Source organism: Antechinus flavipes, chromosome 6, assembly GCF_016432865.1.
Source record: "Antechinus flavipes isolate AdamAnt ecotype Samford, QLD, Australia chromosome 6, AdamAnt_v2, whole genome shotgun sequence".
Taxonomy (NCBI): Eukaryota; Metazoa; Chordata; class Mammalia; order Dasyuromorphia; family Dasyuridae; genus Antechinus; species Antechinus flavipes.
This window is the reverse complement of record NC_067403.1, coordinates 263,708,611-263,918,415: the sequence shown is the minus strand read 5'-3', so window position 1 is coordinate 263,918,415 and position 209,805 is coordinate 263,708,611. Positions and strand designations below refer to the sequence as shown.

Here is a 209,805-nt window from a genome sequence, read left to right as displayed (position 1 = left end):
CAAATCAATTGAGAAAATGATTAAATAGCTGATGCAGTAAATAGCATTTGGCTTGGAGTTAGGAAGATCCCAGCTACTTAATCTCCCTCAGCCTCAGGTTCCTCATCTACAAAGGGAGGAAAATAATTGCATCTACCTTCCAGGATTGTTGGACGGATATAAATTATTTTTCAAGTATCTTAAAACCTGTAAAGGGCTGAAACTCTTGAGTTGCTGCATTGAGGACGGACAACAGAGCACTTAAGGCTAACTACCTATTGGACAATACTCTATTAGCATATGCTTGGAAAATGGCTCTTCCCACTATTCTGTGCTGGCTTGATAATTGGTGTATACAGAGAATTGTAGGAGGGACTAGGGGGTGGAGTAAGACAAACCAGAGACAAATGAAGAGGAGAGGTTGTGGAGATTCTGCTTCCATCCAATTCACTTCTACCCCTAAAGACCAAGAATAAAGACCAAGGACTTTTGCTTATCCTGACTCCGGCTGATTCTAAGGTTTCCAGGGTGCTAAATTCACACTAACTCAGACTTCACAAAAGCCCTATATAAATGTAATAGAATATTACAGCAATGTAAGAAACAATGTAAGAAAATAGCAGCCAACATTTACTATGTGTCAGGCACAGTGCTAAGCACTTTACAAATTGTATCTATTTTGATCCTCACAACAACCCTGGGAAGTAGATGCTATCATTCCCATTTTACAGATTAGAAACCTCAGGCAGGGATTAAATGACATGCCAATGCCATCCAGCTAGGAAGTGTCTGAGAGTCAGATTTGAATTCAGGTCTTCTTGGCTTCCAGGTTAGTGATCTAGCTGCTGTGCAGGGAGGGATGTATACAGAGAATTAATGCAGAGTGAAGCCAGGGGAAGATTATACAAAGTAACAGAACTGCATGGAAAGAACTCTAAAGTGAATGTTACAAAGTTACAGTGAACAAGCCCATTCCCAAGAAGAAAGGGGAGAAGAAACTCTGCTGCAACCTGCTCCTTTGCAGAAAGGCAATCCTCCAGGAACACGGCACCGAAATTTCAGCCTTTGTGATGTGCTGACCAATTTTGCTTATCGTTCTCTTTTTACTATTTGTAATATGGCTTTCTGGGAGAGAGAAAAGAAGGCATGCTGGGAGAAATTTTGTTAATGTAGAAATAAATGGCAAAAAATTATTCAAAAAAAAAAAGATATTCCTCCTCTTATTTTTGCATATCCAGTACCCCCCACTCATCTTGAAGTATGGATAGTACAATAAAGCAAATCTATAGCTGGGCCCAGTCCAAGACTGCCTATTTCTGCCCAGATCTCTAGGCCAGTGCATCTCTGCCAGGAGGCGAGAGGTATGGTTTACCATCAGGCTTTTGAAAGCCCCTAATACTGGTGAATGTTTTGATCAGAGATCTGTGCTTCTTAACGCTATTCTCTGACCTACACAGGATTGTTGCACCATGTAAATTGTTCTTTTGGTTCTGCTCTGTTCACTCTGCATCAGTTCAGATAAGTCTTCCTGAGTTGGTCTGAATCTGTCCCCTTCGTTTTTTAAAGTACAATTTATTCAGCCTTTCTCCAATAGATTGTAAGCTCTCTGAAAGCAAGGACTTTCTAGATTTTATATTTATATCCCCATTGCCTGGCCTACAGTAAGTACTTAACAAATGCATTTTCATTCATTCATTTCTAATTCTTTGTATTCTAATTTCTTCTATTTCTAATCATATGAAAAAAATTGCTCTAAATCACTATTGATCAGAGAAATGCAAATTAAGACAACTCTGATGTACCACTACACACCTCTCAGATTGGCTGAGATGACAGGAAAAGATAATGACAAATGTTGGAGGGGATGTGGGAAAATAAAATAGTATTCCACAATGTTCATGTACCATAATTTATTCAGCCATTCTCCAACTGATGGGCATCCACTCAGTTTCCAGTTTCTTGCCACTACAAAAAGGTCTGCCACAAACATTTTTGCACATGTGGGTCCCTTTCCTTCCTTTATGATCTCTTTGGGACATAAGCCCAGTAGAAACACTGTTAGATCAAAGGGTCTGCACAATTTGATAACCCTTTGGGCAGAGTTCCAAATTGCTCTCAAAAATGGTTGGATCAGCTCACAACTTCACCGTTGTGTCCCAATAATACATTATCCTAATTTTCCCACAGAAAGGCCTGGAGGGGCTTACATGAACTGATGCTAAGTGAAATGAGTAGAATCAAGAGAACACTGTACACGGCAACAAAAAGATTATGTGATGATCAACTCTGAAAGATGTGGCTCTTTTCAGCAATGAGCTGATTCAGGCCAATTCCAATGGATGTGTGATGGAGAAATCCATCTGCACCCAGAGAGAATACTATGGAAACTGAATGGGGATCACAACAATACACAAATTTCACTTTGTGTTTTTTTTCTTATTTTCCCTTTTTGATCAGATTTTTCTTGTGCAATATGATACATGTGGAAATATGTATAGAAGAATTGCCTATATTTATAATACATGTGGAAATATATATAGAAGAATTGCATATGTTTAACCTATCTTTGATTACTTGCTATCTAGGAGGAGTGGGAGGAAGATTGCGAACAAAGGTTTTGCAAGAGTGAATGTTGAAAACTCTTTGCACATATTTTGAAAATAAAGAACTATTTTAAAAAGCAAAAAGGGCTTCTCCAAATATTCTAGTGCATACAAGTCTAGATTCTAACATCTCCCTTGAGTTATCACCTTGTTTCAAGTTGAGTTAACGCTAGATTCTAACAATAGTGTGTGTACAGCCTTGTTTGAACCAATTCATAGCTCCATCAATGGCACTGGTGTGTCTGTTCTCCACAGGCCTCCAGCAGGAATCATGCTCCTTGTCATCTGGCCAGCAGGATGAGGAACCTCAGAATCAGTTCACCTAGAATTTCTCTCACTAGTGATTTGTGGCATTTTTTCTTGTGGTTAATGTGTTTCTTCATTTGAGAATTGTTGACTCATTTAATGTATCAGAGATGCTCCATTAGGGGTAATATTTCATCATAGAAGAGAAACATGAAGATTTTCCCCAAATGAGTGTTCCTTTCTCATGTTAATAGCACTGATTTTGCCTGCACAAAAGCTTTTCCGTTTCATGTAACCATTAACCAACACTGTCCATTTTAAACTATTAGGGTCATCTGTGTCCCTAGGGAGTCTTCCCCTAGGGCACTTCCCTTTGCAAAGTTTTAACATTTATGTGTTATGTTATGTTGGGCTATGCGACCCTTGGACTTTGTCATGATTCAAGGTGCCTTTTTCAAAATACAAACCTGACTCCATCACTCCTCTGGGCAGAAAACACTGGTGACTCCTGTTACCTCTCTTATCAAACATAATCTTTTAAAATCCCTCACAGGTCTGTCTGTGTCTGTCTATCTGATTCTCTCTGTATGTCTTTCTTTCCTCTGTCTCCTTTCTCTCCTGCCTTCCTGTCTCTGTCTCTCCTGTTTCTATCTCCTTTCTTCATGTCTCCTCTCTCTCCTGCCTGTCTCTTTGTCTGTCTCTGTCTCTCTCTTCAGATTGGGGTGGAGATGCCCTGGTCTGGGTAGGAAGGAGTTGGTCAGTGATTTTAGTTTCTTTTGGGTGATAGAGTGGGCTTCAGGGTTCCTAGACCCTGAGAGAGGTCTTGGATAAGGGACTCAAGGTTCCAGATAAAAACTGGGAGGACAAGGACTATTTCCTCATATGGGGTGAGGTCTTAAGATTTTCAAAATGGAGGGGGCAGAAAGTCTTGAGGCTCCATTATCTCAGATGGGAGTAGGGAATGGTAGACTTCTAAATCTCAGGTAGGGGGAGGGCTCAGAGATATTTGAGAGGGGAAGGAGACTTGGGCTAAGTCTCCAGTAGAAATGGGATTCTAAACTCCCAATCTCAGGTCGTGAAAAGGATCTCTGGCTTTCTCATCTCAGGTAGGGGAGCTCAAAGCTTCTGATCTCAGGAAAGAGGGAAGCTCAGGGCTCCATGAGGAATAGGCTTAAGGACCCTTGTCTCATGGTGGAGAAATGGCCTTAAACCTCCAGGGCTCCTGGTAAGAGACTCAGTTCCAGATCTTGAGAGGGAAAGGCTCACAACTTTTGATCTCATGATGTGGGGAGGCTTAGAATCCCTGGGCTCAGGTAATGGGATCCTCAAGGACTTATGTCTGGGAAAGCGGGCCTCCAGGGTTCTGCTTCTCAGAGTTCCCATGTCTCAGATGGAGGGCTTAACACTCCTAATCTCTTGGGTGAGGGGGAAGCTCAGAGCTCCTAGTCTCAGGGACAGCACTCCTAAGTCTGGGAAGACCCTCAGAGTTCCGGATCTGGCAGGTCTTTGTCAGGGGCTCATGGAAGACTCATGGGAGAGGGGCTTTGGACTCCTTTTTTTTAAGTGACAGGACAGACGGGAAGTCCAGGGTTTCTGGTCTCATGGGGAAGGAGCTCAGGGTTCCTTTGTCTCAGATAGGGGCTCGGAGCCCCTGATCTGATGAGACCCTCATCGCTCATAATTCTACGGGGCCTCTTGGTTCTTAGGGGTGAGGATCCCCTTGGAGGACCCGAATCCCCCAGAGTTCTGTGTCTGGTCTGGGGGTATTTCAGAGGCCTGGCTCGAGGTCTGGGGTCTCTTCGGAGCTCTAGGATCTGGGACCCTAACCGCTGGCCTCTGCCTCCTGTGTGGCTCTTCCGAGAAGAAAAGGTCCGGAGTCTTAGTTCTGGTCTCCGCGTCTACTCTCCCCACTCCGCTGTTCTTGGAGTCCAACCCGGGCGGGGCGGGGCGATAACATAGCAACCGTTACTAGGGAAGGACCGGGAGAACTCGCTCGGACTGGAGCCAGGAACTCATGAATATTCAATTAGGTTAAATAGCCTCGCCCCCCTGTCGTCATGGAGACGGGTCCCACGCGCTCCTTGTGGTGGCCCGGCTGAGGCCCGAGAGGCCGAAGCAGGGCCAGGTCTGGGGGGTGGGGGGGCCTGGGGCTGTGAGAGGAACTGAGGCGGCTGAGGTAAGGCGGAAGCGCATCTTCCCAAACCTGCCCCTTGAGGATGGCCCCTAAAGAGCCAGACTTCTCCCAGGAGAGCCGCCCCTAGACAGAGAATCTCTGCCCCTGAGAAAGTCCAAGGCCCCGAGCCCGCAGCGTTCTGGGGGCCAGGGTGCTGTCCGCCGCCCCCGGCTCCTGCTCCGTGCCGTCCCGGGCTGGGGCCTTAGCTCGGCGGCCACACCCCCGTTCTGGGCAGCTCTTAGGGTCCAGATGCTCATCCTGCCCTCCGGAACTTAAAGCAGCCCCTCGGCTTCCTGCCCCCCTCCTTCTCCCCTCCCCCCGCCTTTGGGGGCCAAGCAGAAGCAGATCGGGCGGCCTTCCACGTCCATGTGCACGACTTTCTCGTCCCTTCCAAGGCCTTCACTTCTGGAAACCGTATCCAGTATCCTCAACCCCTTCTAGCCTGGACGCCAGGCCCTCCTTCATCCTGACTGCCCCTCTTCCACACTCAGCCCTGCCCAAGAATGTCCCATTTGCAGTCCAGGGGGGCTCAGATCTGAATTCGGCTTAAAACCAAGCTTGAAAACCTGGGAGGGTGAGAGGATGATAATGACTTTGAAAGAAAAGGGGCAGGGCATGGATGTGGACGTGTGGAGATAATGAGATCGGTTTTAAACCTGTTGAATTTAAAATGTCTAGGACATCCAGTTGGAGAGGTCTAATTGGGGAAAGTGGATATGGAGAGGTCTAATTGGGGAAAGTGGACCAGATCAGGTGGAATATTGGGACCAGCTGCATAGATCTGGGTGTCACCTGTGGGAGCTCATGAGATCATCTAGTGAGAATGTATGGAGAGAAGAGAGAAAGGGTCCAGGACAGAGTCTGGGGGACCCCTCTGGTTAATAGGTGTGGAATGAGTGATGAACAAAAAGAGGAGGCAGAGGCTGTTACAAAACCTCAGAAAAATGGGTATCCTGAAGGAAAGTCAATTATTTAGCAGAGAAAATTGGTCCTTATTGACTAGTTAATTGATTGAGGTGATCAGCAGTAACAAATGCTCCAGGAAAGTCAAGGATGATGGTTTTAAGAGACCATGGTTTAGTAAAGAGGTTACTAAGTCTCCATTGGAGATTGGAGATTTTCAGACAAAGGATGAGGTTAGAAGCTGAACTCCAGATATTTACAGAGTGAGAGGAAAGTAAGTGGAGGCACCCATTGTAGATGGCCTTTTCAAAGAGTTTGGCCACAAAAGGGAAAAGAGCTAGTGGTGATGACCAGCTGTCTCAAGGTTTTCTGTACCATATTTGTAGGCAATGGTGGAGGCGAGGGGGAGGAAATCCAGGAGCAGCAGGAGAGCCTGAAACCCAGTGATAGAGAGCAGGATAATAGATGGAGCAGTGTACTAAAAAAAAAAAAAAAAAGAGAAGGAATGAGATCATATCCATAAAGGGGCTTTGCCTTGAAAATGAGAGACACCATGTGGTATGGGGAAAGGAAAGAGAATAAAAGAGAATGACAGAGGAACACACAGTGAGCAGAAAGGAACTCCTACTCCTGGCCAATGGCTTTTCTGATGAGCAAAATGAAAACCTTCAGATAAGAGGGAAGGGGGAGGAGGCTGGAGGAGAAAAGGAAAGATTCACAACAGCCCCTGTGCAGATACCATGGAAAGATTAATAGGATTGCTTTGCTGCAGTGAAGGCCCAGATCAAATGAAATAATATAAAGGTGTAATGGCTCCCAGGCAACCCAACTGGACTCCTCTGGCTCTTTTCAACACCAGAATGCAGATGGTGAGAGTCGTTCAAGGCTGAGATTGGCAAGACATGGCCAACAAGGCATTGAGGGTAGAGGAGAGCAAAGAACTGAATTGCTATAGGGAAAGAAGGAGAATGAAGGAGGGGGAGGGAAAGGGAAGTGACAAAAGAACTGAAGGACAAAGAGTTTTAAAAGCAGTAAGTCAAAGAGAGAACTGGAATGGGTGACAATTATGATCTATTAAAGGAACTTTGGAGTTCTTGAACAGGGAAAAAGAACAACAGTTCTGGGCAGTGGTCAGACAAAGAGGTGAGAGAGCTTATCCTTTCATCATGAAAAACTACTTGTGAACATGTCTGTTTGTGGCTGGGATGAAGTGAAGGAAGGGAGGTTATGGGAAATGAGAGCATCTGAGGAAACATTGACACACATGCGAAACTTCCCTCAAATGAGGGCAGAAGGTGGGGAGGAGAAACAGCTTTGTGAGCCTGGGGTTGGGGGTTCCTTATAATCACCTCAGGATCTGGATGATGAGATATTTGGATGAAGGAATCCCAACAGAAGAATTTACTAATGATGGTGGTAGAGGAAGAGCTAGGAAGAGATCATTGGCAGCTAGGGGGATTCCAGCTCTCCCACTATGACCAAGTCAAAGTGCAATCAATGCCGGACAGGGTGGCCAAGGGGGTTGATATCTCCAGGGTAATAAGACAAGTCTTGTCTGAAGAGGGAAAGAATAGGATTTGGGACTCTTTTCCTCATTCTGATGGGTTGACAGAGGTTTTGTAAAAATTGTCTAGATTTTCATTACTCTCACTTATTTGGGCATTTTCACATCTTCTGCAGTCCTTTCAAGTTTGAAAGTTCTCCTTTGTAAATTCTTTGTTCCTGTACTTCTTTAACTCTTGCTTCTTTAGGGAATGTATAACATTAATGATATAAACAATATATCTTGTGGTTTTTAATCCATGTATTTGTTACAAATATTTTCTCCAATCTGCTTCTTTTCAAGACAATTATTTTTATGGTCCAAATCTTCTTATCTTTTATAGAATCAAAATCATCAATTTTCTTATCCATGATAATGCTTGTAAAGTATTTCGAACAATGCCTGGCTTCCAGCAGGCCTAATAATTTAGTTTCCTTCCTCACTTTATCTTCGGTTGAATAACCAGCTCATGCTCATTTTCTCTGCAGTTTTTAAAACCAGTAGATTTTTCTGTCATTGATCCAAGTTGTATGGTCACTATCTGTCCCTCACTGACACCCCCTCCTATTATTTTAGGCCATGCAATTGTAACCTGGCTCCCCATACAGTTTTAATGCATGATCCTCACTTTCTCCATTGTTTCTTAAGTGTGGTTTCTTAACCAGAGAGATTTTTTATTAACTGAGCTCTGTTTGGAGTTCTCTAGTTGGCGCTATTGATTGCTCTCTTCACTCTTCCCCCGATGCCAGTTTTCTGACTCTTGCTTTCCAGGACACAGAGAGGTCAGTTTCCATTGGAGAAGTTGGAGGCCAGTGTCACCTCAGACTGTCCATTCCCCGTTCTTGTCAAAGGAGGTGCTGTCCTTCCAGGCACCCATACTTGCCACACTGGCGGCCTTCCTGGCTGACTCTCCACACACCCCTCCTACCCAGTCTGTTGTCTGACTTTGGGCCCCTCACACATTGCTCAAGCTCCTCTGATGCCTGAAATGTTACTAGAGTGACTTGCTAACTGATCTTCCTGTGTCCAATCTCTTCCCTGTCCAATCCATCACCAGAGATGCCAAAATTCAGCTTCTGTGCCATTCCTCCTCCTTCCAGTGGTTTGCCATTAACTCCAAGACCTAAACTCTAGCCCTTTCCTCTCTCTCTCTCCTTTGCTCTGGTCCAGCCAAACTGGTCTGCTGGCTGTCCCTCACTTTGCAACTCCACCTTCTGGCTTCCCATCTTTGTCCTTGCTGTCCCCTATGTCCAGTGTGTTCTCCTTCCTCAACTCAAACACCCCTTTCTGAAGAAGGTGCTTCCATGTTCCTGCAGATGCACTGAATGAATTCTCCTCTAAGGTTTCTTTGTCTCTACCTCCTCGTATCTCATAGATATCTGTGTACATGAATAAACTACCTCAGGGCAGGAATTAATTTTCTTCTTAGCACAAGGCCTTGCAGATTGTCCTTAATACAGTAAATGTAAGTTTCTTGATTGATGGAAAGGTACCATGTATTATTATACATGGTCCAATGTTGGGCTTGGTATCCAGAAGAGTTATATTTGAATCCTAGACTAGACACTTACTTTCTGGGTGACCTTGGACAAGTCAACTTTATCTCTTCCTGCCTCAATTTCCTCATCTGGAAAACGGGGAGTATTTTAGCACCTGTATCACTCACTGACTTGTTGCAAGATATAAGTAAGAACAGAAATGGAAAGTGTTTTGTGAACTTCGGACAGCCTGAGAAGAAATGGCAAGCATTTTTTTTTTTTGGCTCTCTGGTAGTTCCTCTTTGTTAGCTTTCTTTTTCATAGTTTTTCCTGATAATCTTGTCTACTTTTCCCTATTAATTTTGTTAGGATTTTAATTCTGTGGAAGAGCCTACTGCTACTTTGACTGATATAACATTAAATCCAGGAGGTACTTTGGGAAGGTTTGCTACTTTGTGAAGTTTTCTTGACCAACCCATTCAGAAGACAATAAATATATTTAATTCAATTCACCAGGAATTTATAAAATGCATACTATGTGCCAGATGTTGTACTGAGCCCTGGAGACTTCAGGGCCAAAAGAAAAACAAGCCCCGCCCTCCAGAAGCTTTCATCCCACTGGGATGGAATGGGAGGAGATCACAATGACATAGCTGAATAAATAGAAAATTGAGAGTAGGGAGCAGCTAGTTGGTACAGTGGATAGAGTACCAGTCCTGAAGTCAGGAGGATCTGAGTTCAGATTTGGCCTCAGACATTTAACACTTCCTGGCTATGTGACCCTAGGCAAGTCACTTAACCCCAATTGCCTCAGCAAAAAAAAAAAAATTAAAAATTAAAAACAACAAATTTAAAAAGAAAAAGAAAAAGAAAATAGAGAGTAGGAGTTATGCCCCATTTGGAGACCAGCTTCAGCACTAAAATGGTACATCATTGAGCAATGTGACCAACTGCTGGTTCTGGGTCTGTGTCCTCATGAAAAGGTCTTTTCTTGCTTTTAGCTCTATAATCTATGATACCCCTAATTAGGTAGGGAGGGAGTTAACCATTAAGAATTGGAGAGGAGACTTAGGAAGTCCCTTGTAGGAGTTGGCTGATGAACTGAACTTTGAAGGAAGCTAGGGATTCCACAAGGCTAGGAAGAGAAGCAATATTGTTCCAGGAAGACAGGAGATAGAATCTGTTATTAGCTTGGAAGATCAAGGAAGTCCTTTATGTACAGAAAGTACCTAGGGAAGGGAGTTGTGAAATGTTAAAAGGATTCCTTTCCTACAGTTTATTCATTGTTTATTTTCCTTTCTTTTTTATTATTTAATTTATATCATTTATACTTGTTTATTCCTTGTTTAGTTTCTGTATTCCTCATGGAATTAATGTTATTATTTCCTCTTCTTAATGGTTACTATGGTTTTATCTTGTAGATCTGGTTTCTACTTCCCTTTTTCTGTTGTGTGTCTCACCCCTAGAAATACCAATTCCTGAACTTGATAGGAATATTATCTCTCAATAGGAATTTTCCTGTGTTCCTGTTTTTGAGGCTCCTCCTCCCTGGATCCTTTGCTCCATTTGTCATGAAGTGTCTCTGGATCTATGTCCTCCCATGATTCTGGGAGCTAACTGCCTTCAGGAGATCTGATTCCCTTTCTCCTGAGGCAAGATGCTTTCTATGGAAGTGCAATATTCTCAACACTCAGAGATAGTAGTCTCTCTAAGCCAAATCCTGGTAGACTTGACCCACTGGAAGATCCTGGGTCCCATTATAGAATATTTCACCATGAAAACATTCTTCAGTGGGATTCTCTTCCAGAACTAAATTGAGATTTCCCCCCTTTCTTTCCATGTTTCATCATCTCCTCCATTGCTACCTCAAGAGGAGTCTTCTAAAGGCTAAAGAAGTTGGTTTTCTTTCATTAACTGTTGACTTAATTAGGATGCATCACACAAATTTCCTTCTATCTTCTTACTTTCTGGTACTCCTCTTTTATGTAGTTTGCCAATCTGCACTTTAATCCCTCAGAAACAATGGTTCACCTATGGAGAGGGTGAGATGAAGTAGATTCTTCCGGAATTCAATCCTGTTCTTTGGTTCTTCCATTTAAGCTCAGGTTTCATCCTTGTCTCCACATGGGCTTTTAGAAACAAACGTCTTATGGCCTCTCTATTGTTATTTTGTGGTGATAGTTGTTAATTGCTTAGGTAACTTAAAAAAAAAAAACTCAGGTTAATTTATTTGAATAAGCTTACCTTCTTTGGTTGCTATATGTGTTTACCCTTCTTGCATTTCTGTTTACAAAGCAAATAATCTGCTTAGTTTATTTTTCTTTGTAGTAATGTTTCACATCCCTCTTTTTAATTAAATAGCCATATTTTTTCATTAGTGATTAAGCTCCTAGTTTTTTTTTTTTCTTGGGGATGGAGAGTGGGCAGATTTCACCTTGGATTGCATCTTGAGGTCTTTTACTCTTTGGAATATATTCCATTCCTTCCTGTGGTTTCTGGTGAGTGAACAATAATCTCGTGTTACTCAAATTTTCTTTTATTTGATGATCTTTCACTTAAAATCTTTGGTGGCTTCCTCTCACTTCCTGTATGAAATATAAATTCTCGTTTGTCTTTTTAAAAGCCCCTCATTAGCTGACCCCTCTCTACATTTCTTGCACCCTTACTCTCTCTCCCTCTCCATGTACTCTGTGATTCAGTAATACTGGCCTCCTCAACATGATACTCTATCTCCTTACTCAGAGCATTTTCTCTGGCTGTTTGCCATGCCTGGAATGTTCTCTCCTCATCTCTGACTCTTGGCTTCCCTTGTTCCCTTCAAGTCCCAACTAGTCTCACCCTTTATGCGAAGCCTTCTTCAATCCTTAATCTTAGTGCCTTCCCTCTGAGTGTCTTTCCTCCTGAGTCCTTTGCTTCATTTGAGTGAGTTTCTTTTTTTCCACTTGACAAGGTGGTGGTGGTGATGGGGGATCGACAAAGTTGAATTCTCTTGCAAACCTGTTTCCTACTTTCCATGGTGCATGGGGTTGTGGCGGAGGCTGAGAAGGATTTGTTTCAAGGCCCTATTTTATGTAGCTTGTCAGTACAGGAGTCTGTGGGGGAAGGGATACTGAGGGAGCTCATGTTCTTTGCAGTTTGTTCCTTGATTTATTACCTCATTAGAATTTTCAGTGTCTTAGCTCATAGAGCAGAAATTGCTTTACCTTTTGGGCATGATTCCCATGAATTTGGGTGAAAGTGTCTAGTCCTCCATTATGCTGGTCATTTACCAGAAAGTTCAGTTTTAAATGCCAAATAGCATTTTGGTGAAGTAGTTGATGACCTCATCTATCAAGACTCATGATGACTGTATGAAGAGAGTATGATGGTAGAAGGGAAGAGATACAGAGAAAAAAAGAGACGCAGAAAGTTTTACCCCCAAACCACTAAAATCACATCCACAGACACTGGCACTTGCTTTGATGCAAGAGTGGGCAAAAGTGGGGGTGGTAGAAAATCTACTGGACAGTCTTAACTACAATCAGAAGCCACATACTTTGAGACCTCTTGAAAGGCAATGCATGTGGTATGTCTCTAATAAGAGATCTGTACTTAAATACTGGCTCTGCCACCACAACCATGCAGGGCATAGAATTGAGCTTGGCTTCATCTTTAAAATAAGGGCTTGGACTACATGACTTCAGAGGTTTTTTTGGTCTCCAAGTCTGTGACTGAAAGTTATTAATGATGTCTTAATCGCCAAACCCAGTGGTCTGTCTTTTCTCCATCTTCATTCTCCTTGCCCTAAGTAGTCTTAGATGTTGGCGATTGCTCTCTCCTCATGAGTATTCTTCCTCTTTATATTTTTCAGGACTATCCCTCCCCTCATGGTTTTCTCTCTCCCTCTCTGACCGATTCTTCTGTCACCTTTGCTGGATCCTCTTCCAGAGCATGTCTTTTAAGCACTGGTGTTTCTCAGGTCTCTGTCTGGGGCTCTATCTTTTCTCCCTCTGTTCTGCTTCATGTAGTGATCTCATCAGTTCTCATGATTTAATTACTATCTATCTCTATGCTGATGATTCTCAAATCAAAACCTATCCTTCTCTATAACCTCTTTGCTGACCTCCACTCTCACATCTCCAACTGTGATGTCTCTAACTCCAGATATCTTGAATATGATATCCAGTGGACATTTTAAATTTAAACATATCCAAAACTTATTTTCCCTCCCCCAATACCACATACACACACACACACACACACACACACACACACACACACACACCCCTTTCCTCTTACTATCAAGAGCAGCACTTCCTTTCAGTTTAGTCCTTTACTCACAACCTATGAGTCATCCTGCATTCCTCACTATCTCTCACCAATATCCACAGTTTTTGCCAAGGCTTGTCAATTTCACCTATGCAACATCTCTTGTCAATACCACCTCTGCAGCATCTCTAGAGTTCATTTCACCCTTGCAACATCTCTTGTCACTTTCACCTCTGCAGCATCTCTTGTAAATTTCACCTCTGCAATATTTCTCCTGATCTCACCATCTCTCCAACATCCCTCATCAATTTCACTTCTGCAGCAACTCTTCCAATATGTCGCCTTCTTTCCTCTGACCTTGCCCCCATCCTGGTGCAGACCCTCATCTCCTTTACTGGACTAATGGACTATTGCAATGACTTGCTGGACCATTGCCTCAGTCTCTCCCCACTCCAATCCATCCTCCACTTAATCATCAAATGATTTTCCTAAAGCTCAGGTCTGATCATGTCACCCTCTTCTTCCCTCCCCTCCTTCCACTTCAGTGGCTCCCTATCACCTCCAGGATCAAATATAAAATCCTCTGGCATTCAAAGTTCTTCATAACCTAACCTTCCCACCCCAAATTTTCTAATCTTCTTACTTTACCCCCTCCTCTCTGTAAACACACTATAAACAATAAAACTGGTCTCCTTGGTATTCTTCAGAAAAAAAAATAAAACAAAAAAATAAAACCACTCCATTTCTCACCTCTGCTATTCCCATGCCTGGGAAAGTCCTCCTCTTCATCTCCACCTCCTGATTTCCATGGTGGAGGGAGTTTTCCCCTCTCAGTTATCTATATTAATGACACCACAGCTCCAATTTCTCTCTATATATATTACCTAATGAATAATGATGGTTCATTGTTCCTGATGCATTTTGTATCCATTCCTTATTTATCTTAAATAAATATCTTACCTCTATCAGAGATACATTTTGTAAAGACTTTTCTCAAATAACTGATTCTTTTCTGATTCTGCATTGATTTGGTTCATGTGGAAGCCTGCCTTGTCTTCTTTTTTTTTTTTAAGTACAGTACCTAAAATTTTTTTGGTACAGAGAAAATCAAGTGAAGAAATTCCTTCAATCTATGCAGATTAGTAACAATCTTGCAATTTATGGTGTTAGAGTGTTTTGTGTAAATGAATTTTTTAAAAATCTTCCATGATCATATTTATATCTTTTCTCCATTCTCTATTAATTTTTTTATGGTGTGATCATTTATATTTAAGTCATATATTCATTCAGAACTTATTGTGGTATGAGCTGTTAGTTTAAATCTAATTTCTCTCAAACTATTTTCTACTTTTCAAAAATTTTTTGTTGAATAGGGAATCTTATCCCAGTAATCAGTGTCATAGCATTTTTCAAATGCTAGGTCACTAGCTTTGATTTATAGGAAGACTACCACTTCTGCTGAGATCCTCTTAATCTAACCTAAAATACCATTCACCTTTTGAATTCCAATTTCTAATTTATTCCCATTTACAATTATTAATTCATAATAAATTTATAATCCACTAACACTCATCTTTTTTCAGATAATTTGTTGGCCCACCATATTTCTCTTCCATTTTGCAGAGGAAGCAGTAGTTTTTTGTTTGTTTTTTGCTGAAGTGGTTGGGTGGGGTTAAGTGACATGCCCAGGGTCCCACAGCTAGGAATTAGGTGTCTGAGATCAGATTTGAACTCAGATCCTCCTGACTTCAGGACTATCCATTGTGCCACCTACATGCCCCACAGTAGTTTTTTTTTTTTTAAACCCAGATGTCTGACTTTTCCTTTGCCTATATTAATCTACCTCTCATTCAGTTCATCCCAGTAATCCAGCCTATTGAGAATTTCATGGATCTTGAGATCATCCAGTGTGCTGTTACCCTTCCTGTTGGACATTACCTTAGAACCCTTATTTACTATGTCTTCTAGCTTAGCTCACTTGCAGAAATAGTATTCCTGATGTGATTGCCTTATGTCATGTCACCCTCCATTACCTGCATTTTCTTCTAGATTTTCTATATCTTTTTTTTTTTTTTTTTACAAATTAAAAATGCTCTAGTATTTCCCTCTGCATATATATTAGTTTCTTTAGATACCTTCATTGGAATTGGTTCTTTTTCTCATCTTCAGAATTTCCTTTTTTCTGAATATAAACCACGGAAACATGGCCTTTGGAAATGAGGAGGTAGAGGGAGGACAGCCAGAGAGATGCCTAAGCCCTGGTGGTCTTGGACTTAACTGGGGATAAATTACCCAAAGTGCCCCAGACCCTAAGTTTGCAGTGGTTTGTAAGACTAAGAAGAGGAAAAAGAAAACCAGAGAATGAAGGAAAATTACCAGAGGATTCATCCTAAAACATCTGGAGGAGAAGCCATTGAAGCTGGGGTGGGGGGAAGGTTCCTACTATAAAGAGTGGAATTCCTGGTCTGAAGCTGGGAACAATGGGGATCATGTGAATGGCGAAGAGGGAGCCCTCTGGTGGAATTCTGGAGGAGGTGGGAAGAATATGTCCTGGGTGTACACCCTGGGAGTGCTGCCATTGTCTTCAGCCTGTGCTCATGGGTTAGGCCTTTTCTCCCCTAAACTTTCAGATGACTTAAAGCTCTCCTCTGAGTACCAAGTCCCCACGAAACTGAGGAAAGAAGAGGTCTCCTTGACCTCCTAATGTCCTCTTACCATCATCAACTGCTGCTTGGCTTTAATGTAGAGAATCCTGCCTTCTAACAGCGCTCTGGGGCCGGCCTTTGCAGAAGACATGTGGACTTGTTTCCATACTAGAAAAGCGAGTCTATTTTCATCCAGGTGTTGGGTTACTGATGAATAGTTGGAAATATCAAAGGATTAAGGTCCAATTGGTGACGGGGACCCTTAGCTCACACAGATGGGATCCATTCCTGGGGACGCCTCCAAGAGCATGAGTGTCTATTTGGATTGTTGCTCCCTCTGGAGTACTCCCCCCAAATCCCTAAATATATTCATGGGATGGCTTGCATCTCACATTACTCATATTTTTCCAAATGAGAGCACAAGGTTCCCAATTCCCACAGAAGCACTTAGGGTACTAAATGCATCTTGGGTATGGAACAGTCTTTTATTTCAATCTCTTTATGCCTTTGTCTCTCTAAAAGTATGTAACAGCTAAAGGACCAAGAGAAACTGGGAAATAGAACCAGGAATGCATAAAGTACTCAAGCAACCCATTTGACAACCCCAGGGAGGTAAATGTAAAGGTCCAAGCAACTCATGACAGTATCAGGAAATGGTGGCCAAGATTTCTTGGCTTCCTGGGACATGGCTCTAGTCTTCAGCTATAGGGGCCACATGGGGAAGGGAATCAAGTCTTCTGCTGACCAATGCCCCAGATGCTCAAATTTGAGAATTCTTCAACCAGAGATTAGCCAGAAGGTGACACCCCAAAAATATGTCCCCTTAGGTCACATGCATCTTCAAGAGCTCTACTTGTTGGCAAATACACAGAAAAGGAAACCAGAAGGAAGCCAGGACTAGAAGTCTATACGTTTCCCTCTCTGGCACCTGGACATGCACATACAGCAGATCTTTTTCTGAAAAACATCAACTTTTCCTGGTTGGGATGGGGAGAAGAGAAGGAAGAAAGAAATCTGCTTACCTCAGCCTCATTTGCTGCACTCTGGGATAAGGTACAGGGCAGGGGGGAATAAAAAGGGAAGGAGATAGAAGAGAATGAGGGAGGAAGGGTAGAAAGAGACAAAGGAGGAAGGAGGAAAGGAAAGATAAAGAAGAAGAGAGGGAGGAAGGGTGAAGAGATGGAGAGGAGAGAGAGGGAGAAAAAAGAAAGAGAAAGGAGAATAGAATAGCCTGGAGAAAAAGGGAGAGAGAAGGAAGAAAAGAGGGAGAGAAAAGTAAGGAGGAAGAAGAACGAATGGAGAGGGGGTGAGAGAAGAAAGGAGAAAGGAAGAAGGGGGAGAGAGAGAGAGAAGAGAGAGAGAGAGAGAGAGAGAGAGAGAGAGAGAGAGAGAGAGAGAGAGAGAGAGAAAGAGAGAGAGAGAGAGAGAGAGAGGAAAGCAAATACTCCCCATTTCTGTTTGGCAAAACTGAAGGAGCCCAGACTCAGACATTCAAATATAAAGTGGAGTCCATTCCAGATTAAGGGAAGAGGGCTGAGGTTCACTTAGAAACAAGAAGGCCAAAAAAATGTGGGTTTGGAAATGTTCACTTTCTTTGGGTTGAGTTCAGAATACACAAATATTTGGACCTGTCCAGACAGGTCCCCGGAGGGGCCCCGAGGCCTGGGCTGCTGCCACACCCACTGGACTTCGGAGACTAACAGAAATCCCCTGGCCTGTGGCCTTCTCCTTCTTCCCAGGGTGCCCCACGTCAGGCCCGTGGTGGGCCACCAGCCTCGCTTCCCCTCAGAGCCCTCTCCGGTGCTGACAGGCTGCACCCCCAGACCCACCCAACTCTCTAGCTCTTGTCTTCTGTCCAGATTGCCCCGGGCCGCCCACTGGCATGCTCCAGCCCGCCCAGAGTCAAGCCTGCTAGACTTGTCAGGGAGCCTCCCCAGGCTGGCCTGGGGTCCTCAGTAGACCCCGAGCTCTTCCTGGACTCTTTCCCCAGGACTTTGCATTCTCCCACCCCATCAGCGGTTACTCCTCCGGGGGGACTCTGCCGCCCTGACCCACTCCCTAGCCCCACTGCCTCCTCCCCTGTGCTGCACCCCCCAATCCCGCCTTCTCGACAGGCCCCAGGTTCACAGACTTGCCTTAGTCACCTTCCTTTTCCTTTCCTTCCATTTTGTGGCTCAGCTTCCCTCCCTGACCAGCTCCAGCTGCACCTTTATTCTGCCCCCAGAATTCCTCCTGGAACCCTTTGCCACTTCCAGGCTCTCCCTGAGCTTCCTCCTTGGAGGAATCTACAGGCAACACATTTATGGTGATTCCCCCCTTGTGGACAAATCCACCAGGGTTCAGGACACCATTCTCTCCCCATCTTAGGGAGCTCCTTCTTCCTCAATGAGTTCCGGGCTGGATTCTCTGGTCTTTCCCCCTCACTCCAGGCTGGCGCTGGGGGACTCCCGCATCCCTCAGAGGCCCCTCACCTATTGCTCGGCCCTCCCTCGGAGATGACCAAACCTTTGCATCCTTCGGCTTCCTCAGCTCTGGAGTTTCTTCCCCCCTTTCCCTCTTCCTCCAGTCCCTCAGACCCTCCTCCCCCTCCAGATCCTCAGCTCTGCCCAAGCTCTGTGCTCCCTTTCTCCATCCTGGACATTTCTACCTTTTATAGCATGAGCTCTGTTATTAAGGCCGAGCACCACTTAGCATAAATTAAAGAATAAATGATCCTCCTTCCACAGTTCTCATTTGCTTGTAAACCAGTCATGAGCACCCTGCAGGAGCTCTGTGCACTCTTGGCCAGCCTGTGGCCCCTCTGGGGATTGATTTGTTTTCCTTTCTTTATTCCTAGATGTCTAGACCCATCTAGCTAACCTGAAGACAGATGTTCCCTCTGTTCCTGACATCTTCCCCATTGGTCCTTTTACTCCTAAGACTTCGGGTAATTTTCTTTGCTCCATAACTCACTTTCTGACTTCCTTCGCCTTTGGCTGTACAGCTGGACCTTGAAGCCGCCTCAGTCTCCTCCCATGTAGTTAACTCAGTCCATCAGCTAGTGAAAATGTGCTTTTCGCTGGCTCCAGTGTCTGCTCTAAATGGCTTCTGGGAGATAGTGCTGGTCCCAGCCCAGGGAAGGGGGCAGGATCGAGTCATGTTCTAAGTACTGCCCGAGTGTGGTGGACCTGGGACCTCAGGGAGCTTCTCGGTGCCTTAAATGGGGAGACATTTAATGGGGAAATTGCTTTGTATCTTCTGTGAGGTTCTTATTTTGGGGATGGCAAGAGCCAGAGAAAATGTCCTAGTCTTCCACCTTGTTGCTGATCACGTGACTTGGAAGTTAAAGCCCTTACCCATCCCAATTCTCCTTTCCAGTTTTAGTGCAAATTCCTTACCTTCCCTCAAGCTCTGCCCTCCCCCCCCCCACTGGAATTTCTGTAGTTCCTCATCCAGAACACTCTAGACCCCCATCTCTGTGCAGCCCAGGACCTCCTTGCCTTGTCCCCTTAGAACCCCTAATTTCCTCATCATCTGCTTCCACTTTCTATGTGACCTCTTTCCTGATTCCTTCTGCTTTCTCTCAAAATTACCTTGTCATTAGTTTGTATTTACCTACAGCTAATAAGTACTTTTTGGCTTTCTTTCTCTACTTTAAGTCTCGTTGCCTCTCCCTTCAAAGTTCTAGAGCATCCTGAGGGATTTGGGGTGTTTTTCCTACTCTTTAATGCTTGGACCCTCAGCATTTGTGTGCCCCCTTTCCTGATGGGATTAGCAGCCTGCTCCATTAAAACCATTAGATGGATGGACCTTTGGTCCAATAATTTAACATGAGTTGGCTTTTACAAAATAATATTTGGGGCAGCTGGTGGTGCAGTAGATAGAATACTGGTCCTGAAGTCAGGAGGATCTGAGTTCAAATGTGACCTCACTTAACACTTCCTGGCTGTGTGACTCTGGGCAAGTCACTTAACCCCAATTGCCTCAGGAAAAAAAAAAAGTCTCCTTGGGAACCCTTTCCAGAAGGACCAAACTCCAAATTTTAGAACATTCACAATCTGGCATTTCATTCCTACTTGATGAAGTAAGAATTGATAAGAATTAGTTAATGATAGTCAGTAAGCATTTATTAAATGCTTATTATGTTCCAAGCACTGTGCCAAACCCTCAAGATTACAATCTAATTGGGAAAGACAACAAAGAAAAGGAAGCTGAAAAGCTGGAAGGTGATGAGAGGGTACCTGAAGGTACACAGCATGGCGCATGACATGGATGCCCAGGTAGGGGGACCTGATGCAAGGGTATAATGTTTAGTGCAGAAGAAACCAAACACAATAGGGGTAGGAAAAAATTAACATTAGGGGGTGAGGCTTGGGGTACTGATGAATGGGATTTCCTGATGCTATCCAAGGCTCCTGTTTCTAAAGATGCAAATGTTTTGTTTCCCTGAAGTGAAGGGGACCTGCACACACTCTCATGTTCCAGTGGATGCTTGAAAGGAGACATGAGTCTGTTGTCTAGTCGCCCTCTTAGTGATGTAATAGATGTGTCTATAAAACTACCAACTGCTTTAGGTCAGTTCACTTTTATTAAATTGATACAGCCTAACCATAAACAGTGACTAGCTACCATTTGCTTCTATAGTTAGATCAGATCCTTAACTCACTGCTCTTCTCTTTGTTGATTAGGTATTTCTAGACATAGGTTTTTCCCTAGGGATGACTATAGCTACATATCACAAATTTTGATATGTCATTATTTTAATTTTCTTTAACATTATTTTTTAATTCCATGATTGATTGTTTGATCACAGGATCATTTGTTCACATTTCCTTTATCATTACAATTTATTTCATTGTGGACAATTAAAAATGTATTTGATATTTTTGTTCCTACATTTATTCGTGTGTTTTTTAAATTTTCACATATGTCAATTTTTGTAAAAATGCTGTGCAATGCTGAGGAATAAGTAGTGTTATTACAATCACTAATATTATTTCCTTCTTTCTCATTTATTCTTTTATTAGACTTGTTTTCATCTGAAAGAAGCATATTGAAGTCCCCAGTAATGATTGTCTTACTAGTTAAACCTTTCAGTGTAGCACCCGGGGATACTGTCCCCCAACTTAGATAGTGTGTCCCTTAGATATGGTTCTCTCAATTTTAAGACATTCTCTGGCTCCCCATCCAATTAAAACCTTAGCTCTTCCATTTCCCCACAATAAAACACTTCTTTTTAATCATCACTCTTCCATATGTGCTATCTTTCCCTGTTAATGGGTAAACTCCTTGAGAATAGGGACTTTTAAAAAGAAAATTGTATCTCTAGTACTCAGCACAATGCCTTTCTAAGAAATGCCTTTTCACTGCTTCAATTTTCCCCTATAAATTCAGAACCCACTCTCCCCTAAATGCAGACAACATCAATGAAAAGAATGAACATGAATAGAGAAAACAAGTGGAGAGGTTCCGTCTCCTATGGAGAAGGCTCACATCTCCAGTGCTGCAGAGCTTGTCAGTGTTTCCATTAGATTGTAAGATCTTTTGACTCTCTTTTTTTAATCCCTCTACCCTAGCACAGTACCTGGCACATAGTAAGTGCTTAATATGTGTTTTTGACTGATTTATTTATTGGGAACATAAATTAGTTACAACATAGAAGAAATGATGTTGGAGAAGAGGCATGAGGGATGTCACAATGGACATCTATGAATGGCCATCACCTAGTAAAAGTGACAGTGATTGTGCTCCTCGCAGGGTGTGAAAACAGCCCAAGGCATTGGGTGGACTTCTTATAGGCACCAGGCAAGAGAACATGGATAAGATGCACAGGAAGCTTTGATCTTCCTTGCTTGAGAGGGACTCACCAGAAGATTGGTGCCCTATCTAGAAGCATAATTATGTGTGTTTCCTGCTAATCTCTGGTGTCCATATCCATATCAAAATTTGAAGTTGGAAATTTGGCTAGAAAGAGATTGATTTCCAAGTCATTCTCCAATTGATAAATGATCAAAGGATATGAACAGACAATTCCCAGATGAAGGAATTGAAACTGTTTCTAGCCATATGAAAATATGCTCCAAATCATTATTAATCAGTAATGCAAATTAAGACAACTCTGAGATACCACTACACACCTGTCAGATTGGCTAGAATGACAGGGAAAAATAATGCGGAATGTTGGAGGGGATGTGAGAAAACAGGAACACTGATACATTGTTGGTGGAATTGTGAACACATCCAGCCATTCTGGAGAGCAATTTGGAACGATGCTCAAAAAGTTATCAAACTGTGCAGACCCTTTGATCCAGCAGTGTTTCTACTGGGCTTATACCCCAAAGAGATACTAAAGAAGGGAAAGGGACCTGTATGTGCCAAAATGTTTGTGGCGGCCCTGTTTGTAGTGGCTAGAAGCTGGAAAATGAATGGATGCCCATCCATTGGAGAATGGTTGAGTAAATTGTGGTATATGAACGTTATGGAATATTATTGTTCTGTAAGGAACGACCAGCAGGATGAATACAGAGAGGCTTGGAGAGACTTACATGAACTGATGCTGACTGAAATGAGCAGAACCAGGAGATCATTATACATTTCGACAACGATACTGTTTGAGGATGTATTCTGATGGAAGGGGATCTCTTCGATAAAGAGAGCTAATTCAGTTTCAACTGATCAAGGATGGACAGAAGCAGCTACACCCAAAGAAAGAATACTGGGAAATGAATATAAACTGCTTGCATTTTTGTTTTTCTTCCCGGGTTATTTATACCTTCTGAATTCAATTCTCCCTATGCAACAAGAGAACTGTTCGGTTCTGCACACATATATTGTATCTAGGATATACTGTAACCTATTCAACATGTAAAGGATTGCTTGCCAGCTAGGGGAGGGGGTGGAAGGAGGGAGGGGAAAAATCGGAACAGAAGTGAGCGCAAGGGATAATGTTGTAAAAAATTACCCTAGCATGGGTTCTGTCAATAAAAAGTTATTTAAAAAAAAAAAAAAGAAAGAAAGAAAGAGATTGATTTCAACCTGAGATAAACAACCAACGACTTCTATAGTCAAATGAAAATTGCTCTAAATAACTACTGATTAGAGAAATGCAAACTGAAACAACAAATTGGGAGATGGCTGAAAAAATTATGATATATGAAAGTAATGGAATAGCATTATTCTATAAGAAATTATGAACAAATTGATTTCAGAACAGCCTGGAAAGACTTACATGAACTGATGCTGAGGGAAGTAATAACAGAACCAGGAAAAAATTGTACACAGCAGTAGCAAAATCTTTTGTAAGATTCTGAGTTGCATTTTTTTTCCTTCTTCCTTGCCTTAACACTCCCTCCTAACTCTAGCAAGCAATCTGATAGAATCTTACAAAAATGAAAGTTGAAAACCATCTTTATTGACCAGCAGGATGATTTCAGAGAGGCCTGTAGAGACTTACATGAACTGATACTGAGTAAAATGAGTAGAACCAGGAGATCATTGTACTTAGCAACAAGATTATTCGATGATCAGTTCTGATGGATGTGGCTCTCTTCAACAATGAAATGATTCAGATCAGTTCCAATGATTTTGTGATGAAGAGAGTGATCTACACCCTGAGAAGAGTGTAGGAACTGAGTGTAGACCACATCATAGCATTTTCACCTTTTTTGTTGTTTGTTTGCATTTTATTTCCTGTTTGATCTGATTTTTCTTGTGCAGCAAGATAATTATATAAATATGTATGTATATATAAAAAAGAAAAGATTTTACATATAATTGGAAAAATAATATATTATTAAAATAAAATTTTAAGAAAAAGGAAAAAATAAACAGTATTAGTTTAGAACTCTTCTAAAATAATGCATGTATGTCCTAAGTTTAAAATTGTTTTGGATTAATTATATGGATTAATTTATCTGAGAAAAATCGACAGTGGCTTTAGCATTGATTAATGATGATGTGTTGAGAACAGCCCCTTCCTCCAAGATCACCTCCGTGAGCACTGAGTAGTTGAGATGCACGATAGGTCTTTGGCCCATAAATAGCCTTCAGGGCATCATAACAGCATTTTGAATTTTTACTATCAACATAAAACTAAATTTCGTCAGTCTTCTCACTGAGCTCAGAATCCCACATCTCTCTAAACTTCATTTGCACTTTACTTTTGATGGAGCTAAATGCTGCGTTCATAGAGACACATGAATTATTCTGCTGATAAACTTGTAGAGTTCTCATTTTTTGTTTTGTACCTTCTGAACTTCCTTATCATTTTCTTCAAACTACACTTGTTGTTCCTGAGTGTTTTGGCCCCCACAATTAAACGTGATGCTGTACACCAGATCTTGGAACACTGCCCACTCCTTATCTGCTCCACTGTTGCCAAGTGTGTGTTGGATCAACTTTCCTTCCGAGTTGGCACAGACTATTTCCACTCAGGAAGCTCTAATCTGTTGACATTAAGTCTTCTGTAGTCATCTTGCCTTGGGGTCGCTGCTTTTGTTGAATGCGAATATTTAGCTTGGTGAGGATAAGTCTGGGATCAGTCTAACACTTTGTGCCCCACGCTGCCTTTGTCCCTCTCACAGCTGTAATGATATAGTCTGTTAAATGTCACTGTTGGCTGGGAGGAAAGTCCACAAAGTTTTCCTGTGATGGGGTAAACAGAAAACAATGCTCGCTCCCGTGCTTTTTTAGCGTGATATTTTCAACAATGTTGTCAGTCACCTTCAACAAGGACAAGGGATCAGTAACTGCTGCATGAATGGTCAATTATTTAACTTGAAAAGACTACAAGCCAAGACTAAAGTGGAGGGAGAGTTAGGGCATGACTTTTTGTGCTTAGATAATTTGCACTCAGTGCAGCCTCAAAATCGAGATGCAACGAAGCACGGATTGATCCTCTGCTGTTTGTGCTCATTTTTACCTGACAATTAACAGCAAGAAAACACAGGTTCCCCACCAGCCAGCACCATCCCATCCACACATGGTACCACTGGTTGTAGCAAATGGAGAGATCTTGAATATTGTGGAGAAGCTCATTTACCTTGGCAGTGTACTTTCCGGAGATGTCCACACCGATAATGAGGCTGACACACGCTTTGCCAGAACTGGCTTAGTGTAGGAGAGAAGAGATATTAGACTGACAATCAAATTGAAGGTCTACAGGTTCCTTGTGCTACCCTTATTGTTGTGCATCTGTGAAATCTGGACAGGCCACCAGCGCCACACCAGGAAACAGAATCGCCTCCATTTGAATTGTCTCAGGAAGATTCTGCAGATCCCCTGGCAGGAGAAGGTGCCGGGTATGGAGCCTTTCTCCAGCTGAACTGCCGAGCACTCCAACTCTGCAGATAGCACAGCTCGCATGTGTTAGCCATGTTGCTTGAATGTCAAATGTACGTTTACCTACAAGACTCTTTCACACTCATATGGAAGTCAGAAATGGTCTTGGAGGTGATTATGTGACCACCCCGCATGGCATACGTTCCTCAAAGAAGGCAATGTGGGCTCTATAAGTGAAGCAGAATTGTAGTAGCTCAAAAGAAATACGAGATGCCCAAATTTAGAGACATCTCCACTTCAAATGTTCATATGGACTATTTATACTCCTTCTGGTATCTTCTGAGCTTGAATTGGTCTGATCAGCCAGTAGGACACACTGCACCTGGACTCCAACATAATGATGTCATTTTGGTTCTCACTGACAACAAAGGACAAACAACCTTATCTGACATCATGATTTAGTCTTCCATCTTTGGGCATTCAGCTAGAGCATAATAAGTCTTATTTGAGTCCCTCATCTTAACTCTGTATAAATCTCAATGTTTTCCAGTGTGTTCTTTGTGAATGAGTTGCCAGATTTATGCTTTCCATCTGCATGGATTAGAAGGTCCTGCATTTTATAAACAAGTTCATCTCATTCTCATTCATAGCTATGATTGTTGTTAGTCTTTCCTCTCCATTAGATAAATCTTGTTATATTATTTCTTTTTTTTTTAATTTAAAAATTACTTTAAAAAAATTTCTCTAGAAGATTGTAAGAAAGGCAATGAAACAACTAGTCGCCTCTTTAGAGTATGTCTTAATGGAAATTCTGAAAAAAAGAGAGAAAAGAAATAGATTTTAAGGGACAGCTAGATGGCACAGTGGATAGAACACTGGCTCTGAAGTCAAGAAAATTTGAGTTCAAATCCAGCCTTAGATACTTAGCACTAACTAGGCAAGTGACTTAACCCCAATTGCCTCACACACAAAAAAAGAGGGATCCCAGTCTTCTCCTGTTAAGACGCCATCCCACTCATCTCCTTTTCTGTTTCCTACTTCGATAATCATCTTTATCAAATACAGCTTGTTTTCCTGTTTTTTTTCTGGAGCTCTCCCTTCGCCATCTCTTCTCCTTAAACCGTCTCCCTCCTTCTCCCTGCCCCAGATTAGTCCTATGTATCTTTATTGTATTTCTACCAGTATAATATATATCTATCATATATATGTGTATATGCATATTTTATGTAAATATACACACTATGGGTATGTGTATGTGTCCGTGAAAATGTAGATAAAATTTCCCTTATTTACCCTGGATAAGGAAATTTAATGAGAGCCCTCCTCTCACTGCCTGCCATTTAAGAGGACAATCCCCAAAATCTGAAATAGTTTTTAAAAGAAAATGTTCAGGCTGTTTGGTAGAGTGAGAGCTGGAAAAAAGAGGTGCCTTCCACCATGGTCTCTGTGGAGGGACATTCTCCAGGGCTCAGACAAGGGCATGAGGACATTGGCCCTGGTCTCACCCAATGGTAGGTTGTCCCCAAGTGAAGGCCAGTTTCAGATGTATATCAGCAGGTAAGTTAATTGGCCTTATAAAGTTAGATTCTAATACTATTAATAAGTGATGAGTAATAATCCTTGCATCTCACCTTTGTGTTTGAATTTTCTCTTCCTGTAGTATCCCACTTACAAGAAATAATAAATTCATCCCTCCTGTTCTCATTTCTCTTGCTTTTCTCTTTGTCCCCTCTCTAACCCTTCTAGACAATGAACCTCTTTCTGGATGTGACCACGTGGCCCTTTCAGATTGCTCAAGCTTATTTCCCTTTCTATTTTTTCCCCTGATCTCCTGATTTTGCCTTTTGAAGCCTTTGGTCAAACTCTGGTTTTCTCAGTAGGAATTGATGGAAGTCAAGTTGGAAGTCACCTCTTCTGAGAAGTGCCATTTTCCCCCTACAGAGTTCTGCTCAACTTTGCAGGATGCTAATAATCTTGGGAGCCTTCTGGAGCCATCTTTTCTTCTTTCCTTTTTCCTGAGTGGTGCCGGCTAGGGCTCCTTAGGAAGGGTGGGACCTCTCCCTGGCCCCATGTTTTCCTTTGGCCTGGAAGCTCGCCTTGGGTTCCATCTGGTGGTGACTGGCTTTGGCTACAAGGCTCTGACTGCGCCTCCCCTGCCTCAGGTTAAGGGATTCCCCCAGTAGTCACGGCTGGCATGCTCTCTTCCATCCAAGAGGACTTCCCTTCCTTCAGGTTCCTGGCCTCTCCTCTCCCTTGAGGGTCTCCTTTGGCCAGGAGCTCGTGGCCTGTTCTGTTTCTTCCTTCAGTTCTTCCCTAAGCTTTTCTTCAGCTCTGGGGCCACTTGGGGCCCCCATTTCTGGGGCTGCTTCTCCTGGAGATTCTCTGGCCCCTCGGCATTGCTCTGTTCTCTTGGCTGTTGACATAATTATTGCCTGCTCTCCAGTGAACCCCCATTATTAACTCCTGAGCTTCTCCTTGACTGGAGATGGGGACCACGATTCTGACTAAACATTGTGAAATGGGGAAGAGGCTTGATACATCACCCCAAGCGACTGAACTCCAGCAGGTGCAGGACTGGCAGCAAGCTCAGGGCCCAGAGCAGGGCAAGGCCCCCCTCAGAGGAGGACCTGGCAGGATAACTTCTCTGGCCTCTTGTTGCTCTCTCTGTGGCCTTTCCACTTGCCTTTTCTCACTGGTTTTTTTTGGGGGGGAGGTGAACCTCACTTGCCTCTGGCCCTGATTCTCTCTCTTTTGTCTCCAGGGGTAACTCAGCTGCATATGGACCCTTCCTGGGAGAGAGACTGCCACGGTCCTCGGACAGGAGCAGCCAGTGTGCATGTGACTGAGCTGAGCTGGCACGGCCTCCAGAACCCCAGGCCCCTGATCAAGGATGATGGCATTGCTGAAGTGCTGCTGGAGGAGTTCCTGTCTCCCTCCAAACTGGTGAGTCTGGCAGCTCCATAGCTGGGCTCACTCCCTGCCTCCTCTGGCCTCCCTGACTCCGGAGTTCCCAGCTTCAGTCCCTTCTCTGAGTCCCAGGAGAGCCTGGCCAGACCCCCCGAAGGAGCAGTGACCCCTTCCACTCCTCAGGAGGAAGAGGCTTCACACTCTCAAGGAGATGCCCACTGCCACCTGAGGCTGGCCCTCTCGCTTCTGAGCAGCGTCTAGGCACCTGAGCCTTGGCCCAGCTAGGGCAGCTGTCCCTCAGCTGGTCTCCTTGCAGCCCTTTGCTCTCCAGGGGTTCTGCCTCCCAACTAGTTCTGCACCCCTGGTGGGGGGGGGGCAAGAAGACCAAATCTGGTTTTGCTTCAACCCAAGAGCCCCCCTCATCCTGAAGACACTTAGGGTGCTCCCATTCTCCAGGCTCTTTAACTATAACCCATCTTCCCACTGCACGAATCTCTTGTTATTCCTGCCCCTACCTAAGGGAGGTCTATGTTCTTCTTAAAACATGGTGGGCAAAACTGAGGTGCCTCTCCAGTGGGACCCACCCATGCAGAGGGAGGCTCTCCGGGGGGGCCCATGCAGGCAGAGGGGCCACCATCCCTTCCTTGTTTTGGAAGCTGAGTCACTGCACACAAAAGCCCCTCCCAACACACACTCCATCTTTGTCAGATTAACTTCTAAGCCGCCTGCTTCTTGATTCAAGCTCCCTGGTGTGAGGGTAGAAGGGGGGCCTCTGCCCAGCAGCTGGGGCAGATGTCTGTGTGCAGTAATCTGTGGGTATAGGGGCAAGGACTTGAGAGGTTTCCCATGATCCCTGTGTGCACAGCATTCCATCCTGGAGCCTGCTCTCAGCCTGGCTTCAGCCTGCGCCCATCTCCACGCCTCCCAATGCCCTCTGTCCCTTCCAGTTACATCTAAGAGCACACATTGTGGGTCTCTCCTCCCTTCCCTCCGCTGTGCTTCATCTTGCCCTAGAAGGGTGGGAACTCCTCGGGAACAGGACAGGTTTCTATCTGTAGACCCTGCTCGCTGTACCACAGTGCCCACTGAGCTGTCTCTGTCTGGGTCTCCCTCCCCTCGCTTTCTCCTCTCTCTTTCTGAGCGTCTATGTGGGTCTTTGTCTGTCTGTTTCTTCTCTCTCTGAGTCTCCGTATGGGTCTTCCTCTGTCTGTTTGTCTGTCTGTCCCTTCTCTCTCTGTCTCCTCTGCCTGTGTATCTTCTGGCCTCCCGATCCATCAGTGGAGCTACTGATTTCTGTGCTCCCCTGCTGATGAGCTACTGAAAATTGCAGGCAGAAGGTAGCCCTGGTGACTCTTTCCTCGCCAGGTAGTCAATCAATGGATGTCAGAGTTGGGAGGGAATCGCCTCCAGGACCTCCCCCCAACATGTGCCCATCATGGACATGCAGCCTCCCCTGGGAGGGAGAGTCCAGGCTCCTGAAGCCGAAGCCCTCCATTGCTCTTAGAGGTTCTGTGGTGAGCAAGTTGTTCTCAACGTTGACCCTAAATCTTGGAAACTTCCTCTGTGGGGCACTGGGGCATCCAGCTAGACCCTTATGCTTCACCTCCATGCCCACCCTTCAGATGCTCTCCTGGCCTCCCTGAGCTTTCTCCCACCTCCTGGACAGACCCTCGTCACCCCATCTTGAGCTGCTCCTCCAGTCAGTGAGTCTATCAGGGAGCACATTTATTATGCACCAAGCATTGTACCCCCAAGAAACAAAGGCAGAACCTGTGTTGTGTTGAGAGAGACAAGAGGAAGTCCCTGAGTTTTAGGAGGTCCGACAGAGGCTTCTTGGAACAGGATCAGACCTTCCCGTCCCTGACCTCCCTTCCCTGGCTCTCCCAGCGTGAAAGCTGAGCTCTGCGCCTGGCTCCGGCTGGTGACAAGGGATGGCGAGGCAGCCAGCATTTAGGAGGAGCTTCTGAGGGCCAGCGCCAGTAAAAAAGCAGCTCTCACTCTAACGGGAAGAGGGAGCAGGCTGGAGAAGGAAGGAAAGGGGAGGAAGTGAGGAGAATGAGAGCTGGCCGGCCTGGGCCTGCCACAGAACAAAGACCCTAGAAGGGACCAGCAAGGCGAGCCAGCTGGAGCGGGCATTGGGTGCAAAGGCCGCTGGGGCGGCGCACAGGCAGGGTGAGCCATCTGGTGAGTGGGGCTTAGTGCTGCTTCCTCTCCCAGCCCAAACTACCACTTGGCCACCCTCATTGACTTGGCCATCCCCTACTGACCTGGGATCTTCCCAGACGGCAGCTCTAACCCTAAATGCAGCTTCCCCAGCCAGGCTGAGCTACCAGAGAAATCCTGGGCAGAAGAAATCCCTCCCCTCCGCCTCTCGCTCTGACCCAGGCCATGGCCATCCCTCTAGTGCCTTGATGGGGACGAGGGGGAATGTCTGAGGCGGTCCACATGGACCCTTCTTCACTACACAACCGCCATCCAGCTTTCAGCAAGAGCTCTCTCCCATCCCTCCCTCCTCTGGAGGGAGGCGGAAGGCTTTTTAGGGTTCGGCTCATTTGGAAAAGGACGTAGAAGGGAGGGACCATGAATCTGTCCTGGGGGTGGGGTGGGGAAGGATCCTTCCCTGCGCGACCTGAGATCCAGTTGAGGCGCTGAATGCGAAGGCTTCAGTTTGTGATTTCCTCAGGCTTCACTGAGTGGCCCGAGAGGGACAGCGGAAGCGAGAGGGAGGTTTGGGGCTCACAGATGGGTTCTCGGGGAGGTGGGGTTATGGTTTGTGCCCCTCTGGCTTCTGCTGCTCAGCGCCCCCTCGGCGTCTCCCCGCAGTCCGGATCTCCCGCTTTTGTCCCCGTTCCAAGCATTTGGGGCCTCCGCGTGACTTTCCCTCTTCCTCCTCAGCAGCTTCTCCCTTGCCTCCCGCCCAGTTCCTGATTAGGATCGGGTGCCACTTGTCCGAACCAGAGTGATTTCCTCTCTTTTCTCACAAACGCGCCTCCCGTATGAACTTCGCAGTACCCGCCCCAACGCCCCACCCTCCAGCCCCACTCGCAACCTAGGAGGGGTCCTGACTCTTAGCTTAGGGGTTGCCCCCAACTCCTCCCGCCTCGCTCATTTTTGACTTGTTAACCTCGAGATTATCTACAATCCCCTTCTCTGCCCTGGACAACCTCCCGGCTCCAGCTGCAAATACGGGCTGCTGCCCCAGGCTTGGGTTTGGTTCCCCTGCCTCGAGCACTCCCCACTCCCCGCACCTAGCCTTCCCTGCCCAGTGGCTTTTATTGCAGCTGTAACCGGGTCACTCCCGTGCTCCAGAGCTGCCGTGACTCCCTTCTGCCTTCAGAATCAGTGTCCTCTGCTCCTCCCTCCCTCTCCCAGCTCTGTCCCTCCCCACTCTTGTTCGGCTTTCCATCTGCCTGCTCTGCCTAGGATGGTCCTCAGCCCGGAACTCCAGGCTGTGTTCCCTTTGGAGGCCCCCACCCCGGCTCTGGATCCTTGTACGCATCTGAGCATGGCCCCACTCTCTCCAGCGATCAGAACAGGAGCTTCTTGAGGGCACATTTTGTTTTGGCCTTTATTTTTATCCCCATCCCTTAGCCCGGTGCTGGCCGGAGCTTATATTTACGAAATGTTGCCAAGGACGGGCAGTGTAGTACAATGACTCCCCTGTGAGGCCCCAGTGGCCAGGACCGGGTCCCAATCGCAAGAACAGGGTCCAGCCGCTCTCCTAGCCACATCCAGGATGGGTTCCCGCTCAGTCCCCTAGTCCTTTCCCTGAGTCCTGGGAGTCCCTGGGAGTCCTGGGAGTCCATAGATGCACCAAGAGGGAGAGAAAACTCCATGTGAGGGATGGGTGTCCTCCCCACAAACAGCCTGATCTTCCATATGCTGGGCACCCTGCCCAGATGGGTCCAAGAAATCAACTGACCCCTGCTGGAAAAACAGAGGCAGAGATCAGATTTTCAGCAGCAAACATGGTTTGGGGGGAGGCCATTGGTCTCCCCTCCCTGGAGGGGATCATAGAAAGACCTCTATGTTTGAACGAGAGCAGTGGGGACAGATCTTGAATGATACTATCAAGGGCCTCCCCAACACCTCTTCCCGAGGTAACAACCAGAGATGCCTCGATGTCTTTGGTTAAGTCTTGTCTGAGACCAAGCTTTGCCCCCCAAATCATGAGAGTGTAAAGTGGTACCTCTGGACTCCCGAGAGCTTAGTGACCAGGTAAGGTGACTTTGCCCCTAGGGGCTAGTTTGGGTCTGCCTCAAATGGGAGCATAAGGAACAAAAGGGACCCCGGAAGGAAGCTTGACAAAGGCGGGGTAAGCACCAGGGAGTCTTCACTTTTGGGGGGAGAAGCTGGGAAAACAAGCAAGCCGCTCCAACTCCTCATACCCTCGATGGTTTTTGCAGCAGGCTCTGGCTCAGGTGGAGGACCTACGGCAAGTGACAGTGCTCGAGATGTGTGTGGACACACGGGAGAACAGTTTGGGAAACTTCGGTAAGAAGAGAGTCTGTCTCCTTCCCCCCCAGCACACATAGAAGGCCCACACATGTGCAGGATGGCCAACCTTGGTCCCAGGGTCTTAAAGGGGCTGTCCACCTGGCCTTGGACTCTACTGGGGACACAGGGACACACAGAGGTACACACACATTTGTTGTCCTAGCCTACGTGTGCCCATCATCTCAGACACCAGCTATAACACACACAGATCACACAGACAGCCGCGTGGGAAGAGTCCCAGGGTCATCAAGTGTCTTAGTCCAAAGGTAGATGAGGCCATCTTAGTCTAAGTCTAGATCCGTGAATCCCCAATAGTCAGGCTTCGGCACTTTCTCTGGGCCAGCCCCGGCTAAGTGTGGCCTCGGGACACAGAACAATGGGTCTCTGTCCCCGAGGAGCTCCCAGGCTAATAGAGGGGAAGACACACAAAAAGCTGTGGATAAACCTGCTTAGGAACAGGATAAATGGTGGGTGGGCCCAGAAGGAAGGCAGTGGGAGTGGAATGATGCGAAAAAAAGATGGGTCTTAGCAGAGCCTGGAAAGAGGCAGCTGGGAAAGCCAACAGGGTATGGGAGGCAGGGGAGGGCAGCTAGCTCACTGAAAGGGCAGCAGGAGCTGGTGACGGTGTGTGAGGAGCAGCACACAGCCCATGGCCCCTCCCCCCTGGGTCACCTCTCCCTAAAATGGGGCTTCCAGAGCCAGACTTCTGCTTGCTGCCATCACATCCAACTCAGCCCCGCTGTCTGTCCGGCCCAAGAGTCCAACACCTTGTCGGAGAGGAGGGACCTTCCCTCTGAGAGCTAAATGTCTGGTTTTAGGTGGGACGCTAGTCTGGGCTGACATTCAGAGGAGGAAACACATGCTCATGGTTAGGGCGCAAGGGGCAACAGGGAGAAGCCAGAAGGAGAACAGAAATATGGGGAATGGGTCCACAAGTCAGCTCAACAAACATCTCTTCCTCCTCCCTCCTCCCCTTCCTCTGCTCTGCTCCCACTGTCCTCCTTCCTCCTCCTCTGCTTCCTCTTCTGCTTCTGCTTTCTCCTCAGCCTCCTTCTCCTCTCTACCTCCTGGGGGCCTAAGAGTCTCAGCCAACATCCCATCTTCAGCAAGAAGCTCTTCCGGGCCCTCGAATTTTAGTGGCTCTCCCTTGGGATGATCTATCCAGCCAACTGACAGATCCTGTTGATCGTACCTACTTGTCTGCTTGTCACCTCCCTCATTCAACTATGAGGTCCTTTGAGGGCAGGGTCAGGTTCTTTGCGCCCCTCCCCCTTTTATCTCTTTTTATGTTTGGTATACAGTACATGCATAATAAATAGCTCAAATAACATTATCTCCAGTTAAAAATGGGTAAACTGAGGCCCAAAGTCAGTGTTCTTTCTGCTCCAGGGTACTGCCCCTGACCTGCCGGGTCCCTTCCTTGCTCTCTCTCCTCCAGGGCTGGAGTCCTAGGAAAATGTTCTTGTTGTTCAGCCCTTGGTTACCCTTTGGGATTTTTCTTGGAGATACTAGAGGGTTGGCCCTTTCCTTCTCCAGATCATTTTGCAGATCAGCAAACTGAGGCAAACAAGGTGAACTGACACAGTAGGAAGTGTCCGAGGCTGGATTTGAACTCAGGAAGATGAGTGGTCCTGACTCCAGCCTCGGCACTGTCGTGCATCCCAGCTGCTCAGGAAAACATGAGCCGCTCAGGGATTCTCCGGGTTGGAGTCCCAGGCCAGGAGGCTCCCAGAGGAGACAGTATCTTTCTTTCCCTCGGCTGGGAGTCATCGCCTCCTTCCCTCAGGGCCCTGAGCTGCACAAAGGCTCTGGGGCAACCCTGGGGCAGCCTCCTCCCTCTGAGCCCTTCTCCGGGCTCCTGGCACCTTGATGGGAGAGGAGGTGGAGACGGAGGGTGGAAGGAGCTGGGGCAGAGCCGTGTAGGCTGCAACCTTGGGCCTCCTGGGGGTCGTGGGGAGAGGGACGGGCTGCAGTCTTGGGGAGGGAGAGGGGGATGAGAAGGCTCCCGGAGGGGGGAGCTCCAAGCACACAGGCTCTGGCCTCGGGGCAGGAGGAGGGGAAGAGGAGGGGCTGGCTGGGAGGAGGAGCCGAGTTCTGGCAGACGCTGGGAAGAAGGCTCTCCAACTGGCCAGCTGGCTGCGGGGTACCAACGGCTCCTCTCCTGTGACCGCACAGGTGCCCATCTGCCCAATCTGAGCCAACTGAAACTGAACAACAGCTTGCTGGCCTCCATCAGGTAAGGAGTGAGGAGCCAGGAGCACCCCCAAGTCGTTCTGTTCCTCTGGGGGGAAGGGAGGTTTAAGAGGAAGTGCCCAGGACCACGGACAGTTCCCACTGGGGCCTGCCCAGTCCTGCCTTCTGGGAGGCCTTTTCTTTGTTGGGAAGGGCTGGGGACCCCCCCCCAATAACACTGAACATTGTCCACACCCCAGTGTCTGTGCCTGAGCCTCTCCTGCCCCCTTCGCTGGTGCAGAGCCTCAGGCACAGGGGCCAGCCTGCCCTGCTTCCACAGGGAAGGTCTTGTCACAAGGCCCCTTCCCTTGACTCCCCCCTCTTCCTTCAGGTGACTCTCACGTGGGATCCCGGGAGGGGGCACCGGGAGGAGACCAGGGCTGCGGAGGGTCCTGGGGCATGGCCATGGCTGGGATCCAACCCGGGCCATCGAGCTTATCTCCCGCCATCACTGCTCGCTTTATCATTGCTCATTCTTAGGTGTCCTCTCCACCGGCCCTGGGATGCCCAGCCCGTCAGGGCCTCCTCCCCGGGGCAGACACCACACACTCTCTCCCAGCCTTTTTCATAATAGTCACAGTGAGGAGAAGTGGCTCTGGACCCTGCGGAGATGGCAGCAAGGGGCGCCACAAGGCCCATGGTGCCAGTCTGGAGTCAGGGAGGTCTAAGTTCAAATCCAGCCTCAGACACTCTCCTAGCTATGGTATCCTGGGCAAGTTACTGAACCTTTCTGCCTCAGGTACCTCATCTGTAAAATGGAGCTAATAACAGCACAAACCTCCCAGGGGGTTAGTGAGGATCAGATGGGATCACGGAGCCTGGCACGCGGCAGGCACTCTAGAAAAAATGATTGTCATCATTGCTACGGGCAGAGGTCTTGGCGGCCTTCCCAGAGTTGGTCTAGCCCAGTCGGACCCCCGTGGTGCTCTGGCTGAGGGGTCGCAAGTCATGGAATTGTCAGACCCAGGGCTCAGCAGGTGACACTGCCCAAGGTAGCTGGACTCTGACAGAATCTGGCATGGTGTGTGGTCGCCACCTCCGGGCTGGCTTTAAAAATAATGAGGATGAGGGAGAGGAGGAGGAGGAGAAAGAAAGAAGGAGGAGAGGAGAAGGAGAAAGGGAAGAGAAGAAAAGGAAGAAAAGGAAGAGGAGGAAGAAAAGGAAGAGGATGATGAAGAGAATGAGGAACAAAAGGAAGAGGAGAAGGAGAGGAGAGAAGGAAGAGGAGAAGGAGAGGAGAGGAGGAAGAGGAGAGAAGAAGGAGAAAGGGGAGAGAAAAGAAGGAACAAAAGGAAGGGGAGGAGGATGGGGAGGAGGAAGAAAAGGAAGAGGAGGATGAAGAAGAGAGGAAGAAAAGGAAGAGGGGAAGGAGAAGGAGAAAGAGAAGAAAAAGAGGAGGAGGATAAAAAAGAGGAGAGAAGAGGAGAAAGAAGAGAAAGAGAAGAGGAAGAAAAGGGGAGGAAGAGGAGGAGGAGAAGGAAGAGAAGAGGAGGAAGAAAAAAAAGAGGGTGAAGAAGAGGAGAGACAGCACCGCAGGAAGAGCTCAGGGAAGTCCCTGGATAATAACTTAGCTAAGGGAGTGAGAGAGGCTTTTAGATAAGACCCCCAGGACACGCCAGAGATGTCTGCCATGCTCCCCTGCAGCCCGCCCCCTACCCCATGAGGGTCCTGGGGGGGCCAGGTTCTACTTTCAGGCCTCATTCTTTGTTTAGACAGGGGCCGAGGCCCCCGGAAGTGACCTCCAGCCCTCCCCTCCACAGAGACTCCTCCTGTTGGCCCTTTTGGAGAATTGACATATAGTTTCCAGGAAGAGACCTGTACTCTTACCTCTATGGGCCAGTTGCCTTTTCTCAGCCAAGGTCTCTTAGCCGAGAGAGAGAATGAATCCGACAGCACTGATAGCTGCAGGCCAGACCATCTTTCCTTATTTCCTGTTGACACTAATGAGTCACCCCCAAATAAGGTGCCCCCAAAATTACACCTTACCCAGCCCACAAAGCACCCCCTCGGCTTGCTTGGAGAAAAGCCTTTGTTCTCCCTCCCCTGGCAGCGGGCACGGGTGGTCTCTGTCCCCAAGGGCTTCCCGGCACCGGGAGCTGAAAAGGGCCTGGGTCTCTGCTCTGCCCACGAGGGGCTGCCTCCTGGAGGGCCACCAGAGCCCGGCCCGGCTGCCTGACGCCCCTTTCTCTGTGGGGCCGTAGCTGTGCCGCTCGTCTCTTGGCAAAAACTACAGGAAGCCCAGTTTTCTTTGATCTTCCCTCCGACTCTCAGAGCAGCTTGGAGTGTTCATTGGTACCATCTGCCGTTCTTCTGACCCCCAAGAGCCACTGGGCAATGGAGACATTGGAGAGCGCGTCCGGTCGATGAGGGGGGACAAAACCAGTCCTGGAGGTAACTACGCCACCGAGAAGGAAGAGACCGAGACCACCTGCTTTCCCCCGCTGGTGCTCTGGCTGACCAGGCAATCTCTCACTGTCGCCTTTTTCTTTTTCTCGGGTGGCAAAATTGTCGCCGTAAGCCGGGAGGCAGAACAAGGTGACAGGACACGAAGGAGAGGGCCGCAAAGGCGAGGGGTCCGGCCAGTCAGCCGGCGTGGACTGAGTCCCTGAGCCTTCCGAGACCGGGTCTCTAGCTGCCAGGGCTGCTGATTCTAAGGGAATAGGAAAGGAGCGAGCCCGGGGGGACCCCTCGAGCCACAGAGCATCGTGGCCCCCCGATTGCTATCCCCGGGATCCCACACTTTGTCTGAGCTGCGTGGTGCTTTGGAGCACTTGGAGGAGTATTCTGGGAGCCTGTGGAGAATCTCCATCTGTGGAGAAACTGTCCTAAGTTCATCCGCCATGGGACTCCAAAGTCTTCACTGATGACCCGGCATTACACGACCTGATAGGACGTTCACCGTGCCGTGACGCGCCAAGTTCCAGAATCCAACACCGTGGGGCTTGGGAGAGCCCGGGGCATCCTCCCTCCAGACACAAGCCAGGAGACCCTCACTGTTCCCCAGCTTTTCCCCCTGTAAAATGAGGAGGGGTGTTAGTCCCCATGATCCCGCAGGTCCTGTATCAGCTCCACGTTTATCATCCTTCCTGTGACTCAGTTTCTTCATGTGACAAGGAAGAATGTTCAGTCCTTTGGCTCTGGTGCTTCCCCCATTACCCGTCACATTTGAACTGACAGCCTGCGCCATCAGACTGGGCGTTCCCTGAGATCAGCCTGGCTTTGGTCTTTGTACCCCCAGAGTTACCTGACAAATATGCGCCGTGGCCCAGAAACCCAGACCTCAAACTCAGGGTACCCCCCATTCATTCCCGAAGCTGCCCTCGATGCCCAGAAGCGATAAAACCAGCCCCTGGAGCACCCGTGTCAGGCCGCGATGGCCCGGCTTTCCCTGCCCTCCCACCTCGAAGCGGGGCCGCCTTCCATTTCAGTAGCATCTGGAGGCTCTCCGTGCCCTCTGTGGTCGGAGAGTCCGGCTCTCCTAGCGGGGAACCCCGTGGCCCCCTTAGGGGTCCACACAGTGGGCAGAGCTCTGGGCCAGGTTAGGGAAGACCCGAGTTGGGACACTTACTCTGTCCCTTAACCTCTGTCACTCTTCAGCAGCTGTAAAATGGGTTCATTATCATGTTTGGGGAGCCCGGGGCTCCCAAGCTGTCTGTCTCCATGGGGCAGGAGCCCTGCGTCTTTTCCTCCGGGAGCCGTCCCCTCACTCACAGTCTCCTCTGATCTCTTGGAAGGGACCTGGGCAGCTCCCTGTCTCACCTTCAGATTCTGTGGATGGTTCGCTGCGGGCTGGCAGACTTGGACGGAATCTCTTCCCTTCGTTCTCTGAAGGTGGGCTGCTCCCCAGTCTCCTTCAGTGGTTCCCCCCACCCCGGGAGGAACCAGACCCCTGCCTCCTCGGACTCCTGGCTCCCAGATTTCCCCTCCGGCCGGGGTGGGGAGTGTCAGCTCCAGCACAAGTTGGGGAGGGGCCGGGAGCTCAGGGCCTTCCTGCTTTACTCTCATACCAAAGGGGACCCTGTGAATTCCTCGGGGTTTAAAATGGAAAGGAATGGGGCAAGAGCTACCCCTCGAGGTGCCCGCGGCCTGGGGCTGCTACCAGTCATGGCACCGGGCAGTCAAGGGACAGTGCTGCCCATGCCAGGAGAAGGGACAAATACCCGGAGGCCAGATGCCCGGGGGGCCGGCAGAACTCAAACCCTCCATCTCTGGCTTTGCACCTCGACCTCGGAGCTCGGCAGAAGCACAGAATGCCAGGGTTTGGGGGCTGGCTCCTGGCTCTCCTCTCAGCGAGTGGCGGCTGAGTGGGGGAGCGGGGAAGGGGGTGTCTGGGCTGCTGGGCCCACGAGGCTCCTTCCCCCCTCCTCTTCCCCCCCACCCCCACTCCTGGGCCATTGCAGGATCCCAGTGGAACGCTCCGGAAATGCTGAGACAGCTCCCTCCTTGGGCCCCAGCTCCCTGTTGGGGTCCTGTCTGTCCCCATCCCCCACCAGACCGGAGCCGGTTTGCCTCCTGATCCCTCTGGCTATTGCCGGGCTGGAGTTCATCACAAAAGATTAGAAGCGGGGATAGAGGCTGTCCAGGCTCCCTCTCTCACCAGGGGGCAGAGTGCAGGCTCCTGGGTCCCTGGGTCTCTCCAGGAGCTCCCGGGGTCTGGCCGGGGTGCGTCGTCCCCGCCATGCCCACCAGGGGGCAGAGTCCAGCTTCGCCGTCCCCTTTGTCTCCCCAGGAACTCTACATGTCCTACAACAACATTTCTGACCTAAGCCAGATCTGCCTGCTGGAGCACTTGGAGGTTCTGGACCTGGAGGGCAACAACATTGAGAACATCGAGCAGGTTCGGTACCTGAGTCTCTGCAAGAAGCTCAACATGCTCACTCTGGAGGGGAACCTGATCTGCCTGCGGCCAGACCCAGAAGCGGCCCAGGTGAGGGCTTGGACCTGACCCTCCGGCCGGGGCCAAGGACCAAAGTTGGGGCTCCCTCGTTGAGGTTCAAAAGGAGACCCCAGAAGGTTGGGGTCGCAGACCAGTGTCCCGAGGTGTCGCAAAAGAATTGGCAAGTCTGAACCCTCCTCCCAGTCAAGGGGCAAAGTTTACTGTAATTGAAACGCCAGGTGAGGCGGGCTAAGTTCCAAAAGGGTTTAGCAAAGAATCGGGGGCAAGAAGACACATTTATAGGAAAAGTTAGAGCAGAGCTTCATGTTATTATTTGCTCCTTTTACGGTTTTCGGGTGGGTTTGGGGACGCTCTGTTCACTACTGCTCAGGAACTTGGTTACTGCTGACCGACCGTTATCCGCCCGCCGGTCAGCAGTTTGTAGGTCCCAGAAGACTGGGAAGTCACTGACTGACAGATTGCTAGGACAGGAGCCCTCTCAGGCCAGACTGCATCACTTCCACCGAGCATGACCTCAGCCCCTCGGGCCCACGTGGACGCAGAGCACTGCTGGCTGCCGCCAGCTTCCGGCTGCCCCGGAGTCCTTAGCTATCACCTCCCCAAGGGAGGAACAAGGGCAGCCACGAAGCTCCGTTAGCTCCGAGCCAATCTGAAAAGAAAAGGGCTTTTTCTGGTGCTTAAAAAAAAAGTCAGAAACTAGCCAGAGATCCAGATCACAACCTATTGTCTTCTCTCAGAAGTTAAGCCCTGGGTGGGAGCCCCCGATGTTCTCCAATCACTCCCCCTGTTCGAGCTCTTTAGAACAAAGATCAAGGTCCCCTCTAGCCAGCCAGCTGTCCAAGCGCCCATGGACTTAACCCCTCCCAGCTCCAAGCCCAACTAATTCAAACTGCTCTGGGGGTCAGGGCTCCTCGGGGTTTTGTAAACCCTGAACCTCCTCTGTTCTCCCATGATAGGGTCGGGTTAGGTTAGTCATGGGTGAGAAGGGCCCAGGGAGCCGAGAGCCAGTGGAGTCAGATTCCTGATCTTTTCACTTGCTGATACGGGAGCCCCGAGAGGCTCCCCGAGGTCCTGGAGAGCAGGTATTGTTCCTGCTGTGATGGGAGATGGTGAGGGCACTGGGACAGTAAGCGGTGGAACCTGTGTCCCTCGGGAACCTAATGCTGGGAGACCAAAGACTGAATGGAAATAATCTTTCCAATCTTCTTCTTTGGTGAGATTGAGAGGCTGGCTTTGTGGTGGGTCAAGAGAGAGCGGGGTCCCAAGCCCGCCTCCAGCACCGACTAGGGGAGTCATTGCAATGTCCTGAGCCTCAGTTTCCTTTTTTGTCAAGCCAAACCAAACCGAATGCGGTGTTGGTCAGGCAAGCTTCATCTTCTGGAGAAGAGTGATGAGATCGGGGTAGCAATTCCTGGTTCGAAATAAACTATTCTCTTTGGGGAAAAGTAGATTTACACAAAAGAGGTTATAGACAAAGTGGAAAGGTAAAATTGGCACGAGGAGGACAAATAGGAAATAGATTTGGGAGAACAAGAAAAGGATTTGGGAAGAATCCATGAAAGGAATATGCCATAAAGGGCAGGTAGGTGGCGTCGTGGATAGAGCACTAGCTCTGAAGTCAGGAGGACCCGAGTTCAAATTTGACCTCCGACACTTACCACTTTCTGGTTGGTCCCTGGGCCAGTCACTTAACCCCAATTGCCTCAGGGGGAAAAAAAAAGGAGGAATAAACCATGAGGCTTGAGTGTGTCATTGACTGGCAGGTTAGATTCATGCAGTTTAGCAGACTAACCAGAGTAAGGAAAAAGACTATTAAAGAGAAGATGCTATGAGGCGGAAAAGAGAGAATGAATACCTCAGAGTGGGCCTAGTTCTGGAAAGGACTGAGCTCAGGATCTTCAGGGAAATACCACCTTGGGGGGTTCTCAGGGAAAGCGAAGGAGATGGAGATGTTGAGACTGCTAATAAGGCAGTCTGGGAAAGTTCGAGTTCCCATCATAGGTATCTTAAAGATATTAATCAAAGCAGCCTGGGCACATTCTGGTTGTCTTAACTATGGTAATAAGACAGTCTGGGAAATTACCGAGAACTCCTGTGACTCACTGATGAAGCCAGGAAAAAATTTTATGTTCTTGCAAGAGCTGGTGTCCAGCCTAGTAGGCACACCCTGAAAATGCAAAAGCAGTCTTTTACTCCCTGTCCCAAAAGGCAAGTCCCTCTCAGAGTCCCCACTGACTGGCTACTAAAGAGGTTGCAGGCTATCCAGGATGTCTGATTTTCCCCCATGTGAGTCTCCATCCCTAATTACATCACTCGATCTTCCCCCACCATGAGGGCAAGTCTCCCCCTCTGAGCACATCCTTACATCTTCCCCCAACTATGAGTATAATTACATCTTCCCTTCCAATTTCCACCTCTGATTATATTTTCCTTCTATTAGTTTTGTTTTCTTGTTCCGGGTTAGCCCAGCTTCCACTTCTTAGGTTTTCATTTTCTTTTTCTGATTTAAGTTTCATCACTTTATGGAAACTAAACCTTCCCTAGTTCTCACAACACAGGCATCCATGAGAGAGCTGAGAATGAAAGATTAGATTAGTTTCAGCTGTTGAGGTTGAGAAGGGGGAACCCCAAAAAGTCCCAGACCGGTATCGCCAGATGTCTCAGAAGAATCTGCAGGCTTGAACTCCTCTTCTGGTCAAGGGGCAAAGAATTTATTAAAAGTAATGTGAAGACCTCATTACTGAGCAGACTGAATTCTAAGAGATTGGGGCAAGGAGACACACTTATACAGCTTTCAATCACAGATATGTTAATTCTATGACTCGAGGGTCAAGCTCCAGATAAATTAAGGCTGGTCTTCAGACAGATTGGGTGTGCTCAGTTTCCTAAAGCAGATTCCAAAGTCAGAAGACTTTGGTCAGAAGACCAAGGATGTCAGGGGACCCTAAATCACATTACATCACAGCTATTCAGTCATTCTTTGACCAAGGACTGACTTGAAAGTAGTCAACAAGCATTTATTGAGCACATCCCAGGCCCAGTGCTAAGCTTGGGAATATAGTTGTTGTTGGGTCATGTTGTTATGTTGTTCCCACTCTTGGGAATCCTATCTGAGCTTTTCTTGGCAGAGATCCTGGAGGGATTGTCCATTGCCTTCTCCAGCAAATTTTACAGATAAATTTGGGCACATTTGCCCAGGGTTATACAGCTAAGAAGTGTCTGAGGCCAGAATGAAGCTCAAGTCCTCCAGGATGGAATGATCTCTTTTATAGGCATTGGAAGGTGACCCTAGTTGACTTCCCTGGCTTCTGAAGGTGCTTTTGGGGAGGCCCTTAGAGACAGTGGTTGGTTATGGGAGACCCCTGAAAATGTGGATCATCATTTCAATAACCATTTCTGCCCATCATTTCTACTGTAGGTAACCTGGGGGCGCCACAATGCAGAGAGAGCCGGGCCGGTAGTTAGGAAGCCCTAAAATTCAAATTCATCCTCAGATACTTGCTGTGTAAACTTGGGACAAGTCACTTAACCTCTGCCTGCCTCAATTTTCCCAATTCAAAAATGGGGATTGTAGTAACATTTACCCTCCCCCTCCCCCAGGGAGAATATTGTGAGTAGATTATTTGTAAAGTGCTTAGGTGCTTCCTAAGCTTATTTCCTTCCCCCATTACCATTTATTATTATTATTACTTTGAGCTGGATAATTTAATCCTCCTCCAAATTCTGCCAACGGTTTTGCTCTGAACTCATTTTACCATAAAACAGTCAGAGGCGAGGAGCCTGAATGTGAGAGGACTGAAGGTGATTTCCGCCCCACAGAAATGGATAAATGAAGAAAAATGAGGTAATACCAAAGAAGGAAGGTTGTTTTGTGTATGAATAGGGAGAGAAAGGTTTGGTTTTGAATGGCTCTTTGGGAGGGAGAGCTCAGGAGACCAGATTGTGGTTTGAAAGAGGAAATGCCTAAGGGGTAGCATGTGGAAAGATAGCTTGCTTTCTACCCAGGTCCCACCAAAAAAGGGGAACAGTGGCTCAGAAACCTTGAATGGGTTAACGATTTGGGGGATAGGGATGACAGGGATCCCAAAATCCAGAAATTTCAGTTTGATGGCCCAGGAAACAAAAAATTATGGGAATACAGGGCATTTGTTCCTAAATCTAGATGTGGCTCAGCGACTCTACAGGAAGGGTCATGCCTCAGAGGAGGAGAAATTAGGTGATTTTGTGTATGGGACTCAGGAAGGAATTACAAGCAAAAAAATAAAAAAGACAAAAGTAACTTGCCTAGGGTCACATAGCTACAGTCTGAGGCTGGGTTTGATTTCTGGAAGTTTTTTAGATATCAAACCTAGTGTTCCTTCACTGTATCACTTGGCTACCCCAGAGGATTTAGGGAAACCTGAGTTGAAATATGGCTTAATCATTTATGGTGTGACATTTGACCCCGATTTTCCACAGTATCTTCATCTGTAAAATGAAGATATTAATAGCGTCTCACCCAAATGGTTGTTGTAAGGATCAAATAAGATAATATTTATGAAGTGCTGCATCAAAGTCAAGTATTATTCTTGTGAAATAGCCTGGACATTGCTGGTGCTTCTTTAGGTCTTGTTCACTTTTTTACATCACTTGCTGTGAACTTTATGGGCAGCATCTCTGGTCACTTTCACCTCTGCCACATCTCTCCTCCATTTCACCTCTACAGCCTCTCTAGTCAGTTTCACCTCTGCAGCCTCTTTAGTCACTTTCACCTTTGCAGCCTCTCTGGTCACTTTCACCTCTGCAGCATCTCTGGTCACTTTCACCTCTGTAGTCTCTCTAGTCAGTTTCACCTCTGAGTATCTCTGGTTAGTTTCACATCTGTTCGATTTCACCTCTGCAGCATCTCTGGTCAGTTTCACTTCTGCAGCACCTCTGTTCAATTTTATCTCTGCTGCATCTCTATAATACACCTCCCTCTCCCCTCTAACACTCATTTCTGGACTATTGTATTAGATGCTTTGTGGAGGGTGTGCCCTGCCCTCCTCAAGTCTCTTCCCCACTCTAGTCCATTCTCCATTCTGTCATTAAAGTGATTTTCCTAAAGTTTAGGTCCATTCTTGTCATCCCCTACTCACTAAACTCCATTGGCTCCCCATTCTTCTGTAATGCCGGAGAAACTGAGGCAGGAGAGAGATTAGAGAGTTTTTAATATTTCATTAATGGGAGAGTAAAATTGACTGGACAGGACTCTCATCTCAAATTATCCAGTCAGATAGAGATAAACATATACTGGGACCAAGGAATCCATGTTGGTCCCAGGGCTGGAGGAGACTGTCATCCCAAAGAATCCAGCGTCCAGCCTCCAGCAATGAATGGGGGAACCCCAACTTCTTAAATACCTTTTCTCTAAACAAAAGAAGAGGTAAGAAGCGAGGGAAAACCTCTGTCAGGATGGGGGAGGCCACAAATTCTAAGAACCCAAAGACAGGATGTCTGAATACAAAGAAGTAAAGATATCAGGGAGGTAGCTTGGAATATTTTAGAGGGATATTGTAAATTCTCGAGGACACGAAAGAGTCAGGAGATCTACTCTCTTGTTTATCTTGCTAATTTATAACCTTAGAGCAAATAGTCCTCAGTCTTAATGGGTCAAAGGGGGATTTACAGCTAAGGGGATTGAGATGGAACAGTTAAGGAAACTGAAACAAGGGAAACTAGTGCAGGGAAACTGAGTCAGGACAGTTAAAGAGAATTGTGGTGTAACATTCTAGCATCAAACATAAAATCCTCGGTTTGGCCTTCAAAGGCTTTTACAACCTTACTACCTTTTCAGTCTTACACCTTACTCACCCTCATATACTCTGCAATCCAGAGTATCAGCCTTCTTACTCTTCTCTACAGGAAACTGGGAATGTGAATGAATGGCAATTCCAGGAAGGCTACTATCTTCCTCTCCTTCCCAAAAAGGCAAAATAGAGGTGACATGGTGGGACTCACACTTGGGAAAATCACTTTGGTTACTGACTACAGGATGGATTATAATGGGAAGATGAGTAAGGAGACCAATTAAAACCATGGAGTCTGTGTGTCACTGCTGACTCATTAAGCTTCCTATACCCTCCCTTGCTGCAGTCCGAGCTGGTCCACCATAAGAAGTTCCCAGACTCTTGTGGCCCCAGGACTCTGAAGCCCAGGACTACGGTCAGGCTTGCTGCCTACAGAATCAGGGTCATGTCTCATTGGCACGGGGGAGCCATGGACCCCCTGAGCCGCCCTATCAGGACTGTGATCCCTTAGCAGGGGCCTGAAGCCCAGCCCTCTGTGTCCAGGACCCTGTGGCCCAGTCACTGGCCTAAAGTCAGGCCACAGGCCCCGACTGTGCTCTGCTAGTTTCCCGTGAGCAAAGCCAGACCCAGGTGCTCTCTGGCACTTCCCCCCAGCCCACAGAAAATCTCTGCGCCGCTGACAGCCCTGCTCCTGTCCCTCCAGGCCCCAGACTATAACTACAGGGCTGAGGTGAAAAAGCTCATTCCCCACCTCCAGTTCTTGGACGACGTGCCCGCCGCCCAGACTTCCCCGCAGGCCGCCCGGGAGATCAGCGAGGACTGGCTTATTGTGAAGGAGTCCATCAAGGAGTCCAGTGCAGACTGCTCATGGTTCAGTATGCAGCGCGTTCAGCCCGACGGGTGGGGACCCCCAGGGGCCAGGCCACTGTCCAACCCTCCCCCCTTTTTCAGGGAAGAAAGCTCCAGCTCCAGTGGAGAGTGAGGTTGAAAAAGCGCTGGATTAGTGCCCAGGGAGAGGCCAGGCTGGTCGGGGGGATGGTGTTCCCTCCCAGAGCCCAGCCCCCAGCCCGGGCCACAGCTGGTGAAAGCGCACCTTTTCACGGCCCTCACCCCCGAGGGCAGCGTCTCTCACCCCTGGGACTGTTCCCGGTGCCACTGTCCAATCCGGGCGGGCGGGGCTCAGTCCTCCCTGTGACCGCCTCAGTTTACCAGTCTGTATAGCAGAGGAAACCCTGCTCCGTAACGGAGCTCTCCTGTGAGCGGCCTCCCCACAAACCCCCTCCGCACCCCGAGCGCTGGAGGCCTCCCCCTTGGGGCGGCCTTCGCTGGACACTGATAAGCTGACCACAGTTCTGCTTCTCCCTTAAATTCTCACCCAGACCTCTCGAGGCAAGGACTCAGCCCTAGCCTGAGGCTGTCCCCAAATCTCTTCTCCCCACCTCCACGACCGTGGCCGCTCCCTCTGGACCGGCTGCCCTGGACGATCCCCCTCTCGTCCCCAGGGAGCCCTCTCCCAGAAGGCTTATTCCCTGAAGAGCTGAGCCCTGACTCCAGTGACTCCAGTGACCTGACCCACGGTAGGTCCCTCCCTGGGGCTCCCTGGGCCCTCCCCAGGCTCTGCTCCCCCTCCTCTGATCTCCGCCGGGAGCCCCTAAAGCCGCCTTTCTTTCAGGGGTCAGCCGGGTCCTCTGTGGAAACCCCATCAAAGGACTTCAGGAGCGCCGGCAGAAGCGGCACGTAGGTTCCGGGGTCCCCTGGGTCAGGCCCCCAGGGAGCCCCGGGCTTGAGCTGAGGTTTGGGGCGTTAGGGAGGGAAGGGCCGAGCTCCCCTGAGGAAAGAAGCAGCCGGGCCACGGAGCTCCCTGTAATTCCCACGGAGAAGGAAACTAAGCCCCCCAAGCGTCCCCCCCACACACACACACTTAGCCTCTTTCAGCTGCGATTCTTCTTCCCGCATCCAGGGCAATCCCTGAACCTTTGGCTTTCAGGTCAAATCTCCCCTCCCACCACACGCACTGCATCTCAAACCCCCAGCAGCCCCTGGGCCCCCCCGTAGGCCAGAGCCGTGCAGCTGGCCCCGAGGAGGTCTGTCAGTGCCCTGAACCCCAGAGCCTCAGCTTGCTGCCCAGTGGGCATGGGCGGGCACGGGCGGGCACAGGCGGGCGGGCGGCACTGCACTCTGGGCCTCCGGGCTGGTTCTCCGCCGCCTGGACCAGCAGCCACCGAGGGGACAAAGAGCTCCCGGCGCCGCTCCCCGGACACGTTCCTTTCTGGTCCTGTGGGCCCCCAGCTGGGGACGGAAAGGTCAGGGACCCCACCTTCTGCCTTCCTCAGGACCACAGCGGGCGCACAACGCCCCAGCCTCCAGCCCCGGGCTCTGCCCGCACCCAGGGACCCGAGGAGCTCTCGGGAGGGGAAGAAGACGGTTTGGGCTGGCCACAAGGTCTCTGGGCAGAGTACAGGTCTTGGAAGGAAGAAAAGCAGCAACAGTGAGTTTGGAAGGGATTCAAGGACCCCCGCTCCTCCTCCTCAGCCCAGGGTCCCCTGCTCCACCAGGACCCCTTGCTCCTCTTCAGCCCAGTGCTGGAGAATGCTCATGGGCCCAGGAACTCCTCAAGCCTCCGCCCGAGCTCCCAGGGCTGCTCCAGCATCCTCCAGGCTCGGGGGTGGATCGTCTCTGGCACTGGCTCAGCCCCCCACGAGTTGTGTCCCCTGGGGGTGCCTGGGGGGGAAGGGGAGCAGGCTCCCACCTGGCTCAGTTCTCCCACAGCTTGGAGCCCCCTGAGCTCAGGCTCTGGGGCTTCTCCAGACCCTCCTGCTGGGTCGGCAGCCTGGAATCAGGCTGAAGGGCAATCCAAGAGCACCATGGCTCAGCCAGTGAAAGGCAGGAATAAACGCCGAACCCCAAGTGGTTCCCTCGGCAGCCCCCCCAGATTAGCACAAGGCACCAGCGCAGTGGGTGAGCGGGCCTTCACCCCGGGGCACAGCCGTGCCAGCGGGCTTCAAATGCAGCCAACAGGGGCTCCCGGCCGGGGGGTGCCCAAGAAGGGGTCCCTCCACACCCTCCCCAGGGGCCTCCATCGTGGGGGAGCGGGCCAGACAGCCGAGCAGGCAAGCAGGGGTCAGGCCGGTGACCCCGTCCCAGAGGCAGCCCCTCCAAGCCTCCTGCCCGGCCACTCTGAGAGCTCCCGCCCACAGTGAGAAGGGAGCCCTGGGCCAGGGCCAGATCTGGCTTCCCTGAGCTGCAGCCCGAGGGCTGTCCCAGCCCGGAATCTCCCTTCCCCGTGGGCAGCCCCTTTCCTGAGATTCTCCATGGGGGCCCCTGGGGCTGGAGGGGGTGACCAGTGGGGGCTGCAGGGAGCCAGCTAAGAAGCAGCTGTTTCAGGAGGTTAAACATGCTGCTTGTGGGGAGAAGCCCCCCGGTGTGGCCCCAAGAGGAAGAGGAGAAAGCTTCGGTTGGGCCGGAGGACCAGGGGGGAGAGGAGAAGGCTCTGGGCCCCCTAAGCCCTGCTCCAGGTAACCGCCTTCCCCCTTGTTCTTCCTCCTTCTCTGGTCACTCACCCTCCGCTCTCCTGCTCTCACAGCCTGTCTCAAGCCCCAGGTCCCCTGGAGCCCCTTGTCATTTCTCAGAGCCTTCTGGGGCCCCTCCCTCGGGGTAGGGGCCAGTAAGGGCCGGGACCCTGAGGGGGACCATGGCGGTGACTGAGAGGCTCGTGGCCCCGGCTCCAGGTCTCGCCCTGGCCCAGGGGTCCCACACTGAGGCAGAGAGAGGAGAGGGGCCGCTCTCGAGCCCCAGGCCCGGCCCTGCCCTCCTGGCGCCACTTGGGGAGCCCAGGCCGGATGAGCTGGACTCTGGGCTCCCTGCCCGGGGCCTCCTCTGCTCCCCGGGACCGTTCTCCCCCAGGGCAAGACAAGTGTCCCAGTGCCAGGGCCTGGCACAGAGTAGGTGCTTAATTAATGCTTGTTCCCTTGCTCTTCTCACCGTCTTCTCTATCAGACCGCCTCCTCCTTCCTCCCAGATGCCCGTGTTCCCCCACCCACCGACCGCCTCCCACCCTCCCGCCCCTTCTTGCTTGCCCCGAAGCCCCCGACCTCTTCCTGATGGAGCCTCCTCTTGCCTCCTTTCCTCCCGCGCCTGCCCCCATCTCAGCTCCCCAGCTGTGGCTGGGCCCCTGAGAGACCACCGTCATCCGGGAACTCTGGGCTTCCTTTGGCCCCTCTGGGAGCCGGCCCCTGGCGCCCCCACAGCCCCAGGGCCAGCGGGCAAGGGGGGCTGCCCTGCCCGAGAGGAAGGGGGTGCTCCCCATCCTGTAAACTGAGCATGCTCACAAGTGCCCCTCCAGGGCATTGCCCCAACCTCAGGTCCGAGAAGCCTGATGGCAGAGCTCCCCATGAGCATTTATTAAGCGCCTGCTGTGTGCCTGGCGCTGCACTGAGTTGCCCCTTCCCTGAAGCTCCTCGAAGGCCCAAGGCAAGGGCTAACAGCTTGGGCAAGGCCCCTTGGGTCGTTTCAGTGGGAAGGGGCCAAGATTCAGGGGGGCTGGGGAAGGCTTCTGGCAGGAGGGGGAACAGAGCTGAGTCCCCCAGGGACGGGCGCTCTCCTGGGAGGAGTCCTGGAGGTGGGAAGGGCCAACCAGAGCCTGCGGGAGGCCCCAGGGAGCCGCAGGGGGTGGCGGGGAGACCTGAGCCCTGGGAAGCTCCTTCCGGGGCCTGAGTGGAGGATGGCCTGGAGGCAGGAGCCCCTCCCCCTCCCCCCAGCACAGGCAACAGCTCGGATTGGGAGGGAAGGTGAGGGCGGGGTGTCAGCCCTGGGACTGGGAGGAGCCCTGGGGGCGAGAGACCACGTGTCCGTGGCAGCCCCAGCCCCAAATGCGGAAAAGTCCCCTGATTCACTATCAGCTTTTTCTCTTCCATTTTTGCAGTAAAGCCTTTTATTTTTGAAATACAAGCGCAGATAATTTAACGTTCACCCTCCCGGAACCTGAGGTTCCAATTTTTTCTCCCCCCCCAGATGGCAGGTAGTCCAACTTAGGCTAACCCTGTGCCGCGATATCAGTTGGGGGCTTTGCTGAGACAGTGGGGGCTAAGTGACTTGCCCAGAGCCACAGAGCCAGGAAGGGTTAAGTGTCTGAGGCTGGATCTGAACTCAGGTCCTCCTGACCTCAGGGCTGGGGCTCCCCCCACTGCGCCCCCAGCTGCCCAATGTCAGATATAAATGGATCTTCAGACTGTTCCTGGGCAAGATCCCGCCCCCAGAGAGAGGAAAAGGCGGGGCTGGAGGGACCACCTGGGCGTTGGGGGGGAGGGGGGACGCAGCAGCGTCAGAAACGGAGCCTCCCAAAGGGAAACAGAGTCAGCAGAGAGAGCGGGGCTGGGGGGCCGCGGGGGCCCCCCCCATACAGGAGCAGAGGAGGAGACCCAGCCTGACTGGGGGGAAGCGCCAGCGGGCGAGACCAGTTAGACTGGGGGGGGGGGGAGAGGGGCAGGAGAGACGGACCCCTAAAGCTCGAGGCGGGAGACGAGGCTCCGAGGGTCTGGGACAACGAGGAGGAGAAATGGTCTCTGAGGGACCCTTCCCTTTGGAGGGAGCCATTTCTGTGGGAGGTGAGAGCAGAAATCAGACCCTGGAGAGCTTACAAGGGCGGGAGGGGAAGGGTGGTGGGAGGGGGGAAGGGTGGCGGGAGGGGGGAAGGGGGCAGGAGGGGGGAAGGGCGGCGGGAGGGGGGAAGGGGGCGGGAGGGGGGAAGGGCAGTGGGATGGGGACTCCTCGAGGAAGGGGTGGGGGCAGGGCCGCCTGCGCCCGTTCTGAGCGTGAGCTGGACAGGCCATCCCAGCGGCTGAAGCATCCGGGGGACAAGCTCTGCTGGACAGGAGTGTCCAGATGGACAGTGGGGAGGGAGGCGAGGACAGGGGCTCGGGGCTCAGAGGCACAGGGAGCATTTAGCTCCCTTGGGGGGGTTCTGTGCTCCAGAACATGGGGGCGCAGCGAGCTGGAGGCCTGACCAGGCCCGCCATTGGCTGAGGCGTCACTATCGTGTGGGAGGCTGGGGCGGGAGGGAAGGAAGCCTGGACCTGGTCCTGGCCTCCCTGAGGAAAGGGGTCAGCCCTGGGGGCCGGCGGGACCTGAGGGGGGTCACTCGCGAGACGCTGACAGTGGCAGTGAGGCGTCCAGTCACGCCAATGGCCCTTCCTGGGCCTGCTCTCGGAGCACTCGCCCCGGCCACTGCTCCATGGCCGCCGCCGGACTTTCTCGGTCACCCCTTCCAGCTGTGCCCCCCGACTGCCCGCATGTTCTTGCTCCTCCCCTTTGGCGACCACCTCCTCGGGGTTGTGGTTTTAATTTAGAAATCAGAAAGTAAACGGGATTGAAATTCAGCCAATATTTCTCACCCAAATTAAGGAAGCCCCTAAAATTAGGGACCCCAGAAGCAGCAGCTCGGGCTCCCGGGTACGCATTGAGGGCCAGGGCTAGCCCAACTCGGTCCTCGGGCAGACGGTCCCCGCAGAGCCAGCCCTCGCCCGTGAGGGCCAGCCTCATGTTCCTGCCCAGCCTCAAAACGCCCCAAGCTGACCTTCCCCCCCCCCCCCCACCCTGTGGTCCTCCAGGTGTGCAATCTTCCTCCTCATCCAACCCTCCCCCCCCAAGTCTTCAGTCTTGTCCTTCTCACTGCCCAGCTGCTTGGCCACCTCCTCTCCAGCCTCATACCCCAGCCCCCTAGTCTGTGACACCCCCTCCCCGGCAGGCGGGCTCCTGGCTTCTCCCATCTCCAGGCCCCAGGCGGTTCCCCAGGCTGTGCCCCCTGCCTGGCGCTCCCTCTCTCACACTCCCACCACTGCTGTGCTGTCTCCCCCTCCTTGAAAGTAGTTTGGGGCCTTTCGGTGCCTGGCCCTGGGGTGGCCCAGGGCACTGCCAGCCCACCCGGCTCCCTGGGGCAAGGCCCTTGAATTGGTTGGGAGTCCTCAGGACCCCTGCGGCCCTCAGAAGGGCCCCCCCGGACGGGGCACTGGCCTTCCTGGCCCCGGGGGGCTCTGGGGCGGGCCCTGGGGGAGTGGGCGGCTGCCCTGTTGGGGAGCGGAGCCCCCAATGAGCGTGAGGACCCTTGCTGAGTCTGTGTTCTCCATTGCCCCGCAGATCCTTCCCAGGTCACAGGCGGCAGCGGGCCCGGATCTCCCCTCACCCCTTCTTCCCTCAGGCATCCATCACCTCCCCCACTGCCCTGCCCCGGTGGTTGCCCGAGGTCTGAGTTCCGGGGCAGGCGGCTATCCCCGAACCTCGCCATCAGCCCGCTGCCCAGCCCGGAGGCAGGGCCCCACCTGGGGGAGAGGCTGAGCCCCTTCAGGCGTCTCACGGCCCTGAGAAGCCCAGGGTCCCAGGGCCATCCCGAGCATCGCGGGATCAGGCCTGCCGGAGGAGCCGAAGCCTCGGAGCCCAAGTAAGGACTCCTTCCCAATGGCTGCCCCTGGAACCCAGGAAGGGGTCTTGTGTCTCCCTCTCCCCCCATCCCTTGTGTCTCCTCTCTCTCCCCCATCTGTCACTCTATCTTTTCTTTCCTCCTTTCCCCCTTTCTCTCCTGGCAGGCAGGGCAGGGGGAGCCCAGTGTTCTGGGAAGCCTCTGCCCCCCAGCAGTCCAGCTCCCCTTGAGGAGGGTTGGGGGCAGGGGTAGAGGGAGGGAGAGGTCCTGCAGGGCCCAGGGCAGGACGGTTTTCAACTGCTCCCTCCCCCCACAGGCACAGCCCAAGGGGCCTCCGGCCCGCCCCGGGGCAGTCCCCGCCACCGCCTCCGGCCTCCTATCCGCAGCCATCCCCCCTGGAGCCCGCCTTCTGCCCCCTCAGACTTCCGAGCGCCCCCAAGGGAGCGGGCTGCAGGCAGCCCCTCGCCATGCGCTGCCCCAAGGCCCCGGAGAAGACGCTCCCGCCGGCCCGGCAGCTGGCCAGCACCCCCAGCGCCCTCCACCGGCTGCCCAGCCTGGGGCCCGCCGCAACCCCTCCCCCGATGCCCCCAGCACCTCCCGCCAGGAGCGCCAAGTCCTAACAGTGTGGCTCGGCTTGGGGGGCACTCGGCCCCTGGCCCCGGACTGGACACTTGGGCTGACCCAGCGCAGAGAGGGCCCCTCGGACCGCCTGCCCCGGCACGCCCTCGAGTCCTGTCAGTGACTGCGGAGGGAGCAGCCAGGATAAGTGCCTGCTAGTGGCCCCGTCGGGGTCAGGGCGTCCCCGCTGCACCCAGGAGTCCTGCAATAGGGAAGTAGGGGGGCAACCGTAGCCTCGTGGGGGGCCAGATCCTAATTCTAGGGGCTTGCTTAGAGACCCTCCATCTCTAAGGCAGAATCTTTCTCAATCATTCTCTACTCTGGGTTGGACAGAAATGTAACGTGCTTTATTTTCACTTAATACTGGTTAATAAATTATGCAGCCAGTGTTTGGCTTTGGCTCCTGGCCGCCTCCCCGCCCTCCCCGCCCCCACCCGACCTAGAGCTCTCCCTGGACTTCTCCTAGCTGTACCTCCCCCCTCCCCCCTCCAATCACACAGAGCCTCCCCACAGGCTGCTCAGCTACTCGAGGCGAATGTATTGTGGTATATGTCTGTGTCCCCCCCTCTCCTGCCCCCCTCACAGAGGCTCCCTCAGCTCTGTGGTAATGGGGAGATAACTCAGATGCTTCATCCCAAATCTGCTCTCCGAGGTCTTCTGAACACTCAGGGCCACCATGGGACAGTCCACGTCCACGAACTTCCTGCAGATCCGCGGTGGCAGGAAATGGTTCCCTTTCTGAGTGGAGAGAGGAGTGATGGCGGGGGCTGCCGGGGCACACACTCCCCCATTCCCTGGGTCGTGGGGTCCCCCTCCATGGAGCCTTGAGCAGATACCCACGTGCCCCCAAGCTCTCAGCTCTCACACTCACAGAAACCCCCTTCTCCTGCATCTTCTTGCCAATGTTTGGCAGCTGCGCCAGCTCTGTTTGGGGAGAATAAAGGGACAGCGTGAGGGTCAGTTTACTGGTTCCCCAGCACGAGGGTCAGTCCGCGACTCCCCCATCCCTCACTCCCTAGCCCCCAGCCCCCACGTCCCATGGCCAGGAAGGGAGATCTGGGAGTCATAGCCAACAGTGCATGAGGCTGGAGGGACAAGCAAGGAGGGGGAGGGGGAGGAGGAGGGGGGCTCCTGGGCGGCAGGCACCTGGAATGCTGGGAAGTGGCATCATAGTGCCATGAAGAGACTGCCTGGAGATCCTGGCCTCCCTAGCCTCCTGCTGGCCAAAGCTCTTGGAGATGTTGTGGCTGGGGATGGGGATCAAGGGCCTGAGAGGGGACAACAAACGGGAGTGAGAAGAGGCTGACAAAAGGAGGGGATGGGAATCAGTGAGGGGGTAGCAGAAGGGGAAAGTGGGAATCTGGCAAAGCTTGAGCAAACCCTCCCCGCTTCCCACAGCGCACCTGCTTCTGTAGGTCCCAGGCTGACTGTCGAGGCTGTGGGGGGGGCCCGAAATCCTGCTCTTTCTTCGGATCTGGGACTGCCGGCGGTAGCTCTTGCTCCCAAGGTCTGGGCCCTCCTGGGACCTCTCTCCCTCAGCCTCAGGAAGGGGATAGCGGTCGATAGACACGTCCGTGTGATCATCAAAAGACTTGGAGGCCTCAGTCACAAAGTGTTGTGCCTGGTACTCGCTCATCACCTGCAGGACTGACTGGTCACCTGGTCCCTCCAGGAGAGGGGCTGCAGCTACCCTGCCCACAGAAGTGTCCCCAGACTCATGGTGGCCAGGCTCCTGGGCACCCAAACCTTCCCTCCTGGGGCCCCCTGCCACTCACCTGTCCCTTGGGGTTCAGCAGGAGGGTGACACAGCCAGGGTTGGTGTAAAAATGGATCAGCTGCCTTTGTGTCTGGGGCACGTGCTTCTTCGTCAGGCTGACCCCTTCACCCCACACCTGTCCCAAGAGTCCTGTCAGACCAGTCCCCACCCCCTAGGCCGGCCCATGAGAGAGGATATGCTCTCTTAGGACACACTCTCCTTAGTAGTAAATACTCAACAATGGAGAAGACAGAGGGAGGTACTTGGGAGAGGGTGAGGTCAGCATGAGGTGAGACGGCAATTACACTGGAAGCCAGAGGGGTTCTGGACCCGAGAACCCCACCCGGCTAAGAGCCTGAAGCTTTGGGGTCATTGTGTTCCTTGCGGGGTGCTCTTACCAGAATGCTCACAGGAACAGGAGTCTGCTTAGAGTCCTTTTGGGGAACTATATCCCCCAAACGCCTATTTGATGGCTCCAAGTATGGCCACCTACCCATGATTAGCGGCTAGCAAGTCACAGTCTGGAGAGACGCAGATAGAGGGAAGAAATACATCTGGACATCAGCAGCAGAAAGGGAAGGGACCGAGAGGGGTCATGGCTAGTGGGGTCACTCAGAAGAGCCGAGTCACAAGCTACAGCACTTCCTCTCACTCCCCCTCTGATGAAGAGGCAAGCTCAACTCTTTTGTGCTTATAGGTGGGGGAGCCGAGCAGGGGGAGGGCTGAGTACAGAATGAGTGGATCATGAGTTAAATTCTCCAGGATGGATGTAGCCTTGTACTTCTGGTTTAAAGGTAACACTGAACTATTTGCCTTATGTTCTGTTTTAAGAGTAAGGGGAAGTGTTCATCCCCCTTTTCAAGCTCAGGAGGAGGATTTAACATCCCAGAAGGTCAATACAGATGACCAGGTGTTCCTGAGATGTCATGCCAGTGATCTTGCTTTGGGAAGTGTGATACCTTTCTTTATCTGAGTAGTGGGAAGGGTCTGCAGTAGTCAGGGAAGGACCCAACTCTTCACTTTTACAGGAAGAGAAGGGGGAATGTCTCTTTTCTTCCCAATCAAACGGAGCATCTAGGAGGGAGCTACTCTCCCAGGAGGTACCCTATCCCTTAGTTTGAGCATTCCTTCCTTGATAGGTGCCAGCAAAACAGGGACACACAGTATCATGTCAGATTTAGACATGAGATTGGCAGTAGACAAGAATCCCAAGAAATAGTTGAAGCTAACATTAAGGAGAGGAGAGCCCCAAAGAGGAGCCCTGTGATGTCTCCATGAGAAGAGAAAGGATACTAAGGGTCAATAGATTTGTGAGTTACCCTAACCATATATTCCATCTGTGTTTGCCTAAGTTTGTGCTCACTCTTTCCACAGATGCTGCCTTTGTGAGAAAGAGCATCCAGGTTCACTGAGGATGGGGTGGTGAAGAATTTTGTTAACTTTGTTCTTACTATGTCTTAGAAATGTCCATGCTAAGACATAATTGTATCTACTGGCTGAATGTAGAGAAACCAGAAGGGGCTTGTGAGTTGTCACAGTATAAGTGATACCCATAGTATATTCCTTGAATACAAAGTAGCAAGTCACTCTAAAGAGATACAACCTTCAATGCAAGTTGGGGGCATGGCCCAGGAGGGGACATTTCTTATTCTGATACACCATCATCAAGGACAATGGGTATTCCTTAACACTGGAAATATGGATAGATTTGAAGTGGTACTAGATGAAGTTGATGATTCTCTAAATCCTATGGATTAATTTGTAGATTGCTTTTAACATTTCCAGGACCCACAAAAAGTCATCAGTCAACTGGCATTTATTAAGCATCTACTATGTGCCAAGCACTGTGCTTAAGGAATACAAAGATGCATTGGGGGCAGACTGGGATACAAAGAAAATAAAAAATTAGGTCCCTGCCCTCAGGGAGCTCATAGTCTGAGGGGGAAGACAACCTGCAGATACAAAATAAATAATAGATAAAATCTACAAAGGGAAAATGCTAGAAGAAAGCTTTCGTTGGAAGATGGGTTTTTAACTGAAACATGAAAAAAGCCAAGAGGCCAAGATGCTGAGAGATTGCCTTCCTGTGCAAGAGGAGATGTATGAGGAGATGGGGAGCAGAGTACATGAGGGACAGAAATGTAAGACTAGTTGTGAAAAAACTACCAAGGTAGGATGTGTGATGGGCTGTACAAGTCAAGCAGAGGGTTGTATGTTTGACCCTAAAGGTTTTAGAAAGCCACTGGAATTTACTGAATTGGTGATTGGAATAGAGGCAAAGGGGAACATGGTCTCTCACCTGAACTTTAGGGAGGTGACTTTAGTGGCTGACTGGAGGATGGACTGGAATAGGGAGAGACTGCAGCAGGCAGACCTCCCCCCACCCCGCCAGCTATTACAATAGTTCAGGCCAAGGTAATGGAGAGATGCTTCAGAGTAGGGGCAATATTAGAAAGAAGAGGGCATGTTGGAGAGACTGCAGAAGTGAAATCAACCAGAGATGTGGCAGAGGCGAAACTGACCAGAGACGCCGCGAAGGCGAGACCAACAAGAAATGTGGCAGAGGCGAAACCGACCAGACACGCCGCGAAGGCGAGACCAACAAGTAATGTGGCAGAGGCGAAACTGACCAGAGACGCCGCGAAGGCGAGACCAACAAGAAATGTGGCAGAGGCGAAACTGACCAGAGACGCCGCGAAGGCGAGACCAACAAGTAATGTGGCAGAGGCGAAACCGACCAGAGACGCCGCGAAGGCGAGACCAACAAGTAATGTGGCAGAGGCGAAACTGACCAGAGACGCCGCGAAGGCGAGACCAACAAGAAATGTGGCAGAGGCGAAACTGACCAGACACGCCGCGAAGGCGAGACCAACAAGAAATGTGGCAGAGGCGAAACTGACCAGAGACGCCGCGAAGGCGAGACCAACAAGAAATGTGGCAGAGGCGAAACTGACCAGACACGCCGCGAAGGCGAGACCAACAAGAAATGTGGCAGAGGCGAAACTGACCAGAGACGCCGCGAAGGCGAGACCAACAAGAAATGTGGCAGAGGCGAAACTGACCAGAGATGCTGACAAAATCGACCAGAGATGCTGCAGAAATGAAATTGCTCCCTTCCCCTTAGACATGGTCTTTGTCAGACAACTCTGTAGCAAGTTCGTCCTGTGCCCCCAGAGCTGCTCATCCAATAACCTGGGGGCAGGGGCTGGGCAATCTCAGGGAGATGGGAAAGCCAACATCTTCCAGACCCTTCAACAATGATCTGCTCAGAGTTTTGGGAGAAACTGAGAAGACAAATCCAGAACAAAGGCCTCTCCTCCTCCACACTCTCTAGGCAGTTTCTCTTCAGTGGGCTGCTGGACGGTACACTTACTCCAATTTCTGCAGTGAAAGGGCTTGTTTGCATTTATGAGATCACTTCCCTGAGTGAGATGGTGTTGTCAATGACTGATTGGGGAATTGTGTGCACATAGTACACCTGAATGTCAGCCTACATTTGACAGTCTCTTATGGTGTCCTCAGGAGCCTGAAAGCTGTGAGTTGTATACAGTGACTTACACTTACTTAATACTGCCTCCAGAGTGCTTTGCTAAATGGGTCCAGGCCAGTCTGAATGGAACCTATGTGCATTTGCCCATTGCCAAGTAATGATTTGCGTATCATTAATGTTGAGTAGACATGGTGAGATGGGGCCCATAGCAGAGATTTGATTCACACAAGGGATATTTGGTGAAGATCTATGGATGACGACCCCACAAAATTATTGCTTCTGGGAGCCTTCTCCAGATCAGCCAGGGAGGACAAAACAGAAAAATTATTTGGGGGACAAATGGAAGCATGACACTGGAATGAATCATGGAGAGGAAGGCCAAAGGAAAAAAACCATCTGCCTACTATTCAAAGCCTTCCACCAGCTCCAGTATCAGGGATGGATCAGTCCATTTCCAGGACAAGCTCTTCTCAAGGTGAGTTATCTCTGCTGGAGGAGTCCATGGGCAGGGCTAGGGTTGACTGGGCTGAGCTATTTTCACTTTGAGAGTTCTCTGTGACTCTGTATTGCTCCCAAGATCAGTAAAGTTGCTGCTCCTGCCATTTCCAAAACCTATTGCTATTGCTATCAGGTCTACACTGGCCCAAGTCACTAAGAGCTCGTTTTCTCTAGAATTCAGTGTCACCTGAGAAATCTTCAAGCAACTTTCTCTGGGGGCTTAGCTGAGGTTCTCCTGCCTGCCACTGTACTCCACATCTCCAGAGTGATGGAGTGTGTGGACCTGGAGGTATAATTTGGGCTCTTCTACTAATCACAAGATATCTCCTGTGTGGAATCCATCTCCCTTCTCTCAATGGACAAACATCCTATAATCTTTTCAAATGAACTGTGATAAGATTATAGGAAAATTCTTAAGTAGCTCATTTACTTAGCCCATTCATTATGGTGATGGCAGATTGCCGACCCAGCCTCTCCTTAGCCTGTGTAATCTCAGTGGCTAGTAGGTGCCCGATAAATGTTGGCCAAACCTACATATTTTGTAAAATGCTTAAGGATGGAAACTGCTCTGTCCAAAGTTAACTGTGCTCTCCCAATGGAGAAGATGGCCTCTCCTGGAGACTGCTTCTCATTGGCTGCTTCTGACACTGCTGATGCCTTCTAGCTCAGATGTTTTTCCTATGGATTTTCATCCCTCCTCTTCAGTCTCCTTGCTTGCATCATCCATCATTCTTCTCTCCCTCAGGTGTGAGTTTACGCCATTAAGACTCTCTTCTCTTTAGTCTCTCAGGGAGCCCATGAGTTCCCATGGCTTTAGTAAGAGTGTCTGTTAATCGTGACTCCCAGATCTACGTCCCCATCTCCACTTTAATCTGGGTCTTTCGGATATTTTGAACTGAACGCATTTCAAAAGCCGATATGTTCCCCAATGCATTCACACTCTCTTTCCCTCAGAACTCCCGGACTGGCGCAATGTCTGTGGGGAAGCTCTGAAGAGGAGCTAGGAGAATCTGCCTCACCCCACTCTCTTCGGAAGAGGTCCTGGGAAGAGCAACACAGGTAGCAAGCCAGGTTTCTCAATGTATTTCTCAGTTGTGAGGGGGGGATTCCCCTAACTTCCTCTTGGGTATTTTCCTCACTGAGGCAAGTGGGGTTAAGTGCCTTGCCTAAGGTAACATGGGGGGGGGGGGAAATGGATGTATTATAAGTGCCTGAGGCCAAATTTGAACTCAGGTCCTCCTTCAGGGCTGGTGCTATCCACTGCACCACCTAGCTGCCCCCCCTTTTTGTTTTTGTCTTTTTAAAAGAAAACCATTTAAGAAAAGATTTTCTATAATGGGCAGGAGGAACAACAATGGGGGAAAATTAGGAGATATCCAAAAAAGCCAGTTGATTTAAGTGCTGGCACTTCAGCGCCTAGTCCTGAGGGCAGAGGTGGCCTGAAATTCAGAAGAGAAAGGTGAAATCTGGGACTCTCAGCAGCTCTGGGGAGAATCCTTTCCCAAGATGCAGATAAAGGCCTGGGAAGCAGGAACCCAAGGGAGTGAAGGCTCCTGGGAATCTAATTCGGGAAACCCGAATTCAGGAAACCTTCAGACTCGGGAAATCCCTCCTTTCCTTCTGCTAAGAGTCCTGGTGCTGGAAGGAGGGCATGTTCTGGAGAGAGAAGGGTGGCCAGAAAGGTCAGCGCCTCAGGCGGGCAAGCCTGGTATCAGGCTCCAGCTGGGAAGGAGTTGGCCAGAAGGAGGGGGGAGGGGTGGGAGGATGCCCTGGAAGGATTCAAAGACCATGGCTTGGGGAAAAGGACTCTCCAGAGACCCCCCCCCCTTGCTTCCCCTTCTCTTCCAAGGGGAAAGACCTATGTACTGGGGGAAATGGGGTGGAGGCTGCCTGGGCGATCCGCTGGCCCGTCACCAGCTCCAGGAGAAATGAGGAACTGGGAGGATTCAATGCCCTCCACTGGCCATGGAAGAGAAGAGAATCTGTCCCCCAGGAGAGCGCTGTGGATCTGGGTGCCGGCCAGAAGGCGACGGCAGCAAAGGAAGCAGCAGCTCTTGGCCCACCCAGGGCCGGGCCGGCTCCCCGGAGGCCCAGAGATTGGGGAGCAGCAGCAGGAGGCAGGGCTCCCCTTCTGTCGGGCACCGAGCCCAGCACCGGGTCTGCGGACCAGAAGGGCCTGAAAGGACAGAGCCAGCAGCAGGGCGGCAGGGAGCGAGCTGGAGCCTGGGCCTGAGCCGCAGCCTTCCTCTGGGGAGGCCGCCCCTCTCCATCTCCCTTCTCTTGCTGTCCACACAGGCCGAGTGGGTGGGACCTTCAGTGTCTCCCCCGAGCCCTCTCTGACCTGCTCCACTCCTGGCTCCCTCCTCCCTAAATCAGAGCCACTCCGGCCTGCGCCGCCGCCCTCCCCAGCCTTGACCTGGAGCCAGTCAGTCACATACTCACAGCTTTAGCCACTGCGCTGCTTGGGGCCAGGAAAGGAAGAGCCCCGACCCCGGTCCCGCCTGCCCGCCTCCCCTCTTCGTACCCACATCTGGCATCCTCCTGCCCCCAGCCCTGCGGCACTCTGGGATGTGAAGGAGGGAAGGACTGCCCGCCCTCGCCCACGGCATCCCCAGCTGTAGCTCCAAGCTCTGGGATTTCTGTGCCCTGCCCAAGTACTTGCCAGGTGTGCCAGCCTCCCCCCCCCGCCACTGATTCCCCCCCATCAGCAGACACAAGGAGGGACCACAGGGCCACCAGCCTCTGCTTGCTTCCAGGGTCCTTTCAGGTACCTCAGAGGCCAGAAGGGGGCCTCCCTCACAAAGTCACACGGCCTGCCCCGTGATGCCCATCTGTGGCTTCAGGGAATGGGCTCCCCCCATCCTCCACTGAGCCTCAGTCTGGTCCGGCCTCAGTCTGACCAAAGGTCTCAGGCCCAAGGCCTCGCAGCGGGGCTTTGGGGCAGGGGGAAGGGACGGAGCTTTGCCTCTGAACCTCCTGCTGGGGGCCCTCCCTCACACGGGCGGGGGCTCTCCCGGGGGACCGACCGTGACGTGGTGCTGTGGGCCCAGCAGCGTGTCCTTGGGGAAGCGGTACACGCACACGGGGAACTGGTGGATGAGCTGCTTGAGGACGAAGCCGCTGATGTCCAGGCTCTCCTCCAGAGACTCGTTGAGCACCCGGATAAACTTGCCCCGTTTGTCAATCTTCACGATCCTCAAGGGGGAGCCAAAGCTGTTCCTCCTGGAGAACAGAGCAGGCCCAGTGGGGATGGGGGGGCCCGGGACCAGCCCGGTTCTCTAGCCCCGCCCCCGGCCCACCTTCCCCCTCCCCCCTCCGGCCCCAGCCCTTCCACGCTTCTCACCCCCGGTGGTCCCGGAAGGAGCTGGGGACAGAGCCCAGCCTGGCCGAGCCGATGCCCATCACCGCAATCCTGTTGCTGCTGCAGCTGTCCATGTGCACCCTGGGTCTCCAGACCTCCATGGCGGTTTGGGTCCCTGTCCGGCAACGCCCGAGTCAGCCTCCGCCCATGCCCGCCCTCCTCCCCCAGGCAGCCCAGAGCTCACCAGAGCTGCTGCCCTCCTGCTCCTGGGTGGGCAAGGTGAGGGAGGGGCTCAGGTCCGAGACCATGGACGAGGGCGTGCTGCTGTGTCTGGTGGTGGTCCCCTCTGAGCTGGAGGCCGTGGAGCTGAGGCAGCTGCTGGGCATCTTCCAGTCGACATTCTTTTGGGAGCCGGACTTCTCCAGATGGGGCTCCGGGAGGTCCGAGAGGTCCGAAAGGTCCAGCGCGTGGGCGGAGGTGGGCCTGCGGGGCAGGCGAGGGGACGCCCGGAGTCCTGGTTACCCTCGAGGGAGGTGGGGGGGCCCAACCTGACACCCCCAGGGGCCGTACCTGGTTTTTTGGTAAAGGTCCTGGAACAGGTTGGGGTACCGCTTCGCGACACTGTTCCAGTCCACGTCCTCCAGGCTGAAGTGGTGCCCCTGAGAGAGCCAGAGTTGGGGCCGGGGCCTGCCACGGGCAGGGCCCCGGCCGGAGCCCCCCTCCCCCCGCTCCCCCCTCAGCTTTACCTCCGCAGTTTTCTCCTCCAGGGACTCGTCACTCAGATCCATCATCAGCGCCTCGGCCGTCACCACCTGGGCAAAAAGGGGCTGATGGGCACAGCCGGCCCGGGCTGGCCGCCGAGGGCTAAGCTGGGTCTGGGGGCCCGGGGGGCGGGGGCTAGCACCCCCTCAAAGGAGAAACAGGGAGCAGGCGCAGGGCCAGGGTGAGCAGAGCGGGAGCAAAGCCCCAGGGGCCAGGAGGGTGAAAGGCTGAGGGGGGGAGGCTGACTCGGCCACGCTGATGACAAGTATGTCCGGGAGAAAGGAAGGAAATCAGCTGGGGGGGGGGGCACAGCTACACCCCAGCACTGGGTTCAAAGTTCACATTTGAGCTTCACAACCCCTCTGGGAGGGGGGTCAGCTTGCGGCTAAGTGACCCAGCCTGGATCTGAACCCTGCACTGGGCCACCTGCTGCCCCCAGGCTGGAACCCCAAACACTGGGCAGTTTAGACGCCATCCTCAGAGGCAACGGAGACAGCGAAAGCTTCCGCCCCATGGGACCCTCGGCAGCCCCGGGCCGCTGCTGCCCCGTGCTGGAAAGGGCAAAGGCCGGAAGCTAGCGGCCGCAGGGGCCCCGAGGTGGGATCTCCAAAGGGGCAAGTAACGTCTTCCTGGGAGACGGTCAAGGGGGCGAGCAATGGCCGAGCGCCTGCTGGGTGCCAGGTCCTGCCCCGCAGCAGGTCATCAGGCAGGAAGGTCCCGGTTCCAGAGGGACGGGTCTGTGGGATGGACTAAAGGACTGCCCCTTGGCAGTAAGACCCAGAGAGTCCCATGCACAGAGAGCGACAGAGCCCTGGGCGCCGAGAAGGGGGGGAGGCCCGGAAGGGACCTGGGAGCCACAGCCCATGGAACCGAAGGAGAACCGTGAGAAGAGAGGATCCCGCCGGCAGAGAAGCAGCCAGGGGATGATTAGTGAGGGAGCCTGCATTAGGCACCCATTGGAAGGAGAGAGACAGCAGGAGGACGGCTAAGGCCTGCCCGTTAGGGCTGCAGAAGACGGGGAGATGCTTGACAGAGGCCCCTCTCCCTGGGACGCAGGTGGAGGAGGAGACAGAGGGAGAAGAGGCGGCCACACTGGGCAGAAGGGCCCTGGCCAGCTGGGGACGAGGGGATATCCCTACAAGACATCCGGAATCATAGAGGGAAAGCTGGATGTCCCTGGGGGCACCTGGCTCCTGGGGATGGGGGCTGCAGAGAGATAGTGATCAACTCCCGGGGAGCTCAGGAGACCCAGACCCAGGGGGAGAAGCTGGCCCAGGGTCCCTCCCTGGCTCCTAGTCTGGGGAAGGAGGGAGGGAGGGGGAGGGTCCTGGCTGCTTATCTGGAGCCAGGGGCTGAAAGCCAGGGAGAGGCCCTGTCTGGGACAGAGAGACCCGCCCCCCTCCCCCCACCATGTCTCCCCAAGGAAGCAGCCCCCACAGGCTCATCCACCTCCACGCTGCCCGTCTGGGAGCGCAGCACCCGGCCGGCCCAGGAGGACCGGGCCAGGTGCAAGAGACAGGATCGCTGGTAGGACTGCAGCTCATCCTCCAGGCGCTTCAGAGTCGTGTTGGCCTCTTGAAGCTGATTCTGCAACTCCATTTTCTCCTGCAGGGAGGGAGGGGTGGGCATCGGGCCGCCGGGGAGGGAGGGGTGGGCTTCGGGCCGCCGGGGAGGGAGGGGTGGGCATCGGGCCGCCGGGGAGGGAGGGGTGGGCTTCGGGCCGCCGGGGAGGGAGGGGTAGGCTTCGGGCCGCCGGGGAGGGAGGGGTGGGCTTCGGGCCGGCAGAGGAGGAAGGGGTGGGCTTCGGGCCGCTGGGGAGGGAGGGGTGGGCTTCGGGCCGGCCGGGGAGGGAGCGCGGGCGTCGGGCCGGCAGAGGAGGGAGGGGTGGGCGTCGGGCCGGCCAGGGAGCCCCAGAGCCCTGGCCCACGGAGGAGTCTCACCTGGCAGGCTTGCTCCTTCTGGTCCCGCAGTTCCTGAGTCATCTTCTCGATCTGCTGCTGTAAGGCTTTGATCTGGTCCCGGGAGGTCCTGTAGGGAGGTCCCAACAGGAGGGGGGCAGTGAAGGAAAGTGTGGGGCAGGGGGGAAGCTGGGGGAGGGGGAGGGGGCTGAGGGCTCCTGACCTTTCTGGCTTGGAGTCTGTCAGCTCATGGAGTATGTAAGTCATCCGTTTCCCAGAAGGACACTGAGCAGCCTTTCGAAGGCCTTGGATTTCCAGCTCCCTTTGGGCCAGCAGCAGCCTCAGGACCCTTGGATCCAGGTGCTCCGAGAGGCCACTGCAAATGTCACACCCAGAGCCCTCAAACCCCAGCCTAGGTCCGAAGGCTCAGAGCCAGAGCTTGTCCTGGCCTTGAACCCCCACGCCCTTTGAAGACCTCAGACCCAGAGGCCCTGCGTCACTTCCTCCAGGCCTTGGACCTTGCAGGCTGCTCTGGCCTCCCACCCCAACCTCAACGGCAGAGTCACGGACTCAGTCTTAGGCTCCAGAACCGTGGCTTTCGCTCGCTCCCTGCCCCGGCCCCAGACCCTGTGGGGACCCTCCCATCGGGCTCTTACTGCTGGCTGCCCCGAGATAGTGCGAAAGAGCGGGAGGATTTGCCGTCGGCCCCCTCGGGTGTCGCCCCGGAATCTGTGGCCTCCAGGCCTTCGCTGCTCCACATGAAGGAGGGCCAGGAGATGGTCCAGGAGGGTTCGTGGACCTTGAGTTCCTGCCCCAAGTCACTGCCCAGCTGCTCCAGGCTGGAGCCGTCCTCCCCGGGTTCCGCAGGCTGCCCCGCCATCCCCGGTGTTCCTGGAGGGAGCCTGACTGGGAGAGATTGCTAGGCTGCCACAACCCACCTGTCCAGGAGAAGCCCCTTAAGTCTGCAGTGGGGAAGGGAGCCCCTTCCCAGCCCTTGGGCACCTTACGGCGCTGGCTAAAGGCTGAGGGGGGAGGCCCATTTTACAGAAGAGGAAAAGGCCTCATACAATTTCAAGCTTCTGCTCGCACCCCCACCCGCGCCCCCTGAACACCACCGCCCTCCCCCATCCCAGCCCCTCACCTAAGGCAGACTGGGAGCTCTGGGCTGTGGAGCCCAGGCTTTGTTGTTGTTTCCATGGTTACGGGCACCCCTCCAGGGCCCTAGAAGGAGGGGCTGTTTGTTCTGAGGATGTTCCAGCATTTCAGAGACCTCAGTTTCTCCTTTTGGAGCTCTAGGCTCTAGGAGGGAGGACCCGCTGGCCCCGGGCTGATGACACCACTGAACTGGATACCGCCTCCTCTGGGGGACCGGAGGAAAGGGAAGGAGTCAGGGCCAGTGCCCAGCCCGGGGAGGCCTTGAAGGGCCGCTGCCAGGAAGGCTGAAGCCGCAGAGGCACAGAGCCCAGAAATGGCGCCCTGAACGGCCCGAGTCAGGAGAGGGAGGGGAAGCCCTTCAAAAGAGCCACGGTCAGAGGCAGGAGGGTCGGGGATGTGGGGGAGGGCAGGCTGAATGGATGCTGGTTGGAGAAGCCCTTTCCCCTTGAGCCACAAAAAGGAAGAGAGCCCGCTAGACCTTTGGGGTTGGGGGTTGGGGCTTTTTGGTAGGTGGGGATGGAGGAGCTAAGGGGGGATTCCAGCCCCGGGGAATTTGGAAAAGCTGCCAGCGGGAGGGAGGGCGCCTGGGCCAGGGAGGTCCTGGGGAGCAAGATGGCCTTGATCCACCCCGGGCTTCCCTCGCCAACCTAGGAGCTGGTGGTCTTTGGCTGTCGGCTATGAGTCTCGGGGCTCCGGGACCCACAGGCTCGCCCACAAAGCACCTACTGTGTGTTTGGCTCGGAGGAGAAAAAGGCAAAAAGGGGGAGGTCCAAAGGAGGAAACAAGGCGGTTGCCAACGCCCCTTTAATGCCATCTCTGTGGCTTCCAGGGGACCCTGTCTCTACTTATTCACAGCCGAGTCTCCGCCTTTACCTTATTTGCTCCTTGAGGGCGGGGACGGGCGGTAGCCCTTTTTGGGGATCCCGGGCTTCTTTCCCTCCCTCCGGAGGGGCTAGGGAGGAAGCTGGAGCAGAAGTGGGGTGCATCCCTAGCATGGGGGATGGACGGGCAGCCGGGGGTGGGGGGCGCTGGCTCCCCCCAGGAGGGGCCGCTAAGTCTTGCCTGCGGATTTAAGTCACGCCCTCATTCCCTCCCCCCGAATTTTGCCAAGTGCAGGAGGCGCCCTGGCGGTGCTCCGCTTTCCCCCGGGCCCCTGAGGCCTGACTGTCCATATCTGCATCTCCCCCGGGCAGGTTTCGCGCGCACGTGCTTTGTCACCCCAAGGGGCTCGTTCCCCCCCTCCCCCCCTTGTCACAAAGTTGCCTGGGTCGCTGTCTGAGGTCCCCAGAGCCCACTGGGGGCTGGGACCACCTTCTGGCCCCTCATTCTCATGAGGATGAGTGTCCAACTCCCCTTCCCAGCTGCCCTCCTTCCCCCAGCTCTCACCCCCGCCCTTCTCAGGGCCCCTCCTCCCTTTCAGAGCTTCGGCTTCATTTCCCCTCTCATTCCTCCCCGCCCCCTGCAACCAAAGCCCATTTCCGATGAGCGCCCCCTCCCGGTCCCGCAGGCCCTCGCACGCCGCGGGTAGTCCAGGTAGGCCGAATTCTAAGGGAGCAGACACCACGAGGGCATCAATTGCTAGCTAGAGACAAATAGGCCGGAAGCCGCGCACGCGCACATCAAAGGCGGTGGTTGCGCCTCAGACCCCGCCTCCCGTTGCCCGAACTCGCCCACCATCAACTCAGCTCCTAGGCCAAAGCCAATAACGCGCCGGGGGAGCGAGACCTGAAGAAAGGGAGGGAGAACATTCAAAAGCCAATGGGAGCGCGATACAAAGGGGCGGGGCGGTTACTGACGGCCTATGGACGGAGAAATGAGGCCCGCGACATTCAGAGCAGGTACCCGGAAATCAGGTTCCTCGGGATTAGATGATGGGGTCAGAGGTCACGGAGAGGGTAAAAGTCAGAAGTTACAAACTGGGCAACACGAAAACCATTCCCCTCCCAAGGGCAAGGTGACACAGCCGTCTGGACTGGAAGGCTACTTTAACCGCTGACCTCGAGGCTCAACGAGCCAGACCGCCGGAGTTTGGGGGCAGTCGCACCATCTGACCATACCTAGCCCCGCCCATACCTGTAAGCTCGAAACTGACCAATGGAAGAGGGGCGGAGCGTCAGCCAGGTAAACGAGACGCGGCTGGAGGCGTGGAGTCTTGGTAGCCAATGGAAGCCCGTCATAGGATTGTGAGGCGGGGCCCAAGGTTGAGAGTGGCCAATGAGGACTCTAGGTGGGGCGGGGTGGGGCAACAGGCATCCGGCCAATGAGGGTGAGGCTGGGGCCGCGGGGCGAACTCCCCACTGCGACCAATGGACGCCCGGGGTGGGGTGGGGCGGGGCAATAGGCATTGGGCCAATAGGGGCGCGGGGCGGGGCGGGGCTCGGGCAAACAGCTAATCAGGTGGTGGTGTGGAACCGCGGGGCGGGACTGTCGGAGCCAGAACACGGACCGAACCCGAACCTGAGCCGGAGCGAGAGTCGGAGCCGGAGCCGCAACGAGGTTGGTCGGTTTGGAGCTGCGGGGAGAGGACCCAAGGGTAGGATCCGGACTGTTGGACCTTCCTTCTGGGTGCCCTTTGCTCAGGGTCAGTTGCTACTTTCCGGGATCTGGGGGCGGGGTCAGAGATCAGTGGGGGACGCTGCTCCTCCTGACCTCTGAACTCGGTCCCCCAAACGGGAGCTGATCTGGCGGGGCTGGGGAGGAGGCGCGGCTTCTTGACTTTGGTTCCTCCCGGGCTGGGGAGCAGAGCCTGGCCTTTTAAGGGGCCGCCCCAGGGAAAGGAGAAGACTCCAGAGCCTGGCTTTCCTCTGCCCAGGCTGCCCGTGGCTGAGAGTTCCCCACCTCCAACCCTCGCTCAACTTGGGGCGCCCTATGAGGAGCTGCTTAGGGCTGCGGACCCCTCCAGCTCTCTTCCGGCCCCTTCCCGGCTAAACTCGGGGTGCCCCAGTTCTGATCCCTCCGCTTCCGGCTCCCTCTGAACTTGGGGTGTCCCTCAAGGTTCCCTCCATCCTTCCCTTCTGCCCTCCCCAGGTCAGGCTGGGATGCCCTGGCCCTGCTCCCATGGAGCTGAAGGTGTGGGTAGATGGAGTCCAGCGCGTGGTCTGTGGCGTCTCAGAGCAGACCACCTGCCAGGAAGTGGTCATCGCCCTGGCCCAAGCCCTAGGTGAGCAGGGCAGCCCCCGGGCTGGCAGGTGGGTGGGCATCCAGAACTGGGACCCTCCCCCCCGACGACCTCCTTCTCTTTCCCAGGGCAGACGGGCCGCTACGTGCTCATCCAACGACTCCGAGACAAGGAGCGGCAAATGCTGCCCCAGGAGTGCCCGGTGGGGGCCCAGGCCACATGTGGACAGTTTGCCAACGACGTCCAGTTTGTGCTGCGGCGGACGGGGCCCAGCCTAGCTGAACGGCCCGCCTCGGACCCCTGTCTTCCCCCAGAGCCTTCCCTCGCGTGGGCCAGCCTTCCCCCCAGGCCCCAGCCCCCTGCCCACCATGAGCCCCGCAGGGGGTGGCCCTCTCCCCCCTTGGGAAGGAGCTCCATCTGGCCCAAGGAGGACATAGGAGGGGAGCTGTGGGGCCTGGAGCACCTGGTCCAAAGCAATGAGGCCGAGCTGGGTCAGGAGGGCTTCTGGCAAGAGGAGCTCAAGCGGGAACTGGAACAGGAGCTGGAGCGGCAGGGCCACATGCAGAAACTGCAGGCCGCCACCGAGGAATGCGTCCGGCGCCTTCGGGAGCTGGACGCTCAGGCCCGGGCCCTGGAGGAGGAGATCCGCTGGCGGCAGCAGCAGCAGGAGGCGCCGGGCCCCCGGAGGCCGCAGGATGAGGCGGCGGCCGCCCGGCTCCAGAGGGACCTGCAGACCCAGGCCCTCCAGAGCGAGAGGCTGGAGAGCAGCCTGGCCAGCGTGGGCCGGGCCCTGGCGGAAGCGGAGCAGAGCCTGCAGGTGAGGCCAGCCTGACCCAGCACCCGCCGTGCCCCCCCCCGAAGGCAGGGGCCCGGCTCCTTCATGGCTCCCCTCTCCTACCCATTCAGGCCCAGGCCCAGGAGGTGGAGGAGCTGAACCGAGAGCTTAGACAGTGTAACCTGCAGCAGTTCATCCAGCAGGCCGGGCCTGCGCTGCCCCCAAGGCCCCAGGGCCCTGGCTCCAGCCAGGTGAGAGCCTGGGGAGCTGGGCACCAGGGGAGCCCCAGGAAGAACACCCCGCTTCCCAGGGCTCCCCGGGCTCACTCGCTGTTTGCTACAGGATCCTCCAGCCTCACCAACAAACCCATCCCACACCTTCCCGAGATGTCCAGCCTGAACCCCAAAGCACACGTAAGCCGGCTCCCCCTGCCCCTCCGGGAAGAAGACTCTGAGCAGGGCCCTTGTGTGCCCGCCACTCTGGCGCCTTCCTCTCCGCCGCCCGCCACGGCCGCGGGGAGTCCGTGGCTGTGGTCGGCCGCTCGCTCGGCCCCCTCGGCTCTCACCGTCACCTCTCTCTCAGAGACAGCTCACCTGGACCCCGAGGCCCTGCTAAAGGCGGTCGCTGCCAGGCCGGGGGACCCATGTTCCAGCCGTCCCGCTGGGCAGAGGAGTAGCCAGCTCCTGTCCCTCTCCACACATGCTGCACTGGTCAGAGATGAGTGAGGGATCTCTGGGAAAGACTGACTGGGGCAGACAGGCAGACGGCCAGGGGTCCCCCGGACCTGGCCGGCCTCCTTTGGCCAATTCCTCAGACCTCTACACTGTGGCCAATAAACTCCTAGCAGGACCGGGGGGGCTCTCTCTTGCTGTGGCCTGAGTGTGTCCCTTTCCTCACTGTGTGGATCCCCCTGGAATAAAGGCACCCAAGTACAGTGTGGGCTGAGTCTGTCCTCGGCTGTGGCCCCAGGGCTTAGGCCCAAGTTTCCCCGAGGCCTCGGCCTGAATACCCAGAGTCCTGGGAACCTCCCTGTCCACGTCCCCTCCCTGGCAATTCCCCATTCCATCTCATGTTCCTGCCCATCGATCAGGCTGCTGGGGCCCCCTCTCCCTGCCCCGGAAATGGTGTCACATCGAGAACAGGACCTCCGAGGACTCCTCCTGCATGGTCTGCTCCAAAGGCCGGGGCTTCCTCACAGAGGGAAGGGCAGTCTTGGGTTCCTTTTCCAGCTCACCGTGGGGTGAGGACAAAGAGCCGGCAAGAGACAGCGGGCACGCACTTGCCTCATACCCTGTCTCGCTCATGGCCGCCTCCTTTCCCCCTCCTGCCAGCCTCGGCTCCTGGACGCACCCCACCCAGACCCCTGGGCCGCCGGGGCCTCCTAGGACCAAGAAGCCTTCGGCAGGGGCCTGCTTCCTGTGAGCCAGCTGAGCCAGAGCCACACCCCTCTCTCAGCAGGCAGGGAGGTGCCAGGGGAAGAGTCTGGTTCCTCAGCTTCTCTCTGGAATCTTGCAAGCTGACTCATGGGCCAACTCCAGGGCGCACTGAGGGCTGAGGTGTCTGAGGAGTGGACAGACCAGCTAGGCCAGGCCACCTGAGACCAGGGACCCAGCCCTGGGAGTCCAGAACCCCTGCTGGGGGCCCTCTCTGGGCGCAGGAACACGTCTGCCTGGACTGGTTTGGCTGGTGAGGGCCCGCCTGGAGGCGATACCACATTCCTGAGGCCCTGGGCACGGGGGAGAGCTTGGCTCTGCGTCCTGCGGCAAAGAGCCCAGAGAGACTGGCCCAGGTCAGCCTCTCCTTCCGGCAGCCTGCCTGCCTCCAGCGCCTTTCCCCTTGCACCCCAAATGGGTACCAGGCTGCCCCGAGGGAGGGTCCCCTCCAAAGGAACAGGCTTCCCCATTCAGCCCCAGCCGGAATCTGTGTGGAGCAGCCCAGCGGAGGCTAGTGCTTGCCCCAGTAACGGAGCCTAAGTCTTCATTGACAGCCGGAATGCTCAGGGGAGGCCCCTAGTAGCGACCTCAGTGGCCATGGAGCCCAGCACCCCCACGGTCCATTTTTCTAACTTCTCAGGCCCCTTTAGGGGCCATCACGGGCACCATTGGTCTTTAGCCCTCAGGCCGGGAAAACACTAGTGGTCAGGGTCTTTCTGCTCCCACATTTACCCCACCCCAGATCCCTGGCAGGTGAGAGCATCCTGAGCCCTGGACCTTGCCAGCTTCCTATGTGGAGAGCCCAAAAGGCCTCAGCAGCCAAGGAGACACCCACCCCCAGGATGCAACTTGTTCAAACGCGGGCTGTCAAGCACAAACACCAAGCAGTGGCGCACTGCCCTTAGATGATTCTTTATTGGCAGTACGAGAAGCAGTTGCCCTCCCCAAGCAAAGCGAAGCACAGGTCCAGAACCGAGAGTCCCAACTGCGGCCCTTCCAAAGGACTCCGCTCCCAGGAGATGCTGAAGGGACGTTTCTGTGAGAGGACTTGGGGGGTCTGGGAGGGCCTCCATCTCTCCCAGGATCCTGGGAAAGATACACTGACCACCGTCTTCCAGGGTGGGCATTGGGCACCTTCCAGTTAACCAGGAGAAGGGAAATGGACTTGTGATGGGGCAAGGGGAGTGTGCTGACAGCTGGGGCCCTCTCAGGACCGCCATACTTCCATCTTCACCCAGTTGGTTCCCATCTCAGCCACAGTTTATCCTGCAAGAACAAAAGGGTTAAGAAACACCCTGTACCTAGGACTACCGGGCAACTAATGATAGGCAAAAGGTAAAGCCTCAGAATCCACAGGAATTGTCCTGACAGCCCCCACAGCCATGCTTCGGGAGTTCCCAACCGGCAGAAAGGAGCTATTGCCCCCTGTCCCCCTATCCCAGTGGCCAAACTCAAGGGCAACGGTGGCTAACTGGGCCAAGTCAGAAGCCACTTCTGGGAGAGGACGGGACAGGAGAAAGCAGCCCGACATGGGCGCTCCAACTCCCAAAAGATCCCGGCCGGGGGCCTTCAGACAAGCTGTGTGACCTCAGACAAGCCTCTTGGTCTTGGGGCTCCCCTGGAGGTGGGAGTCCGGCTCCTCTTCCTTTTTCACAGCTAAAGTCCCAGCTCGGGGAGACCAAGGCGGCAGGCAAAGGACAAGCCCACAGATGGAGCCCAGAGAGAAATGGGTCGCTCCTGCTCCCCTCCCCCAACCCCAGCAGGGAGCCCAGGACAGGTTTTAAGAGGGTCAGGGACGCCACCGGAGATTCACCGCCACCAGGAGAGCGCAGGGATGCTCGGATGTTCCACCGGACTTGGGAGAAGCTGGGACAGCTGGTGGGGAGGCTGGCCACTTCCGAAGTCCGAGGCCGGCCGGCTGCATGGTAGCCGCTGTCACACGCACAGTGGGTCCCGCAGCACAATGTGCGTTAGTCAGTGGCTCCCCTGCGACCGGAGTCTGAATTTCATGACCAAAGCCAGGAGCCCGGAGCCCAGACCTGGATGCCAGAGATAACCCCATAGCAAAGCCCTTGAAGCTAAAAGTATGGAGACTAGAACCCAAGGGCCGGCGACCCCGCGCTCAAAGCCAGAATTCAAGCACTGAAACTCAAGCAATTAGATCCCGGAACCTTGGCACCCCAGAACGCAGGAGACGGAGCCTCGAGCCCCGAGATGGAACTTGGAAGCCAAGCACTGGCACCGGGAAGCGCAGGAGGCGAGTCCGAGTCTGGAGCTCAAGCGCTCGTGCCGCGGAGTGCAGGAGACGAATCCGGAGGAACCTGGAGCCCAAACGTGGCACCAGTGGAGCGCAGGACCCTGAGGCTGGAGCCTGCAGCCCAAGCACCCGCACCGCAGAGCTCCGGCACTTCGGCACAGGAGATGAATCCCAGCCTGAGCGCTAGAGCCCAAGCGCTGGAGCCCAGAGCCCGAGCCTGGCACCGCAGAGCGCTGGGGCCCGAAGTCCAAGCCTGGCACAGCGGAGCGCAGGAGACAGACTGAGCCCTGGAACTAGAGCCCGGAGCCCAAGCCTGGCGTTTCGGAGCGCAGGAGACGAGCGCCAGCCCAAGCGCTGGAGTCCAGAGCCGAAGCTCTGGCACCGTGAAACGCACAAGGGAAACCCCAGCCCAAGCACTGGAATCTGGAGCCCAAGCCTGGCACCGCAAGCGCAGAAACTAGAGCCCAGAGCCCAAGAGCTGGAACCCGAGTCTCCATCCTGCACCCCGCCCTCCCCCACCCTCCCCGCCCCCGGGGCGCAAGCGATGAGCGTCCGAGCTCGGGTGCTGGAGTTCAGAGCTCGAAGTCCCGAGCCTGGCAGTCCGGAGCGTACATCCTTGGAACCCGGCTCCGCTCTGGGGGCCTCGGCAGTGACGGCCCCACTCCCCCTGGCGCCACCGGGAGTTTCCCAAGGCCGGATCCGAGCCGCCAGGGCTGGGTCGGCCCAGGACCAACGTCTCCCTGGCCCCCGGGCCCCGAGATAGGCCCCCGGGCCGCGGTCCCCCGGCCCCGCCAGCCCGCGCTCCGCCACCGCCGCCGCCCCGCGTACCCAGCCTTCCGCCCCGCCCCACAGACCACGCCCCTTTGCAAATTACTCGCTAGCCTCCCAACCAATAGGAAGTCGGTCTAAGCCCGCCCCGCTGCAGATGCAGCCAATGAGCGAGAGAAAGGGCGTGGCCTATGGGCCCCGCAAGGGTGGTAGGCCCCAGTGCCCCGGCCGAGGGCCGCGCGGCGCGTTCGTTTCTGCACGTCTTCCTTCTGGGGGAAACCATTTTCTCGGAGATGGGGGAGGTAGACTCTAGAGTGAGTCTATCCCTCGCAATCGCTTGACCTTATTGCGCACCCTAAAAAGAGTGCAAACGGAGAGACGGAAGGAGGGGAGGTTCGCAGGCCCCATCCAGGCAGAGATGGGGAAGGTGAGGGAGAACGGGCCTCCCCCTAGGTTAGCGCAGTGGTATGGACCGCACCCGACGGCTACGCAGGGCCATGAGAACAGGGTCGTTGGGCACGTAGCCACCGGCGCCGCGCACGCAGGCCGGGCCCCGCCCACAGCTCCACGGTGCGCGCACTGCTCTCCCCTATCCAGCTGAAGTCTGGCGGAGAGCCGACGTAGTACCCCTCGGCAGCCGCGCTGGGGCGCCAGAGCGCTACGAGCGGTCCCCGGGTCAGTGTGACTCCGCCTCCGCCTTTGCGTCCGCAGCCCTTAGTTCTTGCGAGCCTCCTCCTGGCCCTTTTCCAGCCTTCGCCACCCAGTGTCCCATCCCTGCCGCTCGGTGCCCTTCATCTCTGGCCTGGAGTCTTTTCCAGCCTGCCCAGCCCCCTTACATTTCCAGCAAGCCGTTCATTTAAAGGAGGCTCCCAGAAAAGGGCCAGCGACAGAGCAGCCCGAGAGGGTCCAAGATGGGAACGGCCGCCAGCACTGCTCCGTCGGCAACGTCCTTCCCAGGCAGACGCCATCTGGGCAGCAGGGATCCTGGAGCCCGAGTGGGGCGGGAGAGAGAGGAACCAGGCCGCCCCCGCCCCTCGGAGCCTGGCCCAAGCCATGTGGTCTTCCAGGGCCAACGTCTCCTTCTCCCAAATGGGCATCTAGCTTCCCGCCACTCCCGCCTGGTGCTGGGAAAGTTGACTTTGAGCCCACGTGGAGACTCGTGTTTCTCCCTTTGACAATTGAATCGGGCAGCTTGTGCTCTGGGTTCTCCGATCTGGGTATCCCAGAGCCCCGTTCCCCTCTCACAGTGATGAGAATGCCCCCCAGCCTCTGCAAAGAGCCTCTGCTTCTGTCCTTCAAGCGCTTCACGTGTATCCCATTACAGAGGTCTGAAGCCAAAGGGGGCCCTCGGGCCATCACCCCTCCCCAGTCAGGCCTTCTCTGCAATCCCACAGGGGAGCTCTTCGGAATTCTGTCAATACTATGGCCTCTGTCCCCAGGGCAAAGCACACAGTAGGGCTTCCAGACAAAACCGGGACTTGCCCAGCACCTCCTGCCCACCCTCTTGACTGTCGGAAGAACACTTCCAAGAGGCTCAACACAAAGGGATTGTTTCTTCGATTTCAGAAAAGAAAATGAGGCTCCCAGCAAGGGACTGCACTTGTTGGGGACGATTTATCCCTTTTGCAGCTCTGAAGGACCAAATGAAGGGAGTGGGAGAGGAGAGTGACCAGCTGAGCCACAGCAGTTAAGAATCCCTCCCCTGGAAAAGCTCAGTGCCTGCAAAGCACGACCTTCACCTGGACTTTTCTTGGTTTGCTAGCATTTAGCACAATGCCTGCATACAGGAAGTGCCTAATAAATGTTTAGGGACCTTCCCCAGCCTCTATGGTCGTGATTGCTTTTGCAGCCTCTGAACCTGCCAGCTGCCCAAGGAGAATTCGTCTCGGCAGTGCTGAGGCTTCCGGGGCATCTTCCACCAGTGCAATAGAAGCTTCCCGAGGGCAGGGACAGGGCCCATCTGTGCATCTGACAAGTAGCCACACTGTCCATTCACTTTAGTCGTGTCCAACTCTCTATGACCCCATTTGGGGTTTTCTTGGCAACCGGGTTGCCGTTCTCCAGCTCTTTTTACAGATGAGGACACTGAGGCAGGCTAGTTATATGACTGCCCAGGACTACACTGCCTGAGACTTCAGGCCTAGCACTGTATCTACTGTAACACTTAGCTGCCTCTGGCAAACAGTAGGTGCTAAATAAATGCTGGTTGATGGAAGCCAGTTGACATATGCTGTGAAAGAAGGGGGGAGGGGAGGAAGGACTAGGAAGGGAGGCCAACAGAAGGTGGGATCTGAGCTGAGTCTGTAGGAAGCCAGGAGGCAGAATGAGGAGAACACTCCGGTCTGGGGGCAGCTCAGGGCCCGGCACCAAGTAACCAGGTGACTACCGTGTGCTCACAAGACTGGCCTTGGAGTCCAGAACACCTGAGTTCAAGGTTGGGTGACCCTGGGCAAGTCACCTCACCTTCCTGATGGCAGACCCAGGGCTCTGTCCGCTGGTCCTCTAGCTGCCTCTATCATTTGTTCTCCTCCTCCTGGGCCCCTTGCCAGTGTCTGCCCCCACCTGCGAGGGGATCCGGCCTCTTCTCCGTGGGAGAACGGCTCTCTGGGCCCCTTTCCAAAGGGCTCCACATGCTAGGGACTCCTCAGGATTCCGCAGGTGCCTGATAAATGCTGGGGGCTGGGAACGGACCACAGGAAGGCAGAACGAAGGAGGCGGCACGGACGGGAATCCCTCCCCACCCCTTCCCCAGGCCCCTCTAAACGAAATGCCTCCCCGCGAGCCCCGCCCTGAATCCTTCCCCCACTCTCTCCCTCTCTCCTCTCCTCTGGAAAGGGAGAAAAATCTCGCTCCTAGCGCCCAGCGCCAACCCTTCCCCTCGCCTCGGCGCATGCGCCAGCCCAGAGCCGAAGGGAGGGGGGCGGGGAGAACGCGAAGTGGCCGGGGCCATTCCTCTAGGGGAATAGAGGCAGATGAGATGGGCTGTACCATTTTGAGGAGGGAGACGCCGCGGGATCCGGACCATTCCCCAGAAAGAGGGGGAGCCATTAAAAACTGTATCTTTGAGTCTTGACGCTTCCTTCTGGAATTCCCCTATAGTAACTCCTCTCCATAAACCGATAAATGTAGGCAAAGCCCGGGCTCCCCCTCCTCGCTTCCGGCCGGAGAGATCCACGGCCTTTGCTGTTTCGCCGCGCCTCTCCCCCTCCGTCGTTTTCATGGATCTGTCCAACGGGTGGTGAAGGCGGGGGGCGCCCCCGGAAGTGGGACCAGTGTCCTTCCGGGTCGGGAGTGCGCTGGCGGCGACGGCGACGGCGACGGCGGGGATCTGGGCGGCCGCATCTAGGGCCTAGTTCGGTAGCGAGAGCTGGGCCGGAGCTGGAGCGGGGCCGAGTGGGAGTCAGAGCCGAAGACGAGCCGTAGCTGGGGCAGAGCGGAGCAGGAGCAGCGCCGTGGTCGGTGAGTGCCGGCCCGCGCGCGTGGCCCCGCCGGTCCTTCTCGGAGGAAGTCCCGACAAGCCCGGCCCCCAGAGGCCTCGGCTGCTCCGGGGGGCTCGCGATGGGAGGGGGGAGCAGGCCCGGGGGGGAGTAGGGGAGGAAGCAGGACTCGAACCCGGACCAGCCCCGTCCGCCCCGATGCTGGTGGAGGGGGAGCGGGCGGCTGAGCCCGCCCCAGCAGACCGGAGGGGGCGCCCTGGACCCAAGCAGCTCAGGCGGCTCTCCCCCCCAGAGCCGCCCCCCATGTCCAGCCATGGATGAGGACAGTCAGGATGAGTTCGTCAGCAGGAGCGCGGGGGCCAGAGCCAGGGGCCGAGTCCCGGTGGTCAGCGAGGCTGGTGAGGCCGGGGGAGGGGCGGGGAGGGGGGCCCGTCTGGGGTGGGGGCGCCTGGTCAAGGGGAGGGGGGAAGAGGTGGTCCCTGAGCCCCGTGTCCGTCCAGATGACAGCAGCGACGTGGGGCCCAGCTGCGACTCGGAGGAAGACTCTGGCAGTGAGGAGGAGGACGAGGACGGAGAAGAAGGCTCCGGTGAGGAGGGATCCCCTGGGAGGAGCCAGGGCCGGGAGGGAGGCGGGATTGGGCGGCCGCTGACCCCTGGGCCTTCTCCAGACTGGGACAGCTCTGAGGACAGCGCCTCTGGGGATGAGGATGCCCCCCCGGAACCCCCCAAGGGTCAGCCGGACCCCTCGGCCGGGGGCGTCCTGAGCTCAGACGAGGATGCCGAGAACTGCCCCATCTGCCTCAATGCCTTTCGGGGCCAGGCGGTGGGCACCCCCGAGAACTGCGCCCACTACTTCTGCCTCGACTGCATCGTGGAGTGGTCCAAGGTAGGCGGGGGGCACCGGGCGCAGGGGGGTCCTTGACCAGGCCGAGCCTGACCGTGCCCCCTGTGCCTTCCCCAGAACGCCAACTCCTGCCCCGTGGACCGGATCCTCTTCAAGTGGATATGCATCCGAGCCCGGTTTGGAGGCAAAGTCTTGAAAAAGGTGAGCGCCCCCCCGGGGAGCGGAGGAGCGCCGCTGTGGGCTGCGCCGTGGCGCCCGGGGGTAACCGCCTTTCCCGGCAGATTCCTGTGGAGAGCCAGAAGGCCCCTCAGGCCGAGGAGGAGGAGGACCCCACCTTCTGTGAGGTGTGCGGCCGCAGCGACCGCGAGGACCGGCTGCTGCTGTGTGACGGCTGTGATGCCGGGTGAGGCTCGGGCCCCAGGCGGGGGGGCTTCCCTGGGGGGGTCGGGGGGGCCGGTGCTGAGCCTCCCGGAGCGCCCCCTCTTCCCATGGGGCCGGGGCTCCTGCTGGCTCTGCGTGGGCCTGACTCAGATACGCTTTGCCCATCTGCGCCTAGAGTTGGGGAGGCAGCTTTGGGGGCAAGGATTAGTGCGGGTTCACGCTGCCGTGGCAGGATTTGAACTCAGTTCTCTGTGGCCGGAGCAGGGCCTGCTGTTGCTGTGGTGAGTTCGGGTTTGGGGGAGGCTTGCCTCCGAACGCAGAGTCAGAGTTCTCAGTGTCCTGTGACGACGCAGAAGAGTCCTCGGCCTCTGGCGGGCTGCACTGACCCTTGGCCCAGGGCCTCAGTCCTTGCGGGTTTTCTGGGGGAGCGGCGGGAGGCTGCAGCTACACGGCCTCGTTCCACCTGTGCAGGTACCACATGGAATGTCTGAACCCCTCCCTGAGCGAGGTGCCCATCGACGAATGGTTTTGTCCCGAGTGCGTGGCCACGGCTGCCCCCGCGGCGCCCCCCGCTGCTGCCACCGGTAATCTTGGGGCTCTGTTGTAGGAGGCCCTGGGGGTCTGCATGAGGGGGACTGTGCCGCCGGGCTGGTGACAGCCGGTCTCTCTCCTCCCCTAGACGTGGAGCCTGTGAGCGAGGAGGAGGTGGCCTTGCTCCTGGTCGACGTGGTCCCTACCACCAGCCGGCTACGCCCCAACGCGGGCCGGACCCGGGCTATTGCCAGGACTCGCCAAAGTGAGAGGGTGAGAGCCACCGTGAACCGCAACCGGATCACCACGGCCCGGAGGATTCAGGTGGGGCCTGGCAGGGCCGTTGTGTCCCCTGGCAGTCGGGGCCAGCCACGTGGGGGCCAGGGGAGCGGGAGGGGGGCTGGGGAGGCGTCACGCTGCTCGACCCCCTCTCCGTCGTCCCAGCAGTCTGAAGAGAAAGGCAGGCCCCGGTCCTTGCAGGGGTCGTTGATGTGGGGAACCGCTGGGGCCTGAAGCCTGGGGAGTCGGGGAGAAAGGCACCGCAGGGCTCCCAGGGGCCCACCCTGACGGGGCCTGTCTCACTCTCTGTAGCGGGTGCCCAGGTACCTCATGTCGTCCCTCCTGGACGAAACCATCGAAGCCGTGGCCTCTGGACTGAGCACCGCCGTGTACCGCCGGCCTCTCGCTCCCCGGACTCCAGTCAGAAGGAAGAGAAAAGCAGGCAAGGGGATGGGGGTCCTGGGAGGGAAAGCTCCTGCACCCCCCCCCCGGCAGCGTCGGGGCTCCCTGGGTGCCCGCCGCTGGCCGCCTCCTGGGCGTGGTGAGGGTTCGGCAGTCCTGAGGGGCAGCCTGGTCCGTTGGCCACTGGCCCCGGGGGCGTCCAGAGTGTGCCTCAAATCCGCCTTCGCATCTTGTTTCTCCAGGGAGAAGGAAGAAAGCGGCTGGAAGAAAGAGAGCGTCATCCAAGTTGTCTGCGAGGAGCAAGGCTTCGGGGACGCGGCCCAAGAGGCGCAAGTCCCGAGTGAAGAAAAGGAAGGGGCAGAGGAACCGGGTACGGGCTCTTCCCCCCAACAGGCCTAGGCCCTGGGGGGCACTTCTGGGTCTGGGGCTCCTCTGGGGAGCCTTCCCAGCACGATTCGTGGTCTCCGAAGGAGCAGCCCTTGGCCTGCCTCTCGGGGGGGAAGCTGGAGCTTGAGTTGTGTGGCCTGGGCTGAGGGAGGATGAGGGTCCCCACACCACCCCCTAGGCTGGGGCCCCCAGCTTGGGCACTGACAGCTGCTTCGCTTTTTCTTCTGGTTCACGGCTCAGGTCAAAACTGACATCACGGCGCGTTCTCGCCTCGCCAGGACCCTGGGCCTCGGGAAACCGCTGCGTGGAGCCTCCATACCTTCTGTGTACAAGCCCGTCGAGCCCTCGCTGGGCTTCATGCGAGCAGACATTGGAGCGGCCTCCTTGTCTCTGTTTGGAGACCCCTACGAGCTGGACCCCTATGACAGGTACAGGTCGGCTCCCTGGCCTCCAAGGGTCCTGGGCCCCCTCCCCGTAACCTTGGCTGGGAATAGGGCGTTAGGCAGTCCTCGGCTGTGCAGTGGGCCTTGGCCCTTCCTGGCTGTGACCCGTGGTGAGGGGCCACAAGGGCCAGCGGTGTGCTGGAAATGAGGGTCTCGTGGGTAGACTGTTGATGAGGGCATCTCCCCCTCGGAGAGGGAAACCCCATGGCGCCTCAGAGCTGGCATCGAGGGCAGATTCTGCCTCTGTGGGTCTCCCCAGCGTCCTGGTACTCCTCCCGGGCACAGTGTCTCTGGGCCCATCCCCCTCCTCCTTCAGACTCTGGGTCGAGTCTCTGAATGGCCTTTGGCCTTTCCTGCTCTCTTCCATGTTTTCGTGAGCAGCCTGGCTGGAGACAGGTTAATGCTGGGGGGCCAAAGACAAGGCAGCCCCCGTCCTCCCCCTTGGTTTGCTAGCCGGGGGGGGGGGGGGGGCATTGAGGGGCTGTCCTGCGGGGGTCCTGAGGGGATGACCTCTGAGGACGAGAAGAGGCGATAGCCAGTCCACGGAAGGGGGATCCTGCTCCTGTGGGATCAAGCCCAGGAAGTTCAGGAAGGCTGGCCCCCTCCTCAGTTAATCGGGGCTGCCCACCGCTTCTGTCTCATGTGCTTCCAGTGGTGAAGAGCTCCCAGCAAACCGAGCGTCTCCCCTGAGCACCAAGAGACGGATTCTTTCGCAGTCAGCTCTCCGATCTCATCAGCCCGTGGCGAGACCCGTTCCTGTGGGACTTTCCAGGTGAGGGGGTGGGAAGAAGGGAGGCGGGCCTGCCCAGAGCCCTGCCAGGGGCTGCTAGGAAACCAGTGCCAGGCACTGTGCCAAGCCCCTGCTACAAAGAGATGAGACGCTCACAGCCGGAAGGGGGACGAGTCAGAAATGGAGGAGGCCCTGGCCTTCCTGTAGCACGTCAGAGGTCGGTGTGCTTGGAGGGAGGGAGGGAAAGGCTCCAAAGCTGGAGGCAAATGGAGAAGCTCAGGAGTCGTCATATGCCAGGGCACGTGATCAGAGGAGGAGACAGGGGGAGTTCACTGCGTTGGGGGGGTGGACGTGCTCCTGGCCTGGAGGCAGGCAGGCAGACTCCTGGGCGGGGAGGGGTCCTACGGGGTGGAGGGTCTCCTGGGGGAGACTCTGTGGATCTGAACTGGACAGGATGGAAGAGAGGGAAGAGTCCTGAGGACTCTGGCCCTCAAGAACAGGGAACTGAGTAACACTAGGAAGCATGGAGGACGAGGGGGAAGGATGGCTGTCCTCCACCGTCGCACCAGCGTCTTCTGGTGGGCCTTCTGTCCCCCGTGTCCCTCCTCTTGGGGAACAAAGGGCTGTGGTCATTCTGAGTTGGGAAGCACCCGAGGCCTGGCCCAAAGCAGCTGGCGTCTCGAGCAGGGCCCACTGGGGCTGGCTGAGGGGCAGCCGGACTTGCTCGCCTTGGCTTCCGTTGAGAACTTAACACTCAGCAGCACTCTCCCTGACCAGAGCCCTCGCCCCCCGACGAGTGACTGAGAACAGAAACGATGGCCCTGATGGCCAAGGTGGATTTGGGGGGAAGTCCCTTTGGATTTGGGATGGGATGGGGACCATCATGCTGGAGATAGGGACTCTTCTCGGCTCTTGGTAACCGGCTGGGGCCAGTAGAGCAGGCCCTGGGGGCCCTAGAGCTGCTGCCCTGGAGGGCAGAGGAGTATCCGAAAGGACAGGTTAGAGTGGGCAGGAAGGGCCGAGTGTCAGGAAGCGTCGCAGCCCCCCATCCTTGGAAGCCAGAGAGGTGGCCGGGCAGTGCCAAGAGCTGCACCACCCCTGCTGTTCGCCCCCCTTCTCTGTTGGACGCACTGACCACAGATATCCCCACTGCCCCATGGTGACCCACAGCTCTTAGCTCTTTGGACGCTGGTATTGACAAGGCCTGGCCTGGCAGCATCCCTGAGCCCGGTTCTGCACCAGCATCCAGGTGGGCTCAGCGCCAGGTGCTCTCGGACTTTTCCTGTGAACAGAGTACTGCCACGTCCCGAGGCATGGTGAGCGGGCCGACGCTGCCCCCCTCAGCTTCTCAGGAGCACGGTGTGGGGCAAGGGGATCGCATGGGCAGCCCCCCACCCAGCGAACGGAGCAGCAGCTGGCCCAGAAGAACGTGGGCAGGCGTCAATCCTGACTCCCGACTGCACAGAGCTTGAGCGCAGGGCCCCCGGGCCGGGCCTCCTCTTGGATTTCATCCAACTGTTCTTTGCTCCCCTCATCCCAATGAGGCCGAGTTGGACGAACCGAATCCAGGAGCAGCACCACAAGTAAGGTTTGCCTTGGAGGCTGGCGCCCTCATGCTGCCTGACTGAGCCCTAGGAAAGATGTGGACCCTGACCCTGATCCAGCCCCAAAGTGCCCGAGGAAGCGGCGAGTGGGGGGTGGCGCGCTGCACCCGGGACAGGCGCCCGGATAGTCCCAGAAAGTGTCCGTGGTGGAAGAGGCCCAGCTTCTCTGCTGAAGCTGTCCCAGAGTTCCTCCTCTTCACTGGCTGAGAGACATCCGGGTTCTGAGAGGGCTCCTGTGACTCTGGGCCAGCGCCTGGGCCCTGTCTCCTTGCCGGCTCCTTGGGCGACCGGTCCCTCGTTGACTCTCCTCCCTTTCCTCCAGCCTGGGAGATCTCAGGAGGCCAAACTCCGGGCCCTTTGTTGGCCATTCCTTGCTTTTTCCGAGCGCCACAATGGGCTCTTTCTGGCTACAGATGGGCCTCTGGGGCCTGTGTTCAAGGGCTGACGCACAGGCCTGGCTTTGGCTTTCAAAGACCAGTGAGAGGGGCTGGGCTAGCCAGGAGTTGGCCGGTGGCAGGCCACAGTCCAGGAGGGGGCAGAGAGACTCACAGCGGGTTGCCCTGGCACCGCTGTGTAGGAAGAAGGAGGCAGCCAGCATGGGCAAGGACTGCTGTGATGTTAAGAAGACTCAAGCATTAATTAGGCACCGTGGCGTGCTGGGACCTCACACAAGGACTGAATCCGAAGGCTCCCCCTCCAGGGCCCTCAGCCCAACGGGGGACACGCGGACAGCACTGGACAGATGAGCTCTGATGGCCCCGGTGTGAAGGGGGCACAGGAAAGGAAGGACTAGTTCTTGGCACCTTGACACCCTCCCTCGTCCTTTGCTCTGGATCTAAACCAAGCGAGACTTCCCACTTCCACAGTGCGTCGCTGTAGCGCCGTCCCCTCTCTAGCTCTGGGCCTTCAGATGAGCCCCCTTTAACTTAGACTGACCGTCGGTCAGTAATCAAGGCTGCAGGGCCATTGCTGGGCCCCCCAGAGGGGCCGCCAGAGTTGTGGGAAGCGGATCATCCGGGCTCGTATGACCTCTCTGTGTTTGGGATGAGCTGAGGAGAGGGCCTTTGCCATCGGCCTGCAGACCTCCCCGGGGGGGGGCTGTGCTGGTCCAGGTCCACGTCGTCCTTGTCCCGGCTGGACACATAAATGTTGTTCCAGCTTTGGGGTCGTGTCCCAAAGCTTACACAGCCCGGCTGCCGTGTGCGTTCCCGGGGCGTCGGTGCCAGCAGCCCTAACTTCTCGTCTGTCTTTCCGGTTCAGGAGGAGCATTCCTGCTTCGGTTCCTGAACAAGATGTAGAAGTGGCTCCCGTCCCAGACCTCTTGGGGAGCATCCTGTCTGGGCAGAATCTCTTGATGATGAGCGGCTCCGACGTGGTCATCAATCGGGACGGTTCTCTCACAGCCCGCAAGGCAGGTAAGGCTCTCGCTAGCACAGCTGGTCACCCTTGGTCACTTGGAATAGAAACTAGGCTGGGGGCCGTCCTGGCTGCCTCGTGCAGCCAAGGCGCGGTTCCAGGACCCTCCGAAGGCAGGGATTGCCGCCGACAAATGCAATTGAAATGGTTGGGAGGGCTGGGCGAGAATCGCAAATGTACAGAAGCTAGAGAAAGTGGTGAGGATGTTAGGCTTTTCTTTGTGGAACAAGTTGTAGTCCAGGCTCAGAGGACATGTGTCGGATCGCTCGCCTGACTCTGTGGTGCTCCCCTGCTAGAGGACCCCTAGGGAAGGGCATCCTGTCCGGGCACAGAGGGACAGTGCTCAGAGTTGAGAGCGAACACAAGAAAAGTGGATTTCGGTAGTGAGGGAGGATGCGCTTCCGAGTGGACGAGTGAGTGGTCAACGGCCCCTTGGCATCTTCTCTTTTTCAGCCCCGATTTCCTTGCAGAGAAGCTCAACTGCTAAGAACCGGGAAGATGGAGAGACCGGGAGCAGGGCTGGTGTCCAGCCCAGGACCTTGCAGTCAGGGACCTCCGTGGCGCGCCTCAGTTCAGATGTCTCTGAGCATTTGGGCTCAAACTCATCTGGGGGGCCCACCGCCAGCGTGCTCTCTCCTTCCTCCTCTTCCTGCCTTAAGGGGTCAGAGAAGTCTGTGACCCTTTCCCCAAGCGAGCCCAGAAGGGCAACTGTGAAATTAGAATATTCAATGACCCCTCGCCCAGTTCAGACGCAGAACTTGGCAAATAGGAACAGGCTGGGTTTGAAACCCAATGGAATGCCCCCGCTTCATGGAGACAAGCGTCCTGTGGCAGTGACGTCTGAGTCCCCTAAGGCTTTGAGTAGGACGGCAATAGGACAGCCCCTCCCGGCAGCTCCCCGCAGGATCGACATCTCCGAGCTTCCCAGAATACCAAAGATGAGACGAGAAGGCCGCACTGGCAGCGATGGGCATGTGGATGCTATGCCCACCGGTGCCCACGGCGCGGACATCCCCAGCTCCTGCATCAACCGGCTGACTGGGCGGGAGGGCAGTGGCCAGCCTGCCCGAGGGGGCCGTGGGGAGAGCAAGCCAGGCGGCCGTGATTCCCAGGAGCCTAAGACACATTCAGGCGGTGGTGGCGGTTCCTGCGCCAGTGCTAGCGGTCCAGGCTCCCACAGCAGCCTGGCTGCTTTCGGGCCGTCCCGAGGCAAGGGTCTGGGCTCCTCATTTGAGAGCTTTCGAATTAACATCCCGGGAAACACGGCCCATGCCAGCCGACTCCCGAACCCTGGCTTCTGTAACACTTTCCGGCCAGTTGACAATAAAGTTCAGCGTAAGGAGAACCCTTCGCCCCTCTTCTCCATCAAGAAAACCAAGCAGATCAAAAGCGAGATCTACGACCCCTTTGACCCCACGGGGTCCGACTCTAGCTCCCCCAGCAGCAGCCCCGAAAGGCTCGGTGCGGGGCTCCTGCCCTCCGAGATCACCCGTACCATCTCTGTGGACAGCCCGAAGGTGCCGACCTTCCAGACCGTCCGCTGCGTGACCTCGTACACAGTTGAGAATATCTTTGGCTCAGGTTCCGACCCATCGGATGGGCCGTCCTCAAGCCATCCCGAGCGGGTCACCACGGGCGCCTCTGATCTGGAGAAGATGGAGGAGGAGGAAGAGGAGGAGGAGGAGGCTGGGAGGAGTCCCTGCGCCTCCACCGCAGTCCGGCGACGATTGTCAGAGCGGGAGTCCCTGGAGGCTGACGGGCGTGAGCGGCGCAGCACCTTCTTTGATGCAGAGGAGCGGACTGTGACGTGTGTGACCATCGAGCCGGCCTCGCCTGAGGAGGAAGAGGAGGAAGAAGAGGTGGACAGACCAGCCGCCACCACCCACAGGATCGTGGAGATTCACTCCCCGTCCCGGTCACGGTCCAACTCGAGCTCGCGCAGCCGCAAGAAAGCCAAGCGGAAAAAAGCCTCCGGCAAGGAGCACAAGAAGACGCGGTCCGGCTCTCGCTCGCGGTCTCACTCCCGGGAGAGAAGCTCACGCTCCACCTCTTGGTCCGTGGAAGAGGACTACGCCAAAAAGCACCGGGTCAAGGCCAAGCCGCGGCGGTCGTCTAGCGACCGCTCCAGCAGCCACGACAGAGCCAAGAAGAAGAGAGCTAAGGAGAAGAGTAAGGAGAAGAGGAAGGGGCCTTGGTCCCGGGACCGCAGGAAGTCACACTCGCGCTCTGGTAGCCCCGGCAGCTCCTCGTACGAAGTCTGCGAGAGCCGCAAGAAGAGGAGGCGGCGGTCGGGCTCGCGGGCCCGGGGCCGAGAGGGCTCGCGGTCCAGCAGCACCGACCGAGCGCGCAGGCACAAACACCGCAGACAGAAGAGCTTCGAGCGCTACGAGAAGAAGGAGCGGAGCTCCCGGCCGCGGGACCGTCGGACCTCCCGCTCACGGTCCAGGGAGAGGAGGAAATGGAGGTCTCGCTCGCCTTCCGCCTCCAGGTCCCGCGAGCACAAGAGGGCCAGGTCCAGAGAGAAGCGACCCCGCTCGCGCTCCCGCTCCCGGGACAAGAAGCAGCCCGAGAAAGACGTGTCTCCCCCGGCCCCACAGGAGGAGCCCAAGACAACAGTCCCCAGCCAAGCCCCTCCCAGCCCCGTGGAGCCCCCACAGGACCCCCCGGCTGCAGAAGAGACACCGCCCGCCGCCTCTGGCCAACCCGAGGCACCCGTGGTAGTTCCTGCTGACGACCTTGACTACGGGGAGACCGTGGAGGCGGAGCACGTGTTTGATGACTTTTCCAGTGATGCCGTCTTCATTCAGTTGGATGACATGAGCTCCCCCCCTTCCCCGGAGAGCACAGACTCGTCCCCAGAAAGGGGCCTCCTGCTGCCCCCGGCTCTGCCTGTGGCCAGTGCCCAGTGCAGTGTGAGCCTGGGGGCTGCTGCCAGCACCAAGTTGGAGGCCCCCCCGGAGCCTCCAGCTCCCTCAGAGGGCCCCCCGGGCGAGACCCTGCCCTCCCAGGATGCCCCGGAGAACCAGGTGGGGGAGGCCCCTGTGGTCGGAGAGGAGATCAGTGAGGCCGTTGAGTCCGAAATGGAAGTCATTTCCCAAATCCCTTTGCTGAAATCTAAAGCTTTGGTGAAGAGGGTGACTTGGAATCTTCAGGAGGAAGAGGACAGCATGGCGGGCCCCGAGCCCGGGCCAAGTAAGGACCGGGGGTGGGGGGGTGGGCTGGGCGCAGAGGGGCAGTCAGAGGCCCTCCGGGGAGCTCTCATCTTGGGAGCGCAGGGGGGACCCTTCTTGGCCAGTCTCCCCAACCACAGGGGCCCGGCCAGGCCGGCGTTCAGGGCCGCTTCCCGTCTCTTCCCTCTTGGTTCCTTCCATCTCAGACTCAGAATCCTGGCCTCCCATCCTCACTTTACCCTCAGGGGCCATGTCTGTTCCCTTCCTCATTCCCCCCCTCCCCCCAGCTGATGGCAGACTGACACGAGGAGGAGGGGACCGGGTCCCCAAAAGTCACGGCTGGCGGGGCCAGACTCCCAGGTCTCGAGCTGGGCCGCGGCCCCACGATGAGGAAGCATCCGAGGCCAGACCTGGATCCAGCTCCGATGGTCCCGGCCCGGCTTCCTCAGCAGCGCTGCTCTCTGGCTCCCTCCCTCTGCAGGGCCGCCGTTCCACAAGCTGCCGCGATCTCTGGAAGGGGCCTGGAAAGCGGAGGATTCGGACCCCGGCCTAAATCAGGTGCAGTCCCGTGAGCCTCCTCCCACCAATTACATGGTCGCGGAGCCCATGTTTCCCGACCTAGATTGTGCTCAGGTTGGTGTCCGCTCCGGGGAAGGGCTGCGGGCAGCATCCCACTCCATCCTCGGGCACTGCCATCCCACCCACCGCCCATCCTGCTCCACCCGCGGCTCTCATCTCATTGTCGGCATGCTGGGCGCCACCAGGGGCTGGGGGGGGGGGGGCAGGGCCGGCCGGGAACGCGCTCTGACCGCGGCGGGGCGGGGGGGTGTGTCTGTGCAGGTTTACAGCCCCAACATGCCTCTGCCCCCGACTCTGCCCCCAAGCGTGCCGCCCTATGCCCCGGTCAGCCAGCCCACCGTGCAGTTTATCATGCAGGGCAGCCTGCCCCTCGTGGGCTGCGGGGCAGGACAGAGCCTGACCCCGGAGCCAGCCGTGCTGGCCGCAGCCTCGGAGCCTGGCGCTCAGGCGCCGGGCGCGGGAGACGGGGAGGAAAAGGCGGCGGCGGCCAAGCCGGCGGCTGAGAGGACGAAAAACGAAGAGGTGAGTCGGGGGCTGGGTGAGGAGGAGCGGGCCGGGGCGGGGCCCCCACGCCCCCATGCTCACTGTCTGCGCCATCCTCCCGTAGTACATGAAGAAGCTGCATGTGCAGGAGCGCGCCGTGGAGGAGGTCAAGCTGGCCATCAAACCCTTCTACCAGAAGCGGGAGATCACCAAGGACGAGTACAAGGACATCCTGCGCAAGGCCGTGCAGAAGGTGAAGGGGGGGGCCGGGCGGCGGGTGGGAGGGCGGGCCGAGGCGGCCGGGCCAGGCCAGCTGACCGCCGGCCCCGGGGTGGCTCCCCCCAGATCTGTCATAGCAAGAGCGGGGAGATCAACCCCATGAAGGTGGCGAACCTGGTCAAGGCCTACGTGGAGAAGTACAAGCACATGCGGAAGCACAAGAAGCCTCTGGAGGCCGAGGAGGAGCCGCACGACATGGAGAACTGAGGCCGGGCTGGGGACGGCAGCCCCTCCCTGCCCGCACGCGCACGCCCCGCAGCGACCGCCATTAAACTCTGGGCTGATGAAAGCACCGCCGCCGTTCTCGGGGTTTCCTTTGGTCTGGGCCCCGTCCCGATCCCGGTGTGCAAGGGGCGGCTTTTTATATATATATATATACATAGCTATATATATATACATATATATATATATATATATATATACAGTAACTCTATATTCTCTAGACGCTGTTTTCATTGTGTTCTAATTTATCGAAACATGGATTGTCTTTAGAAACCGGAATCGATTTCATACTTGAAACGGGCGGCCTTGAGCCGGTCCACACAGAGTGGACGTCCGACGGCAGGAAGGGCTGGGCCACCCCCGCCGTCCCCCTCCCCCGTGTAGGAGACTTGTCTTGTTCCGATTATGTTTCCTGTTGGTGAATTGGGGGCCCCTTTCCTGAGGAAAATGGGTGTGGGGAACGTCTGTCCCTTCCCCGGCTCCTCCGGGAGTGCCACGCCGGCCACGTGTGCGGCTAACGTCTGTTTGAGAACATTTTGTATTTTTTGAGTAGAGTTTGGTGGCTTTAAAGCGTTCTCATTGTTCTGTCTTCCTTCTTGGGGAGGTGGGGGAGGATGGGGGGCAGACCCTGCAACTGCACCCCCCACACACACCTTTAGAGGTGGAGCCTGCGGGGACCAGAGGGGGGACGGAGAAGTTATAGGCGCAGACAGCAGTGGGCAAGTGGCTCGAGGATTAAAGGGGTGCACGGGCCGAGGGGATTGGAGGGGGAGGACACGGGGGCCAGGGGCTCCCTGGCCAGGGAATGAACACACACTGTGGGACTGAAGAAGCAAAAAGCCAGAAGCAGAGTTTTTTTTATTTTCCGTGAGAAGCAAGAGGGAGCCACTGATGACTTGGCTAGGAAAGGAGGCCTGGGTCTGTGCTGCACACACAGGAGAGGGGCATCCGTCCCAAAGACTGAGCCCCCAGCAGGCTTCGGACAGCCTTGATCCGTCCCCCTCCTCCAGGCAAGGGCAGCACATCTAGGCCGGGTATTCGGTCTCCATGAGGAAGTTCTCCAACACTTCATAGAGGCTGAGGCTGTTGGACACCTGCAGGCTGAGGCCGCCGCTGTCCAGGGAGGACACGCCTTCCTGCCGCTGAACGGCCTCATGGCACAGCTGGCAGATTCGGGGCACCACCTGGGGGGAGGGAGAGACCTGAGGGGGGAGCTAGCGCAGGCTCCTCCCACCGCCCCCCTCGGGGGTGAACTGGGGGGGAGGGGCCCGCCACCATTTTAACGCCCCCCCACCTTCACCAGTATGAGGTTCTTCTCCGTGGGCCTCCTGGACAGGGTCTGGCCAAAGCCCAGGTAGATGGTGTAGTCGGGGGACGTGCGTCTCCTCTGATCCCTGTACTCCGCCAGCTCTAGGAGAAAGCTGCTGTGAGCTGGAGGTGGGAGAGAGAGGGGGATCCCAGGGACCTGGGCTGGGGGAGGCAGAAAGCTGGATACCCAGAGATCCGGGCCGGGGGAGGGAGAGGTGGACCCCAGGGATGGGGGGAGGGGCAGGCGGACCCCAAGAGCCAGAGCACTGACCCTGCCGAAAGACCGAGAAGTCGAAGATGGGTGTGGCCTCGTTCCTGGGGAGCAGGCGGGGTGGGGGCGGAGTCTCCGAGGCCGCCAGGAGGCCGCCGCGTTCCCAGTACACCTTGCACCTGCCCATCCGCTTGGCCCAGAGGCCCTGCCCCCACAGCTGCAGCTCCAGCCCCGGCTCGATGTGCTGCCTCAGCTGCTCCGTGTAGTGCGCTTGCTTCCGGTCGGCGAGACGCAGCGCCTCCGGGCTGGGCAAGGCCACGAGCTGGGGGGCCGCGGCCCCCGCGGGGGGCGGCGTGCAGGGGCCGCCGGCCACCAAGAGGCAGCTGGCCTGGGCCACGGCCGCCTGGCCCACCACCTGGCCCTTATACAGGATGGTCAAGTCCAAGCCAGTGGGGAGGGAGCCTGAGGAGGGAGGGAGGGGCCTGAGGAAGGAGGGAGGGGCCTGAGGAAGGAGGGAGGGGCCTGGGGAGGGAACTTGGGGGGAGGGAGGGGTCTGAGGAGGGAATCTGGGAGGAAGGAGGAGTCTGGGGAGGGAGGGAGGGGCCTGGGGAGGGAACCTGGGGGGAGGGAGGAGCCTGGAGAGGGAGGGGCCTGGGGAGGGAACTTGGGGGGAGGGAGGGGTCTGAGAAGGGAACCTGGGGGGAGGGAGGAGCCTGGAGAGGGAGGGGCCATCCCAAGATCTAAGTCCCAAGGTCCCAAGCCCTGGCACACACGCACACACACGCCGAACCCCGCCCCCCCTTACTGCTCAGAGGGAGCTGGGGAGCTGGACAGAAGCCTCCATCCCGAGGGCGCCCGGCCTCGCTGAGAACCCGGGCAGGCTCTTCCCCTAGGAGGCAGGAACGGGCCTGGCTGAGGCCTCCCAGCGGGAGGCAGGGAGGGACAGAGGGGAACCAGGGGGACCCGGCCTCCCTCACGGGCTCCCCACGGCCCGGCTTCTGGGTCTCAGTCCGGAGGGGGGGTCACCCAGGGTTCTCCGGGGCGGGGCTCTGTCCGCCTCCTCAGGCTCTCTCCAGAGCTCTGCCCGGTGGGAGGAGAGCGGGGGCGCGCTCCCTGCAGGCCCTGTCAGAGGCCAGGGCCCGCTCCTGTGCCCCGCGGGAGGCCGTCCGGGGCTCCGTGCTCTTGGATCTTTCCAAGCCCGTCAGTTGGGCCGCCCGAAGCCGCGGCCGGGGACTCGCTGCCTCCGTCTCTGGCCAGCTCCCTCCGAGGAGCTTCCCGCGCTCGCCCTCCCAGGCCCCAGAACCCACCTCGCCTGCGGGTCCCGCCTGAGCGTCACCTTCCCCCGAGCCCCCTTGGACCTCCTCCCCGTCACTCCCGCAGCTGTCCCTGGTTCCCGAGAGCTGCCCTGCGCTCACCTTGGAAAGAGTCGGGGGCCTCTGCCAGACCCCCCAGCTCGCTCTGCGCCAGGGCCAGTTGGAGAAGGTCAGGACTGGGAACGTCTGCGGGTCAAGAAGCCGAGCTCGGGGAAGGGCGGGGACTCGCCGGCCCCGGCCCCTGCTCCCTCCCCTCCGTCCCCCGGCCCCTGCTCCCTCCCCGCCGGCCCCCGGCCCCTGCTCTCTCCCCTCCGGCCCCCGGCCCCTGCTCCCTCCCCTCCGTCCCCCGGCCCCTGCTCTCTCCCCTCCGGCCCCCGGCCCCTGCTCTCTCCCCTCCGGCCCCCGGCCCCTGCTCCCTCCCCTCCGGCCCCCGGCCCCTGCTCCCTCCCCTCCGTCCCCCGGCCCCTGCTCCCTCCCCTCCGTCCCCCGGCCCCTGCTCTCTCCCCTCCGGCCCCCGGCCCCTGCTCCCTCCCCCCCGGCCCCTGCTCCCTCCCCTCCGGCCCCCGGCCCCTGCTCCCTCCCTCCCCCCCGGCCCCTGCTCCCTCCCCTCCGGCCCCCGGCCCCTGCTCCCTCCCCGCCGGCCCCCGGCCCCTGCTCCCTCCCCCCCGGCCCCTGCTCCCTCCCCTCCGGCCCCCGGCCCCTGCTCCCCCCCCCCCCCCCCCGGCCCCTGCTCCCTCCCCGCCGGCCCCTCACCAGCGGCGTGTCCGTCCAGAGAGAGGACCCGGAGTCCGGCCTGCAGCTAGAAGGAGACATGGGCAGTTGGAGGCAGGTGCAAGGCTGGCAGGGGGAGGGGAGCAGTGGGGGGCAGAGGAGAAGCCAGGAACCCGGACGCTGTGCAGAGGGGTTGGGCCCCCTTCCCCTGGGACTTGGCCACCGCCTCGGGCTTCTGGGACCCTCCCCATGCCATCGGCGTCTCTTGGCAGCCGTGGGACAGTCGCCACTTCGGCCATGAACCTTTGTCATCGTGCCATCGACCACAGGGCCCAAAGGACCGATGCCCTGCGGCTGCTGCTCCCCGGAGGTCTTGTCGACTTCTGGAGAGGGCGAGAGGTTGGGGGCGTCACCGACCCGTCGGTCCCCCGGGATGGCCTGGATTCTGCCGGAGGCCCCGCCTACCTGCGGCCCCGGGCCAGGGCTGGCTGAGGGCGAACACCTTGTGGGGGTCGTGCTCGTCCCAGGACCTGTCCTCCACCAGGGTGAACAGCTGGGTGCTCTTCAGGGCGCAGCGGAAGTTGGTCTTCCAGTGGGAGCGCTCCGAGACCTCTGGGGGCCGGGGGCCGCCGCCCTCGGGGCTGGGTCGCCACCGCCCTCGCGCAACGGCCCAGGCCTGCCGGGAGCGAAGGGCGGCGACTGAGCCGGAGCCGCCCGGGCGCCCCGCACGAGCCCTGCCCGAGCCCCACGAGCCCCACCTTAAAGATGCTCGCGTCGTCTTCGCTGATGTCCTTCCGAGACAGGTGTTTCCAGGGCACTCGGAAGCAGGTGCGGGCAGCGTCCAGCCAGCCCAGCCCCTGGTAGCGCCCGCTGCTGACCTCCCCCAGGAGCCATTCGCCGAAGAGCACTCGCTGGGACCCCCTGCAAGGACGGGCGTTGGCGTCTCCGGGTCAGGGAGGCCGCCGGGCGGGCAGAGGGGCCGGGGACCCGAGCACGGGGCCTCTTACCTCTGGGCATCCAAGGCCATGGCTCAGAGCGGGGAGGGGGCTCTGCCTGTGGCCACCGATGTTCTAGGTCTGGCCCGGGGTCATCCAGGCTCCCCAAGCAGACCCGATGACTCGCAGATGCTCCAAGTTCAAGCTTGTTCCGAATGGGGGCCCTGCAGAGCCATGAAGGGGCGAGGGGACGGAACACAGTGTGGCTGAGGAGGACCGGAGAGGGTCTCCCCGACGGCGCTGCGCCGGGCCCCCAGCCCTGCCCGTCCCGCGGCCTCTGCCCTGGCCGGGCTCTGGGAGCCTGGGCCCGGGGCAGGGAGAGGGGAGCAGGAAGCTTCCTGAGAACCCGCCCCGCTGCAGCCGAGGGCATCAAGGTGACCACGAGGGTAGACCGCGGAGGAGGAAACAGAGGCCAGCGCCGGGGATGGGCCAAGGTCCCCCAGCCTCCCCGGCCCCCTCCTCCATCCCCAGCCCCTCCCCCAGCTCCCTCCCCCCTCCTCCAGCCCCCTCTCCAGGCTGGCTTTTGTGCTTGCCCAGACCGAAAGCGAAGGTCGAGCTGGATGAGTGAGGAAGGGGCCTGGGAGGAAGCCACCCCCAGCTGGGCTCCTCTTAGCTCCTTCCCACCTTTTGCATCTCAATGCCGCCCCCCTCCCTCAGTCCTTCAGTCCCTGGATCAGCGGGATCTGCTCCCTTCCTCCCCGATCTCTCCCTCCCTCTCTGTTCCACCCCCTCCCCGCTTTGCCCCAGTCTCAGCACCTACAGCCACTGGGAGCAGTGAATGCCTTTCCCTGGAGTCCTGCCCCTCTCCTGACTTTATAGGGCTCCCTTGGGGGTGGAGCTCAGCCACCCCCCCCCCCCCAGCCCGCCCAGAAGGAGGAAGTACCCGGGCATAAGGAACCGGTTCTGGGCCTCCCAGAAGTCACGTGGTCCAAAGATGGAAGGGGAGGGAGAGGTCTGAGTGGGGGGAGGAAGGGAGGGGGGAGGGGGGGCCTGGCAGAGGACTATGTCTGTCTCTTTCTCTTCCTCTGTGTCTGTCTCTATGTCCATAGGTCTCTGCCTCTCTCTGTTTTTCTGTCCTGTCTATTTCTTTTAACTCGGTTTCTCTCTCCTCTATGTCCATCTGTCTGTTTCTCTCTCCTCTATGTCCGTCGGTCTGTTTCTCTCTCCTTTCTGTCTGTCTCTGTCTGTTTTTCTGTCCTTTCTGTCTCTTTTACCTGTTTCTCTCTCCTGTCTGTCTCTGTCTTTATGTCTGTCTCTGAATGTCTGTCTCTACGTCCTTGACCATCTGTCTCTCTGTCTCTGCCTCTCTTTCTCTCTCCTGCCTCCTTCTCTCCCTTCCTCTGCCATCCAGGGCGCTGAGAGTGAATTACAGCCCTTCCACTAGCTCCCAGAGACCCTTGGCCAAGCCCCCCCATCTCCCTGGCTCTCCCTTGGGCTTGGGAAGCTCCCTTGGAGGGCCGGCTGTGAGGCAGCCCCTGGCCCTGCCCTCCCCCTCCCCAGCCCGCCTCCCTCCCTTCAGCCGTCCTCAGTCCCAGGCTCCTCGGGGCTTTCCCTCCCCCGGCGCCCGATCACTCCCACCCTGGCTTTCCTGCTGTCCCTTCCCTTCCAACTTGCCTGTCGTTGATGAATTGATCATAAGCTTTCAGGGAGCCCTTCCAGGTTCTAGGCCCTGGGGGTGGGTTGAGCTGAGCCCCAGGGAGCGTGGCGCCCCCCAGGGAGATGAGCACATGAGAGGAAAAGGAAAAAGCCTCTATTGCCAGTGAATCCTGGGCCACCAGTGAGCAGCAGGCTTTGGGGGGGGGGTGCCGGTGACGGGGAGGCTGGATGGGGACAGCCTGAAGAGGAGTCGGGGAGGCAGGGTGGAGACACACGGCAGGCCCCCATGATGCAGCAGGCCCCTGAGATGTGGCAGGCCCCCATGACGCAGCAGGCCCCTGAGACACACGGCAGGCCCCCATGATGCAGCAGGCCCCTGAGATGTGGCAGGCCCCCATGATGCGGCAGGCCCCTGAGATGTGGCAGTCCCCCGAGACACATGGCAGGCCCCTGAGATGTGGCAGGCCCCCAAGATGCAGCAGTCCCCCGAGACACATGGCAGGCCCCCATGATGCAGCAGGCCCCTGAGATGTGGCAGGCCCCCATGACGCAGCAGGCCCCTGAGATGTGGCAGGCCCCCATGACGCAGCAGGCCCCTGAGACACATGGCAGGCCCCCATGACGCGGCAGGCCCCTGAGATGTGGCAGGCCCCCAAGATGCAGCAGTCCCCCGAGACACATGGCAGGCCCCCATGACACGGCAGGCCCCCGAGACGCGGCAGGCCCCCCAGCCTCAACAGTTGGAGGGAGGCCAGCAGCGCCCTCTCCCTGCCAGTGCTCTCCCACTCTCTCCTCCAGGTCACTTTTCGGGCCTCCCCCTCAGGTGTTTGCCCGCGGCCTCCCCATGGGAGGAGAGGCCTCTTGTCTGCTCACCATCCATCAGTATCTGGCCCCAAGCCAGTGAAGCCACAGGAGCAGACAGCCTTCCCACCAAGGGAGGAGCTGGGGCTGTGCCCGGAGGAGCAAAGGGATTTGGGGAGGACGGTTTTCAGATAGGGGACCGGTTGGTGCCGAGGGATGGCCAGGGTCACGGTGAGGGAGGGAGCAGCCCACCAGTGATGGGGCCGGGGCTGGAAGGTGCTTCGAGGCCGAGACCGAACCTCTGCCCACTGCGCCCCCAGGTTGGAGGGGGTGATCTTGTTTAACCCTCGAGCACCCCAGGCTCAGTGCTGCCCTTGTCCCCTTTCTACAGTGGAGGAAACTGAGGTGACCTCGGTCAGTGACTGGGCCGCTGAGGATCTGAGGCCCGACTTCAGGCCCAGACGGCTCAGCCGAGACTTCTGGGGGCCCGGCTTCCTGGAGCCCCCTCTGCCTTCTTCCTCTTGAGAGAGGACTGCCGGCTCTGGAAAGGGCCGCCTTTTCTGCTGTCTCCCCTCTTTCTTTCTCTTAACTGGGGCACCTCCCCTGCTGGTGCATGGAGCCCCAGGACCAGGACCCCTCCCGCTCACTCGGGCAGCAGCTCCCTAGGCAAGGTCCTGTCCCCACCCTTGTCAGCCCCCAAAAGAGGAACAGAGAGGGGGAGCCGGCTTTCTCAGAATCTCTTCCTTCCCTCGAAAGTGCGGGGGTGAGGAAATGCGCTGGTCTGGGGAGTGGCCGAGGGAGCCTCCTGGGGGGTTTGGGGGGGGGCCCGGGGCTGAGGGGGTCTGGACCAGGCTGACCCCGGGGAGCCGGCGGGGGGGGGCGGCTGTGGGCCAGAGCTTGGGGACAGGGCAGAGGGACGGGGCGGGGGGAGGTGCCCCACGGGCTGGGGGGAGGGAGCCCTGGAAAGAGGATGTGGCCGCCAGGTTTATAGGAAGCTGCCCCTGAAGGCAGAGAAGCTGAAACCCAGGTGGGGCTGGGAGCCCACTGCCCCCCGGCCCAGCTGCCACAACTCAGAGGCGCCGTCAGCTTAGTGCGTTTAATGCAGGGACGGTCCCAGAGACCCCCGAGTCAGGCTGCGGCTGGAACCAGAGCCGAGAGTGCACAGCACGAGGAGCGCCCCCCCCGCCTTCTCTGGGGGGCCAGGGTCCTCAGCTGGGACTGGGCCCCTGACTAGGTTGGGCTGTTGGCTCCTGGGATTCAGCGTGGGGCTCCTCGGGCGCCGGGCTGTTGATGACGACCACATCCACTTGTGCCCCGATGTCCTCTCCGAACCACACAGCCTTGTAGCCTCCCCCCTCTGACTTGCGCTCCTTGGTCAGGATGGACCTCATGGGCTTCTCCCTGGTGCTCCCCCGGCCTTGGGCCTCCGCCTTCTCCTCGGGCTCTCTGACCGCAGGGGGGGTCACCTCGGCATCGGGCATCGGCAGGGCCAGGCTGCGAATGGACCCCCTTGGGGAGTCACCCGTGGGGGGCCGGGGCAAAGGCTCCGGCTCTGGGCTAGGGCTGGGGGAGGCTCCCCCATCGGGCGCCTCCTGGGCTTGGAATGCTTTGTTTTCATAACCCGAGTCCTTCGGGTCGGTCTGTGGGAAGAGGGAGGCAAGGACTGAGGCAGGCCCCAGGCGCTGCAGGAGGCGGGACTGTCTGCCCCCATCTTTGAGCTCTTCCCTTCCCCACATGAGTCCGGTGTCCAGCTCGGGGTCTGGAGTCAGGAGGACCTGGGTCAGACACTTCCCAGCTCTGGGCCCCGGGATGAGTAACCTCCCCTTTGCCTGCCCCAGTTTCCCCAACCAGGAGCAGCCAAGGGGAAGAGAGTTGTGGAGTCTTCTCCTGCTGCCCGGCTCCCCTCTCCCTCACTTGTCTCTGTCTACATGTCTTGTGTCCCCATGAAACCTCCTTCATGCTTCTAGACAGTTCTCACAGGTCTCAATCTCTCTTCTCTGCCTCTGGTCTCACTCACTCTCTCTCTGTCTCTGTCTCTGTCTCTGTCTCTCTCTCTCTCTCTCTCTGTCTCTCTCTCTCTCTCTCTCTTTCTCTCTCTGTCTCTATCTCTCTCTCTCTCTGTCTCTCTCTCTCTCTCTCTTCTCTCTCTCTCTCTCTGTCTCTCTCTGTCTCTCTCTGTCTCTCTCTCTCTCTCTCTCTCTGTCTCTCTCTCTCTCTCTCTCTCTCTCTCTCTCTCTCTCGTCTCTCTCTCTCTCTCTGTCTATCTCTCTCTCTCTCTCTCTCTCTCTGTCTCTCTCTCTCTCTCTGTCTCTCTCTCTCTCTCTCTGTCTATCTCTCTCTCTCTCTCTCTCTCTCTCTCTCTCTCTCTCTCTCTCTCTCTCTCTCTGTCTCTCTCTCTCTGTCCCTCTCTCTGTCTCTCTCTCTCCCCCCCCCTCCATGTCTCTGGCTGTCTCTGCCCCCCGAGCCTCACCCCGGGCTTGCTGCTGAGAGGGCTCTCCCTGGGGCCCCTATAGTATTTGTAGACAAAGACTCCCAGCAGGATGAGGGTCAGGAAGAGCAGGGCTCCCAGCACTCCCCCGGTGGCCCCCATCTCGCTCGCCGTGAACCTCCGCTGCGTCTTGTCCCCCGAGGAGCCACCTGGCAGACCCAGCAGTCAGTTTCCAGCCTCCCGCCTCCCCTTGGGGCCTGGAACCCCTCATCTGGACCCTGCTGGAGAGCCCAGAGGCATGGGGGGGGTGGCAGTGGGTCCCTGCCAAGTTCCCTCCCCCCACCCACTGGCCAGAGACCTTTGGAGCCAGGCACGTTCTCCCCTCCCCACCCCACCCCCCACACTGAGGCAAGGCCCCAGCCCAGACCTTCAGGCTCAGGTTGTGTCATACAGTGTGACTGTCATAAATCAGCGGGGAGAGAGAGGGAAGGGGAGGGGAGGGGAGGGGAGGGGGGCCCGGGCAGCTGGACCAGCCCATGAGCCCACAGAGCGGTCCAGACCCTCCGGCTCTAGGCAGGGGTGGGGACTGAGGGCAGGGCCCAGCCCCCCAGGGCCCAGCAAGCAGGGGGCAGCCCAAGGAGCTCCAGGAGGGGGATGGGGGCACCACCTGTGGGCCTGGAGGGTCCAATGGTTCCCAGAGAGGTTGTTGCTGAGGCACCTGACTCTGGAGTCGGTTTCCCTGTGATCCCTCCTGGGGTTTCAGTCTGGGAGCCCCCAGAGGGGCCAGGGCCTGGGGAATTCTGGGTGGGGGGTCCACCTGAGGGCTTCACAGTGGTGTCTGGGCGGGAGGGGGCCTGGGTGGGGTCAGGGCCTGCGGGATTCTGGGTGGGGGGTCCGCCTGAGGGCTTCACAGTGGTGTCTGGGTGTGGGGGGGTCTGGGGGGGGTCGGGGCTAGGGCCTGGGGTCCCCTGGGAAGGGGGCGTGGCCGAGGGCTTCACAGTGGTGTCTGGGTGTGGGGGGGCCTGGGTGGGGCCGGTGCCAGGGCTCGGGGTCGGGGTGCTGCTTGAAGTCGGAGCGGTCTGCCTATCACTGTCTGGAGTCGTGGATTCTGGGGAAGATCCAGAGGACAGGGTAGTCTCCCATCCAAGCTTGGGGTCGGGGGCTGGCCCCGGCGGATGCGTCCCACCCTCCTCCCCAAGACCCTGGGGGCCTGGGGGTACCTGGAGGGGTGGGCTGGATGAGGACCTGGATGGTGGTGGTGTCCTTCTCCCTCGTCTGCCTGTCCAAGACCTCGGCCTGGGGGGGGGGCAGTGCCTGGTGAGCCCCGCCCCTGCTCCCCAGCCCGAGCCCCACCGCCCAGCCCAGGGCAGAACTCACCTCCAGGTAGAGCACCCCGGGGGGCCCCACGGGGGCGCTGGTCAGCACAACTTCCCCAGACATCCTGAAGGCGGAGCTGTTGGTGATTCGGTACTCCAGGCCCCAATTGGGCACCTAGGGAAAGGGCCCCCCAGTGAAAGCGTCGCAGACCCCCCCCAGCTCCCCACATCCCGTACCAGGACCCCTCCCCCAGCTCCCTCCCCTCCCCCGCCAGGACCCCCCCAGCTCCCTCCCCCCGCCAGGACCCCCCCAGCTCCCTCCCCCCGCCAGGACCCCCCCAGCTCCCTCCCCGCCAGGACCCCCCCAGCTCCCTCCCCCCGCCAGGACCCCCCCAGCTCCCTCCCCCCGCCAGGACCCCTCCCCCAGCTCCCTCCCCTCCCCCGCCAGGACCCCCCCAGCTCCCTCCCCCAGCCAGGACCCCCCCAGCTCCCTCCCCCCGCCAGGACCCCCCCAGCTCCCTCCCCCAGCCAGGACCCCCCCAGCTCCCTCCCCCCCAGGACCCCCCCAGCTCCCTCCCCCGCCAGGACCCCCCCAGCTCCCTCCCCGCCAGGACCCCCCCCGCAGGACAGCGCCCTCCTTACTTCTGGCGGGAAGTCAAGGTCCTCAGCGCTGAGCGTCAGCAACCTGGCCGGGTCTTCTTCGTCCTTCACGGCCACGTTAGGGCGGGTGTCCGGGGGCAGCCAGCCTCGGTACAGGGCCCGGGTGAAGCGAGGCGGGTGCTGATTGTTCATCACCTCGATGGTCACCTGGGTCACAGAATAGCTTCCCGTGTGCACTTGTCGAGCCTAGGAAGAGCCGGGGAAACTGAGGGGAAGGCGCCTCCATCAGAGGCCGGAGAAGCCCGGACGCCCGCACGGGGGAGGGGCCACAGGCGCTCCGTCAGCGGGGATTAAGCACCTACTAAGTGCCGGGGCTGCGCACGCCCCCGCCCGGGGGGTCTCAGCCTAATGGGGGAGACGGACACAGAGCAAGCTCTGGCCAGAAACCGGACGGTCCCAGGGACGGGGCCGAAAGCAAGGGGCGCTGCGGAGGCTGGTGGGGAAGGGGCCGAGGCCGGGGCGGGGGCGGGGGCGGGGCCGGGGGCGCTGGACAAGAGCGGGAGGGAGGAGGAAGGGCCGGGGGCCCAGGAAGGGCCGGGCCGGAGACCCTGGACTGAAGAGAAGGGGGGAAACAGAGAGGGGGCAGGTTAGGGAGGACCCGAAACGTCAGAAAAAAGGTCTCCCTTAGGATTTACGGAGCAGGGGCTGACAGACTCACACCTGAGCTTTAGGAAAGTCCCTTTGGTGGCTGAATGGGGGGGAGAGATTGAAAGCGGGTGCCCCCCCAGCTCCTGTAATAGCCCAAGCGTGTGCCAGGGGCGGCAGGGGCACAGGCGTGTGCCAGGGGGTGTGGGGGCAGGGGCTGCGGTGGGAACCACTGCAGAGATGAGATGGGCAGCCCTTGAGCCCTAAGGGATCTGGGGGGTGAGAGGTCGGGAGCCTGAGGGCCCGCAGGAGGGGGAGGGGTAAAGAGAATGAGTTTGGGTCTGGATGCACTGAGTGTCACTGGACCCCCAATTTAAGAGACTTGAACTATGGGAGGGGGAAGATAGGGAGATCTAGGGGTGCTCATCGAGCCCAGGAAAGCTGCAGAATAGATGCAGAGAACTGTGGTCCGAGCTCGAGGGACGGTCTCAGAGCTGGGGGGCAGCCTCCAGAACTGGGGGGGGGGCTTCCCGGGGGAAGAGCTAGGGAGGGAAGCAGCAGCCAGAGCCATTTCTCACCTGGACCAGCAGGTGGAAGATGGTGGGGATGGGGACGGCTTTGGTCATGGTGACGTTGCCCGAGTCCTCTCCAATCTGAAAAGTGTTGTTCTCGTTCCCTGGGGAAGATTGAGGGGAGGGGAGGCTGCCTTCAGTGCCCAGAGGAAGAGTGATGGGCGGCGGGCGGGGGCAGGGCAGAGGGCTTGGGTGCCACCAGGGGCAAGGGTGGGGCTCTCTCTGGAAGACCCGGGGGGCCTCTCACCCTGAATAATGCTGTATCTTATCGGCTCATTGATGGCAGTGTCCCCATCAACAGCGTACACAGGCCCAGGGAAGAAGGTGAAGGGTGTTGTCTGGAGGAAGAGGGGAGTTGGCAGCCTGGCCCGCCCCGCCCCCGCCTGCCCCCCCCCGGGCTCCCCCCACCCCCGTCAGCGGCCCCCTCCTGGCCTCCCCTTGATGCCCAGACCGAGGGCTTCCTGCAGGACTCCATCCCCAGAGCCTCAGGCTGACCCTGGGCAAGGGGCTCCCAGACCTTTCTGCCCCAGAGGCAGGGCCGAGACTCCCGAGAGGGTCTCCCCCCCCCCCCCCCGCCTCTCCTTAAGTCACTGGTGACCCAGGATCTCAGGATCTGGTCTTGGACAGGAAGAGGCTCAGGGGCGGGGGGGGGGGGGGGACTGGTCCAAGCCAGGATGCACTGAGGAGATAGCCCCCCACCCTCATGGGCAGGGGGACAGGAAGGGGAGGAGTCTGTGATTCATAAGCCCAGCCCCTAGCCCTACTTCCTCTTTTCCCTCTAATTTGCCTCAGTTTCTCAAGTAAATCCCTGCCCCGGGCATCCAGACGTGCCCACCTCAGCCCCTGGCAGGAAGGTCTGGGCACAGCCCGATTGGGGTCAGCTTGGAGACCCAGGGATGGACCCTGAGGACCCTGGCAGGGCCCGGAATGCCCCCTTCCCTTCCCCTCCCCCGGGCATGGCCATTACCAGGAGGAAGCCAACGGGCACCGTCCCCAGGTACTGGGCGTGGATGCAGACCCGCCCATCATTGTACTGGCAGGGCAAGAACCAGGGTGGGCGCATGTCGGCAGGAACCACTTGGATTGTGATGGAGGCTGTGGCCGTGTGGCTGGGCTCAGCCTCTGGTTCGGGAGTGTCCTGTGGCAGGTAGAGGCGCCCAGCCCCGCATGAGGGGGCTAAAGGCCCCCCCAGGCCGGTCCCTTCCCAAGCCCCTGCCTTAGGGGGCAGAGAGCCCTGCTTGGGAGCGGGGGCGCCCTGGCCATAGACAGCCAAGTGTCCAGAGGCTCCTGGGTATAGGTGGACCTCAAAGAGAAACACCCCCTCCCCCCATGGAGGGAAAGTGAAGGTGGAGAGGGCCAGGATCACCTCCCAGGATCACCTCCCAGGATCACCTCCCAGAATCACCTCCCAGAATCACCTCCCAGGATCTTCTCCCAGAATCACCTCCCAGAATCACCTCCCAGGATCTTCTCCCAGAATCACCTCCCAGAACCACCTCCCAGGATCTTCTCCCAGAATCACCTCCCAGAATCACCTCCCAGAATCACCTCCCAGAACCACCTCCCAGAATCACCTCCCAGGATCTTCTCCCAGAATCACCTCCCAGAATCACCTCCCAGAATCACCTCCCAGAATCACCTCCCAGAATCACCTCCCAGAATCTTCTCCCAGAATCACCTCCCAGGATCACCCAGCCAGAATTACCTCCCAGGATCACCTCCCAGGATCACTTTCCAGGATCTTCTCCCAGAATCACCTCCCAGGATCTTCTCCCAGAATCACCTCCCAGAATCACCTCCCAGAATCTTCTCCCAGAATCACCTCCCAGGATCACCTCCCAGGATCACCTCCCAGGATCACCTCCCAGGATCACCTCCCAGGATCACCTCCCAGAATCACCTCCCAGAATCTTCTCCCAGGATCACCTCCCAGAATCACCTCCCAGAATCTTCTCCCAGAATCACCTCCCAGGATCACCCAGCCAGAATCACCTCCCAGAATCACCTCCCAGGATCACCTTCCAGGATCTTCTCCCAGAATCACCTCCCAGAATCACCTCCCAGGATCACCTCCCAGGATCACCTCCCAGGATCACCTCCCAGGATCACCTCCCAGAATCACCTCCCAGGATCACCTCCCAGGATCACCTCCCAGGATCACCTCCCAGGATCACCTCCCAGAATCACCTCCCAGGATCTTCTCCCAGAATCACCTCCCAGGATCACCTCCCAGAATCACCTCCCAGGATCACCTCCCAGGATCACCTCCCAGAATCACCTCCCAGGATCACCTCCCAGGATCACCTCCCAGGATCACCTCCCAGGATCACCCAGCCAGGTTCCTAGGAGGCCCAGGGGAGAGGGCACTCACCCTGACCAGAAGGTGGAAGACCATGGATGGCATCTTGTCATAGTCCAGAGCCTGGGCCAGCTGCAGGGCGGGGGAGTTAACCCCAGCCAGGGAGAAAACCTTGTCTGCACCCTGAGGCAGAGAGGGGAGGGGGCCACAAGGCATCAAGTCGCCAGTAAGCGGCCGGCTGGAGCCCCATGCTCCCTCCCTCCTTCCCAGACAAATGGCCGGGAGATATACCCCAACTGGAGCCTGGCACCAGGCTGGGAGTTGGGGGAGAGGGTGCCCAGGTCCTGGAGGAGATGTGGGGGAGAGGGTGCCTGGGGGTCCTGAACAGTATTGGCAAAGACAGAGGGAGGAAGAAGGGGTTCAGGGGGCTGGAGGGGATTGGGGGAGAAAGCCAGTTCAACTGACCGGGGGGCTCTGCCCTAAGAGAGTGTAGAAGAGCGTGTCCCCATCTTTGTCTGTGGCTGTCAGTTCTGTGGCCGGTATAACAGTGGTCCCCACGTTGGTGTTCTGTACAGAATTTGGAAAGGTCGGGTGGGGGCAGCTCCGCTCAAGCCCCCCCATTCCCTGCACCCCCCTCCCCATGCACCACTGAGCTCACCTCGCTGACGTTCCAGGTTTTGCTGGAAAAGGGAAACAGGGGGGGCTCGTCATTGACATTGAGGACTACCACAGTCACGGTCAGCTTGGTCACCTGGGGCCACCAGGAGTTAGAAGTCAGGGGTCATCATCTCTGTCTGCGTCCCCTGCCCCCCATCCCAGACTCCCACTCACCACGATATTCCCTTCCTTGCACTCCAGGTTTGCAGTCAGCACAGGATCTGTCTGGGTGGGAGAAGGGGATGTGGAACCAATCACTGCCAAAACCAGCTAGACCCCCCCCCAGGCTGACAGGTGGGGGGGTCCCTCTGAGGGAGGACCCAGGAGTTCTGTCTTCTGAGGGAGAGGGAAGAAGGGTGGGAAAGGGCCGGGGAGCTGGCTCCTCTTACCTCATAATCGGGTTCTCTAATGAGCCTCAGCTCCCTATTCTCAATCTCGAAGATCAGATTGGAAGTAGGGCTCAGGACGACCTCCTGCTCGGGGGGCGCTGTGATCGTGGCCACGGCTTGTGTGGGGAGCACGTTCTCGTACACCTCGATCCAGTCAGGGGACACAGAGCACACTATGGGGGATTCCCACTCTGAATCAGGACTGATCCCTGAATGCCCCTGGAGCCCCCAGCCCCTCCTGCCCCCCCAACCCTGCTTCCCCTCAGCCCCTTCTCACCACCTCTCTCCTCCCTATCCCTTTCCCTGCCCCCTGCCCCTCCTTCCCCCGGCCCCTCCTGCCCCCCCAACCCTGCTCCCCCTCAGCCCCTTCTCGCCATTTCTCCCCATCCCTTGCCCCCAGCTCCCTGACTCCCTCCCTCTATCCTTGCTTTCCCCTTAACCCCCCTACCCTGGATCTGGCCCTCAGCTCCGGGAAGCAGCAGCAGAAGTGGCAGGAGGCCCAGGGCCCAGCCAGAGGCCCTCATGGTGGGGGAGCAGCCCAGCCCCCCAGGCCCACCCCAGATGCCTCCGGGGACGGGGAGCAAAGATTCTTCGGCCTGCTCGGCCCACCCTGCCCTGCCCTGCTACTTCCCTGGCACACAGGCACTGGGAATGACCTTTGAGTCTGGCAAATGATTATTTATGGCACCTCCAGCCGGGGCTGGGCTGGGCCGGGGTGGTTTGCTGTGACACGCCCCCATCTCCAAGGTCTCATCCACCCAGAACAGGGGACCTGGACTCGTCATGTGACAGCCTGGTCCTGGGGAGGAGCTGGGGAGGGGGAGCAGGAGTCTTGGTTGTGGAGAATTTGCTTTCCGTCCTTTGAGCCTCATTACTCACACAAGGAGCGGAAGGCTCAGTCTCCGCTGGGCCCGAGTCCGTGTCCAGGGGACCGCCGGGGGTCTCTCCTCTGTGCCCCAGTTCCCAGGCAGTCCCTGCTTCAGGAACATTCATCCTGACCCTCCTCCTCAACCGCCCTGGGATTCAGACCATTAACTAGTCAGTGACCCCAGCTGCTGGGAAAAGAACTTTACTTGCCTCCCTGCATTGGGACTAATCCTTGGGAAGTGGGAGAGGAGGAGGTCTCCCTGAAGTCTGAGGGCCAAGTGAGACCATTTATATGGAAGGCTAGGGAATTGAGAAGGGAGGAGGCTGGGGGGCTGGGAAGGGAGGAGGCGGGGGGCTGGGAAGGGAGGAGGCGGGGGGCTGGGAAGGGAGGAGGCGGGGGGCTGGGAAGGGAGGAGGCGGGGGGGGCTGGGAAGGGAGAAGGTGGGGGGGCTGGGAAGGGAGGAGGCGGGGGGCTGGGAAGGGAGGAGGCTGGGGACTGGAAGGGGAGGAGGCTGGGGACTGGAAGGGGAGAAGGCTGGAGCAGGAATCATCCTCACAGTTCCAGGACAGGAAATAGTGTTCATTGTCATTTGAAGACCAGAGCAGAAGCGGGGGGAATAGTAAACACTCCCCTCCTCAGATCACACCTTCTTGGAAAAACTGAAAGCGTGCAGGTCTCTAGAAGTAGCTCTGACAACAGCTGCCCCAAATCCATGAACCTGGGGCCTTCCATTCTGGAAGTTTAACAAAGAATTAAAGGGCAAAGAAATAGGCTGGAAAAGAGAGCAAACAGAAAAATTCTGACCCTAGAAAGCTACTATGGTGACAAGGAAGACCAAACCACATATTCAGAAGGAGATAACGGATGCGGATATGGGAAAACCAGGGCACTAAAGCAGTCTGGGTGGAGTTATGAACTGATCTCTCCATTCTGGAGAACAATTTGAAACTATGTCCAAAGGGCTATCAAACTGTGCACACCCTTTGATCCAGCGATACCACTGCGGGGCCCATGTCCCAAAGAGATCCTATGCAATGGAAAAGGACCCATATGTAAAAAAATACTTATAGCAGCTCTTCTCCCCCCTCAAATACTATTTTATTCATCAGCCACTACTAAATCAAGGCAATCTCCCATTAGTTTTATTTTCATTTCCCCCCACATAACAGTAATTTACATGTAGAGATAGTTTAGACTCCATAGTTTTTCCTCTGGATGTGGATAACATTTTCATCATGAGTTTTGGAATTGTCTTAAAGTGTTGCCGTATTGCTGTAGAACTGAGAAGAGCAAAGTCCATCCCAGCTGATCATTGAACAGCGCTGCTATAACTGTGCACAATGCTCTCCCAATTCTGCTCACTTCCTAGAAGTCTTTCCATTTTTTCCCCCCAAAAATCTACCTGTTCCATCTGGTCTCAGACACTTAAGACTTCCTGGCTGTGTGACCCTGGGCGAGTCACTTAACCCCAATTGTGTCCACACACAAAAAACCCTCCCTATTCCTCATTCCTTATAGAACAATGGCATCCCGTTATATTCATATACCACAACTTCAGCCCCTCCCCAACTGCTGAGCATCCCCCCAATGTCCAGTTCTTTATAGCAGCTCTTTTCGTGGCGGCAAAGAACTGGAAACTGAGGGGATGTCCTTCCATTGGGACATCCATCTCCACCTAGAGAAAGAACCATGGATTCTGAATGCAGAAGAAGACATACTATTTTCCCCTTTTACATTTTTCTTTCTCACGGCTCGTTCCTTTTGTTCCGATTCCTCTTTCACAACATGACTAACATGGAATATGTTTAACATCATTGTACTAACTTATGTCGGAGGGCTGGCTGTCTTGAGGAAGGGAGAGGGAAAGGAGGGAGGGAGAAACATTTTGGAACTCATAGTCTTACAAAAATGAATATTGAAAACTCTATGTAATTGGAAAAATACTATTAAGTAAAAAAAAAAAAAAAAAAAAGGAGATATTTGTAAAGTGGTTGTATAAATGGGTACTTTAACCAAAACAGTAACAAAACAACACAGATTCTAGGTTGAGAATCCAAGGTCTATAGCGAAAACACCACTGTAGGAACAACTATTATCTTCATCGAGAAAACCGATGTTTAAGAAGGCAAACACCGAGAAATACTTAGTGATGAACTTTGCAGATCTTGGAATCAACAGAGTCAAAGGGGAGGAAGTTGGTGCAGGAGGCCCAGTCAGTAGGCCTCCAGCAGATGGCACCCTAGGCCAGTCGGGCCTTAGGGATTCTCTGGAGGTGGAGGGCAGAGCTCCCAACCATAGGCTTCCTCTGACTCCTTTGAAGCTCATCCCTCCCCAGAAAGATCCAAATTTGCTGCTGCTTTAGTGGACACCTGGACCTCCAGAGCAGATGCAGAGATAGCCTCTTGATCCTTCCTGAACTGGGAAGAAATACCCCTCCCAAGATCCTTCAGTGATAAAGGACACTGGACCTAAGGAGGTGTCCATCAGCTGTGGTCTATAAATGTAATGAGATATTGTTTTGCCACAAGAAGTAATGGAGCAACTTGGGGAGAAAGACTCATTTATGATCTAATACAGAGTGACTTGAACAGAATTAGAACAGTTTGTACCCTAAGAAGAACCATGTAGAGAAAAACAACTTTGAAAGACTTCAGAAATCTGATCATTGCAATAACCCCTGAGGACTTGTGATGAAACATGGTGCCCATCTTTTGTCTGAGGGCTGATGACACTTTTTCCTTTTGTAAATTTATTTTCCTCGATTAAACACAGTTATTACAGAGATTATGGTTTTCTTCTTTTCAGTGGGAGGGGGCAGGAAAGGAAGGTAGGGATAGGATTCCCCAAAAAGTCATTGAAGAGAACAGATGTTCAAAAGAAAACGGGAGCAGGATTGGTTTTAAAGTAACGTGTTGAATTTATTATATCCTTAAAAACAACAAGCTGCATGTGGGCAGATGTGTATTCAATGAATGGAGAAATGTGTGATCTCATTTGGGACCAATCTCTTTCTGTTCCTCTTTGACTATGGGAAATTTCATTTCAGGGGCATCAGGTAAGTTTAAATTTTTGAAAATCCACAGCCCCGGATGTGACATCAGAAAGACCTTGGGTGGCTCCTTCACCACGGGGCCTGATGATCCAGACAAATGCTCATAGTCCACTGCTAGCTTCGGACGGTTTTGGGGAAAGTTGCTGTCTGGTGAAAGGGAACAAGCAAGTCGCATCCCTCCAAAGGGGGTTGGGGTACAGCTTGGTTTGCAAGTCCTAAAGCTTGGAGACATAGTATAGTCATCCATACATAATGTGACAAAGTCGATCAGCCTGGGGAAGAACTAAATCAGAATTTGACCACGTCAAGGACATTTGGGTCCCAAAAAATTACCTGAGTCCAAAGTGGAGCAGGTTTTCCTGTAGTAGTTTGCCTGAAAACGATCTGAGAACTGTAGTGGACTGTAGGATTGTTAGGCATCAACAGGTCCAAAGGCTTCTCTGATGGTCAGAATGGGGGGAGGAGGGGCATAAGAGCATCTCTGGATACATGGCCCTGGAAGAGCCACGACTGGACACTGATGTACCCGAGGCAAAGTCATTGGTGGGTCTGACATCTGACCAGACGGGTCTGAGCTAGTGCGTGACTTAGCAAACTGGAGGCAGAGGCAAGGAGAAGGGGGAGGGACTCAGGTGCAGGTGAGCCAGTTGCTGAATTTGTGGGGACCGAGGACCAAGACCCTGGGGGGTAGGGACAGCCAGCTTTGGAGCAGGGACACAGAAAGGCCTGTGAGCATTTCTGGAAATTTCAGGTCATCACTCAGAGATATTTTTTGTTTGGTTGTTTTTTTTGCTGAGGCCATTGGGGTTAAGTGGCTTGCCCAGGGTCACAAGCCAGGAAATGTGAAGTATCTGAGGCCAGATTTGAACTCGGGTCCTCCTGACTCCAGGACTGGTGCTCTGTCCACTGCACCACCTCGCTGGCACACTGGGAGGTATCTATATGGTATAGATATGACAGATCATATAGGGAGTTATTCACAGAACATGCTTGTGGGAAAGAGACAGCAGCAGAGGTGGGAGGAGGGAAGGTTGGGAGGTGTCTGCTCTTTGGGACAGAGGAGTGGCTCCCTAGGAATATCAGCATCTGCAGCCCAGGGGTGTGTGAGAGGAATACCAGAGAAGGGATCAGAAAGTGGGAAGCAACTGGAGGCAAAGGGCCCTTCTCCCCAGTCAGAATCCTGAAACACATGCTTAACCGTGCTTGAGATCAGTCCCCATGGGAAAGGGAAACTGAGGCACAGAATGCCCATCCTCCCCAAACTGCCGCACATCCATTCGATCCTTGCACATTCTCTTCCCTGGGGGAGCGGGAGCTCTTGCAGAGCTGGCTTCTTTGGTGTTCCTTCATGTGTGTCCCCAGAGCCCGGGACAGAAGAGTCATCTACCACTTGTCAACAGGCAAGGCTGGGGCTTGACCCTGGGGGGGGGGCATCTTAATAAGGACACCAATGAACTGATAATGATGGTGAGCCAGAAAGGGCTGCCAGATCACCAGCCAGGGGGCAGTAAGGAAAGGAGGAGCCTGGGGGAGAGGAGGGGGGACACAGGCTGGCTGTCTGGTGGAGGAGGCATTAACACGGCCACTTGGCCACAGAGATGGAGCCAGGAGCCTGATTGGGGGCTGCAGGGGCAGGCAACAGCCTCACTAAGGAGAAGCTTTCCAGACCTCAGGAAGCAGGAGCAGGAGAAGAGAGGGACCTGGGCTTCTTGAGAGCCCTTCCAGCTCTGCTTCCAAAGCTCTGCCTCTGTGGGCTGATCTCCCAGAAAAGACTGGGCAGTCTGGGGAGAAGGGACTGGCAAGGGGAGAGGGGACTGGCAAGGGGAGAAGGGACTGGCAAGGGGAGAGGGGACTGACAAGGGGAGAAAGCCCCGGTCCGGGCCAGCGAGAGGTAGAGCCTTGGGAGCCTAAGCATCCACAGCGGCTGCAGCTGCTTTCAGGGAGAAAGGGAAGGGTCGGGTTGTCTCCTAGGGAGTGAACCCTCGGGGAAGAGGAGGGGTTTCGGGCAAGGAAGGGATTAGGGCACCTTTGATGTGGTTCAGGATCAGTGAGGGGCCGTGCAGGAGGAAGCTGGGGCTGGCCAGCTCTACCCTTGGGAAGCAGCCCCCCAATCCCTTGGCAATCCAGAATTCTAACGGCAAAAAGAACTTGGGGTCTCTAGCCTGGCCGGCAAGGAAGCCCCCCCCCCCAGGTCTGGGCTCTGGTTTGATGACCTCCGGAGAGGGGAAGTTTTCTCAAGCACGTCCGAGCTCCGCTGGTTTCCTTGCGCCCTTCCTGAGTCTCCTTCCTCCACAGGGCCGCCCTTGCCCTTGGGGACGGCCCTCAAGGGTGATGCAAGTTTCAGGGCCGAAGGAGCCTCCCGAGGCGCCTCCGCCAGAACAGCCCCGCCCCTTCAGCCGACCTCCCCGGCCCAGGGACCCCTCGGTGAGGGGAGGGCTCCGCTAGGACCGATCGGGAGGCGTCTGACTGCGGACTCGGGAGTGTAACGATTTGCGCTTCCCAGCCCCGTTCTGCTTCTGGAGCCGCCTGTTTCTAACGCTCCTCCCCCCAACCCCCGCCTTCCCCGCAACCCCCTCCTCTCCATCACACGAGCCGGACTCTGTATCAGATGCTCCTTTATTACTGAGTCAGACAGCGAGCGCTTTGCCTTTGGGCGCCCTCCCCGGGAGAGGCTCCTTTCCCTTCAGCCTCAGCTTCTGGCCACGGAGCGACTTGCCAGAGACAGTTGCTTCCGAGGGATCTCCCTCCAAGTTCTGCACTGAGAAGTCACAAGAGGGCCTTGAACACTGGTCCTGGAGACAGAGGCCCAGCCCGGAAACCCCGGAAAGGACAGGGAGCCCTGCAGACCGCCCGCGCTCCCAAGATGGCCCGGGGGAGGAAAGGGGAGGGATCGCGCAGCCCCATTTGCGCTCCAGGAAAGGGGAGCAGTTACCCGTTCTGTGGGAGGCACATTCGAAGCCACTTCAGGCAGGGCGAATTGTCCTGGGCCGAGGCGAGGGGCCCATTTTCCCCGCTCCTTCCAGTCACCTCCTCCGGCTCTCTGACTGATCTTCCCGGCCACAAAGAGAAAAGGGAGTGTTACAGACCTGCAGATAGCTGGAAGTGATTAGAGGGAGAGTGTGCGCTTGTAGGGATGGGGGGTTGAGGGATGGGGGGCGCTGAACCTCGGGGTGTCTGTGGGGCGGGGCCACTTGTCTGGGGGAAGGCATGTGGGAGCGGACGCGCTCACGGCTCTCACCTGCGCTTACCCACCAGCTGCTGAATAAGGCGGTGCACCTGGGCGTTTCCTCTTATTTTACTGAGCTCGCTGGTGAAGGCGCCGTCTGAGTGTCTCTGGGTCCTGGGGAGGCAGCGGAGCGGGCTGGGGGCCGGAGCGGGCGCGTGGCGGCAGCTGCGTCAGGCCCGGCTCGGCCCCGCGCCCCTCTTCCAGTTCTCTGATTCCCTCCCCCTCCCCCAACATCCCGGGGAAGCGCTCACCTGGGCCCCAGGCCGACCAGCGCGCGGACCAGGCTCTGGACGAAAGCGCTCTCCCTCAGGCGACTCAGCTCGCTGGTGAAGGCGCCGTCCATGTGGCGCTGAGTCCTATCGGGAGACAGGCTGTGAGGGGCGGGGGGAGGAGGCCGAGCCAGGGAGGTGTGGGAGAAGGAGTGCCCCAACCATCCCCATCCGCAGACGTTCCACCCGAGAGCTTCGGCTGGGGCCCGCCAAGTCGGCAGGAGGTCTGAGGGAAGCGCGTCGGTTGCTAACCGTGTCCCCGTCCCTGGTCGGACCCGAAGCATCCTCCGGTCAGGACGCACCCCGGAAAGAGCAGGGGAGGGTGGCCTCCCTCTGCCCAGTCCCGCCCTCTCTCGGAGCCCCGAGCCCAGGTCTGGTTGGCGTCCGCCGATCCCCAGCCACCCAGCTAGGGGAGCCGGGGTGGGAAGATGCAGGGGAAGGATTCACCTCTGAGGAGCCGGGAGCGAAGAAGATCCTTGGATCAAGAAGGCAAAGAGGATCACGAGGGCCCCGACTCCTTTGGCCATGGGGACTGAGGGTTGTGCGCCGGGAGACACGGGATATTCGAAACGTCCGACGGCTGAGCTCTCGGAGCTCCTGAGAAGGAGGGAGCGCGGGCTCAGGGGTCTGAGAAGGAGAGAGGCGGGGCTCAGGGGTCTGAGAAGGAGGGAGCGCGGGCTCAGGGGTCTGAGGAGGGAGCGGAGGCTCAGGGGCCTGAGGAGGGAGCGCGGGCTCAGGGGTCTGAGAAGGAGCGAGCGCGGGCTCAGGGATCTGAGAAGGAGAGAGGCGGGGCTCAGGGGTTTGAGAAGGAGCGAGCGCGGGCTCAGGGATCTGAGAAGGAGAGAGGCGGGGCTCAGGGGTCTGAGAAGGAGGGAGCGCTGGCTCAGGGGTCTGAGGAGGGAGCGGAGGCTCAGGGGCCTGACGAGGGAGCGCGGGCTCAGGGGTCTGAGAAGGAGGGAGCGCGGGCTCAGGGGCTTGAGGAGGGAGCGGAGGCTCAGGGGCCTGAGGAGGGAGCGCGGGCTCAGGAGCCTGAGAAGGAGGGAGCGCAGAGGCAGGGAGCATGAGAAGGAGGGAACGGGGGCTCAGGAGCCTGAGAAGGAGGGAGCGCGGGCTCAGGGGTCTGAGAAGGAGAGAGGCGGGGCTCAGGGGTCTGAGAAGGAGGGAGCGCGGGCTCAGGGGTCTGAGAAGGAGGGAGCGCGGGCTCAGGGATCTGAGAAGGAGGGAGCGCGGGCTCAGGGGTCTGAGAAGGAGGAGCGCAGAGGCAGGAGCTGAGGAGGGAGCGCGGGCTCAGGGATCTGAGAAGGAGGGAGCGCGGGCTCAGGGGCCTGAGGAGGGAGCGGAGGCTCAGGGGCCTGAGGAGGGAGCGCGGGCTCAGGAGCCTGAGAAGGAGGGAGCGCAGAGGCAGGGAGCATGAGAAGGAGGGAACGGGGCCTCAGGAGCCTGAGAAGGAGGGAGCGCAGAGGCAGGAGCCTGAGGAGGGACGGAGGCTCAGGAGCCTGAGAAGGAGGGAGCGGGGGCTCAGGAGCCTGAGGAGGGAGCGCGGGCTCAGGAGCCTGAGAAGGAGGGAGCGGGGGCTCAGGGATCTGAGGAGGGAGCGGAGGCTCAGGGGCCTGAGGAGGGAGCGCGGGCTCAGGGGTCTGAGAAGGAGCGAGCGCGGGCTCAGGGATCTGAGAAGGAGGGAGCGCGGGCTCAGGGGCCTGAGGAGGGAGCGGAGGCTCAGGGGCTGAGGAGGGAGCGCGGGCTCAGGAGCCTGAGAAGGAGGGAGCGCAGAGGCAGGGAGCCTGAGGAGGGAGCGGGGGCTCAGGAGCCTGAGAAGGAGGGAGCGCAGAGGCAGGAGCTGAGGAGGGACGGAGGCTCAAGAGCCTGAGAAGGAGGGAGCGGGGGCTCAGGAGCCTGAGGAGGGAGCGCGGGCTCAGGAGCCTGAGAAGGAGGGAGCGCAGAGGCAGGGAGCCTGAGGAGGAGCGGAGGCTCAGGGGCCTGAGGAGGAGCGGAGGCTCAGGGGCTGAGGAGGGAGCGGGGGCTCAGGAGCCTGAGGAGGGAGCGCGGGCTCAGGGGTCTGAGGAGGGAGCGGGGGCTCAGGAGCCTGAGAAGGAGGGAGCGCAGAGGCAGGAGCCTGAGGAGGGACGGAGGCTCAGGAGCCTGAGAAGAAGGGAGCGCGGGCTCAGGGGTCTGAGAAGGAGGGAACGCGGGCTCAGGGGTCTGAGAAGGAGGGAGCGGGGGCTCAGGAGCCTGAGAAGGAGGGAGCGCAGAGGCAGGGAGCCTGAGGAGGAGGGAGCGGGGGCTCAGGAGCCTGAGAAGGAGGGAGCGCAGAGGCAGGGAGCCTGAGAAGGAAGGAGCGCGGGCTCAGGAGCCTGAGAAGGAGGGAGCGCGGGCTCAGGGGCCGGAGCTGGGCAGCGCGCTCTGGCGCCCGAGATCCGAGATCCAGGGCAGGAGACTTTCTAAGGGGCGGGAACGGGCATGGGGAAGGAGGAGCTAGAGACGAGAAGCGGGCAAGACGGACGCTCCGAGACCGAGACAGACAGAATCATAGAGGCCGAAGCTGGAAGCCTGAGCTAGGGCGGTAAGGAGACAGAGACTGAAAGAAAAGGAAAGAGAAGGAAGGCTCGGACAAGGAGACCCCTATGGGAGAGTTACAGAGACAGGGAGAGGAAGACAGTTCTCAGAGGGGTAGTGAGACAGGGAGAGACAGAGATACGGGGAGATTCAGAGACTCAGAGACATTGGGAGATTCAGAGACCCAGAGACGCTGGGAGAGACAGGGACCCATAAACATTGGGAGAGACAGAGACACAGGGAGATTCAGAGACTCAGAGATACTGGGAGAGAGAGAGAGAGAGATCCAGAGATACTGGGAGAGACAGAGATCCAGAGACATTGGGAGAGACGGAGACCCAGAGACACAGGGAGAGACCGAGACCTAGAGACACTGGGAGGGACTGGGATCCAGAGAGACAGGGACCCAGAGACATTGGGAGAGACAGAGACCGGGAGCGGCAGGAGGAGGGCCGGAGGATGCCTCGTCGCTCAGGAGCCGCTCAGCCCTGCCTGCAGCAGTCCCGCGGCTTCCACTCACCGGCCTCGGCAGAAAGCTCACTGGCTCTCACCTCCCGGCGGACTTCTTCTCCCTTCTCCGTTTCTATTTTGCCTTCTCCTCCCAGGCGGCCGCCTGACCCCAGTGCTTGGTTCGGGGACTTGCTCGCTATAAATCCCCTGGGGCCTGGGACCTCGAGGGCGGAGACGGAGGCTCGGGGCGCCAGGGTTCCCCTGGTACCCGCCCCCCACGCCCGCCCGGTGCCCTTTCGGAGGCTCCACGGTTTCCGCCCCGGCGACTTCGCAAACAGTTAGTCCGGGGCCATCGATCGGCCGGGAAGGTCAAGGCCGCCCCTCCAGCTGTCATCCTCTCCAGGGGCAGGTGCCCAGCCCTGGCTGCCCGAGCTGAAGCCTGCTGCGGTGGATCGATGGCCCCGCCCAGTCCCTTCTCATCCCTTTCCTGGCCCCGAAGGCCGGATAGAGGCTTCGGAAGGGTTGGGGCGGGCAAGCCTAGCCTCCGTGCCTGAGGGAGATTGTGGGGGCCTCGAGGTCGGGCCCACTGACTGCCTCTGCCTCGGTCTTTCCTTGAGTTTGTACATCCAAATGGGAACTCCGGGTACTGAGAGAGAGCAGAGGGAGGGGGAGGAAGAGAGCATCTCCGCTCAGAGGATGCTTGGAGGGAGGGCAGAGTGCGCAGAGCAGGGAACTGGGACCTCTGGGGCGTTTGGCTATAACAATTTGTGCCAGTCGTGGGGATGGTGAAGAGCTGGGGAGACAGGGCTTTAGGGAGATAACCTAAGCACAGGCATTAAAAAAAGGTCCAGGAGGGTAGGGAAGCCAGTTGGGGGGACACCCAGCCTGGGAGCCCGGGATGAAGCTGGGGGAAAGTTCCCCCGAGTCCTGCCTGGCTTCCGCAGACATGGAGGAAAAGTCTAGGGCATGGGTGCGCCTGTGGAGGCCAGTTGCTTGCCTCAGAGACCGGAAGCCAAGCAGGCACCAGAGGTTAAGGGCCCTGGGCCTGGTGCTTCTTCCTAGGGGAGGTGCAGAACCGTCAAAGACTTTCTGGGGGGAGGACCTTAATTCAGTCGGCTCAGAAGGATGGATGGAGGGATCCGACAGGCTCAAATTGAAACTAGAGCAGATTCAGGAGGGCGAGAACAGTCTCAGCCTGGGGTGGGGCGTCAGTGAGGAGGTTTTAGCGATGCTCTCTTTGGGGGGGGGGCTTCCTGAGCCCTTCCCCCACCCCTCAGACCTGTACCCAGAGCAGGACCCAGGGTTCTGCTGTTTGCATTTTATATACATCTGCATGGAGGCCCAAACATCGGACCTAGATTAGTCTAATCAAACCATAGAAACTTGTGCAGGAGCTAGAGCTTCTGGAGCCTAAAATTGGTCTTGGAAATAGAGAACCATTTTATCTAGGTCCAGGACGGCTGGATGGGGCAATGGATACAGCATGGGGCCCAGAGACAAGAAGGCATCATCATCCTGAGTTCAAATCTGGCCTTACATACTTCCTAGATGTGTGACCCTGGGCAAACCACTTCATCCTTTGTGCCTCAGTTTCCTTTGGTAAATTGATCTGGTGAAGGAAATGGTAAACCCCTCCAGTATCTTTGCCAAGAAAATCCAAATTGGGCCAAGAACAGCCGGACAGGACTGAAATGATAGAACATTTGTAGGTTCTCTGACTGACAGCACCCTGGACTCCCGGTACCTTGACCAATGAGCTCTTCCCGAACTGTCTCCGAAGTCACGCGGTATTGCCCCTGCTTCCAGACCAATGTCCATCCCGGATTCCCAGACTATCCCACCCTTTCCAAGTCTTGATTGTATTGGAAGGCGAGGGACGCTGGTGGTAACCCAGTGCTTCTGGGTCCCCTCACTTCGGCCATCTCTGCAAAGAGGGGAGGGGCGCGCGCGCGCGTGTGCGTGCGTGCCTGCGTGTGTTTGTGTTGGGGGGGCTCGCTTCAGAGCCCGGAGAGGGCGGGACCGAGAAGGGGCGAGGCCGGGGTGGAGCCAGAGAACTTACCGCGTGCTGAAAGCCGGAGTTGAGCTCAGCAGCCAGGACCGGAGATAGGCTGGGGGCGGGGGGAGGACCAGAGGTTAGGGCGCCCGGCCCCCGCTCTTCAGCCCCTGGGCCCTCTTTGTCCGTTCCCGGGGCTCCTCAGTCGGAGCTGAGTCTCCGGGAATGCGGCGCGGCGCCCCGTCTCCGTTTGGCGGGGCGCGGCGCTGTCCACGGTCCTGAAGGGGATCCGTCCTCGGCGATGCCGGGGAACCGCAGTTTCTCGAACGCCAGCGAGCTCGCGGGCAGCGGCAGAGGGGGCCTGGGGACCCTCGAGCCGCATGTGGGCGCTCTGGTCGGGGGCATCCTGCTCATGGTCACCGTACTGGCTGGCAATGCGCTCGTGTGTGTGAGCGTGGCGGCGGAACGGGCCCTGCAGACCCCCACCAACTTCTTCATAGTGAGCCTGGCCGTGGCCGACCTGCTGCTGGCGCTACTAGTTCTCCCGCTCTTCGTCTACTCCGAGGTGAGGTGAACCCGGATCCAGGAAGCCCCCTGGCCCGGTCTGCCCGTCCAACCTGCCTCCTAGACCCAAGCCACTCCCATCCCTTTTGCAGTCCCTCTCTCCTCCATTGGACTCCCCCCCCCCCCAGCTCCCGCTTCTAACTCGGGATCTTCCCCCTCCTTTGGATAAAGGACATCACTCTTCCCCCTCCCCCCCAATTCCTTTTACTGTCTATTCTTGGACCTTCCACTCCAATTGTCCAGCCCAGGATCCTGCCTGCCCCCTCCCCCATATCCCGGTATAAACCCCTAGTCTAGTCTACTTCATGTTGCACGGTCCCTGTCGCTGATTCTTTGAATCCCGTCCCCTGCTACCCCTTTCATGTCTGTCCCATACTTTCCCTAGCCCTCCTTTGCTAATTCCTTTCATACACATCTCATCTCTTGAAACACTGAACCTGACACGGTCATGCCCTCTGACCATTGTCCTCAACCTTCCCATAGTCCTCCAGACTCCAATACCAGTCCTGGTTTCCTGAGATCGAGGAGGGAGATGAAGATGACAAGATAGCAATAGACTGAGAAAGGCAACTGGGAGAGAGAGAAAAGAGAGGGATGCACAGAGAAACGGAGGAAAGAGGGGTGGAGGGAAAGAAAAGGAGAAGAAAGAAGAGAGAGGAAGGGAAGGGAAGAGAGAGAGTAATAGAGGGAAGAGAGAAATGGAGAGACACAGAGATGTCGGGAGAAACAGAGGAGAGATGGAGGGAGAGGAAGTCTGGGGAGGAGAGAGACAGAGAGAAAGAGAGAGAGAGAGAGAGAGAGAGAGAGAGAGAGAGAGAGAGAGAGACAGAGAGACAGAGAGACAGAGAGACAGAGAGACAGAGACAAAGAAATGTAGAAACCAAAGAGGGATGAGAAGTGCAGGGAGAGGAAGGCTGGGGAAAAGAATAAAGGAGAGAAGGTGATGCAGGAGAGAAAGAAGAAGAGAGAGAAACACAGACACAGACAAAAGGAGAGGAAGAGAGAGAAAGAGAAACACAGAGGAGAAAGGAAAGAAGGAGATGCTAATCTGCTGTCAGTTCAAGTCTGAGCAACCTGTCTTGCTCTGCCCAAAGAGCAATGTTGAAGATCTCTCAGAGGGTGTTTAGGGGAAGCAGTTTTCTCCTTGTCCCAGCTGTTTCTGGGACTAATTGAACCCAAAGGCCCAAGGGACCTCATCCTTGGTCACCTACCCACTCCTAGCCCATTAAGCTGTTTTGGGATCCTGACTGGCTAGCCCACATTATCTGGTGAGTTGGCCTTCCTGACTTAGTCATGTGCACGTTGGATAAGCAAGCCATCCAAGTCTTTATCCAAGTTCACTGTAAAAATGTGGAACAGCCCAGCCTCCTGGACAGACTCCGGGGGCGCTCTGGTGAATACCTCCTTCTGAGTGACACGGACTGCGTGGGGCGCAGCCTTGCAGCTAGTGCCTGAGATGCCCGGCCCAATCTCCCTCTTGTTTCCAGATTTTCTAACTCTGTGCCTTTTAATAAGAATCTGTTCAGTGAAGTGTGTGAAGAATCTAGATCCCTTTGACCCCCTCTTCTTAAGCTCAGACACCAAAGAATGGGAGAGTCAGTCAAAGGATTTCAGCCAGCCCCCACTCCTTGCATCACTAGTATTTCTTCCCTTGGTTCTGCCCTAAGGAGTGAGCAGCACAAGGTTCCTAATGCAACTGTCCAGGTAAAGACAGGCCCTCTCTATAAAGCAGAAACCAACTTATAAAACATCCATCTGGGGGCGGAGGATAAACTGGGTCACCTCTGAGGGGCCCGAGGCGCAGCAGGAGCACAGCCAGGGATGAAGACAAGGTGGTTCTTGTCTGAGGTCGTCAGACTTGCGTCATGGGACCTGCGGGGCTGAGGCAGCACCTGGCCACTTCCTGCTCTTCCAGCATTATCATCCCATGGAGGGGGTTGGGAGGGGGAATTGCTGCACTCTGACCGGGGACTCATGGCCGACCTCAAACGTTGGGATCACTCAGTATGGGGTGCTCCTCCTACTTTGGAAGGAAGGGGGCGGGGTGTATGAGGGAGGGGGTCCTGGGAGACCAAACTTTCTTGTTACTTTTGGGGTCTTTGTGAATGTCCTCACAGGTGGTGTGAAGGACAGACTGAGGGAAGGGTAGGGGATGAGGACAAGCTAATCCAGGGAGGGAGGGGTCATTCTGAACTCTGACGTCTCTGCTGCCCACTAAGCCTTTAATCTCAGTGGAGAGGACAGAGGAGGAGGGGCCGAGATCTCCTTTGGAGGGTGTCTGGTAGGGCCTGGTTGAGGCTCCCAAGATTTACAGTGAAGCGATCCAGGCACTTGGATTCTTTGTCAGCGATCTCTAGAGCTGGAAGTAATGGAGGCTTTGAGACTGAGAGTTGTAAGGGACCTTAGAGATCTTTTAGTTCAGAGGGCTCCAGGGAATTGGAGACTAGGGTGCAGGAGATCCCAAAGCATCTGGACAACCAAGGCCCAGGGAGAGAGGAGTACTTACAAAGATTGATTCTACCCCCACTTGGCACAGGGGCCTGGTCAGCACCAGGTCTTTTGATCCAACCCTAAGGGCCATCCTACTACACAAAGCCACTGAATGGCCCCTCCAATGGCAGTGAGGTCCAGATGTCAACGTGGAAAGGAAGGGAGAGCAGCCTTTCCCGCATCCCCACTCGTCCACTGCCCAGGAAACAGTGGGTGGGGGACATGGCCAAGATCTCAGCCAGAGTTCAGAAGCAGAAGGAGGGCTCCCAGGGCAGACCATGCTTTTCTTCTCCCGACCAGACTGGAATAAGCACAGCTATTTTGGCCAAATCTACACCCCTGTCTGGGTCCCTGGTGTGCCCCGTTTGTGCTCTGCAGAGGGAGAAATCTGAGGGCATTGGGGTGTAGCCTCCCAGCTTCTCTCTGTCCCAAATGAGAGTGGGTGTGTGCCGTGAGTGTTCTTTCTCTCCCTGTTTCTCAGTGTCTCTGTCTCCCTGTCTCTCTCTCTGTTTCTGACTCTTTCTCTGTCTCTTTGTGTCTGTGTCTCTGCCTGTCTGTGTGTCTCTGTCTTTGTCTCTCTCTGTGTCTCTGTCTGTCTCTCTCCCCCCACACACACTGTGAATGTCTGAGTGGTTGACGCCGGGACCTCAGAGCTCTGTCCATCCGTCCCAGTACCAGGGAGGCGTATGGACTCTGAACCCGGCTCTGTGTGATGCTCTGATGACTATGGACGTGATGCTCTGCACAGCCTCCATCTTCCACCTCTGCGCCATCAGCGTGGACAGGTGGGCCTCCTCCCCCAGCCCCGCCCCCCAGCCAGCTGGCCTCTCTGCCTCCCGAGGCTGACCCCGGACACACAAGTTAGCAAAGGCGGAGAATCGAGCCCCCTCCCGGCCTCCCTGGCTCGCTGCCGAGGGGCTGCCTTCCCCCAGAGCCCCAGCTCGGGCCGCCAGTTTGGCTCCTCGAAGCCGGCGACTGCGCGGGAGGGGCCCCCTCCCGGCTAGCCCCCAGCTCCCCGGCCTCCCCCCGCAGGTTCATCGCGGTCTCCGTGCCCCTGAACTACAGCCGGCGGCAGCTGGGGAGGCGGCAGCTGCTGCTCATCGGCGCCGTGTGGGGGCTGGCCTTCGCCGTGGCCGCGCCGGTGCTGTTCGGTCTCAACGGCGCCCCGGACCGGGACCCGGCCGTGTGCCAGCTGGAGAGCCGGAACTACGTCGTCTGGTCGTCGGTGTGCTCCTTCTTCCTGCCCTGCCCGCTGATGCTGGTCCTCTACTGCGCCATGTTCCGGCGCCTCCGCACCTGGGAGGAGGCCCGCAGGGCCAAGCTGCGGCGGAGCCTGGGCCCGGGGGCCGCCCGCGGGCCGGGCCGGCCGCCCCGGCCCTGGCCTCGCCGGCGCTTTCCGGGGCCCGACTCGGAGGGCTCGGACGGGGGCGGCCGCAACCCGGAGGACCCGGACGCGGAGGGCCCCGACCGGGAGGGCCACTCGGCCCGCGGCCCAATCCAGACGGTGTCTTACCCAGTCGGGCCCCGGCCCCAGGCGCTGCCCCCCGCCGGGCCCCCGAAAAAACGAGCCAAGATCACGGGCCGGGAGCGGAAGGCCATGAGGGTGCTGCCGGTGGTAGTCGGTGGGTGTCCCCTCGGCAGCTGGGGTTCTGAGAGGAGGCCGGGGAGCCGGGACTTGGAAGGGGGTGGGGTGGAGGGAGGGCGGGGAGCCCAGGACAGGGGGGAGGGGCGGCGGGAGGGCGGGGAGCCCAGGACTGGGGGGGAGGGGCGGCGGGAGAAGTGCATCCCGGAGTTGAGGACCGGCCTCACGGAAGCCTCTTACCCCCAGGTGCCTTCCTCGTGTGCTGGACGCCGTTCTTTGTGGTCCACGTCACCAGGGCGCTGTGCCCCGCCTGCCCCCTGCCCCGGGGGCTGGTCAGCGTAGTCACGTGGTTGGGTTACGTGAACAGCGCCCTGAACCCTGTCATCTACACCGTCTTCAATACGGAGTTCCGGAACTTCTTTCGCCGCGTGCTCGGGCTCCTTTGCTAGGACCCTGGCTGGGGGCAGAGGCAGACCCACGACCCTCCTCCCAGGGCGTTGGGACCGAGGATCCCAGCTGCCTTAGCGCTGGGCCGCGGCTGCGGCTGGCTACTGCAGAGGCAGACGCTCCGGGCACCCCGAGGGTGGGGGTTCGGGGTCAGCAGAGAAGAGCCGGAGGGCGCAGGGCGGGTGCCTGGCGGAGCCTCCCCCCTAGGGAGGCCCTGTGAACATGTGCACTTCCTGGGGAGGGGCGGGAGGGGAAGCTTCGTCCTTGCCCCCGGTGCTGACAGGGCTTGGGTATTTATAGCCTGACTGCCCACCCATCGTGCACCGCCCTCTCCGGAGCTGGACTCCCAGTCCAACAGATCCGGGGCCCCTGATGGCCCAAAGGGACCCGGCAGCCTTGGCTCTCCCGGGCAGCTCCCCCCCTCAACCCTGGGAAAGGGGGCAGGGGGACTGTACAGAAGGACTGATAGGAGGGATGTGAGCCTAATAAAATGGCCTTCCCCTTTCACATCTGGGAGCCCCCGGGCTGGCCACCCTGAGAGGTCTCTCCTCTCCCGTTGCCCCAGCACTCCCAGCTGTGCCACGTGCTCACTTAGACCAGGCCGGCTTGCCCGAGGCCGTCTGGCCCAGCTGCCCGCTGGCTTTGGGGAGCCATTCAGTGCTCAGCAGCGAGCGCTGGGGGAAGGGCTCAGCCTGACAGCTTCCCTCCGCGCTGGTGGAGGAAAGACCTGGCAAGGTCCCTCAACAGGGAGTCCCCGATTCCTTCTGGCAACTCAGAGTGAGATCGCAGAAGGTTATGGGAGTTAAGTGACCCAGGCAGGGCTGCCATCCCGAAGTCGGGGGTCCACCCATCCCCATAGCCGGACCTGGAGATCACCGAGGGCATCCTTCGGCTCCTCAGGCAGCGGGCTGGGGCTAAGCAGGTTTGCAGAGGATGAGGGTCTACCACCTGTCCTGAGCCTAGAAGCTTCCCCTTCCGCTTGTGTTTTACTTCCCATGAAGGAGACAGCACAGCCATCAGCTCCCATTCTACAGATGAGAAAAACGAGGCTCGGAGCGCAGAGCCCTTACCGGCACAGCCTGGGGAGTCGATCCTCATGTGGATTCCTGGGTTTTCCTCTCAAGTCAGGGGGGTCTAAGGCAGCCCCGCGGGCTCCTCCCTCCCTCGTGATTCGGTCCCCCTCCCATGACAGTAATTCGAGGTGTTGAGTTCTTCGCCGAGTTTTGCAAAGTTATGGACCGTGAAGTGGAGCGCTCGGGCTCCGTGGCAGGGACTTGAGAGGTGTGAAAGCAGTCTGCTGGGAAGGGCGGGGCTCTCACCCCAGCATCAGCCCCCCTCCCACCTCTGCTCAGCAGGCCAGATGTTCTCCTGCTCCAGCGGAGAGCCCTCCCACACAGCCATGGTGGTGCCGGCCTGCTCAGTCCCCCCAGAGAGGGGGCGTGCAACTGGGCTGCCTGCCTTGCCCTGCTGGGGAGCCTCTGAAAGCGTCACCCTAGGGACTCAGCCACAGGGGGCAGCAGGGCCGAAGGCCCGGGTTCCTGCAGGCGGGCAGCACACCCTGCTGGAGGAGAGCTGTCCGGCTGGGGCGGCCAGTCCTTCACCAAGCCTGTCCCGGAGCCAGAATACTGCCTCGGAACCTGGGCTGGGGGGCAGCACCTGCGACTCTAAGCCGAGCAGCCAGCCCGCCAGCTTCTGCAGGCTCCTCCGGTTTGATCTAAAAGAGCCGGACGATGCCCAGGGACTGGAGCCCGGTCACTCGCCCCTGCAGCAATGGCCAGCGCACTAAAGGAGGAGACCCTCCTCCTCTAGTGCCTCCCCTTTCTATGTACTGTCTTGCCCTGTCCCCTGCCTGCCCACGAGTGAGAGATGGGCCCGAGCCCGCAGGGAATGCAGACCCTTGGGGGCAGGGCACAGGGCGGAGCGAGGACCATTGTGTCACATCACGTGCCATGATTCGCTGCTCCAGGGGCAGAGATGTGGCCCCCGTCAGCTTAGGACCCCTTTGCCACTGGCATTTTCTCAGCCCCTCCTGGATCTGTCAGCAGCCACAGCCCAGCCAGATCCCTCCGTCTTTAGCTTTTCCCAAGTCTCTGGATATTGCCAGGACCCCAGGGCATCCCGGTCACTTGGCTGGGCAGATAGCAAGACTAACTACCGCGGGTGGGACGACGGCTAGGGGCCGCTACCAACAGCTGGGAGCCAGGTTTCTCTGGAGAAAGTTAGTGGGAAGTTCTGCTGCTCCAATGCCTCTGTTCTCTCCAAGAAAGAGACAGAACCCGGCCCATCTCCTAAAGGGAGACAATCTGGGCAAGCGACCTAGTAGCAAGGGGAGCCAGGGGTGGGGTGGGACAAAACGCCTTTTGCCCAGGACGAATTCCCCAAGAAAATCTTGAGGAAAGCCAGTAAAAGTGTTTAAAAGAGAACATGGAATTCTCATGACTTTTTAAAAAACAAATATGGGAGGATGGGCACTTCATTGGCGATGTCCTGAGCTCAGGTGCTACTCCCCTGTTGAAGCCAGTTGGTCTGAGGGACTGAATCTGCTGACATTGCCACGCCCCCCAACTCCTCCGGGAGCCCTTCCCCTGCGGAAGAGGGCCGTTTCCTGGAAGGGACCCCAGGGCACATCTCAAGCCTGGTGCTGGCAATGCGCAAGGAAATGAGCTGCGGAAGCGTCCTTCTCCAGGGGAACATTCTGCTCTGAGTGATCCCATCAGGTAGGGCTTCTCTACTGGGTGGCCTGCTCCTAGAGAGGTCGAGGCCCATTCCTGAGGTAACAGGAAAAGAGCCGAGGTTTCCAGGATGCTCTGAACAGAGGAGTGTGAGCTTGGCTCGGAATTAGTGTTAGGGCTGCCGATTCCTGGCCGAAAGAGGGCTTTTAGAGGGCATGCTATGAAGCAGGAAGCTTCCACAGCCAGGGACTCGTGGAATAGAGGACTGGATCTTGAAGGGATCTATGAACTTACAGAGGTGGAAACTGCATCCAAAAGACCAGAAAGACCTTCATCCTCTGGGGGGGTTGGGGGGGGGAGGGTCCTGGGCCTTTCTCTAGATTCCAACATTCCCAGGTTCCCTCTATCCACGATCCACCTCCCGAGGCTGCTCACTGTCCACACAGGGTCAGTCCATCTCCTCTAAGCATGTTTCTCTGATTCTATCTTCCACACCCTTTCTTCTGTACTATTGATCATTGACAAAGTACTCCTGGTACCCAGGGAGCATCTTGCTGTTACTCAATTCAATCACTCGACAGAGATTGCTTTGTGATGGGGCAATCTCATGTCCTGTGGCTCTCATCCAAGTGCTCCCACGAGATGGTCCTTGAGCATCCATCTGCCCAGTGACTGGAGGCCTTCCTTCCTATGTCTGAACATCCCAAGAATGGGGAGCGATGGGGCCTTACCATGTGACCGACTCATCTTCTCCTTACAAGTCCATGACATCTTCACCAGTTGACACCTACTGCAGGTTGATACCTACTCTCATCCACAATGGGCCCCTTCCTGGCCCTCCACGGGACTATAATTTTCAGACTTTTTCTTCTTCCATGTCTTGCCAATGTATAACATTGGCTTAAAAATGTGGCTCTTTGTTTTGGCGAGTTTGGGGACATCACAGGATCTTGGAAATGTCCCAAAGGCCATCCCAACTCTTTCCTCTTCTTGTTTTATCCTGGGTCCGATTCATTGTTCATTTGTTCTGTCTGTCTCAGATATGCACATTAATGGAAGGTTCTAGAGGCCATCCATCCAATTGCATTTTCATAATCTGAGTACTATCTTTTTCCTCTGTTTGGTCTTCGTTGAGTGACTGAAGAGGCACACCTTTTTTTGAATGGTTACAGATGCTGAGGCTCTGGAGTATTCTGACCTTTGATGTCACCAGCTCAAGGTCACCTGGACCCAATTTGAGCATTTCTATTGCACTTCAAGATCTCAAAGTATGTTATATGTTAACCCTTTTGGTCCTTAAAACAATCCTGAGAAGTTGGTGCTCTGTGAACCCAGGGACACATAGCTAGCACCTAAGATTGGATTCAAACAGGTCTTCCTGATGTTCCGTTCACAAAGAATCCTTTAACATGGATTTCCCCAAACACATCAGCAAACACCTCTCAAAAACGCCTTGACTGATGTCTGTGATGAGAAGACATTTGAATAAGTTATTTTTGCTGTTCTATCTTTCAAAAAAATCTCAAATGCTTCTGAAACGACTGGTGGGATATGATTTGGGGGGAATAAAGTCTTAAAGGTAGTGCTTTGCTCTACCCAGTTGAAAACTTCCCCCATCCCAAAAAATCAACAAACAATGAACATGGTAGAGTGAGGCGTTTCTCTATATCTTTCAGCTAATTATGAGATCTGGCCATTGTAAAATATTACTTGTGGATACCTGCCAGTTAGGGGAGGAAGTAGGGGTAAGGAGGGGAAATTTTGGAACAAAAGGTCATGCAAGGGTCATTATTGGAAAAATTATCCACACATAGGCTTTGTAAATAAAAAGCTTTAATAAAAAAATAAAAAAATATTACTTGTGGAAAACCTAACTGCACCCTACTGATGTCTCCGACGCATCTGAAAAATAGCTGCTTGTTGGCTGTTGCTGTCCGATTGTTAGCTATTGCTGGCTCTTGATTGTCTTTTTCAGTGTAAGCAAGGTCTGAAAAGCTTTTTCCACCTTTAATATCATCCCATCTTTCAGATTCTGTGAATTCTGTGAATCAATCTCTCTATATCGTCATGATTGTGTTGCCAGAATATGGCAAAGTGTATACTTGGCCCAATATGTCTGCCTTTCCCATCTTTATTCATTCTTTGTCTATCACATTTTCTCTGAGCACATATGAATATTTGAATCAAGTATGGTGGCTCTACTATCATGAATGGTGAAAAACTATATTTTTATAATAAAACATCTACAGGTCTTTTTGATTTTTCTTAGTTGTTATACATTTTGTTCCAGGGGCAGACGGGTAATAAATGTGTAAAGCACCAGACCTGGAATCAGAAAGATTCATTTTCCTGAATTTAAATTTGGCCTTAGACACTTAACAGTGTGACACTGGGCAGGTCATTTTACCCTGTTCGCTTCTGTTTCCTCACCTGTAAAATGAGCTGAAGAAGGAAATGGCAAACCTTTCCAATATTTATCAAGAAAACCCCAAATGGAGTTATGAAGATTTGGACATGACTAAAAAATATCCCCTCTCCAACCTCATCTTTAAATGAAACCCTTGGGATGACTACTTAGGTAGTAACCTAAGTATCCTTGACAAACTTTAAAAAAAATTATCCTTCGTTTTCTCTCTACTTTATGATGTGATGCTGCTCAAAGCATCATAAACAATCTTGTTTTCCCCAATTGATAAATAATCAAAGGATACGAACAATTCTCAGATGACAAAATCAAAGCCATCTATAGTCTTATAAAAATACAATAAGTCACTATCGATTAGAGAAATTCAAATTAAAACAACTCTTTTCACTTTTCAGATTGGCTAAGATGACAGGAAAAGATAATGGTCAATGTTGGAGGGGATGTGGGAAAACCGGGACTCTAATGTATTGTTGGTGGAACTGTGAATGGATCCAACCATTCTATGTCCAAAGGGCTATAGAATTGTGCATACCCTTTGATCCAGCAGTACCATTCCCGGGTCTGTATCCCAAGAAAATCATAAAGGAGGGAAAAGGACCCACAGGGGCAAGAATGTTTGCAGCAGCGCTTTTTGTGGTAGCAAAGAATTGGAAAAGGTTTGGATGTCCGCCAACTGGGGAACGGCTGAACAAGTTGTGGTACATGAAGGTAATGGAATATTATTGTTCTATAAAAATGACAAACAAGCTAATTGTTAGAAAGGCCTGGAAAGATTTACAAGAACTGATGCTGAGTGAAACGCGCAGAACCAGGACTACATTGCGCACAGTAACAGCAAGAGTGTGCAGTGATTGACTATGAAAGGTTTGGTTCTTTTCAGTGGGTCAGTGGATAGAAAACACCACCTGCATCCAGAAAAAGAATTATGGAGATCAAATGTAAATCAACCCATGCTATAGTCACTTCTTTTTTTTCTGTTTTTTTTCTCTTCCATGGTTTTTCCCTTTTGATTTTTCTCTCCCGATGCGATTCATAAAGCGATACTTATTTAAAATAAGTAAATAAACAAATAAACAATCTTGTTTCTCTGAAAGATTCTACAAATGAGATTCTATTCTAAGACGTTGCATTTGGTTACCATCTTTCTCCGCTTGGAATTAAGTGTAGTGTTTGCTGCTTAAGGCGTTTTCTGGACTTGTTTGGAATCCTTGTCATGGCAACTGATTTATACCTACCGCGCTCCTATATAAAATGGTTAGGGTGAGGCCTTTTCTCTAGCGAGGCCGGCAGTGTGGGCCGGCCCCCCCGGGACGCTGAATCGGCGGCTGGACCCTCGGGTGCCAGCGTTTGTTTCCACCCCGGCTGCTTTGTCACCGCCTGTCGCCCCAGGACTTGGCGGTGAGTGGCAAGGCTGAGGTGCGAGGTCCCGGCCAAGCGGAACGAGTGTTCTCCGCCTCCCATTCCAGCGGGGAGGTCCTCACGCGCTCGGGAGAGACACCCCCTGCCCCCCGAGCTGGCGGCCACCCTGGTAGTGAACTCCAAGGCACCCAGGGAGGAGCTGGGAGGAGGTGGGCGGAGCTAGCCCCTTGGGCCCCACACCACGTGAAGACCGCCCGCTCCCGGCGAAGTTTTGACTGAGTCAAAGGTGAACTTGAGAGGAGGAAGCGCTCACGCTGGGGTCCGCGTCCGCCGCGGCGCGAGAAAGGGGACTTCATGACACGCGATGAAAGGAGCAGACGCTGCAGCGGAAACAGCGGCCTTGCTCCGAGAACTGAGTCACTCTCCCAAACCCAAATCCGCGCAAAGTTCTGGCCCAAGAAGCTGCCCTCTGCCGGCCCGAGAACGGGAGCAAATCCGTGTCCGATGTAGCTCCCCCTAGCGTGGCGTGGGAGGGGCACAGTTTGGGACTCCAAATGGAACCCAAAATAACCTGTTAGAGAACCGACGGGAGCGGCTCCGGCCGCACCAACAACCTGAGGGGCTCGGGTCCGGGACGCGCCCCCGTTAAAGAGAAGGTCCTCGGGAGCGGAACGTTTGTCCCGCAGCCCTCGGGGCACAGCAGGTGCCTAACAAGGCTCGCGGCGCGCCTGGGATCCCTTGGGGGATCGGCTTCTTGCTCGGGATCCTGAGGGAGCCTCTCGGGCCTTACTGTGCGCCGGGAACCCTGTGACTTCAGCCGCGGTGTCTGTAGCGCCGCCCCCAGCGCGGTCCGGGATGTGGCCTTTTGTCCTGGGGCGACAACCAAGCGGCGCGGGGCGCTCCCTGTCCCTTGGGCCGGCGCCGGGCCTCTCCGAAAGGCCGGTCAGTGATCAGTACGTTCCCCGGCCTTCCCGGAGGCTTCTCTCGGACATCGCGACAACGGGGCGTCCGGAGGCCCCGGTTCTCGCCACGGAACCGCCGAAGGGGCCCAGGGCCCGGATCCGGCGGCGAGGTCGGCAGAGGCCGCGCGTTTGAAACAGAAGCGCGGGAAAGTCGTAGGAGGCTCCCGAAGCGCGGGAAACCATGTGGCGGCTCCCCGGCTCTTCTGAGTAAGACAAAGGTCCACACCCACCCAGGGCGGAGCTTACGAGGGAAAGGGGCGGGGCCTCGGAGGCTAGATGCCCAGCCTCCTCTCCAGCCCCGCCCCGGGCAATGGGATCAGCTCGGAAGGACCCTTGGCTGGGCCGCTGGTGCTCCCCCCGCCGGTGCTCCAGGGTCGTAAGTGGCTCCGACAGATAATAACCTGCTTGTCCTCCCCAGCCCTGCGCAGACCCGCACACAGACACATGGATACGGACGGAAAAAGGACACACACCCACACACACCCACACACACACCCACTCACTCACACACACACTCTCACACACACACACACACACACACTCACTCACACACACACACTCACACTCTCACACCTACCCACACCCACACACACTCACACACCCACACACACCTACACACTCACACATACACACTCACTCACTCTCACACCCTCACACACACCCCCACTCACTCACACACACTCACACACACCCACTCTCACACACACCCACTCTCACACACACCCACTCACACTCTCACTCACACACACACACTCACACTCTCACACCTACCACACCCACACCCACACACACCCACACACACCCACTCTCACACACACCCACTCTCACACACACCCACTCACTCACACACACACACACTCACACTCTCACACCTACCCACACACCCACTCACTCATACACACTCACACACTCACTCACACACTCACACACACCCTCACTCACACACACTCACACATTCTCTCACACACCCACACACACACACTCACACAAGGGCTGACCAGGAGGAAGCAGCCCAGATGGGCTTTCCAGCCCTCCCTTCTCCCCCCCCCCCCCAGGAGACAGGGGTGGGGGCTGCTCAGGCCAGGAAGGCCCTGTGCGCTGGGGGAGGGGCAGTTCAGTGCACGTTGAGCTCGGGCCCCAGCTCTCTCAGGTCCCCCTTCCCGGCTCCCACAGCCCCAGGGGTGAGATGTCACTCTGCAGCAGGGCGAGGGAGAGCCCCCAGACCAGGCCGAAGTCCTTTCCCACACTGGCCTGTGCTCCAGGAGCACCTCCCTGAGACTCCTCTCCAACCCTGTCTGTGCTGAAGCCTTTCCTGTGACCCACAAGGCGTTTTGTTATCGGGACCTTCCAGGAGGTCTAGGGCCATCCCCCCATTTTACAGCAAAGCAAACTGAGACCCGAGACTCCGCCCGGAGAACGACGTCCCCAGCGGGCGCCGGGGCCTCTCCCATAATTCAGCCTCCCACACACAGCAGGCCTTTACTAAGTGTTTGTGGTGGTGGAGTCTTTTATTTAGAGATTACTTAAAAACCACAGTGATGTTTGTCCCCGCAGAGGCTGGGGTACAGGCAGCCATCGTGGGCACCCACAGCCAAAGGCTCCTGAGAGGGGGCAGGGCCTGGTGACGCTGCGGGCGCTCGAAGCCTTTCCAGCCTGGCAGAGCCCGCTCTGTGCCCGGAGCCCTGCGCCACTCACCCTCGGGCAGCTGACGCTCAGTCTGGGCCGAGGGCTTCGCTGCTGCCCAGAGATGTCACCGGGGCTACCCCAGAGAGGTCCGAGGGCCCGCCGGGGCCGCCGCTCGCCCCCCGGACCACGAGCCCCCCCGGCTGCTTTCAGCGGGGTCAGCCGAGCCGTCCGGGACCGTGAGCACGAGAGGTACGTCAAGGGGAGTGTGGGGGGGGGCCCGCTGCACGGCCGGGTCTGGGGTCCAGCTCCTGTCCACGGCGCCCCCTGCTGGGGGACCTCACGGGGCCTCCTGGGCCTGGGGTGCTGCCGCCATTCACACGGTGACCTTCTGGATCACGCTCTCAGTGACGTGGACTTCGTCGGCCTGGACGGTGACCGTGGCCGACTGACCACACATGTGCTGGTGGTCCTTCCAGTCCTGCAAGCAGAGAACCCGTGGGGCCGGCTCTGAGCCCCGGAACGGACCCCGGGGACACCCCCATTGAGGGGAGCCCCCAGACCCTGCTGGCGCGGGCCCTGCTCTCAGGGCGCTCGGGGGCCCCACAAGGGCCTCCTGGACAGGGGGAAGGAAAGGCCATCGCCCCAAGAACGGACACATCGAGTGACCCCGGCCCAGAGTCTGGCCAGGGCGGGCCGGGTCACAGAAGGCCCCCAGGAGGCCGGAGCTCAGACCCTGTGAGGGTCCAGGGAGATCACGTCTGTGAAGGCGCCATAACTGGGCAGAGTCTGGAAAGGGGGGTTAGGCAGCTGAGGAGGGAGCCTGGTGCGAGTGACGCCATGGAAATGCAGAGGGGAGGGGGGAGGGAGGGAGGGAGGAAGAGAAAAGGAGGAGGGAGAGAGGGGGAAAGAGGAGGGGAAGGGGAAGAAAGGAGGGGGAGGGGGAGAGAGGAAAAGAAGGGGAGGAGGGAGAGAGGAAGAGAAGGGGAGGAGGGAGAGAGGAAGAGAAGGGGAGGAGAGAGAGAGGAAAAGAAGGGGAGGAGGGAGAGAGGAAGAGAAGGGGAGGAGGGAGAGAGGAAGAGAAGGGGAGGAGGGAGAGAGGAAGAGAAGAGGGAGAAGAGGGAGAGGGGCAGGGGGTCGGGTTAGGGGACCACAGAGCTAGTTTGTGAACAAGGGCAAAGGCCAGAGCGTTTCTAGGGCTGAAGCCGGTGTCTGGGGACTCCCCTGGGACCAGGCCAGGCCCTGGGGGGGGGGGTGGATGTGGGAGGAAGGAAGAGGAGTTTGGCGGGGAGCAGGGACGCTTAACTAGGTGAGAACAAAGAACAAAGGGGGAAATGGTCAAGCTAAAGTCAGAACGAGGGGACCCACAAATCTCCTCGAGAGGCTGAGCCCAGGAGAGCTTCCCCGCTCCATTTGGGAAGGCCGGAGTTCCTGACTGAGAATTTCGCTTTCTAGCCGAACCCCCTGAAAGGAACTCGTCAGGAGGAGAAGCCAGTGCTGGGTCCCCAGTCTCTCTCCCTTTCCCTGTGGCCGGAGGACCACAAATACGGGCGCACAACGCACCCCAAATACAACCGGACTCCTGGCTCCCAGGGGAGGGGGAAGGGGGAAGACTGCTTCCAGCCCCCCAGGGCCAGGGAAGCCCCGAGCCCAGCATCCCCACACACCCCCAGGCGGAGAAGACAGGGAGAGCTCCCTCGGCCCTAATGGGTCCGGGCCTGGCCAGGGTCGCCACCCTGGCTGGTCCCTCGCCCCGCCATCATTTCCCAGGGGTGCCCACAATGAGGAGAGAAGGCGGCCCTTTAACCCCAAAGGGAGCACTTGGCAGCCGCAGCTCCATACAAGGCCCTGGCTGCAGGGCAGGTGGGAGCACCACCGGAGCCAGGAGTTTTCATCTGCTTTAAAAAGGGTAGAGCTGTCCCTCCCCCAGCCCCTCAAAAAGCCAAGATGTAATTCAGGGACCCTCCGGAGATCTCCTCAGCGCCACCGGGGCAATAACAGGTGATTGATGGCACAGAAATGCCCGGGTAAACACTGTTATCGCTCTTCACCGGCTGCAGATAAGGCAATTAGGCCCCAACCCATCCCGGCCGCCCGGGCCCCCCCGGCCAGACCAGGCCGTCTGCTGCCCCGTGGGTCGCTCCAGAGCCCGACGCCCGAGTGGGGGAGGGGAGGCGGCCAGTTACCTTCCGTTGGCAGAAAGTGGAGCAGTAGTTGACCTTGTGGCATCCCGTGCACTCGTTCATGGCTTCCCGGCCACAGTTGACACAAGATTGCTGAGAAACAGAGAGAGGGACTGAGTGAGCGCGCGCCCGGGCAGCGCGGCAGGAGGCTGGAGGGGGCCCGAGGAAGCAGCTGCTTAGTCTGGTCCTTTCCCCTGGAAAGCGGGCGGGGCCGAGACCAGGCCAAGCCTCCCCTGGCCTTCCCGGGCTGGCAGATCCCCATCCCTAAGGCAAAAAGCTGTCCCTGCCCTGCAGGGAGACCTTTCCCAGGAACACGGCGACACTTGGAGGACTTCCGGGGAGCCTCCTGGGCTGACTCTAGCAATCAATACACAAAATAAACCAAGCTCACGGTCCCAGTTAAGGTGGGGGCTCACCCAACAAGCTGGTTGTTGGCCTGCCAGTTCAAATGCCCCAGGTGCCATTACTCCCATGTGACAAAGGAGGAAATGGAGAAGAGCTGGGCAGGACCATGGGAGGGGGGCTCAGAGAAGGCTGGTGTAAATGTCCTTTATTTTTAATTAAATGAAATTTCATTATTTATTAAGTATTTATTAAATTAAAATTAAATTTCTTTTCTTTTTCTGAAGACGCACCTTCCCTCCCTTCCACTCCAACAACCCTTCTCCTCAGCCAACAAAGCAAGAAAAACAAAAACTTCAGAGTCATTTGGAGTCTTTTCCACACTTGGGTTTCACCTCTGAAAACTGCCCAGTGGCTAATCGGTAGATGACTCTTATTCTTATAAAGCTGAATCAGTTCCCTATGTATCTCAGCAACGAGACCCGTAACTTGCTGCAAAGATTTCCCCCCATTTATCTGCTTCTCTTCCGGTTTCAGAGCACTGGTCCCGTTGATGCAACAACCTTTAAATTCACGTGAAATCAAAGCTGCTCATTTTACTCTGTGATCCTCCCTATCCCACGTTTGGTCACAAGCTCTTGGGGTGCTCTCTTCTGTGCTCCTCTGATTTGTTACTGTGCCAGCCGTCGGATCAGACACGTACCCTTTGGAAGCGGTCTTGGCAGATGGTGTGGGACAACGGTCTCTGCCGGATACTTTCCAGTTTCCCCGACAATTTTGTCAGTGAGCTCCTGCCCCAAGGGCTGGGATCTTTGGCTTTAAGCACTCCTAAGCTACCCTGCTCATTAGCCTCTGTGCCCGGTACACCTTTTCTACTCCGCTGATTTGTCTACTGTTCAACGGACCTTGTTCTTCTGACTTCAGGCTCGGGCACGTGTTCACGGTGCCGGGCATTCTGCCTCATCTCCACCTATCTCTGATAATGGAAGATGACATTTCATAGGGTTAGAAAGAGAGTGGGCCCTCAGAGGCTCTTCATCCCCAATCCCCCATTGGGGAGAAGAAGAAACTGGCCCCAAAAGGGGAAGGTCTTCTAGGGTCCGAGGTCACCCAGGAAGTAGTAGAAATAACCCATCCATCTTTCCTCTCTCCCACATGGGTCATTTAGTTGGTGAATTTTCGCCCTTCATATTCCCAGTGGGGATTTCCTCTGAGAACTGCACTGATCGAACACTTTCACTTCTGAATATCTCAGATCTAGGGACACGTCCAAATAAATAGCAAATCACTTTCAAGTTTCCTTGGTTTTCTCTATTAATTTCACAAACTGCCTCTTCCACAGTCTCCCAATCTTCCTGCCCTTGCACAGAATCTTCCCAAGAAGAGGAAGAGTGTTTCGAGAGCAGATCGTCCATTCGACTTCCAAGAACTAATAACACGTTGGCTCTTATCTGAGGAAGGAACCTGAGGTCCCGCTGTTGCTCTTCTTTGTTGTCATACTCAGTCAGGCTCAGCTCAGACCACAGATGGCAAAGAGTGGGACAAGTGCCTCCAGGGCCCAGGCAGGCCCTGGGCCAGATGTGAAAGGGGGCGGGATGGACAGAGGGCCTCTTCATGGTCCCAGAGAAGAGTCAACAAAGAAAGTGCTCCAGCCACTTACTCAGAGGTGGAGTGCCATGGTGAAAAGCCCTCCGCTCTACAAAGCTTCCATTCCCCGGCAGGCTCACATTTAACCTCCAGAGATTTCAGGAACCTCCCATCCCTTGCTGCCTCTTCTCTCTGATGATTTTCAAAGCACCACTGAGCAATCAGCACTAATTAAAGCCCTACTGTATACCAGGCAATATGCTAAGTGCTGGAGGTGCGGCCCTTGATCTGGCCATCCCTGATCCCAGGCTCAGCCCTTGGCCCAAGCCCTGGCACTGAGGAGGCGTGTAAACTTTTAATTCTCTTCCCACCACCCTTTGGTCTCCTGAGATTATGGTTCTGGGTGGACTGAGCAAACTGGGGACCCAAAGACTAGACCAGATGCTGTCTCTTCCCCCCAATACGTTCAGCACAAGGAACACTGGGACAGAGCGCACAAGGGAGAAGCCCCCTAAGCCCCGCAGGCCACCAGGGCTCTGGGCAGTGGAGACGTGCTGAGGGAAGAGTCAGGGAGCCAAAAGGGCCAAGGGAACACAGGCTTGGCAATGGTGGGGGATGCAGCGGACGTGGGGCAGAGGCTCAAAGGGACCAGAGGGGAGGGCTGAGCACAGGGCGGCCCCACAACAGGGCCCAAGGGAGGAGACCCAGAGAGAAAGTGTCATCTTGGAATGCTGAGCCTAGACATCCCCTCCCCTGGAGCCTCTCAGCACCCCGAGAAGGTGCTCTGCTCGCCCGCTCCCCACTGTGACCCTTCCCTCTCGGCAGAACGGCAAGAGAATTCTGGGTCCTCTGGGGAAGGGGCTTGCTTACACCTCGTGTGAACATCTTCCCCAAGAAGAGGGACGGGGCGTCCAAGGAAGAGAGAAGGGGACCCACTGAGGGCTCTGAACCTTCCAGGTTATCCATTCTCAGGATGTTGCATGGACTTCATTCTCCCCTTGATTAGTAGAGGCCGAACAGTCTGTCTGGAGGCCAGACCTCTTCTCTCTTCTTAGGAGAAAGAAGAACATACATGTAGATGCGTGTCTGCAGAAGCCCGAACACACAAGACCAGCTTAAAGGTTCCTCTTCCTCCTCCCCAACTACCAGGTTACACTTCCCTAGCTCTTAACATGCCGACAAAACCTGGAAATGTGCTGCAAAAGCGATCGCTGGAGGAGCGCAGGGGAAGGAAGAGCCCCAAGCTTCCTCATCTTTAACTCGGAAAAGAGGGTCCTGCTGATCTGAAGGCAGCGTATTTGTTGAAGGTTTCCCTCCTCCTCCTCTGCCTCCGGCTCTGCCCCATGTCAGGCAGACTCAGTCTAAGATGCCGAGGAGTTTGTCGGCGGGAGCCATCCTTTCACGTGGTCCTGACCTGACCCTCGAGGAGTCCTGTGGCCCAGAGACAATGTTCTGAGAGGAGCTGTAACCGGCCTCGTTCGGAGTTCTGAATTCAGCTGTGATTACCTGATGGATCCACCATTTAAGAGAAATGCCACAAGCTGCTGGGGGGGAAGGTCTTTATCTGGGCAACAGCTGGGAGGGCAATCTGGTTTAAGGTGGGACCTTCTGGCTCAGTTTCCCAATTGCTTTCCTTTAATCAGAAACATTTCCCATCCAGTTATTTTTGGGTCTTGCCACGGGGCGGAATTGTGACTGCATGAGTGTCTGTCAATGGTGACGCCTTATCCTCTGGGCCCAAGCCCAAAAGCCAATTTGATGCTGTTATAATCGTGTTTCTGCTTTTTTCTTTACGACAAATTTCCCAAGTCAGAGTTAATGACCAGTAAGAGATATGAACCCAATGCACTATGTGAGATCTTGCCGATTTCTATGCAAAAATATGTAGTCGTTTTATCTTTAATAATCAGGTAAATGAGCGGCGTAGTCACCTGCTTGTCCCTAGATTGATATTCATGGAATAAGGTCCTTAAATGTTTCAAAATGACTTCAGAATAAGTGGGTATGGATATAGCTGTCTGTGGGAACCAGCTGTGTTCTACTGATTATTGAAGCTTTATCAGATCACTTCTGATGGCCATGGCTCTGTTCAACAATGAGGTGATTCAGGCCAGTTCAGGCCTTGTGATGAGGAGAGTCATCTGCACCCAGAGAAGGAACTGGATGGGGATTGAATATGGATCATGACAGAGTATTTCTGCCATTTTTTGATTTTTTTTTCCCTTTGTGATCTGATTTTTCTCATGCAGCCTGATGAACGTGGAAATATATACAGAAGAACTGCACACGTTTAACATAGAGTGGATTATTTGCTGTCTAGGGGAGGATGTGGGGGGAAGGGAGAAAGATTTGGAACACAAGGTTTTACAGGGGTGAATGTTGAAAGGCAGTTATCTTTGCATATATTTCAAAAAATAAAAAGTTATTATTAAAAAAGAAACTAAATGAGAAATATCTTCAGTGTGGTTTAGAGAAAAGAATTGTAGTGCAATCAGTTTTCTTGGAGGATACTTCTTATGGAATGTTTTGGGCTATATCAATAGAAATGTCCATTTTATTCAAATTTAATACAAATGTGTCTTGTGCTACGGTTTTGTTTTGTTTTTTTAATTAACAACTTATTTAACATTGACAGACTGAGCCATAGGAAGTCGGCCACAAAGAGGCTGCTCTCCAGTCCATTATACTGGCCCCTTGCTAGCTGTGTGACCCTGGACAAGTTACTTCATCCTGTTTGCCTCAGTTTTCTCATCTGTATAATGAGCTGGAGAAGGGAATGGCCAACCCCTCCAGTGGCTCTGCCAAGAAGACCCCCAATGGACTACAGAGTGGGACAGACTGAATATCAACAGGAGGAACAAGTAAAGTCAAGGGTTGATCTGTCCTGAGCAGCTGGGGGAGGGTTTGGGTCTTACCTTAATGATGATTTCGGCTTTTCCTTCCACATCTTCAGTTGGCTGGAAGAGCTGGCTCTGATACTGTTGGAACAAGGAGACATGGGTTGTATTTATTAGGACGCAGACCCGGCCTTGTACCTCTGCTGGCCCTCCTCTTCAAGTCTGCCCACAGGTGACATACAGCAGACACCCACGGACAACCAAAGGTCCCTGAGCATCCCTTGAGGAGACTTCCCACCAAAATGATCCAAATGGTTCTGGACCAATGAGAAGGTCACTGCGGCAGGGGAGGACTCTCTTACTTGACCCAAGAGCCCCAGAAGCCCAAGGCTGCCCAAGGTGCGCAAGGGAGCCAGCCTGAACACTAAGGGGTCACTTTTGGAGGCCTCGTGCAATGGGGGAAGGGAGAAGTGATGCTGGGAGAACAGCTCGGATGGATGGCATCACATTCAGACTGGGGAAGCAGTCTGACTTCATGGCTCTTCAATCCCATTTTGTATAAAGGTCAGTAGGCGGGTCAAGTGGGAATGCAGCTGTGCCTGGGGCCGGACCTCAGAGCTTCCGGAAGTTCCAGTCCTTTCGGTCTGTCTGTGGCCCCCCGGGGAGCAGTTTGCCTTTACAGACAAGGAGACCAAGGCAGGCAGGGCCATTGGCTCTTCCAGAGTCACCCAGCAAGCCCTGAGCTCAAGGGGAGCAATCACTCTGACTGGGAGAGAGGCTCTGGGCACTGTGGTCCTAGTGGTCCACCAACATGAACACAGAGCAGGCGGTGGCAGGTTTCCAAGCCCCACCCCAAGAAGAGATGGACCCAAAGGCGCTGACAAGGCACTTATGGTGCCATAAGCCCCAGGCAAACAGTGCTTCAGGCCTGGGGCTGGGACTCCGGCCTTCCCTCCTCCCCCAGGCTTCAGCACCTTCCTCTGGACAGCTCCGGGTGGCAGAAAGGCTGCTAGCTCTCTCCTGACAAGCCCCAGCAACTACTCCAATCCTCCTACCCTGACAACTTCCAGAAGGTGCTCGTTCCTCTCCCGATTCCACCATGTCCTTTTCTGATAGTATTAGAGAACTTGCCCCCCCAGATGAGCCTTCCCCAGAAGGGAGGACCCGACGTTGGTGCACTTCCTTCCACCAAAAACCCCTGGTCAGGCCGAAGACTCGGGACACCAGTTTCCCTCGGGGCAACGCCCATTGGCCCGGCCAGCCCTCTGGCCTCAGGGTCCTAGAACGACATCATCCACTACTGGACAATGACGTTTGTCAAAGACCAAGAGATGCAGACACAAGCTTCCTAATAATGGAAAAACTGACCCTGGGAGACATATTGCCATACAGGAAATGTTAAATCTGCTGGACATTTTGAGCAGATTGCTCCATCATTATTTTCCTTGTATTTCCAACTTCTAAAGTTTCAGGTCTGAATTATCATAAGAATCTAAAAAGCTGAATTTTTTAACATAAAAACTGGGAAAGCAACTTCAGCCTGGGTTGTCAGCAGCGTAGCCTAGCTTTCTAAGAGGGGAAGGAGAAAAGAAGGAACAAGTATATCTCATTCTCCAAAATAACTTTTCCCAAGTTACCAACGCCAGCCATTGACTACAAATGGGAAATGAAACATTCTGCCCTAAATCTGGCAGGATTGATTTTCAAAAGAAAAATGCTGAAATCATTCCAAGCATTGTTTAAAATGTTGAGTGAAAAGGAAGTATTTTTAGTCATTTGCTGCTTTAAGGCCAAGGGATGAGGAAGAAGACAAATTCACGGTCAGCTAGGCTTGGAGGGACTTGCAAGGCAATGGGGGGCTTATAATTCTTTCAGAGGGGGGAGTCACACGAAGGAGCAAAAGGGAACAGCAGAAGGAAATGGTAGCTTTTAGAAACAAACAGGCCGGCCCTCACTAAGGGAATGAACCCTGGTTCCCAGAGCTAAGGCCCAGGGAGCAGGCTGGGTCTCGAGGCCGGCGTAGGGATGTTCGCCGAGGGATTTATGATTTTCATACTAAAGAAGAACTGTTTAGATTTGCTGGAGCTCTCCCTATTTCCCAGGGAGCAGAATGCCAGAAGCAGGGACATGCCGCAGCCTCCAGTCACCCCCTCACATCTCCAGACATGCTCAATCCCTGTTTCTTCTAACCACCAGGTGAACACAGATAATCCCCGCCATGTCCATCACATTAACACTGAATCATCACAAGGCTCAGTGACTCTTAAGACTCGAGACGATTGACTTGGCTGATGTGCCGGGGGATGACTGCGCGCCGCTCCAGCCCCTCCGTGCTTTTCACATATAAGCCCCACTCCAGTCCGCAGCAGGACTTCTGCTCGCAAGCGCTTCCCTCACTCGACTCTCCCGTCTCCGGCCTGCTTTGTTCCGCTCCGGCCACGTGCAGGTTCGAGGCCGGTTCCCATCCCGTCGACGGGGCAACGCCAAGAATGGTTCACAACGCCAGCGCGCAGGGAGAAAGGGATTGCCACTGATTTATGTCGCTTGCCTGGGAGCCGGGGGAAGATATTTCCCCACATCCCAAATGTGGGAAGACAGCATGTCACCAGACCCCTCTGAAAACTCTGGACGAGAATGGGTGCCGGGACTTCTTCCAGATGCCTCCAAGAAAAGCCCCCAATCCTTCCTGGTCTCTGGCCAGTCAGGAATACAAAGGGCTTCCATTATCTACGTGAAGGTCAACAAACCAGAACACTGAAAGAATATTTGATCAGACGCCTCCTTCCTTTCCCCAGGCAGTCTTCGGTCCAACCACTGTGGGATCCTCCTGCTCTTTCTCTGTTAAGGGAGTTTCTGTTTCTAAGGGCAGGATTTGGGATGGAAGCACAGAAGGAACAAATCTGAAGGCAGCGTGGCAGGCTGGCCATTGTGTACGGAGCCAGCCCGGGTGACTGCAGGATGACGGCATAAGACGGCACAGCCTGAGTTGGCGGGTGGGATCTACCTCCCCATGGCACTGTCCCGAGGATCCCGTCTCATCCCAAAGTGCACAGGCCCATCAAGAGATGGGCCGGCACTAATTCCCTCCCTCCTTCCCTCCTTTGAAAGAGGGACAAATCCGATGCATTATATGGACACTACCTGGGCACAGACTGAAGCCTGGCTGGCCCACCCAATGCCCACTGCCTTGGCAAGCTGAGCAAACCTTTTTAATTTTCTTTCCCAAGTTCGCTTCAGTAACGAGGGCAAACCCCCAAGGAAGATTTTCTAAATCAATTTTGGTGGGCCAGGCAGACAGCCCCTCACAGCTAAGTGTCCTGCAACAAGTACTAGAGCTCTGGCCAACTGAGGGTCAGAGTGGATCCCCCCCCCCCAGCAGTTAGTCAGCCATGAGGTGGTCAGAGAATCAAACTCTTTCGATGCAGGAAGGGTGAGGAAAACAGGCTCCAAATCCAATCTGATTCTTTCTCATTTGTGCAAATGCAAGAAGGACTGGTGAGCACCAGTCCTTGCCCCACTATCAGATTACTCAAGAAGAAAATGATGAGGGGATACGTGTAGAAGCTGGGCTTAAGAACCTGCTCAGCTCGAGCAGGAGGACTGACTTTGTACTAGACTCGGTAACCAAGACTTTTAATTGTGAAGGACAAATCTGACCAGAGAGACACAGGACATTACATGGGCTAAAAACCGGATTATGGTGCTGCTGGGGGGCACTTTTGGGCTGGGACTGCCCCTCATTCCCATGACCATACAATCTGGATGTTACAAAGTGATGACTTAAGAAACTACTTTTGTAATCAGAGAAGAAGGAAGTAAAACTTGTGGGGAGCCCAGGAAGACAGGCAGAGAGGGGGGCTTGATGCAGATTCTACTTCAGAAGCCCTCTAGCTCACATAAGGTTTCTTTACCATAGAGAACTTTGGAAGGGGCTGCGATGAGTTGGCACCGAAAGGGAACTCAGAAAGGTTGTGGAAGATTAATGGGACCCCCAAAGAGCTCCCCCAGCTGTCATTAACATGAAGCAGGGACTTCCACTCACTTCTGATCAGGAGATAGGGAGGGAAAACATGGAGGTTCTTTCTCTGCTCCCCTCCCAACCCTAGCCAGCTTGGAGACCACAGAGATTAAGCCAGATGAGAAAAGGAAGGAAATCTTTATCCTGGTTTGTAGAAATTTATGGCTCTGTGACAGACTCATTATCTCCAAGTTATAGCTGCTACTAAAACATCTCAGTGGATTCTGGGAGATTTGCAGCTAAGACTCAGATGAATCCCAGACAAGCCCTGGCCCCTTTCTGGAGCGTGGCAGATGCATTGTTCTTAGCTAAAGTTGGTGTCAAGGAGAGACAAAACTAGTTTGAAATAACCCACAGAACTTCACTGTTTAGTCACTAAGATGAAATAAGAACACAATTTCTCTGAGTTCAAAAGTCAAAATGTAGCGGCCCATGGGCAGCATATCAGGAAATCTGTCCAGGAGACTTGGTAGAATGTTAGATGATTGGAAAAGAGAATGGAGAGAACAGTGACGGTAAAAGAAGGGGAGACTCTGAATATTCAAAGTCAAAGCCCTGCAGAGGGGAGCAGTTGAAAAAGAAGGGAGAAAGTTTAAGTAGGGAGGAGGGGAGAATAGGTTGAGAGCTCAAGAGACTTGGAGTCTGTTTGCACTGACAGCAAAACTTTTGAGACAAATAAATGCTGTTGGCAATTTCTGACAGTCTGTATTCTATCAAGTAATAACTTTTACTAAATGGAAACTAAATTTTCAACATGAAATTCCCAGTCTTTAGAGTCTTAAGGGCAGCAAAGGAAGGGGATGGGAATGTGGGACTCTCTCATGAAGGCTCTTCCCCAACCCATGGAGTTTCTTGGGATTAAAACAGAAAAGAACAGCACCTCTTTGGGAAAGGTGAGACTCACACTTTATCTGTCCTCTCAAATTTCCTGGAGGGGTTAAGAATACAGAGCAAACTGACTGGGCCATTTGAAAGGAACCAAAAAATTTATGGAGCAGTCAAAGTGCTGATATGATCTTTGAAAGGGAGCTAACCAAAAGCAGTGGGCTCTGAAATTGGAGGTGCTGGCGGCTAATGGCTGCTGGGAAAATGTAGATTCTGAATGTTACCAGTAGTGATTGCACATCCACATCTGATTTGGTGGCTCAAGACTCTGTCCGGAAACTAAATCACAAGGTGGTCCCATTTACGGTGAGATGCAGTCTCCCATTAGGAGGATGTGGCAAATCAAAACTTAATGCAAGACACAGGGCTCAGTAAAATGTATTGGCTGTGTGACCTTAAGCATCACCAAAGTTTGCTTCCCAGGATGGTTGTGAGGGTCACATGACATAATAATGCTTAGCAAAGTTCCTGACAAATGGCAAGACTGTCTAAACAACCGTAAATGTAAGTCCTCTCTGTGGGTCCTGAATGCCAAAAGTGATCAATTAATGGAATGATTCTTTATGGAAGATCATTTGAAATGCATTCCCCTGAAATCCAGTCTTCTGATGATAACTGTTATTTCATGTTTTCGATACGACATTGTGTATGTTATTACTGCGTTTCTAAAGTGTTTCTTATATGGTGAAATTTGAGAAACCATTCTGTCAGAAATGCTATCAAAAAAGCCGCTTCTCTTATCTGGATGCTGTTAATGAATTAAGCTGTTAAAAGAATGTGATCAAAATGTTTGAAAATTAAAATGTTTAATGGGACATATTTTGCCCTAAATTACATAATGATAAGAACTTATTGTTGGGGGAAAAGTTGCGAAGTTCAAAGTTCTCTCTTACATCGCCCTTGCCTGGAAGGCTTCTTAAGATTTTCTACTTGGGCAAAGTCCTAAGATCTTATCAGCTCTACTGACAGCACCTCATAAAATTCTGCAGGAAGGAAGTTTGCGAAACTAGGACCATTCCCTGCCAAAGTGGAAAAACTTAAAAATTTGCTAGTAGAAAAATGAGTTTCATCTGAGATTACCTGACTATCACTGAGAAAAATTATGAAATTGTTGTTAATCAATTACAACTCTGAACTTAACAGCAGACCTTAGATTCAAAGATTTCATTTTACCTTAGGAATTAACAGGCAAATGGATATGCTGGGATTTTGAATCAACTACCACGAATTCAGTGTATATGTGAAACTCCAAATGTGATTATTCTCACTAGAGGAATATGATTATCCTTAATGAAGGATAAATGCGACGTCCTTATGTGTGCTTCCTGCTAACTGCTGTAGCAACCTGAGAGAACTAATAATCACTTACTGGGATTAGAGAATTTCACTATCTCAGATAAAATCTCATGAGACTCTTGATGCTGGTCTTTTTTTGATTACAGATATGACTGTCTGAACAATCATTACGTCAATAACCCATGATTCAAGGAAATGGCTTGTGCTGCACAAAGGAACTGCCCCGAGTGGCGAATGCGGAGGGATGACCTTGTGTAAGCAAAGGGAGGAGCCCCTTGACTCACTGTGCTCGACATGCTACTGATTCCACTTCCTCAGGACACTGAAATGAGCAACGCTGAGGTCATGCTCATCCCATCTCCCCATAAATGCCGCGGGCCCATCGAAATCGCCTGTTAAGCAAAAATCGCTTATTCCTGGGTGGAAACCGCCGGCCCCCCCAGAGCTTCTGGCCTTGGCAAGCTCACCGAGTTCCTCCCAACTCCCTTTTCCTAAGCTGCTTCATCCAGGGAAGATTTCTTTGAATGACTTTTTGTAATGGCTGTATAAATAAATGGCGGGGGGGAAGGGAGGGAAAGAGAGAGTGGAAGGGGAGAGAGGAGGGAGGAGAGAGAAGAAGACGAGAGAGGAGGAATAGAGAAGAGGAATAGAGACAGAAAAAGAGACAGAAACACACAGAAAGACAAAGGAAAACAGAAAGATGGAGCGGAAGAGAGAGAAGGATCAGAGACAAAGCGAGACAGAGACAGAGAGAGATGTCTCTTTTTCAGAGAAGGAGGGAGAAACAGCACGGGGTGGGGGGAAACAAGAACTAAAAGCATTCGGAGGCTGCTCGGCTGCACTTGCCCAGTGAGACCGTTAAGTCAGCGCTGATGATTTTAATTTGCACAATCAACACTTCTATGCAGATTAACTAGGGAGTTGAACAGACTGTTCCCACTCCCCACAGCCAAACCTCCTCACCCCCTCCCAGAACACCCCCCCTCTTCACTCTGGGTCGGCAGGCGTGAAAATTTCTGAGCCTCAGCAGATGTCAGAGGACTCAAAAAAGCTTTAGCCAAGAGTTCACGCTGCTTTGTGATGCAAAGGGGGGAACGCTGGGCTTTGGGCCAGCGGGGCCCGAGTTCCAATCCTGCCTCAGAGTCTTACTAGGCAAGAGACTGCGCCTTTCCGAGTATCAGCTTCCTCATCCATAGGGGGGGAGCACGAGGGCCTTCCTACCTAGCACCAGAGAAACGGGAGCACCTGCTGCTGCTAGTGTCCCTGCAGAAATTCTGGAGAAATGCCCGCCTGTAGCCCCGCTGATGAGCTACTGCGTAGGCGACGCCCAGGTCGCGGGGTCCAGGGCCCCGTCGCTCACCTGGAACGTGTTCCAGTCGGGAACTCCCACAACCTCTGCCCCTGCAGTGGCCCCAGCCCCTGGCTCTCCGGGCCCCAGGTGCAGGGTCTCAGACAGGCCGGACGGCCGTTCCCTGTGGGCGCCAACATGTCAGAGGCGAGCTTCCGGCAGACGTGCCCTTTCTGGGCCCTCTCCGCCAGGGGCAAGTGGCCCAGGGCCGCGGCCTGCCAAATGCCCACAAGCTTGCACTTCGCTAACCCTGAAACAGCTTCTGGAGGAGGATGGGGGGCAGCCAGCCCGCCGAACGCCCCCAACAGCCTCCGGAGGCCTGGGCGGGCAGCGGGGGCCGGAGCCCGACGGAGCCGGGCGGGTCAGTGGCGGGCGGGAGGCGGCTTCGGGAGCCCAGAGGCAGGGAGAGCGGGCAGATGATTGGCGCAAGGGCTTCCGGCAGGGCCGGTTGGGGCGGGTGGTGCCAACCAACAGCCTCAATTCTGGGGCCAAGAGGAGCACCAGCACGCCGGGAGCACTGCACGCAGTAGTGCTGTATATGGTGCACTGCAACATCTGGCACATAGTAGGTGCAACCAATCAACTTGTTTGGTGAGCACCTACTGTGTGCTAGGCCCAGTGCTGAGAGCTGGGAGTATTAAAAGAGGTAAGAGGGGACCAATCTGCAAACCCTCCAGACAAAGCAAGCCAATGAGAGGACAGACGGGAGACAACGCACGGGAGAGGGAGGGCAGCAGGCGGGGGAGAGACGCGTGGCCCCCCATGGGCGTATCCCAAGGGGTACCAGAACTGAGAAGTGGAAGAGGGGAATGTGGCTAAGAAGAGGAGGAGGAAGAAGGGGCGGGCTGCGAAAAAGGCTCCGAGTGTGCGCTAAGCTTGTGTTTGACCCTGAAGGCCATGGTGAGCCCCTGTGATTGGCCAAGGGGGTTGGACCCACACTTGGGCGGGCACTGGGGGCATGAGGGGATAAGGGTCCGTCCCAGGTGGGGGCTGGGGAGGCCTTGGTGCCCCAGGAGATCAGGGGCTGAGAGGGGGGAGAAGTCAGTCCTGGGAGCCTGGGACGGGGGGATCGGTGGGAAAGGAGGGGAGATGATGTGATGGGAGAGCAGAGGTCACCAGGGAGACAGGGGCGGAAACCAGACGGACGGTCACTGCCTCCATGGGAGCTGAGGGGAGCCCCAAGGGAAGGGGGACGAGAGAGGAGGGCCCAGGACAGAGTCCTGAGGGACCCAGGGCTCGGAGGCCCCGGTCTAGGGAAGGAGCCAGCCAAGGAGCGGCCGGGGAGAAGGAAGGGACGCCCTGAAAGGGACAAGGTGGGGAGTGAGCCATGGGGTCAAAGGCTACAGAGGGTCAGGGGCAATGAGGACCTGGAAAAGGCTTCCTGACCACCTAAAAACCTTGCTGGGCTATAGTGTGACCTTCCAACATGGCCCCCCCCCCGACAAGGGATAAAAGACAGCAGTTTAACACTCAGCTCAGCCGTAAATCCAGCACTTGGCACCAGGGGCCCCACCTACAAAGCAGGGGGCTGCCCCTCTCGGGGACCCCTCGGACCTTCGCCCCCCCCAGCACTCGGCAGGGGCTGCCCCTCTCAGGGACCCCCCGGGCCTCTCCCCCCCCAGCACTCGGCAGGGGCTGCCCCTCTCGGGGACCCCCCGGGCCCTTACCTCCTTCCTCTCGGCCTCGGCCTGCCCTCGGGCCTGGGCGGCGGCGGCCTCCCGGTAGGAGCTGGCCTGCTTGGCCTGTTCGAACAGGGTCTTGAGCTGCTGGGCCGTGCTCAGCAGGGAGTTGACCATCTCCTCCAGGCAGAGCCAGCTGCGATGCTCCGTCATCTCCAGCCCGTGGATCACGGCGGGCGAGATGGCCTTGGTGGGGGTCGCGGGCGGCACGGCCAGGGCGGGCAGCGAGGTCAGCACTGAAAACGGGGAGATTCGGGACGGAGCCACTGAGCCGGGGGCCGGGGGGCCCGCCTGAGAGCCCGAGTCCTGCTTGGGGGAAGCCCCGGAACGGCCCCCACAGGGACAAGGAGGAGCTCCGAGATCTTCCCAAAGGAGGCCGTGGCCGGGGAGCAGAGAAGGGATCGGGGGCCCCGCCACGGCCGAGGGGACAAAGCTGGTGGGGCTGTGGGCGTCCCCTCCACAAGCCTGGACAATGAACTCCGTGGGGGATGGGGCCCCCAAAGTCCGCCCGTGGGTGACCACCGGGAGAGGGCCCGGGCCAGGCCTCGGAGGGCACGGGGGCAGGGCTGGGGGCCGGGCAAAGCCAAGGGTGGGAGACGGACGAGGCCTGAATGGGGACAAGACGCCAGCGAGAAGCACAGCGAGGGTGGGGGCTGGAGACCCCGGAGCTAGGAACCATCCGGGCCCGACCAGGACAGAACTTGGCAGACCCAGGGCACAGCCCACTCCAAAGCCCAGCTTGGCCCTAGCACCAACCCCCCCCCCCCCGCCCCCAGCGCAGGAACCGAAACTGAGAAAGGAACAAGCCGAGGGAAAAGGCGGCCTGAGGTCCAGAGCACCCCCCCCTCCCCCCGCAGTGTCCCCGAAGGCTCCAGGAAGGCAGAGAAGAAATGAAACAAGAAATTAGAGGAAGGTGAAAGAGAGAGACAGAGACAGAGATAGAGAGAGACAGAGAGAGAGAGAGAGACAGAGAGAGACAGAGATAGAGAGAGACAGAGAGAGAGAGAGATAGAGACAGAAACAGAGAGACAGAGAGAGACAGAGAGACAGAGACAGAGAGACAGAGACAGAGAGACAGAGAGAGACAGAGATAGAGAGAGACAGAGACAGAGACAGAGAGAGACAAAAAGAGAGAGAGATAGAGACAGAGACAGAGAGACAGAGAGAGACAGAGAGACAGAGACAGAGATAGAGAGAGACAGAGAGAGAGAGAGACAGAGAGAGACAGAGATAGAGAGAGACAGAGAGAGACAGAGAGAGACAGAGACAGAGACAGAGAGAGATAGAGACAGAAACAGAGAGACAGAGACAGAGAGACAGAGAGAGATAGAGAGACAGAGAGAGACAGAGATAGAGAGAGACAGAGACAGAGACAGAGAGAGACAGAAAGAGAGAGAGATAGAGACAGAGACAGAGAGACAGAGAGAGACAGAGAGACAGAGACAGAGAGAGAGAGACAGAGGGAGGGAGGCTGAGAATCGGAAGAACTGGAGCCGAGAAGAGACTGTGTTCAGCCTTTCTGACGTCACGGCCTCCCTGGAACCTTGGACAGACCAGACGGGAGTTAGTGACTCCATGAGGCGGCAAGAAAGAGTAAGAACCAAAAGGTGGAGAAAAACAGGGCACTCAGACCAGGAAATAACTGGAGCGGACCCAAGTCACAGAGGTCCCTGACGCCTGAAAACTGATTCCTCAAACACCTGAGGCCGGGCTGCAGGACACAAGGACGACCCAGACAGACCAGGGGGAGGAGAGAAGGAGCCTTGGGGGGAAGAGCTCTGGGAAGTGCCTGACACTGCCCCCCCCCAGGAAGAGGCGCTAAGGCCCCAAAGAGCAAGACCCGCCGGGCCCCCCCCCAACCTACCAAACCCCCTCAGGGAGAACGAATAGTGAGCACATGGGCAGCGGCCGCCTCTGGGCCATCCAGGGAGACGGGGGCTCACGTGGGGGCTCGGGTCTGTGTGTGCTCACGGCCCCCGCTGGGCCCTCTGTGGCTGGCACCCGGGGGGAAGAGCTTCAAACAGGGAAGTCTGCGGTCTGGGAGGGGAGCGGGGCTAGTGCTCCTGGGGCGGCGGCAGCTCCGGGAAGGAGAGGGGGGAAGCCCCCCCCACGCAGCCCCAGCACTGACTGGGACCCCCGGAACCTCCTCCGTTACTAAGGGCTCCACATCTCTACCAGAAAGTCCCACAACCCCCGGGGAAGGCGGCCGCTCCTCAGCTCTCTCGGCCTTGTCGTTCCACAGAGAAAACGCCCAAACATCCTGGAAAAGGCCCCCCCCCAACCCGCCCGGGGGACTCACCGATCTTGGGATGAGACGTTGGCAAAGCGGCTTCTGGGAAGGGCGAGATGGGGCAGTTGTCCTGGTAGCTGGGGTAGTGGGGCTCCGGGTGGCCGGCCCTGCACGACGGCTGCACGCTGCTCTCTTGTACTGCCGGGCAACAGGGAGGGTCAGTCTCCCCGCGCTCCCCCTACAGGCCGGGGCTCCTGCCGTGTGACCGCGGCTGGGGGGAAGGTTTGGTTGTAGACCAAACCTCGCTCGCCCCAACGGCTGCTCCCCTACGGGCCCGAGAGACACTGACCGGTCCCCGGAGACACTGACCGACCCCCGGAGATACTGACCGGCCCCCGGAGACACCGACCGGCTCCCGGAGACACCGACCGGCCCCCGGAGACACCGACCGGCCCCCGGAGACACCGACCGGCCCCCGGAGACACCGACCGGCCCCCGGAGACACCGACCGGCCCCCGGAGACACCGACCGGCCCCCGGAGATACTGACCGGCCCCCGGAGACAGTGACCGGCCCCCGGAGACACTGACCGGCCCCCGGAGACACTGACCGGCCCCCGGAGACACCGACCGGCCCCCGGAGATACTGACCGGCCCCCGGAGATACTGACCGGCCCCCGGAGACAGTGACCGGCCCCCGGAGACAGTGACCGGCCCCCGGAGACACCGACCGGCCCCCGGAGACACCGACCGGCCCCCGGAGATACCGACCGGCCCCCGGAGACAGTGACCGGCCCCCGGAGACACTGACCGGCCCCCGGGGGCACCGACCGGCCCCCGGAGACACCGACCGGCCCCCGGAGACACCGACCGGCCCCCGGAGACACTGACCAGCCCCCGGGGGCACCGACCGGCCCCCGGAGGCACCGACCGGCCCCCGGAGGCAGTGACCGGCCCCCGGAGACACCGACCGGCCCCCGGGGGCACCGACCGGCCCCCGGAGGCACCGACCGGCCCCCGGAGGCAGTGACCGGCCCCCGGAGACACCGACCGGCCCCCGGAGACACCGACCGGCCCCCGGAGACACCGACCGGCCCCCGGAGACACCGACCGGCCCCCAGAGACAGTGACCGGCCCCCGGGGACACCGACCGGCCCCTGGAGACACTGACCGGCTCCCCGGGGGCACTGACCAGCTCCCTGGGGGCACTTTCGGTTCGGGTGGTGAGGCCGTCCTTAGGTTCAAGCTGCTGAGATCCTTTTCTTCTCTTAAATTCTGAAATCCTGCCACTGGCTCGGCCTGGCCCCGAACAGCGGCCATCCCTCCGATTACGTGATCCTCCCTTTATTCTGTATGAGTGTCATCATTTTCGTTGTTTATGAACTGGGAGGTTAACCCCATGATGCACTTTATAATTGCTCTGAGTACAAGTTCTCTGTTGCCTCCGGGTTTTCTGTTAACGTTGCACAGAAACGCTAATTATCGTGGGGGTTTTAGCGCTACCTTGCGGGAGCCGCCTTTTGCCCCTGAATTAATTTCTTCATCCGTTCTCTGGAGTTGCCCGACGACCATCTCCCATCGCCTCCTTCTCAAAGTACAATGAACAAGGGGCGCTGAGGCAGCGTTAAGGGGCAGCAGTCGCTATGGCACCAAGTCTAGAATCGGGGAGGACTGGGTTCAAATCCAGCCTAAGACAACCACTAGTCGTGTGACGCCGAGCAAGACATTTAACCTCTGTGTCCCTCAGTTGCCTCATCTGCAAAATAAGGCTGATAACTGCCCGGGATCATTGTAAATTGTGAAGTTTGCATAGTGTCTGGTAAACGTGACTGTGACTTGTAAAGTCCGGACGAGCTCTCTGACGGACCTTGGGGTCAGCCCAAGTTCTTGGTCTTAGTGGACGAGACAAGAGGCTGGTCAAAGACGGAGTCCGGAGTCTGGAATCTGGAGTCTCGCGTCTTCTCTGTGGCTGTGACTCCCTTAAACGCCTCAGTACGACTCCATCCCTACCTCACACTGAGCACCATGACATCACCGCTCTAAGTGTACGCTGAGCCAGATTCAAGTACATCTTTTCAGAGTTCAGGCCCTCTATAAGAAGTTGTTGTTAATTTTATTTATAATAGAAAAATTGCTTAATTTGGAATTAAGGGATCTGAGTAAGAATCTGGGTTCTACCATTTACAACCCACATGACCTCAAGGAAGTCCCTTAACCTTTCAAATTCTCTGCTTCTTAGTCTATAAAATAAGGAAGAGAAATTAGATTTCTGAGATCCTTCCAAATCTACACCTGATTCAATTATCCTAATGTTGAGGAAAGATAATGCTTGTTTTACTTCTTTACCCATGACAAAGTCTCCACTATTTCTCTATACAAATAACATTCATCTTGGTTTCAGTGAGCTACTTAAAATTAATATTAAATAACAGTCCTTCTTTGCCTAAGGCTTTTTGAATTTTTAATATAAATGGCTGCTATTAGTCATTTATCAAAATTTGTTTCTTCATTTATAAATGGATTCATGTAGTTTCAGTTGCTTACGTGAAGAATTATGTTATCTTGTTCTTGAATGTTGGACCATTTAAAATTCTATAAATTGAATTTAACACAGTGAATAACCTTGGGAATATAGTCATTTGAATGAGATTTGAATTAAAAGTGTTCCATCAATGTTCATTAATGAAATTGGTCTACAGATCTCTTTCTCTGGTTTATCCCTTCCAGGTTGGGATATCAGTAACCCCATTTATCTCATAAAAAGGAGTTTAATAGAGTGCTTTTTTTCTACTGAGAGTCATTGTAAATATAAATTATTCTTGAAATGAATTATTAACAAAAGACAATGATTTTCTCTCATTTTTCATTCCACTCCACCTCACTACAACCTGCGGCTGCTTCCTGGACACTTCTCTCCTGGCTTCTGTGACACTGGACTTCTCAGCTCTCCTCCTACCTGATCCGAGTCCCTTCCCTGCATCTGTTATTTTCCAGGCCCACAGACCTGCTCCCTTACCTCCATACCTCATCACCTATTTCCAGCAGGCTGGAAAGAACTTCTTCCTCGCCTGGGCCTGTAGGAATTCCAGGGTCTCTTCAAAGTTCTAAAGTGCGTCCTCTTCCCAGTTCCCAACCGAACTGCCTTGGAAGGACTTATTGGGATACAGATTTCAGCCCCCACCTCAAGTATGGCTCAAGCTCCCCCCCTCCCCAGTACTGCTGACTACAGGAGGTGCTAAAGCTACATGAGGAACGAACAGAAAAGGACTAGAGCGAGTTTTCGTTTCTCTGGGCTATGCGGGGAGAGGCTGGCCCTTCAGCTTGTTATTCTTCTGCATCCCTTCCCCCCCGCCCCCCAACCCTAACCCTAAATTCGCGCCTCCCAACTCCAACCCGACTCAGATTTCCACATAGAACCGTCCTAAACAAATGCGACGGACACGCGCACGACCCCAAGGCGACACCATGCTCAGCTTACCGGTGGCTCCAGTGAAAACGTCCCCCTGGGCCGGACTTTCTGAGATGATGGCTGTGGCCTCCACAGTCGATGTCCGGTCAAAGGTCAGAGCACCAGAGGTAGTGAGCTGTCCAGAAGGAGTCACGGTAACTGGGAAGATCAGAAGCATCTTTGGTGCTCAGACCCAAGCTTGTCTTAGAGCATCCCACCCTGTTTCCCGTCATTAATGGGGATCCCCAAACTATCACACTTTGGTCTGATGATAAACAGGGGAAGAGGGGGAAACCTCAGTCATAAAGGAGCCTCCTAGGGATCTCCCACAGTTACAGGGTCAGCTCCCGCCTTGGTGGGTCCTTGGGCTCCCGAAAAATGTCTGAGGTCCCACAGAGCCTGCTGAGAACTCACAGGTGGTCGTGGCCGTGGCTGGAAGCAAGGGGATGTTCTTGGAGGAATCCTTCTTCATGGGGGTTGTCGGCATCTCGTTCTCCTTCTTCCGCCTTTTGTAAGGTACAAACAGTCTGACCGGGCCGCTCTGGGAAGGAAAAGGGGCCCTCAGAAGACTGGCTGGGAGAGGACAAAGGGGGCCGGGGTGGGCCCCTGTGAAGAGGGTCCAAGGCAAGACTCTCAATCCAAAGTGGGAAGGGAGAAAGCCCAGAATCTCCAGGGAGGTCTGACCTGGGAGGGACCATGAAAGGCCCACAGGAGGCCTGTTAGGCAGGTGGTTTGAGGGGGCCATCCAGGGCCCAAACCCCGTGAGCACAGCTGGCTGCCAGGGCACTGCCCCAACGTATCGGCGAGGGCGCAGCTCCACAGCACCCTGGGAAGACTGCCCTCCTCCCCATTATCGGCCTCCCTCATCCCAGCTCACAGCGGCTGGCTCCAGGCCCCCGATGCCATCGCTTGGGCCGTGGTTGTCACCGGGAGCCCTGCCCTGGGTTCTAGGGTGCTGGGCCAGCTTCTCTACTGTCCCCCTTTGGGGGTAGAAGGACAAAAGACCACCCTCCCCTCCGAGAAAGGAGATCCTGGTGGGGGGGTGGCCAGCAGGGCTGAGGAATGGCTTCTGTCCCTGGGGAGGGTGCCCCCGATAAGCAGGCCCTGCCCGGGCACAGCCGGGGACTCACCAAGGTCATGTCGTCACAGCAGGCGGCGCACGTGCAGGAGGCGGCGTGGGGGTTGAGGATGCCATCCTGCAGGACAACAACGATGTGAGGACCCGCCCTCCCCCTGCCGGCAGCCCCTTCCCCTGCTCTCTAAAAGTGGCCCCCAAAGGGAAAGCCGTCCAGCCTGCCCCCCAAGAGCTTCTCTTTGGGGAGCCCAGCAGCTGCCCCTGGGCTGGAGGCTGGCAGATGGGCCAGGGTGTTGGGATGAGCCTCCTGGGCAGGGCAGGGGGCTCTGGGGAGATCCTCACTGGGGAAGGGCCTCGAGGAGACCAGGAGAGGAAATTCAGACATCCCTTCAAAGGGATGGCGGGGGCAACAAGAGAAGGGGGTCCTTTACTTGGTCCCCACATCTGAGCCAAGAGCGAGGCCGGGGGCAGGGGGGCTTGCACAGCCCCTCCCTTGGAAACCCAACCCATCTCTGCCAAGACTATCGGGGTTTTTGCCGCTTCTGCCATCGCTGGGGTACCCCTCTACCCTTTCCCTTCCTGGGCCCCTCATCTTCCTCTTTCCAGCTTCTTCCCTTCATCCATTTCTTCCTCCTTCCCTTTCTCCCTCTTCTTCTCCTCTCACCTTTCCTTTCTTCTTTCCTTCCTTACTCTCTTCCTCCCCTCTCCATGCTCTCCCAAAGCCCCACTGGCACTTTAAACTCAGTGTGTCCCCCCGAGATGGGACCAAAGCCCATCCCCTCTTCTGACTTTTCCCCGCCCCTCTGACCCCCCTTCTCCCTGCCCACTGGCCAGAGGGGCTGCAGGACCTTGGCTCGTTGTCTCTCCCTTCCGGGGTTCTAGCTGAGGAAGGCTTCCGCCTGAGGAGACGCCCCCTTTGCCCCCAGAACCGCCTCCTATCCTGACGCCGCCACGTTCTCCCACCTCCTCGCCTTTGCTCTAGCTGTTCCCTGTGCCTGGCGTTTCCACGAAGGAGAAAAGGGTCACAGAGGTCAGAGACCCCCTCCCCCAGCTCCAACTGGGGAAAGTCTCATCTGGACCAAGTGGGAGCTGGGTTCTTGGGCCCACTGGCCCCGCAGAGGAACGACGGCCCCAAGCAGCCCCCCGACCGGCGCCCCTGCGCCCAGTGAATGCTAAGAACTCCTCTCACAACATCCCCGTTGTACAGATAAGGAAACTGAGGCAGGCAGCAGGTCCAAGCCCATGCTCCATCTCGGCTCCTCCTGAAGCTCCGACCCAATGGGAAGCCCCAGGAGCCCCCAGGGGCGCAGGCAGTTTGGAAGGGAGGAAGGAGGCCGGGACACTCCTTCCCAGAGCCTAGGAACGTCGCCGTCCCCCCGCCCGCGGCCTCCCCTCCCGGCCGAGCTCCCCGACCCGTGGCAGGGGGTCACCTGGATGAGGCACTGCAGCGGCCTCCCGGCGTAGCGGATGCTCCTCTTCCAGTCCTTGCTGCTGGCTCTGCCCGCCATGGCCTCGAACTCCGTGGGGCTGTACCAGTTCTCGCCCTGCTTGATGCAGCGCCCTCGCCCACCTACGGGGAAAGCCGACCTTCACTCCTGCCCAGCCGCGGGGGAGGCTGCGTGACGCCGCAACAAGCCCATGGGAAAGGTCCCGGGCCCCACAAAGAACTGTCCCTGCGCCCCGGGGCAAAGCTGAGAAAGGCTGGGAAGGGCGCTCCGGGGGGATGATCCCCCACGTACCCCCCCAGGCCCCTCATACATCGGCGGAGGAGCCGGCCCCGGAGGCAAACCGGAACGTGGCTCAAACGCTGATCTCCCCGGACCCATTTCTGGCTCCAGGGAAGCAGCGGATAAAAGCGTCTCCGCGGACACCGACGCCGCCAGCGCTCTTTGTGTGATGGCCAAGAATTGGAAACGAAACATGCTCATCGTCCGGTCCGCGAACACAACCGCGGGGGAAGAAGTGACGCGGACGATGGAACGTCGACGCGAAGGGAGCCGAGGAGGCACCAGCCCCGCCCCAGACGCCCCGACCGAACCGGCGCCATCACCTAAAGCGGCCGGAGAAGAGTCACGGACAACAGCCCCGCCCCCATCCCAGCCCCGGCTCCGAGAGCGCGTCCTCTGTCCTGCTGACCGTTTCTCTCCTTGTATTCTTTTAAGAACCACCACTTGTCCTCGGGGAGAGGGGAGGAGAGACCCCTGCCACTCACCCTTTTTCCTTAAAGAGCCGAGACGCTAGGCTCTGACCTAAGAGTGACCTGCTAGGGCGAGGGTGCAGCGGGACGGCAAAAGGAACGCCTGGAGCCGGGGGGCTCTGGGGGGGTCTTCCCTCTGGGAGGCCTGGGGCTCACGGAGGGCGGGGCTGGGCAAGGGGGGCTTCTCGGTTGGCTACAGAGGGCAGCCCCGAGCGGCAGCTCCAGCCAAGGTGAGGGGGGGTCCTGGGAGGCGCCCTAGGCCAGGAGGAACCAAGAGCTGCCCGGCTATCTCCCAAGTCAGCCTTCGTCCTCCTCAAGCCCTCCTCACGGCCTGAAGTTGGTAGGAAGCATTTATTAAGCCCTGTGTTGAGCTCTTCTAAGGGCAGGGAGCCCAGCAAGTTGGGTGGCCGGGGAGGAGGGGGCGCCGGGGAGGAGGGGGAGCTGGGGAGGAGAGGGGCACCGGGGAGGAGGGGGCGCCGGGGAGGACGGGGCGCCGGGGAGGAGGGGGAGCTGGGGAGGAGAGGGGCACCGGGGAGGAGGGGGCGCCGGGGAGGACGGGGCGCCGGGGAGGAGGGGGAGCTGGGGAGGAGAGGGGCACCGGGGAGGAGGGGGCGCCGGGGAGGAGGGGGGCGTCGGGGAGGAGAGGGTCACCAGGGAGGAGGGGGCGCCGGGGAGGAGGGGGCGCCGGAGAGGAGGGGGCCACCGGGTAGGAGGGGGTGCCGGGGAGGAGGGGGCGCCGGAGAGGAGGGGGGTGCTGGGGAGGAGGGGGCGCCGGGCTGCCCACACCAGCACCAACGGTCCAGGACGCCTCAGGAGCAGCAGGCCCACCCCCAGTGATCCGCCAACGCCCCGGGTCCCTGGAGGAGTCGTCCCCGGAAGCAGCCTCGGGAGAGGCAGGCCCAGCAATGGCCTCCACGGGCGCTGGAGCCTCGGGGAAACGCCCAAATGCTTGGCCCCGATGGGGAGGCGCCCAGCTGCTGGGCCGCGAGGGCTTGCCACCAAACCCTCTCCCCGCCAGTGCGGGAGCCTCCGGAGCTCAGCCCCAGGCTTGGCGTGTGACTCGATCACAGATCGCCTACTGTGTGCGTGGCACCAGGCTGGGGCAGAGGGTGCCCTGGGCGCCCGGCACCGAAGGGACCAGGAGGAAAGCGTGGAGGAGCAGCCGAGGAGCACTCCGGGGAGAGGTCGCCACTGAGGCTGGAAAAGAGGGGGCCAGGAGAGGAGGGGGCACCGGGGGTGGGGGGCAGAGGGAGGCAGGAGAGAAGGCCAGCAGAGGAGGCAGTTCAGAGTGAAAAGAAGCCCCGTATTCCGACTGCAGGAGGCTGGGACGGGGGCCGACGCTGGGCCCCAAAGGGCGAGAACAGACTTGGGAGGAAGAGCAGGGGGCGTGGCAGAGGGGAGAGGCTGCTGGGAAGCGGGGAACCCCCTACCCGAGCCGAGGCGGTTCTTGTGCAGAGTCCCGCTGAGGTTCCGGCAGCGCACGGGCAGCTCGCTGTCATAGGCAGACGGGTCCCAGTTATACTTCGTGGCCCCTTTCTCCTGGCCAGGAGCTAGAGGAGTCGGAGAAGCCTGAGGCCCTTGGGACAGAGAAGGCGGCCCGCAGTGAGCCAAGCCAGAAGCCGTCCCCCCTTTCCCTCGGGCCACAGCTGAGGAAGGGCCCAAGACAAGTGTCCCAACCCTCTCCGCCGCGGGCTCCAGGCCCCCCCCCCCCGCCCTGCCTGGGATCCTCTCCCCCCTCACCTCCGTGTGGGGGAAGGCCCAGCCCCTTCCCGGGCCCTTCTCTGGCTTTTCAGCCTGACTGCTGACTCTGCCCTGCCCTCAAACCACTTCCTAGCAACTCTCTTGCATCTGACAGGACGCGGGACAGAACCCGCTGCTTTTGTTTCTGTCCAGCACAGGGCCTAGTATGCAGTCGGTGCTTAATAAATGCTTTGGGGGCAGGTGGTGCAGTGGGTAGAGCAGCAGCCCTGAAGTCAGGAGGGCCACGTAACAGAGCCACAACGCAGAGGAGGCCGCAAAGAACTAAGTGGATAAAATGCGTCTCCAATGGCCACCTTGGCTGCTGTCCCCTACTGAGGAATGAGAGATACTGCATCCTATCCTACCTGGGGATGAGAGGCGCGGGCACTGCCACATCCTATCCTACCTGGGGGTGAGAGGCACGGGCACTGCCACATCCTATCCTACCTGGGGGTGAGGGGCATGGGCACTACTGCATCCTATCCTACCTGGGGGTGAGGGGCATGGGCACTGCCACATCCTATCCTACCTGGGGGTGAGGGGCATGGGCACTGCCACATCCTATCTGGGGGTGAGGGGCGTGGGCACTACTGCATCCTTCCTGGGGGTGAGGGGCACGGGCACTACTGCATCCTACCTGGGAGTGAGGGGTGCGGGCACTACTGCATCCTACCTGGGGATGAGAGGCATGGGAACTACCGCATCCTATCCTACCTGGGGATGAGAGGCATGGGAACTACCGCATCCTATCCTACCTGGGGATGAGAGGCATGGGAACTACCGCATCCTATCCTACCTGGGGGTGAGGGGCATGGGCACTGCCACATCCTACCTGGGGTGAGGGGCGTGGGCGGCGCCTTCAGGCCGGCGGTCTCCACAATGCTGCCATCCGTGTGGACGACGATCAGCGTGGCCTTCTCTGTACTCAGGCCGTCCCCCAGTTGAAGAGCTGCTCGTCCTGACTGCAAGAAGAGACAAAGCCAGAGGAGTGAGCCCCGAAGGTCTCCCTCTGCAGCTAAGCCACTGACCCCTAGGGAGGCCAAAAGGTTACTCAGGAGCAGAAGCGCGGTTCGGAGCCACAAGAGCACTCAGGGCTTCTCTGTCTCAGGAGAGAGCAATTCTCTCCCTTCTCTTGCGGAAATCCGTCCTAACTCAGCTCCACCCGCTCCCATTCATTTTCTACAAAGCTTCAAAGGAATAGTCTGGACTCTCTAGATGCAGCTTCGGGAGCTCCCCATCACGCTTGGCCCGGAAAGCCCCGGGTGCACACTCATGTCCCGGCCAAACTGTTGCTTATGCCTTATTCTCTGGGTACGACCCGCCAGCCCCCCCTCGCGCACCTGCCCTGCCTGTGATACGGAACTCAGGCTTGTTCCTAGATCGTCTCCCACTTGGAAGGTCCCGCCCATGCCCCGAGTCTCCCCCAAACGCTATCATGTTTCAGTCCATTAACCCGTCTGGCTGTGAGGCAGTAAGTGGGATTAAGAACCTTCTGGATGCAGGCACAGTTCCTGCCCCAAGAGCTCTCAGGCTAATGAGGCAAACACGAGCAAATGGGTCAAGATAAAGGGAGACAGTGAAAGGGGAAAGGCACCTTCTACACTTGCTGCTCGACCTTTAATACAGAAAAAGCAGCAGAAACGAAAGCTTCTATGTTGCTCTGAAAACAAGCAAATGCAAGATGCCGGGGCAGCTGGGTAAGGCTAGTGCGCCGGCGTCAGTGCGGAGGACCAGCTCCTAGCTGTGTGACTCAGGGCGAGTCATTTCCCCTCATTGCCCCTCAAAAAAAGAAGGTAAGGGAACAGAGATCAGGGACTAGCACCTGTTCCTTTTAAGGACTGCTAGGCCCCAGCGCTCCCAGAGCGCCCTCCCCTGGCCAAGGCACCAGAGTCCCGCTCATTGGGGCACTTAGTGTGTGACCACAGAGAGAGAGGCTCCCAGAAACCCCCGAAATGCCACAAGTCAGCCGCATGGACGTGGGACGTGATCTGAAGACAATCTTGAACGATAAAAAACGTAATTGGTCACGAGATTTTCTTTGCTATTTTTCTCAGAAAGGCTTAAAAACTCTCTTTTTAAAAAGTTTTCTGAGAAAAACCTTCTCAGAAATCTTTTAAAAGAGAGTTTTTAGAACCTTTCTAATCCTGTGATCTCATTGGTCCAAAGCTTTCCCCCCTCCCATACTCCTCCATCTCTCAAAGTCAGAGATGTCCAGAGCAGGTTCCCATCTCAGGGAGGAGGGGGTGGGGCTGGCTCAGCACAGCTGCTGATGACGCTAACTCAGAGAAGGAAGAGAAACCGTTCACTCAGACCCTCCTCCCTCCCAACCAGCAGCGCTCGACCCAAATTCTGGACAGAGGCCCCAGAGTTGAGAGCCGCAGATTCTAAGTCACCACAAGAAGACCCCGCCCTCCTGTTTTGCCTTGTGCCGGTGACCAAGCCCAGCGCGGCGGAGGTTATAGCCGCTTCCAGCGCTCCCCAAACTGGGTCTCGTGCCTCTGGACTGAGAGCTTGTCCAGGAGAGGCAGGGAACCATCGGGGACTGAGTGCTCGCCCCCTTTCCCCGCGCCTCGTCCCCTCGGGGGCAGATCTTCCTGACTTCACCCAACCTGGGGCCCTGCTGGCAGTTTCTGCTCATGCAGCGGAATGGCTCTGCACTGGCGGACACGTCTGGCCCTAGAGAAACAGGCCCCTGGAGGAAGAGCTGAGCCGCTTCGGGACAAGGGATCCCAGGCTTTTGGACAAAGTGCCGTTGGCTCGGAGCTCGGCCGCGAGCTCGGTTACTGGAGGGGAATGATGCTCGTCCCCACAGAAGATCACCTTTTCCGCCACCTCACGGGATCACCCACAGCTGTCCAATCGGGACTACCCATGCTGCCGAGTGCAGAAGCAGGGGGTGGGGAGCACGCAGCAGAGGCCCGCCAGTGCTGCTAGGCCTCGAAGCCTGCTCAGCCCCGGCCCCGCCCCCTCCCCCCCAGACAGACCCGGGGCTCAGCGCTGATTGGGTGCCTGGCCCTGCCCAGGTTCACAGATCCCCTCCCATTTCCCCCTCTCCATTACACACCAGAGGCCTTCGGCCTCCACAGCCATCCCAGCAACGCGCAGCACGGGGTGACCAGGGAGTCTGGAAAAAGCTGCTTCGGCCTAGGCTCAAAGCCCCGGTCCTAGCCCTCGCATGCCAATGACGGCTACTCCTTCCCCAGGCAACAGCCTCCCCTCAGGCCGCCCTTGGGGGGCTTCCCGTGTTCCCCAGAATGACTCCCTGGGGGCAAAGGTAAGCTTGGTTGGCTCTTCCTTCAAGTCCGCCCTCAGCGCGGCCCCCAGGGTTCAGTGCCCGTCGCTTACCAGCACATGCCCCGAGAGAGACGCGGCGCTGGCCACGGAGGTGGTGAAGACGTTGTCTGCCGAAGACTCCACGTTGGCCACAGTTACTGTGGTCACTTCTGAAACAGAGAATAGGCTCCTCTGGAGGCTTTGTGGAAGCCAGAAAACACTCCATGAAAGCGCCGTAAAAAAGCCTCCTTGGGAAGCCCCGTCTACCCTGGGATGTCAGCGGGCTCTCGTTTCTCCGCAGAGGACACGGGACAAAGGACTGCTCGGGCCAGAGGTCTCTGGGAAGTGAATGGGGCCCCACTGCCCTCACATCACTGGCCAAGCAGCTGGGACCTCGGAGAGCCCGCCCCTGGCTGGGCCCCCGTTTTCTCAAATCCCTCAGTGACTCATCGGTCCCTGAGAAAAGAGCCCAGAACAGATGGGCTGAGTCGCGGAGGCGCGCCGCACATCCTGGGCCTTCTCGGGAGGTCACGGCTGACAAGACTGGCGACCGGTCATCCCGTGGCTCAGGGTCAAAGGCCAACAAAATTCCCCCACGAACCCCAACCCGAATACGCTCGAGCCCCGCCGGGAGCCCCAGGTGCTGGTCTGCTGTCTCAGCGACAGAAACCCACGTTAAGAAGGGCACGAGGGACAGATCTGCCAGGGGCGCTCCTGCTTTCTACTCGAGAAGGCCTCCTGAGCCCCTCCTGCCCCCGGGGTGCGGCTCTGGGAAGCAGGATCGGGCCTTCGTGGCTGGCGCTACCCGTGGTTTGGGGAAGACTCCTGGACAGGCGCCAAGCAGGCCCCGGAGGGACGAGCACCAGGACCCGCCCAGACAAATTCCGCCGCCCCCGGGAACATGCACCCCCGAGCCCGGGCTGTCCCTCTCAGTGCAAAGGAGGGACCCCCAGAAGTCTGACCGCCTGAGGCAGCAAAGGGACAGGCGTGGGGAGCGGCCGGGCCGGGGGCAGGGAAGCCTGCTGGGGGACCCTGACCCTCCCTCGGGAGGTCGCCAGGCGGCCCCGCACGGGGTGGGGGCCACAGAGGTGTCGGGGGATGTGCCGGGAGGGCCTGGGCCCAGCACTTGCCTGCAAAGGTGGCCTCCTCCTCAGGGTCAGGGGGCTCGGGCAGCGCCTGCTCCCTGGCCCCCATGTCCATGTGCCTCACAGGCTCCGGCGCTTCCATCACGGCCACGGCCCTCATGCGCCGGGCCTCCCGATCGGGGTCTGTGTCCGTGTCGGTCTCGGTCTCTGAGTCTGAGTCCGAGTCCAGATCCGGCGCCTCATCCTCCGAGCTGGCGGCGCCCCTCGCAGCCGCCACCGCCGCAGCCATGGCCGCAGCCTCGGCCGAGTCCGAGTCCTCCATGAGACCCTCGGGGGGCTGGAGCAGCCCTTGGCCAAGGACGCGGAGACCCAGGCCCGTTCGCCTGCGCAGGACGGGCTGAGGCCGGGCTCAGCAGCGGGGGTCGGCCCAGGTCTGCCAAAGGGCTGGGCCCCAGGCTGGCTCTGCCAAGCCCGAGGAGCCTGGCCTCCAACCTGGGCACAGGGGTCAGCTGCGGCAGGGCTAAGACCCTGGGGATAGAGGGAAGGGAGATGGGACCCCCGTGATCTGAGCCTGGGATCAAAGGGGGAGCCCAGCCGGGGAGATGTCAGCCCAGGAGGGGTCACCCAGGCCAAGAAGGGTCCCACCCAGGCCCAATTGGGCCTGGGGGTGTGGCCAGGAGAGGCGGGGGCGGGGAGGGGGCGGGGCGCAGGCTTGACAGACAGGCGGCCGAGCTGGCAGAGCCCCTCCCCCTGCCCTCTTCCCTCCCCCTCCCGTCTCCCCGCCCCCCTTCCTTGGGCCGAGCTCGCCCGAAGCGGCCCGAAAGGGCGGCCGGAGGCGGCGGACGGAGCCGAGGCCGCCCGAGCGGACCCGAGCGGGGCCGAAGCGCGCCCGGAGCGAGCGGGCGAGCGGGCCCGAGCGCTCCCGAAGCCGCCCCCGCCGCCGCCGAGGCTCCTCCTCACGGACAGGCAGGGCGCCACGAAGATGGCCGCCCCCGCCGCGCTGCCGCGGTCCCGGGACGCACCGAGAGGTCGGCCGCGCGCCCGCGCCCGGGACCAACCGAGAGTTGCCGACGCCAGCCGAGCCCGTCCGAGGACGACGGCCGCGCGCCCGAAGATGGCCGAACGACAGCCGAAGCGCCCCATTGGCTACGGGGCCGCGGGGCCGCGCCCGCCGCCACTGGGGGCGGAACCAGCGCGCCTCCGAGGACGCCGGTGGAGGGCGCACAGGCTGCCGGGATCGGGGCGGAGCGAGGGGGGGCGGGGGCCAAGATGGCGGCCGGGCGGAGAGGTGAGGCAGCGACGGAGGGCGCCAGAGGGCGTAGAGCCCAGGCCGGAGAGGGGAGGCAGGGGGCAGAGCACTAGATCCAGATCCCTCGTCCGGGGGGGCCGCGGGCGGCCGAGGAAGCCGGCCAGCTAACGCCACCCCACCATGCCAAGTTTGGCGCCTGCGCAGTAAGTGCGGCTTCTGGCGAACCCTCGGTAATAGGTGCTGGCTTCCCGGAATGAGAGCGTAGCCATGGCTTTGGGCGCCTGCGCAGTAAGTGACAGCCTCGAGGTTCCCTCAGAATGTTCCGGCTTCCCGGGACTGAAGGCGCAGCCGCGCCTTTGGCGCCTGCGCAGTAAGTCCTCGAGGGTGCCGCAGCTGACGTTAAACTTGACCGGCGCCTTGTCCGAGGGAATTGCGGCTCCGAGGCCTGAACCTTTGGGTTCGAATCCCAATCTGGCCCCTCCTTGTGACCTTGAGCAAGTCACACGCTCAGCTTCCTAAGAATTGGGTGCCTAGAGAGCCGGAACCTTTGTCCTTTGTTCTCATCACGCAGGCACGGGAACTGATTCCTCCACGCGCTCCTCAACCCCTTGCGTCTTATTTTGTCTATTTCAAAGCTTGATTGGGATCCACCTTTATTAAGCACCTACTGTGTGACAGCCATTGCCCCCTGGAAACTTACTGTCTGAATGGGAAGGAGTCCCTATACACACTAGCCAAAGGAAATAACAAGGCGAGAACGGGTGAAGAAGCCTTGAGAGCCTCCAGGAGCGGCTCCAAAGACAGTCCCCTGAAGGGCTGAGCCAGCCCACCGCCTTCACATAGACCAGCACCCTGGGGTCATCCTCTTAAGTCCAGTGTTCTCAGTCTTTGGGCTTTCAGGACATCTCTTCCCTCCCTCTCCTTCCTCTCTGACTGTTCCTTCTCTGTTTCCTTTACTGGAGACTCCTTTACTCCTCCACATCATAACTTTAAGCATAGGGGTTCTCCAGGGTTCTGTCCTGGGCTCTGGGCTCTTTTTCCAACCTGTTGGCTACTAGGTGGCACAATGGATAAGAGTATTGAACTCGAAAAAATCCTGGTTTCAAATCCGGCTTCAGGAATTTACTAGCTGAATGAAATAGGGCAGATCACTTAATCTTTGCTTGCCTCAGTTTTCTCAGTTTTATAAAATGGGAAGTGTCTACAATCCACGATTGTTGTGAGGATCAAATGAGTAAATATTTGTCAAGAGTTAAGCACATAATAGGTACTGTCGCTCTTATGATCACCATTTATCTAGTGATCTCATTAGTTCCCAAACTAGACATATCCACCCTAACCTCTCTGCTGACCGCCAGTCTCTCATCTCTAACTTCCTTTTAAACATTGCAAACTATATCCAGTAGTTGTCTTAAACTCAGCATGTCCAAAACAAAATTCTTCATCTTTCCCCCAGTCCTTACCCTCTTCCTCCTTCCCAGTTGCTGTAGCAAACACCACTCTTTCTGTCTGCAGGCTTCTCGCTCTCTTATCCTTTCCATCTCTAATATGGTACCCAAGGCTGTTGATTTCACCTCTGTACCATCTCTGGTCCATTTCAGCGCTGCAGCATCATTTGCAGCATCTCTGGTCTGTTTCACTTCTGCACCATTTCTTCCATATCACCTCGGCAGTATCACCTTGGTAGCAGCTCTGGTCCTTCTCAGTTCTAGTCCATTTCACCTCTGCAGCATCTCTGGTCCATTTCAGTTCTGTACCATTTCTGGTCCATTGCACCTCTGGTCCATTTCACCTCTGCAGCATGTCTGGTCCATTTCACTTCTGTACCATGTATGGTCCATTGCACTCTGGTCCATTGCACCTCTGCAGCGTCTCTGGTCCATTTCACCTCTGCAGCATCTCTGGTCCATTTCAGTTCTGTACCATTTCTGGTCCATTGCACCTCTGGTCCATTTCACCTCTGCGGCATGTCTGGTCCATTTCACTTCTGTACCATGTATGGTCCATTGCACTCTGGTCCATTGCACCTCTGCAGCGTCTCTGGTCCATTTCACCTCTGCAACATCTCTGGTCCATTACACTGTGGTCCATTTTACCTCTGCAGCGTCTCTGGTCCATTTCACCTCTGTAACATTTCTGGATGTCTAAATGCTGCAGAGGGTTTGTATCCCAAGTTCTTAGCACAGTGCCTGGCACATAGTAGGTAGGTATTGATTCTCATTGACTGCTGAAAATGTGAAAATCACAACTGATGAACTAATGCATAAATAGAAAAGTATGAGGTACCTGATGTATGCAGAGCACTGAGGACATAAAGTGTCTATAGATTAATAATCTTTTCATAGAAATATAAACATCAAATTTTGTGCTGGGTTGGAAGGGGATCAAAATGGCTATTTTATCATTTAGACCAAGTCCTTGTCGAGAGATTCCTTGAATCTGGTTGAGGTCCAATGATCTGTGATAGAGTCAAAGTGAGGCCTTGTGTCGTATCTGCTAAAATTGTCTGGGCTCCCATCCCGTGTCTGCTGCAAGATGTTGATCCACTACTCAGTCTTCATTTTCTCATGTGTGAAAAGAGGCTCTTGCCTTGGAGTTCAGAGCTCAAAGGAATGAGCCCATCTCTTTCACACCCTTGGCTTTCCCCTTGTATTTTCTCAAAGGAAACCAAAGGACCATAGCCCTGATGTGCACCCTCCCTCTTGGCTTAGCCATGCTCAGATCTACGAGTTGTACCCATACTCAAGGGCCCCTTTCACGGGCAGTCCTTGCTCTCACTGAGGGGAACGTTCCCATGCATCCCCCTCTTGTGTATTGGGTTCAGCGTTCCTTTCTCTTTGCTGAAGGATTGAGTAGAAGATGAGGGGACTACAGAGTGGGGCTCCTGGTGGTGTAAGTGAGCTAATCCCCAGAGTCTCTGGCCTGGGAAAGCATTTGGGACCTCGGGAGAGTGGCCGGCAGAGTGTGCTCTCCTGAATTAACTGGACTGTGTTTTTCTTACAGGAAGATCATCCATCCTCGTATCCTTCCTGCTCGCTCCCTGTTCTAGCTCTGACTGGCCAGTCACCCCTATGGGACCCAGGATCTCTGAGAACTCAGGGTGCGGCTAAGCCGAGGGGTTAGATGGTCCATCTGGCTTCCTTATCTGCCCAGGAAGCTCAGAGGCCTGAGATCAGGGCGGGGGATTAGCTCAGCTGAGTCCCATCCTCTGGGCTTCTCAGCCATCTCTATGTGGAGAGGAAAGGCTCTTATCTCTTGGTTAGCCTTAGACCTACCAGCCTGAGGGCAGGGCCCGGGCCACTGTGCCTCATTCTTCATCTGCAAACTGGGGGAACGGCTCCCCTCAGACCAGTGAGGAATTCTAGCAAGCTCAGCTGCGTTCTTGGGGGGTTCGTGCTACTGGGAAAGGATGAATAAAAAGATATTTTATTTATGTCATCTCATCTGCTTTCTGAAAAATTAATGGCAATGAATGGGTTTTTTCCGTCATGGGAAACTGCGAGAGGGGCAGCCGGGCTAGCGTAGGCCAGGGGAGAGAGCACGTCCAGGGAGAAGGCAGGGGCCACGTGCACAGCAGCGGCATCTGTGGCCAGAGCGCAGACTGCTCGGCTGACCCTTGTGTCCCTCCCTGGCAGCTGGGGGTGGGGGGGAGCAGGGCCGGCCAGCTTGGGCCCCGCACGTGTCCGCACTCCTCTCAGGAGCTGAGTATAGCGGGTGGGGGCCCCTCTGAGGGGGGATTGCCCCGGGGGGGGGGGGTGGTACCTGACCAGGCTCCTTAACGACTGCCCAGCTCTCCTCCGTGCCGCTGCAGATGCAGTTTCGCTTAAGTGGAATCTATTATCCTGTCTATTTCTTGATCTCGCTGCTGGTGATCTTTTACAAAAGTAAGTTGTTTCCCCGATTGATAAACGGTCAAAGCTGATGAACAGAGTATTCAGGTGGCAAAAGCATCTGTGTTCTATGACAAAAGGCTCTAACTCACTATGGATTAGAGAAATGCACATTAAAACAACTCTCAGGCGGGCTGTCAGAAAAGGATTGTGATGGATGTGGGAGGGGAAGCGGGAAAACTGGGACACCGATACTGGTGGTGGAGCTGTGAAGCATCCGGCCGTTCTGGGAACGTCTGGGGCTCTGCCCGGAGGGCTTGACCTTCAGTGCCATCACTGGGCCTGCGTCCCCAGGAAATCGCTAAGGAAGGAAAGGGACCCGCAGGCGCAGAGTGTTCGGGGCAGCCCTCGTGGTGGTGGCAACGGATCGGAAAAGGGGCGGAAGCCCCTCGGGGGGAATGGCCGCGCCAACTGCGGTAGGTGACGGGCGTGGGTGTGATTGTCCTGACGGTGCATTATAGAGCTGTATAGGCTGCTTATAGAAAGACCTGGACATCTTTCCGATGCTGAGAGAACGAGACCCAGGAACGCGCCGTTCCCAGAAACAAGCGAAAGTCGTCGGGGAGCCGGGGACACGCGGGCGACACGGTGAGCCGCCTCTGCCCGCCGCCGCCGACCCTCCGCCCGTTGTCGTTGCAGTGCACCTCTTCGCTTACCCGCCCGCGTACTGGGCCGTCGATGTGCTCCTGCTGGGCAGCATGGGCGTCCTGGAGGCCCTGCGGCTCTACCTGGGTGAGTGGGCTCCGGGCTTCCCTCTGCACTGTTGTTAAACCTCAGTTAGCTCGTTCAAAGGCCTAACCAGAAAGACGAGTCCTCCCGGGCTGCCCAACGGTCTCCTCCCCAGCTTTGGGGCGCTCCTCGGTCCCTGATGCACACGGGGAGCCAGCCCTTCCCCTGCTCCCCACCCACACGCTGGCTGCCCAGGCCTGGCAAGGAGAGCAAGCGCGATAGGCTTCTAGGGAGCTGGAGGCCGAGCAGGCCCTGCTGGGGGGAGGCCATCGGGTGGGGGGAGGCCCTGCTGGGGGGAGGCTCTACTCTGGGGGCGGTGGGAGAGAGAGGCTGGGGCATGTAATGCCATAAGCTGCCAGGACCCCCTGCCCTGCCGGGGGGAGGGGCCCCTCATCCACCAGGGCCAGTTGGGGTGCTGGTGGGAGCCAGGACTTTCCATCACCTATGCTGATCTGCCTCCCCCACTGGGAGCTGTCTTTGGGTTTCTGAGGGACCTTTGACAGACCCAGGCCCTTTGCATCCTTGAGTCGGGGAGAGATAGTCCGGAAACCCCCAGCCACAAGTGGGCCACGGCGGGGCGGGGGGGGAAGGGAGGGGAGTGCGGCAGGGCCGGGGGCAGGCCGAGGACGGGCAGTGCTCACAGAGCCCGGCTGCCCCCACAGGCGCAAAGGGCAACTTGACGGAGGAGGAGACCCTGCTGGGCAGCAGCCTCCTGCTGACCGTGGCCAACGCCTTCCTGTCTCTGTACTTCCTGCTGTGGGCCACCTTCGTGCTGTGGATCGACGTCCTCCTCAACGGGGCCCTGCTGACCCTCTACGGCCTGGAGGGCCTCCTGCAGGCCGTGACCATCGCGGCCTTTGTCAGCTAGCCTCCGCCGCCCCCTGGCTCCCGTTCCACCTGTGAGGAAGCAAAGGTCTGCCGGGGGCCGGGATCTCACCCTCGGGGGCCAGAATCTCACCCTCGGGGGCCAGGATCTCACCCTGGGGGGGCCGCGATCTCACCCTCGGCCATGATCTCACCCTCGGGGGCCGGGATCTCACCCTCGGGGGGCCGTGATCTCACCCTCGGGGGGCCGGGATCTCACCCTCGGGGGGCCGGGATCTCACCCTGGGGGGGCCAGGATCTCACCCTCGGGGGGCCGGGATCTCACCCTGGGGGGGCCAGGATCTCACCCTGGGGGGGCCGCGATCTCACCCTCGGCCATGATCTCACCCTCGGGGGCCGGGATCTCACCCTCGGGGGGCCGGGATCTCACCCTGGGGGGGGCCAGGATCTCACCCTCGGGGGGTCCGGCCTGGAATCAGGGAGCCCCAATCCCAGATCCAGCCTCAGACACTCCTGGATAAGTCACCCGGCTGCCACCTGCCTCAGTTTTGTCCTCTGTAAAGTGGGATCAGCACAGCCCCTCTGTGGGCTGGGGCGAGGAGCCGAGGAGATTTGTAGGGCACCCAGTAGGCATCTGCCGGGCCCTGGTGAGGAGAGGCCGCACAGCCGGGCTCCCGGGGCCCGGACAGGTGCCAGGCGAGGGCCCGTGTGGCCAGTGCTGGGAGAAGAAGATGGGCAGGACCCCCTCCCCTTCTCTCTCTCCGGCCCCTCACGGCGCAGGGGGCTTCATACTTTGTTTCCAAATAAAATCTCTGCCCCAGCCCACTTGTCCAGAACCAGCTGGGAGCAACGCTGGGGCTGGGGGCTGGGGGCGGCACCAGGAAGGTCTGGTTTGGGGGCAGGTTAGGGAGGGGGAGGGAGCACTAGGGCTGTTATGGGGGAGGGTAAGACCTTTGACCCCTCACAGAGAGCCCTGCAGGATGACCCCCTTCACTCCCTGGTCTTGTCTAGTGCCGGTCTGTGAGGGGTCCGCAGGGGCTCGGCGCGCACCTTCTCGCTGTTTGGAGGCTCCTGGCCCAGTCAGAGCCCTCGGCCCCTAAAGGGTCCCCCTGAGGTCACGGGCCGCCGGGCTCCGAGGCCGGGACAGACATTGCCCCCCCCACCAGAAACAAAACTCCTTTGAGACCCGATTAGCCCGGACTTCCCTTTGTCCTCGGGAAGAGTGAGCGCAGGCAGAAAAAGCCCCTCGCCTTTGCCCCCACCATGGGGCCCCTGGAGGGTAAAGGTCAGGGGTCCAGGTTCCAAGAGACCCAGCCTGACCTTGCACCCTGCTCTGGCCTGGGCAGACAAAGCCTTCACCTTCCATATCGGCGACAGCCACTAAAGTGCCCAGAGACTCGGCTCCAGGGTTCTTGTCGCCCTTGGTCCTATCCCTGCCGCTTCCTCCCTCTGCCTCCGGCCCGGGGCGAGACTGGGGGGTCGGGAGGGGAAGGCTCCGGTCAGAGCGCCAGGCCCGGCCCCCCACTAACGGACTGGCAGGAGGAGCGGGGGCCGGCAGGGAGCACTGCAGGCCCGGAGGAGCGGGGGCCGGCAGGGAGCACTGAAGGCCCGGAGGAGCGGGGGCCGGCAGGGAGAGCACTGCAGGCCCGGAGGAGCGGGGGCCGGCAGGGAGCACTGCAGGCCCGGAGGAGCGGGGGCCGGCAGGGAGCACTGCAGGCCCGGAGGAGCGGGGGCCGGCAGGGAGCACTGAAGGCCTGGAGGAGCACTTCGAAGGGGGAAGCAACGCTGATGGGGTGGGGAGGGAAGGCTTGGCCACCCAAGGGATGAGGCAGGACCCAGCAGCCATAGCCCCGGGGGGGGGGGCAGGATCTCCTCCAAGGAATGAGGGCGCTTGGATGGGGGAGGGAGGGGCGCCCTCTGCAGTAATGGGGCGTCAGGAAGGGGTGGGGCTGGTTTGGGACAGTCAGCCGGAAGGTCAGCCGGGAGGTGGGAGCAAGAAAGGAAGATGGGAGATGGCTGGTGAGATCCCCAAGGGAAAGGTCTGGGGGAGAAGGGCAGAGGCGCCCATGCTCGGGGCAGGAGCGGGCAGAGGGAGAGACTGGAAAGGAGAGGAGGCAGTGTAGACGGTCCTCCAGGAGGTCAGCTGTAGAGGCGGGGGGAGGGGGAGACTCGGGCGGGAGAGCAGAGATGAAAGCTGGGGGGGGGGGGGCTCGGCCCCAGGCACCGCAGAGGTCGGCTCGAAGGAGGGGAGAAGGGCCAGAGGCGCCCGAGCCAGGGAGAGCTTGGCAAGCGATCCCCTTGGGCTTAGTGAAAGAGGGCCCGGGGTCCTGGCTGAGGGTGGGAGAGGAGGAACCCCAGAGAACCTGAGGAGGGTGGGGAGGGTGCCCAGGGAAGCCGTCTCTGTCCCACTGCGACGCCCTTGAGGGTAGGAATGGGGGGGTGAGCTGGGGGGCTTTGGGATAACTCACCACCTGGCAGAGACTGCTGGGAAAATTGGACACTAGTATGGCGGAAAGTAGGCACTGACCCACACCTCACACCCTGAACCAAGATAAGGTCGAAGTGGGTTCATGGTCTAGACAACAAGAGTGAGATTATGAGCAAATTAGAACCAAGCAGAGTTTGCCTCTCAGACCTGTGGAGGAGGAAGGAGTCTGTGACCAAAGAAGAGCCAGATCTTACAGATCCCAACATAGAAAACTTGTATTAAGCTAAAAAGCTTTTGTACAAACGAAACTAAGAGAAGCAATGAACTGGGAAAACATTGTTGCATTCAAGGCTTCTGATAAAGGCCTTGTTTCTAAAATAGAGAATTGACTTAAATTTATAAGAATTCAAGCCATTCTCCAATCGATAAATGGTCAAAGGATATGGACAATTCTCAGACGAAGAAATTGAAACGATTTCTAGCCATATGAAAAGATGCTCCAAGTCATTATTAATCAGAGAAATGCAAATTAGGACAACCCTGAGATACCTCTGCACACTGTCAGACTGGCAGGAATGACAGGGAAAGATAATGACGACCGTTGGAGGGGATGCGGGGAAACGGGCGCTGATGCATTGTTGGTGGAGTTGTGAATGGAGAGCGATTTGGAAGTATGCTCAAGGGCCATCAAACTGTGCATCCCCTTTGGTCCAGCAGTGTCACTACTGGGCTTATGTCGCAGAGAGAAATTAAAGAAGGGAAGGGGACCCACGTGTGCAAAAAAAGAGGCAAGAAAAAGGAAATGCAGCGGATGCCCATCAGCGGCTGAGTAAGTTCTGGTATACGAACGTTATGGGATATTATTGTTCTACGTTCCCTCCTCCCCTCCAACATTCGTCATGAGCTGATGCTAAGTGAAGTGAACCCGGAGATCACCGCACCGGCAACAGCAAGATTGTGATGATCAATTCCGATGGACGTGACTTTTTCCCACAAGGAGATGATTCGGAGCAGGTTCGGTGATCTTGTGACCAAGAGAGCCACCTGGACCCAGAGGAAGGACTGTGGGAACTGAGGGTGGACCACAATAGAACATTCTCATTCTTGTTTACTTGCATTTTTTTACTCTTTTTTTCTTTTCATTTTTGATCTGATTTTTCTTGTGAAGCAAAATTATTGTAAAAATATGTCTACACATGAACGTTATGGAATATTATTGTTCTGTAAGAAATGACCAGCAGGATGAGCACAGACTGGAGAGACTTACATGAACTGATGCTAAGGGAAATGAGCAGAACCAGGAGATCATTATATACCTCAACAACAATACTGTTTGAGGATGTATTCTGATGGAAGTGGATCTCTTCGATAAAGAGACATAACTCAGTTTCAATTGATCAAGGATGGACAGAAGCAGCTACACCCAAAGAAAGAACACTGGGAGATGAATATAAACTGCTTGCATTTTTGTTTTCCTTCCCGGGTTATTTCTACCTTCTGAATCCAATTCTCCCTGTGCAACAAGAGAACTGTCCGGTTCTGTACAAATATATTGTATCCAGGATAAACTGTAACCTATTCAACATGTAAAGGACTGCTTGCCATCTGGGGGAGGGGGTGGAGGGAGGGGAAAAATCGGAACAGAAGCGAGTGCAAGGGATGATGTTGTAAAAAATTACCCTCGCATGGGTTCTGTCAATAAAAAGTTATTTTTAAAAATATGTATACACATGTTTATATATAGCTTCAGAGCCAGTAGGAGATGGGGGGGGGAGCGGTGTTTACAAAGGTTCTAGAGCCCCTGGGGAGGTGGGGGCAGCTTAAGAGCTGCTAGAGCCCCTCTGAGGGGGGCAGGTTAAGAGCTTCCCTCCCCACGGCGCGCTGGGGAGAGCCACGGAACTTCTAGAGCCCCTCTGGAGGCGGGGCGGCCGGCCGAAGGCGGCAGTCAGTCGGCACCTGTGCAGTGGCCGCTGCGGGGCAGCTCGGCGCCGGCTCCCCCACAGAGGTGTCCCGGGGCGGATGGGCACCCCGCTAGGAAGGCGGCGCTCCGCCCAAGGTGGCCCGGGGCTACCTCTGCGTGCGTCGCCCGCCTCCCCCCGCTTCCCATTGTTTTTCCTCTTTCCTCCCCGACCTTCCTTCCCTGGCGGTGGCAGCTGGCCGCCCCTCCCGGGCCCTCCCCAGCTGGCTGGGCCAGGCTTTCCGGTTACACAGTAACCTGTTGCTCCGGTTCTCGTCCCACCTCCACTTGCCCCTCCCCTCCCGCCCCCCTCCCTCCCGCTCCTTGGACCAGACAGCCAGCGCAGCCCTCCGCCTGCCGCCTGCCTGCGGTGCCCCCCACCAGCCCGGTTGGCCGCGGGGACGAGCGCTAGCGGAGGGAAAGCTGGGCCGGAGCGGAGCCCGGGAGGACGGGATGAGCAGGCAGTGACCGGCGAGCCAGCGCGCACCAGGTGAGGCCGGGGCCCTCCGAGCTCCCGGGTGCGCCGGACTTGGGGAGGGGGCGAAGGAGCAGGGGAAGCGCGCGCCGAGAGCCGACGTCCTCCTCCTGCCCGGAGCAGCCGCCCCCGCCCCTGGCCAGTGTCCCCGCGGTGGGCCCCGGGCTGAGCTCCGACGCCCGAGCTCAGCGGAAGGTGGCCCCGAAGGACCTGGCTGAGGGCTGCGTGTGGCGAAGGTCAGAAGCAGCTCTCATCAGCGGGGCGGCCGGAGGCCCCTCGGCTCTGACTCAGTTTCCCCAGGGTCCCTGCCGGTGGGTGGGGAGCCGGCACTATGCTAGTTCTGCCCAAGGTTGTCGCATCCCCCTCAGACCCAGCTGGGTGTGACCACGGTGGGGGACGCTGGTTATTATTTTAAGTTGGTTCCCCGCCCCCTGGCCCCCGGGCCCCGGGCCTAGAGCGGAACCCAAACATTTCTCTGCGTCACCAAGACAGGAGGGGGCGGAGCAAGGAAGGTGGGGGGCAGTCCTGGGATTTCCAGGGGTCCCCATCCGCCAGAGCCCACCGTGGGGATCCCGGGCCAGGGGAGCACTCCCTTCTCCAGCATAAGGTCCACCCAAGCTGATGAGCTGCCCTTTGACCCCCTAGCCATGAGAGCCCCAGGGGCCTCCGCCTGGGCTTGGAGTCAGGGTTCAGGTTCAAGTTCAGGTCCGAGCAGGGCTCTAGGCTGGGAGAGGGTGGGGCTGCGGCCCCCAGGGTGGCCGGTCAGGTGCCCTGCCTCCCCCTCTATGGGAGAATGGGGGTGAACGCCTTCCCACACAGGGAAACCAAGGCCCGGGGCAGGCTGGGATCATTTGGTTGTTTCAGTCCGGCTGGCTTGCCATCCCCTCCCAAGCCCATTTTACAGATGAGGAGACTGAGGCAAGCAGAGAAATGGCTCACCAGAGTCACACAACTGGGAAGTGTCTGAGGCCAGATGCTACCCAGGGAGACAAGGCTGGCCCGGGCCCCAGCTGCTGCCCCCGTGCCACCCATCGGTGGGTCGGCTCCCGGGCCTCCTGCCCAAGCAGCCGGTCCTTGGGGAGGGAGCCCGGGCCGAGAGCACTGAGGCTGCGCGGGGGTCCGGGAGCCCCTCCCTCTGCTCCCAGCTCCCGCTGCAGACCTCCGCCTCCGGGGAGAACACTGGGCCCAGGTAGGCTCCAGGGGCGGGTCCTGGGGTCCTCCAGAGGGGGGGGGCAGCCCTCCACCCCTCCCCCCTCGGCAGAGCCCAGCCCGCTGCCCCCTCCCAGAGGCCCCAAGAGGCTGCCCGGGCCCAGCCCTTGCCCAAGGTCACCGGCGTCTACGACTCAGCTGGAGTTTGAACTGGGAGCTGGCGGGTGGCATTCCGCTGGCCTGTTTTGCTGCCTCTCCCTGTCCAGGTGGGGCAGGTTCTGGGCGCTGCCCTCCCCCCCAGCCCTGCCCGGGCTGCCCTCCTGAGAGCCCCCAAACTCGGGACAATGGGGCACATAGGGAAGGGAGAAACCGGCTGGCCCCGAACCTCCCTCGCTTTGTCCCCCTTCAGAGGTCGGGACCCCACCGGGCCCTGCCTCTCCCTTTTGGACAGGCTCCTTGGGGTCCCCCACCCCGATGCCCTCTGGGAGGGTGATATGGGCTGGGGAGCCCCGGGCTGAAGGGGGCCTTCCCTGAGCCCCCGCATGCAGGAGCCCCTCCCCATCAGGCCCCAGGGAAGAAGGAGGGCCCCGGGCTCCACAGGGTCCGAGGCAGAGTTGGGGGGGCGGCGGCGGCGGCCTGGGCGGGCACTCCGTCCTGGGGAATGTCTGGAATGTGTGGGCCCGTGCTGGGTGAGCCCCGAGTGTTTGTTCTACGGGATTCCTGGCCAGAGCGCGCATGTGCAGGGGGGTGGGCACAATTCTGGGGGAGGGGAATGGGGGCCCTCATAGACACTCCCAGGGGATCGGGCGGGGGAATACAAATCGGGGGGAGGAAACAGGGGGGCCTCATAGACACTCCCCGAGATGGGAGCGGGAACGCCAGGGGATCAGGGCGCGCTCACACATGCCAGTGTCTGCAAGCATGGCCTCGTACCCTGAGCTGGCGCGTCTGGCTGCCCCTGCCACGGGGCCCTGGGTTCCCTGGGAGGATTTGGCCAGGAGCCCTTTCCTGGACTCTCCGGCCTTCTTAAATCCCTGGGGAAACCGGAGGCACTTAATAAATGCTTACTGACCGCAAGGGACACATTCTTCCTGACCTCCCTGGTGAGCAGCTGTCACTCAGCTGGGAGAGCTCAGGCAGAAGGGTGGAGTAAGAGCATTCATTCAATGACTGGCTCTCCAGGAATCCCCATTTAACAACCGGCTCTCCAGGAATCCAGTACACCTGACATTTGCAGAAGTGCAAATTTGCAGAAGTCTTCGGCATCTCTGAGCTCTTCTTGGGTCCAAGTGAGCCCCGAGTGGTGGATGTGAATCCCCTGCTGAGCGTCTAACAACCAGCTCCGGGTCCCAGCGGGGTGAGAGCGCAGGGTGACAGGAGCCACCACGGCCAGCTCCTGCAGCCTCTTCCTCCCTCTCCCTCCCAGCTGGACAGCTCCCGGCCGCCATGAGCCACTTAGGATCCCTGAGCGCAGGGCCCAGATCTCCCAAGTGAGCAGGGGCTGGCCGGGGAGGGGGAGCGCTGGCGGGGGGGGATGGGGGTGAGGGCAGGAGCCCAAGGCGTTCCTCTCCCCTCAGCGGCAGCATGGGGCACTCGGACGGGCTGGCCAAGCTGAGCGCCAAGGACCTGTATGGTGAGTCGCCCCCCCCCCCAGGCCCTGTCTGTGATTGGGAATGGGGTGAAACGCGGGGTCCAGGCTCCCTCAGGGACCACCCCTCTGGGCAGCAGTCTCCTGTGGCAGAAAACTGGAGGAGGGGGGAGGGGGGGAAGAAGGGAGGGAAAGAGGGAGGGAAGGAGAGAGGGAAGGAGGGAGGGAAGGAGAGAGGGAAGGAGAGAGGGAAGGAGGGAGGGAAGGAGAGAGGGAAGGAGGGAGGGAGGGAAGGAGAGAGGGAAGGAGGGAGGGAGGGAGGGAGGGAAGGAGGGAGGGAAGGAGAGAGAGAAGGAGAGAGGGAAGGAGGGAGGGAAGGAGAGAGGGAAGGAGGGAGGGAGGGAGGGAGGGAAGGAGAGAGGGAAGGAGGGAGGGAAGGAGAGAGGGAAGGAGGGAGGGAGGGAGGGAGGGAAGGAGAGAGGGAAGGAGGGAGGGAGGGAGGGAGGGAAGGAGAGAGGGAAGGAGGGAGGGAGAGAGGGAATAACCATTTGTGGAGCCTGGTCACTGGAGATACAGAGAAAGGCCTTCAAGGTCTGCCAGGCAGGAGGGAGCTGCCTATGGAGGAGACAAGCTATGGAGAGAGCTGGGGGGGAGGGGCTCCTGGAAAAGTGGGACTTAGCTGGGACCGACCTTCTGGCCCAGGAGGTCAGTCCAGTTCCCTAGTGCCCCTGCAAGGGTTCAGTCTATTCTGGAGGGGACTCCCCCGGCCCTCAGCAGGAGCGGGGTCTGCTCTCCTGGGGGCTGGCTCTCTGCAGGGCGGGGTCTGCTCTCCGTGGGGGCTGCCAGACCGCCGGACCCAGGTGTCCTCAGCCATGTAAGGGGAGCTGCCTTTACTTATTAATTAACTTTGCTTCCCCTGGGGCTCTGCCTCCAGAATCAGTTGCAACCAGATCCCTGAGCGTCTGCTCATTCTTGTCTGTCTGTGAAGGCCCCCGGGGGCAGGGGGGGAGCCGGCAGGGAGGGAGAGCGGGTCGAGCCTTCGGTCCAGCTGCAGGACTCAGGGTTGCAAAAGATGGGTGCTTCCCTGGGGGGGGCACGAGCCGGGAGCCCTGACCTGGGGGGGCCGAGCCCAGGAGAAGGGTTGCCATGGGGGGAGGGCGCTGAAGGGCCCCTCAGAGGTGGGGGGACAGTGTTGGTGAAGGCTTGTGGTTCCTGGCCAAGAAAGGGGGGAGGGGAGAGGAACGACTCCTTTGGGTTCTGGACATATTTGTGGTCTGGATGCAAATGATATGAAAAGAGCGCACCTGGCTCCCCGTGGGAGGGAGCTGGGAGGGAGCCGGAGCCTGGCCAGGGTCCCCAGAGGAAGGGAAGGGAAGCTGTCCCCCTGCTTCTCTGAGGGGCGGGGCCAGCTCCCCCATCCCCACCCCCACCCCGGGGCTCCCCGGAGGCCAGTGACTGTCCAGGCCCCTCAAGTCCCGGCCCTTCCTGGGCTGTCACCCCAACCGCTCCCAGCTCAGGCTGATAATGGCCCTTGACTCAGCTCCGACCCTGCTTTCCAAGGCTGAGCGGCCCCTCCCCCCCCGCCGGAGGTCTTGGGAACTGGGGAGACCTGCCCCTCCTGCCCTCCCCCCCACTGCCCGCGATGCCCAGGCCCAAGGCTCTGTCCTTGTGTTTCAGAGCAAAGGAAGAAATACTCCAACTCCAACGTCATCATGCACGAGACCTCCCAGTACCACGTTCAGGTGAGGGGGGCTTCCCTCCTGGGCCAGAGCTCGGGCTCCCAGGGCCCCCCAAGAGCTTCCTCGGAAGAGAAAACGAGTCACAGAGAAAAGGGGGAAATAAAGCTGTGATGCAGAGGGCGGCGGCTCAGGCTACAGGCCTGGGAATGCTGGGTTCTCTATGGGCTTGGCCCCCCTCCCCGCATCCTGGAAGAGGGAGGGGGGACGACAGACCTTTGGGGGGCCCCGGCCCCTGGAGAGCAGCTGGGAGGCGCCTAGCCCCGGGTCCAGGGCCAAGGCCCGAGCCAGTTAGGAGAGTGAATCACCAAGGAGACTGGGCACCCGGAAGTCAGCCGGCTTGAGGGGAAAACCCCGGGCCCTGCCAGTCGTGCCGGCTCAGGAACCAGGAACAGAAAGCCCAGTGACCCCAGAAAGGCTTCCCAGCAAGCCGTTAACCAGTAACTCGGGGCAGGGCTTTCCAGCCCAAGGCCGGCCATTTGGGAGCTCGAGTGGCCAGAGCCAACTTCCTGCTTGGCAGCTCAGCTTCTCCCTGCATTCAGGGGTCCAGATGTCCTCAGGCTGTCTTCCCCCACCTGTGTCCCTGGGCTTTGGGGCAGTGGGAGGGCCTGGGGTCCCCCCTCTCCCACCTGTGTCTGTGCTTTGGGGCAGTGGGGGGCCCGGGGTCCCCCCTCCCCACTGCATCCCTGTACTTTAGAGCAGTGGGGGGGCTGAGGCACCTCTGCGGGAAGGCTTGGGCCCTTTGGGTGCCAGGGAGAGAGGAGGCCAGTGTCCCTGTTGAGGGGTTGGGGGCCGAAGCCGCTGGTCCCCCGGGACCTCCCCCCTCTTCCCCTGTCTGGCAAATGAAGGGGCTGGTCGGGGACTGGGCCCCAGGCGAGGGGCTCTGTAATACGGAGGCTGCCCCGCCTGCAGCCAGAGGTGGAAGAGCGGAGGGACGGGGGCTGCCCGGGGCGCGCCGAGGTCCCCTGGATTGTGGCCCTCGCATCCCCGCACCCTCGGCCGGCGAGGAGCAGGATGGCCTGGAGGGGGAGGCCCAGGAGGCGGGGCAGGGCCGCGGGCTGCGCGTAGCCCCGCCCCTTTCTTCCACCTGGCCGGAGACCGGCTGAGGAAGGGGCGCGTGCCGGCCAGACCCGCTCCCTCCGCTCCCCCTCCCAGATGCCCCTCCCCCGGCCCCCTTGCCCGCCGCCGGCTCACGGCCCCCTCCCCGCCCTCAGCATCTGGCCACGTTCATCATGGACAAGAGCGAGGCCATCGTCACGGTGGAGGACGCCATCCGCAAGCTGGTCCAGCTGAGCTCCAAGGAGAAGATCTGGACCCAGGAGATGCTGCTGCAGGTCAACGACTCCTCCCTGAAGCTGCTGGACTGCGAGTCCCAGGTAAGGGGCAGGTGGGAAGGGCGGGGCTGGGGGGGTCAAGGGGGAGGCCCAGGGGGAGGCCGTAGGTCTCGCACCTCGCCGCTGCTCCCACCGGGAGAATGGGTCCGAGGGGGCCCGGGCCGGCGCTGAAGGTGGGGGCCCCGGCAGGAGGAGCTGGAGCACTTCCCGCTGGGCACGGTGCAGCACTGCCAGACCGTGCTGAACCAGCTGCGCTACCCCTCCGTGCTGCTGCTCGTGTGCCAGGACTCGGAGCAGCACAAGCCCGACGTGCACTTCTTCTACTGCGACGAGGTGGAGGTGAGCCGCCCCCCCCACCGCCTGCCTGCGCCCCCTTCCCGCCCGCCCGCGCCCCCCTCCCCTCCCTGCCCGCCTGCGTTCCCCCCCACTCCCCCGCTCCCCGGGCACTCCCCCCGCCGGGACCCGCTCCTTCGAAGCCTCGGAGCCGATGCGGAGAGGACCCCGCGCTCCCGAGCTCCTTGCCGAGTTCCACACTGAGCAGGTCCCGGGGGCGCTCCCTCACTGGGGGCTCCATTTCCTCGTCTGTAAAGGGAGGGGGGCGGCCCCTCCCTCCCTGAGCTGCTGGGCTTAAAGCGGGGGGCTTTCAAAGATGGGGGCGGGGGCTGCAATGGGGCCGAGCTGGAGCCGATCCCAGGGAGAGGGGATGGGGGGGCGCAGGGAAAGACTTCCAGTCCGAGGCTGGGCTCGAGGCGGGGGCTGAGCGCCGGGCCGGCAAGGGCTCTGAGAGCCCCGCAGAGCTCAGAGCGATCCTCGGGGGCGGGAGCCCCAGCTTTTCCCGAGCGCGCAGGTGACACGCCTGAAGGAGCGCGCCTGGGGGGGAGCGCGCGCGGGCAGACGGGACGGGCCGCGCTCCGCGCCGGGCGTGAGAGAGGGAGTGGGGAGAGAGGGAGGGGGTTCCCCAGCAGCGGGGTGGGGGGAGGGGCTGGGAGCACGGCGGTGCTCCCGGCAGGAGGGGAGGGGCGATGTGGAAGAGGCCAGGAGAGAGAAGTCCTCGGGAAGCCTGGTGGGGAGGGCGGGCAGGAGCGGCCGAGAACCCAGCCCTCAGATCCCAGAGTGAGGAAACCAAGTCACGATCACATGGCTGGTCATTCATTTCCACTCCAGGCCTCCAGGTCCCCTGTCCAAGTGCCACCCCCCCCACTGTGCTGGAGCCTGCCTGGAGAATAGGGGGGGGGGATGACCCAAGGAAGGTCTCTGAGCAGAAGCTGAGAGGGAGGAGGAGGACAAGCTGGGGAGAGCAGAGGGGGGCCCCGGGAGGGCGGCCACGTGGGGGGGCACAGGGCCAAGGAAGGGCCACCAGGGGCATCTGGCCCCGGGGTCATGTGGATGAGGAGCACGATCCCAAGAAACTCATTCTACAGCTTCAAACCAGCTCAATCCAGGAATGTCCTTCAGCGCCTCTCCCCCTGGCCCTTACGCCCCTCCCCTCCCCCCCCACGTGCCCCACTCGCACTCATTCAGACCCACACTTCCACACCCACTCCGGCTCATAGCGGCCGCTGCCCCCCTCGCCCCCTCCCCACCCTGAATCGGCTCCCTGCTGCCCCCCAGGCAGAGCTGGTGCATGAAGACATCGAGAGCGCCCTGGTGGACAGCCGGATGGGCAAGAAGATGCGGCCGCAGACGCTCAAGTGAGGAGGAGCCCGGGGAGGAGGGCGCTCTGGGCGGGGCCTCGCGTGGGCGGGCGGGGGGAGGGGTCAGGCCCCACCTCGCGGAGGAGCCCCAGCCCCCCTCCCTGACCCCCGCGCTGTCCCCCAGGGGCCACCAGGAAAAGATCCGGCAGCGTCTGTCCATCCTTCCTCCGGCCCAGGGGCCTGCGCCCATCCCCTTCCACCAAGACGCCGGCGGCTCCAAGAACCGCGTGGCTGCTCCGGTGCCCCTCAGCGCGCCAGGTAGAGATGGACCCGCCCTCCTTCCCTGGCAAAGCCGGCGGACCGAGGGGCCTCCACACCCGCCTCAGCCCTGGACGCTCCCGGGAGCTAGAGGGGCTGCCCGTCCTTGCCCCTCCCTCCCCTCCCCCCCGTCTGGGGTCCCGGGGCCCATCTCATTGCCTCCACAGCGCTTCCTCAGGGTGGGGGGCTGATATCCGAGGGGCTTTTCCCCCCAGATTATGGACGAAGAGACTCCGGCTCTCAGGAGGAGGAGCCCAGGGCTCTCCTGGCCCAGAAGATCGAGAAGGAGACAGTGAGTGTCAGGGCCCAGAGTCCAGCCCCAAACACCCGCTGTGGAGGGGGCCGGTGGGGAGGGGCTCCCGGGAGCTGGGGGAGGGGACTGGTGGGGAGGGGCTCCCCCTGAGCTGGGGGAGGGGGCCGGCAGGGTGAAGACATTCAGACCCCTTCCCTGGAGGGGGGAGAGACCCACACTGGGGGGCTGTGCCAGACTGATTCTCCCATCGCTTTCCAGCAAATCCTCAACTGCGCCCTGGATGACATCGAGCTGTTCGTGGCGCGCCTGCAGAAGGCGGCCGAAGCCTTTCGGCAGCTCAACCAGAGGAAGAAGGGCAAGAAGAGCAGGAAGAAAGGGCCGGCAGGTGGGGGCTCACCTGGAGTGGGGGGTGCATGGGGTGGGGGTGCCCAGGGTGGGGGGCTCACCTGGAATGGGGGGTGGGGTCCCACCCGGTGCCTCCTCACACACACTCCCCTCTCCCCAGAGGGGGTCTTGACCCTCAGGGCCAGGCCCCCCTCCGAGGCCGACTTTGTCGACTGCTTCCAGAAAATGAAGCTGGCCCTCAACCTCCTGGTGAGCACTGCCCCGCCCCCCTCAGTGGGATCCCGGGGTTCTCCCCCCCATCTGCTGGGGGGAGACTCCAGCCCCCTGGCCACAGAGAACAGACTTCGCCCCCAGCCCTTCCCCCCTCCTTCCCCCCGCCCAAGTCTCCCAGGGGGAGCCCGGGGTCCCAACCCCCAGCCCCCCTCCCCTTCCCCCCTCCTCCCCCCGCCCGGGTCTCCCAGGGGGAGCCCCGGGTCACAACCCCGGGGTCTGTGACCAGGGCTGGGCGCCCCCCCAAGCACTCCCCTTTCTCCAGGCCAAGCTGAGAAAGCACATCCAGAACCCGAGCGCCGCTGAGCTGGTCCACTTTCTCCTGGGCCCCCTGGAGCTGGTAACCAAGCCCGAGGGGGGCTGGCGGGGTTTGCAGAGGAGGAGGCCCCCAAGAACGCGGGGCAGACCCCTCCCCACACGCAGACCGAGGGGAGGACGGTCGGCCGTGGTTGGGCTGGGGACGAGTCCCCGTCTGAGCACTAGAAAAGGGGAAGTGGGGCTCCCGCTCCCCGTGGCCTGAGCCCATGTCCTGCCGGCCCTAGATCATCAACAGCTGTGGGGGCCCCGACATGGCCCGCTCCGTGTGCAGCCCCCTGCTGTCCCGAGACGCCGTGGACTTCCTGAAGGGCCACCTGATTCCCAAGGAGATGGCCCTGTGGGAGTCTCTGGGAGAGACGTGGACCCGCTCTCGGTGGGACCCCGGGGAAGGGGGGAGTTGCTGGGCCGGCTGGTGGGGGTGTGGGGGGGCGGGGGGCTTGGGGGAGGGGGCAGGGCGGGCGGGGAGCTGGGCCCGGCCGGTGGGGGGGAGGGGCTGGAGGGAGGGGGGCCCAGTGGGGGGAAGCCGGGGGCAGACGGAGCCGGCCGCCTGCCCGTTCACCACGTGCTGCTCCCACTGTGTCCCCCCAGGGCCGAGTGGCCTCGAGACGCCCCCGTGCCCCCCTACATCCCAAAGTTCCACAACGGCTGGGAGCCCCCGCTGGACGTGCTGCAGGGGGCCCCCTGGGAGGTGGAAGGTGGGCTGCTGCCGGACACTGAGGTCAGTCTGACCACGACGCCCGGGGCGGCTCTGCTGGACTGGATCCATCTGCAGGGATGGGGCTGGGGGAGGCGCCTGAGCCAGGCAAAGCAGCCCCAAAGGTGCGCCCCCGTGTGTTAACCCGGCCTCTCCCTCCTGTTTCCCCGTAGCTGAGCCCGGCCAACGGGGCCCCTTACCGCCATTCCCTGAGACACAGCCCGGGCCCCGAGCCTGCGCCCCCCGGAGACGGCTTCCCGCCAGGGGGCTCCCCCAACACCAACAGGTACCCCCCGCACCCCCCACCGGGGCGGGGACCCCAAGCGCCCCCCCCCAAGGGCCTCGCTCGGGGACGTAAACATCGGTCCTGCCACAGGGGGCAGCGGCCACCTCTGTCTGCCCAAACCTGCCCGCTCTGTCCCGAGAGCCCCGGAGATGGGCTGGGAGCCCCGCGGCCCCGGCCGTTCTTGGAACCCAGGTCGTAGCTGGTGCCCCAGGCCCCGGGGGAGGCGAAGGCGGGGCCCGGGCCGGAGGCAGAGGCCGGGGACAGAGGCCGGGGACAGAGGCCGGAGACAGAGGCCGGGGACAGAGGCCGGGGCAGAGGCTGGGACAGAGGCCGGGGACAGAGGCCAGGACAGAGGCCGGAGACAGAGGCCGGGGACAGAGGCCGGGGACAGAGGCCGGGGCAGAGGCCGGGGACAGAGGCCGGGGCAGAGGCCGGGGACAGAGGCCGGGGACAGAGGCCGGGGCAGAGGCCGGGGCAGAGGCCGGGGACAGAGGCCGGGGACAGAGGCCGGGGCAGAGGCCGGAGGCAGAGGCCGGGGGCAGAGGCCGGGGGCAGAGGCGGGGCAGAGGCCCCCGGCGGGCCTGGACAGGGGAGTTCAGACCAGAACCGCAGAGACGCTTTCTCCCCTCCTCTCGGGCGCCTGGGCAGAGCGGGCAGGTCCGGGGCGCTGCCCCGGGTACAAGGGCAGGTCCTGCCCCAGAGCGCGGGGACCCGACCAGTTAGGCAGGACCGCAGCCGGACCCGGCCTCCACGCCCGCCCTCGGCTCCAGTTCTGTTATAGCAGGGCAGGAATCGTGTCTCGGGGGGGACGCCTGCACCCCTGAGGCCCCTGTAGCTGAGGGAGTGAGGGGGTCTTCAGAAAGAGGGTCCCCGAGTCAGAGAGGCCGCGCGGGGCAGCAGGCGGGGGCCCCTCCCAAAGCTGTCGCCATCAGAAAGGGTGAATTTCCAGTTTCTGATGAGAGCGGCCCTATCCCCGCCCCCTAAAAAGGAGCAGAAGGGAGACCTCCCACCACGCTTTTCTGAAGGCCGTTGCTACCGGCAACCTCTAGGGGTCTTCCCCCCCACACACTGGGGGAAACCTTAGTGCTCAACTGAGGGGTTGGCTCAGCAGCGTCCAACAACCCAAGTGCTGGGAGCCGTGGGGGCCGTGGGGGCCGTGGGGGCTGTGGGGGCCGTGGGGGCCGTGGGGGCCGGGGGTCACACGCGGGGAGGGGGGCCGTGGGGGCCGGGGGGGCTGTGGGTCACACGCGGGGAGGGGGGGCCGTGGGGGCCGTGGGGGCCGGGGGTCACACACGGGGGGAGGGGGGCCGTGGGGGCCGTGGGGGCCGGGGGTCACACGCGGGGAGGCCGTGGGGGGCCAGTGGTACCCGAGCCCCCGCACAGGTGCCACCTTCTCAGAGGGGCGGGCTTGCTCCCCCACACCCGGCACCCTCCTGCCCGGGCTCCCTTCCCTCTGCCCCAGCGCGCCCACTCAGGCCTGGCCCTAGAAGCTTCCGCTCCGCGTGCCCCTGGGGCCCCGCCCTGTTCTGCTCCTGCCCGGGCCCAGGCCCCTTTTCTGCCTCACAAACGGCCGCCAGGAGCATTTGTGTCCGGGGGGGGGGGGGGCCCTTCTCTAGCCAGACACCGGGACCCAGGCTGGGAAAGTCCCCCTGACCCAGCAGACCCCTCCCTCCTGGCTTTGCCTCTTCTGGCAGCGCGGGCGCAGGGGGAGGGGCACTGGGGGTCTGGGACCTCCAGGGTGGGCCCGGGGCTCTCAGCCTCCAGGAGCTTGTGAGGAGGGGGCTGAACCGTGACCCCCCAGGCCTCGGCCTCCAGGGGGCGCAGGAGAATTTCCGGGGTCACTTAGCCACTTCTCCCATGGGGAAGCTTCTCCTTCAGAGGGTCAGGGCGGGGGCGGGGGGCCTCCGGGCGAGGGGCCGGGACTCGGGCTGCCCCAGGTGCTGACGGGGAGAAGGGGCCCGGCCCCCCCCCGGCTTCTCCAGGCGGCGCCTCCTCCTGCCTCCCCCCTCCGCCTGCTCGGGAGCCCAGCGGGGCTGACCCACTTTGGGCTCCTACGCTCCCCGGCAGCCCCGAAGCCGCCTCCGTCGCTCGTCCGCCGGCCGGGCCCTGACCAGCCCCTGCCCTTCTCTGCCCAGGAGATTCGAGGGCCCAACCATGGCCAAGTTCGCCAAAATCCGCTACGACTTCACGGCGCGAAACGCCAACGAGCTGTCGGTGCTCAAGGACGAGGTTCTGGAGGTGAGAGGCGGGGGCTGGGCCCGGGGGTGGAGGCTGGGAGAGGGTGCACCGGGGCTCTGCCATCGGGAGGAGGGGGAGGGGGGGGGAGGGAGGAGGAGGAGGAAGAGGGAGGAGGGAGAAGTGGGGGGGAGGGAGGAGGAGGAGGAGAGGGAGGAGGGAGAGGTGGGGGGGAGGGAGGAGGAGGAGGAAGAGGGAGGAGGGAGAGGTGGGGGGGAGGAGGGAGCGGGAGGAGGGGGAGGGAGGAGGGAGTAGGAGGAGGGGAGGCAGGGGGGGAGCAGGAGGAGGGGGAACACTCAGCATTGGGGAGCCTGTTGCTCTGCCCTCGCCCTCCCCTCCTGCATTTGCTCATCTCTGGGCTGAGACCTGAGGGGAGCCTCCCTGATTGACCAGAAGCCCCAGGGACGGAGCCCTCAAGCCCCTCCTATTTCCCAGCAGCCAAGAGGGTGGGGGGGAACGAGAGAAATCCTGGTCCCCAGAAGACAAAGGGACGGGCGCAGGCCGGAGCTGGGCCGAGCCAGACACGGCCAGCCCAGCTGCCAAGGGCTGGGGACGGGGCAGAAGGGAGAAGGGCTGAAGCCTCTGGAGGCTCCTTCTTGGGCTGCTCGCTCCCCTGAGCTTCCCCAGGCTCCCTGTGGCCCAAATCCAGGCCATCTGCTCTGGGCTTGGTAAATGAATAGCGTGGAACAGGTTGGGGGGGGGCTGACGCCCCCCACCCGCGGCACTGGCCGCCCCTTCCCAGTGGGCCGGAATCGCTGTGGACCCCCCCACCTCGTCCCACTTCTCCGGCCCCAGCAGACCCTGGGGATGTGGGGGTGGGGAGGGCCGGACCCTCGGCAAGGGCGGCTCCCCTCCCGGGGCAGCGCAGGGATCGTTCCGGGTTCTGGTCCCGGACCCACTGCGGCCTCTGCTCTGGGGTCTCTGCTGCTTCTCTGGGCCCCCCCGCGGCCGGCCCGGCCCCAGGAAGCGGGACCTCGGCCCAGTCGGCAGGAAGGGGGTCCGTGTGGGCTGGGGGCGCCTGCCGCTGACCCCTCCCCGCCGCGCAGGTGCTGGAAGACAACAAGCAGTGGTGGAAGCTGAGGAACCGCAGCGGACAGGCCGGCTACGTGCCCTTCAACATCCTGGACGCCATCAGCCCCGAAGACGCGTACGCCCTCAGTGAGCAGGTGGGGAGCCGGGCCGGGGGGGAGGGAGGAGGAGGAGGAGGAAGAGGGAGGAGGGAGAGGTGGGGGGGGAGGAGGAAGAGGAAGAGGGAGGAGGGAGAGGTGGGGGGGAGGAGGGAGCGGGAGGAGGGGGAGGGAGGAGGGAGTAGGAGGAGGGGGAGGCGGGGGGGGGGAGCAGGAGGAGGGGGAACACTCAGCATTGGGGAGCCTGTTGCTCTGCCCTCGCCCTCCCCTCCTGCATTTGCTCATCTCTGGGCTGAGACCTGAGGGGAGCCTCCCTGATTGACCAGAAGCCCCAGGGACGGAGCCCTCAAGCCCCTCCTATTTCCCAGCAGCCAAGAGGGTGGGGGGGAACAAGAGAAATCCCGGTCCCCAGAAGACAAAGGGACGGGCGCAGGCCGGAGCTGGGCCGAGCCAGACACAGCCAGCCCAGCTGCCAAGGGCTGGGGACGGGGCAGAAGGGAGAAGGGCTGAAGCCTCTGGAGGCTCCTTCTTGGGCTGCTCGCTCCCCTGAGCTTCCCCAGGCTCCCTGTGGCCCAAATCCAGGCCATCTGCTCTGGGCTTGGTAAATGAATAGCGTGGAACAGGTTGGGGGGGGGCTGACGCCCCCCACCGCGGCAGTGGCCGCCCCTTCCAGTGGGCCGGAATCGCTGTGGACCCCCCCACCTCGTCCCACTTCTCCGGCCCCAGCAGACCCTGGGGACGTGGGGGTGGGGAGGGCCGGACCCTCGGCAAGGGCGGCTCCCCTCCTGGGGCAGCGCAGGGATCGTTCCGGGTTCTGGTCCCGGACCCACTGCGGCCTCTGCTCTGGGGTCTCTGCTGCTTCTCTGGGCCCCCCCGCGGCCGGCCCGGCCCCAGGAAGCGGGACCTCGGCCCAGTCGGCCCCGCGAGGCAGGAAGGGGGTCCGTGTGGGCTGGGGGCGCCTGCCGCTGACCCCTCCCCGCCGCGCAGGTGCTGGAAGACAACAAGCAGTGGTGGAAGCTGAGGAACCGCAGCGGACAGGCCGGCTACGTGCCCTTCAACATCCTGGACGCCATCAGCCCCGAAGACGCGTACGCCCTCAGTGAGCAGGTGGGGAGCCGGGCCGGGGGGGAGGGAGAGGCCGGCGACCTGCGGAGGGGGAGGGGGACGTGAGGGGGCAGAGGGGAGGCTGTCTCTGGTCCGGGGTGGTGGGGGAGGGGATAAAGGAGGGGGGCGCGCTGGGCTGGGGAGAGGCTCGGGGAGCCCACACTCTCCGGGGGGGCAGACGGAGAATGGCCTCAAAGGGACCCCAAGGCAGCGGTGACCCTGGCCCAGCCCTAGCTGGCTGCTGGAGGGGCAGAGGGAGGGCAGAGAGGGGGCAGAGGGAGGGCAGAGGGAGGGCAGAGAGGGGGCAGAGGGAGGGCAGAGAGAGGGCAGAGGGAGGGCAGAGGGAGGGCAGAGAGGGGGCAGAGGGGGGCAGAGAGGGGGCAGAGGGAGGGCAGAGGGGGGCAGAGAGGGGGCAGAGAGGGGGCAGAGAGGGGGCAGAGAGGGGGCAGAGGGGGGCAGAGAGGGGGCAGAGGGAGGGCAGAGGGAGGGCAGAGAGGGGGCAGAGAGGGGCAGAGGGGGGGTAGAGGGAGGGCAGAGGGAGGGCAGAGAGGGGGCAGAGGGAGGGCAGAGGGAGGGCAGAGAGAGGGCAGAGGGGGGCAGAGGGAGGGCAGAGAGAGGGCAGAGGGAGGGCAGAGGGAGGGCAGAGAGGGGGCAGAGGGAGGGCAGAGGGGGGCAGAGAGGGGGCAGAGAGGGGGCAGAGGGGGGGCAGAGAGGGGGCAGAGAGGGGGTAGAGGGAGGGCAGAGGGGGGCAGAGGGGGGCAGAGAGGGGGCAGAGGGAGGGCAGAGGGGGGCAGAGAGGGGGCAGAGGGGGGCAGAGGGAGGGCAGAGAGAGGGCAGAGGGAGGGCAGAGGGAGGGCAGAGAGGGGGCAGAGGGGGGCAGAGAGGGGGCAGAGGGAGGGCAGAGGGGGGCAGAGAGGGGGCAGAGGGAGGGCAGAGAGAGGGCAGAGGGAGGGCAGAGGGAGGGCAGAGAGAGGGGGCAGAGGGGGGCAGAGAGGGGGCAGAGGGAGGGCAGGGGGGGGCAGAGAGGGGGCAGAGAGGGGGCAGAGAGGGGGCAGAGGGGGGCAGAGAGGGGGAGCAGAGGGGGGCAGAGAGGGGGCAGAGGAGGGCAGAGGGAGGGCAGAGAGGGGGCAGAGAGGGGCAGAGGGGGGGTAGAGGGGGGGTAGAGGGGGGCAGAGGGGGGCAGAGGGGGGGCAGTGTGCCCAGCTCCCGGGAAGCTAGAGAGGCGGGCAGAGAAAGGGGCTGGCCGAGACTGGAGAACCCATGGGAGCTGAGGAGCTCAGCCAGCGAGCAAAGGGCCCGGACACAGCCCCCAAAACCAGCACAGTGAGAGCATCCAGAGGCCCCCAAGCACACGGACTGAGCAGGGGTCAAGCAGCTGAGAAATCCCGGGCAGCCTCGGGGCAGAGACAGAGACAGAGACAGAGACAGAGACAGACTCATTTTATTTACTAATTTTTTTTAAAAAATACATTTATTTCTTCTTCCTCCTACCCCACTATTAAAAAAAAAAAAAGGCAATCCCAACCCTGGGTGAGCCCTATATGGGTCGAGCCACCAAACGCGCCCCACACTGTCCTGGAGGACCCGAGGGAGCCTCTCCATTCAGGCGTCCCTGCCAGCTAGAGGGCCTCCCTAGGAACCGCAGGCGGCCTCTGCCCAGGCTGTGGTGAAAAGCAGTCTGGGGGCTTCCCCTCCCCCCTAGCCCTGGAGGGGCTGACATGGGGGCTGGGGCGAGCACTGAAGAAGCAGCAGGAGCCAGAGGGCAGAAGTCTAGGGAAAGGCGGTTTGTTGGCTCTGGTCCTGGACAAGGCCTGGTGGGGAGGGAGAGGGCCCCGGGGGGCCAGGTAGTGCGCTGAGGGGAGCACTCTGCCTGGAGTCTGAGGGGAGCACTCCACCTGGAGTCTGAGGGGAGCGCGCCGCCTGGAGTCTGAGGGGAGCACTCCGCCTGGAGTCCTAGGGCCGGGGGCCAGGCCGGCCTCACCTCCACTGCTCACTCACTCCCCGGACGCCCAGAATTTGCTCAATCCCAAACCCAACCTCTCTCCCTCTCCCAGGACAACCAGAAGTACCGCGGAGACCTGAGTCCCCGGGGCCCGAGCCCCGCCAGCCCCTTCCACAAGCTGCCCCTCAGCTACCCCGGGGACAAGGACGCCAAAGAGCGTGAGTCACTGAGGCGCCGGGACTTGTGCTCTCTGGGCCCCGGGAGGGCCGAGAGCGGCCGTGGTCAGTGAGGGAGGGGCCGAGAGCGGCCGTGGGGGCTCAGGCACTTCGGGTCCTTGGGGAGACTGAGGCCGAGCTGGGGGAGGGGAGACCCGCAGGAGACAGGCCCCCAGGCCGCCACAGCCCCCACCCCGAGTGTCCTCAGGCTGCTGGAGAGGTCCTCGCCCCTTCTCTCCCAGGGCTTCCCTTAGGCCCCAAGCCTGGGGTGGGAGGGAGGCTGGAGGAGACCCCCGTAGGAAAGGGCCCGGGGGGCACAGTGGGGGCGCACAGACCAGTGTGAGGTGTCGCCCCCCTCCCCGTCTGAGAACCAGCCGCGAGCCCCCACCTCTGGGTCCTCACAGAGCTCATCCACCACATGGACGAGCTTAACCACGAGCTCATCAAGAAGATGGCCAACCCCAAGGGGCAGCCTCCGCACAGGAACTTCCGGGTCGAGAGGAGCAGGCCCGTGGCCCCCCTGACCTATGACTCCAGTGCCCAGGAGGTCAGGATGTGGCTGGAAGCCAAGTCCTTCAGCCCAGGGTGAGTTTGTGGGGGCCTTGAATGCCAGACTGGGCCCCTGGAAGTTGTTGGGCCGCATTAGGAAGGAACGGTGCCCGTGCCCACAGTGCCCCCGTGCCTGCCCTACCTTTGCCCGCCATCTGGAGGCTGAGGGCCCCACTGCCCCCTCACTCTGTGCCCCTTCCTCCCAGGATTGTGGACCACCTGGGCATCCTGACGGGCGCCCAGCTCTTCTCCCTTAACAAAGAGGAGCTGAAGAAAGTGTGTGGGGACGAGGGTGCCCGCGTCTACAGCCAGCTGACTGTGCAGAAGGGCCTCCTGGAGGTCAGAGCCCCGCCCGGCCTCAGCCCTGACCCCCCTTAGTGTCCCCCTGTCTCTGCTTCAGTCTGTCTGTCCTTCCTGCAGAGCTTCCTCAAGGCTCCCCTGCCAGGCAGTCCTCCCATCCCTTCCCCCTCCTCTCTTCTCCCTCCCCCTCTCCTCCCCTTCCTCCTTCCCCCTCCTCCTTCTGCCCCTCCTCTCCTCCTTCCCATTCCTCCTCCCTCTGCCCCCTTCTCCCTCCTCCCCCCCTCCTAGCCCTCTGTCCAAACTGAAAGCTCGTGGGCCTGTTTCCCCTCCAGAAGAACCAGGCTGGGTCGGAGCTGGAGGAGCTGCTGCAGAAGTTCCAGAAGAAGACCATGGAGGAGGGCCAGAGCTAGGCCTTTGGGGGCCGGGGAGGGGGCGGGCGGGGCCCCCTGCTGCTCTGCTGGCCCGGCTGCCTCAGGATTGGGTGAAGTATTATCTTGATATTCCTGCTGTGCTCTGGGGAGGACGGTCCGTGTGGACGCTGCTCAGCGTGGGGGCAGCCGGCCCGGCCCCCCCACCCTCGCCCCCGGGCCAGGTCCTCCCCTCCCTTTGCCTTCCTGAGAACACTGCTGCATCCTGCTTTGGGGCCCCGACCCCGCAGGAGACCCCCACTCTCGCCCTCTGGACATCTCCGGCCGTTTCTGTGCGGGCCGGCCCGGCTCCCAGACACCCCCAAGCTCCAGACCGTCCCCCTCTCCGACAGATCCCGAGTCCCCCCCACACCTGGGGCCTCCAGCCGCCGCTTCCACGCCACTCTGGGCTGGCCCCGCCTCCGTCCCGCACCCCCCTACTTGGGAGCCAATCAGGAGGCTTGGGCGGTTCCCAGCCCCGCCCACTTCTGGCCCTGGGTCCCGGCCCAGCTCGCTCAGGGGGACCTGCTGCCCTGCCCCCCGCCCGCCGCACTTCAGAATGAGAGGCTCTTCCTGCACAGCGAGGGGCTGCCCCCCAGAACCCCCCCAGCCTCTTCCTGGCCTCACAGTTCCTGGCGCAGCGAGGAGCCCCTCCGTGCCCGCCCTTGGGCCTTGGGGGCGGGGCCGGCACTCAGGGGCGCTCCTTTGAGCCTTGAGAGGAAGGGGGGCTCCCAAGATGGCGGTGGTGAGGACGTCCTGCCGCATCTGTCCCCCTGTATTAGACCCGTTCAAGCCCCTGGATCCCCCTGTCCCTGCCCGAGCCCGGAAAGTGTCCCTGTGGCCGCGGCCCCGAGGCTGGGCTGACGAGACCCCGGCCAGGGGCTGACCTGATGGAGTCCAGGGGGGACCAAGGAAGAGTCATTAAAAATGCTGATTTCCCGCCGCTCTCTGTATGCTGGGAGGAAGGGGGGGCCCGCGGGGAGGGGGGCGGGAGACTCGGTCCCTTCTGTCTGACCTCAGAGCCATCAGGCCCAAGTCCTGCACCAGGACGGGCAAGGGGGCTTCCTTGGGAGGGCCCTGGTAGGGACCTCCCGCTTCTGAGGTCGGGTGGGGCTGAAAGGATGGACTCTGAGGAAACCTGCCTGAGAAGGGGTAGGAGGCAGCTCCTCCTCCCTCCTGGAGAGCATCCCGGCCGGGGTCCCTGGCTGACCCAGCCCCAGCCCTGCCTGACCCGGCCCCGGTCCTCCACTAACCCGGCCCTGGTCCTCCACTAACCCTGACCCAGCCCTGGCTGACCCGGGCCTGGTCCTCCACTAACCAGCCCTGGTCCTCCACTAACCCGGCCCCAGCCCTGGTCCTCCACTAACCCAGCCCTGGTCCTCCACTAACCCTGACCCAGCCCTGGCTGACCCGGCCTGGTCCTCCACTAACCAGCCCTGGTCCTCCACTAACCCGGCCCCAGCCCTGGTCCTCCACTAACCCAGCCCTGGTCCTCCACTAACCCTGACCCAGCCCTGGCTGACCCGGGCCTGGTCCTCCACTAACCCAGCCCTGGTCCTCCACTAACCCGGCCCTGGCCCTGGCTGACCCGGGCCTGGTCCTCCACTAACCCAGCCCTGGTCCTCCACTAACCCGGCCCTGGCCCTGGTCCTCCACTACCCAGCCCTGGTCCTCCACTAACCCTGACCCAGCCCTGGCTGACCCGGCCCCCGTCCTCCACTAACCCAGCCTGGTCCTCCACTAACCCAGCCCCAGCCCTGGCTGACCCGGGCCTGGTCCTCCACTAACCCAGCCCTGGTCCTCCACTAACCCTGACCCAGCCCTGGCTGACCCGGCCCCCGTCCTCCACTAACCCAGCCCTGGTCCTCCACTAACCCAGCCCTGGTCCTCCACTAACCCTGACCCAGCCCTGGCTGACCCGGCCCCAGGCCTGGCTGACCCAGCCCCCGTCCTCCACTAACCCAGCCCCCGTCCTCCACTAACCCAGCCCTGGTCCTCCACTAACCCTGACCCAGCCCTGGCTGACCCGGGCCTGGTCCTCCACTAACCCGGCCCCAGCCCTGGTCTTCCACTAACCCAGCCCTGGTCCTCCACTAACCCGGCCCTGGCTCTGGCTGACCCGGCCCCGGTCCTCCACTAACCGGGCCCCGGCCCTGGCTGACCCGGACCTGGTCCTCCACTAACCCAGCCCTGGTCCTCCACTAACCCTGACCCAGCCCTGGCCGACCCGGGCCTGGTCCTCCACTAACCCAGCCCTGGTCCTCCACTAACCCTGACCCAGCCCTGGCTGACCCGGCCCCAGCCCTGGCTGACCCAGCCCCCGTCCTCCACTAACCCAGCCCCCGTCCTCCACTAACCCAGCCCTGGTCCTCCACTAACCCGGCCCTGGCTCTGGCTGACCCGGCCCCCGTCCTCCACTAACCCAGCCCTGGTCCTCCACTAACCCGGCCCTGGCCCTGGCTGACCCGGGCCTGGTCCTCCACTAACCCAGCCCTGGTCCTCCACTAACCCAGCCCTGGTCCTCCACTAACCCGGCCCTGGCCCTGGCTGACCCGGCCCCGGCCCTGGCTGACCCGGCCCCGGTCCTCGGTTGACCCTTCTTGGCCAGCCCCTTTCCTGCATCGGGCGCAGAGTGCCCAGGGGGGTGACCCAGGAGGGTCGGGTGGTCAGGGGGAGCTTCCTCCAAGCTGAGGCTCTTTGAAGGGGGCGCCCACGGGTGTGGGTGGGGAGAGAGCCAGACGCCCTGGCGTCTCAGTGCCTGAGATGGGGGTTCAGCAGTGGTTCCCCCTTCTCCCTAAAATGCCCACAAAACAGGCCCAGAAGCCATGTTTCCACAGTCCCTGGTGGGGCTTCTGGGGCCGGACCCTGGGCTGAGTTCAGACCCTGCCCCCAAGGAGGTCACGTTTTTTGGGGGAGACCCTCCCCATGGCAGGCGGGCCACTTAGGAGTGCTTGGTCGGGGGAGCCGAGCAGTGGGGGAAGCTTTGTGGCTCCAGAAGCCACGATGGTGCCGAGAATGGTCTCAGGCAAAAGGTGGGGAGAGTGGGCAGCAGGAATGGCAGCAGGGTGGGGGCCCACCCTGCCTTGGCCCAGCACAGAGTGGGGCCCCTCTTGAGTCTGGGAGGGGACAGCTCTTAAAGGGGCCAAAAAGCCCCCCAGCTGGGTGTGCCAGGGCTCATGCCCTAAGCCTTGGCATTGCCCAGCTTCATCCTGGGGGCGGAAGGCAGGGGTGGGAAGGGGGGGGTCTGTCCTGGAGGGAGAAGGGCAGCCGGGTCCTCCCCAGAAAAGGGGCTCTTGTGGCCGAGTGCTCCCCCAGAAGGTGCAGCAGTGACTTCCTGCCCGCCGCAGTGAGGTGCTCACGGTGACAGTCTCGGGGGGCATGGCACAGAGATGGTACCGGCCTCTTCTCACACAAGAGAATCGCACCTCAGGGGACCGGGATTTCAGAAAGATGGCAGGGGAAGGGCGGCAGGAGGGGCCCAGGTAGCCAGAGGTTACTCTGAGCTCCTCCTAAAGCCTCGGGGTCCTCCGAGTTTGGAGAGCACCCCTAGGTCAGATCCCACTAAGTCCAGACTCAGCCCTCCCAGAAAGGAGGGTGCGAAGGGCCCTTACTCAGCCCCACCTGGACTCCCCAAGACCCCAGAGGCCCCATCTCCTCGTGGGGGAGGCGGTCCCACAAAGGGGCACAGAAGAGCCCGGCAGGAGGAGCACCTGGAGTGCTCCCACCCGCCTGAGCCGCTACAGCTTCTTCTCTGTATTCCAGGGGCTGCCCCCGGCTTGGGCGGGAGGGGGAGGGGGGAGGCGGTCTGGGGCAGCTGCTCTTTATTTTGTGTCCGGGACATTTTGTGGAAATCAGGCTGCAATAAAAAGCACCTACTATGTGCTAAACACTGGGGAGAGAAAAAGAGGCTTCGGAGTCCTCCCCTCCAGGAGTCATTGTCCATGAGGAGACCTACATCCAAGGCAAGCTGGAGCCTGGGGAATGAGGAAATGATGAACTGAGGGAAGGCCTGAGGGTGGGGAGGGCTTCCTGGAGGAGAGGGCTTAGTTAAGGGAACCGGGAAGGTCAGCAGGGAGAGCAGAGGAGGGAGAGCATTCCGCTCTGAGGGACGGCCTGCGAGGGAGGCTCTTGTTCATGGTCCTGGATTCAGGGACCTGGCGGGGAGAGCCTGAGGCAGGCGGACCCCGGGCAGCTGTTGCTGTAGTCCAGGTGTGGGATGGGGGGGGGGTCTGTCTGAGAGGCTGCAAAGGCAAAGGGCCAGGACTTGGCACCATCCTGGAAGCCGCCCAGCCTGAGGGACTGGGAGGAGGCTGTGCAGGAGGCAGGGAGGACCGGAGGCTATGGGAGGACCCATAAAGATAAGGATAATACTACCTCTGCTGGAAGTCCAGTTCAAGATGTCTTAAAGATGGTGTGGGATGCAAGGCCAGAGGTCAGCAGAGAGGGAGGGGCAGAAGGCAGACAGTGAAACCGATGGGCCCCTTTGCAGATGGTTTATATTTGTTTTTAGGAGTCATTTTAAAAAAATAAAATTTATTAACCAATTTATAACTCATTTCAAAAGACAAAGTGTTTTGTAAAAATATAAATTCCTGTGCCTAGTAATCAAAGAAAAAATATTCCTTATGACTGTTGCTTTAACTGGAGACTTAACATATTTGTTTTTAAAACTTTTTTTCTCTTAGGAATATATTTTTTAGCTTTTTAAAAAATAGCATATGATTTTTCCAAATACACATAAAGATAGTTTTCAACATTCATTTTTGTAAGGTTTGGTGTTCCAATTTTTGCTCGTCCCTTCCCTTACCTCGCCCCCTCCCCCCCAGATACCTCCCAGATAGTAAGCAATCTGACAAAGGTTAAATATATGGAGCCTTTTAAACATGTTCCCATATTTGCCGTGGTGGAGAGGAAAAAACCGAACCCGTGAGAAAGAAAACCAAGTGGAAATGCAGCCCCGGCTCCCCAGTCCCTTATCTCCCCCATCGCCATAGGCCGCTCTGGAGGCAGACGACATTTTCCGCCCCAGTCTATGGGAATGGTCTTGCATCACCTCATTGCTGGGAAGCGCCAAGCTCGGCGTTCTTAAATGCATAAAATAAAACTCATTGAATTATAAAATACAAAAAAGCATCAAAGATCGGAGAATTCAAGGACTCCATGCATTTCCTCCCTTCCAGAGTCAGGCTGGGCAGGACCCAATCCCTGGGGCTTTTGTCTAAGGTGCCTGAGCCCCCAGTGATGTGCTCCCGCTGGGTTAGCGCCAGTGTTCGACTAGCAGACTGTTACGAAAGGACATTTATCTCAAAGACTGAGCGAGCACAAAGTTCAGCTATTTCTTCCCCTGCACAGGAGGTGGGCGCACATTTAGAGCTTTGTACAGCAAAGAGTCTCCAGGAGGCTTCTTAGGGAATGACCCCTCCCGGAGACTGACAGTTTCCAGACTGCAATCCCTGCCTTCCTCCCCAATCCTCCTCCTCCTCTCCAGCTCCTCCTCCTCCTGTTCCTCCTCCTTCATACCTCTGAGCACCTCCCTGCAGGCCACAATCCTCCATCATTACTCCCCAAAGTCTCTCTCCCGCCCAATTTTTGGCAGCCCACAGATTATCCAGGCTTGGCTTCCCGCCAGTTCCATGACTCAGGACTTTTCAGAGTTACTGCCTGCTGGCTCGACAGCTAGGCGGCGCAGGGGATAAGGCAACAGACCTGGAGTCCGGAAGAACCAAGATTCAAAACCTAGCTCTGAAGCTCTGGCCAAGTTGCTTGTCCTGCCTGACTCAGTTTCCACATCTGTAAAATGGGGATAATAATAGCCTTTACCACTCAAGTTGTTGTGAGGATTAAATGAGATAACCTATGCATGTTGCTTTACAATTTTAAACCTATTATTATTGTTATTATATATCTGAGGCAAGTATGAACCACTCCTGCATGTTGCTATTCAGCAAAGAATTATTAAGGATCTACCATATGCAGAGCTATGGGTCCTGGGCGTGGCACTATAAGAGACTCCCGGGGACTTGGTCAGGTAACAGGTGCCAGAAAAGGGGGGGAAGGGCTGAATGGACCACAAGCTCCCCTGAACCAACCCCTGCCTTCCTCCAGGAGCTTCCAACAAGTTTAGGTTGGATAACTCTCAGTGAAGAGCATCAGGAAAGGGTTCCTGTAAAAAGTAGGACTTTAGCTGGGACCTGAAGGAAACTAGGAGGAAAGAGAAGGAGGAACAATGTTCCAGGCCTGAAGGAAAGGCCTGGAGGTGGGAGAAGAAGGCTCCTGTTGGAAGTGAGCCGAGAGCAGAAGTTGGAAAGCCACGTAGGGCAACTGGGTGGCCTCACATCCCAGAGAGTGCCAGGCCTCCAATCAGACTCAGATACTTCCCAGTTGAGTGAGCCTGAGCAGGTTACTTCATCCTGTTTGACTCAGTTTCCTCATCTATAAAATAAGGTAGAGAAGGAATTCAGTATCTTTGCTGAGGAACTGCAAAGGAGGTCATGAAAAATTGCACAGGAATGAAATGACTAAACAAGAACAATATCTAGGCCGGAGGTCAAAACATATTTCCTAACAAAGAGAGCTGCTCCAGAATGAAATAGGTTGGCCAGGACACAGAGCTCTCCCTAAGAAAGGGTCTTTCACTAGATTCTAGATGCTCACTTTGGCGGGGAGGACTTGGGGAAGGGACTGCTCAACAAGCTAGAGGTTAAACCAGAAGTCTTGGTGTCCTCTTGCTCGCAGAGGACATCACAGCTTCCACAAGGGGCTTTAAATAATGGGCAGAGGGGGTGCAGAGGAAACAAACAAGGAACAGGAGAGGGGGTTTTGCGCCAACACAGACTAGTTCCTAGCAAAACCCTGAAATCCACATCAGACCAAGGAATGACAATGAACCTGAGGAGACACAATGGTAAGAGACTTCGGCTGCCCTGATGCCAACCAGGGCTCCAGTCACCAGCACAAGCAGAGATGACCAGTTATAGGAAGCCATGGGAAGGCCCCAAGCGACCCCTCCCTCTACATTCAATAACTGCCAAGGCCTGTTGGTTTTGCCTCTGCAGCATCCCGCGTCAATTTCACTTCTGAAGCATCTCTGGTCAATTTCACTCTGTTACAATTTTCCGCAATTCCTCACTTTCACTTCTGGAGTATCTCTGGTCAGTTTCACTCTTTCTGTTACAATTTTCCACAATTCCTCACTTTCACTTCTGGAGTATCTCTGGTCAGTTTCATTCTTTCTGTTACAATTTTCCACAATTCCTCACTTTCACTTCTGGAGTATCTCTGGTCAGTTTCATTCTTTCTGTTACAATTTTCCACAATTCCTCACTTTCACTTCTGGAGTATCTCTGGTCAGTTTCACTCTTTCTGTTACAATTTTCCGCAATTCCTCACTTTCACTTCTGGAGTATCTCTGGTCAGTTTCACTCTTTCTGTTACAATTTTCCACAATTCCTCACTTTCACTTCTGGAGTATCTCTGGTCAGTTTCACTCTTTCTGTTACAATTTTCCACAATTCCTCACTTTCACTTCTGGAGTATCTCTGGTCAGTTTTGCTCTTGTTAAACTCACCTTTATCATCTTTCTTCAGTTTCACTTTTGGAACATCTCTGGCCAATTTCACTCTTGTCACTTTCGCTTCTGTTACATCTTCCTCAATTCCTCAATTTCACTTCTGGAATATCTCTGGTAAGTTTCGCTCTTGTCAAATTCACCTTTAGCATCTTTCTTCAGTTTCACTTTTGGAGCATCTCTGATCAGTTTCACTCTTGTCAATTTCACCTCTGCTGCTCATCCCATCCAGCTCCTTCTCTCCTCTGACCCCACTCCCACTCTGGTACAGACCCTCATCCCTTCACATTAAATCACCACAATAGCCTGCCTCAAGTCTCTCCTCACTCCACTTTATCATCCATTCACCCACTTAGGGATTTTCCTAAAGCCCATTTTTTAAAATAGCTTTTTATATACAAAATATACACATGGGTAATTTTTCAACATTGACCCTTGCAAAAACTTCTGTTTTAACTTTTCCCCTCCTTCCCTCCTGCCCCCTCCCCTAGATGGCAGGTAGTCCCATCCATGTTAAATATGTTAAAGGATATGTTAAATACTATATATACACACATATTTATATAGTTATCTTGTTGCACAAGAAAGACCCTAAAACCTAGGTTTAACCATGTCATCTCCTCAATAAACTCCAGGGATTCCCTATTGGATCAGATACAAAATGCTCTCGATTTCAAAGCTCTTCATAATTAGACCCTTCCTCCCTTTCCAATCTTCTTATACCTTATTCCCCACCCAGGGACCCTGTCCACAAGGATATGAAGCCTGGCCCTGAAACAAAGTAACACCTCAAACTAAAGCTGGAGAGATGAACAAACCCACAAAGACACAATAGAACCCATAAAAAATAACATCTAACATAAAAATGATGCTAAATCTAAGTCAACAGCCATTGCAAACAGAGACTCAAAAAAAAGTTGAGTTTTCTACCAGGACCACATGAATCCTTGGAAGAAATGAGGCAAGAGATTAAACAATAATAAAAGTCCCTAAAGAGACTATCAAGAGAATTCAAAGTTTAGACAAGGAAATGGCCAAATAACGGTGTTCCAGGATGCTGGACCAGTGATTCCATGAGAAAGAAAGAAGACAGGAGAAAAAAAATCCAAAGATTGAAAAAATAAAAGAAAATGCAAACTATCAAATGCCAGAAATGATTGATCTGGAAAACAGGCCAAGGAGAAATCATTTAAACACAAGTTTAAAAAAAAGCGTGGATAGAGAATTTCAAAAAATCAAATATTAAAATTTCCTAGATCTTATCGAACCAGAAGGCAAAGAATCCACTGATCTCTGCCTGAAAGAATCCCCAAAGGAAGACTGCATAGTCAAAATCCAGGAAAACAATTGCCATCTCTATCCTTGCCAGGTACAGGGGGACACCGGGATGCTTGCACTGGCCCATTTGAAGGGGATGGCATTCTAAACAGAAATGAGCTTTGTAACTCCAGAGAATCCTGGAAATGGGGCTCACCAGACAAATGGATTAGACTACTCAGTTCTTTGCATTATCTGCCTTGTGTAGACGAAGCAGGCTCTCTGTGTTTGTTTCTCTCCGTCTCTGTTGGCAAGAGGGGTTAAGTGGCTTGCCCAGGGTCACACAGCCAGTAAATATCTGAGATCAAATTTGAACTCAGGTTCTCCTGACTCCAGAGCTAGTGCTCTCCCAACTGTGCCATCTAGTTGCCCTGTCTGTGTCTCAGCTTCTCTCTGCCTCTGTCTATCTGTCTCCCTTTCCTCTCCCCTTCCCCCCTCCCAAAAGGGAACAGAAAGAGTTCCTTCTAGAATGGTTCTCAGTGTACAAGACAGAGCAGGTAGAGGACAGCTATTTATTTCCTCAACTCAAAAGAAATGCTTAAAACTGAGTTTCACAAGCACTCGTTGACAAATACTGGAAACATGATGCAATAACCCATAAGCCCTCTTGTACTCTGCCGGGTAGTTCCAACTTAAAATAGTGGAGCATGGGACACTCAGTGGGGCTGTTGAACAGGCGCTTGTCTCTCCAACGATTCCCTCAGTGTCCATGTCTCCCGGCGAGCCAGAGGCTGGAATATGTTCCAGGCAACCCCCCCGAGGGGTTCTTTGGTCCCCCTCTGCTCCCTGGGAGTGGCAAGGGCTCAGGGTTCTGTGTCAGCTGAAGGGAGAGATGGATGTGGCTCTTCCCTGGATTCGGCTTCCTTCTTCTTGGAAGGGGGTGGGTGGTGGGCAGCGCTCTCCCCTCCCGCTGGGAACTGGGCTCCTCAAGATGCACCCACACCTGGCTTTGGGCTGCCTCGGTTATTTGGGGCTCTGCTGGGTTTGGGCAAAGGCGTCTCTCCTGAGCAGTGAGCATCCAGGCTGGGAGGAGACCTTGGGAGCCCCAGAGAGAAGCTGACACTTCGATACCTTCCATCAGGTAGATTTTCTGTTCTGTCGGAGGACAAAGAAGGGACCAGGAGTTGTTTGGACAGAGGCAGTGAAACAGAAAATCCCCCAAAGAGTGTCATGTTTTGATGTTTAAGTACCGGCTCTGGGGAGAGCATGACAAGGGTTAGAAGTTCAACTACTGCATGACAAATTCTTCTCCTCCCTCCACCCCTTTCCCCACCCATGGAGATGATGAGAAATAATGAAGTCCTTTATCCATATGAAGTCATGCAAAATGTGTTTCTGCATTCGCCATGTTCCGAAGGGGAAAAGGCAAGAAAAACAAAGGGTGGGCAAAAACCCTGTTTCTAGGTTTCTAGGTTCTCTCTCTGGCAGCGGATCCCACTTTTCCTCACGAGTCTTTGGGTGTCATGGTGGCTCACTGTGTGGCTCAGCAGCTTTTCAGTTGGTGAGTCTGTGCATTGGGAAATAAATGGCTGCCCCTGTTCCCAGCACGCACTGAGCGCGCTCCCACTCAGCGCTTTGGGGAAGACCCACGTGTGAACTCGCACCCTCGCAAGCGCTCTAGAGCGGGGGCTCAGAATCCAGGCTCCCGAGAAGGGAAGTCAGGCCCCTCGGCTGACAGAGCCAGGTCTGGAGCAGACCTGCGTGGGAGCGGGGAGCGGGCGCGGGCCCCGACTCCTGTGGGCCCCTGGCAGCTGGTCCTTAGTCAGAGTCCGGGAAAGAACGCCCCTTCCATCTCTGGGCTACTTCCTGGCCGTGCTCGCCCCCCCACAAGGGAACAGTCCTAGCTGGATGGAGGGAGGGAGGCCAGACAGGACGGAAGCCGGGCCCTGCTGCCCCCGGCGCTCTGGGCTTTCTTGGCTGAGGAGAGTGAGTCTCCAGGCTTGGGCTGGCCAGGCTGATCATCTCAGGCTTTCAGCACTAAAAGCCTCCTCCTCCGGGAAGCCCTCCCTGCCCCTCTTAATGCCTCAGTTTTCTGTCCTTTCTGGAGCTGTGGACAAGTTGGGAGAGTCTGGGGGCGGGGCCTGAACTAAGCCCCCCTCAGCACGTAACCCAGTGCCTGGCACATAGTAGGCGCCTCACATATGTTTATTAACTGAGTGGCTGACCCAGTGCAGTGGCGGCAGCCCAGGGGAGGGCCAGGCGGCAGGAGGAGGGGCCGGGCCTCCTAGCCAGCTCACCGGGAGGGGGAAGAGGGGCCTTTGGGCCGTGGATCGAGGAGGACAAAGGGCAAGGCTCCAGCCTCCCCGGTGCGAGAGGAAGGGAGGCAATGAAGGGGGAAGGGGCCAGCTGCTGTGAGGTGTTGCACAGGCCCCTTTCCCTCTCTGGGCCCCATTTCCTCTTCTGGCGAACCGAGGGGTTGGACGGGTCTAGAGAAGGCCCCACCGAGCTCCTTCCCAGCCCCAACTTGCTTCACTGAGGGTGGAGGCAGCTCTGCAGAAGTTGGGGGGAAGGGAGGGTTTTGTAATTTCTCACGACAACTTCTATTAAGCTGAAGTTGGGGGCCAAGGCCCTGCCCCCCATTTTTCCTCGGGTCAGGGAAGATGTCTCCCCTGCTAGGAGGCCCCACAGCCCCAGGTCCCATTAGTCCCACAGCTGAGCCAGAGCCTGGCACGGGGTCTGAGCTGCTCAGAAATCCATCAGGCCCTTTCTGGGGAGGCTGGCCCCGGTCCAGGCAAGGGCTGGGGAGGGGCCCAAACAATGGCAGGATTAATCTGCACTAGGGTGGCAGCCCCGGCCTGGCAGCAGCTGCCAGAGGAGCCAGGTTCTGAGTCAGGGGAATGGGAGGGACATGCCCGCCCTCACTGGCCCTGGGCCACAGGCTCGGGCATGGGAAGACACATGTGTGCATGTCTGGAGCATGTGGGGAGCACGTTCTTGCCCTCTCGGGCTGGCCAGCTCTCCAGATGAGTCCAAGCTGGGCCTCGAAAGGGGCCTCCGGGGACAGTTCTCTGAGGGCAGGGGAAGAACCTCTGGCCACAGCCAGCGCGCCTCTGCGGCCCCTCTCTGGCCAACGCAGCCTCTCCTTCTCTTCTCTGTCTCTGTCCCCGTCTGCCCCACTATCTCCTCCTTCCTGTCTCTGACAGAAAAGTCCCTCCTGGCCAAGGCCGGCCCTTCTCTCAGAGGAGCCAAGTGGGCCCCAGGAGACAAGGGGGCTACCAGGAGGTGTTCCCAGGGGCGTCGTGGGAGGGCTGGGTGGAGCTAGGCAGTAGCTTTGAGAATGGAGGATTGTGGGGATGGGGGGAGCAATGGGGTTTGGATGAGCTCAGTCACTGGGGTGAGGGCCTGAACCGGTTGTGAGAAGGGTCATCCTTGACCACTGAGAGGGCGCCACTCCTCTACCCTCGGAGGAGTAGTGCAGCTGGAGAGCAGAGGGATGATCCCCGCTGGGAGAGCCAAGGAGCTCAAAGGAGCCTGGAGCCCCGGGCCGGCCCTCAGCAACCCTTCCTAAGGAAGCATCTTTCATGGGGGGCAGCTGAAAGGCGAATCTTTTTTTCCTCAGTACCTTTTCCGGAATACCCCCCTTATTTGATCTTACCCCAACCTTTCCATCACTTGCTGGTGGCAAGTGTCACATGGGCATAAATCCACGGGAGTTTATCCAGTGTCTCTATTCTGGGCTGACTTTTTGGACAGTAAATACTAAGGACCCTGAACATTCTCCCAGTTTGATCCTGGGGCTGATAGGGCACTTTTTGTTTTTGAAGATCAATGACATCAGGAGGATGAGGTCTTGACTTGACTTGGATTTAAGGGAGGCAGGACTGTGCAAAGTCATCAGTTTGGATCTTTCCTCCAGTCATCCAAATCCTACGGCCAGAGGGGTCAGAGAAACCAGAGATAGTCCCAGATGCCGTGGGAAGACCTGGGCCTTTTTAAATGAAGGTCTTTAATTGGTCACAGTTTGACTGGAGCAATGTCCATCCAGTAATTAAGGCAAGGTAAGATGTGAGACCAAAAATGACCTCTTTTGCCTAGTCCAAAAAAATTCATTCTGGGAGGGGCAGACTGTCTGGATTTCTGCCTAAACAGAAGCAATTGCTACTTATATTGATTGAGTCTAAGGAACCAATCAATGACCAATTGGGGCTTGGCGCATTTGCCAGTTAAAGGGAGCCAGGGATTGGATTTAAGGGGTGGTACTTCAGAAAGAAATCTTAGGTTTCAGCGGTCAAAAAAAAATTTACATTCCTTTGGGGAGAGTACCCACAGGTAAGAGAGGGAGGAGAGGGAGAAGAAGAGAGAGAGGGAGAGGGAGAGGGAAAGAGAGAGAGAATTACAGAGAATCAGAGAGACAGAGAGGACAGAAGGAACAAGGGAGAAGGAAGGAGAAAGGGAGGAAAGGAGAGAGGGAGGGAAGGAGAAAGGGAGAGGGAGGAAGGGAGGGAGGGAGGAAAGAAAGAAAGAAAGAAAGAAAGAAAGAAAGAAAGAAAGAAAAAAAGAAAGAAAGAAAGAAAGAAAGAAAGAAAGAAAAGAAAGCTGTGTTGTCCACCTGATCCAGTTATTTGGGTCCCCAGCAGCATAGTCTACTCATAGAGACTGTTAATGGTCCTTTGTTCTTGAATAGGATCATGACATCAGGGAGGTGATGCCATGATATAAATGTGGACAGAGGGAGAAGATAAAGGAAGGAACCTTTTTTTTTTTTTTTTTTTTTACTGATAAATATAAAATTTTATTTATGTGACAAATTTAAAAAAAGTTTTCTTATGTGACAAATTTTAAAAAAGTTTTCTTGTTCATCATCTTTCGACAGAAAACACTAATATTTCATTCACTTTCTTTTAAAACTTTTTTTAATTTTTTATTTATAATACTAGCTCTTAATTTTTTTCTTTTTTGATTAAAGCTTTTTTATTTTCAAAACACATGCATGGATAATTTTTCAACATTAACCCTTGCAAAACCTTGTATTCCAATTTCCCCCCCTACTCCCATCCCCTCCCCTAAATGGCAACTAATCCAATATATGTTAAACATGACAAAAATATATGTTAAATATATTATGTATGCATATATATTTGTACAATTATCTTGCTGCACAAGAAAAATCAAATCAAAAAAAGAAAAAACAATGAGAAAGAAAATAAATGAAAGCAAACATCAATTGAATGTGAAATTGAGACTGTGACTTCCCAGAAGATCAATAGGAGTTTGATTTGCCCTTGAATGGTTTTCCTTAGCTCACTTTGAAAGAATGTGAAAGCATCTGGAGTCTGGGCAGATCAAAAGGAAAGATGGTTTTTATGATTTTACATAATTTTACAGAGTTCACTCAGGTCATACAGAATTCACTCACATCACCTTTCCCTCCTTTATGTTCTCTTTGGGATAAAGGCCCAGTTGAGATACTGCTGAGTCAAAGGGTATGCACAATTTGATAACTCTTATAGTTATAGCATGGTTCCAGATTGCTCTCCAGAATGGTTGGATCATTTTGCAACTCCATCAATAATGTATTAGTGTCCCAGTTTTCCCACATCCCCTCCAACATTTGTCATTATCTTTTTCTGTCATTGTGGCCAATCTGAGAAGTGTATAGTGGTACCCTAGAGTTGTCTTAATTTGCATTTCTCTAATCAATAGTGATTTAGAGCATTTTTTCATATTTTAATTTTAATTTCTTAATCTGAAAATTGTCTGTTCATATTAACCAGGTGAACTCTGAAACTGTGTTCCCTTTGATCTGTAAAAGAAGAGAGATTTGGGTCTCAAGACTCCAGAGAGTCTGGGAAGGGGCCTACTTCCCAGGGACTTTTTCTAAGATAAGCAGTGTCATTCACTTGGAGATCTCTAGCAAATCACCCCCCATTGATCTTTTGGGATAGCCGGATCCCCATTCAGGAAATTCCAAATTCTGTAAAAAGCCTTCAAAGTGATTTCATTTAATCAACTCAAACTTCTCCCAACCCCCAAGATTTGCTCATAAAGTAGGTTTCTGTTGATACATTATTTGCAAATTTCCTCATTGAGGGATTTGTCTACTAAGACAGAGCTTCTTAATGAAAAAATAAACTTTCTTTTTTTGCCATTGATTTCAGGGTTCAATTCTTTCACATTTGGACTTGTGACTCTGAGCAGAGATTTCTCCCCCTTCCCACACCACATCAATATCTTTGGCCATTTGTCAATTGCAAAATGGCTTGTATCCTTATAAATCTGAGTCAATTCTCTATGTATTTTAGAAATGAGGCCTTTAGCAGAATCCTTGGGTGTAAATATCCTCTCCCCCCAGTTTTCTGCTTCCCTTCTAATCTTGGCTGCATTGGTTTTGTTTGTACAAACCCTTTTAAATTTAATATAGTCAAAATGATCCATTTGATATTTCATAATGTTCTCTAATTATTCTTTGGTCATAAATTCAGGAAGGAACTTTTAAAAATACATTTGAAAACATTTCTGTCTGCCTTAGGAAGAGGAGAAATGCACTTCTATGTTCCAGGTTTCCAGCCTCCCAGGGGAAGAGGAAAAACCTTATTTCATTGAGCACAAGACTCATTTCTTCCTGAGAGAAGAGAGGAAACGTCATTCCATCAAGTCTCCAGTTTAGTTTCTTGCCTTGGGGAAGAAGATTAAAATCATTCCTTCAGTTCCTTCCCTACACTGCCTAAGGGCCAGAGGGAATATCATCCTGGGGCCCATGAACAATGAAAACCTTCCTGAACTCATTCATTAAAGACTAGCAAATTCTCCAATATTAGTAATTTTGAACCCCTCACTGTCATCATGCTCGTATCCCCTGCACAATACCTTATTCCCATGCCCCTTAACTCAAACTACTCCTGGCAACATCTCATTTCAAAGCTGCCCACCCCTTACACAGTGCTCTTTCAACACCTACTCTGATGGTATTAAAGCTTTTGGGTTCCATTTTTTCCTGACCTTTCCTTCCATCTTCTGGTTCTCACTGAGATCTGGCTTCCTCCTTATGGCAGCCTCTCAGATCTCCCTTTCCAGCACTGGCCAGACTCCCACTCCCTTCCTTGACTCACTAGTCATCTGATAAACTGGAATATTCATGCTCCATGTGACCAATCCCAGACTCTACCGTTTTACTCAGTAATCTCTCCTCCTTGAAAGTTTCCTCAATCCATATCTCCTACTCAGTCAAAATTCCAATTATTCAAACACTCTAATTTCACAGTCTCTCAATTTTACTCATCTTCCAGGACCTACTCCTCCATTCCCCTTCAGACACACACAAAAGTGGTCATACCCTTGATCTGATAAGTCATTAGCCACAAATGCTCCACCCCACATTCACAAACTCTGATGCCAATCTATTGTCTTTCCACTTCTCCTTTTGCCTGGTAATCTCAAGCTCCATTCTTCCTTCTCCCCTCCCCTTTTTTTGTATTTATATAAAACTAAAATGTAAAATAAAAAAAATACAGAAAAAGAAAAAAAAAAAACAAAAACAAACTTTGTCACGTGCCCAGCAGAACATCAGGGAGGATTCAAAATATATAACAATAAATTTCCATTTCAAGAAAGTGTATATAATAATAGAAGACATTTCACTGTCCATTTTTGTTCTTTGATGTGTATTTTACTCTTTTTTCCCCTTTCCTCTCTCCCCACCTTCAGCAAGCTGCAGTTAAGCAGTAATATATTTATGTGTTCATATATGTATACATATATTCACATCTATACATATGCATATACACATCCATATACATCTAAAGCAATATAATGTGGGTGATCTATAATGTAGACTTCTCTCTTGATGGAGTTGATTTTGTCTAAGATCAATGATTATTACTCCTACTTTTTTTCTCCTTTCATTCTATCACTTCAGGACAATTTTCTTTATTTCTAGTATTATTTTGTCAAGGTTCTTTATTTGGTCATGGGTTGCAGGTAGTCCAATTATTCTGTTTTCCAGATCTGTTGTTTTTTTTATAAAATATTTCACATTCCCTTCTATTTTTTCATTCTGTGTTTTGTTTTATTATTTCTTAGTCTCTTATAACTTCACTGGTTTCCTCTTGCCCAATTCTAATTTTCAGAATCATTTTCTTCTTTAAGACTCTGAATCTCCTTTTCTAGTTGGTTGTCTTTTTCATAATTTTCTTGTTTTTCTTGGATTGTTCTTTGGTTTGGTTT

General features: G+C 57.1%; 11 protein-coding genes and 2 long non-coding RNA genes across 54 annotated transcripts; 6 read left to right on the top strand and 7 right to left on the bottom strand.

The window, feature by feature from the left end:
* Window positions 1–4,917: 4,917 nt before the first annotated feature.
* LRRC56 (leucine rich repeat containing 56) lies at window positions 4,918–53,798 on the top strand. 6 transcript variants are annotated; one of them, XM_051967460.1, is made up of 14 exons: window positions 4,923–5,004; window positions 16,646–16,871; window positions 27,838–28,019; window positions 32,390–32,477; window positions 34,656–34,716; window positions 38,447–38,543; window positions 39,442–39,639; window positions 46,081–46,252; window positions 46,757–46,954; window positions 47,050–47,114; window positions 47,711–47,865; window positions 48,762–48,892; window positions 52,509–52,809; window positions 53,105–53,798. In XM_051967460.1, exons 3-14 carry the CDS (start codon window positions 27,855–27,857, stop codon window positions 53,406–53,408), a joined length of 1,935 nt encoding a protein of 644 aa, XP_051823420.1. In that variant the 5' UTR covers window positions 4,923–5,004; window positions 16,646–16,871; window positions 27,838–27,854; the 3' UTR covers window positions 53,409–53,798. The 6 variants fall into 6 exon arrangements, with proteins under 6 accessions (XP_051823423.1, XP_051823420.1, XP_051823426.1 ...); XM_051967462.1 differs by lacking the exon at window positions 4,923–5,004 and adding an exon at window positions 18,655–18,744 and having other exon boundaries at window positions 16,440–16,871; XM_051967463.1 differs by lacking the exon at window positions 16,646–16,871 and having other exon boundaries at window positions 4,918–5,004.
* A 123-nt stretch (window positions 53,799–53,921) lies between these two features.
* LMNTD2 (lamin tail domain containing 2) lies at window positions 53,922–68,352 on the bottom strand. 3 transcript variants are annotated; one of them, XM_051967459.1, is made up of 16 exons: window positions 68,264–68,352; window positions 66,253–66,471; window positions 65,768–66,017; window positions 65,335–65,487; window positions 65,154–65,241; window positions 64,663–64,818; window positions 63,198–63,263; window positions 63,022–63,110; window positions 62,696–62,934; window positions 62,494–62,626; window positions 62,177–62,372; window positions 55,182–55,298; window positions 54,810–55,045; window positions 54,553–54,674; window positions 54,278–54,330; window positions 53,922–54,144 (listed from the first exon to the last, which is right to left on the bottom strand). In XM_051967459.1, the coding sequence occupies exons 3-16, from the start codon at window positions 65,989–65,991 to the stop codon at window positions 53,986–53,988; spliced, it is 2,031 nt and encodes a 676-aa protein (XP_051823419.1). In that variant the 5' UTR covers window positions 65,992–66,017; window positions 66,253–66,471; window positions 68,264–68,352; the 3' UTR covers window positions 53,922–53,985. The 3 variants fall into 3 exon arrangements, with proteins under 3 accessions (XP_051823419.1, XP_051823417.1, XP_051823418.1); XM_051967457.1 differs by having other exon boundaries at window positions 65,768–66,013; XM_051967458.1 differs by lacking the exon at window positions 68,264–68,352 and adding an exon at window positions 68,109–68,208 and having other exon boundaries at window positions 65,768–66,013.
* RASSF7 (Ras association domain family member 7) lies at window positions 68,289–70,647 on the top strand. 3 transcript variants are annotated; one of them, XM_051967467.1, is made up of 5 exons: window positions 68,289–68,387; window positions 69,294–69,426; window positions 69,513–70,201; window positions 70,291–70,410; window positions 70,502–70,647. In XM_051967467.1, the coding sequence occupies exons 1-5, from the start codon at window positions 68,361–68,363 to the stop codon at window positions 70,556–70,558; spliced, it is 1,026 nt and encodes a 341-aa protein (XP_051823427.1). In that variant the 5' UTR covers window positions 68,289–68,360; the 3' UTR covers window positions 70,559–70,647. The 3 variants fall into 3 exon arrangements, with proteins under 3 accessions (XP_051823427.1, XP_051823429.1, XP_051823428.1); XM_051967469.1 differs by lacking the exon at window positions 68,289–68,387 and adding an exon at window positions 68,656–68,762; XM_051967468.1 differs by lacking the exon at window positions 68,289–68,387 and adding an exon at window positions 68,656–68,847.
* Window positions 70,648–72,459: 1,812 nt separating this feature from the next.
* Window positions 72,460–77,401, bottom strand: LOC127541176 (uncharacterized). The gene is made up of 2 exons (XR_007948397.1): window positions 74,462–77,401; window positions 72,460–72,858 (listed from the first exon to the last, which is right to left on the bottom strand). It is a non-coding gene; the product is annotated as an uncharacterized LOC127541176 (long non-coding RNA).
* A 497-nt stretch (window positions 77,402–77,898) lies between these two features.
* Window positions 77,899–89,875, top strand: PHRF1 (PHD and ring finger domains 1). 2 transcript variants are annotated; one of them, XM_051966300.1, is made up of 18 exons: window positions 77,899–78,076; window positions 78,347–78,452; window positions 78,555–78,641; window positions 78,723–78,940; window positions 79,016–79,099; window positions 79,180–79,301; window positions 79,751–79,863; window positions 79,959–80,134; window positions 80,402–80,531; window positions 80,734–80,861; window positions 81,119–81,306; window positions 81,974–82,093; window positions 84,916–85,070; window positions 85,525–88,263; window positions 88,723–88,799; window positions 89,082–89,342; window positions 89,428–89,556; window positions 89,649–89,875. In XM_051966300.1, exons 2-18 carry the CDS (start codon window positions 78,368–78,370, stop codon window positions 89,787–89,789), a joined length of 4,953 nt encoding a protein of 1,650 aa, XP_051822260.1. In that variant the 5' UTR covers window positions 77,899–78,076; window positions 78,347–78,367; the 3' UTR covers window positions 89,790–89,875. The 2 variants fall into 2 exon arrangements, with proteins under 2 accessions (XP_051822260.1, XP_051822259.1); XM_051966299.1 differs by having other exon boundaries at window positions 88,723–88,874.
* Window positions 89,876–90,629: 754 nt separating this feature from the next.
* On the bottom strand, window positions 90,630–95,066 carry IRF7 (interferon regulatory factor 7). Of its 4 annotated transcripts, none has more exons than XM_051966304.1 (10): window positions 94,355–95,057; window positions 94,106–94,268; window positions 93,813–94,023; window positions 93,651–93,730; window positions 93,390–93,435; window positions 92,739–92,822; window positions 92,129–92,212; window positions 91,384–91,785; window positions 91,099–91,235; window positions 90,630–90,988 (listed from the first exon to the last, which is right to left on the bottom strand). In XM_051966304.1, exons 1-10 carry the CDS (start codon window positions 94,372–94,374, stop codon window positions 90,830–90,832), a joined length of 1,386 nt encoding a protein of 461 aa, XP_051822264.1. In that variant the 5' UTR covers window positions 94,375–95,057; the 3' UTR covers window positions 90,630–90,829. The 4 variants fall into 4 exon arrangements, with proteins under 4 accessions (XP_051822264.1, XP_051822265.1, XP_051822266.1 ...); XM_051966305.1 differs by having other exon boundaries at window positions 91,099–91,214; window positions 94,355–95,050; XM_051966306.1 differs by lacking the exon at window positions 92,129–92,212.
* Window positions 95,067–97,821: 2,755 nt separating this feature from the next.
* On the bottom strand, window positions 97,822–106,275 carry CDHR5 (cadherin related family member 5). 2 transcript variants are annotated; one of them, XM_051966301.1, is made up of 15 exons: window positions 106,094–106,275; window positions 105,646–105,818; window positions 105,431–105,481; window positions 105,258–105,350; window positions 105,065–105,166; window positions 104,672–104,782; window positions 103,268–103,438; window positions 102,548–102,638; window positions 102,307–102,404; window positions 101,126–101,329; window positions 100,545–100,658; window positions 100,388–100,463; window positions 99,835–100,275; window positions 99,210–99,376; window positions 97,822–98,379 (listed from the first exon to the last, which is right to left on the bottom strand). In XM_051966301.1, the coding sequence occupies exons 1-15, from the start codon at window positions 106,167–106,169 to the stop codon at window positions 97,948–97,950; spliced, it is 2,400 nt and encodes a 799-aa protein (XP_051822261.1). In that variant the 5' UTR covers window positions 106,170–106,275; the 3' UTR covers window positions 97,822–97,947. The 2 variants fall into 2 exon arrangements, with proteins under 2 accessions (XP_051822261.1, XP_051822263.1); XM_051966303.1 differs by lacking the exon at window positions 99,835–100,275.
* LOC127541174 (uncharacterized) lies at window positions 103,445–104,648 on the bottom strand. Of its 14 annotated transcripts, none has more exons than XR_007948391.1 (4): window positions 104,149–104,648; window positions 103,836–103,978; window positions 103,758–103,783; window positions 103,445–103,692 (listed from the first exon to the last, which is right to left on the bottom strand). It is a non-coding gene; the product is annotated as an uncharacterized LOC127541174 (long non-coding RNA). The 14 variants fall into 14 exon arrangements; XR_007948392.1 differs by having other exon boundaries at window positions 103,862–103,978; XR_007948395.1 differs by having other exon boundaries at window positions 103,445–103,679; window positions 103,719–103,783; window positions 103,901–103,978.
* A 5,888-nt stretch (window positions 106,276–112,163) lies between the features above and the next one.
* Window positions 112,164–116,243, bottom strand: SCT (secretin). Of its 6 annotated transcripts, none has more exons than XM_051963905.1 (6): window positions 116,134–116,243; window positions 113,508–113,687; window positions 113,043–113,147; window positions 112,804–112,926; window positions 112,498–112,614; window positions 112,164–112,323 (listed from the first exon to the last, which is right to left on the bottom strand). In XM_051963905.1, the coding sequence occupies exons 2-6, from the start codon at window positions 113,585–113,587 to the stop codon at window positions 112,185–112,187; spliced, it is 564 nt and encodes a 187-aa protein (XP_051819865.1). In that variant the 5' UTR covers window positions 113,588–113,687; window positions 116,134–116,243; the 3' UTR covers window positions 112,164–112,184. The 6 variants fall into 6 exon arrangements, with proteins under 6 accessions (XP_051819865.1, XP_051819871.1, XP_051819870.1 ...); XM_051963911.1 differs by having other exon boundaries at window positions 112,164–112,318; XM_051963910.1 differs by having other exon boundaries at window positions 112,804–112,905.
* A 2,114-nt stretch (window positions 116,244–118,357) lies between these two features.
* DRD4 (dopamine receptor D4) lies at window positions 118,358–123,141 on the top strand. The gene is made up of 4 exons (XM_051966958.1): window positions 118,358–118,621; window positions 121,783–121,895; window positions 122,143–122,732; window positions 122,939–123,141. The coding sequence occupies exons 1-4, from the start codon at window positions 118,358–118,360 to the stop codon at window positions 123,139–123,141; spliced, it is 1,170 nt and encodes a 389-aa protein (XP_051822918.1).
* Window positions 123,142–132,046: 8,905 nt separating this feature from the next.
* DEAF1 (DEAF1 transcription factor) lies at window positions 132,047–164,054 on the bottom strand. Of its 2 annotated transcripts, none has more exons than XM_051967595.1 (13): window positions 163,447–164,054; window positions 162,389–162,486; window positions 159,876–160,005; window positions 158,734–158,880; window positions 156,537–156,676; window positions 155,162–155,227; window positions 154,446–154,572; window positions 154,062–154,190; window positions 150,655–150,783; window positions 148,344–148,591; window positions 139,208–139,270; window positions 134,367–134,456; window positions 132,047–132,661 (listed from the first exon to the last, which is right to left on the bottom strand). In XM_051967595.1, the coding sequence occupies exons 1-13, from the start codon at window positions 163,721–163,723 to the stop codon at window positions 132,557–132,559; spliced, it is 1,749 nt and encodes a 582-aa protein (XP_051823555.1). In that variant the 5' UTR covers window positions 163,724–164,054; the 3' UTR covers window positions 132,047–132,556. The 2 variants fall into 2 exon arrangements, with proteins under 2 accessions (XP_051823555.1, XP_051823556.1); XM_051967596.1 differs by having other exon boundaries at window positions 158,734–158,853.
* Window positions 164,055–164,602: 548 nt separating this feature from the next.
* TMEM80 (transmembrane protein 80) lies at window positions 164,603–170,914 on the top strand. 6 transcript variants are annotated; one of them, XM_051967598.1, is made up of 6 exons: window positions 164,698–164,853; window positions 167,654–167,670; window positions 168,441–168,534; window positions 168,835–168,956; window positions 169,180–169,272; window positions 169,932–170,914. In XM_051967598.1, the coding sequence occupies exons 1-6, from the start codon at window positions 164,831–164,833 to the stop codon at window positions 170,135–170,137; spliced, it is 555 nt and encodes a 184-aa protein (XP_051823558.1). In that variant the 5' UTR covers window positions 164,698–164,830; the 3' UTR covers window positions 170,138–170,914. The 6 variants fall into 6 exon arrangements, with proteins under 6 accessions (XP_051823559.1, XP_051823558.1, XP_051823560.1 ...); XM_051967597.1 differs by lacking the exon at window positions 164,698–164,853 and adding an exon at window positions 164,938–165,020; XM_051967599.1 differs by lacking the exons at window positions 164,698–164,853; window positions 168,835–168,956 and adding an exon at window positions 164,603–164,689.
* Window positions 170,915–174,655: 3,741 nt separating this feature from the next.
* EPS8L2 (EPS8 like 2) lies at window positions 174,656–193,701 on the top strand. 4 transcript variants are annotated; one of them, XM_051967488.1, is made up of 22 exons: window positions 174,656–174,969; window positions 177,286–177,392; window positions 177,530–177,593; window positions 177,681–177,736; window positions 179,369–179,433; window positions 180,642–180,803; window positions 180,951–181,100; window positions 182,373–182,452; window positions 182,580–182,713; window positions 182,929–183,005; window positions 183,225–183,351; window positions 183,472–183,560; window positions 183,847–183,921; window positions 184,124–184,272; window positions 184,488–184,617; window positions 184,767–184,879; window positions 187,015–187,117; window positions 188,161–188,280; window positions 191,400–191,505; window positions 191,907–192,087; window positions 192,258–192,390; window positions 192,684–193,701. In XM_051967488.1, the coding sequence occupies exons 3-22, from the start codon at window positions 177,550–177,552 to the stop codon at window positions 192,759–192,761; spliced, it is 2,172 nt and encodes a 723-aa protein (XP_051823448.1). In that variant the 5' UTR covers window positions 174,656–174,969; window positions 177,286–177,392; window positions 177,530–177,549; the 3' UTR covers window positions 192,762–193,701. The 4 variants fall into 4 exon arrangements, with proteins under 4 accessions (XP_051823448.1, XP_051823449.1, XP_051823446.1 ...); XM_051967489.1 differs by lacking the exon at window positions 177,286–177,392; XM_051967486.1 differs by lacking the exon at window positions 188,161–188,280 and adding an exon at window positions 189,229–189,348 and having other exon boundaries at window positions 177,286–177,593.
* The last annotated feature ends 16,104 nt before the right edge of the window (window positions 193,702–209,805 follow it).

What these genes read in the sequence shown, in the direction of transcription:
- LRRC56 (XM_051967463.1), top strand. Translation starts at nt 27,855, where the DNA reads ATGGACCCTTCCTGGGAGAGAGACTGCCACGGTCCTCGGACAGGAGCA. An exon ending in TCCTGTCTCCCTCCAAACTG is followed by an intron (nt 28,020 to 32,389) that starts GTGAGTCTGGCA and finishes TGGTTTTTGCAG; the next exon opens with CAGGCTCTGGCTCAGGTGGA. An exon ending in CTTCCCTTCGTTCTCTGAAG is followed by an intron (nt 38,544 to 39,441) that starts GTGGGCTGCTCC and finishes TTGTCTCCCCAG; the next exon opens with GAACTCTACATGTCCTACAA.
- LMNTD2 (XM_051967457.1), bottom strand. Translation starts at nt 66,308, where the DNA reads ATGGAAACAACAACAAAGCCTGGGCTCCACAGCCCAGAGCTCCCAGTC. An exon ending in CCCAGACGGGCAGCGTGGAG is followed by an intron (nt 63,264 to 64,662) that starts GTGGATGAGCCT and finishes CTTTTTGCCCAG; the next exon opens with GTGGTGACGGCCGAGGCGCT. An exon ending in TCCTTCCGGGACCACCGGGG is followed by an intron (nt 62,373 to 62,493) that starts GTGAGAAGCGTG and finishes TCTGTTCTCCAG; the next exon opens with GAGGAACAGCTTTGGCTCCC.
- RASSF7 (XM_051967467.1), top strand. Translation starts at nt 68,361, where the DNA reads ATGGAAGAGGGGCGGAGCGTCAGCCAG. An exon ending in CGCCCTGGCCCAAGCCCTAG is followed by an intron (nt 69,427 to 69,512) that starts GTGAGCAGGGCA and finishes TCTCTTTCCCAG; the next exon opens with GGCAGACGGGCCGCTACGTG. An exon ending in AAGCGGAGCAGAGCCTGCAG is followed by an intron (nt 70,202 to 70,290) that starts GTGAGGCCAGCC and finishes CTACCCATTCAG; the next exon opens with GCCCAGGCCCAGGAGGTGGA.
- PHRF1 (XM_051966299.1), top strand. Translation starts at nt 78,368, where the DNA reads ATGGATGAGGACAGTCAGGATGAGTTCGTCAGCAGGAGCGCGGGGGCC. An exon ending in TCTCACAGCCCGCAAGGCAG is followed by an intron (nt 85,071 to 85,524) that starts GTAAGGCTCTCG and finishes TCTCTTTTTCAG; the next exon opens with CCCCGATTTCCTTGCAGAGA. An exon ending in AGAGGACGAAAAACGAAGAG is followed by an intron (nt 89,343 to 89,427) that starts GTGAGTCGGGGG and finishes ATCCTCCCGTAG; the next exon opens with TACATGAAGAAGCTGCATGT.
- IRF7 (XM_051966304.1), bottom strand. Translation starts at nt 94,374, where the DNA reads ATGGCCTTGGATGCCCAGAG. An exon ending in TCCCCAGCTCCCTCTGAGCA is followed by an intron (nt 91,786 to 92,128) that starts GTAAGGGGGGGC and finishes CTCCCTCCTCAG; the next exon opens with GCTCCCTCCCCACTGGCTTG. An exon ending in AGAACCTCATACTGGTGAAG is followed by an intron (nt 90,989 to 91,098) that starts GTGGGGGGGCGT and finishes CCCTCCCCCCAG; the next exon opens with GTGGTGCCCCGAATCTGCCA.
- CDHR5 (XM_051966301.1), bottom strand. Translation starts at nt 106,169, where the DNA reads ATGAGGGCCTCTGGCTGGGCCCTGGGCCTCCTGCCACTTCTGCTGCTG. An exon ending in TGCCCGTTGGCTTCCTCCTG is followed by an intron (nt 102,639 to 103,267) that starts GTAATGGCCATG and finishes CTCTTCCTCCAG; the next exon opens with ACAACACCCTTCACCTTCTT. An exon ending in TGGACCCTCCAGGCCCACAG is followed by an intron (nt 99,377 to 99,834) that starts GTGGTGCCCCCA and finishes TGGGTCTGCCAG; the next exon opens with GTGGCTCCTCGGGGGACAAG.
- SCT (XM_051963905.1), bottom strand. Translation starts at nt 113,587, where the DNA reads ATGGCCAAAGGAGTCGGGGCCCTCGTGATCCTCTTTGCCTTCTTGATC. An exon ending in TCGCTCCCGGCTCCTCAGAG is followed by an intron (nt 113,148 to 113,507) that starts GTGAATCCTTCC and finishes GTCTCCCGATAG; the next exon opens with GACTCAGCGCCACATGGACG. An exon ending in CAGCTGGTGGGTAAGCGCAG is followed by an intron (nt 112,615 to 112,803) that starts GTGAGAGCCGTG and finishes GTGGCCGGGAAG; the next exon opens with ATCAGTCAGAGAGCCGGAGG.
- DRD4 (XM_051966958.1), top strand. Translation starts at nt 118,358, where the DNA reads ATGCCGGGGAACCGCAGTTTCTCGAACGCCAGCGAGCTCGCGGGCAGC. An exon ending in CGCTCTTCGTCTACTCCGAG is followed by an intron (nt 118,622 to 121,782) that starts GTGAGGTGAACC and finishes CATCCGTCCCAG; the next exon opens with TACCAGGGAGGCGTATGGAC. An exon ending in GGTGCTGCCGGTGGTAGTCG is followed by an intron (nt 122,733 to 122,938) that starts GTGGGTGTCCCC and finishes TCTTACCCCCAG; the next exon opens with GTGCCTTCCTCGTGTGCTGG.
- DEAF1 (XM_051967595.1), bottom strand. Translation starts at nt 163,723, where the DNA reads ATGGAGGACTCGGACTCGGCCGAGGCTGCGGCCATGGCTGCGGCGGTG. An exon ending in GCCCACGCCCCTCACCCCAG is followed by an intron (nt 158,881 to 159,875) that starts GTAGGATGTGGC and finishes CTCTGTCCCAAG; the next exon opens with GGCCTCAGGCTTCTCCGACT. An exon ending in AGCCACGGCCACGACCACCT is followed by an intron (nt 154,191 to 154,445) that starts GTGAGTTCTCAG and finishes TGATCTTCCCAG; the next exon opens with TTACCGTGACTCCTTCTGGA.
- TMEM80 (XM_051967597.1), top strand. Translation starts at nt 164,968, where the DNA reads ATGTTCCGGCTTCCCGGGACTGAAGGCGCAGCCGCGCCTTTGGCGCCT. An exon ending in GCTGGTGATCTTTTACAAAA is followed by an intron (nt 168,535 to 168,834) that starts GTAAGTTGTTTC and finishes CTGCGTCCCCAG; the next exon opens with GAAATCGCTAAGGAAGGAAA. An exon ending in GGCCCTGCGGCTCTACCTGG is followed by an intron (nt 169,273 to 169,931) that starts GTGAGTGGGCTC and finishes CTGCCCCCACAG; the next exon opens with GCGCAAAGGGCAACTTGACG.
- EPS8L2 (XM_051967489.1), top strand. Translation starts at nt 177,550, where the DNA reads ATGAGCCACTTAGGATCCCTGAGCGCAGGGCCCAGATCTCCCAA. An exon ending in AGCTGGCCCTCAACCTCCTG is followed by an intron (nt 183,561 to 183,846) that starts GTGAGCACTGCC and finishes CCCTTTCTCCAG; the next exon opens with GCCAAGCTGAGAAAGCACAT. An exon ending in TGCAGAAGGGCCTCCTGGAG is followed by an intron (nt 192,391 to 192,683) that starts GTCAGAGCCCCG and finishes TTTCCCCTCCAG; the next exon opens with AAGAACCAGGCTGGGTCGGA.